Here is a 288358-nt window from a genome sequence, read left to right on the forward strand (position 1 = left end):
TCATTCTCATCCAGTTTTTGACCCTAGAGGTATGTCTTTACCAATTTAGACATATAACCATTCAGTTTTGTACCGAAAAAATATTACAATTTTATTTTCATATAAAAAATATATATAACATCTTATTGTTTTTAAAAAGACATTTCATTAGCAAACATTTTTTTTCTTTTTCGTTTTTGTCAACGACTTTTCATGTTCTAGTACAACATTTTCTTATTCTGATGCCCACTCTCTAAGGCAAATTGTCATGCAGCAATTCTTATTTAGTCTATTGTGTTAATGATTTTAATCACACTCAGATCATTTCTGTCAGCCTCATATAGTGTGTGGTGCTGACTGATAGTCTCCTGACAACTTTCACTTTGGTGGCCTTTCACTTAATCATCCATTCTTTCATCATTCAAACAAACATACCCGACACTTTCACCTTACCCTTTATTTTGAGCCTGTCTGAATATTTTCTTTTCTCTTGATGACTGTACTGGTTTTCTCTTTTCTTCCCCATACTGACCTCTGATTGATATACCGTTCTTTTTATTGTACAGCATCTTGGTCTAAAGCATGATATCTAAATACAAATAAAATACAAAAAAATACATAAGCAACCTGTTTGTGTTGTAAAAATGTAGGTGAAATTGAATCACTGTATCATTTACATCTGGAATGTCCAGTTTTAAGAAGAGTTCTGTTTTTAAGATTCATTGATCATGAGGATTAGCTTTTGAGGATCAGTTTTGGTTTCATATGGTTTTGCAGTAACAAATTCTTTTTAACTATTGCAGTCTTCACATTTTTTAATGGAATCAATTTAATTAAAGTCAGATGATTACCTATTACTTTTTCTTTTATATATTGCACTGACATCGAAAACCTTTTAAATCTGTATTGTATTTCTTCTCTATTCTGAAAGACTAATCTTAATGTCTAATCAAATTCTTCTTTAATTGTCTTAATGTTGAATTGGAATGATATATTTTGTGTAAGATTTAATTCTTTAAACAAATTCACTAATAAATACAGAAAATTCCTCTCACCACATCATCTCTAGAGGCCGGTGTTGAAGCCTCAAGGTCATAACTCTGATCTAAACCATCTTGCTGTACTATCCACTTATCCATAGGCTGGTCACTTCTCTAGAGGCATGTGAAACGAGAGAAATTCTGTATAGCAATATATTGGTTCCAATAAATGGATATCTAAACAAGGTTATAGATTTGTATGTACTGTACTTTATCTAGTGTTGCAGTTAAAAACAAACCTGTATATACACGTATCAAGCAAGCATAGCATTTACAAGTCTCTGTGTTCATAGGGTCCCTCGCTTGTGACTAGATATTTAGCACAACTGGGGCTAGAATGTCCAAAGTTTCCCAGCTGTTGGATCTCAGAAAGTCACAGAACCTGCTTTTCCACAAAGATATTCTGCCTTTTTCTGTGTTCTTTTCTCAGGGTTGGGTTTTGCCAGTGTTTTCTTTAGTCATTTTTTTCATATTAGTTTGTTTAATTAAAGTATATATATTTTTATAGAACCTTGATTATACATTCCTTTATTTTGGTGTCTTGTAGTATTGCTGCTTGTGTTTCTACTGTCATGACAGTCACACCCCTCTTAAGTGTATACTTTACCACATAAGACTTAAAGTGCAAATTCAGTAGAGGTTCTGCCCAGTCCATCTTCTATTATTATTATTAGTATTATTATTGTACTTGTTGAGCGCAGACCTAGCTTTGGTAAGCAATGGAGTGCTTTACAAGCCTTAGTGTCAGAAATTCAGCCCAAATATAGTCCACGAAGTGTCAATGACTGGCAGTTGGACCTGTCGTGTGGTAGATGAGTACTTTCTGCCAACACCACTCAGGAGTACTAAATGACAGCCTGAGTGATTGATTGACCAAAAGATGTTTTTGGATGCCCACCGGACAGCTGGCTGCAAAAAGAAATGGTAATTTCAGTACCAATACCAATATAATAAACAATACAGCAGAGGGGTAAAAACCAATGCTAACCTGTATTACTAACAATTGTGCCCAAAAGAGGTGGTACAGTAGTTGTTCTTGGCAATCTATTTCTCCACCAGTGTTGGTTCCCTGAAAACAGGGATGACATAAATATATCAGTAAAATACTTGAAAATGCTGTTTTAAAGATACACAGTAACCAAAGTACATTTTCCTTACCAGATGATGGCTGACGTTGTGGATTGACAAGAATGATGGAGGAGATGGAGAGTTGCAAGGGTGAAAGAATCGGTGGTTCTTTACCTGCACCGACGGCACTAGGACGCCTAAACCAGGTGAAAGTACTGTGAAGTTCCTAAACCGACGGCACAAGGACGCCTAAAAATCCATGGAAGTGCTTTGCACAGAAGTCTCTAGTCTGAGCACTCTAATGTCAAAGTTCCATAAAAGGTCATAGCACGGTGTCGGATTGGAGAGAACAATATTCCAAGAGATTCAAGAAGACAAGAAGTCTGAGGACGATCCGAGTCAGGGTACACGTCTGGCAGAAACAAGAAGCAAAACGGTATGCAAATTCAGGTCAGGAGACGGTCCGGGTCAAAATATCCAGCAAAGGCAAATAAAACTTCAGGCGCAAGACGAGAGATGAATCCGAAGAAACATGCAAAGGTCCAAGGTCAAAATCCCATGAGCAATTGAGATCAAGAGTAGCCGCTGAGGTAGAGCAAAATTTAGAAGCTCTGCTCCAAGGAATGGGCAGTGCTTATAATGAATCAGCTGATCCGGCGTACACTGCTCCTCTGCAGCGTATTGCGTGATGACCAATGTATGGGACGCCAATGTCTCCATGGCAACCCCCAACATGCACAGAACGACCGATTGCGCGTGGGGGAGTTGCCATATGTTTTCCTCACATGCCAACGCTTCCCTTTGGTATCAGGCTTGGGATTGGAGACATTCCTAGTTCTGGAAACTTTGCAAAGTCTACACGCACTAACAGATGGTTTCCTAAGTGCACGGTGAGACGATTTCCTGGCACTTAGGCGGAATTACGCAGTGAGGGTAGCCAATTGAAAGGTTTCAATACAAGGGAGCTGGGATGTAACAAAGGTGAAGGAGGTGGGCGGTCAATTTGGCAGCAAAGGAGATACTCATAACCAGCGGAGGAAATAGGGGGAACAGATCACTCGGTTACAAGGTATGTGGTGAGTGGAGGGTGTGTGGATCTAGGTGTTAGGGAGGATCCATTCCTTGGAAATTGATCTCCTTCCTGAAATTGAGTCGAGAGGATGTGACTCTTGTATTGGCGGAAATGAGGATCCAGAGTCTGGGGGCTTGGAGAGAGAAGCTCTGTGTTCTGGTTGTTTCCTTCTTGCACCAGCGGAGTTCACGTCTGCATACGTTCTTGCTTCTAGTGGTTGGAAGACCTCATGAAATACATAGCTTCTTAGCAAGGTAGCTTGGGGGCTTGAGGCCTTCAGTGTCCTCTTAAAGCTTCAGGGACTGTCAAAACAGACCGTCACTCTTTATGGGAGATTTGGAGCTTGGGGAGAACCCACTCTTTACTCCTAGCGATTCATGCATTCAAAATGTAGGAGGTCACCCACTAGTCTTTTCCCGGCAGATTCTAAACTGGCCCAGCAACAGGGCTCATTCATGAAATTCCCATGTAATGCTACATCTGTGTCTGTTATGTTGTCCATGCAAGGCTGGTTTCATTACCTACCAAACAACAATCATGTCAGTAGAGGAAAGTCAGCTGCATGTTGCCACACATTTCACATTTACCCACACATTGGTAAACCAAATCTGGCAATAGTAAACCACGCTTGAATTTTAACAGGGTGCTCTGTAGAGCCACCCGTTGTATCTCAACTACAATTAGGTGTCTGCCACCAACCAGCAAAAGCACCTTAAGCATTCCTTCTCAGTGGGCCCAGAGGAGCAACAACATACCCCTCTTAGGACCACTACCCTACTCTGTTGGTGTCCTGACCTTTTTACTCTGAATAGGTGCCCTCAGAAGTGACATGGAAAGAGAGGGGGAGTGAAAATGAACAGAGGGAGCTTGGGGTTTATTTGCAGAACCCATACACCAGAATGTCTGCAGGACCAGTGGTACCTTTCCCCTTGATTCTGGAGTGGCAAATGTCAGCTGTGTAGCTTGCCTGGCTCAACCCTGCAGTATGACTTAAGGAAAAAACTTTATTCCAAATAAATTCCAAAAAGGGATCCATATAATGTTATGGAGCACCCACGCTGGAGTCAATATTGACCCACGACCATCTGGCACAATTTACCAAAAAGGGGAGAATACACCTAGATGGACAAAGTTAACTTCAGCTTTATGAAAATAACCTACTTACCTTATGATAAGCTTCTTGTCCCCAGGTTAGGGAAGGTTGAGTACAGTGCCCTACTGTACCCAGATGATGCAGTGATTTTGGCACTAACCCCGGGTAGCCTCAAGCAGGGACTATCATATGCCAACAATTTCCTAGAAAAGAACAAGCTAAGACCAAACGATAATAAAACAAAAAATTATGAATTTTTTGGCAAGCAATGTAAAGCTTGCAATTGGAATATAAAAGAAGTACCAATAGAGGTAGTAGACTCCCATCTGTTTTTAGGCTTAATGTTCTCTAATAATGGTCAATGGGCCGCACATATAAAATACTAGGCTAAAAGGGCAGCCCTTAGGTTTAAAGGGTTTCTGAGATTCAGCCATCTATATGGGGAGTTGAGGCTGGGCAAGTGTATGGAGGACTCCAAGCTGAAAGTATCATCATTAATACTTTATTGAAGTGAAGTATGCAGAGGTAGCTCAGAACAGGTTCCTGAGACAATTACTGGGCCTGCCACCCCGTAGCCCACGTAGCGTACTGAGGATTGAACTGGGACTACAGAGCGTGAAATTACTAGCACAGTCCAGATTGATATTTTATTTGGCAAATCTCTGATTAGGTCATGCAGACAACCTCAATTTGATCATAGGGTTCTCGGAGATGGACACATCAAAGAGCATGTGCAAATATGAGTGGCGCAAAATGGGGTGCAGTCTCTGGCACAACAGTTCATAACAGCAAATGGGGACAACTGAGTCAAGGGCACTCTGAAACAAGACAATTTAAAAAACCAAAGTTGGATTAGAAAAAAAGGACCTTGAGTCTGATGTAGTAAAAACAAAATCTTTAACGTTTCTGGCGAGTCCAGATCCCATTGTTAAGCTAAACTCACCAGCCGGTAGGAGTCTACTAATTCTGGCCCTTTTGAATGTACTTCTCCTACTTAAAAGGACGAGCTGACTGAAGTTTCCACAAAAATGCCAGTGCCACATAGAAGTGGACGAGGATGCCAGTGCCACATAGAGGTGGACAAGGATCTGTTTCACCCTATCTTGATTTGCCCGCAGTATCACAAAGGGACAAAGGAAAGGCTAAAACCATGCTTCCAAGGCCCTCATCTTAGGTCTTTCAAGGGAGCTTTGTCTGCTTTATTTAACTCCGAGGATGCTCAATTGTATATAATCTGTCAGAGTTTATAAGCAGAAATGCAAAATTGAGATGGCATATTGTGCACCGTACAGGATAAGAGAGGTAATGAGCATCTAATGGATATTTGATCAGACCCATAGTTTCAGTTCTAATCGTAATTATGTGAAGGGGTGGGCAAGATTCTAAACTGGTTTTACTGTCGCATTCATGACTGTTATTGTGTGCTAGTGTGAAAGCCTGTGTACACAGGCCAAAATGCGTAACACTAGAAATTTTGAGAGTGTTAATATATTATGTGGTATGTCTTAATGTAATCCAATACAGTCGTTTTTCATTGACATAGTAGGACCACTAGATATCGTAAAGAAACTGCGATAACAGGCAAAGCGGGCAGTCTCTACAGTATACGACTGAATCGGACAAACATACCTCTGGCCTTTTATTACATGTTAATGGAGAAATCTGAAATGACATTTTTGCTTTATTGACTTACCTTATGAAACGTTGAAGAGGTGGCACACGTGAACTTGCCTCTAGTGAAAATCAGCAAAACAGCAACTCCTAATGAGACAGTGGTTTCACGCAGAAGAGTAGGAGGGGGCAAGCTAAAACATTTGGTAATACTGTTTTTTTCATTTTAGAAGTTAAATGAGTTAGCCGCCTCCACACATAGGCCCTCATTACGACCCTGGCGGAATCCGCGGTGCTAAATGCACCGCGGAGCATGGCGGAAAGCCGCCGATAGCGCCATGGGGGTTGGCGGATTTACCACCCCATGCCGACCTTGGCGGAGCGGTAAATCCCCAATCCCCATTTTACCCTTCCCCATTCCCATTCTTGCCCCATAGGGTATAATGGGAGTGGGGAAGGAGTTAATTACGCCGCCGTAAAGTACGGCGGCGTAATTAACAACGAGGTCCCTTAGCGCCATGGTTTTCTCCGCCCGGTAAAACCAGGCGGAGAAAACCTCCAAGGCGCTAAGGGAACTCGTAGTACGGCGGACGGGTCCGCCGCGATTAGCGCTGGCGGAAACCCACTCCGCCAGGGTCCTAATGAGGGCCATAGTCAGATATGTGGCTTTCATGCACTGCCAGGAGGGCGGACATGGCCTTTAACGGCCCGCCAGCATGAGCCAAGGCAGGCCTGCGTGAAGCTGTGGGCTGTTAAAGGCTATGTCTGACCTGCATTCTGTTGGATATGTTTACAGTGGGAAGAATTGGAGCAGCAACCCCAGGAAGTTCAAATCCTGCTGGACTAGGTCTGTGATCTACGGAAGTGCACAAAGTCCACAGACACAACAGTTACAAGAAAACTACTACAATAATGGAACATGTCTATGAACCTTCCAACCCAGAGACAAGGTCATGGTTCTGGTGCCTGCAACTGAGAATCAAATGTTGTCTCAGTGGAGGGGCTATCAAAACAGTCACCTATAAGGTGGCCCAAGATGATCAGGAAAACACTCAACAAGCATATCATGTGGCCCTCCTGAAAAACTGAGTGGACCTGTGGGTTACTTCCAGATTGATAATACCAGAGCCAATGGACTATCACAACATATTTCACCCACACAAGATCCTTCCTGCCTCCAAGATCATACACATACAACAGAGGATAACCTTATCCCAGTAAAACGAGCAGAGCTGTGGACTATGCTTTACTCCTGCAAAGACATATTCTCAGATTCTTCAATACAACCCACATACACGCAACATGCAATTCATGTCAAACCTGGTGCCATGGGTAGATTGCTTCCAGTAGCATCAAGGCTGGCAGTAGAGGAGGAAGTTCAAGAAATAGTATGACACGGGATTATCAAACCCTCCTCTAGTCATTCATGTTCACCTACAGTATTGGTGCCTATGCCCTATGGCTCTATTTGGTTCTGCACGGACTTTCAATAATTGAACAACATGTCAAGCTATGACTTATACCCTATACTAAGAATTGACAAAATGACATACCGATCGAGCCTCACCCACTACATCAGCACTAACAATCCCACAAAGAGTTATTGGAATATACCATTGCACCAAGAAGATAAGGCAAAAACAGTATTCCAGGCTTCCCAAGGATTGTAGACATTTTAGGGTACTACCTTTTGAATCTACCCAGTGTTACAACACCATGGATCGTATTCTGTGGCCTGTTGTGAAGTTATCATAGTATACAGTCTGTGCTGGAAATTTCATCTAGTCCATCTGGAGATGGTACTGATCAAATTTCAGGAAGCTTGGCTAAAATTCAATTAATGAAAAAAACACCCTACTAGCCACAAAGGTACTTGGGGAAGAAGGTTGGAGGCAGAGTGGTCAACCCCCAGGGGAATAGCTTGGACCGGGAGCTTTGACAAAGGAACCATGGTTAAAGTGTTCTGACTTCACTGCACCCTTCTATCTTGGAGCTGTGCTATCTCAAAGGACCAAAGAGACATGCACCAAAATAGTTTACATTAACAATAAATTGCTACCACATGAACAGTTCCACTCAACGATAGAGGAGTGTCTGGCCATACAGTGGGCAGTGGAGTGCCTTTGTTATAATCTGATGGGAAGGTCCTTTATGCTTTTTACTGATCTTGATCCCCATTTATGGATGGCTTAGAATAAAGACAACAATCAGAGGATCCTTCAATGGTGTCTGGCCCTACAGTGTTTTCTTTTGTGCACTACCACTGATCAGGGAAACTACAGAGCAACATGGACTTCCTGTCCCGGACTCTAACCCTAACCAAATGTCAGGGCTTATCTGGGAATGTATGTGACCGGGAGAAGCCCTCAGACACGCGAGACTGGAGGATAGACAGAGGATCTGGGAGATGGGGAGCCACTGTGGTTGAGCTTCTCCCCCAAACAATCACAACCAAAACAAAGCGAGCAGCATGGGAAAGCTGACGTGAGCAACATGGTGCGGCAGCACAGCAAAACCGCCTAGCTGCAAGAGTACAACAATGCAGAAAAACCTATAAAAACGCACAGATGTCTGCTTATTTGGACTTGCAGAGATGCATAGGTAACAAGGCCGGGGGTCAGCTAGTAGCAGTTTTGGTGGCAGGCATTTTCCCCTTCAGAAGCGGACTGCATGCACACCTAGACTGGATAGACCCTCAGATGATAAGAAAGGGATGGAACCAGTCCTACAGATAAGGGGCTTATCAGCGACTTTTGCTTCCTAAAAATAGGCAAATACTACCCCAAAGTAAAACTAGAGAGTACCCCTTACAAATAATAGTAAACAGACACGTAGGACCTTGTGCCCCTGTTTTCACCTACACAGCTACATGTATAGGTTTGGCAAGTAGCGCACATAGTGCCCAAGGAAGAAACTACTACCATAACTGTCTGACTGGAAGAAATAAACTTGTATCTTTTAATGTGTATGAATAACTAGGTGCAAAGTCATTATTATTATGAAAACATTTCAATTTTCCAGGTAAAACATACTTTTAGTCGCTTATATAGTACTCCCATTATGAATTGGACTTGCATTTATACTCCCTACAGAATAATTTCCCTCCCAACTTAAAAAAAATTGGGAGTAAAATACTCCAACTTCAAAATCGTATCTGTAACACTGGGTGGAACATTGACATCATAGGGCATATCTCACCTTCCACTTCAGGGGCATGTTATCTTTGTTGGTACACGTGTCTGTAGACGCATGCTAGGGAGAACACAGCTAGGCCTACTAACAATGCCATTTCGTTCAAAGAGACGGGGCAAAGATTGAGAAGCATACAAGAACCTTCCTACAACACCATGGGAATGAGATTGGGAGGGCTCAACTAAACCCCTTATACCTCTGAACCAAATGTGCTCTTAGGCGGCAAACCATCCTATGTCTTTTACCAGACCTGCAGACAGACTGTTAATCAATGATAGTTATTACATGCCCCGGGAATGTGGTCATACTTTCTGAGCACAAGCACTAACTATGTATCCTTATATTAAACAGTCTGGAATTATTCTATTTCTTTCTTTGGTAATCCCAGTACTTGGGTATTTCAATAGTCTGCTTTCATTTTCATGGAGCGTCAGCATCAGGGTATATCACTGATTCCAGCTACAATTGGGGGCTCCCTGTGAACCTGACAAAGAAAGCTGAATTGCTTTCATTGAGTAGTCGTTAAGGGCGTCAGCTCTCCTGCTGGCTGCCTTGCATTGCTCTTGGGAGCAAAGAGGACAATGACCTTGCCCTTGATAACGTGCACACCTCTCCCACACCCACTCCAATGATTTATCTAGGGTTTGCCAAAGAATACAGCCACAAGCTGACACTGTGGCCATACAGATATTCTTAATGGGAGTCACCTATGCTGCAAACTAAAGGCGGCATCACTTTATATGTGCATTTGTTAGCCATATATTAGCATCTGCAAAAGATGTTCAGTTATCACAGGCACTTTTTGCCCTGCTTTGAGCTCTTTTTCCATGGGGGAAGTAAATATGATTGAGATTAAGCCATGCACGTGTATGTACACACGGCCGATACAGTGATTACTAGAACAGCATATGGTATGGAATTCTTACTAGTTCCTTATTTAAGGCAATTGGAAGAAATGATTTGGCATAAAATCCTTTTATTCCAAAGTGCATTCCAATAGAAATGATTTGTTAATAACTTGGTCTTCAATCCATAACTTGTATTATGCATACCAAAAAACTTTCTCTGTTAAGGAAATGTATGGTGGCTGAGAGGGATTCATTGTACTATTATTTAAAAGAAGACCTGAAGGGAAACTTTATGCAAGTTCTGAAAACGACCTCTGAAAAAAAAATGTCAAACTTGGGTTTGTTGTTGGCGACTTTGGTAAGCAATCCAGGGAAGGTTAAGGAGATTATAAATGCATTTGATTGCCTCGAAAACAATGCAATTGTGTTAAATACCAAGCTTTACAGTCAAGTAATTTCGTTTTGGAAATGGATTCCAAAACCAGAGGATTACTTAGTCAAGTACCCCTCTCGGTCATTTCGGAATCTGACCACGCGCTTTAGATTTAGGGGGTAATTCATAGAAATCAGCGCACAAGTGGCGCACGTGGCTGGCGCACAGGGTGCGCGTGCGGCAGAATCCATTTCCGCGCACAGCGTATTCATGGATTCTAACATCCATAACGAGCCGTGGCGCAGAGTGGCGCAGCGAACCTGCAGCAGCGCCAGTTACGCCCCCAACCCCGCTCCGTGCGCCAAGAACAGCACACAAATCCCGTACATGGCGCAGAGGCCAGTGGACCAGCATACAGCCCCCCAACCACGAAAATGTCTATAAAACTCCCCGCACACCCCTCCGAATACACAAACCCCACTCGCACAGCGTGGTGCGCGTGGAGAATCACACACGATAGGCCCTGTGCGAGCGGGGTACGTGTATTTCGGGGGTGCATGTGGAGAATCACATGCGATAGGCCCTGTGCGAGCGGGGTACATGTATTTCGGGGGTGCGTGTGGAGAATCACACGTGACAGGCCTTGTGCGAGCGGGGTACGTGTATTTCGAGGGTGTGCATGGAGAATCACACGCGACAGGTCTTGTGCGAGCGGGGTATGTGACAGGCCTTGTGCGAGCGGGGTATGTGTATTTCGGGGGTGCGCGTGGCGAATCACACGCGACAGGCCCTGTGCAAGCGGGGTACGTGCATTTTGGGGGTGCGTGTGGAGAATCACACGTGACAGGCCCTGTGCGAGCGGGGTACGTGTATTTCGAGGGTGTGCATGGAGAATCACACGCGACAGGTCTTGTGCGAGCGGGGTACGTGTATTTCGGGGTTGCACATGGAGAATCACATGCGACAGGTCTTGTGCGAGCGGGGTACGTGTATTTCAGGAGTGCGCGTGGCGAATCACACGTGACAGGCCTTGTGCGAGCAGGTACGTGTATTTCGGGGGTGCGCGTGGAGAATCACATGCGACAGGCCTTGTGCGAGCGGGGTACGTGTATTTCAGGGGTGCGCGTGGAGAATCACACGCGATAGGCCCTGTGCGAGTGGGGTACGTGTATTTCGGGGGTGCGCGTGGAGAATCACACGCGACAGGCCCTGTGCGAACGGGGTACATGTAATTCGGGGGTGCGCATGGAGAATCACACGCAACAGGCCTTGTGCGAGCGGGGTATGTGTATTTCAGGAGTGTGCATGGCGAATCACACGCGACAGGCCTTGTGCGAGCAGGTACGTGTATTTCGGGGGTGCGCGTGTAGAATCACATGCGATAGGCCCTGTGCGAGTGGGGTACGTGTATTTTGGGGGTGCGCGTGGAGAATCACACGCAACAGGCCTTGTGCGAGCGGGGTACGTGTATTCTGAGGGGTGCGCAGGGAGTTCCAAACGTGATTTTGCAGTGTGTGTCCTCCCAGTTGTGCCCTGTACCCCCTCCCCAGCCCCTGCAGCCAGCCCACACCACAGGGGACTACCCTGCACCCCTGGTCATGTCCCATAGGCAGCCCATCCACCCTGGACATGCCCCCCAGCCAGCCCACATGTCCCCTGCACCCCACCCACCCAGCATTGACGGGCACCTGCCAGCAGGCCCCGACACATGTCCCCCTGCACCCCACCTACCCAACATTGACGGGCACCTGCCAGCAGGGCCCGACACATGTCCCCATGCACCCCCACCCACCCCACATTGACGAGCACCTGCCAGCAGGCCCCGACACATGTCCCCACCCAACATGTAATAAAGATGCACATTCATGGGCCTCATGTCCATCAAAATCCCACTGCACGCCACCCCAGTCCTGAGACACAATCAAGTTTCCCATCCACCCCACACTGAAAGGCCTATTTCTTGTCACAAAACAAAAGTCAACTATGCACATCAACACATGTCCGTCACACACACTGTGTGCCAGTTATTGTGCAAACCCACATTGTGACATGCAGTAAACCAATGAGTGAATACCACAAATGGAAGTAAGAAATCAAAATGTATTGTGCACAAAATGAAGCAAATGGAATCAAAGCATGAAAATAATGCATGTCCAAAAAAGAAAAAAAAAATAATGAAGTCACAATCCAAAGTCATCCAAAATAAAGTCAGTGAAAACTCCTTGTCCACCAAATGAAATCCAAAGGAAACCTACATTTTAAAATCCATTTATCCATGGTGAAGTAAAATAATATTTGTGCAGAAAGCCACAGTCCAACTATGTACAGAGATTGAAACCAGGGTCCGTGAGCCCAACAAATGAAATGAAACCTGTAAAAAAAAAACGACCTAATTAGGAACTATATACAAAAACATGGGGCATTGTCCAAGCGTCCCAAAAGAAAAAAAAAGAGAAAGGAAACCTAACACTAACTAACTATATACAATGGAGGCGGGCAAGTCCTACGGCTCACTCTGTGATGTTGTGGGCCAGGGAATCATCAGACTCCATGTCAATCTCCTGGAGGCGGGTCTCGCAGGGATGCATCCATGACCTGTTCCAACTCCCTGCGAGTTGCCTCGAGGCATTCAGCCCGCCTCAATGCCCGACGCATGGAGAACTCCGCCCTGACCATGGTGAGCGGCGCCTCTTCCGCCCGCCGCCTCTCCGCAACTATACACTGGCCCAACCGCAGCCACACGGAAGACACACCCATTCCGGGGTCCTCCTGCCCTCTGGCAGATGCCTGCCCCTCTGATGTTGATGGCCCCGAGCCATCATCGCTCCCACCTAGAGCCTGCTGCTGCTGCTGCTGTTCATGTGCCCTGTCCGATGATGCCTGCACATCCTCCCTGCTGGTCTCCAGTTGTTGGGGTGTCCACCTCTGCTGGACTGCCGACTCCCGACTGTGACAGGGATGGAATCTCAACCAAGCTGGCTGTGTTGGTCAGGCCAGGTCCACAGGGGGCCCTGGTGGAATCTGGTGGAAGATGACAGGGAGAACGACTGGCGCATAGTCTTCAAGAGGAGGAGAGGTCCGCCAGAGTGCGCAATACATGTAGGAACCCACGACCATGGCCCCTCCCAACTGTGCCACGTTGCCACGCAGCTCTTCGTGATGGCGTGCGTGGTCCCCCCAGGAAACACGCACGTCATCACGAATGACACGCGTGCACAATGCGACACCAATCAGGACAGAGCCCATACAGTCATGGGACTCCTCGTCCGCAGGTAGTGGAGAGCCCGATGACGTGGGCCTCCCCCCTACCTGCGGATGGGCTTCGGATGGGGCATCCCTGCTGCTGCATGGTGGTGCAGTCACAGGGTCAGGGACAGCGACATACATAGGCCCCTCCGCGGCGACCTGTGATGCCTCCTGACCCTGGCCCTGGACTGCACCACTTGCACCAGTGGTACTGCCCCCACCAGGCCCCATGTGCGGCTCAGTAGCGGGCTCCTCCTCCTCTGTGGAGACCACCAACCTGGATGTGTTCGCACCATCTTCCGCCATTGCAAGCCCCTGTGGGGGCTCTCCCGGCCCTTCCGCTACAGCCGTAGTGGGCGACGCGGCACCAGTCCCCTCGCTCCCCGATGATGGCAATTCCTGGGAGGGTGGCTGGGCCTTGCGTCGCCTCCCGGTGGAGGCATCCCTGCCGCTTAGCTCCACAGCGCTGTCTCCGCCCTCTTCTTCACTCGACGCTGTGTAGAGGGAGACATAGAACACAAGCATCAGGGTACTGTACAATAGTCCCGTAGACATGAAGCAATAACACATGAGTGGCACTGTCAAACGTCACTTGCATCCTGTCCCTCCACAACACATGGGTCAATGCAGGCAACACACATGCAGAAACAGGCACGGCGCATGCAATCAACATCAGAAACCATGTACAAGGGCCTCTATTGAGATAAATGTTGCCTTAAAACTCACATGCATCATGGCTCATACTGATCCCATGCACACACATCACCGGAGGGTCATGCATCATGGCTCGTACACCACAGACACAGTGGATACAAGGGTGACTAGACTGCATAAGTGAATCTACACATCATCACGGACATGTGTCATGCATCCATGGCGTTTCAAAGTCACACACACACTTCTCAGACACACAGACATGTACACCATACATGTACATGAGAGCAGCACCCATCTCTCACCCCCATCCATGTCCAAAAACAGGGACAGGCATGCATTCATGTGTGCATCCCGCATGCTGCTCCGCATGTTGCATTGGAACACATGCACCATCCATGTGGTTCACGCATTACTGGTCTCACATGCATTACCATGATGTCCCTGCACACACACATCCATACATGGCCTATGTTACACATACAGACAAGTAGCTGACTACCAGCACACTGCAACATGCCCTGTTTCACACAGCAATGCATGGCCACTTACCACTTGACTCCAGACGGGTCTTCCTCCAAAGGATCTGGGCATGGAGTGCTGGGCTTATGCGTTCCAGGACCCTCATCTGGATCAACGAGGATGCCCGGTCCTTGGGTCCCGCAGGTGTCAAGCCCAGCAACGCCGTGGCCGCGCGCCACTGAGGTATACAGAGTGGGAGCAAGACATGACTGCCAATTCAGAACGTCTGGGGGCAGCACTTGATAACATCGCTGTGAGCATGGAATGTGTGGCCCAATCCGTGCTCCCACCTGATAGGCAGGTGCTTCTCCAGAAGCAGGCGGAGCAGTCCACGGCCCGCTCACTCAGGCTGGCCATGGCGGCCTCTGACAAGGCACGCCAGGCTGAAATGTTGTCTCTGCGTCAAGCAATTACTGCTCACACAGAGGCACACATGGAGGCCCTGAGGGCTGAGTATCAGTCCCTCAGATCCACTCTGGGTGCCCTCTTGATGTCCCAGAGGGTGCGGTCAGAGGAGAGGTTTGAGCAGCTTGAGCGTACCATCTCATCTGAGCTACGTGCTTGCCGGGAGGTGCATCAGTTGTCCAGCCAGACCACGCAGGAAGAACGCTGTGTTACACGTGTTACACGTGTTACCTTGCAAGAGGAAGCACGTGGATCACGGGAGGTTCTGCATGCAGACCTGCATGTCATTGCCGCACAGAACCAGGCTCACCTGTCCGGCAGACTTGCTGCCGATGAGGGGCAAGCTGCGCCTTGGCGTGGTCAGACTCCTGGCCCACGTCTTCCAATTCAGGATGAGGCAGACTCGGACGACGAGATATCTCCCACACAGATCACGCCGTGCAGGCGTTGAGCCCATGGAGGGTTTTTGTTTTGTCTCAACATCATCGCATGTGGGTGTTAAGGTGCACCCTGTACCTCCCCCCTCCCGGGTGCCCCCCTTCCCCCCGGGTTGTATGTGGCCATTTTTTATTTTTGCTTTTAGTTTAGTTAGTTAATATTAACTATTTGATAGTTATTTTAATTAGGTTGTTCATTGTTAGTTTAATTAGTTAATATAGTTTAATATTGTTTGTATATTGTGCTTTCATGTGACGGTGTGGTGCTTTGTGGCTTTTGATAGCATCCACTGTCTGGTCCAGCTGGGCCCTTTAAACTTGTCTTGTGTATGTTTTTGCAGCTTGGGGTCCTGACGCACATAGGCCACTCCTGCTTCCCTTATCCATGGGCTTGCAAGGATGGTTCGGTGTAACAAAATATTACACAAGGGCTTTGGACTTGCCTCATAACTGTGGCCTGTCTGCTGCTGTACTACTTGTGTTAACACCACTAGTGGGGATTGGTTGCGTTTCATCCACCCCATGTCTGTGATGAATTTGGGTGAGTATGTGATTGATTTCTCCATTAATTGATGTGGATTGTGATGCATGTTATTTTCTTGCATGTATATGTGCTTGATGCACTTCATGCTATAGACAGTAGCCTGCACCCTTGGCCTGTCAAAGTGACACTGATGGTGGGAGGAGTTTGGATGTAGCTCTGTAACCTGGCCCAGCGACAACCAGCATATAGACACAAACACAGGGAACTTTCCAGCCTTAATGCTTTGTTTAATGCCCTTTTTGCAGGAAGATGAGCCTCCAGACTACTTTTGCCAGCAGACACAGGGACGACTAATCCAGGAAACTGGCCACGTTCGGTGGTGTAGACGTGTGGATGTGTGCGCAAGCAGATGCACAGGGCTTGTGCTCAGACGTCCAACAGAAGCAGACGTGTTTCCAGGAGCTCCTGCCATGGTGAGCAACACAAGGGCCCACACCGCAGACTACCTTCCACCAGGCCACTTGCACATGGATGCTAAGTAGCACCAGTGCTGGGGAGGTTTGCCAGGTATTGTTGGGGAAGCACACAGTACAGCTGACATGCGTTGAGGGCCAAATGCCAATTGCCTTTGCAAGTTGTCAGGGGCACACGCAGGGGCCCTCAAACATATCCTCCAGTACCCCCTGCTCCATTGAAGCTGAGTAATTAGGGTAGTAGCGTTCCTAGCCAGAAACTGATACAGCGCACAGGGACGACCAGCGAGGCTCAGACTCGTGGTGAGTGCATGTCATTTGCATGTGCAAATTGCCACGTGCACTGCCTATTTGAATCTGCGGTGGCCAAAACACAACTTGTACTGAAGTTGCACCTTGCAATACGCGTCTTGCAGCTCACCCAGGGACCATTCTATCATGTCTGATTCTTGACCCATTGGTCTTCCAGTTCCCGCGCAGCCACATGCACCGGCCTTACTGCATTGACATTGTATGTACCATCGGTGGGCCAAGCTAACGTATGGGTACATGGCAGCAGACAGGAGTGTTTGTTTGTGGAGAAGTCACTTTATTTGGGGCATGGATGGGGTTGTGTGTGTGTGTTGTAAACACACATTCAGATCAGTAACTCACCCTCTCTTTGCAGCATTGAAGTGCTCCTGTTACCGAACCTGAGAGTGCGCAGGCAGGAGGCCAGCACTTACCCCAGAGATAAGTGTCTCTTTGGCTTGCATTTGACTAATTTGGTACAATGTACATGATGAACATGTTTTCTCTAATTGAGTATGTGTTTTTGTGATTAGTTGTATTTTGCTTACTTTCCCTTGCAAATCCACATCCACTCTCCTGCCCCTCTTTCCGGTTATCCTCAATAACAATGCCTGTCCATGCAACATATCCCTGACCCTCCTTCCCCGCCGGGGTCTCAGAGGCCTGTGTTAGTTTGACCTTGCAGGCGCCCAGACCACAGAGGGGGTGGTTGGTTTGTGCTACTCCTGCGCCTGGACACCAGAGCTGTGACACTACCCATCAGTTGTTGCATCATCATTGTATGTAATGTACCGTAAATGGTACCCATCCTGTTGGACCATTGTTCAACTGCGCTACCTTGGTTGTTCTGTCATTGTGCTTGTACATGTGCTTTGACATTTCCTGCTACTTCAAGTCATCTACTGGAGACTCTTCCAGGGTTTTTTTGGTGCTTACAGCCTTTTCCCTGGTTTGTGGGTTTGTCTACTTGGAGTTCTATGCAATTTGGTATTTTTAGCAGTCAAGGTGGACTCTGATGGGGCTGGACCCTATTTACATGCAAGCTGGAACATGGAGACCAAGGGGTAGGGTGATCCTGTGGCCAGGTAGACTTGGAGGAAGAAGGCTACATACCCCAGTGACAGTTGTTCAGAAGGTCACGGTGATGTGTAAGGGAGGGCATTTTGTTGTTGGACAGTTGGCTTGGCCTACAGTGTTTTGGGCACTCTGATATTGTAATTGTGGGGTACTATGTACATGATGTGTTACTCAATGCCTGTTCCTGTGTTGTCTTTACTTTTCAGGTGTTAGGGGATTGGTGTGGTTTGACATGCTGGGGTGTTCACATGGCCAATGTTCACATGTGATGTTTACAGGACACTGAGGGTCACTTGATTTCACATGCATATATTGAGTGCATGTCCCTAATGACACACACAGTTGCACAATGATCCACCACACGTACATCCACCCTTCCATGGCCACAGGCGCACACAGATTGCATTTTCATGCCCGCGGTGTCCATGCAGCACATGATCTATTACCATTTGGGTACCCTGTACATGCGTCATTTGGTTCTAGATTTCATTAGTCTTTTTCATGTGATGCTCAAGGTGTATCTGCAACACTATGGCTGCTCAAAGTGCTGTGTGCTGAGCAGTGTGTTGCAGGAGACACACACAGCACACGGGTTTGGGAGTAGGGATTTTGCCTTGCCCAATGTGCATGTCAACGGGCATTCAGTGTTGTGTTCATGCTATGACTGTTGGAAAGCATTTGTGTCTGACTTTGTATGTGTGGGAGGTTGTTGGTCAGTCATTTCATCGGATTCCATGTCAGACCTCATTGTCTCATGCCAGTTATCATTTATGACATATCACTTTGTATATTGTTGGTCATATTTTGGCTTTTTGCTATGCATGCCATGTGATGGTGTAGCAGACAAGGGTGATGTGGTTTGGGTGACATACCAGGGATTGTGATGGACTGTTTTGCAGGGGTGTTTGATACACACCTTGCATGTGTTCCTTTTGGTCACACAGGATTGGTTATGTTTAAGTAGCTAGGGATGCACACAATGTAGCACTTCTGTGGCAACATTCTCAGGGTGGTAAGGTTGTGACAGTTGACTGTCTCTTTGTCATCATCGATTGTCATCTGGTATGTGCCAGGACTGTGTGCACTCCGCAGGGGTGGGAGTTTAGGTGAAGAATGTGGCCACAAGCTGGGTCCGGCTGACTTGCCACGTGCCCTGTCCCCTCCCATGGGCAGCGCCTGTGCCTGTGGTTGGGGATGTGGGGGCACCACCATGTCCACCGGTACCTCCCGCCGTGTTGCAACATTGTGCAGGACACATGCTGCCACAATGATCCTGCACACTACTGGGGGTGCATATAGTAGCTGCCCACCAGAGCGGTCAAGGGAGCGGAAGCGTGACTTGAGCACTCCGAATGTGCGCTGCACTATGCCCCTGGTTGCAATATGGGCATCGTTGTATCTTACCTGGGGTGGTGTGGTGGGGTTCCCGATTGGCGTCATCATGTGGTTGCTCAGAGGGTAGGCATTGTCCCCTGGGGAGGTGATAATAGTTGAGATTATTAGGGTTTGGGTATTTGTCTCTGTGTGACTTGCATGCATGTGCACAGGCATTTGTACTCACCTAGGAGCCATGTGTCCCCATGCTGCCCAGCTTCCAGGGCCCGACTCAGGGTGGACATTCTGTATATGAAACTGTCATGGGTGGAGCCACGGTAGTTTGCATAGACAGAGGTGATGATTCCTTTAGCATCGCATGCAACCTGCACGTTGATGGAATGCCAGTGCTTGCGGTTTCGATAGATGTGCTCAGTGGCCCTAGGTGGACGTAGGGCCACATGGGTGCAATCTATGGCAGCAAGCACTTTGGGGAAGTGTGCCACCCTGTTAAAGTCCTGGACCACGGCCTGCCTTTCTGCGGGTGTTCAGGGCATGTATATGTGCCTGCGGACTGAGGGGCGGGCAGTTGCAAACACCTGGTGTAGGCAGCGTGACTGCGTGGCCTGTGAGACCCCCCCCCACTATGGCAGTAGTCCGCTGAAATGACCCAGTGGCCAAAAAATGCAGGACATTGAGAACCTTCTGCAAGGGGCTCAATGATTGGGAGCACAGGGTGGGGATTGTAAGGTCATCTTCCCCCTCCCTGACGAGGTCAGGGATATGATATGATATGAGGTGGAAACCTATACCTCCCATAGACGTGGTCATCAGGCATCCCAAAAAGGCTGGTCCGGGGTAAAAAAATGCAGGCCCTGGCTATTTTCCTCCTCCTGCGGTGTCCCGCGATCAGTGCTGCGACAAATGGGGCATTCATCGTAGCTGTATATACGTGTTTGTTGTTTGCGCAAACTTTTATACTGTGCGCAGGGACGCTTCCGCCTGCCTTTGTGTGGCGGATGCGTTGATGCCTATGCGCGTCTTTTGCCATGCGCGGGTTTCCTGTATTCAAATCCATGAATACGGGTTGTTCGCGTGCGTGTGGGCGTTCCATGTATTTCCCTGCAGTACTTCCCCAGTTACGCCTTCTTTTTCACACGTTGTTCCCCATTCCGCGCGTTACGCCCCGTGTCCCGCCCCCTTTTTGGTGTGTGTGCGGACGTTGTGCACTTTCCCTGTGCCCGTCGCGCACTGTGTTCGGGATGTTGCATTGACGTGTGCGCCCGTGTGCGCCACGCACGGGTTTGGCACACATCCCGAGAAAGACACGCGCAGGGACTTCCATGAATCGCACGCTTGCGCGTGCGCTTCCTTTTTCACGCTTGCACCAGCTTGCGCCACTTTTTTCAGCGCACGTTTGTTCCATGAATCGGCCCCCAAATGTACTGAACGCAAACGAGATTCTGACAATTCGTGGCATGTCTGATATGGGGAATAACCAATGTAGGATTTGCAAGCAAACTGGCGTGACGGAATCTCTTATGCACTTGCTCTTGGTGTGTCCTAATCTATTGCAACACAGAATAGAGCATTTTTCGGAATTTGTAAGTGATCTCTCAAATATTAACAGAGTTAAACTATGCGATGAAATGATGCATGGAAATTCTGTAGCCCTGAAATTAAGGGTGAATACATTTTTGCAAATCATCTGTCTACTAGAATGAATAAAGCAGATTGTGATGTATCAAATAGAATTATAACACTGCTTATCATACAAAGAGGAGTTTGTTTACTAAAAGTTTATTTGTAGATATACTGAAATCTGGTACTGTATGCTAAAGTAGAATTAACACACCCAGGATGTCCTGATACAATGTCGCCCAAAAGAACAGGAGTAGATGCATTGACAAAGGTTCATTTGAAAATGTAAAGTAATTGGAACTGAGTTTGGAAATTTTAAAACCATTTTATTGTTATGTATTTATTGTAATGAATTTTGTATCAATTTTGTAATTGTAATTTTGTAAAGGTTTGTATAAACCAAAACAATACAGGAAAAAAAATATGATTGGAGATTAAGGAAATTAAAGATCTAGTTTACGTTATGCAACCTCAATGACAACACCAGGAAAGTCACTTTGCCTTACGAAACCTACATGCTCCATTATAATGTATACACCACACAGCTATCGCATCCCGAGAAAGGATTTTACAAGAAATGCTGCACTGTTTTTAAGTCACAAACTGAAAAAGATATCACAGTGTCCCTTGCCAGGAATCAATGCCTTCTCCATTCTTCATGTATTTTTTTCTTCCCATTCTGCGACTTTTATTCTGACATTAACTACAGTAGATTTCAAGACTCAGGTGTCAAACTGTAAAGAAGAAGAAAACAGCACTGGATGAAAATTACTCACCTGGCACAGGATGACGTGAACTCTTTGTGGTTAGAAGTTGTAGGTTCACACATGTTCAACAAAAGAATAGCCCTTTTTAGCTTTACGGATTTTCATGGAGTTGGTCGAGTAGAAACACAAGAGAAGTTGTTATGGAGTGAACTAAGATGTATATTAAATAAACTATACATTAGTGAAGGGGTGGAAGACTGAAGAGTATAACTGTAGGCTGGTGAGAATGGATAACTAAAGGTCAGCAGAGTTCATTCTCTCATGGGTGTTGACAGATTCAAACCCGGACCGTGGAGAGCAGTCAATTGTCTTGTGTTGAGACACTAAGGTGTGACAAAGAAAAGGGTCTCTACACTCAGTTCCGAATGAATAACACAAAAGCTGAGGTATGAAATAATGAATCATAAGCAAAGGAAGGGTCTCTTATAAAGTCCTTGGTTTGCCCACGTCCTAACCCAGACTCCAATGTGTAAGGGATTACACAGACGTTTGTCTTTGGTTGTAGGTTTCAGGGTTGCCAAGCCGTCTCCAATCTAATCTTCAGCAGGGGTCCTTTGAGGCCAACAAGCCAACGGCCAGACACTGTCTCATGGTCCACTTGTGTTGCTGGAGGCACTTGTAGATCTTTCTCATCTCCGTTCTGCCCTGCCTGAGTCTTAGTCATGGGCTTGGGGGTCTCGCCATCCTCTAACCACCCCCCTGTTCTCTGCTCCCTGTTCTAGAGTGTTCCCCTCCTGCGTAGCTCTGACATAGCCTACCTGGCCCTCGGTGAGATTGCACCAACTCGTTCTTCCTCCCTCCTCTAGGTTCTTCCCAGGAGTTACCTGTTTTGCTGGAACCTTCTTGGTCAGGCTGGCTAGTAGGGGTGCTGCTTTACTCCACCAGATGATAACCTTTTCCCTCCAATCTTTTCAGTAAAATTCTCTGAAGATGGTGACGCTCTCTCTCCAATCTACATAATACAGCTCTTTCAAGATGGCAGCTTTCCCTCTCCAACCTCCTCAATACAACTCTTTCCAGATGGTAACTTTCTCCCTCCAACCTCCTCAATACAACTCTCTCTAGATGGTGACTTGCTGCTTCCAACCGCCTCAATATAAGACTTTCAAGATGGCAACTTTTCCCACCAACCTCTCAATACAGCTCTCTCCGAATGCCAACTTATTCCCCCAACCAATGCAATTCTCTCCTTCCAACCTCAAGAAAATTTCTCGCACCTCTCCTCCCAATGGGCCTCTCATTTGCTTGCCAATCTCTTCCAAACACCTTACTCCAGCTCCTTCTCAAGCCCCCCTATTGCCAGACTGAACGGACTGCTTTTTATAGTGAAGTCTTTCCTCCCCTCTGATGGTACTAAGGGACATGCATTGCACCTGGGAAATGTGGGCTATGTTGCTCTGCAATTGAGCCATGTGTGTGGGATTAAGGGGGTCAAAAGGGAGTTAGCCTAAGCTCAAAATAAGGCTTGCCACCAATTTAGATTCCAGAAGTACCCTGGGCTTGTATGGGGTCTCTTTGTTTGTGGGACCCCCGAACCTTTGCTGCTTTGCCTGCTTCCACGTGGGTCCCTCTGCTTTCCTGACGCGCAAGTCTAAAGTCAGAAGCCTGTGGAGCTGGTCAGTGTAATTGTAAATCCTTCTTCACTGGGAATTTGCAGCTTTGTAACACCTGAAATGCTAATCGGGGTGGGAGAGTGTTGTTTCTTTTCTTCTTCTCAAGTACAACATAAGTCAGTTTCAGATTGTTCACACTCAAACAAATATCTTGTTTCCAGAAAATTCATGTTTGCATATTACAATGCTAAAAAATATGTATTAAGTTACAGTGACACCAAAGGACTTGTTCCAGTTTAATTTGATTGACGGAACATATGCAACTAGAAAGTATATTGTATATTTTAACCATAAATTGAATTTTGGGACACAGGCTGATTAAAATGAGTTAATGCTTTGTTTTTCTTAATGGTTATAGAAAATACATATTGCTTTTCCTTATTTTCTTTTAACAGATGTTCTTAGAAAATGGAGAATTGTTGAGGTACTTACTTTGAAAAACCATGTTGTTACTACGACTAAACTTGAAAAAGTAATACACCAATGGTCTAGTGCTGTTAAATAAACATTTGCAATTTCCACAAATAAACTGTTTTCAACTGGATTATTTCTATTTCTTTACAAAGCGCCTGAGCACAGGGCCAGCATAAACGTTTCTATAGACAGTGATAGCCTTTTAATCCTATTGCTGCAGGTGGTAGGTCTTTGTGCCAGAACCTATGAGCCTTGGAGGATCATTGTGGCCCAACCCTGCAGATTAGACAGTGGCAGTGTCAGGCCTCTCAGACAAATATGGTATCTTTGAGTCTGCAGCCCTCACTTCCACCGAGGCTCTTAAAGTCAAAGCCTCTCAGATCAAGGCAGTGCCAGTATCTCACAGTTGAAGTCTCTCAGGGGTGTGTGATCTTGGTCTCGGCCCCTTTCAGACAAGACAAACGCCAGTTTCTATTTGTGGACTATCTGATTTGACCAGGGTAGCTAACAGTGTTTATAAGTCAATGAACAATGATTTAATCTACCACCAGATGGCACTGCAGGCACAGTAATGACACTAAAACAGAGCATGCCGGTACGCCCCCTTTTGGCGCGGCCGTTTTGTCGCGGGTCGATTTGGCGAGGCCAGTTGGCCGCAGCGGCCGTTCAGCGCACCCATTTTGGCGCGGCGGGAGCCTTTCTGACATTGCAGCCACATCTAAATTCCCTCACTCCAAATTCCAAAGAATAATTCTTTTCAAATACAGCACGTTGGCGGTATGTAACAACCTTTCTTAGACTCACTCATTTAAGCAATTTGCCTTTTGGTAAAATGTCACTATGATCAGTGGAATGTTTCACAACAGTAACACTGAAAAAGCACGCCAGTAAAGTGAACGAAAGAAAACAAAAGCAAAATATATACATTTGGGGCCGAGTTATCCAAACGCCCTGCGGTAGTTGTAGTGCCCACAACTGTCAACCTACCATTGATACAAAAACATGGTCCTGGTAACCAGAGTCTGCCAGTACCATAGGTTAGCGAAGACACTAGATTGATAACCTCTTCTGATTCTGCTTTGCAAAGGTATCCCAACAAGGTGGCAAGACTATACGATGATGGCATAAGACCTTTTACACATTGTGTTGTTAGTTAGGGATGTTATGATGCAGTGCACCTGTTGAACACGGATATAATGTCAGGATTTGACAGAACATCCTGCACGTATAATAAAGGGACCCAGCCCATTGGTAGTGGCCATTTCTGTGAGAAACCTGAGGGTATTCTCCCAAGTAGACCTCGAGAATCCCTTATTCAGGTGGCCAGGGAAGGGCTGACGGTCTCAGATTCCAACCTGGAGGTAGACGAGTGAGAAAGGATCAGCTGGATGGGGAAGCCTGGGGTTTTGCTTGGGGATTAACCCAGGGGAGACGCAGCATTATACGGGAAAGAAGGAGAAGGGGACGGATCCCTGAGACCTTTGTAGGTTGTAGCATATCTGCCTCCTTTTCTTCCAATGAATCTCTCTTGCCCAGATCCAACAACCCCTCCACATATGACAAATCCCCTAGAAACCCAAAGCCTGTTGCACTCGGCAGCTATCTCTCCCAGAATCCCTGTTTTTGTGTCCTGCTCCGACTACTCCCAGTCATTCTCCTCCCCGTCCCTCTGATTATTATTTCCCGGACACCCAGTTTGTTTCGACAAAACCCTACCCTTCCCATGGCCTCCCCTATTCAATTCACAAAGATCACCTTTAGGATATTCGGAAGTTCTGCCCCTGCTCCCCTTTCCGACACAAACACTTTCCTACACTGTGAAAGACAACAGACTAACACCAGAGCCGTTTACCTGACATGTCCCAACACAACGGTCAGGCAGAGTCAGGCATTTAACCATAACTACACACACCTGAAGGCCCTTTCCCTTCCTCACAGGGATAAAAGGCGGTGCACAAGAGCACACTTTGAGCAAGGCCAAAAGCACGAGAAAACAGCTACACCGAACCGGCAGTTCAAACGGAGCAGAAAGGTGGCGAGACCTGGAAGAACGACAAGGGGGGGGACTGCCCTTGCCTTTTTCAATTAAGACCTGTGAAGCCTCAGAGAGGGAAATCATAAGATCGGGAAGTCCAGCTGGCGTGTCGTGGGACAGGTGTCAATGGCACACAGGGATACCTCGCTAATAGCCAAAGCGGGAAGAAGCACTTCCGCCGTGGTGCCGGCCTGTACTCCCGAGACAAGAAACTCCAACAGTTCAGCACAGCTGGTGAGTCGGAGAAGACAGATAGTAAAACCCGAACCGTGCTGGGCCCAAGGTTGCAGGCGGCGACCTTGTTGAACAAAGAACTTGTTTAATTGAACTATAAAGAAATCCCAGTAAAAGGCTTAGACGTAGAGTGGTCCGGCGTCATGGGGGCGCTCATTCGAAAGACTTTGACTAAAGCCTTTTTGGGGTTACATTGTTTTGTTGGAATGACAAGAGGCAAGAGGCCATAGGAGAGGCCGGTGGGAAGTGTCAAATTGGTCCTACGAGGGTTGAGCAAAACCCTTCATACACTCGAAAGTCTTTGACACATTGGAGAAAACTGATCGAACTGTGATTGGATGAAGCCAGACTGGGGGCTAAGAGAAAGCCTGACTGGGGGCTGAAAACCTGAGGGAAGTGAATTCTGCATAGTGTTAAAACACCTATGAATATTATGGCGACAAATGTGAACCGGACAGAGGGATGCCTGCGAATGGAGGGTAAACAGGGATATACCCTTGAACATTTTGATGACAAGTGTGAACCCAGCTGAGGGATGTCTACAATGGATAGTCATTCAAAAGGACATTGAGATTGTTTGAATGCTACGTTTGTTTAGTAAAAGGCCATGGTGAACCTGATTGAGGGAGGCTAATTTTACAAGAAGGATCAGAGCCCGGCTGAGTGGGATCCAAGGGGCGAAGGGCAATCGCCCAACGTGAAGGATTAACAAAGGAACTTTTGTTTTGTTTATTGTTTATCATTCAGACAGACTTCTAAGGCAAGAGACTTTGCAAGAAAGAGACTTGGGCCAGAAGGTCCTGGCATCATTGAAAGGGAACTGTAACCTCGTGATGGCGAGGCCCAGGAGTGTGCTGTGCTCAAGAGTCCCGCCTTGTCCTGTGCTAAAAACGTGGGGAAGGGAGACCCCATCCCTACCATCCTGACTTATCATTTGCTGAACACTTCTTTCTTTTCTTGTGAACATTCTCCCACAATATTTTGGAATTTAGTTTTAAGGATTCGCAATAGGTTTTTTTATATAGGCCCTTTTATTTCACAAGACGACACTAGGACTGCCTTATTATTATATGATGGTCATAGCTTGCTCCCATCTTAGATTTTGGTTTAGATTAGGCGTTTTTCCTCAACCATTATGCAGTTTAATAAACACCCTGTGATCACGTGTGTCTGTCTTCACTATCTTTACTGTTGCCACCATGAGTTCCTTACAATACCCAGCCATCCTGTCTGTCTTCTGACTCCTGAGTGGTTATTTTTGTATGTGACCCGGTATTCCGAAGTCCTGTAGTGCTACGCAGTTGACAGCTAGTTATGCCACCCAGCAGGAAATGGAGGTGGTCTTGGAGCATTAGATCAATCCAGCAAGCACACCTTTTAACCTTAGCTCAAATGGTAAAGCCACCTACCTCCACACCGTCAACTTACACCTTAGCTTCCAGGCTTTCCACATGAAGTAGCTACAATGAAGATCTCTATAGAGAGGGGTTACAGTTTCCCTATTCTTAGAAAACGCTTCTTTGTCCCCAATATACCACAGAGAGAAGATGTGGCCTACACCACCTAAACAAGACCTGCACACCAACTTCTAGATAATCATAGAAGTCACATAAACTCTGTGCTGGTTTATCGAAGCAATAACTGCCTTGTGAAAATATGTGTTTTACAGATACTCACATATCATCTACACACGTCTGGACTCGCAGCTAATCAGGAGGGCTGATATGTTTTTGCTCACCTGCCAGAGGCGTCCTCTCCCGCATCCTCAGATAAATTCCATGACCTACCAGCAATGCTCATGATTTCATCATTTACACAAGAGGATCATCAACACCATGGAACATACCACTGGTTGTGGCATGGTGTAAGTGATGGGGGATTGTCCAAGGGTGCAGGTGTGGCAGGCAAGATGGGATATATTTGGGGACAAGCTGCCCACCTCCCTCAACCTTAAAATAAATAAGTTTAAAAAAGTCTAAAAGCCTGTTATGCAACGAAGAAAAAGAGTATGGTTGTAGCCTTATAAACTGTAGCAAAAATGGAGGCCTTACAATTGCATGGTAAAGGCTAAAATAAACTCTCAATCATTGACACAGACATGCAGTTTGTTATTTAAGATGGCAAAAGTGCTATTCTACAAAAAAGCAAACACTTATTGCATGTCAAACAATCAGATAATATGAAAATACATTACACAGTATAAAAAGTAGGGAACAATTAGGCAATTCACTTATATTGCTGTCCTGAATACATTGACAGTTACAGTGTCATACTCCAGCAGCAAGGGTTTTCAGATGAATATGCACTCATTGCAGTTGTCTTAGCATTCACTTTAGTACCAATTCAGAGGACTCATCACTGACAAAGGTAAATGATATGATATGATATGATAAGGCATTTATAACGTGCCTCTACACAAGTGCTTCAAGGCGCGACGAGGTAAGGGAGGGGGAACAAAGGGAGGACACACAACGATCCTACTAGGCCAGGTGTCATTCAGATCGCTCAAGTGCAAAGGATGGGGGAAGGGACAGTGCAGAACAAGGGAATAAAATAATCACAAAAGTAAGCAACGGCCAGCAGGCGGCAAGTGCAAAGGTAAGTGCAGAATCAGGTGTCAAGTGCTGGTGTTGGGACTGTAGGGATACAGAAACAGTCCCAAGTGCGGGGGTTGCCAGGCTGGCAGTGCAGGTGTGTGTGACTGGCGGGGAGGGACCTGGGCTGGAGATCAGAGGGTGGCCGGGTAACCAGTGCAGTTTCAGCCAGGAGGTCATCTACCAGGGCAATGATCGACTCCAGACGCATTTCTAAAGTATACACTAGGCATGCACTATGGCCCTAAGTGGTTTTGTAACACTTTTGCGTTGCATCATCATAGTGAATGTTGTCGAGGAAAAGTCTCCCCGAAGAGAATCTTGGGAGCCTTCCCCATCAGGGTTGCAATAGAAGGCATTGGAGCTGCAGGGCCCACAACAGTGCAAGGCCTTCTTTTTTACTTTTATTTTTATGTAGCATAGCACCCAGCCTCCCCTTCCTGCCCATCTCACCCAAGTCTGTGACTGCTTCCTACCTGCAGCGGGGGATACAGGAGGCCCTGTAGGGGTTCAAGTTTTGTTCACCAGGGGAGGTTTGGGTCAGATCTCCTGAAAAATAGTCACCCTGTAAGGCATTTCTTCCTATGGGCTTGTTCGAGGGATTTCAGGCCCTGTCCCTGCACTGAGCAAATTAGAACATTGCAGGAATCCTTGCTAGCACTGTGATGAAAAAATCCACACCATCAGCGAAACATGTATCTTACATAGGCTTTGGCTCAAGAACGAGGGCAGTGGATAGCTTCCAAATGATCCCTGCTAAGGCAGTTAAGCGCTTGCTGCTGTCATGTCTTTTATCTGACAGTTGCAGGATTGCATTCCCCAGTGCTGATTGATCATGTACTCTCTCTGAGGCTCTGAAATAAAGTAACATTGATGTGTGACATAGTAGCACCTGTAATTTACATTGATATGAAAAAGTCCTTGCAGCTCAGTATAAAGCTCCAACTCTCTCGTGCAACTCACACTCCAGCATGTCTAGACTATCTTTGTGCACAGAACCTTCTAGAGCATATCCCAGGTGCAAGCTTTATGCAGACCATGTGTTCACTGGGGGACTCAGATGGCGTACCTGGTGCGCAGGCACCCCGGCTACCCCCAAGAGTCAGATCTGTACCCGCAACCCTACATGGACATATATGAACACTCCGCACACACGCCCCCCCCCCCATGTACCATGGCTGCACACAGTACCCTCATGATTCGAGTATACACCCAGCCCAACAGTCCCTGGGAGGCACAGCTCCCCGGGTTCAAGCTGTCCCCGGAGACATGCACGTAGCCTCCAAGTTCAGATCGTCTCCCTGGTGCACACACATCCGCTCAAGTGTACATGCCACGCTATATATACAAGAATAAGGCCAGCGCAGCCTCCACCCCCTGTGCACCCACCACTACGCGCAACCCTATATATGCAAATATAAAGCCAGCACAAGGGTTCCCCACACACGCTCCCTCGTGTGCAGCACGCGCGTAAACGGGCAGAGTCCACCCCCATTCCTACAGTTAATAAAATGGTTCCAGGAAAGTGCTTATGAGTTATAAAAAGTACCATCTACCTTGAAATGTAGCGGTGAACCGTAATACGCAAATATGAGATCACTAAGTACGAGGCGACGGCACCCAGCATCTTGGCCTAGAGCGTAATAAACCAACCAGGTCCTGCTTTTTCAATTCATTATTTTTAGGAAATTGTAAACTTTAAAGTAGTCATATATATAGAAAAAGTGCCACAGGAACAGCTACCCGCCTACACACGTACTAGGTGTGTTTAGTTGCAGAGTGCTACCTATCACGTCAATTAATTAATAGTGACAGAACCAATAGAGATATACATCTTTCAATTTATGAATACAAAACACTCAATAAGATTAATGTTAAAAGAAAAAGACAAAAATGCATTTTGTTCGTACAGAGCATCACATAAAAAACATATAGTGAAAATCAATATTTTCGACCAAAAACAATTTCTTTGAACTTAACACAATCATCATGTAATGGTAGTATTGTGGGGTGAACCTCCTGAAAACGGGGGACTTTATGCTGTCACTAAATCAACTTTACATCTCTGAGTGGGCCTTTAAAGCAGCAGGTGTATGTTAACACTTCATAAAAATATGGTGAACACAACTGTGCTCAGCTAATCACATTTAAAATGTGAAAAAACAGTACCCTCCATTTACAGTTATGGGAACATAGGCCTCATTACAAGGTGGCGGACCGGAAACAAGGTTGCCGGTAAGGTTACGGGCACCCTTGTTTCCGGACCGCAACACTACGAGTCCGCCTGCCAGGGCTGCTGCGCCCGGCATTTCAGGCCCTCTCGGTAGCAGTGGCCCCAGCAGGCAGATTTGCCTTGGAAGCACTGGCACCGTCAGCGACAGTGCTTGTGCTTCGAGTCTCCATTCCCATGAACTCCATGGGAATGAGGACTTGCAAGATCTGCCGCCTGACTTCCCGCTCCGCCGGGACTTGTAATGAGGGGCACCGGGAAGCCAGGTGGCGAATCCAGTGTTACGTGGTCGGCGGCAACCCGCCGGTCGCACCGGCGGGTTTCAGCCGACCTTGTAATGAGACCCATGGTGTCTGCGAGATAATCTTTTGAAGGCCTCGACTTTTTCTTAGGGATAGCAACTCTTGTCTTAGAAATATTGGTGGGGTACTGGCAGTTCACTGTACTAAAAGATGTGTTTGGCTGGCAGTTATAACCTTGTTCAGCGGCAAAGAAAGCGGCACTGCCCGCTTTGGGAAAAGGTGGAGGTTTTGGCATGTGCGCACGATGACAGATCTTAGGCTCCTTTAGTTTAAACAAATCAGCAGATGTTGGCACTTGTCTGGGCTCATGCCCTGGCCTTGGTCCAGCCACTGAAGAGAAATTTGCGAAAACTGACGTTAAATGAGCCAATGAAAGCCTGTCTCGTGTTTGGTATCTGCGATGAGCCAAATAACATATTTTAAATGCAAACTGATGGAAATGCCATGTTGGCTTTAGTAATCCTGTGCCTTTTTATATTTAACTTGTACTGTGTTATGAAGCAATTGTTCAATTTTTAGAACCCATTCAACCACTTGCCCAGAACAGCTGGGTTTCATTTTCTGTCGTATTCTTCTTGTCTTTGTGTCACTGCGTAGCGTGTGCCAGGGGCTACCATTGGGGCGAGCGGTAACATGGTGCTTTCATTTTTCCATTTCAGGATGACTGCGCTTATGCTCTAAAACACTTTATAGGACTGTATATGTAGTGGTTCCATATAAGATTCATGGACACTGCTACTTGCGACATAGAATCATTCATTCTAGCTGTAAATCATGGATGCTCACAAGGCTAGGTTATTCAAGTGTGTCAACTGATGTCCTCAGGGTTTATATGGTTCTTGTGGTTTTGAAGTTTTGCTTTTTATCTATTCGGGACGAGAGTGGGGACTGTGGGTTTGCAATACGTATTGAACTTGAACTCTTGGTAGGACACACCTTAGTTTGGACTATTTGGCAGTGTTTCATGCACTACTTATAAGCCAAAACTACTGGCATGACAAGTGGATATAGGAGACACATGGGATGTGATGAGGGACACAGCCTCTGGGTCTTATTGGTCATTTTCCATACCCATTGAATGCCCATGGCCATGCTAGTCCCTATGGCCATGGGCAAGCACTTCCTGACCCACCGCACCCAAAATACTCCCTCCACTGGGATCGCTTTGAATTAGCTCTGTGCTTTTTAGAGGACGCCACTGTTATTTCTAAGCAGTCTTCTAACAGGTAATAGCATAATCACAGCTGTAATGAGCTCCTCGCACAGTAAGCATGTGTAGATAAGACATTTTCCGGGCACTGCCTTAATATGCTCAAGTACTAACACCATTTTCCACCTGTTGGATCTATGGCCAAGTATCAAAATTATAGCAGCGTCAGAAAAACCCCTAATATATACAATACCTGTGTCTGGGATGATGGGTGAGTGACATGAGGAGGCAGACAAGGGAAGCGAAGTATGGTTCGGGAGGGGAGGGTTGTAGGATTCTGGTGGGGAGAGTTGCTCGGGACACTGACTGGTGTCGAGCGGTGTGTGGGCAAAGAGGGAACTATGGCCTTGAACAATGGCAGGTCAAAAAGAATGACATGCGCACCAGGGAGGTTCTGGTGGCTAGGAGAGAACAGGAGCTGTTCCTGGTGGATTCCACCCACGTTCCTGGCCACCTGATTGTCCGGTGCCTAATGCAGAGAAAAATATTGTTTTTCTGCGTGACCAGACTGTCCACACAATGTGGAATGAAAGCCCAGGTAAAGAGTTTAGAAATGCATTTAACGACTCTACCAGTGCTCCCCTAAGGGCTGACCTGGGAAGAGACAGACTGCCAGTCGCAAAATTTGACAGGCACATTTTGTATAAACCAAAATGAGCCAGTAAGCGTGACATAGGATTTGGTAGCAGAGAGCGGCTTTGTACATCAATAATATTTCCAAAAATAACAAAGTTTAGTCACTTTAAAGGATGTTTTGATGCACATTTTGGTGTTTTACCTGACAATTTTCAATCGATATCTGTTAGATGCAGTTTTCTCTTGCTACCTGTCAGTGACCTCCCTTCTGCCTTCCAAGTAAAAGTGTGTGGCGTCCATTATCTGACTGCCTCAGCACCTGCGGCCCAACCAGTGCGAATGTTGATTTCTTGTTGAAGGTTTCTACATTTGAGCCGAAAGTGACTGGCGGGCGCTAGCCTTTTTACATTTCAGGTGTGGGAGCTGGCATAGCAATCTCGTGGGACAAATGTCTATCACTCATAGTGGCTACAAGCCACTCAAGCTAGACCCAAATGCAAAATCAAACAAGTATTGGCAAAGCCCACGGTTGACTTTTGTGTGGGCATGGTATAGGCAAGTTCCGGCCTCTACCATAATGGTGCTACCTGGTTATAAGATTTCAACTGCTGGTAAATGTTTTGAGTACCTGAGCTTATAATGGCAATGCCTTGCAAGTGCCTATCTAATGGCTATACCAGAGCTAAAACGGACACTCGTATTGTGTAAATCAAGTGCCTGAAGGCAGACCCAGATAAGACATTTTAATTACACTAGGTTTACAGCTGCATTGAATCCATTACCTTTCTGAAGACAGCCTGGAAATAACAATTGCATCTCCATAAAAGCCAACAGCTTGATGTCTGTGCACGGTTGAGCTAGCCCCAAGAGAAAGGGGGCATGTTGGGTAGGTAGGTAGTGGGTAGGAAAGGCATGACTATGGGCAGTCATAGGGTGGATAAAAAGCCAACTACCCAAGTGTGTGTGTGTCTCTCCTCCAATCCTACCACCTCTCCTATCCGTACTCCTAGGCCAGAAGTTGGGGTTTATGGGTGTTCCAAAGCACCAGTTACTAGCTACAACTAAATTCTGGACCACCCTTATATTTTTCTCAATGTGATATATGATTTTTTAACTTGAGCACATGGTACAAGTTGATGGGACTGGCTGCTGGTTGGCATCCACACATTTTATTCAGAGGGAGGACACCGTTCCTTTGGTGTGTTTTTGAGGAATTCAACTATTTTTTGCTGCACCCACTTAGTTGAAGTAAACAGTTTGAAGGCCAGGATTCATACACAGATCGTGTGACTGTGAGGGCAGACACTTAGCCACAAGACCCCACACATTTCTCATCATTGCCCTTTAAAAAGCAGGTCACAGAGATAAGTAAAGTTAATATTTTATCAACAACTAGATAATTCATTCAAAGCCTAGACGAGTATCTGTTGAATTTGACTTGAGGTATGTAATCCCTTCATTTTGCAGATTGGGAGGGAGGTATGGGCTTCGGGGGTGGGAAGCATGGGTTTTGCTGGGCGTGTTGACGGGGGACATGGGTTTTAGGAGGAGGCCCCGAAGGCTGTCTGTGCCCCAGGCCCCAAAATCTGTTAATCCTCTTCCCCACTGCCTGGACCAAGTGCCTCACGCGCACATGATTAATGTGATTGTATGTATGCGAGGTGCTGGGCAGCACTGGGGTCGGGCATTTTATTTTTCTGGGCATCTATCATAGATGCCCAGTAAAAGAAATGACAGGCCTAGCCCCTGGGTCCCGAGCTCCACACACACACACACACACACACACACACACACACACTCAATGTGGTTCTGTGTGAATGGCAGGCACTGGAAGTCCAGGGAGTGGAGATGGTATTTTTTACTGGACATCTATTTTAGATGTCCAGTAAGAAAATGCTATGCCTGTCCCCTGGGCCCCACAGCCCCAAACATACATACACAATCAACGTGATTATGTGTGCATGCGAGTTGCTGGGGTGCCCATTTGACAAGCATGGTATTTTTGACTACACATCTATGATAGATGTCCAGTAAAAAATGCCATCCCTGTATACTGGACCCCACAGCATCAAACACACACACACAATCGGAGTGATTATGTGTGTATGCAAGGCGGTGGGGGCCCAGGGTGGCAGGTGTGGTATTTTTTACTAGACAGATATCATAGATGTCCAGTGTCCAGTATAAAAAATACCACCCCTGTCCCTTGGGCCCCACAGTTGATTTTTGGTCAGTGGGGAAGAGGATTGTGCAACAAAGGCATTTTTAAAATGCCTTTCTTGTTCAAACCTCCTACCCTCACTCGCCAAAATCAGCTTGGACCAGCACAAATACACACACACACATACTCACACACACATTTACACAACATAAACACAGCAAGCACTCTCTATTTCATTCACACGAACATCCATCATGCACTCACTCATAACACAAGCATACACACATCCATACACATATTTAAATAACAAATTAACATACAAACACACATTTACACATCATGCACACCGCAATCACACTCTCATTCACACAGGCATCCATCATCATACATTCATTCACCTAACACAAGCATGCTAGCATGAACAGGAATCAGGAACCTTCCAGGTTTCTGCACATGCGTGCAGGGGTCTGAGCGTGGGTGATGAGACGTTTCACTCCAGCCTGCTCTGTCTATATGTGCAAGGATGTGCAGGAGCGCCCCCTTGCACATACAGAAATGCTGTTCCCCAGCCAGCATTTCCAATGAGCCATGCAAGGCTGGGGAAGCAAAACGCCCACAGCCTTGCATTGCTCATTGAGCTTGCACGGCTAGGGAGCTGTAACTGTCAAAGGGAAACAGTGTTTCCCTTTGACAGTTAAGAGTGCACCTCTAGCCTGAAAAAAAGAGCTGATGGAGTGCTCATATTTCACTGGGTTGGCTCCTCCATAATGGGTGAGAGGGGGCAAGGCCCAGTGGGTTGACGCCACCTTGCCCATTATGACCGAGGCGCCCCGTCCCCCTAGCCTTTGCTATTTCCCCCCACCTCTCGTCTGCCTCTCCTGTTTCCCCCAATAGATCTGCCCACAATGATATGGGTGAATTTGGCCATGTTGCACTTGATCAGTTTTATCATTTTTTTAAGCGATGGTCTTCAGAATGTATTTTGCTTGTCATTTTACTCTGTGAGTTATACAGATTGTAATCTATAGTCATATTTGTGTTGTTCTAAGCAACGGCCATCGGAGAGTTCCTCAGTAATGATAATGCTGTGCTTCCACAAACATAGTGGTGGGGAAAGCGATAAATGGGTTACCTGGAATCCCCTACCAGAGTTTTTGACAAAATGGAGTAATACCAGCCTGGTATAGACAAACAGGGAATGGGGGGGACACACATACTGAACGACAGGAACCCAGATCATATTACATACTCCAAGCAAATCAAAGTGAATGCAAAAATTAATTCCTGGCTCCAGGAATTACAAACAAAACACATGAATGAAAATTAGAACAACTTTTAGCGACAAGTTCGCACAAAACAGTACAAGAGATAACATTGGAACAGATTTTCATTTATATACACAGCAGGGATACCAAATCAGGAAATGGGTTTTCACTTCTATTTGACTTCCCTCGGTCTATTTACAATACAAACTGAACACTCAAGGCTTTCCCATTATAGCAACTGTAATGCAAAAGATTTTCAAACGATTTCCTTTTAGTAATTACAAACACTTAATATGTATTTTAAGCTGAAAAAAGACTTTTCTTAGGGTATTTAGTCTGTCTTCCTGCGACAGAGTTTTATTTTCTGTAAGAAACCCTGTACGTCGCACTTTTCAGAGTATCTGAAGGAAATACCGACTCCTTTGTAACATTAGAATATTGGATAATATACTCTTGCATTGCGCCGTACACCTCGAAATTATCTGCGTTTCCGAAATTGGAACACGTATCGCAGACTAAAGTCTTTCTCTGCGCCCTAGAGGAATAAGGGATTTATCCCTATAACAAGAATAAGGGACGACCTCAAGTAAAGGACCACAAGAAGTGTAAAGAAAGCAGTGGCTTGGAAATATATAGCCCAGTTTTGAGAAAGGCCTGGTGGCCAAAACATGTGTAAACATTGATGGGCGCAAACATGGAATAACATTTTTTCAATTGAACCAATAGGTTTGTTAAATGTTAAATGTTAAAGGTATTTGTACCGCGCACCGTCACGAACGGAGTTGGTCCCCAGGCACTCTGGTTGATCTGTAAAGGAGAATGTGGGATGGGTTAGTAGGTGAAGCGGGAGTAGGATAATGAGAGGAGTGGTGTTCTGTTGGCAGCTTCAACTCGGTGTACACCGGGTGCTGAGCTTTGGTTACGAGTATCGGATCGATGTCAGTCCTGGTGTGCTGTTGGTGTGGCCTATGTGTTGTTGCGGTGTTGTGAAGTGCGTGCGGGTTGTTGTGCGAGAGATGGTTATGTGAGATTTTTGAGTGAGATAAATCTGCAGAAATGCTGAGTTTTTTGTTAGTGGGCTGTATGAAGTTTAACATGCTAACATTCAGAACTCTGTCCGAGTGTGGCGCTCGCCAATCCTCCCAATCTCATCAGGGTGGGTGAAGGGGTTACGCCTGGCGGGGTTTTAGGTCTGTATGAGGCGCTCCTTGTGCTGTTCTAACGTGCTCTGTAAGTGATCTGATTGCTCCTCGCCGTTCTATTCTAGCAAGCTCTGTGGGCGTTCTAAAGTTGATGGATTGATTAATGTGGTTTGGGTGTCCATTCTCCTCCTTGGGTGCTGGATCTGGTGTTGTGATCTCCTCTCACAAACTTTCTATCTAAATGTATCTGCTGGGGGTTTGGATATGGTACGTCCGGGAGGCAGTGGATGAGTCATTTAAGGGCTTTTGTCTCGGTCTGAGTATGTGATCAGTCTATGGTGACCTCCTTTTATGGCTATTTCCCATGATATCTTATGGTCTGTCGTGGGGTCCGTTCTTTGGGTTCTGCGTATGTCCAGTTTGGGAGTGACCGAGGTTGGTGTTATTTCCATTGTTGTTTAACGGGGTGGATATTCTAATGCACCGCTGTTGTAGTTATGCTGCGAAGAGCCATGATTTGAGGAGTTTCCTGAATGCTAGGTGGTTTGTTGTTTTCCGTGTATTCTTCGGTAGGTCATTCCAGGTTTTCGGTGCCTGATGAGAGAAAGAGGATCCTCTGAGTTTTTTTCTGGTATAGGGTTTTGGTTCCAGGCGGATGTCGGTGCTTGATCTCAGTGTTCTTGTCGGTTGATGTAGGCGTAGTATATCGCTTAGGAATTCTGCGCCTTGTTTGTGTATTGCTCTGTGCGTGATGCACATGGACTTGAACTTTATTAGCTGTTTTAATGGTAGCCAGTGTAGTATTTTTAGTGCAGGTGTGATGTGTTCTCGTCTGGGTAGCTTGAGGAGGAGTCTGGCTGCCGCATTTTGTATGCGTTGTAGTTTTTCTAGAAGTCGTTCGGGCATGCCAAGGTATAGGCTATTGGAGTAATCTATTCTGGACATGATCAGAGCGATGATTGTAAGTGTTTTGTTGGTAAACGACAGGAACGGTAGGATCCTTTTTGCTGCTCGCAGGAGGAAGAAACATTTCTTGAGTAGAGCGTTTACTTGTGGCTCTAGGGTGAGGTTGTTATCCATCAGGACCCCTAGGTTTTTAACAGTTGATGATGGTACTGGTGTGGTGCTGAGCTCTCTTGGCCACGGGATGTAGCTGATGTCTCCTCCCTTTTTTGAAACAATAATTATCTCTGTTTTGCCTGGGTTGATTTTGAGGTGGTTGAGGTTCATCCAGTCGAATATATCACGGAAGCAATTCTCTAGTGTAGTGTTTCCTTCTCAGGTGTCTTTTATGTTGAAGATTATTTGAGTATTGTCGGCATAGTTTTAGCATGTGAGGCTGTGTTTTTTGAGAAGTTTGATTAGTAGGTACATGTAAATGTTGAATAGAAGCGGGGAGAAAGATGATCCTTGTGGTACTCCGCACGTGGAGTCTCTAGGTTTGGACTTAAAAGGTTTCATCCATACGCTTTCGGTTCTGTTTGTTAGGAAGGATTTGATCCATAGTAGGGCGTTGTCTGTTATTCCCACTCCCTCTAATCACTTTATGAGGATGTCGTGGTTGACAGTGTCGAAAGCTGCGGATAGATCAAGGAGAATCAGGGCGGTACTGTTGTCCGAGTCTGCGTTTGTTTTTAGGTCATCCCATATTGAGAGGAGAGCTGATTCTGTGCCTCTCATTGGTCTGAAACCAACTTGTGCCTGGTCTAGTAGGCATTGCTCTTCTATGAATTCTTGGGTTACTTTGTGTACGTACGTTTCTAGCAGTTTGGCTATGTAGGGTATGTTGGAAATGGGCCTGTAGTTGGATAAGTCCTCTACATTTCCTGTTGTATCTTTGAGTAGCGGCTTGATGTAAGCCGATTTGAAGGCCTGTGGTACTTTACCTGTTGAGATTGAGAAGTTGAGGAGATTCCTGTGGTATTCCATGGGGGTTCCTTGTTTGAGAATTGTTTTGTATATGTCCGTGGGCAGGGGTCTTCAGGAGAGCCTGTGTCATGACCCACAGAATGCGCCCCTTTTGGACTTCATGGTCCTTATCACAACAGGGCTTGCACTCCTTGATACTTCCAACATGGTCGTCTAACGTGGAACACCTTCCTCTGTCTTTACGTCAGACGTAGCGTATTTTACAAATAGGCCACGCCCCGCGGCCCCACACATCTCAATGCTATTGCAAGCAGCGTCTAGACCTGTGCCCCGTGGTTCGCTACTCTGTTATCCTTGTTCCTGGACCTCCTAATTCCATTCCCATACCCCTCTTCCTTCTTCCTTGTTTCCTGGACTCGAGTGCCGCCTTCGTTCCTGGATCCCGGAGTATCTGAGTCCCAGAACTCTGAACGCACGCTGGAGTCAGAAGAGGCTCGCACAGGCTTATACAAGACCAGGTCCGTTCATAAGAAGACACCGCCCAAGAAATCCTGCAAGGATCACTCCCAGGTGAGGAAGGGGGAATTCCGTGACAGTTTGAGACGCCAAACGACCAAACTCGAAGTCGACATGGAAGCGGCTGTTCAGGATCTCATGCGTGGCATGCAAGAACTAACAACCGAGGTACAAAATTTAAAAGTGGAAAACGCCGCTTTCAAACAATTAGTTCTATCCCGTGATTCTGCCACAAAGGAAAGTGTATTGCTAGGTGGCATTGTTGACAAATACGATGGGTCGGCAAAAACCCTTCGTGGATTCCTTGATTCTTGTTTGGTTCACTTTACTTCTAATCCCTACTACTTTTCAACTCCCAGGGCTAAGGTGGGGTTCATAATTTCACACCTTTCTGGAAATGCTCTAACCTGGGCTATGCCCTTAGTCAATTCCGGTGATGCCCTCCTGGATGACTATGACGGTTTCATACAAGCCCTTAAAACCATGTTTGACCTCCCAGAGCAGGTCTATAGTGCCCAGGAGCACCTGCTAGACTTTCAACAGGGATCCCAGGATATGCTTACGTATGTAACCCGATTCAAGCAATTGGCCAAGGAAGCTGACTGGTCTCCTAAAGCAAGTTTTACTCTGTTTAGAAGGGGACTGAATGAGGAGATCAAAGATGAGTTGGCCAGATTGGCTCGCCGAAGCTCATTCTAGGCTCTTATGGACCTTGCCATGCAAATAGATTTTCGTATCCAGGAAAGAAAGGCAGAGAAGAAGAAATCCAAAGTAACCCCCCCGAAGGTATCCTTCGAGACTACCTCCTAAACTGACAATAATCCAGGGTCAGCTACTGAACCAGAACCTATGCAGATAGGAGCCTTCCGTGGACCCATATCCCCGCAAGAGAGGGTGAGAAGGATTCATACAGGGTTATGCATGTACTGTGCCTCGGATAAACACCTGGTTAGAGAATGTCCTCTAGCCCCTCCTCGGCGTTCGGGAAACGCCAGCTCCTGATCCTAGATGGAGAAAAGGCTTTGGGAGAGAGATGTTTGCTCCACGTCTTTTTTAAAAACTCTTTTTATTGTTACCGAAGGTCAACACAGATTAAACTCATTGCACCCGCATACGCTGGTACATACAATACAATAATTGTTAAAGGCATAGATCAGAGATCATAAAAATAATTTACAGAGGCAGTTCCTCATCAGAGGCCATTTCACATAGGTACATTCTGAACGGGGCCCATATGTCCTGGGGGCGACATCTCGTTGTCACAGTCATGGTGTATTGCTCCTCACATTCGTTTATGTAGGCCAGATCACGAATGAAATGTTCAGTTTTTGGCGGAGAGGTACTTGTCCAACATCTCAGTATACACTGTTTGGCCACAGCACAAGCCACATTGAATAGTCGTCTCATCTTTTCACCTTGTTTGCCTATATCTCCAAACAAGTATTTCGGTGGATGCATATCCGCAGGGACTTGTGTGATGTCTTCAAGTATTCCCGCCACCTCTCTCCAGAACGTAGCAACTGGGGGGCATTCCCAATACATGTGATATGCTCCCGCTTGGCTGGCCTTGCATTTAGGGCAGTCCCCCGAGTGGGTCGTTGAGAACTTGGCCATCTTTGCAGGAGTGTAGTGCAGTCTATTTAAGATCTTGAACTGAATAAGTCTGAGCCCTGCGTTCATGTATACAGCTTTGGTAAGCATACAGTATTTCACCCATTTTTCTTCTGGGATATTCAAGTTCAGGTCTTCCTCCCATTTGGCTTTTACCTGGTTTGTGGTGGGTGTGTGTAATTGTACCAATGCATAAAGTTTAGAAACTCCCAGCCCCGTACCAGATGTGGCGGCTTGTCTGCAAGGATGGGATGGTGGCTCGTCCGGGAAGAGTGGCCAGCGTGCATTGAATGCAGATTTCATCCAATGGTATTCAAGTGTTTTGGTTGGTCCCCCTCCTAACGCCTCCCTGAGTTCCTCGAGAGTTACAAATCTGCCATTTGGGAACATGTCCCGCATTTGGATTTCCCTGTCTGGGTCCCAGTGTCTTTGTATCGTCTTATCCAATGGTGGTGGTATGCCGGGGTATTTCCAAAGGGGTACATCTGAGTCATATGGGGTATCTATCTTCAGCTTTTTATATAATGCCTTCCATGCACGTACCGTGGTCCCGACTGGATCGAAGGGGCAGGGATCTTTGTATTGAGAATAAAATATTATAGAACGGAGGTCTATGGGATGTGCTGCAAACTTCTCAAGCCATATATGGGGCGATCTATCCTCGGGGTCATACCAATGCTTCGCAAACTGCGCCTGCGCTGCAAGATAGGTTCAGTGAGTTTTTCCCATTTCATTCTAGGGGTTTTCCCATCCCACACAAAGGAGACCACCATTGATCTTATTTTTTCAAAGAAGGTTTTGCCTGGCCAGATTGGTATATTAGTGAATAAATATAATAACTTAGGGAGCACGACCATTTTAAGGATCGCAACCCTGCCATTCAGGGATATGGGTAGCTTGGCCCGTGTTTGCAATTTTGTCTTCAACGTATGCATTATCGTTTCATAGTTGTCTGCAAAGAGTGTCTTTTTGTCTCGGGACACTAGCACGCCTAAATATCGGATGTGTCCGGTTGCCCACTTAAGGTTTCCCGTGAATCCCGGGCATGTGGTTTGAGGTGTCAGTGGTAGTATTTCGGATTTTTCATTATTTATTTTATATCCCGAGTATTTAGCGAATTCATTTATATCTTGCATTAGAGGTGCCAGATTGGTCTCAGGGTTCCTAAGGTATAATAAAGTATCATCCGCATATAGAGAAATCGATTGGGGTGGGCCGGACATTTTTATTCCTTTATCCCCGTGTTTTAGCCTAATCATTATGGCCATTGGTTCAATAGTCAGTGCAAACATTATTGGTGAGAATGGACACCCCTGCCTGGTACCTCTGCCCAGTGCAAAGAATTCAGAGATCACCGTGTTTGTAAGGACCCTCGCCCCGGTCTTATTGTACAGTAATTTAACATAGCTGATGAAATTGGGACCCATTCCAAATCTTCCCAGTACTTCAAATAGGTACACCCAAGACACCGAATCAAATGCTTTCTCGGCGTCCAGTGACACCGCCACAGCTTGAGCCTCTGGGTCAATCTGCGCCATTATTGCAAATAGTCTGTGCAAATTTAACGCAGTGGATCTTGTAGGGATGAATCCGTTCTGATCTGGATGAATCAGTGACGGCATGCTTGGTAGTAGTCTATTTGCCAGGACTTTGGCAAAAATTTTAGCGTCAACGTTAATGAGTGATAATGGTCTGTACGATGGCATATCTTGTGGGGGACGGTGGGGCTTCAGTAAGACTGTTATTACAGCTTCTCGCATGGATTCAGGGAGCTCCCCAAGTTCCAGCGCATCCTCCCATACTTTTAACAAAATTGGGGCAAGTTCCCTTACACATTCTTTTTATAGTTCCACCCCAAGCCTGTCAGATCCCGGGGCCTTTCCCAAATGCAATGCTTTTATGGCTTCTATGATTTCTTCCTCTGTGATTGGGCTATCAAGGGCCAGTCTTGTGTCTGATGGCAGGGTCGGGAATTCCAGGTCATTCAAGTATGCCTGTATTTCCGGTACAGTTTTCTCGTCTGAGTTTGAATACAGTTTATGGTAAAATTTCAGGAATTCAAGATTAATGGATCTGCCCCCGGTCACCATTCCACTCTCTGTGCTTTCAATACATGTTATCGGAGTGTTTTGGTGATCCGCCTTAATGATGTTGGCCAGAGCTTTTCCCGCCTTGTTCCCCTCCCCGTATCTACGTGCCCTGGCTAGGGCTGCTATGTATTGCAGTTCTCTCATGGCCAGCTTATTAAATTCCTTTAGGAGATGATTTATGTCAGCTAACGTATCCTTATTTCGGGTCTCGCTATAAGAGTTCTCTAATTGCCGAAGCCGTGTTTCTGTTTCAGTTAGTTCCTGTCTCACCGCTTTAAGCAGCCCCGAGGATTTGGAGATCAGAGTTCCCCTAACCCAGACCTTAAAAGCCTCCCATAATGTTGAATATTTATCCACCGTTCCCATATTGTTGTTAAAGAATTCCTCAATTTCTATATGTAGTGCCTCCGCGACATTAGGGTCTTTGAGTATGTGTGTGGGCATTCTCCATCTTTTCTGAGGTTTCGGGACATCCCCAAACCTCAAGTCCAGGGATATTGGGGAGTGGTCAGATAATGTTCGTGGGTATATTTCACAGCTTTCTAACCCTCCCAACATGTCTTCCGACACCCACCAATAGTCTATCCGCCATTTTGATCCGGGCCCCGGCCTACTGTGGGAAGAGGTATATGTGACTCGATATAGGTCATTGCAGCCGCCGGGTTCTCAAAAAAGTGTGCTCTTCCTCCGTGCTGAATACGCATTTTGGCAGGGAATATTAATGCATACTGGACCTGACGTGCTCGTAAATGTTTTTTCACCGGTTCGTAGGATCGTCGGTTGGCCTGAACGCCTGCCGAGAAATCCGGGTATATGTGGATACGGTTCTCCTCATAATGTAGCGTACCTTGCTCACAGGCTTTTTTAAGAATCGCATCTCTGTCCCTGTAATTTAGGAGGCGCGCTATGATCGTGCGGGGTGGCGCCCCTGGTTTTGGTGTCGGAGCCAGTGTGCGATGTGCCCTTTCTATCAGAAAGTGTTCTGAAAAAGTTCCAGATCCGAATAGGGTCCGTAGGAGATCTTCTACTTGTTGTTCCATAGCTCCCTTGCCGAATTTTTCAGATACCCCAACAATTCTTATGTTGTTTCTTCTTGAGCGAGATTTGAGATCCTCGCATTTAGATTGTATTCAGAGAAAGTCATTTTTTAGTTGCGTTATGTCTCGAGCATGGCCTGCAATAGTGTCCTCGTTGTTACTGATTCTGCCTTCAGCTTCTGTTATTCTGGAGCTTTCTTTATCCACTCTCGCCTTCAATGACCCAATAGTTGAGACAATATCGTCCAGTTTCACGTTTATTGCGAGGAAGCCATTTTGTACAATTGTGGTTAACTTGTCGACCTCACTTACAGCTTCAGGTCCGATGTTAGGGGCGGCGGATGTTTCTGCCATCGACTCCGTCCCTTGGCTGTTGGTGAACGAGTCCATTGGGCCCCTTTTCCTAGCCCCCGCTCCTTTCGTCGGTTTATCAGGCATCAGTGCTGTCCTCGTGGCCAGGGCCAGCAGTCTCAACATGAAGCACTCATAATATATACCTCAATAGCCGTTTCGGTACGTTTCGCTTGGGTTACTGTGCCGTCTACACTTCTCACCTGTTCCTGCCGCACCTTCACTGCTATTCTTCCCTCCACAGACACGTTGGTCGCCACAGCTTGTGGGAAGTGGTCTTTGGTTCATTCGCTTGCGATGTCAGATCGCCGGACCTCTATGGTCCGCCGGCTAGAGTGTCTGCGGTCGCTTCCACTACCTGCGTGGATCTGAGAGGCGGCCCGCGTTCCCAACTCCCACCGCCAACAATTGCATGCGCTCTGTTTCCGTCCTACAATAGCGTTTTTCTTCCGGATTTCTGCCGTTGAGTGCAGGATTGTTCCGCTGCAGCCTCCACTCTTCAAAATCATCCGCAGTGTGCTCCAAGTTAGGATCGTTTTGTTAAGGATATTCGTCGGGACGGAGCTCGCGCTCTAGGCGGCCATCTTGTATCGCACTCAACAGCGCCCCCTCTGTTTGCTCCACGTCTATTCCATCCTTGAACTCTCCTGGACAAAACAGCCTAGTGATTTTACAGGCCCTCATATCGCCATCCAAGAATAAGACCTACTCCATTTTGGCCTTGGTTGACTGTGGAGCTATGGGAGTATTCATTGATCAAGATTGGGTTTTTAGTCACCACATTCCATACGAGACTCGAAGTACCATGCAACTGGTGGAAGCGATCGATGGAAGACCCCTCACTTCAGGACCCATAAGCTTGAAGACTAAAGAGATCCAGCTTTCAATAAACCATCACCAAGAGCTGATCAGATTTGACATCATTAAGTCTGCTCATTACCCCATGGTCCTGGGCATGCCCTGGTTACAGAAACATAATCCTTATATCAACTGGGCAGCAGGATCCTTATTTCTCGGATCTGAGTTTTGTATGTCTCACTGGATATTTCTGGAATCCTCCTTGACACCTTCCAAAGAACCATCAATAGATCAGCAAGTACCACTCATGGTTTCCAATATCGTACAGGTTCCAAAGGCCTATCAGAGTTATACTGATGTGTTTTCAACTGCCATAGTCCAGGCTCTACCCCCTCACAGACCTGAAGACTGCGCAATAGACACAGAACCTTCAGCAGTGATTCCCTTCGGGAGGATGTTCATCCTATCCGAACCTGAAAAAAGAGCCCTACGAGAATACTTGGATACTAATCTTGAAAATGCCACCATAAGACCATCGAAATCCCCAGCTGGAGCCTTGTTGTTCTTTGTTCCCAAAAAGGACACCAAGGAACTTAGACCTTGCCTCGATTATCGTGGATTAAATCAATGCACCCTCAAGGACTGCTACCCCTTACCCTTGATCTCGGATATCCTGGAAGCGGTGAGAGGAGCTGTAATCTTCACAAAACTGGATCTCAGGGGTGCCTATCATCTGATTCGTATCAGGGAAGGAGGCGAATGGAAAACAGCTTTTAGAACACCCTTTGGACACTTCGAATATCTGGTCATGCCCTTTGGACTTGCTAATGCCCCTGCCGTCTTTCAACGTTTCATGGATAGGGTGTTCTGTGATATGCTGTTCCTCTTCATCATCGTCTACCTGGACGATATCCTGATCTACTCCAAGGACCCTTTAAAGCATGAAGAGCATGTAAAAGCAGTATTACAACGACTACGTGAACATAGGCTCCTAGCCAAACCCGAGAAATGCCTGTTTCACGTCACCTCTGTTCATTACCTAGGATTTGTCCTTAGTCGAGAAGGAATTGGTATGGATGATTCGAAGGTAAAGGTCATACTATCTTGGCCGGCTCCCACTTCCGTGAAACAAGTTCAATCCTTCCTGGGGCTTGCCAATTTATACCGGAAGTTCATACCCACCTTTTCTGAGATTGTTCAGCCGATCATTGCACTCTTGAAGAAAGACACTCCCTTTCTCTGGTCTACACCTCAAGACAAGGCATTCCAACGTTTAAAGACAGAGTTTACTCAAGCCCCCATCCTAGCCCAACCCGACATTAATCGGCCATTCCTAGTGGAGACGGATGCCTCTAACTACGTCATAGTAGCAGTTTTGAAGCAAGAATTCGAGGACAAGATGGAACACCCCATTGCTTACCTTTCACGAACCCTGACTCCCAGTGTGACACATTATTCCGTCCTGGAAAAGGAACTGTTATCCATCCGCCAAGCCTTCACCGAATGGCGACACCTACTCCTGGGAGCGAGACATCCAGTCCAGGTCCGCACAGACCATCGGAATCTTCAAGTTCTACAATCCTTGGAGTGTAGGAACAGTCGTCAGGCCCGTTGGGCCTTCTTCTTTGCCCAGTACCAGTTCCACATCAGTTATGTCCCTGGATCACAAAACATAATTGCTGACGCCTTATCTCAACGTCCTGACTACAAAATTATTGAAGATCGGACCTATCCCAAGATGTTTCCCCATATGATTTTTGTAGCTCAAGGAGTCAGTCTCCTGGGAGAAATTCAGATGCAAACCCAATCCTCTGAGCTCTGGAAGGATATTTCAAGGAAGAATCAATGGAATCTGAGAACCAGGGATGGATATTTGTTTAAGAATAATGCTCTAGTCATCCCCACAAAGAAATTACAACAAAGGATAATAAACCTCTGCCACGATACCCTTCACTCCGGACATCGTGGCATCACCAACACCCTCCGTCTTGTACAAGGACAATTTTGGTGGGCTAGAATGAAGACTGATGTACAACTGTACATCCAAGCCTGTTCTATTTGTAGTCAGAACAAACACGATAACAAGAGACCGGCAGGTATCCTACTGCAACCTACACTACCAACAAGACCATGGGAATTCATTGCTACCGACTTCATTGTGGAATTGCCACCTTCCAGGGGATACACTAATATCATGGTTGCCATTGACTTGTTCACTCATATGGCTCATTTTACACCCCTGTATAAACTACCATCCTCATCAGAACTCGCTGGAATCTTCCTGGAACACATTTTCCGCCTTCATGGACTCCCTTCCAAGATCATATCAGACCGAGGACCTCAATATGTCTCACAATTCTGGAAACTTCTCTGTCGCATTCTAGGAATCCAACGCGCTCTCTCATCAGGTTATCATCCACAAACCAATTGAGCTACGGAACATGTAAACCAGACCCTGGAACAATACCTTTGTTGTTTCGCCACCAAGGTTCAGGATGACTGGTCGCTCCTAATACCTGTGGCTGAGTTTGCATACAACAATTCCGATCACTCAGCAATTAAGACCAGCCCCTTTTATTGCAGTCAAGGATTCCATCCATCAGTGTTATCCTCTGTTCTTCCACATCCCACACCAGTTCCTACTGGCGACTCCTGGATGGAAACACTCATCAATGTACACAAGGAAGCCAAAGAACACTTAGAGAAGGCCAGACTACATACTAAGCGATATGCAGATTCTAAAAGAAGACCAGGGCTTTCTTATGCAGTTGGTGATCAAGTCTGGTTGTCCTCGAAGCTACTACCCCAACATTTACGACCAAACAAATTGGCCCCCCGATACTATGGTCCATTTTCCATCAAGGAAATCATAAATCCAGTCTCATACCGGCTCAAGCTACCCGACTCCTGGAAGAAAATTCACCCAGTTTTTCACACTTCTTTATTAAAACCCTACATCCGATCCTCCCGGAAATTTTGCAGACCCCCTCCTGTGGTGGTGGACGACCAAATGGAATATGAAGTGTCCCGAATATGCGATTCCAGGTATAAACGGGGTCAGCTTCAATACCTGGTTGAATGGAAAGGATATCCTCCAAGTGAAAGAACCTGGGAACCAACTTCTAATCTGAACACCCCTCGATTGCTCAGAAGATACCATCTCATACACCCGGGCAAACCCGGTGGAACGGGTCTCCAGATGAGGCATGCTGTCATGACCCACAGAATGCGCCCCTTTTGGACTTCATGGTCCTTATCACAATGGGGCTTGCACTCCTTGATACTTCCAACATAGCCGTCTAACGTGGAATGCCTTCCTCTGTTTTTATGTCAGACGTAGCGTATTTTACAAATAGGCCGCGCCCCCGCAGCCACGCGTGTCTCAATGCTATTGCAAGCAGCGACTAGACGTGTGCTCCGTAGTTCGCTACTCTGTTATCCTTGTTCCTGGACCTCCTAATTCCATTCCCATACCCCTCTTCCTTCTTCCTTGCTTCCTGAACTTGTGCGCCGTGTGCGCACCTTCTTCATTCCTGGATCCCGCAGTATCTGAATCCCGGAACTCTGAACGCACGCTGGAGTCAGAAGAGGCTCGCGCGGGCTTATAAAAGACCAGGTCCGTGCGTAAGAAGACACCGCCTAAGAAATCCTGCAAAGATCGCTCCCAGGTGAGAAAGGGGGAATTCCGTGACAGTCTGATTTGTTGCTTTGGTTTACCAGTTTGACGAAAGTCTCCACTGATATTTCTGGGAAGCTTCGTAGCTTGTTTGGATGTTCCTTGTCTGTGTCGATGGGATTTGAGGTGTGATCGCTTGACCTGTTTGTTATGGTGTGTTGGATGGAAGTTATTTTGTTTTTGAAGTGGTCTCCTAGGTCATCGCAAATTTTCATCGATGGAATTGGCGTGTTGTTGCAGCCCAGTGGGTTTTTTATTTCGTTTATGATTTTGAAGAGTTCTTTTTGGGCGTTTGGTGCACTGAAGATTCGATTGTCGTAGTGTTTCCTCTTTGCTTTTTGTATTTCCTTTTTATATGAGCGGATCTGTTGCAGGAATTTCAATTTGTTTGCAGTGGTGTTGTTGGTCCTCTATTCAGATTGTAGTTTTTGTTTTTTTCTTTTCATGGCACTGAGTAGTCGGGTGAACCATTTTGCTGTTGTTTTCTTACATGATGGGGTGAAGGGCTTTTCTTTGGCGATGTCATCTAGAGTTGTTGCGATCCAGGTATGGAGTAGGGCAACTTTTTTGTCTAGGTCAGCTTCTTCCAAGGTTGTTGCTTGTGGTTTGCTGAGTTCCAGGAGCTCGGTCAGGTTGGAGTTTGGAATAATTTTTAGGTGTACAGCGCTACGCAAGAGTATATTATCCAACACATTATATGTATGACTTGAAATGGAGTTGAAAGTTTCTTTTTACACGCAGTTTTCTCCTTTTTTCAAACCACAACAAGCTTAGCAGAAACACAGAATTGAATTAGAATGTAGAAGTATACAGCATATTTGCAAAATGGAGAGGAGAATGTTTTCTGAGAGCAATGTTTCTGACCTAGCAATCATTCATTCATTCATTCAGTGTACAGCACACAGCTCACTGAAGTAGTGGAGGGAGGTGCATTCAACACATATGTACACATGCATGCATACATATTTGTACATTAAATATGTAGTTACGTTTAGTGCAGCAAGACAATCCTACATTAATATAGAAAATTGCTTGGTAAGTGGCTCATGCCGAAGGGGCCTTGTTTGGATTCTGCCACGGTAGTTTACATGGTGCAAAGAAAGCCTTTGCCATTGACCTAAGGTACAGATAGATAGAAACCTAACAGCTTATGCACAGGAAATGACCAATGTATGTTTTTAAACTGTGTACCCTTTCAAAGGGCCTTGTTCATTTGGTCTTGCTTTTGTTCGTGTTTTAGCCTCACAATAAGAAGTGTACAAGTACACTAAATGCATCATAGTTGTCTTAGAAGCAGCATTTCATTGGTGACTGGCAAGCAGTTTATCCTGATCAATGGTGATTTTGGTCTAAGAGTTGAAATGGTTTAATTGGTTTATGCCCCAAGTGTTGTGGCAATAGGGCTGGGGGTTGGTCCCATGAGAAATAAGGATATGGTTCCAACTGGAAGTTCTTGAAATTCACAATGTTGTATTCTTGAAATGCAATATGTTTATGAAAGCTCCTGAAATGTACAACGTCCAATTCTATCCAATAAGGTGGTTGAACTGTTCTTTTGCAAATAAAGTATCTCCTTTTTCTATGCACTGCGGCTTATTACAACTTTCCCTCAGTGGGATGGTGTTTTGCATACGCTTGCTTTTGTTTGTGTGTATTGCTCATCACAATGAAATGGTATCTTTCGATGAATTTTGGTTGTATTTCTCCCCTCCTCTTCTCCTTCTGAGAATTAGAAATGCACAGGCCCAAAGCTGCATCACAAGTATAGCAAGTGAATGATGGTGGGTATCAATGAAAGATGACCTCACTGCACACACAGTCCTTCAGAGCTACCCAGACTCTGCAGTGGCTATTCAGCCTCCGTAATCAAAGACCACAATTCCTCACCAATCCGCCTTGATAAAGACCTCGGTCGAAACACTTGTTGGCTTCTCTCATACGACCAAGCACTGCACGTGCCCAACCAACCATCAGCACTCACGTGCTCAATAAATCAAGACTTGAAACATCTCCATGTGCACTTACCTTAATATCTCCAGGTGCACTTACCTTTTTCAACTAATTATTACCAACAAGATGTGAATATACTCCTGCGACCAATACAAACAGGGTTTCCAAACCAACTCGTATAAATGAAAAGCGATGCCAGAGAGTACACTTTGATGCCTGGATGATAATAAGAGGCAAATTGTTGCTCTGTGATCCTGTCGTTTAGATAACTGCTTCTCTTATGTTCGCATCAGAGGGCTTTTCTAGCATCCACTGGGCGCTGGCCCGTTGTCAGCCCCTTGGAAGGCAGACATCCTTACTGGCTATGTGGTTGATGATAGCCAATACACAGCACTCTAGATCCATATTATTATTATAAACTGTTTTTATTTCAGGTAAGATATCTAACAATATAATAAAAGGCCAGATGTATGTTGGTCCCTGCATGTTTGTCCGATGCAGTAGCTTTGCCTGTTTTCACTGCTAGAGGGAGCTGTTGCCTTATGATATGCAGTGGTCCTAATCTGTCAATGAAAACCTGCACTTTGGCCCATGTACATGGGCTCTTACACTGATGGCTGGCACTAACCTGGCTGACATTGGTCCTTGGCACTGGGTAACATCATGAGGCCTGGGCACTTGGACAATGTGCTTTCATGGACTTAAATGTGCACCTGGAAAGTGCACATTTAAGTCCATGAAAGCACATTGGACTTAAATGTGCACTTTCCAGGTGCATTTGAGAAAGGATGTGGGCGAGTCAAGATCACTGCCAAGAAAGGACAATTCTAGAAGTTCGGGGTCAGGCGATCAACGCAGCAGATGCATGTGCATCGACAAGAGACTCGTTCTGAGAAGAAGGAAGGACTTAGCAAGACAGTGCTCCCAAAGCAGAACGAGGACTCTTCCCAGGGATAGTCAAGTCATTCTTCCTGTGTCTTTTCTTAGGGTTTGGTTTCATTTCATCATAAAGCTGTAATCTATAATAGTCGGTGTCTAGGGGGTGAGGGCGACATGCTGTCAGTTTATTTCCTCTTCTATTGAGTTGCAATGCAATAAACTAGCTCAATGTTTTGCTACTCAACAAAGAAGATTGTGTGAGCTTTGTTTCTCCGACAGAGGGAATTGCTGGCGCAGAGCCAAAGACTTCACAGTGCATTTAGGGAAGTTCAGATTATTGGTAACTCATTTACCAGGAGGAGCCCATCTGCATAACCTTGCCAACCCAGACTGGTATCACTTGATTGTGACCATCTGCATATCCTCTCTCCATATCCTTCCAACTGTGCTCTTTCACGTGTTCCCCTTTTAATAGTAGCGATATGAGTATGTCCCATTACTGGATCATCTGGTTGTACAGTGCTCTGTTGCTACCCAGTTGGGACTGTGATATATGTAAAACCCAAATACACAATCGACATAATAAAAAGATCTTTTCAAGCTTCAGTATTCTGGGCAGTGGTAGACGAGTACTGAAAAATGTAGTGAAACTGTAGTCCTGACAGGGGAGAGGGTAGTGGAGGCACAGTGCAACATGTGACAAGGTGTTGCTGCCAGGGCATTGCAATAGACTAAGTCACTAGTAACTAAAGCTCCTTTTACAACTTTACACTTGCACAAGGACATGAATGGGCACATCCTCTATGTAGAATGGCGACTATGGCTGTAAATAGTACAGGAATGGTAAACAGGAACAAATAAAAGTGGTGGAACACCGCTCCCGACCGTTCCCGCTCACTTCGATCACTTATTCTGGGCTATTGCATTAATCTAGAAAGCAGTTCTTTCCCATGGAAGACATTGCTTCATTTGATTTCCGGCTTAACACTGACAAGCCTTCATTCACCATTCTGAAAGCTTTAAATTGTACCTGATTATTTTTCTCATATAAACTTAACTCTGCATAGATTTCGATGAGACTCTTGACCCACTTCAAATACTGTAAAAATAAAAGGCCTGATCTTTGCCTCACTCCTGAAAAGGATGAACAAGAGTTTCATAACAGGAAGACAAACATTGCTGGTCTATGGCGCCTAACAGACTTTGCTACCTGGCAAAGCAATTATAGATTAGGCTCATACTTTTATATGCACGAATTTGAGATAAGGTGCAGTAACTAGCTCATGTTCTGCAACAGTTAATAATCCTATTACATTACCTGCATGGAGGGGTACACCTAAGGTTAAGCTGCATCATGCAATCACCCACCGCCAAAAATATGCACTGAGCAGCGTCACAGACGGCGGTATCAATGGGCAACTTGAGGAACAGATAGATTGCAACAAAACGAACCTTCGGTTCAAACACAGCACTGGGAACAAGGAAGTAAAGGGACACGGATGCAATGTCCTCATGTAGTCCATGGTTAGGCAGAACTAAAAGGGTGAGAGGAACTTGTGGCGAAAAGTGCTGAAAACATTCCAGATCTAGAATAGGACTGTGGTACTAAGAGTTTGAGGTCATGGTTTGCCCATTTTGAAAAGATGATTAGCCTCATTATGAGTTCAGTTGTATCTCAGCAGTAAATCCGCCGAGATATCACCAAACAGATTTAGTCCCCATTTATGGCATCCATAGGGTGGAATTACCACTAGCAGTAATTGCACCAGTGGCAATACTGCCGAAAGGCAATTTTTTGGCAGTCAGGTGGCAGAATTACCTTCAGCATTTTGCTTGAGGTTTTTCCTCCATCTTATCTCCAGACGCATAGTTCAGTGGTGACAAGGCCCTATACACCATCACTCATAGTTTCTTTAAATCTCCCTGGATCTGGAAATTTTATATAGAAGTTGCTAGCAAACGTTGACTCTGATGGGCATTGGTCGTGTGACTTTCAGATGCCAGTTGCTTTTTTCCGTTCTGTCTCTGTCAATTTTCAGGCTGTAGTAATTGTATATATCAACTCCAGTTACAGGCGATTCTTCAGGCTCAAAGTTGAGCAGGGTCCTGAGGCTTTTCTGGCCATCACCACAATTTCAAGTGTTTCCAAAGCGCCCATCCACAAGCCTTTCTGGCATGGGTGCACAGTATCTCCATTAGACTCAAGCCCCAAGTGAAACCACATGGTCTAGTTCTTCAAAGAGTGCCTTGCCCAAGGTTTTAGTGAGTCTTCCTGTGCAATGGTTTTAGCAAACTATCTTCTGGCTCAGGTTTTTGATACGTCTTTCAGTTTCAAGTGCTTAATAAGTCCTCCTGGCTCCCTCTCTATTAGACCACATATGGAATAAAGGCACCATAACCATATACTAAATGACACGCCAGTCATGAGGTTCATTTCCTAAACAAGTATGGTTTTATTCAGAGTATCTCGATTGGCCGATCAGGTCTCAACACCTCATGACGTGTGTTCACAAAGACTGTGAGAGTAGAGAGAGCGAGCCGTCGATATAGCAGTAATATATATACATAATACAACACCATTGAACATCATTATTCGGACCACCCATATACATGACGTGCAAGCTAGGGTTCAGTAATTGACAGTTAGGCACGTAACTTCATTCAGTCTAAACATTCGGTATTTCTAGACAGCGTACTGTTTTGGGGAACGCGGGACATTGTCACAAGGAAGGATATCATGTTCTAGCAGGGAGACATTCCAACAATGTTATCTGGTTGCTTAGCTCATGGGCTAAGGGTCAGACAGTTCTGAAGCAAAGAAATACCATCCTTCGTGAGAGCACCGCTAGTTGCATACAATTCTCAGTTAACTGCCTTCTACGACAGAGTTTGCAAGACAAGCTGGCACCTGGGCCTCTGATTAGCCGCAGCTCTTGTACAGCTTCAAGGCTTTACTGAATAATAAAACAATGTATTTCTGCAGGGTTTCACATTCATGTCTTAATGGTATTCAGAGTTCAAGCTATGGCCTCGCACCATGTGTGAGTCTGAAGCACAGAATATAGTTTGCAAAGCATTACAAGGAAAAAAGAAAGGAAATGGCTGACAATTACAAAATGCATCCCACTGGCCACATTTAGGCTTCGTGGTTTGCAGTGTTCATTGCATGATGCAATTTGCTTACGGCCAACATACATAACGTGACATTCGGGCTGTGCAATTACATTACAGTTTAACACCTCGCAACAACCCTTCTTGGCTTATCCGCTTTTCAAGCGGATCATGTTCCTCTTACATGGTGGATTGGAATCGGCACTATGGTCCTGCCTAGCCTACATATTTCTTTCTCACTCTTTCCCTTTTCCTTACCGTTTTTGATAGGCAAGATTTACACATGTTCCTTTGTGAGCTTGCCAGACCCACTAGAATCCAGACTGTGGCTGCAGGCTAGCCTCATTGCTTGATGTCTTTCTTTCTGCTCTTAAGGCTTTTGCCCTTTCCAGTCACTAGGCCTACATTACAAAGGTCTCCACATTACCAGGACGTGTCCCCTTCCTTCACAGCTTTGACCTACTGGTCTCATCACCTCATCCCCTGCCAGACCTTGCCGCCCTTGAATCAGTACATTTTGTTCCCTGTACTGGACCTCTCTATTCACTTCCATCGTATCTTGATCTTCCACAGTTCCCCATTTTTCTTTGCCTCTAACCAACTCCTCCTTTCTTATGCTACTGCTCACCTATTGCCACCTTCTGATTCACCCTATTTGCCACTCCTCCAATGTCCTCCTCTTTCTCTGGAAATTCTCCCTTCCAATACTTCTTGGGACTTTCGCTCCTTCAGTTCCCTTATTTCCCTGTTCCTTCTTTCCTCCTCCTCTCTAGTCTTGTCCTACACACATTTTGCTTGTCCACTCAACTTCAAACCTCCTCGCTATGGGCTTGTTCCGGCACCCTTTTATACTTGGTATAATAAGGGCCTTATCCTGTACACCTGTGTCCCATTACTGTTTCTGCCTCAGTATTGTCCTGTGACCCTTCGTCCCTCTCCCAGCCTGTAGGTTTCTCCTGATGCCCATTTTGCTTCTACTCATGTCCATAATGCTTGCTATCTGCACTTGGCACCAAGGTCTGCCATTTTAGAATCAGGGAGCTCTGTCCTGGTGCCAGCCATATTCTATGTGTGAGTCGCTCATTCCCTCCGGATGACTGCGCATATCTCTGTGGGGCTCACCCTGCATCTGGCGCAGTGGAGACCGTGCTCACAGGAATCTTCTCTTTTCTTTACTCTGACTTGCATTCACAATCCAGACCTGAAAATCATGATCACTGGCTACCTCTAACTCTCTAACCTGGTAAATCTCTTTTTCAACTGGGAACTAGGGTTTGATATGCTCCATCAGAGGGAAAATGAGAATGTACCACGCTCAGTCAAACAGCAATGAACTCCTTAGAGCCTCTTGCATTCCACTTTCCAGTATTCCATAAACAAACCACCATGTTCCATCTTGTCTACGCTCACCTAACAGGCATGGCTCTTTCCTCAATGACATTTTGAATCTCATCACCCCAGCATCAGTCGCAAACTCAACAAACATCTTCTTTGGTGTCTTCAATCTGCAAAGGACCCACGCAACCACATGTCCCAGGCACTCTCGCCTCCAATTCATTGATTTCCTGAACATAAAACAACATCTACTATGCTAACCACATCAGGAAATGTGCAAGAACTTGTCTTCTCAGCATCCCTCCTGAAACATTGTTTTACGCCTATCACACTTGACTGGACAAACAATGCCGCCATCCCAATCTTCATTGCACATGGCCTCCAATTCAACAAGAGACAGAGTAAGCTCACTATCTCCTCACATTTCTCCTTTGACTTCCTTTTGGAAGTACTAGAACACCACCAGCCACGCTAACCAATCCCACCCCCCCCAACATCAACACTACCTTTTCACCTCTCAAACCAAACTATAACAGAACTGATTAATTCACATACTCCTGTATTGCATCATGGTTAAAATGTATGCCCCCTTGTACACAGAAGCACTGACCAACAATAAGCATACCATCTAGTCACTCAATAAATGCTGTTGTAAAACTCAGAGGAATGAGGACAGCCTCTGTGTCAAAGCCACACGCAGCATCTTCTGGTCTCTCATCATCGAAGTGAAAATCGCATATTACTCATCCACTATCTTGGTGGCTGATAACAGGAGTAAAGCTCAGTTCATGGCAGTCAAACACTGGTCCACCCCACTGCTCAACTAAATAATCCCTCAGATCTTGCTTGGTACCACAGCGCATACCACAACCCAAGGACTGTGTTCACTCGGCTCACCTCCAAGGATCTTGCTGACACCCTCATGTCACTTAAAACAACCGTATACAAACATGTCCCCCACTGTGTCCTAAAGCAGATCAAGTGGACCACTCTCATCGCTATCCTCGAAATAGTAAATGACTCACTCACACAAGGCATCTTCCCAAGCACTCTAAACAGAACAAAAAAAACACTGTGGAACCAGATAATTTGACAAACTACCACCCAATCACTAGCCTCCCCTCAATTTGAAAAATAATTGAGAAGACAGTTTGCAACCCACTCCATGATTGGATTAAACAACATGGCCTACTTCAAGATGACCAATCTGAGTTAGACCAAAATGTAGCACCGAAACAGCCCCATCCTGGGTGGCTCATGCCGCTTGGACCTCATCGACCTCTCTGCCACGTTCCACAGTTGACCACTTCACACTGAAAAGCCTACCTGCAAACCGGATCGGCTACTTGGTGTACAATTCTCACTTGGTTCTCACCTTACCTCTGGGAAAGGTACCAAGCTGTCCAGATGGGCAACTTCAGGTCAGATCAGCAACCAGTCACCTGCAGAATCCCACACAGGCCAATACTCTGGCTAGTGATCTTTAATCCATACATGCAGCTGTTGGGATCACTTCCTAAGGACCCCAACATCTCACTCCACCAATATGTGGAGAAATACCCAATAATACTTAAGGTCAGTCATACCCAGGATGTCTCACACCTCATGAATTGACTCAGTTCCATTCCTTCTAAGCCTGAATGAAAAGCACGTGCCTGAAGCTCACTCAGACAAAGATGTAATGTGCCCTACCTGGTCACTCATCTAAGCAAGATAACATTAAAGGGTGGCTAACCTACATGCACCTTGATGCCAACTAGCACTGGCTACCGAATCATTCAGGTTTTCTTCAGACAGCACTCCTTCTTTTTGACAGCACAGCATCAAAAAGGTTCAACCCAACTAGCAATAGCTAACCCTCCTCATACAAAGGACTTCAAAACTAAACTCCATGCCCTGATAATCTCTTACATCAATTGGGGAAATTCCCCATTGCCAGCTTTCAGTCTCAACCGGCCCCACTTTAGGTCATCCAACATGCCGTGGCACACCTCCTTACAGGAAATAAGAAATTCACCCATCCACAGGGGGGGTGCACTGGCTTTCTGTCCCAGCCACATTACTCTTTAAACTTCCTGTATTACCTATAAGGCGATCACCTCTCACACACCTGTCTACCAAGCTGAAGAATTCTGTAACTCAGGTGGGTCACTGCCCCCAGGAGCCAGTCCATTGCTAGGCTCAAGACGAAACTGGTACACAAGGAAAAAAACAGGAAACATACGTTCTCTTGCTATGCTACAGCCTACTAGTGGCAAAGTGGTCCGTGTTGGAACACCAAACCCTACACTTCAGTCAATGCCTGGGTGCCACATATGTTGTTTGCGGTTCTGCATCCTGCCGCACCCCCATGCCTGGAAGTTCCCACGCCATATATTGCAACCCCCCTTTACCTCATTTGTTACCCCCAATGACATGCACAGAGCTTGTTGCTTCCTAGTTGGTTTCAAGCTATATAAACCCCAAAAACAAATACAAAATATAATATCTACAAAGAACAAGAAAATTCCAGTGCTTCCAAAGAAGAACAATGTCCTCTTCATCACCCAGGGTACGTCAGCGCACTGCCCGGTGTGTGCCACTTTCCTGTCTCTTCCCCTAAATTAAACTATTACATTTTTCATTGACATTTGAAGAGCATGATATGGAGGGAGAGCACTGTGTGTTGTGCTGTGCTCTTTCATTTTTTTTTTTAATAACACATTTTATTGTTTTTTGTTTTAAACCTGTTAGACACAACAACTTATAACATACAAACTACAGTGTTGTTCATTCAACAAAGGCATAGCGACCAATTTATCGATAATTGACTTGCAACATACTTTATTAGGCAATGCGTGTTTAACTCCAAGTTGCATGGTAGTTCAATGGGTTATATACAGCAGGGTTGTAGGATTTAACCTCGGTCATCATATGGCTTCTTCCCATTTCTGTCAGATTTTGCTGGCCTTCCCAGGGAATCCCCTGGCTGTATAGACGTGGTGTTCCATTGCTATGCTAGCGTCCACATCCGCCACCCACTGGGCATATTTGGGGGTGGTCTCTGAGCCCCATAGTTGTGTAATGTTTCTCTTAATCAGTCCCGTGGTTGTTGAAAATAATAGTTTTTCAAAGCATGTCATTTCCCCTTCCTCCTCTATCCCTAATAGCAAGAGTTTTGGCTCCATTGGGATGGTCGGGCCCAATACCTGTGTCAATCTGTCGCAGCATTTCTGCCAGAAACGTTGTATGCGTGGGCATTGCTACAGAGTGTGAAAGAAAGGGCCCTCTTCTTGTTTACAGCGTAGACAATTGGTGTCTGCAGTCTTTCCCCAACCGTATAGTGTTGTTCATGGGTAGTATATTCTGTGCAGCACCTTGAGCTGGATTAGGCGGATTCTAGCTGATATTGCCGTTTCTCTGGGGTACATTAGGGCCATGGTCCATTCCTCGGGCAGTAGCATGCCCGCGTCTCTTTCCCACTTTGTTTGCAAGTTGCATAGCTCCTTTGTGGCAAAGGAGGAGATTACACTGTACATAGTTGACGTGGTTTTGGCATTCACACTGTCCAGCACAATGTTTCTTTCTATTGGTGTGCATTCTGGCAGGACAACGAGACTTTGCATGGGTTTGGTGAGTGCGTGAGATAGCTGTGCGTGGTGATAGTATTCAGTGGGTGGAAGATTATATCCAGCTGTTAATTCAGTGAAAGGTATTGTGCTACCATCTTTTATCACCTATTGGATCTTGTGTATCCCTGCTGTTGCCCAATTAGGCCATTTAGGTAATTTGTGTATTTCAGGAATAGAGGCATTATTCCAGAAGGGTTGTATTGGAGTGATTGTGTTCCCCCATCCTATGTGTTTATGTGCTTCATTACAGATTTGGGTCATATGTGTAGTTATTGTGCAAGGGGGGGGGGGCGGCTTACGACCTTATGCAGGGTTTCAAGTGGGGATTCGCTCGTATATGCGGCATCTCTGGGTTGCCGTGTAATATATCATTTACGGCTGCCATCTGACTCGCCCAGTAGTATATTTGCATATGTGGGAGTCCTATTCCCCTCTCCCAAACGGATCTCTGGAGTGTGGGGAGTGCTATCCTTGGGTGTTTCCCCCCCCATAGTAGTTTCCGCAAAGTTTTATCTATTTTACAAAATTCATTTGTGGGGATGTGTAGAGGGGCGTTCTGTAGGATATACAAAAAGCGGGGTAAAGCTAGCATTTTAAAGAGTGCCGCCCTTCCTAGTAGGGTCAGCGGCAGTGTTACCCAGTGGTCAACATCTTGTGTGAAGCACTTCATGATTGGGTATAAGTTATCAACCACATAGTCCTCGAGTTTGTTCGTAATTTGAATACCTAAGTATCGGAAGTGTGCCATCTCTACTCTATAGGGGGAGCCTTCAGTGGGTATACAGTCTGCTCCTTTGATCGGGAATAGTGTTGATTTATTCCAGTTCACTCTCAGCCCGCTGAATCTGCCGTATTGTATCAGTATTTGTGTGACTATGGGACAGGAGACCGCTGGGTTGCCTAGATAGATCAACAGGTCATCGGCATATAAAGAGACTCTATCTTACCAGGATGTGTCCCAGCGGAAACCCGGCCACGTGGGTGTGTTCCTCAATTTTATGGCAAGGGGCTCAATACTTAGCGCAAACAGCATCGCCGATAGGGGGCAACCCTGTCTGGTGCCCTTCCCCAAATGGAAGATGCGTGAGGGCCAGCCGTTCGCACTCACCTCCGCAATGGGGGCATTATATAGGAGTTGGACCTATTGTCTGAACTGCTCCCCAAAGCCCATTTTCCTCATGATCACCCACAGCGCCTCCCAGTGCACTGAATCAAAGGCTTTCTCAAAGTCGATAGCCAATAACGCCAATGATCGTTGCAGGGTAGGCGCTCGCTCCAACGCTAGGTGTAGTCTGCGGATGTTCATCCTTGTGGAGCTTTGCGGCATAAAGCCACATTGGTCCGGGTGGATCAGGAAAGAGATTACTTTTTGTAGTCTATTGGCAAGTATTTTCGCTAGTATCTTAGCCTCACTATTTATCAGCGATATGGGCCTGTAGGAACTGCATTCGTCTGGGGGCTTGCCGTCTTTTGGTATTACAATTATGGTAGCCTTGCGTAGGTATGGCGGGAGTGTCCCTTCCCTTCTCGAGGATTCAAACATGTTAAGTAGGTGCGGCACAAAGCTCTCTCTATTAAGTTTCTTCCAAATATCTATCGGGAAGCTGTTTGGCCCTGGGGTTTTGCCCCGTTCGAGTTGGGAGATGGCTTCGGTATCTCTTTTTCTGTGATATTGCCCTTGAGTGTATTGGCTTGTTCAGCATCCAATGAAGGGAGAGTTATTTCATCTAGTAGTGTGTTTTCGCTCAGGGTATGTGGGGGCATATAGAGCTCTTCGTAGTAGGCCGTTAAGCATTCAGCTATTTTGCTACCAGTTGTGGCCATATCTGCGTTAGCAGTTTTGACTTGTCTGATTTGTTGGTGTCCCTCGTCCCGTTTTTCCAGCCAGGCTAGCAATTTTCCTGCCTTCTCCCTTGTTTCGTACAATCTCATGGCGTTGTGCGCCTTTTTTGCACAGTTTAGTGATATGTTGTGTAATTTTTTTTGTGCCAGCACCAATGCCCTGTTCATCTCTGGCGTGTTATTATCTATGTGTTGCGTTTCTCTGCGTGCCACTACTAGTTCTGCTTCTTCCAATGTTTCCCGGTGTGCTTTTTTATGTGCTGTCATCCATGCTAGGATTTCTCCTCTAAGTACTGGTTCATAGGTCTCCCATAATGTTCCAGGGTTGTCCACAGTGCCCGTGTTCAGTTTAAAATAGGTGGATGTTACATTGTTTATTTTTTCCAACAGGTTTGGGAACCCTAGGTAATAATTATTAAGTCGCCAGGTGGGCGGGGGGCGCATTCTTTCTGTTTCAATTTCCATTATTAGTGGGGAGTGATCAGAGATGCCGCGGGGAAGTAGGGACCAGCTGTGTGCTTTGTGGACAATGTGGGCAGGCAGAAAGAAGTAGTCTATTCTAGACAGTGAAGCATGTACACCTGAGTGGAAGGAGTATTCCCGTGTGTCTTCATGTAGATTGCGCCATACATCTCTCAAGCCCAGTGCGGGGGTGAAAGTTGCCAGCTTGGTGTTGGTTGTGGGGTTTCTACTGTGTATGTGTGTAAGATCTAATGTGTTGTCAATTACTTCATTGAAGTCTCTGCCTAGCGCGCTTATGTATGCTGTGGTTGCAGCCAGGATGGGTGTGATTTCTGCAAGTAGTGTAGATAAGAGTGCCGGCGGGGAGTAGACAGCCATGATCGCTAGGGTTTGGTTCCACAGTGTGGCCTGTATGTGTACATATCTTCCCCCATTGTCATGTGTCACCTTAGATATCTTTAATGGCAGCCTTTTGTGGGCTAAGATCAGCACACCTCTGGCTCCCATGGAGAAGCCTGCATGCACTGCGGTGCGATAATTAGATCTTTTGAAGAAGTTACATATCATTCCAGCTAGGTGGGTTTCTGTTAGGAATACTATGTCTGGCGTGTGTCGGTTTATGTGTAGCCTTTTAGCAGACCCTATTTTTAGTTTTCTTGAAGCTATAAGCATTGTGTTGTGCAAATATTGATTGTTACTGTGATAACACACTGTCCAACTGGCAAATATGATGCAATACTTTGCAACACTGGGCACAGGCAACACAACACAGCACTAGTACAGTAGTGTGCAGTCAACACACTGTACTAATTTTGTTGAATCTTGTGTATTTTCAAAAAGTCACTTTAGAACTCTGGACTGTACGGACAGAAACAGTCTAAATCTAGTGACCACCTGTCACCACTGAACATGTAATGTTATTTAAATATGCACTAAATATTTGCAATACATGCTGTTCTGTTTACACCACTCACTGAGCTGTTGACAAGGTTTATTTTCAATGTATCTTCTATGTGTAATTTTTATTTTTCTACATCGAATTACCAATGTGCATACTTGTGGCCTAATTAATAAAGGACACCACAATTGTTTTTCCAGTACTTGGATTTGAACTTTCCTCCAATGATGCATACTGTTGTAGATGTATTAACACTAATTTGGAGTATCAGAATTGTGACTACAATAATCAAGTTTCGTGCAAATGTTTGAGGACAGGACCACCCCTCTGTACAAGACCCTAATCCGTTGACATTCCATGTCATGAATGTCAAGCGCTTATTGAGTGTTGCATTTGGGAGTGCCATTGGATACATAAGTTTTGTGGGTTATTGGCTTGCTTTGTTGGAGCAGTGTGCATTGCGAGTGTCATTTTTTTTGCACTGTCACTATTGCACTCATGTACGATATGGTCTTGGTGCCTTTGTATGGAGAACAACGAACAAGGAACTCATCCCCAACACCCCCCTCCATATACTTCATCCCAAACTGAAGCATCTGTCGCCCTGTTATAAAATTATAAACTACTAACACTACACGTTTATTTCACAGCTCTCATACATATTGGTATGTAACCGCCAGTATACTAACAACAGCAGGGGGGTTACGCGGTCCGTGCCGCCAGTTATACAGGAATCGGGTTCACAGTTAGGTTATTGCTTACGTGTTGTCACAGCGTGATGTCGGTGTACATTGCGTAGTTTGTGAGTGGGTGCCGGATTCTCCATCTCAGTCGTTGTCCCTATTTGGCTGTGCTTGTGGTTGCTGCTGAGGGCGCTCAGGGGGTGCTCTATCTTGTCTCGGGCGGTTCCTCCCATTACCCTGTCTCCCGTTCAGTCTCCAGTCACCGTCCAGGTGGTTATCTGCCCAGCTCCATGCTTCCACTGGGTCCGTGAAGTGCACAGTTGTTCCATTGAAATATATTTTCAGCTGTGCTGGAAATAGAAGTCCATATTTTATATTGAGGGATTGGAGACGTTTTTGAGTGGGCCAAAGGATTGTCTTGCTTTCTGCACCTCTCTGGTAAAGTCCAGGAAGAAACCTATCTTGGAGTTATTGAATGTTATGGTGCCCTTGATTCTGGCCATTTGAAGTATTGCGTCCCAGTCTCTATAGATCAGGAGCTTCGCAATCACTGTGTGGGATGGAGCGCCCGGGATTTTCCTGCCAGTTGGCATCCGATGGGGCCGTTCAATTGAAAAAAACTTTGACCGGGTCTTGGGTGCGAAGAGGTCTGCAAGCCACTGTTCTAGAAACAGTCCCATGTCTGCGCCTTCCGTCTTTTCGGGCAGGCAGAGGATTCGGATTTTGTTCCGTCTTGCTCTGCCCTCCCCTTCTTCCACCCTTTCTTCTAGCGCTTTGAGGCGTGCTAATGCTCCTGTCATTTGCTGGTTCACAGACCTTAGGTTGCCTTCTGTTGCGGATATTCGTCCTTCGGCTTCTCCAGTACGGGCTGTACGTTTTTGTAAGTCGTGGCGTAGCAGAGACACCTCTGTGCTAATGCCATCCATTTTCTTTTCCATGGAGGTTCTCGAGTTTACTATGGCATTCATGACATCTTTCAGCGAGATGTTCTCCTCTGTTTCTAACGAATCGCCAGTTTTGGTGTGGTCCGGTGGGAGGGCTTGGGTGGAGGTCGCGTATTAATCTATTTTGCTCAGTATTGTTGTGGCCTTTGCCTTATCTTTCCCCATATTGGACAGTGGATAGTGGTCTGTGGCAAGGTAGCCTCACTCAGTCGTTGTGAAGTTTTTAAACCCTGCGGTGCCTGTGCTGGTTGTATGGCTTGGTGGGGGGGGGTTACACAATGTCCACAGGTGCTCACAGGTTCAGTGTCTATAAGTGGGGTACAAGCCCTTTAGAGCACACCCAGGATACTCAGCGTTCCGACATCTCTCCTCTGCACTGGGAATTCACTGCTCTGTATAGTCAGTGCACCATTTTCTTTTGTCCGACTGCGGTCACACACTCTCTGTGGGCAGCCCACCTGCCGTTCCAAGCTAACTCGTGTAGTTAGTGTTGCGGTACATGTGACAGGTACCACCTCTATTGTCACACTGTGAGCAGTTGGAAGCCCGGGGCAGCACTGCTATTCACTGACACTGTTAGGCGTTCCGGCTTCGTCACGGGGGAGAGGTGTATATCATGGTTTCCCCAATCACTCTTTGTAGCAGGGGCTGCACACTGCGCATTCAAAACTTACACGGACAGTATTCCACCGTTCGCCTGCCTCCGGCGCCGTCAGGGACAATCACAACATGTAGATGCGTTGCAGGGTGTCTGACCCTGCACTCATTCATCGGATCTCTAGCATGCAGCTCTCTCACCGTCAGAGTGGAAGATGAACGTGCAGCCTCGGTGTGCTGGTATGTGCTCACGTTTCCCCGCAGTCCGCTTTACACTCCGGTTGCAGGTTTATTTGTGACACATGCGTCGTAGCTCTACTCCTTCAGTAGAGTTGTGTCGTGGGTACCTTGGGCAAGGGAGTATATGGTGTATGTGAAGGGTGCCGTTACCGCATAGCGCCAGTGTCGGCAGGCAGTGCACCAGTTTCTATCTTTCCTCGGAGAGGCGTTCGTATCAGCCGCTCCGCACTGGCCCCATACACAAGAGCTGATCGCGCCGGTGCTGATCGTGTCTTTAGCAGCACACTCCACTGCGCTACGTAACACCAGCACATCCACGGCTCGGGTGGCAGGACTCGCTGATGCCGAGGCAACGGACCAGTGGGAAGCCCAGAGTCACCGCTCCGCCTCAATGGCTGCAGGCACAGTTCCGCTGTGGGCTCGCCGACATCCTCCTCCGGTGCTCCTCTCTCTCCACACGGAGTGGGGGAAATCTGTGCGCGGTCGCTTCTACATGCGCCTCCAGTGTCCGCCTATAAGGATATTTGCAGGCAAGTCCGTGTACATTGTCTGCAACGTCGCAGCGGCCTAGTCCGACTGTTGACTTGCAGGATGTCCGTATCAGCACGGCCTCTGCCATGGTGTGCGCCACCCCTTACTCCGCCGCCCCGGTGGCCATCTTGTCAGATTCTTTCAGTCCGCCGTGCCGATCTTCCACAGCAGATTTCTCTGAGATGAGACTGCGGTTCTGAACCACGTTAGGGTGGTCCGATGTTTAGGGGTTCCGCTGCTTGTAGATGTTATTTTCGTGAGTGCGGTCACCTGAATTTGCAGGATAGAGACAGGATCTAGTTGGCGGCCTCGGGAGCCTTGAGGAATCACGTCCTCATTGCATGCTCGTTGGCCACGCCCCCGCTCTTTCAATTTTGAAGGGTGTCACTAATGTTCTACTGGCATTGGAAGGATTGATACCACATGAAGGTAGAGTAGTGTGTGTTGTTTTTCCCAATTTGTGAGGGACCATGACATTAAGATGCTGTATGCTTCTTTATTTACCATCAACACCTCAGCTATCCCTGACAGTGATGACATTGTCATGGACAAGGACAAGGCATGACTAAGAGATGACACCACCAAGTGGGAGAAAGTTCAGAGTTAAGATCAGCATGCCTTGCTCCCAAGGAACATGCGCGCTCTTAAGAAACATGGAACAAAAGGACCATAAGGTGCTAACTGCATAGGCCAAGCTGCAGCAGGGTGTATTATCGATTTGCAATATATTGTCGATTAACAACTCCAGTATTAAGAGCTCATGAGTATGACTTGCATCCCAGCAGTCCATGACTTGTGCCACAGCACCCACAAATGCCAATGCCAATGCCAATGCCAGCACTCTTCAGACAGCCGTCCCCTCAACATCTTTAGAAGTCATCCCATTGCCCTCATTCTCTCCTCAAAACCCTGCTCATTCGACCTGAATGATGCTCCCTTCATGACACCTGACCCCCTGAGAGCTTCCCCTGTGACAGATTCTGCCATATCACTACAACCCTTTGTACTACTCATCAGCACCCCACTAACACAATACCTCATTTAAACCCCCTGCCCAGGTTGTTTCTGTGGAAGCACATCTCCCTCTCTCCTGACACATGGTTTGACTACAAAGAGCACAGGCGCCTGGTTGTCCTACTATCCGCTGCACGCCATTATCTAAAAGGATGAGTAAGTCATTGTTATCATCTAAAAGTTCTCCCTGGGAGAGATGTCCACATTCTGATTAAACATTTGGTCACTTTTGAACAATATCAAAAATGTCATCAGGAAGTCGACTTTGATACGTTGGATGGACAACAAAGTATCCCTTCTGAGAAGAATGATTCTCTCCTTTGACCATGCAAGATTCACAGAGGATCACTGCATGCACGTTAATGACAAGATACATTCATTATTGTGGATGCTCGGATGACATTCATGGTCACCTTTGGCAATCCACTCACATGCATCAGAACCCCATACCTCCTTAGTCAGTCAAGTCTCCCTCCCATCCAACTCAGATGAACATAAAACATTCCTTGAACTGCCAAGGACTCTACCGGACACATCATAACACTCCTCCTTGAGTGGCACCGCCCTCAGGTGTGGGAACCCATGTATTCATTTACATATATATGTAGATATTGAGCATGAGAAACCGGGCTTCCAATCTACAGGAAAACAAAAAAAATAGCATCAATGGACACCAGACGTTGCACTACACCAGCAAGAAGGCTGCATCAAACTAGCAACTTGTTCTTCTCCAAAGGATTTGGACTAGAACTCCCATGATTCCTTCCCATTGTATTTGCTGGCTGGGGCTTATGGGAGCTGTAGTCCAAAACATTTTGTGAGCCAAAGGTTGAACAAGCAGCTCCCATAACTCTCATCAAACCCTGCAATTATGAATTACAGTTATAGGCTAAAAGTAGATTAAAACCACTGCTAAAATGATCAAATGACAACTCCTAGACAGGTACAAGACCAAGTGACAAGAGTCGCACCCCCTCATCCTGAAAACTGCCACTTAGTAGAGGGTTAGACAACACACCTACTTTTCTGTCCGCAATGCACCCATTATGGTCTGATCTTTAGAATAAGGCATTGCTTATCAGAATGAGTATGGCTCATAGGCAACCAGGTGTTTGTGCTTAAAAGGTTAGCAAGACTAGCATGGGTTTCCGCAGGCAGCTGCACAAGAACCCTGTGCAGTACATGCCACTTTAAGGGATGACTTTTCCAAACCATAGATGGAAGAGCAAAGGCAATTCTACAAAGGGGCAAAACCTCTATTAGTGCTGTGTACAGTACAAGCGTATTCTATACTATGATGTAATGTGCTCTAGCTAAAATTCTTTACACTATGTAGTCTGGCAGGATGCCCAGGTCTGGCATGCATCTTCAACTGGTACAAGAGAACTGTGGAAAGAAATAAAGTGTCATGAGCATTGAAAAAGTGGCAGGAATACCTATCATGCTCACCAACATGGCATCGGATAGGTAGGATCTCCCTTATCCTAATAACTTCCAGTGGTAGCTCCAACATCATGCTAGACACCAACCTTACAGCACCTAGAGTGGGTCAATATCATACAAAAGAGGAACACCGGAGGACACAGTGTGAGGGTCAGGACAGGGCTTGCCAAAGAGCGGCAAGAGTAGTGGTAAATATTAGTCTGGCTTCTGACCCCAATGTAGCACAGAGGCTGCTCCTCTGCATGTGGTGGGTGATGCTCTATGGATACTGGACACTGGTGGGGCCTGTGTACTAATTTGTTGGATCTCTCAGTGGCATTCAACACAGTCGATGATGAGGTGTTTTCTTAACATCTGCCCTAACATATAGGTTTGGCTGGACCCATACTAGCAGAGGGTGTCTCTTTTCTGGGAAATCGATTGCAGTTTGTGCAGTTGGGGTTGGTTTGCTTGGGCACCCTACCTATATAATGCAGGGCTGAGTGATCTGATTTGTGGGTTGGGCCGCAAGGTGCACCAGTATGCCGATAACACACAGCTCTATCTGAGGCTGTCCTCACCAGCAGACGTTGTCAGCCTGCGGAACTGTCTCGATGTATTGAGGACTTGATGTCTCATTTCTCTTTAAAATGTAACTTTTGGTTTCTTCCTTTTTTTCATCAACATCATGTTGGTTTTCACTGTTCTGTTTGCTTGGTATCACTCCTACCCCGGTGTCCTCTATGAAGTATCTTGGTTTCACTCCTAATTCAAATCTTAACTTTAAGATGTATATCTCTCGCTTGTCCCATTGTTGTTTTTTTCAATTGACTCTTCTACGGAAGATCAAATCTTTGTTGCCTCCTTCTGCCTTTTGTACTGTTTCCCAGGCTCTTGTATTATCTCACCTTCACGATTTTAACAGCTTCGTTTTCGGCTTCTATTATGACAGTATTACACTCTGCCACTTGTCTAATTTCTGGCACTCTGAAAAGTTACAACATCACTTCTAATTTAATTTCTCTTCGCTGGCTCCCAAATCACTGCAGGGCAAGTGTAAGGGGTCTCCAAAGGCTGCTAATCCCCATCACTCCTGAGGGTCTATATCCACTCATAGTTTGAATGTTTTAAGATTGACCACTCCCTACCTAAACCATGCCCACTGTTCTGCACTCTCTTTTTCCATTGCTGCGCCCTGTGCATGGAATGCCCTGCCACCCTCCATTCGTTTGCTCCCTACATTAACTTAAAACTTATCTTTTCCCTTGCTTATCCCTAGCGGTCCTAACCTGGTGATTTGGTTCCCTATTTCTACCACTCTTTCCTGGTTTTAATATTTTTTCATTGCATTTTTCATTTTTAAGAATGTTAATGGTATTATGGCTTTGATAGAACATTGTTTTTGAAAAGTCCAAATATTGTATTTGTGATTTCCCTGTACAGCACTTTGCTACCTTCAGCTCATGATGCGCTTTATACATTTTATAAATGAACATAAATAAATAAAACATGATGGCACTTCAGGGGCATCCACGGAGGGCACTCTCTGTTTCTGGGTGGTGTGAGAATGTGCTCCGTGAGAAAACTACAATTCCCATCAGCTCTCACAAATCTTGGGAGACCTCTCGAAATCCCAGAGTGCATTTTGCAAGCCTTTGCTATGCAAGCGCGACATCTGACTGGAGCACATCGTGGAAGTACTGGATTTGGATCTTCATCATTTTAGAGACTGCCTTCTTTTGAGCACTGCAAGCACCAGAGGAAAAGCCTTTTGGGCAACTAACCAGTGGGGTCCTGTAAACAGAACTACCTCAAGTAGAAAACCATACATGTTACAGGCAAGGGTCTAGAGTAAGAGCAGGGACATTGGGCTCAGGGTATGGAAAATAAAACACTGTGTTTAGACTGAGTGTACATGTTTGTGTTGTAGTTCATGAAGGCATAATATGAAACGAGGAAGAAAACACACATGGGAAGAAGCTTGTGAAATTCTATCATTCCGAGGGCAACCTGCAGAGGGCTTCCACCATCCACCAGGTTTGCGAGGTTCAACCTCCATTCTGTCTCACTGGATTGGGGAGAGCTTGAATCCCCAAAAGGTATGAATGTTTCACATTATTCCCTCCAGTGGGTAAGGCGTGCAGTAAGTTGTGTAGAGGAGGAGGTACTTGTGTTCTCCCTAGTCCCCGCCCTCTTACCACCATCATATTGGGATGACAGATGAAAATCCATGATGGGGAACCCATGCCTGAATCCTTGCAACAATTCTCTACCTCGTTGAGTATATGAGAGACGATATGCACTCAGACAACCCTTCAGAGTGTACCCACAAGCTGACATAGTGGAGGATAGTTACCAAGGATGTACTTTGCCGAGCTGTTGAAATGCAGCCATGAACAGAATGGATGTGCGTTAAACCAAAGTCCGACAACAGCGAAAGAATGTCATAAAGAAGATATAAGAACCTTTGCTGAAACGATATGAAAATACTTAAGAATTACGATGTAACTGAAGCACTAAAAGAAACATGTACCCTATGATACAGTAATTATGAACACAATGAAGAATGAAGTAACTCACTGGTCAATAACTGCAAATATGCTGAACCGCAGGGTAGAAAGAATATATAAGCTTGCTTATTTAGCGTTTAGGACGACCATCAGAAGAAAATGGAAGACGGCTTACATCAATCAACCCAGCTACCACAGAATACGAGCCCGGTATCTTAAAGTGATAAGATGATGAAGAAGTTGTTTTCCATTGCAAAATAGAGGCGTACACTGGCTTGGAACGAAGGATGCTATTTCGAGAGATGGAGGAAAAGCATGAAGGGAGTCTAATGAGAAGACCATGTGCAAGGACATATTTCTCAAGATTAGGAGGAACAAGACCATTTACAGATGCCACGTATTAGATGCCACGTAAAAGGTCATGAACTTTACATTGGATAAAGTGAGAAAGGGCCTCATTACGAATCCGGCGGTAACCCGCCGGTTTTTCCAGCTCAGTTACCGCCAGACTCGTATTACCATTCTGCCTCCGTGATTCCTGAAATTACCAGGGCGTTACAACCCGGGAATTCCGGAGGCGGAATTCGGTAAATCCCCATTCCCATTGAGTCCTCGTGATGGTGACGGTGTTTCCACGTCCGCCTGCAGGCGGGCGGTATTAAACCCGCCAGGTCAGACCTGGGAATGACACCTCCACCTGCAGGACTCGAGATCTTCCGATATGGAAACAACGGTGGCGGCGGGTTTACCGCCACCATTATTTCCATACCGGGTGACTCTTAATGAGGCCCAAAGTCTCTAAAGGCCAAGAGGAGCAACTTCACACAGCATAATTGAATGAAATGGCATTAAATGCACTGCTGATATGGAAAAATTCATGGTCTTGTAACACGTGATGGACAGCTCACAAAGAAGGGCTATTCATTAAGTCTGAAGGTAAGATTATGGTGTGCCTACACTTCTTCGAATGTCCCGAGACTGTTCACAATGGCAAGGTCAGCCTTCAAACAGAAGACACTGGCATAAGGCCTACCCGTTAGAGAGGGTAGAATAATTAGGAAGACAAGGGGAGAGCTGACGTATCTCCAAGCACCTGGGTTTCGTTTCCATGTACGTGTGCCGAAAGTCCAAGGTTGGATTTGGGTTGCCAACCAATCAGAAAAGCCTGCCATGCCCTTTTACATACAATGTTGCAAAGTATTATTCTACTGCCATATTCTCTGCTATGACGAGTATATCATACCATGCTTTAAGAAACCACCAGTGAGGGATTGACACGCGTACTATCTATATGTAGACACAATCCCACCCCTCAATAGGTTTTACAGTTTGTCACGTAGGATGACATCATTGATGATGCATGTAGCATTATATAAACTGAGTATAATCAAGAAGACAGTGTGATCCTGCTGGAATCAATTTGATGAGTGGCTATTCTCCCTGCTTTACTTTTTTGAGATTAAAGCAGTATTTTACCATCTCCTTTGAGTCTATCCGGTCATTTGGTCTGAGATATTTTATTGGTAATTGCTTCTAGCACACATACGCTTCAAGGTGCTATAGCACAGTTGCATCTTATTACTGTACACAGTGCTGGGTTTTAATAGCACATACCCCAGCATGTACCTAACCACAGATGAGGGGATGTAACTTTGCATGGCAGAGGATTGTTATTCAAGGAATATTTGTGGGCATAATAGAGCATTGTATTGTTCTATATTCAACCAGGCACCCTTTTTAAAATGCTTACCTAATCTGACATGGAAAGCATTAAGACCGTTGTAACGTGCAGGATGTGGGAGAGTTGCCCCGGCAGAATAAATTTGTGTTGGGAGGTTTTACTGGATCCACTTTGCAGTTGGTATCCTGGGTCTCTTGTCCTCACAAGATGCTATTGAAAAACAGCCATTGACTTAATGCCTTCAGAATCCTGTTCAACTGACATCAGCATCCCCAGTAGACGGAAAATGGCCACTGAAAAGGTGTAATCCACACCTTTGCAAGAGATAAAAAGCCAAAGGACACCAGACCCCAAATACTGAGTAACACACACACACACACACCATGTGTGGCACGGTTCCTGGTTTGATGAAACATAAGCATGGTGCTTTAATTAGAATTAAGCAGGCAGATAGACACATGAAGACTAAGTGCTCAGACAGTTCCCCATGGCTTTCTGCCAAATGCATTATGGGGTGTGTAGCCATTACTAAATCAAAGAAAAGATCTACTGCAGGGGAAGATTTATTTGATCTCTGGCAGAATACCTGAAGCTGTAAAGTGCACAGACAGATCCATGGGTGTAATTATAGGGTGGACTGGGGGTTTTGTCCCCCCCCAACTTATGTGACAGGCCATTTTGTCCCCCCATCTTTTGGAGGGATGGCACGGGGGCTCCAATCATCAATTATGTAATGGACAGTGCAAGCCCAGCTGGGGTGCTCCGCATGGTCTGCGCTGTCTCATTACATTATGCAGAAATGCCTGGCAGCCGCGCTGCAACACCTACAGGGCTGGGATGCCCTGCGTGGCTCAGTCCCTCACCCTGGCTGGCCTGACTCAAAGTCAGCAGCCAGGGTGCTGAACTTGGTGTTGCAGGGCCTGGCGCCTGTGCTGTCACACTAGCAGCAGCACTTCCGGGGGCCAGCGGCACAGAGCATCGCTTTCCGGCTTCGTGTTCCTGCAACACACAGACAGGAACTAGGAAGCTCATTCAGCTTCCTGGTTTATGTCTGGAGGCACGTGAGTGCGAAGAGGTTAGAATAAGTTGCCATAAATAGGCCAAGTGACAAATAACGTTGCGGTGCAAAATACCTAAATTGAACTATTGTTATATGTGGAGCAACTGTATACTTATTAGGCTTTTCCATTATAATAGCATGATACATTAACATAAGCTTTGAAGTGAATCAGAATCACTTACAGAGCTGCAGATAAGGTACAATATGATTAAATGATTTGCTCAGGATCACACACTTGGTTAAATGGTGAAACTGGGATTTCGACAATTTAAGTGCCCATGCACATCTTTCCAGACTTAGTTGATATAGATATTTATTAAGGTTTTGCTTTACATTTCATGTGCTTATTATTTTTGTAATACATATAATTTTGTATAGCAACGCATTGGAAGCAAACCACATTACATAATAAACTAGCCATGCACTATATGCATTGTCTATAGAAATATGTTAAGCAAGGGGAGTAGGGCTTTAGTTTCACTCTCCCCATTCTGCATGTAAAGTCACAATAGCATCATGCAGATTAATGTGAGCCTAACAAATCCTCCTTGGGTTTTAAAGTCATAGTCATTATTTCATAAAGCATGCAGCAAAGTATGCACCCTTCTCACTTCTGATCACTCCCTCCCATTCACATTTCTAAAGGGACATAAGTCCCTACTAATAGTGCCCCCCTTCCTCCGTCAGTGCCTAATGGCTCACCTTGTAAAACAGAGCAACGTGAGGACCCTCTGCTGCCCGTAGCTCCTTGGGACAATGTCCTGGCAGCGCGACACCTCTACCATTCGGAACGTGAAAGGTGTACTGCTGCCAGGACAATTGCTCAGCACACATTGTCCTGCCAGCGGGACACCTTTGCCGTTCAGCGCCCTCTTTGAGGTGCCGAATGGGAGAGGTGTCCCAATAACAAATGTCCCGGTCTGGCTCTTAAAAGAGCTATGGGGGGAGGGTAGCTTGAACACCCCATTGCGACTCTCCCGCTCGGTACTCCACTGCTTGGAGCCATTTCAACACAGGAAACCATACTTAAATTTTAATCCGTCAGAATCTTGTGGAAAAAAATTCTATCAGCACGTAGACATATAAGGTGCTGTGCAGAACCCAAATTTGGAGATATATGGCATTTAAAAATCTATACCATTTATACTTGGTCACCCACTGCACTGCATTAACCAATGGTTTCTGCCTTTGAATGAAAGGAAAAATCAGCCAAATTGCTGATATTCCAGTGAATCTGGTCCTTTCGGCCATGGCTTTATAGTTCAGCAAGTCAACGTAGCCCAAAATTTCAGGTATCAGGGGGTGATAAAGTCTGGTCTGCTGAATGGACGTTGCGCCACTGTTTCCATGTGTTATTGTAAATGTGCATACAAATGTTGTGTGCACACAGTGTATGTCAGTGGAGGTGCTGGGTGCATTTGTGTGTGAGTGAGAGTGTGTGCAAGCATATGTGTGTTGACCTTTGTGTCTGAATGAAGGATACATAATGCATTGTTTGTATGTTCTAGTGGAAATAAGTTTGTGAATGTTAAATTGTGTCACGGAGTGCATGGCAGCCCAGCTGAAGATGCGTGGGGGCCTAATTGAATTTTAAAGATACACCACCAGTGTTATGAAAGTTATAAAAGAGCGTCAGCAATGGACTCTTGTGGTGTAATAGTTTAGTGTTATCCCTCAGGGATTTAGGTTGTTTGACCGACGTACAAAATCACAGTGGAATTAACCGCGTTCATTTTCGCTGCAAATACGTTTTTACCTTGGTACAAAAAACCAAACCCATGTCCCCTCAAACCGCCAGTTCACCCATAAACCCCCCACTTACCTTTTCTCCATCCACTGCCTTTCTTGTGACCTGCAGCATTAGGTCCAACCCTTTAACGCGGGTGGGATCTGATGCTGCAGAATCCCTTTCTTCTTTTTTTGTTGGGTTCACTGCCACCAATGCTGAGGAAGCGAGGGACACCCCTGCAACCACCGAAGCCAAAAATACCAAACATGGGCTGAGGGGGGCCACACTTGCAACCACTGTTCTTCATGTTCGGTATCTTCGGCTTCAAACTAATGGTGGTGACCGAATTCAGTCAAATCTACCATTCAACCATTTTTTTTTTAAACAATTTGGCTGAAACGATCCCTCAGAGCCACAATCCGCCCTCCCTTCACCCCACGCCTTTCCTTCAGTTGTCATGTCCCCCCCAACATTTTCAGCAAAGTTACTCCACTGGACAGATCCCCTGGCAGATTCCTTCGGTTACCAATTGCTTAAAGAAAAAACACAACGTACATTACAGCTAATTATTAGTATTTTAACTAGGGCGAATTAAACAACAGTTTGCAAAAAAACAGTATTAGTTGCCAATGGGTTCTGACCCATACCACAAGTTATTCATCGTCGTGCATGTGTTTGTTTGTTTTTTAGACGCCTGTACGTGTGTGCGTTTGTAGATGCCTGTGCATTTGTGTATGGCTGCTATATATGTGTTGGTCCAACGAACTTTCCTCTCCCCTTCTCTTGAAACTCGGTACAGTGCTGATCGCGTAACAGCATCCTTCCCTATTCACACAGGATCTTAACATGTATTTAATATGAACGTCATTTTCTGCAAGCCATTGCATAGACATTTTATCAAAATACTGCTGATAATGTATATCGAAATGTGTCCGAATATTCAGATGTCTTTCCTGTTTACACACGAAGCACATGATTCACTGCACGCTTTGTAGCCTTAAATATGTCTTATATGCCAGAGATGGATATTAGTATGTATGTCTTTCTGTGTTTTGCTTTTTTGATTTTAAAGTACATGCACATTCAGTTTTGTTCCTTGACTCATCCTTCAATGCCACTATTAAGTCCTGAAAACATCCATCAAAAAGATTATTTTGCCGTGAGATATTGCTGAGAAATTCCATGTTCTGTTTTTTGTGTAGAAAGTGTTAGACCTAAAGGGGTACAGAGGACACGGATAGAGGTCTGGTAAGGATCACGTAACTTTATTAACTAACTCCCTTTTCCACTCACTCGCTCCTCCCCTTCCTCCTTACCCGCGCCCCGTGTCCATGACGTTGCATTAACTCCTTGTTGCGACCCGTAACACCCCCCTCATGTATCGCCTTACGTCCATCTCATATTTCCTCGATCTACCTGGTGGGTTTTCTCATGACTCTCTGCGGGTGTCCTCTGTCGTCCTCTCTGTCTGCTCTCTGCTCCATCTCGATCATCGTCCTCCGTTCTCCTTCTTCACCCTGTGCTCTCTGGTTCTCTTGCTCCCGCTCAGGGATGAGGTGGCTGAAGAAAGATGCATTTTGAGTTATTTCTTTCTTTTTGTTTTGTGCAGTTATCATAGTCTCTTTTACCTCAGTCACTCTGAAGGGCATTGTGTTATACCGGGTGTCTGTCTTTTTCTGTACTCTCAGCTTCACCAGCACTTCATCTCCTTTGCCAAGAACCTTCATTTTCCCTCCCCTTTTCCAGTCAGTCTACACTCTTGCCTCCTGCTTCCTCCTTTCTCCTTGCGTCTCGCTCCTTGAGGTCGGCATCTGCTACCTCCATGCCTCCGTACATATGTCCTTCCCTGGCTCTGGAAAGTCTCATCTCTGAATTATATGCTATCATCAGCTCTCCCAGACATAGTCCTGTGGTTCTGTGGGGGTGTTTCTTTACTGCTTCAGAATCCTGCACAGTGCCTATTGGATCAGCATCCTCTCGACCTCAGCTCTCTGGATGGTTCTCTTTATGGATGCCATAAAGCGCTCAGCCATTCCATTTGCTTACAGCCACAGGGGTGTTATCTTTTGATGTATGAACCCTAGGTGCTTAGCAAATCGGTGGAAATCGTGGCCGTTGAACGGCAGTCTATTGTCAGTTTCCACGGTATATGGGATGCTCCATTCGCTGAAGATTTCATCGATCACTCCAGCCAAGTGGGTGAATGCTGTGGAGCATGTTCTCTTTATGAAGGGGAACCTCGAGAATTCATCCATTATCACTAGTAGGTAGTCTCCAGACTCCAGTGGGCCATAGAACTCCATTGCAACCTTCTACCATATCCGGGTATACTGGTGGTCTGCAGCGGGAGGGGCGGATCATTTCTTGCTGTGCATTGGCAGGAAAAACATCTCTTTATTGCGTCTTCTACCATGCTGTTAATGAATGGGACTAAACAAAATCAACAGGGACTATTCATGGGTATTTCAACTGTGTGTTGCCCAAAATCGTTTTCACACTAAGGAGGACACATTTATGTCGAGTGGAGAAGAGTTTGTCAAAAAGCCAATATAATTAATTGCGCTTTCCAAGTCGTCTCTTGTGCACCTGTGTTGTGCTAAAAAACACATGCTCTACCGCCTTGGTTTTTGCATGTATTGGCTGCCATCCAGATGAAAAATGAACATTAATTTTAATAGGTTTTCTCTGGGTGGGCAGGTGCAGGTTTGGGTTGTTAAAACAGTATAGAATTTTCTTCAGCGATGTTCTCTCTGGAAGTAGTTCACCTCAAACAGGAAAGGCCCCTAGATACTTGGGCAGGAGGTCCTTAATCAGAACGAGCGTAACCTGTGCAGTTTATGTTGTGCACTAGGTTTTGTCCTTCTCTAACTAGAGAACATCGCTGAAGAAAATTCTTCACTGTTTTAACAACCCAAACCTGCACTTGCCCACCCAGAGAAAACCTATTAAAATTAATGTTCATTTTTCATCTGGATGGCAGCCAACACATGCAAAAACCAAGGCGGTAGAGCATGTGTTAAAGAATGGGAACCACATGGTTTCTCTATGACTTTCATGTGCCATCATTACCACACTGCACCTGAGAGTGGTTGGGATCACTATGCAGCACCCTCACAGGAGGATTCCTTGGTCTGACACCGCTAGCTCTGTACTGGCTTTAGCCAGCCTTTCAATCTCCTTCCTGTCGGCATCTCTGTATAGCGGTACCTGTTGCTTGTTATCCTTTCAGTTGTTGGCGGGGTGTGGGTCCAAGTTCCATGGCCATAGCGAAGGACGAGTCTATTTCCGATGCACGTGCGAGTTCCTCTAGCATGAGGGCCGGTGGCAGGGCATGTTCTGTGACGTAGTTCAGGTACTCTATGTCGTCGCTGCCCTGTGGCCTCTGATGTAAGGTTGGGTGTCTTGCGATATAGTCGGTTGGATTTTGTCCACCCCCTGGCCCGTGCACTATTTCATAGTCGCATTTTTGTAGTTGCATACACCATATCTCTATGCATGGGGGCATCTTCGTCCTGGGGTTACTGAATAGTGATAGGAGCACATGGTGGTCAGTTACCAGTATGAACCTCTTTCCTATCACAAAGTGGTGGAAGTATTCACATGCCCAGATGGCCGCCAAGCTCTCCTTTTCAGCCTGGGATTATGCTCTTCTGTCTTTGACAGTGCCCGGATGGCATATGCTAGGACATAGCTTGCTGATGCTAACAGTGTCTCAAGTTGAGCAAGAATGGCAACAAGTCCTACCGGGCTGGCATCCACCACAATGTCAGTGTGCCATGCTGAATTGATGTAAGCCAGGTGTGTTGCTTTTGCCAGTTCCTACTTGATGGAATCAAACGCCACCGGACATGCTCGTGACCAGTGAAAAAGTGTCTTTTTCTGCAGCAGTTTCCACATTGGGTCTGTGGTGATGGCATATCTGGGGAGGTATCTCGCACAATATCCTGCAATTCCTAGGAAGGAACGTACGTCAGCCACGTGCGTTGGTGACAAGAAGATTGTTGGTGGCGCCTGAAGATTGTTGATGGTGCGTACTTTGTCAGTGTATGGTTGTATACCTTGCTTCAAAAAAATGTGTCCATAGAAAACCAGTTTGTGTTTATTGATGTTGCATTGCCATAGTTTAGTGCACGTAAACAAGGACTTGGTCATGTTCCATCTGGTTCATGCCATATGCTAGGATGTTGTTCGAATAGTTGAACACCGACTTGACGGGAAGGAGGAGTTCCCTTATAGCCTCTTGAAAGAATTCTGCAGCCGAAGAAATCACAAAATTAAGGCATTTGTACCTAAATAAACCTTTGTGTCTGGAGAACGTGGCAATGTACCTGGATTCGGGTTGTAGCCCAAGCTGGTGATACCCCTGGTTGAGGTCTAGGTTTGAGAACTTAGTGGCTTTATTTAGTTGGACAATCATGTCTTCTATTTTTGGCCCGGGGTATCTCTCCCTCTGTATGGCTGTGTTGGAACATCCTCATGTCAACACAGATCCTGATCTTGTTTTCTCCTTTTGGTACTATCATCAGGGGCAAGATCCATGGCGTTGGGCCCGTAGATTTCTCTGTGATGCAATCGTCAATTAGTTGTTGTAGTTCTTTGGATACTGTTTGTTGTAAATGAAATCCCACTCTCCTGGGGTGTTGTGGCACTGGTCTAACCATTTCATCAATGTGCATTTTGACCATCTTCCGTGCAGTTTTCCTAACCCACTGAATAGTTCTGTGAATAACTTCTTGATGACATTCCTTCCCATCATAGTCCCTTCCATGTGGGAGATACTGCATATTTCGGGTTTGTCTGCGCTGCATTTCACAATGTCATTGTCCTGATAGTGGACATCAATGAGTGCCAATTCATTGGTGTCTTGTAGCTGAGTAAACACTTGCCGCTGATGGGGCTTCTGAGGACATGGGTGGTGGCGCTCGTGGGCTTTCCTTTGTGTGCCAGTGTCCGTTGGAACTGCCCAATGGACGGCAGTGGTGTGGTGGCCCCCCCCTGAAAAATGTGCACCTTAGATATTGTCAGTTCGCTTCTGTCTCCTTCCTGTTTCCCCATGATGTTAATAGTGGCACCTGTGTCTATTAGGAAGCAGTGTGCCACCTTGCCCATCTCAACTATGACCTTGGGGGCTTCCACTCCTTCCAGTTCACCATGTATGAGGTTGACTAATTCGTTGGTGTAGTCTGGGTGTGTGTCTTGAGCATATTCATTGTAGTTTTGATACATGTCTGGGGGTAATCGTATTGGTCGTGATAGCATGCACCTTGTTTCATGAGTTCTTCATCTGTTACTTCCTCATGTCCCAGAGGTTGGTCCTGGCCCATTTCCCATATCATTCTTGTAGGCCTCTGCATGTGAGTCGGCATCGGTCTCCATGTGTTTTGCGGGTTTGGTCTGCAGTAGGGTCTCCAGGTCGAAGGGTTTGGTTCCCGGCCGGTCGTGAAAGGTCTGCCTTCCCTACATACGGAGTGGAGGTGACCCTCTTCCGCACTTGGAACATTGTTGGCTTAGAGCGGGACATGTGCCAGTGTGCGGAAATGCCTGGTCGCACCTCAAACATGATCTCACGGGCCAGGGCCCTGCTTGCTGTTGTGTTCCTCTCCACTCGGGGGGCTTTGCGTCGGACCCCTGTTACCATCTCTGGGAGATGATAGAGCTGCAATTGTCTCATCCTTCTCAGGTTTATTATTGGGCGTCTCCATGTCTCTGGCCTGTATTTCCACTCTCTCGTGGACCCTCGCTAGTTCAATCATTTAGTCAATCGTCAGTGGCATTTTTAGTAGTTGCTTCCGTAACGTCAATGAGGTGCAGCCTTCCACTACTCTTAGCCGGGTGGCCTTGTCATCTGAACATTGTGAGAACTGGCAGTGTTCCACCTTTTGTCTGAGATGGGTGATGAATTCTTCTAAAGTTTTGTGTGGTAGTTGTGAGAATTGATTGAACACATATCTCTCATAATGCCTGTTAGGCTGGATCACTAGATTTTTGTTCAGTGCCGATACAATTGTGTTGGACATTCCATTAACTCCTTGCGACCCATAACAGACAGGAGCCATTAGTGATGAACCTTGGTAAGCTAGCAGTCATTGAGGATTCCTGAAATGACTATTGTGCTTGTAATGCTGGGAGCAATAACAGTAACTCAGATGGTAATGGCACTTTCAATGCTGGGAGCAGTTGTGATTGCTGGGATGGTTTTGCCACTTTACAAGCTAAGAGCAAGTGCGGTTACTGAGATGGAAATGTCGCTTTACATGCTGGGAGCGGTTATGATTATGGCTACACTGCTATACATGCCGGGAGAAAATGTGATTAGTGGGATTGGTATGGTGCTTGACTTGTGCTTACTGGACTGCTCATGATATGATATGATATGATAGGTTATTTATAACGCGCTTAATACCCAGAGGTTTCTAAGCGCGGACCCAGGGATCGAACCCGTTTTGCTCCGTGTTGTCTTATTTCCAAGTCGACCACGCTGCCGCTGAGCTATCCTCCTCATGATGCTTTGCATGCTTGAGAGCAGTTGTGGATGGCGGAATGGTTATGATACTTTACACACTGGTATCAACAGTGGTTACTGGGATGGATATTATGTGTTATTTGCCGGGAACATTTGTGATTGCTAGAATGTATTGGGCGTTTTACATGCTGATAGCAGTTGTGTATGCTGAGGTGACTATGAAGCTTTACATGCTGGCAGTCAATGTGGTCATTAGCATCATGGCAGTGCCTGTAGCATGATGGGCAACTTTACTGTTTGAATCCTAAGCCTATAAAAGCAGTAATTTCACAGTAATTAGAAACCTGAAGCAGCCCTGCCACCCCCAGTAGCCTCCTGAAGCATCCCTGCTATCCTGAGCAGACTCCTGAAGCATCCCTGTTAGCCTGGGCAGCCTCTTGAAGAATCCCTGTAACGTTACCCTGAGTAGCCTCCTGAAGCATCCCTGCTATCCTGAGCAGCCTCCTGAAGCATACCTGCTACCCTGAGCAGCCTCCAGAAGAACCCCTGCTCCCCTGAGCTGATTCATGAAGCATCCCTGTTAGCCTGACCAGCCTCCTGAAGCATCCCTGTTATGTTACCCTGAGCAGCCTCCTGAAGCATACCTGCTACCCTGAGCAGCCTCCAGAAGAACCACTGCTACCCTGAGCTGATTCCTGAAGCATCCCTGTTAGCCTGACCAGCCTCCTGAAGCATCCCTGTTATGTTACCCTGAGCAGCTTCCTGCCACAGTATGACGCCTCCGCCTATTTTCCCACCAAAAGAAAGATGCAGTCGGGAGTGCCCGTGTCCCCAAGGCGGGAGCAAGAGACACACAAGCAAGGGAAAGGCAAGGGGGAGGGCTCGATCGCCCTCCCGCAACAATGGAATCAAGCGGCTGAATGAAGAAAGGGAGCTGCTTGATGGAAAATGGAGCCGTCGCAACCGCAGGAAAGAACGGACCTCTTGCCAGGGGGAAGTTTGTGCTGCCCCCAGGGATAAACCAGGAGGAGGTGGGTGCCCGCTTTCTGCCAACCGCCGGTAAATATGATCAGCCATATTTGCAAACACGGATGTAGCCCAGTTAGCTGATCCCAGTTATTGCTGTCTGTACTCCTACAGTATCCCGGGTCGTTGGGAGCGGTGACGTGTACCTTATCAGGCATTCAGGAGCAGGAGAGGAGGAAGTCATTGCCACAATTTGTCGTTCCTACTATGCAGATTTGTGCAGAGCCAGTGGCAGAGCTGCCAAGTATGGGTCCATCCTAAATGACTGCAGGGCGTTTTGTTTTCTCCTCATTGTACGCTCTGCCAACTAGGAAAGCACAGGGGACTTTTAAGGTACTGCTGGAGCAGGTAGGTTCCTGGCAATGAGAGGTCCCCGTTCTGCAGAAAAGATTCATCAATCAAGGCACTTGCTGAGTGGAAAAAGGATTGAGGTAATTGCTGAACAAAGGGTACTCCAGTGTCAGGGCTGGAATCACAGGAGCCCCGACAATAACCCGGCCCACCAAGCAGTGAGAACAGTGCCAGAGTCTGCCCGCCTTCACCGGCAACACAGGCAGCATTCTGCTGGGCTAGTAGCCCCGGCTGCAGTATTGCCGGGCCCAGGTGACGGTGGAAAATAAAGCATTTCATGATGGCGCTAGGAAAAGAAAACAAAGGCAGGCAAGCAAACCCCTGCAGGGTTCCCGGGCATCCCAAAGTGCCCGCAACAAGGACAGAGAGGGGCAAGAAATACAGCAACCTGCAACGCTGGGGGCAGCGCTTCCATGTCAGTGCTAGTGATGATTGCACCACTGATGATCCCAGAGCCCAAATGGTGGTGAACCAGAACGTGCTCCATGTGGGAGCCGGATGGACAGTAAAGTGGTCCAAGCCAGCAAACATTCCCCCCACAATAACGAGAAGACGTGTGGCTAACATGGAAGGCACAGTCTAGGGGGAGTGCCTGTGCACCCTCCAAAACTAGCAGGGTAGTACCAACAGCCCCTGCCTTCGGGGAGAAGAATGTTGTGCCCTGCCTCGCTGGGCAGCATCCTGCTCATGCTCCGGCCTGGGGGAGTGGAATGAACAGCAAGAGGCCTCAATGCCCAGCCAGTTGTGTCACCCCTGCCCACACTGCTGCGAGGGCCGTGGGGTGAGCTATGCAAGTGGCCTCATCACCCTGCCACTGGTGTGTGTGCCCTGCCGTGCCCTCCATCTAAGAGACCAGGCTTATGCGGCCCTGAGTACGTCTCCTGCCAGCCCCGATCTGGGACACCATCTGCCCAATTGTCTTGTCGGGAAGAGGGAGACTGCGGCCATTGCTTGGTCAACAGCGGTGACTCCTGCCGGTGGGGAGTACAATAAGTTGCCCAAACACCCTGTCACACCCTGTCATCTGTGTCCGGCCAACGCAGATTTCAAGCCCACCACCAAGAAGAAGGAGCAAGAGAGGGTTGCAGCTCAGTACGAGTGCTTGTGCGCCCTCCTGTCCCACAACACTGAAGAGACACTCCTGCTTGGGGGACCATGGCCAAGGAAGAGGGGAGTGAGTAACATGCTGCCACCCCTGCCCTGTCGTCATCATGTGGCGCAGCCTAGACACCCTGCTACCAGCGTCTTGCTGACTTCCCAACATCAAGGGACTCTTGTCAACAGCATCTGGCGCAGCCTAGATGCCCTGTTACCCATGTCTTGCTGACTGTCCCAGAATCAAGGGACTAAGCCGATGTGGCCCCCAGGTGCAGCTTTACCGGCCTTTGAACTGTAACATCAATGAACCTGGACCTGTAAGAATGACTTTCCAGAACGGACACTAGAACAAAGTGAGCTGGTCTCCTGCAATCCTGCAAGTGCTCGGAGAGGACGCAGTAGCCATGTGTTTAAATGCTAGAGGCATGCATGGAAAGTATGGGTTTAAAATAGTCCCAGTTAAATGTATGTGGAGCTGTATTCCTGTACGTGTGTAGGCATAGGCATGCTTTAAATGGTGCCAGCAGCTAACAATGGCCTGATTCAGTGGTGGAAGTTCCAATGGCCACAGGGTAATAAAGGGTTTTAAAGTATGTGGTCGAACTGTCAACATTTCCACTGACAGTTTTGACAACCACGACTGTCACCTACGGGTTATGTGTTGATATGTGTTGTATGTTAATAACTATGTGAGCCCATGGGTGTAGCAGTGGCATATCCTATTTGTTGTTGTTCCTAATGTCGGTCTGTAACGGGGGAGGGGATAATTTTTGTTTTAGTAACATTTCTTTGTTATGGAAAAGGAGGACTGTGGTGTGTGACCCTCCCAAGTTTGTTTCCCCTTTACAAGGCTGGACTGCCCCACCAGGACACTGGGACATCCCCCGATAGGCCTTAGGCCTGTAGGGCCTCTTTTTGAGCGGAAGGATACACTTTGTTAAGCACATCGAGCTCAGATTATGCCTCAGCTCCACCTGGGTGGTTTGCTTTGAATTGGCTGCCACCACAATGCGACCAAGGCAGGCTCTGCAATTTTTTTTCGTCCCAGCAGCTGGGCTGGGCCCTTCCCGCGCCTGTGGATGAGGGCCTCCTGGGCTGGGCACCAGGGGAACCACACGTGCCCCTGGCCCCCTGCTGCAGCTCAGGCTGCATCAATTGCACTGTGGAACAGACAGTCTGAACAAGGTAGGGCCCAATCACTTTCTCTCTGCACCCCCACCCCTTACCCCTCCCGTTCTCTTTCTCACTCTGGGCTTTGCGCTCCACCCACAGCACCCTTTCTGCTCTCCCTTAGGCGGTGCACCCCTCCTCTGCCCCTCACACTGGAACACACATTCTCCTGCGCCGGGGGTCGCTCTCGCTCGCTCCATCCCATTCATTATATTTCATATATTTATAAGAGTGATGCGGGCCAGACACGAAGCCCTGATGGGAACATATGAATGCATAACTGGTAAAAGTGTTAGAAGTATGCCTTAAAAACAAGCATTGTTAAAGCCAACTGTTTTGGCTTTTGTGTAGGCATGTGATAGACATTTGCCAGGTTGTGCCATAATGGTACTAGCAGGGCCTGTGCAGGCCGTAACACTGCATGAATGCAGAGCAACAGCAGCACATGGTTATACATTGTTACAGGGAAGGGAGGGCACGCTCACTTCGGCAAGTTGTCATGCGCTGCCATGGCACCAGCGCCAGTCGTGCCCACCACACACTCACGGCTACCACTCGTTAGTTATTTATTTTGTAGATATAACGGAGCATACGAATGATAATGTATCCGTGGTGTGGTAGTGCTTATTTACATTGTTGTGCACGTGGTGCCTTAATTTGCATGGCCTTGAGTTGGCACAAAGGATGTGGCAATGCCAGAGCAAGCACATAGATCGAAGCTTTAGTGGGAGATGTTATGATTATACATTGGCATTTTATAGTAGCAATTTTATACTTATTTATATTATTTAATTTTTGATGATGAGAAAGGCATTATAAATGGGTGCACTTTCCTGCTCTGTCACGTTCAAGGAATAGCTCAGTCGGTCATGTTGCTGTTTCAGGGTAAGGTAGCCAGGCCACCTATTCCTCTGGCATTTCTTGCAGTGCATTGCTGGATGACCGATTGGTAATTGGGTGGACTCATTGATTATCGTATGGCATTTCTCATCTGTTTTCTTTATGACCCGTTGCTAATACTTGTACTTTATTTATTTTTGGCGTCCTGGTTATTGGTTTTCTCTATGGCCAATTTATGTATATTGGCAAGGGGCCATACTTGGGATTTAAAGGGCCAGCTCTTGCGTCAATAAGCAGCAACCTTTGGACACATTCTACAGGAGCAAGGAATTGGGCCACGCGTTTCAATTGCCAGCGGGAGGCGGGCAACAAAAGGCAATCGGAAACTAATGGGATTGAAGGCAAAGCGATTATCAGAGAAGGTGTAGGTACTTTCAACTGCAGTCAAGTGGAAGGACCCCATGTTAGTTATTGGCCTGGTGACACTGCGCAATATTCTTGCATGGATTATTTACTTTGAACAGGATAGAGTCTTCACAGGGAGAGTTGTGTCCTGTGCAGGGAATTACAATTTGCGAGTGTGCGGCATGCAATGCACCGATTTGTCTGCTGTGTACAATGCGGGCATGAGTGATTGGGCTGTGGAGATTGATGGAGTGAGTTGTGTAATTACCCACTAGAGTGGACCTAGCATCTGTGCACATCTTTTGTTTCTTGAGTTGTCTGACTTAGTAAATAGTTATGTTTGTGCTAGGCCTAACGTTATCAAAGTATTCTTGTAGCTTCCTCATGCCTCTGTCCTGTTTCACTACTGTTTTAGTTGGTGAAATCCCTGCTAAATATAGGTAAATGCAGAATAGAGTGGACTTGAAGTTAGGACCACAAACCAGGATATCTTGTGTGACAGTCTGCCAAATTTCCCCAGCTAAACATTATTTTTTTGTAATGGAAAATGTAGCTATTGTTTGAATGTGGGGTTGGTGGTCAGCAAGCTGTCACATTCTGTGCCATCCACCTGCTGGGAGGTGAGAGTGACTTTGTACTGGTCTTTTTGACTCATCACCTTGCTTTGTGCATCTGACCTTTCTAATACTACTCGTTCCACCGGAGGTCGGAGCAGCCTTGCACTTTCCCGCTAGTGACAAAATGACTACTGCCCCACAAAAGTACAAGGTTGAGTAGTGTCTAGCCCACCCACTCAGCCCTCTCACTTCTACAAAACAACAGTGATTCCAATCAAAAAGGTGAAATGGGCACAGGTACAAAAAGCACCTAGTTCGCCACATGTATGGCGCTGAATGAGGCCCAAAACTCTCCAAACACATTGGCATTAGTGAAGTGGAGCCACCGTAAAATGAACCACTATGGTTGAAGGCACAGGTGCTGAGCCACTTTGTCGGAACATTATGGGCGCTTCATTGGCATGCCTCACTGATCTCCTACTAAGTCAACCTTTTAAGTGCCACCTATAAACTGAAACTATTGCATTAGAGAACAGCTAGGAAGAAATAGCATATGAGGCAATCTTTCATAAGGGCAAGATTAAACCTCTTACCAACAAACAAAATCAGAGCACTGAGAGGTCTAACCAACTCGAGTACCTGCAGATTATGCAAAGATTCCACACAAATTGAAACAATACGCCATCTTCTAACAAACTGCACGAAAACAATTGACCTAAGGCAAGCCTTTTTACTCCCGCTACTAAAGCTTACACCCAAATTCAAAAACACTTGGAACAACATCACCTGCTAGGGGCCAGACAATCTGGCTTCTGCCCCCAGCATGGCACGGAAACTGCCCTCATTGATTTAAAGACCCAAATCGATGAGCTTAAAGATAAGGGGACATCAGCACTTCTCCTAGATCTCTCAGCGGCCTTCGATTTTGTCGACCACTCCATCTTATGCAACCACCTCAATACAGCAGCACACTTCTCCCATCAAGCCATCACTTGGATCAGATCCTTCTTAAATGGCAGAACAATGAGGGTCTTCTCGCCGTTAGCGGACGCTGACTCCATACCCATCACCTGTGGTGTGCCTCAGGGATCTTGTGTCTCGCCAACACTCGACAACATTTTCACTAAGCCCCTTTTCAATGATCTGGATCATCTTGGTATCACCTACACTAACTATGCAGATGATACCCAGATCCTCCTCCTGCTTTCTGGGGATTATGAAAAGGATTTGGCCTTGGTGAATAGAGTGTATATCATCATCCAGGCATGGATGGCCACGCACGACCTATGCCTGAATGATGATAAAACTGAACTCATCATTCTAGGCACCCAACCCAACCTAAAAAACTAGGACCCAAATACTCATCATTCATAATCGATGGTAACATCATAAAAGTAGAGCATGAGGTAAAAACACTCGGCTTCTACCTCGATTCTCAATTATCATTCACAAAACAGGTTAACTCCCTTGCAATCGTCTACAGCCTACACATGCAAATTGATACGCACTGGCAAACCATTCCTATCAGATAACAGCTGCATTACTTTAGCCAGAGCTCTCATCCTCTCACGTCTTGACTACTGTAATGCACTCTACCTAGGATCATCTAAAGCCAATATCAAACGCATCCAAATCCTTCAAAACAATGCCCTCAGAGCGGCCCTAGACATGTCCCAAAAAGAACACATCTCCCAGGTTAGTCGACACCATAACTGGCTACCAACCTATGAGAAAGTACTCCTGAAAACTCTATCTCTGACTCATAAATCCCTCAACAATGCCGCTCCCATCTTTCTAGTGGAGAGATTCCACAAGCAGACCTCCTCCAGACCTACCAGATCTGCCAATAAAGACCGTTTTATCATACCCACCTTCAAACGGGCCACAATCGGAGGCAACAGTTTCCCGGTGAAAGCGTCCAAACTTTGGAACAATCTGTCTCCCAGCTTAAGAACAAACCAAACCTACAACAAATTCAGAGCCAACATTATTATATGGCTAAAATCCGAACAACCCACTCGCCTAACCTAATAGTAGGCTATCTATATGACCAAGCCCGCCTGCCACTAACCACTACCCTGTATCTCTGGCATCAGTCCTCTGTATATTATATATGTAAACATGTCTCCTTGTAATTAACCCTCACATGCTTACATTATCTATATTCACATGTATATAAGTCTTGTATAACTTTTGTATAATTTTGGTGTATTCCCTTGGCATAATTGGTGTGTAACCAAGTCTTGCATATTCTTCTATCTGCTGCGCCCTGGTACCCTTGGGTATGACGCGCATTATAAATAATAAACAAACAAACAAACAAAGCCATTTGACCTGCGCGAAGAGGAAGTCTGGTGGAACAAAACCTCATGGACAATCGCGGCAGTAAAGATTCTAGAAGCAGCCTTTGCAGACTGTTTTAGAGAAGAAAACCCTCCAGAAAGTCTGATAGGCGAATAACTACATATTCACACACAGCACTAGAAAGACAAACGACCTCACCCACAGAACGACAAGCAATCAGCATCAAGAGATGAGCACTCTCTCACCTACCTTCGAAGCATTTTGTAAAATCAAAGAAATTTGATAAACTCAAAAAAAAAAATAATAGCATATGAGGCGGGGCACCAAGCTTGTACTTGTTGTTAGGTTACTTACCCGCCCATTGACTACCCATGGCTGTACTAATCCCCTTGGCCATTTCTACCCGCTTTCTGCCCCTCTTCACCCACAACACGTCATCCTATACTGTATTTGAGCTAGCTTTATCAAACCTTATCATCAAACTGTGTGCCTAAAGTGCCTGCCAGTGTTTTCTCAAAGCAGTCTTCTGAGAGTTAATGATTTTATTGGAACTGTAAAAGCGCTACTTGTGAAATAAAAATGTCGACCAGGTCTGCCTTCAGCCACTCGATTTATAAGTACTATGCCTGTCCTTCACTGAAGTCCTGTTAAAAGTAAGCATTGTCAAAGCCAACAGTTTGAGCTTGTGTATCAATATTAGGCATTCACCAGGCTGGGCTATTATATGCCCACGTACTGTCACCCCTTTGCAGCTGCTACCATCAATGGACAGTTAGTACCACTACGAAAGTGCCTTTCCCATGCCTACACAAAAGCCAAAACAGATGGCATTGCCAATGCTTGTTTAAGAATGTCTTTTATCTGTGTGCACTTAGCAGTACGGGAATAGGATGAAATGGATTAGGGATGCATGTTGTCTGTGCACCTTTAATACCAGAATTCGTTTTTCACATCTGCAAAATGTGTAATGTCCCAGGCCCCTCTATCATTGAAGATCTACTTTGAGAGATCATGAACTTATTTAAAACTAACTTTTTAATCCATATATATTTAAAACATGCTTTAAATGCACTCATTTTGACTAATTTTATTCAACATTTTCTTGGAGGATACTGCCAATACCCTCATAGATGGGTTGGTCTCACACGCTCTGCTCGCTAGTTCAGCAGAATATGGGGCCACTTTGAAAACATTTTCCAGGGCCACTTTTCGTTCCCAGTCCGGCCCTGCCCCTTTAAGGGGAATGTTCCTCCCTCCCGTGAGTATTGCCCTTTTAACTGTGTCATGGCCCAAGTTAATAAAAGGAGCCTCTGCAGACACATACACCAGAATGGCTGCAGACTCCCAGAGAGAAAGGACTGAGTCCGTGTCTCATTTTTGTAGGCCTCCAGGCCTACACGTGGAAGCACAGGCCTACATGCCCTGATGCCATGGGACCCTCGTGCCAGTACGGTGGCAGAGGTCCGCATGGTCAGGGGCACGGCTGGCTGTGCCGCTACTCCTGATGGTGCTGGAGTCCCACAGCACCATGGGGCCTACTGGATGTCCAGAGGAGGCCCCAACCCCCACAGGCACTGGGCCTGTCGAGTGCTGGTGTCCATAGCACTATGGGGGCCTACTGGCCCCCTGTAACAACGGGCAATGGATGGGGAGAAACATGGGGAGGAAAAATGGTTGGTTTCTAGCACAAAGCTGCAAGAAAAAGGTTAGTCCCAAAATATGCACTTGTCTCTAACCATATTAAACTAAATAAACCAAAAACCTATAGTTACCTGAGTAGGCTACCGGGAAGGTGAGAAACCTAAGGAAGATAGTTAAAAAACCTCCAGGAAGAAGCCGTAAACCAAGGTGTGATCAGAGTTAACTGGTACTACAAGGAGATCCAAAAAGGGGAAGGCCAGAGAAACACAGGTGCAGCAAGTCACCAATCCCAAAGGCACGTGGCAAAAGTCCCTCAGTCTTGAAGGCATGCAGACGCATGAAATCCCCAGGTCTCGAAGGTACACAATGGTCACAAGGGTCCAATACCCACTGGAGGCAAGAAAGAGAAGAAATGGACCTGATTATTCAATTATGTGTAGTGTTTCCATGTCTACATGTATTCCTTGCTGTACGTTGTGCTTTATTTTGTTTGGAGAGACACTCATGGCCTGATTACAAGTTTGGTGGTACTAGTAAAAACATCCAGCATTTTAGGATACCAGATGTTTAACACTCTGCCAAACTACAAGTTTCAGTCTGAAACTCTTAATTTCTGCTAGCTTTTGGGTGGCGGTAACAACCCCCCACACAAAATCCCTTCCCCATGCTGTAATTACCCGTCCCCATCGTTTCCTATGGGACTCCAAAATGGAGAATAACTGAAGGATCTGCATGACGCTGACTTACACGGATGCTTCAAATTACTGCATGCTTACCTCCAAACTTTTTATCAAGCCCTGACTCCTTCTTTGGCAAGCCACATAAGTTCCTATGCCCTGGCTTTAATGTATTTCCAGGAAGGCTGACCACAACAAGATATTGTGGAAGGATTGTCAACTGCTAGGCCCCTTCGCTAGGCAGTCTTGCATCACAATATGGGCCTGATTCATGCAATTATTTGCATGGGAAATAGGGGACTTGCTCGCAAAACTGCATGCATAATCCCGTTAGTCGATTCATGGAATCGAATGCGCTGTACTTTTCCAGGACTTGCGTGGAGTTTGCGCAGGCTCGGCACGTCTCTGCGAGCCATAAAGCGCCTTGCGCGAGAGACCATGCAGAGTGTGGGCGTGGCTTGCACAGAGGTCTGGGAAGTGGCCGGAACACAGAAAATTAGGAAGAACATGTGAAAAAGTGAGCCTTACGAGGAACGTCCTGTAGGCAGTCCCTCGCACAGCCACAATTGCACCAAATGACACATATTCATGGAACCACCCACGCAGCCTCACAACAGACGAATGGGCACGCAAATCCCTTGATCTCTATGCCACCCGAAGGTAGGTGTACAGACACTTGTGCATAGGAATCACTGCACAGAGGTGGGATCGCATGTTGGATTTAGGGGTTTTACCTGAGTTACGAAGTATCATGCGCATGTTGTCGTGGTGCCGGCAACAGTTACGGGGGACTCTGGGCAGGGTCCCCGAGGTGCAGGCCTGCTTGCAGGGACCCCACGCACTGTTTGAAGGGTGCATCTAATTGCACCCGGGTGAGCACGCAAATGCAGCAGTTCTCGATGTTTATGCTTTGCGTGGGGGCGTATAGGGCGCAACTTGAAAATACGGTTATTTTGCGCAGTGAGTTCCATGAATACCTGGGGTGCATATTTTTATTCTGCATGAAGGCTCGTGCAGTGTCGTTCTCAACGTGCGCCAATTGTGGGGTAAATATGCCCTTTTCCATGAATCAGGCCCTAAATGAGTTTTACGGAGGTGAATTTCACTGTTGGCCCAAGTCGAGTTCGTACTTACAGAAATATGAGACGCTAATTTTTTTGGGAGCGGTTGTCATCAGCTCCACAAGCAGACCAGCTTACCAGAGTGTTCTTGGTATCTTTTTTTTAAAAACTTTCTTTTATTGGGTTTTTCATACATTTACAAGACAAACAAAAGCAAGAAATGAAGTCCTTAAAAAGGAAATAAGTATCCAAACAGAAACAACAAATCAAATGTATCACACTCTGGCCTTATGAAATGATTGTGGTGTCTTCTAGGTCTAATGAAGTCTACTTTGAATCCACCTAGCTGTCCTGGGAGAGGGGGGGCAGGGAGGAAATATAAGGAAACAACATGGTAGAATGAAAGAGAAGGGAATATAGAAGAGTTAAAAGCTTGGAGCAGATTAAATAAGCACCACATGACAAAAGAACATGCTCAAACGAACAAACAAGAAAATAAGAGAACAAACAGAGCAGGAAAAATGCAATAACTTAAACTGCTAGGTGATGAACACAGTCAACAGATGGCCACCAAACATGCTGATTTGTAATTCTTTAGTTGTGCTACAAAATACTAACAGGGTGTCTGTCTGCCATATAAACAGTACATTTCTTGTCGCTTTGTTGCCAAAACCTGTATCCCATTCAGGTTGATCAATGCGATGATCCGTGTTTTGCGTCTAGCGTGCGGCTTCTCCCCTCTTAAGTGGGGAAGCCGCGGGTTACTTCTCTAAGGTGAGAAGCAGAGTGGCGCTGCCTGCTACCACCACGCGCGGGAATTTGCCTGCTGGTTCTTGCAGACAGCAGATTAGCCATAGTTTAGCAGTCTTTCCTTTGTCGGAAAGAACGTGGAACTGCGGATCATCACAGTGACCAACCTGAAGGGGGACAGCTTTCTGCTCGATAGCTGACTATAGTTGGGTAATTAGTTACGGTTCGCTCCCGTTATGTTTTTTTTAATATGTGTTTGATTAAATTGGTTTCTTTTAGGTTCATCTGCTCCATCTATTCCATTCATTTCACATTGCTTTAGTTCTTTCCTTTCTGTCGCTTAATTTCTTCTCTTATTCCAGTTCTTTTCTTCATTGCTCTTTATTTTATTTTCTCTTCTATATTATATTCTTATTTTATTATTATTTTAAATTGTATTTTTCTCATCTACTCCCTCTCGTCTCCTTCATCCGTCCTTGGACTCAGTTAGCTCATTTATGTGACCCTGTGGGTTTCGTTGGGGAGGTTGTTCCCTGCCTGGTTATCATGCATGTGTAGCACTTGATACAGAGTTGATGAAGGACTGCAGCAGACTCGTAAGGTGGATGTGCCAAAAAACCAAAGGGCAGTGAGCAGGGTGGGAGGGCGAGTGGGAGGGCCAGTGGAGTGGAGCCACCGAGGGAAGGAGGGAAGCTTCCCATTCATCGCTGCCAGGCAATGGAACTCCCTTCCACCCCCCCTCAGAGCTGAAACTTCCCACCTAGTTTTCCGTAAAGCTATCAAAACATTTCTATTTGCTTGAACTCAACATCTGTTTAGCTACATACACTATGCCATGTAAAGCGACATTTGTCAAATACCCAACTGTATGTAATGCCCCTCATATGTAACACCTATGTGTGCTCTTTGTAACTAAGGCGCCATCTTGTAACACTACCACGATGCCTCCGGGCTGTTATTTTATTTAAAAATAAATAAAAATAAGCTGCTGGGTGGCAAGGACCAGAGAAGTGCAAGTACAATGTTTGTGGGTATACACAAGAGATTGTCGCTGAATGTAACAATGTAACACTGTGCCACTGCTTGGTTTCGTTTGTTATGATTTACATGTTTGATGATGGTTTACGATGCAAAATGTTCGCCCAAATAACTCACATTTACGATCTTTCAGTGTAACAGAGTTACAAGACATGTAGGGTGTTTTGGGGCTGGGTGCAATGGGAAAATAATTATTCGTCAATACATCCTACTGAAATTTAACGTCTGTGATGTACTTGAAGTTAAAGGTGCTACACTGTGTATATTACGACATGATGGATTGTGTCGTTGGTGTGGTGAACCCACACTGTAAACTCGTGAACACTTGTTAGCAGAATGTATGAGATCACGCTATTTGAAATCTTACGATAAAAAGTTTGACTGTAATGATTTCTCCATGATATGGAACAATTCTATGCAAGGTGACGACATGAATTTGGTATGTTTTATGGTTACATTTTATTGGAAGTGTATTGAAATTGTTTGATAACTTATCAAATTGAGTGTTTTACTAAACTCATCTAATCGATTATTCAGGAGTACGGGAGACATCACTGTTTAAATGCAATATGGTTTTTAGAATTTTATGACCAATGCTATGGACCATGATTCTAGACTGATTATATTGTTTGTTTTTGTCTGTCTTGTAAACATAAATCCGTGAGGCTAATCATGTATTATCAGTAAATAAATACAATTAATTGCAGTCTCTGCGTCATAAGCAGCTGAATGACACCAGTGTCGGAGAAACCAGGCTCACACTTCCCTTTCCGGTGCTGACAAACAGAGGCACTGTCTTGCAAGCCAATGGAAAACAGCATCCTACCTTTATCAGGAACTGGCCACTCAGGTCAGAGCAGGCAGTTCCAGATAAATGTAGGCTGCTGGTCCTCATGTCTTGCAAGACAACGAATAAAGGTGCCTTTGTTTGTCATCACCGGAAATGAATGTGTAAGCCTTCCAGACCCCACACCAGTATAGGTCGCTGGTTACCTGACATGAGCAAAACCAAGAGAAATGTAGAAACCATCACTAGGCTTTACAGTACACACATTCCGCCTGCCGCCAAACACAATTGATCCTTTCATTAGTGCATAGTACCATGAGAGCGTCCATTTCTGGTTAATGCAGCATATTCCCTCCGAGGGGCGTAGAGCCCCACAACCCCATGATGACATCCATTCATTAAAGGACATCATAGTCATTACCATTTCTGAACAGTCTAGGTGATCATATGGTTGCTGGTGACCTTCACATGAATTCCTGTCGAACAGCACTTTTGAGTCCATCACAGAGTGCATGCTCAAAAGATTCCATGGAAAGAACAAGTAATGGCAAAGCCAATGGAATCCGGGGAAATTCCTACAGAGTCCACTAGGAAAGAAATGTAAAGGGTTTTAGGGATGTGACTTATTAGGGGTTGTGGTCAACTTTATTTGTATTCATAGTCATCGGCTTTCTTTATTTCAGTTTGGGTTCTGGTGCTTTTTGATGGCATAGCCACCAAAATATCGACAACACAATGCTACAGATAATAAAGGGGAGCCAAGAAACAGTCCTTCTGGTTGGCATGACAACTGAAAATGCTTTGGCATATAATTGCCAACACAGTGAGTGTTCATTCCTGTTGTAGTACGCAGATGTAATCCAATAGTGGGTTGTTTAAAACATTCTGTACCAATCAGGAGCACTGTCACATGCCTGTGTGACTTTCAATGCTGGAGCCACGAAGTGATCGCTTTTTTCGAACAAACTAAGGCAGGCCTCCCTTCTTGGGGCCTATGTGGGATTTTTGCCATTTTCGCGGGAAAGTGACACAGCGTTGTGGAACGCTGCAAGCCATCCGCAGGTTTTCACTGCTGGGAGGCACAATAGGAAGTCAGAAGGGCTGGCACTGCTGGAGGAGCGTCGAGAAGCAGGGACAGGGACAGCAAAGTCGAAGGGAGGCTGCCAAAGCAAGGTGAGGGTGCCACAAGTGGTCACTCTCCTGCTCGCCTTTCCTATCCCTCGAGCCTGTCCGCGGCTCACCGCACAACAATGTAGGTGATCATGGCGCATAGCCCGAGGGTGAGGTGCAGAAATGTGTGAAGCCCCGGGCTTGTACGTGCCGGCTGGTGCTTAAAGGTCATGTGCCCGATTTCTTTAGCCCCCATTTTAAAAGGGAGGGGGGTTAACGTGGCCGTGGAGGAATCCCTGAATCGCTGGTGAATCCCGAGGTTTCGGTTCCCTTCAATGTTCATACACATATTGGAGGGAGGCGAGGGGGGAGTGTAGAGTGTCAATAGAATTTTGATGACACAAAGATTAATATACCCAAAAGTCTATGGTAAACCTATCAGGCCACCTCCAGGGCCATGGCAGGTGGGCTCAAGAAAAAGAGGACAGTTTTAATGTGCGGAGAAAATACACACCCGTTGTATGAACGAGGAGCCTGACGGGACCCCAGCATCCAAAGATGCAGCAACGCAAGGTCAACCGGGAAGGCCACAGCAACCCGACGCCATCTATGGAGGAATGCTTATGCAGACAGGTTTGGTGAGCAGCTGCGGCAGTGGGCTTGCCGGCAAAACGTCCAATACTGGTCATTGCAAAATAACAAAAATCGCAATGAGACTCACCACGCAGCAGCCCGCTTCGTCAGATTTACGGGCGTCCCACCCAGCATAAGCCAAGCAATGATGCAAAGCTCACTGCAAGACTCAATGCACACAGCTCCCACCCGGTCACTCTCTGGCCGGCCTCTCTTGGCCCTCTTCCTGCTCCCACCTGTGAGACTAAAAACCTTGGGGTCATCTTCGACTCCACACTCTCCTTCTCTCCTCACATCTCCCACGTCTCTAAGAAGTCACACTACCAGCTGCACCTCCTCAGAGGTATTCTTCCTTTCCTCTCCTTCCCCAGAAGTTCACTGTCCCCAGAGCTCTGGTTGTCTCTATGCTGGACTAGTGCAACCGCTTCTTTCTAAATCTGCCTGCCTCTACTCTCCGTCCTCTGCAACTCATCCAAAACAGGACTACGAGACTTGTCCTTGGCCTCAAGCCCGGGGATCGTATCTCTCCAGGACTGAAATCTCTGCACTGGCCCCCAGTGGCGGCGAGGATTAAGTTCAAAACCCTCTGCATTGTCCATAAGGCCTTCTGGGGCCTGGGGCCTCAATGCCTTCAACTCTGTATCTTCTTTCTCGAGCTCTTTGCTCATCCGCCTCCAACTCCCTCAGGGTCAGTCGCTTCTCCAAGCAACGAGTTGATGGTAGATCTCTTTCTTCTGCTGGGGCATCCCTCTGGAACAGCCTCCCTGCCTCTCTGAAACTTGAGGAGAACCATCTCTGGTTCCGGAAGCACCACAAGACCTTCCTCTTTGCTTCTGCTTTCTCTCTTCTGCTCCCCTGCGGATCTGCTGGTTGAAACTGAAACTGCACTGAATTACCTGGCTAACCTCTGATCTCGGGCCCAGGTCCCCTCCCCGCCAGTTGCAACCCTTGTACTCCGGCAATGTTGCTGTATCCCTACAGCCCCCTCACCAGCACTTGACACCAGATGTCTGCCCTTACTCTGGCACTTGCCACCAGCTGGCCGTACTTCTTTTTTATTGTCCCTATTTATATATCTTTATTTATTTTTTAGTGTTATCCTTGTACTGCACTGCCCACTCCCCTTCCCCTCGCACTTTTCCCCCTCATCCCCTCGCCTGCACTTGCGCGATCTCAATGTCACCTGGCCTATTAAGATCGCTGTCTCTGTCTTCCCTCTGTTCGTCCTCCCTTGCCTGGTCGCGCCTTGAAACACTTGTGTAAAGTGCTTTATAAATGCCATATCATATCATATCCACACTCCTAACCACGCAGCTATCCACTGTGCTGCAGACGCTGATGTTGCACGCTGCCGCTGGCGCTATTGCATAATGTTTTCACATTTCTCAAAATCTACAAACATATATCTTAAAAATGTTTAAGTAAATGATTTACAGAGAAAGGAAGAATGGCTTTAAAAGGGTCATGATGGGGAATTTATAAACAGTCTAAATGCTACATCCAGTCCTCCATCTCCCATTCTCCATTCTCAGAGGCTGTTCACCCCAAAGGAGAATGAAGAGTAGTTTTCCCCACCACAAAAATTGTAAATAATGCCCAGGGCATTCATCTTTGTGATTCCCTTCTTTCTTACTTCTACATGTTCACCCGCCTGGGTAGAGCACGGACGTAACGAGGCGCCCTTTCTTGAAAAATGACTTCTACATGGAACATATGGCCAGGCACGGCTCCTGGTTGTTCTTCCAGTGTTACTCATATACAACCAGTACGAACAATGGTTAAAATGTAAAGCTGCACGTGAAACCGGGCACCACAGTGAATAGACGAGTTTCTCCTTCACAGAAACTGGTCCCGTGAGCCAACGCACATGGCAAATACAATTATCATTGTGCATTTACATTGTATGTGCATTAATCTCAACATATTGAACATGTGTGCATTTATGGTTGCCTATAGTGGTAGTGTCTGTTTTAATTGCATACTATGGGCCTCATTACGGGTGCGGCGGTAACCCTCCCGGTGCTACCAGCGTGTTGCCGCCAGATCCATAATATTTTACCGGCACCTGACTTCCCGGTGCCACCGGCTCATTACGAGCCCGGCGGCCTGGGAAGTTAGATGCCGGCAAATTGTAAGTCCCCATTCCCATAGAGTCCTAAGGGACTCTGTGAGTGGAGACACGGAAGCACCGGCACCGTTAACAACGGTGCCGGTGCTTCCGTGACCCGTCTGCCTACTGTGGCCGCTGCGCCCGGCAGGGTCAGACCTGTTGGGCACAGTGGCCATGGCAGGCCGACTCAGAGTTTGCTGGTCTGGAAACAAGGGTGCCAGTGATCTTACCGGCACGCTTGTTTCCGGACCGGCAAACTCCTAATGAGGCCCTATGTGTTATTTATAAGAGGGGTATAAAAACCAGCGTTGGGTTATTCATCCTGACCCCCTTTAGAGTGCAGAGCTATGAGGGGAGCCACCACGAGAGACCAGCAGGAGAATGGAACTCTCTGACCTTCCTCTTGGCAGGAAAATGGCCTGCAGAGGACAGGGCAAGGGCTGGCACCAGGGGACCCTCACATCAGAGCCACTGGCTTTCAGCAGCCAGACTCGAGGATAACAATGCAGGCATCCGCCTCAGACACAGAGGGGCTGCATTAAAGCCTTACAAAATGCCTTTGCTTGTGTGTTGCCCTTAGCAACCGCTGCCCTTCATTGCCTTACTATGCTACCCTCCCACACTGGACACACAATTACAGTATGTTTATTCCCATGTGGAAAAGCCCTGGGTGCCCGCAGGTTATGTGCTGGGGTGTTTGGGAACAGCAGAGTTCTTTAAAGTGGTAAAATAGCTCAGTGGGTTAAGCAGTGGCTGCGGCAATGTGTGTGAAAGCCCTAATCAGGGTTGGTGCCTGCAGGTTATGTGCTGGGATTTGACAACAGCAGGGGTTTGTTACATAGGTGAGATAGCTCAGTGAGTTTAGTGCTTTCTGCAGCGATGTGTGCAGGATCGACAGGTCTCAGGTTCAGATCCTGACACGGACAACTGAGCTTTTTAATTTTCCAATGCCAATAAATGATTACTGGCTACGGTTGGGATGTGAATATGTGCTGCGTACAGCACTTAAGAAGTTCCCTAACATTATATACTCCAATCAGCAGCTTTGTAAGAAGCAAGTCAGGTGCCTGACTTTCCACTTTCCAGCTACAGTAATTTCATATTGGGCTATTGCTCTATTCCCCTTCCTTCTCATTCTCTTGCACACCTGCGCCCCTTATCACATCCTCCTTTAAAACGTTGCACCCCCCTCCTTGCACCCTCGTACCTATAAAAGCAAAATGCAAATAACTTCAGTAAACGCCAAAACTATTGGCATTGCCAATGCTTGCTTATCATGTTTCCCTGACAGCACTGCAGCACTGGCCATCTACAAAATATTCACCTCTCTTCTATACCCTCTAAGACAGCGAAATCTCCCAATCGCAGAAGGAAAGTGAGTTGAGTTAAATCTACTCGATCACGCTTAACAAAAAGCTTAAATTCCAACACTTCATAAGAATCTGTTTCTGAAATGTGGGTGTTGCTCTTGCAAGGTGAATCATTCAACAGCCAATCATCATCCACTTTAAACACTGGAGCAAAAGGCAAAGGCTCTGATAACACACAGACGTAGCCCTCTGCAGACGGGTAGTCGTTCCCTTTCCTCTCAATTGAAACAGCCAACAATATTATAAACACTCTGCAGTAATGGCGGCTGACCCTACGCAGGAACAAGAGAAGCAGTCTCCTCCCACAGAACAAACCAAGCCCGTAAGTTGAGAACTGCTTCTTTCACAGGGGGCAAACTTTGAGGAGACAGGCAGAATGTGTGTGTGTGTGGAGAGATCGTGAGTCTGCAAAGAATGAGACTCACTGCACGCCCGTGGGACCCCATGTGAACATTATTGATTCGATTAACGAAGCAAGGTCATTCGTTACATTTACTCCTTCGGTGCTTGCAGCGCTTCCCTGCACGTTTTCAATGTATACTTCCTCTGTGCCTGCTTTTAATCTGCAAGGTCTTCACCTGCGCGAGTTTTTTGTAGGCGGCTTGTTGAATTCCTTTCCCCTTTCACTGCCAGGCGTATCTGGCACTTCTGTGGTCTGGGGTTTCCATCTTTTCCCAACTGTGTATTTAAGTCTTCTAGTGCAGCGCACCCTTGCTTCACAGAGCTAAGTTTGCATTCAACAAATATCCAAACTTCAAAGTAAAAAAAAAAGTAGTTTATTAGCGCTGAGCATACTTTTACCAAGCTTTGCTTTCCATTGGCACAACCACTTGCAAATATAATATCCTTTGTTGATCGAGAATACATGTGTGGGTCGTGTTGTGTTTTGCTTCTTTTACACACTGGAATACTTTGATTCTCGCAGGCATTAGTACATTTTGCCGAATAAAGGGTGAGGATGTCTGGCTTCCTGAATCAGATCAGAAAAATATGCATAGATTTGCACAAGGGGCGGTATTCCAAACCAATGCCAAAGTCCAGTGGCGTAGCACAGAATGTGCCCCACCCTCCCTGCAAGCCATGCTGAGGGTCGGGCCAATACCTCTCCCACCCCCGTGTCGGCAACAGATCACTCGTTGTGGTTGCGACACACTCCGGGCCAGCGTAGACTAACATGCTGAAATATATATAAATATGCGTTTTAATGCATTATACAGCACACTTTCTGGGGAAAATTGGCTAATAAGCCAGAGCGTTTGCAATTGTTTTGTAGGGTAACACCAATCCAAAAATCAAATACATGTAAGTCACCAACAGGACACAGGAACATTAATTTTTTAATGAATGTAATGTTTGGCTATTAAAAATGCCATGCCACAATGAAAACATGTTCAACTGGCTGCACAATGTAGACCACTCTAGACACATAATAAACATATCACAGTAAAATATGCCATGCCACATTAAGACACACCTAGACTGGTTTCACCAAATGCCAACCAAAGCAATAACACTTATGGTTATTTTGTCACAATGCCCAGAAAAATATACAATGCCACAGTAAGAAACGGCTAGACTGGCTGCACCAAAATGCCAGTCTAGCCAGATAATTACACTTAACCCGGACTGCTCTTTATTTATTTGGGTATTTATATTAGCGCTCCTAACCCTGGGGTATCTGGGTGCATTCTTGTTATCAATGGTTACATAGCAGATTGATATAATGGAAATTACATGAGATGACAAGCATTACAATTACCGAGCAATACATATATCAATACAGTGGACACTGTAGGTACAAGCAGTACAATAGTGATGTAAGGCAACATTTTGAAGGATTTAGCACTCTTGTGGAAAAGCCATGTTTTCAGTTTTTTCCTAAATGACCAGTAGGAGGGTTCTGCTCTTAGAGTTAGGGGCATGGAGTTCCAGATTTTTGCAGCTTGGACTGGGAAGCTGAAATCTCCATATTTTTGTAGTTTGAACCTCAGTAAATTTGGGAGGTGGGTATGGTTGGACCGAGTAGGTCTTTGGCTGATATGTTTGACACATTTGTTGGTTAGATATTTTGGTGCTACTTTGGATAGGTACTTGTGAGTTAGGGAGAGTGTTTTAAACACAATCCTGTGCTGTACTGGGAGCCAGTAGGCATTGCGTCTGGCCGCTGCGATGTGATTCATTTTTGGTATGTTGAGAGCCACTCTCAACACATTGTTCTGTAGGACTTAGGTTTTCGCCTGTTAGTTCTGAGATATAGGGTGTTACAATAATCCAGTCTGGATACTATGAGGGCTCTGGCCAGGGTGGTACAGCTGTCGGAAGACAGGAAGGGTCTACAGGCATTAATGAGTTTTGAGGTGTAGGCCGTTGCCGAGGCAGTCGCATTAGCTTGTTTAGTTAGCTTGAGGGCTGAGTCTAAGTAAACGCCTAACGTTTTGGCTTCTTTGGAGACCTTAATGTTGATGTTTTCGATGTTGAATGATTTAAACTGGTTGTCTAATTTTTTTAGTTGATTCTGTGAGCTGATGAGAAGTAGCTCAGTTCTGTCATCATTAAGACAAAGGCCATGGATAGCCACCCATGCCTGTATGGTTTGGTACGTTTCGTTCAGTTTCTTAGAATCTACGTCATAGGAGCCTGTGGTGGGAATGAGAATTTGAGTGTCATCTGCGTAGTTAGTGTAGGTGACACCCAAATTGTCCACGTGGTCGAATAGTGGCTTCATAAAGATATTGTATAAAGTGGGGGACACGGAGGAGTCTTGTGGGACACCACAGTCGACTGGGGCCGGCTCAACAGAAGCGGAAGGTTAGAAGACCCTCATAGTCCTGTTGGAGAAGAAGGATTGGATCTATTTGGATGATTTGTTGGAGAAATGCTTTATGGTCGACCAAGTCAAAGGCCGCCGATAGGTCTAGCAAGAGTAGGAGAGCTAAGTTACTATTATCTTTAATTTCGTCCATTTGCACTTTAAGGTCTAGCAAGGCTGATTCAGTCCCGTGTTCTGTTCTGAAGCCTGATTGACGAAGACCTAGAAGATTTTTTGATTCTAGATAATTTTGTATTTGCAGATAGGCTCCCCCGTCCAATTTATTTTAGTAAGAATGGAACACTGGTAATGGGTCGATAGTTCATGGGAATGTTGGGGTCCAGTGTTGTTTTATTTAGTAGGGGGAGGACCCAAGCATCTTTAAGGTTAGTTGGGACAGTATTTGTTTCGGACAAGGTGCTCATTAGAGACGTGATGAAAGGATGTCTTCTACCGCGTCTTTGATAACTGAGGCTGGGAAGGTGTCACCTTGGCATTTGGGGTGATCTGATTTTGATGGCCTTCAGTTGGTTTGTTGAATGGAGTGTTTGGTGGTAGGCTCAGTTTTTTTGCTTCAATTTTTGTTTGAAGGAGTTTAATTTTGTCCAGTAGGGCATTCTGAATATTGGTACACCAGGTTGCATTTTTAGTACAGGTTTCTTGAGGTGTCAGAGGTGATTCTAGTTCGCGGAGGATGGCGAACAGTTCTTTGGTGCCAGAGTTGGCGTTCCGAATTCTTTCATTGTAGTCAGAGCTTTTGGTTAGTAAGATGGCTGTTTTGTCATTATTGGAGGCAGCGGAGAATTCATCTTTATTGAGGTCCATTGGGTTTCTTTTCCAATGCATTTCAGCTGCTCTCTTTTCACTGCGCAGTGTTTTGAGGCTGGTAGTGTACCACGTGTTTAGGTGTGCAAGCGGTTTGGCTTTGCGCACTTTGAGTGGGGCTACTTTATCTATGGCTTGTAGAAAGGTGTGGTTATACAGTTCTACCAAGCCAGTGGGTCGGAGCACATAGTTTCACAAATGGCAAGTTAAAAAGTCAATCCACAGTAAGAAATTACTAGACTGAATGCACCAAAATGCCAATCTAGCCTCTAATAACACATATCATGCCTACTTATCCTGAACAAGGATAACCATTACAATTTAGCACACAACTGTCGCCCACCCACCCACACACCCCTTCACTCTCCCACCCCTACCCCAACTACCAAAATCAACTCCTATCAAAGTCACAGTGATTTCAAAAAGAAACCATTGAGACCAACAAGGGGCGTGGAGAAACATGGCTGCCTAACATACGGCTCCCGCCTCCCCCAGCAGCTAAGAGATGATACAGTGCTGAATCAATCATGCCGGGCGCTATAACCGGGCCGAGAAAAATGCAGCAGAAGGGGTGCTGAGCACCTACACGAGGAATCGATATTGACATTTTATTTGTATCACGCTCGTACACATGTGTTTCAGAGCGTGAAGTCAGGAGGGTGTGGAAGCATCAAGATACACCGACCCGCCCAATCTGTACTTATAAAGGATTTTCCGGCCAGGAAGAAGGCTAAAGAACGAGATGGCAAAAGGACAAGTAAACAATCTCATGGCACGGCCGTGTTTGACCATTAGCCACAGTTAGTAGCCAAACGTGGTAAGGTTAAAAGGAAAATCCCCAAAAGTGGGCAAAAGTCACTGCTGCCACCAGCTTATCCTTTTAGGACACCTAGAGGAACCAAAAATCCTCTGAGTGTTAGTCTAGGGCAAAGCAAAAATTCACCCCATTGTACTGCAGTGTAAGCTGCATCGTACAATGATAAAAAGTTACCACAAGTGATACAAAAGTAACCAAAAGTAGTAACACAGTAACACGACTAAGGGAAATAGGGTTTCATAGTACTGACAACGTAAAGGACATATCCGTTTCGGCATAATATATGAGCAAAGCTTAAGGCTTCGCTGCACTGTGAAAAGTACAGACATCACTAATAACATCATATATGCCGACAATCACTATAGGTATTTGAACATATTTAGACCATGTTACGCTTCAGCATACGTGATTTTAGCATTTTAGAATAGTTCATAACAATGAGTACATTGTGAAAAATAGTCAAAAGCTTCACATGCATCATATCACTACATGTGAAGCTTTCATTTGTAGTAGATTCGTAAAAGACGATATCTGAATAGTAAGTATAAATGAGTTAGAGATAGTGGAGATCCACTACCCCCAGTAGTTGTACCCACCATCTCGGGGAAAGATTAAAGGGAGTAGGAGAGTTAAAAGGCAATAGAAGACCAATTGAATCCCACACCAGGGGCAGAAGCTGGGTACAGCAGCATCATGGCGAGAAGCTTAGAGTCCAGCAAAGAGGCAGCACTGGCTGTCCAAGGTCAGGGTCTGCGATTGAACTACCATCTATAAACCGGAAGACATCTGGATCCATGTGCAGTAATTCTACTGTAGCCGCTGGTTAGTGGAGAGCAGATGTCATCAGTGAAGTCAACAGCGATGTCACCTGATCATTAACTACTGAAGGTTTTTCATTACATTTCAAGGGTTTTGTAATTCCATGGATTTTTTTTCCACTGTATATTTTAGTATAAATAACAAAGGATGATGCCTCAAGGAACAAAGATGTACATTAAATCACTTCATTTTTGGGCTCCAGGCAGAGCAAGAAAGAGGAAGGGTCAGTGTGGACCAGTTAAGTCATAGTAAAATACATGTCCTTTATTTAGAAAAATACATATTTTGTAAAAACAATTCTAAAGGATAATGTATAGCCCTACATTTACTTTCAAGCCAATCACATTTTTTAAAAATAATTTAGTCCATATGCCGAAAAACATTTGCTCAATGTGATTTGTGGTCATCACTTGAATTGATTATACTTTGAACCTCGCCTAATGGTTAAAGTTTATAAAAGATTGCTTATGGTTGCGTAGTTTAAAGTTTCCACACTCTTTCTAAAAAGCAATCCTTGTACTGGATTGTTTATAAGCAAACTAGTGATATGATGCACCAACTCTTCAATTAGTTTTTAAATATGCATTTTTGCACATGTCTAATCCAGAATTTGAGCGAAGAATGAACTGCTTCACAAATCACATTGAGCAATTCACATTGAGCAATTATTTAGGCAATGCATAGTGAGATTACATTATTTGCCAAGGATCACACACTTTGGTTAAGCAGCGTGCTGCAAGCCCCTTGTTTCATGGCTAGTCTCATGGTGACTGTTGTGATACATCACACAACCCCAACTAACCGCACTTAAGCAGCACGGCAAAGGGAAATAAATGACTGACTATGAGACTAGTATATGCCCAGGTACATTTGCCCTCATAGCAAAAATCAAAAGCTGCCACTCATGAATATATATATATGCACAGTAACTGCACATACATATTAAAGTGAAATATAGAAATTTAGTTCAATTGACCTTCCCCTTAGAAGAAAGTCTGCAAGACAAAATAGTATTGGACTATAAAATGTAACGAACACCAGAAAAATAACCTGAGAGAAGAAATGTTGAAATAAATATGCTGACAATATATAAAAGGTGCTCACCTTTTAAACCCAGCAATCTGTAGTGAAATATTCCCTGGAAAACAAAATCCCAAAAAGAGACAAGTACTTGTGGGGAAGCGCATGCACTGTAAACATGTAAACCTGAGTAAAATCCTGGTAGCCAAATACTCGAGCAAGCTTGCCAACCTCAAAAAAATGAAGGGGTTGTCTCTGCCCATTGAAAAAAGTTACGCTGTCCACCCACATGTGCTGTTAAATGCAGCCGCAATCAGGGAAAAATAACTGCACCAATGTCCAGGATTGCAACCTCTCTTGCCACATCCTTGGAAAATACTCCTGACTTACCCATTCATCATTTTCCCCCTCCTCACTCCCATGCCTGGCTTTCAACAATAATCTGCTTTACAGAGATAACTTGAAACGTGCACATACCATAGTGTCAATCAAATATACAAATCTTCATAGAACTTTGCTAGGTAAAAAAGTGTACAATAGTGGCATTATTCCTTTCTTGACTGGGAGACTTCAAATATCAGAATGCATTTCAGCAAAAGGCAAAAATAATGGTCTCTCAAAGAGCACTGAGAACATAGAAGATCTTTAAACTATATTGGGGCATATTATTCTAGTTTGCCGCACACTTACAAGCTGGATTTGTAATTCTCCATGTATTCGGAGCTCCTTACCCAGAGTTAGAAGCTCTTGTCATGTGGGCCTCATGGCAGCTTGACCTTAGAGTGCAATACTTTCAAGGACTGACAGTAGCACGGTTTATAAAAGAAAATGCGGGTGCCTTGTGGTTTTTTTAGTGTGTTGTGAGATATTTAAAACTAATAAAACACACAGCATCTAGGACTGTGGACTGTCTTCCATCTGTGCAGTAACCAGGATCGACCCTGCTTAGCTTCAAAACAAGGAAGGGACAAGCCCCCTCAGGCCATATTGCTCTCAGGGGTCTTGTAACTTGAGCTCATGTATTAGGCAACATGGTCTGAAGGGGCCGGCCCCTTCCTTGCTTTGAAGTTAAGCAGGGTCGGTCCCAGTTACTGCATGCATGGGAGTCCCGGATGCCTATCATTTCACTGCCAGTGATTTTTTCACCCCGACGTAGCTTTAAACAAATATTCGTTGTTCACTTTTTTCCATAACCGTGGCTATAGGCTACAAATACCCTTGGTTATTATTTTGTAGTCCTTATACCCACAGTTATCGGCAACAACAGAAGAGAAAATAATTTCCTGCCCTCTCAGTCCCTCACCAAGTGCTCCCCACATCTGTGCCTGCACCCCCCACTCCACTGATGGTCTCCTCACCTCCTCCGCCCTCACCTATTCCCCATCTCAGCACTTGCATTTTCTGTGACGCAGTTTGCTATGAAATGATGGCTATTCTGTCTGATAGCCGAGGATACAGAAAAGCTTTGTGTTGCAAACTTAGTCCCTAAACATCCTCCAACGTTTAACTTTAACTTGGTGTCCTATTAACTCCCCGCCACCTCTAACCTAAAGGTATTTCCCTATTTTTCTCTGCTGGAAAGGCATTTTCCTGCTTTTTCGTTTTTGGATAACCTAGGTTATAGCCGCAGCTATCTGCCACATTGAGAAAAAAAGAATGTGGCAGCTATTTCACTTATAACACCTGGTTTCTTGGCAATTTACTCGAGATATAGCTATCTGTTTTGGAGAAGGTGGCACTCCCTTCTCCCTCAAATATTTTAACAACTAATAACCTCAAACCTCAAAAGGGCCTACAGTCAATGCATGATTTGCTCCTAAAATCATGGCATCTGCTCACTGTAAGGCAGTTATTTTAAATGGCTTGAATGTAATCACTTCTAACGACTTAATTGTCTGAAGTTAAGCCACAGTGAGAATGCACACTTTGTTTAAGCAGTGAACCTGAGATGTGAATCCCCTATGCAAATTGGGCATTTGAACAATTCCTTCCACTTGGTAGTGGTACAAATATTTACATTTCGGCTTTCGAGCACTACAGTAGTACTTCCTAAAGCGTTTACTCGAAAATTTCACAAATCCCATGCAATGCAAACTGACAATATGCAAATGCTTATAGAAACATGTTAAGCCAAAACAATATATTGTGCATTTATCATCATCAATGAACGTAGAGCGACCGCGATACGCACCGATCAATCAATGGGAAAGGCCCACGGCATACTAAAGGACCAAACGCAATACGACCAAAGACAGTAAACATAGCAAACTAAGACAGAAAGACTAGAACGAATCATCAAGAGGACCAGGACCTAACTATGACCTTCCCGAACAGCCCTTAGAACAAAACATAGAGAGGGAAGGGAAGCACTGCATCACGGGCCCAATGCAATGGGTGAGAAACAGAATATTTCATCACTACACACGGTCCACCAATACAAAGCAGGAAGCACAATGCCCCACCACACAAAACTACAACTAAACATCAGTCCCAAGGACGTTCATCCCAGGGAAATCAAAGAACCAGTCAGGACAGAAGGATACGGACGTTTAAATACACACGCTCACCAAGACGGATCCACTAGGGCAACACTTCAACACGACCCCGACCCTGAACCACTCAAAGCCTTAAAGGCATGGTCTAGTAAAAAATGTTATTGTCCCTACGGGTCGGCAATGTTTTTTTAAGCCTAAGTGGCTCGATTTTAGAAAACTTTCCTATGGACCTTACCCGAGTTTTCGTCCATTAAACGCACGCGAAAACAAGCACCAGGGCGCCGCCATTTTCTGATAATCCTATCACTTGCCGCATCGCCCTGGCTGACCTGCTTCTGCGGCACTAAATCAATTCCCCCGCCCCTGAGCCTAACATTATCCAAACATTCATATTCCCCGCCTCTCTCCGTGACGTTACTGTGCTGCGTAGGCAAACACGCCCAGTCGTCTTCTACGCGACTCCACACAGAACCCGGAAACCAACACAGACCATCTCACAACACAGCGCGCCACAATTCGGAATATGAGACTGTACTTTAAAATCAAACAGCAACACGGTACATTTGGTAAAGTACATTTATTTTACATTAAATGTTTAGAGAATATTCAGCAATTGCCATATGAACTCCGAAAGCCATTTATTTTCTTTTATCTGTATCCGCCATGGTACACAGGGTGTTGCTTTTCGTTAAAAGAAGCACTTTGGAAGCACGGTGAACCGCAAGGCTGTTCCATCAACTAGGCACCAGTCCATCGTAAAGGTTAATATGTTGCTTCTAGCCACTAGTACAGCGCAAGGGCATGTGGGCCCTTGGCGATCGTCCCATAAAATTGTCAGTGTGCTCCAGTTGTTCACACAAAGCTGCAGGTGTCTACTGTAAAAGCCATCTGCTGGTGTCTCAAACCGATGGCAGTAGCAGAAGGAGAGCAAATACCTGTTATGAAAACAAAAAAATTATAATTAGTCTCGCCAGCCGATCTTCATTAATATTACTTATTTTATTTATTACAGCCGATCAGAAACTATTTGCTTGCAAGGATAGTTCAATGGAGTATGTTCGGCTCTAAAATAAATGCGAAAAGTAACGAAATAAATCGAGGCCAACACACAATGATAAATGACAATTAGTCTACATGCGTGAGGAATGATATGATATGGCATTTGTAACGCGCCTATACTCAAGTGTTTCTAGGCGCGACGAGGCAGGTGGGGAACAAGGGCAGACAGACAACGATCCTACTAGGCCAGGTGTTTTTCTGATCGCGCATGGGGAAGGGGGGAGGGTGGGTAAAAGTGCTGTACATGGTTAGTTGAATACAAATTAAATAATAGGGCCAGCTGGTGGCAAGTGCAAGGTAAATGCTGGGAGAAGGGGCTGAAGGATACAGAGATAGTCCCGTAGTGCAGGTAGGCAGTGCAGGGAAAAGTGGCTGGGCCAAGGACCGAGATCGGTGAGACCAGTGGACCTGCATGCCCATGTGCCCACTACGAACACGTTTTCCTTGCTTTTCCTAGCTCTTCATTCATTCATTTATTCATGCATCCATTCATTAAATCTTCATTCCGGTATAAAAGCGTGTAAAGATTTACTTACATTATATTTGAAATTTCCATTGTGTCTCTACGTAATGCAGTCTGTAAAACGGACCGTGCTCTTGACAACGATTTTTCAATAGACCCTTATACTTCCAGTGCGACTTGTGGGCCTCATCTGGGCGCGATCTGAAAATCAAAGCCGCTGTCCTTCGCATTCTTTATTTGCAACATCACGTAGTATAGGCATCTGTGAGAACTTGAAGTTTAGAATCCGTCTATGTAGTGCGCCTCAATGTGCAAATGCGAACTGGCTTCTCTCCCAAATGCCACGGCCCGCTTGGCTGGCGCGTTCTAAGTGCCCCAATTTTGTCCCCGTTGTCTGCAAGCTTTGCAGCCCAAATTGAGACATTTAATTTTTGGCGGAAGGTCAGGGAAAGTATAAAGTACCACAAGAGTTGAGTTAAAAGTGAGATTTATTGTTTGTTTGTTTTATTATTTGCAATACGCAAGCCTCCCCTCCGTTAACAGTGCGTAGCATTTACATTTACATGAGATGAGACATGAGAAAAATATATACATACACATATATGAGGTGAATAGAGAGAATTCAAAGATGACACCCAGCTTCTTCGCCACCCATGATGGTGAAGGTAGGGGTTAGGGTTACAGGTGACACTGTACAATAACATTTATTTATAAAAAGACAATCGTATTGCAATTATTTAAACCGGGATTTGTACTTCACAACCAGCTGTGCTTCGGGTGGGCATGGCACAGTCGCAATGTTCGGTGGCAATGGACCACTGTTCTGCACAGAAACGTCCAAAATTCCATATCTGTGCTTCTTTAACACAGCAACAATAAGGCCTTTCACAAAGTCGAACTGCATTTCATCATAGACTGGTTTGATCACCCATTGCTTACTTTGTTTTGAAAACACCTTAGTGTAGCCAGGCATCCTTACTTTACCCCTAGTCCTAGATTGTTCACGTCTGACATTGCTGTTATGGGCCAAGACCGCTAGTAGAGTGCAATGTTTCATGCCCCGAAAGGTAAAATGCAAGCGCTTTGGCCTGTACTTTAGGCACATATTGTGGAACACCTCCAAATCTCCTGTGTGACAGAATTCTGTCAGTCCTCTCAAATCTCTTCATAGAGTTTTGTCGAAAACAATCTTCTCAATGGCTTTGTGTGTCGGTGAAGATGGAATCAACCACTTCTTCTTCCGTGCCTCCTCTGGGGACAAAGGGCCATGTTCACATTGGTGGAAATGTTGATTTGCTGTCCAGCGGTGAACGTTGGTACAGTGGTGCATCAGTGACCGCCATTTTTCAAGTAGTATTTCCACTGACCCTTCACAAGTTTTTGAGCTCCTCCAAAGATGGTTGGTGATAGAATGGGACCACTGCAAAATACTTTCAAACCCTTTTTTTTTCCCTGCAGCTGAGATTTTCTTATTGATTGATTTAGCAAGATGCCATACGTCAAATTGATGTTTAATATGTGGGAACTGCTCTCTCATTGTCTTGGCAATTGAAACGTGTCTGTCCGTGGCTATGAGGTCGATGTGCATTCCCCTTGATTGTAGATATTCCACTGATTTTATAAATCCTAGTTTCTCAATGGCCACTGACGATGTACATTGTGTTACCTGCACGACCACCGAACTCACAATTTTCTTACTATCCATGTCCTGAAAGTGGTAGGTGCAGTACTTGGCAGAAAATCCAGGGCTGTCGCACTGTCCATCGCCGGCCAGCCTGAATCGTTTGCCTTCGAATGTACTTGCTAGAGACAATTGTTCAATTTTCCAAGCATCATTAATGCCTGGAAACAGATAATCACGTTGGTATATGTAGTACAGCGCTTTAGAAATGAAATGGAGTCCCACAAACTGAAAGAAAGCCTATAACTTTCTAAAACTGGAGCCACTAAAAAGTGATGCAGCTGCACACAGTAGATTGTCTGCTGGCAGTTTCCCCAGCATCGGTTGTGCAGACCATAAGAACCTATGATTTAATCTACAGGCGGCATTTATTTTGACGTTACTGCCTTTTATTTGACGAGTCACATTAATCAATGGCTTCCCACATACTTTCCCTCTAATGGAATGCACACATTTCAGCATACTTATAATTTCCATCAAACAACTGTCGAATACAATGTATTTGCTCTCTTTCATTAGACTGTCATCCTGCGTCAACGTTGTTTCGGCCTGTGACGTTGTGGAGATTTCAACACATTGGAAAGTAATATCGCTGATATCAAGTTCTGATGCGTCTATGGATGCTGCGGCTGGTTCATTCTCTGTCATTTCGACATCTATTACTTCAACATTGATGGGAGAACACAACAATGTCGACAGGTTTTTGGTGGCAAACTTTTGGCGGGTGTAGATTGTGTGAATTGATCTGCAACTACTTCAGAGCTATCTTCAATACATTCAATAACATCTTCTTGTGGTGGTGCGGTCGCACTGTAGCTATGGTCCAATGCAACTTTGCTGTAGTCTCCAAACACAGTTAATTCATGTTCTGGCCATTGGACATGAGCATCTCGAGCCTGAACACGCCTCGCCTCAATGAATAGTTCCTCCATAGTGTACACGGTCTGGCAAGCAACATCTCTCATTCGCTTCACTGTCTGTGTATGTATAGTTCTGACCCCCACGGGTAACTGGAGGAGAGATTGGAAAAGGGATGTTCAGTTTAAACACAAGATAAAGTGTAGTCCAATTGACTGGAAAAAAACATAAAATAGTCCCCAGCACAAACATTTTTTTAAAGTTATGAACTGTTTGTAACTAACCTTTTTTTGGTTTTTTTTCTTTGCAACTTTTTTGACTCGACCTTCAACATCTGCACGCTGTAGCTCCGATTCGTTTCCGCATGTCCTCCCTTCCTCTTGCGCTGCAACGACTATATTTTCTGTATCAGCATAGACAGCACGGAATGAGGCTCCATCGTCTCCCTGAAACATAGTACTTTCATTACTATGTATCAAAATATTGTTAGCATAAAACACACGTGAGGACGAACACACGGGTACATCTCAATAGCCAAACACGATTTAAACATTGTGGGCAACAATCAAACGACAAGTATTTGACCAGTGATCTATTTCGATGGAGCTGTCAGTATCCATACCTCTGGCTCTGCATGGACTGCCATGAATGGTTGTATTGGAGAGGAGGCATCCGCATCTCCCTGAAACACAGTACTTGGATTAGTATGGTTTTCAATATTGGAAACACAACACAAACTTGGGATCGACGGCACAGGTACATATAAAGAGATAACCACATGCCTTGTCCAAAAGAATCAAGGAAAATCTAAATATGATCACATTTCATCGACTTATTTCTCCGATTTATTTACATCTGCATCATCTAAATTGGATGTTGTGATTGTAGTGGAAGCTTCGTCGTCTCCCTGAAACACAGCACTTGCGTTAATAGGGAAGAAAGTATAGCAAATGGAATCACGTTATATGATCATGCATGATGGAGCGGTCAGTATCCATACCTCGTGCTGCTGAAGAATATCTATGGATGTTGCAAATGTAGTGCGCACTTCCGAAAGCTGTTGCGCCGATTCGTATACGCATGGTCCCGATTCCACTTCCCCTGGAATTACTTGAATGTCAGGCTCTGCATCAAGTGCAGGGGTTGACGCTCCATCAGCTGCCTGAAACATAGTACTTGCATTAGTGAGGATTACAATAGTGAAAACATAACACACACCTGGGGTCGACAGCACAGGTACATATCAACAGCTAACCACGAATGAAACATTGTGTAGAACAATCAAACGACAAGGATTCCAGCTCTGATGATGACGCTCGATGGAGCTGTCAGTATCCATACCTCCTGCTGGTGAAAAACATCTAGAAATGTTGTAGATGTGGCGGACGCTTCAGCATCTCCCTGAAAGACAGTACTTGCATTAGTATGGATAACACTAATTATAACTGAAAACAAACACCAGTGGACGATAACTAAGGTGTATATCAATTGGAAAGCACTAACCAAACATTCGGTAAAATAATTACACAATAAAATAAAACTATTACTTGACATGCATAAAACAAGTCTGTAGCGGATTAGCCTAGTAAGATTACCTGATACGCGCTAGAAGTGGTTGATAACTGCGACTACGTCAAGGATGTAGAATGTTCTTGCTTCAGATTCAAGGGATAGTCAAGAAGTTGTAAAGGTAAATTAATGATTGATAATGAAATGCCAATATTAAAAATAGCCATGTAAGGCGACAGAATACTTGAAAAATGCTCAATACAGCACAGTTCTCTGTTCCCATATATATACATTGCGTTTGTGGGTTATGAAATCGAAAAAGAATATATTGATAAATGTCATTATTCAAAAAACTATACACTCATATCAATATCGAAATTATTACAAGGGATAGAACACCTACAATATCAATTAATCCGTTCGGATACCTACACACTACCGCAAGGCCTAAAGCTAAATCCGGACACTTGACTCACCGGTGGCGGAATGTGGACGAATAGAGTGGGAATAGCGTTTTTGAGCAATTTCCGTGTCGTTCGCCGTTTATTCTTCTTTGTTACCCAAGATGTTGTGTACATGTCCAAGGAAAAGTGCCGGCTGCAGATGCGGTATCGATCACCCCTCTTGTCCTGTAAGACTTGTTGGACTCTACTTTCCAGCTCATCCAGTGGATATCCGCAATGTCTGACCCATTCTCTTATTCGATCAACAGTTTTCGGGAATACATGCATTGTAGTGCCTTCAGATTTCGCATGGGTCTTCGAAGGGCAACCGCTAATCGAACAGGCAGGCATTGTTGATAAATCTGAAAAGTAAATATCGACATTATTATACAATCTTCAAGAATAAAGATTTGATACAAAAGCCAATGAATCATACAATGATCAATGCAAGGTTTGTTTTGGTCGCAGGAACTATACCAGTTCATTATGTGCGGCTTAGTATTTGCATAAGTTGCAGAAATGTATAAATGATGTGACTAAAATCTGAACATGTGACTCATCCCTTGGATGTTCTGTATTGCACGAGAAGGAAACATGCTTACATTATAGACTGGACCCCCGAAGGATGCAATTCGATGACAATAGACACAGATGAAAATAAATAGATCTATTGATAGCATAGCAATGGAAACTCAAGTCAATAGCAATGAGACCAATGAACATAGCACTATTGTGTACTCTACTCGCAAATAGATAGAAATTTAAAAATCTGCGAAATATGACTAGGATACATGGCCTTACCTTGACCAACAAACAGTTGGATTCAGCAAGCAGAGCAGTATGTTGCAGGAGAATAGGTGGGTGGCCACAGGTAGCGCACTGATGGGTTTGCTCTAAGCGGTCACAGAAGTTCACGGATAGCACGACGACGAGCAGATTAGCGTAGATCTCAGTGGTTGCCAGGTAACACGTTCAGGAGTTGACTTGCAAAGCACAAAGATGTTCTCATGAGATATATCAAGTGGCTTATAAAGTATTAGAAACAGGGGTGTGTTTGTGAATGAATGACGTATTTATGTCGTGGTCTTAGGGGGGCGGCCTTTTTCAAGGGGAGGCCTGGCTGGAGACACGGGGTCTGAGGAGGCCATGTGACCGATGGCCCCTTGGTGTGGGATACCTTTTGAAGTGTACATGCAGTTTGGCACCTTGGCCTTTCGCACCCCTGACAGCTCCCCATGCCAGCACTCATCCCCGGGTGCGAACCGCCATTGATAGAGAGGGGTGGGATGGATGGGCCTGGGGCGTGCAGATAAGGCACAGGAAGACACTGAATGGAGACACACTTATGTGGATTGCAGAGGGGCGGCCTGCTTCCAGGGGAGGGCTGGCTGGAGACACAGGGTCTGAAGAGGCCATGTGACCAATGGCCCCTTGGCGTGGGATACCTTTTGAAGTGTGCATGCAGTTTGGCACTTTGGCCTTTCCGCCCCTGACAGCCCCCCCATGCCAGCGCTCATCCACTGGTGCGAACCGCCTTTGATAGAGGGGGTGGGATGGATGGGCCTGGGGCGTGCAGATAAGGCACAGGAAGACTGCTGAATGGAGACACACTTATGTAGATTGCAGGGGGGCGGCCTGCTTCAAGGGGAGGCCTGGCTGGAGACACGGGGTCTGAGGAGGCCATGTGACCGATGGCCCCTTGGCGTGGGATACCTTTTGAAGTGTACATGCAGTTTGGCACCTTGGCCTTTCGCGCCCCTGACAGCCCTCCATGCCAGCGCTCATCCACTGGCGCGAACCGCCTTTATATCAATATATAGTATATCGCCTTTATATCAATGATAGTATATCGTTGCTTATCAATAACAAATGCCACATACCGGAGATTCTTGTGAGCACAGACCCACACTTCAACCGATGTATTATAGTGGTCAAGACCCTAAGGCCTGTATAATCCAATGGTAATTGTTAGTATAGATATATGTGTGACTTTTATAGAGACATAACCTACTGAAAGACTTTGAACAAATGTTATTTAGTGCACGCATTATCAAGAATATGTTATGTTAGCTTAGATAGATAGTGACCACCCTGCTTCACAGCAACCAGACCTTCACCCATTCGGAGCACAGATGTCTGACGTCCATCCTTGAATGGAGACACACTTGAGTCATTTAAAAAATCGAAACAACCGTTGTTAAAATATATGTGGTGTTTTATTTTGTATCTTATTTTCATGACACAAAAATACAAGACTTTAAAGATTATACAGGTCAGGTTGCAGCACAGCGAGAGAAGATCCCGGCACAGGCGGGTATCACTCTTCGAACGCGGTGTCCAAGCCTCCCGTGGAGCCACCATGTATGGGAACGATAGGCCACCAGCCTGTACCACCTGTGAAAAGGAATGAAACAAACTGTTTTTAAATGACCAAGATAAGTTTAATAAATGTTTGTTGTCAATGACAATTCTTGTAACTAATGGCATTCTACACGGACAAATGCTATCTAGACAATGCACACTATTGAACGACTTACATGCGTTACAATGATATGTAGATGTAATTTTGGATATAGTAGAAGAACATGAAATAGGAGTGGCATGACAAGCAGAGTATACTTACTCGTTACTCGGATTACGAGGACGAACAGTTGCGCGAAGTTCGTGCATAAGCACCATCATTATCCTCAACACGGCCCGTGTGAGGCAGGCTGCCCTGAAGTCTGGCAGCTCGGTGATGCATTGCGGTCGTGGCTCGCCTTCCGAAATGTAGGCCAGGCATCCCGAGTTTTCTCGGCAGCAGCAGTTCTCCTCCTCGGTCGGCATTAGCTCGCACCGATTGCATGTGCACCAGGTGGAGACGCCGTCCATGCGACTAGGCCCAGGCTCTTCATCTGTTGATTCGTCCTGCCAACTGCCGTCCGAATCCCCATTGTTTTCGCGTGCTTCCCTTTCCAGTAGTTCCTCCTCGGTATACTTGGGCTCGTACATGTAGGGCATTATTGTAGCCATTGTGTGTTAAACAAACTAAAATAATTTATAGCGGTGGTACTGGTATCTGTTCACACGGGCTACAAGCAACGAAGGTAGCTGACCAGAGCACTGAAACGAGTCACAGAATACTCAAAGTAACACAGAGAGAGGAATGGAATCGAAAATCTGCTGCTGTGTGTTGTGAAACGGTCTGTTTATACTTATTGAGGAAAGAGGCGTCCTGCCATTTCCATGGCGACACGTCATTAGCTGAAGCGCAGCGAATGTTGACACAAGATGTGCTTTGGCGTTGGGAAATGGGCGGTACGAGTCTGCTGATGACAGTCTCAGGGGCGGGAGATTTGATTTAGTGCAGCAAAAGCAGGTCAGCCAGGGTGATGGGGGAAATGATAGGATTATCACAAAATGGCAGCTCCCTGGTGCTTGTTTTCGCGTGCGTTTAATGGCCGAAAACTCGGGTAAGGTCCAGAGGAAAGTTTTCTAAAATCGAGCCACTTAGGCTTAAAAAAACATGGCCGACCCATAGGGACAATAACATTTTTTACTAGACCATGCCTTTAACTGACCAGGGTCACACTAGATCACCTGAGAATAGATATCTCCCACCCAGTCCCACACCTGAAGATTAGGTTCAGATGCACCCACCAATCCTAACTATACTCAGTAGGATACAGTTGGATTAGCGCAACACCACCAAATCGAGTCGGCCCACGAGGAACCAGCAACATCCGAACCCACAGGTATACAACTCTAACGGAATCATAAGTACCTGAACCAGGATACAGACCCCACTAACCCAACCCTCAATCCTCTGCATACTTAAACCCACACAAAACCACACAACCATCTCTCTCCTAGCAATCCGCACGCACTTTACCACACTGCATCAACAACACATAAACTTCACCCACAGCACTCAAGGCCTACATCCGATGTCATACTAGCACCAAAGCCCAGCACTAGGCGTATACCGAGCTGAAGCTGCCAACAGCACACCACTTCTCCCACTCTCCTTCTTCCCTCCTCCCGACTAATCCTACCCCACACTTACTGTTTACAGATCCACCAGAGCGCCTGGGGACCAATTCCGTTGGTGATGCTGCGATATACAAGTACCGCTAACATAACATAACAAAACACATTGTCAATGGAAAACTACAAGTCCTAGAATGTAAAATAATGATAGCCCGAAAAATGACCTATTGTACAGCAGTGTGCCTTCAGCCCTTGAAAAATATAGGGGGTACTCTTACTTCAAAATTTAAATTGCACAGAGGGGGACCTGTTACGGTTGCCCTTACATGCAAACAAGTCACTTACATGCAATTTTAGTTATTTGCACTATAAAGTGCAAAACAAAGGTGTAAATACAGGCACAGTAGCCTGTACGCCTTAGTTTGTTCACTTTCCAGTGCAAATTAAGTAAATGCGGTCCTATGAACGTTAGCCTACACTTCCGCAGATTTTGTTTAACCGAATTTTCCATTTTGTTTGCGGCAAACATGTGGGGGGAGACGCCCGATTCCACCCTTTCTAGTCCAACTCTCCACCCCCATATATGCCTTACCCCCAACTACCATATGCATTTTTGCCACAAAAAAAGTATTGGAAAAAATCGGTAAATATGTATTCGCCAAAAGCAGAGGTTGGCACAAGTGGGCTAGATTGTAAATGCAACTTGCTATTAATGCCTGGCAGGCAGCATTCAAAATGGATTCCTTTGGGATTTTCCTGCTTTTAGCTGGTGTTAAAAGCAGTCAGATTCCAAAAGAATCAGGATGGCATAAATGCTTGTGCCTTTGCATGACTGAGAGGATGGGGGTTGCGTAAAAGGTCATTCCGTGCCAGACAAATGAATGAGAATATGGTGCAGCGTAAAAAGCATATGTAAAATATTATGCGTTTTATGCTAAACCATAATAAACATGGTTCCCACTTTAAAAGACATTTAACCCACAATAGTCTTTATTGTCATATAGTGCCTAAAGCACATTTCTTTTTTTAAAACCATTTTTTAAAAAAATGTCCAACAAGGTAAAAAAATACTATAATTTACACATGTCTCCCAATAGAAAACACTGTATATACTTTAAACTCACTCCCCACAAACAACTGTGATGTAATGACCATCAAAGGCAACTGCAGGTCTTATCTTATTCCTATATAAGAGATACACGATTGGTTCTAAGCGAAAAAGGGAACTGGGGAACAAGGAAAGCAGGGGACCAAGTGAAATACCAAGTCACGCAGCCGCTCTCTATAGAACCCAGCCTGGGTATGTGGTTAGTCAAAATTGTTGACAATTCGATTTTGCAGTAATGAAAAAATGCTTTTGGTTTAGAAAAGACAAAAATGAGGTTCTGTTGTTTTTGAAAACGATTTGTATCAAAAAATAATCTCAAGAATGAGAAGTCACTAATATTTTCTTAGTGAAGAAGAATTTGCCACAATTAATCAATCAGACCAAAATTGCCAATGCATTTCGGAAATAGATTTCCTTCATCAGGGCCAGTCTAAAGATAATGCATACAAGTTCACAAATAAAGAAAACAGGTCAAATTTGTGCAAAATAACGTATAAGTGTCATCTATCATCATAGTGAAATTAAGAACATACCATTCAGTTGTAGTTTCAGAAGTAGATGAGTAGTCAAGGAATTAAAGTAAGAGAAAAAAATAGAAAAAACGAAAAAAAATAATGAGTCACTGTTCAATGGATATATCCAATAATTGAATCAAAAGGTGAAAACAATTTACCTGAGATTGGTAAGTTGCATGCAGAGTGTGTGGCGAAATATGATCATGGAGGCCATGTGGTGATCGAAAAAACTGCCTGACAGGAATCAGCGCAGAGAAACAGCCTACAATGTAGTGGCTGAAAACAGAAGGAACCCGTTATTGTGAAGGGTTAAAATCCGTAATTGAGGTTAATTTTAGGGGTGTAGAAAGCCTTCATTCAAGAAGGCCTCAAAAGCCCTAGTGCCTTTCCACACTCCAAAAATGTCATCAATAATGAATCCCATAAATGAATGTCCTTGTTCCATTCCTGTTTGTTTAGTACATTGTCCATCTCAAACTTGTACATAAAGCAGTTGGCATATGCGGGTGCCATAGTGGCTGTAACGCTCACCTGACTCCCACGGAGGCGCAGGCCTGGTTTGGAGTGCTGTTGCCTCTTCTATGGTGAAGCGCAGGACTCGGAAGATGGACAGGACCGGACCCTCAAATCTGGCTTGTCTGACTCGCAGAAATATCCTTCTGTGTGAAAAGGGAGTATTAAAAATCTGCGGGATAATGTGTAAGCCTCCCACTCCCTTCTCACCCTCCACGAAACCCTTCTGCGATTCCCTGTGAAGTCTCACCTTAGGGTCTGAAAGGACGAGCTCTCCATCCTGCTTCTGATGCAGGGGCGCGTTGTAATCCCGTTACTTCACTGGATCATGGATTGTAGAGAGTTCACGTTTGCTTGACCTTCCGGGTAAAGTACTGTGAGAATTCTGTTTATAAGTATGAGCCCGAAATAATAATTGTCCTTTGTCTCTATTTCAGGTGCAAAACAAAGATTCCGAGATGAGCAATGGAACCGACGAAGGAAACTCAGGTGAGTTGTTTGATGAGAGGTTCCTTTAGTGTCCTTGCATTAATGCACTAATGCTTGTGTCTTTTTTCGCCATAGGGGCCGGGGTTCGGAAATGCCGGAGATATGGCACCGACCCGAAGTGAAAGGTGCAGTTCCAGTAGATATCAGGTAAGTCTTTAATGAGCGTTCAGGTAATGTCTTAGCATTCGCTCACTAACGCTGATGTCTCTTTTTCCCCTTAGGGGCCGGGGTCCGGAAATGCCAGGATGCGGCACCGACCCGAAATGAAGTGGGAATGACCCAACAGGTAAGTCTTATGATGGCAAATTAAGGTTTTCTTATTCTCTTCCCTAGCTCACCTTTGTTCTTGTCTTTTTCTCCCTAGGCGCTGAAATGTGGTTGCGGATCCAGATGGTCGCTGATGAACATGGAGGCGCCTATTAAAGGTGAGTGGAATGCGGCGTGCAGCGATCGATGCGATGTGCTTTTAAAATGAATGTCTTCCTTTTCAGGATTGTCGGCGAAATGTCTCCGGAATGCGGATTTAGCAGGTAAGGACTCTTCTTTCTCCTATTCTCTTCTCTTCTCCCTTTGCAGGTGTTCCAGGATGCTGGCGGGCGTGGCAGAAGTCAGGATGCAGGAGCAGACACGGTGAGCGTCCAGCTGCTAGATGCAGAACAACGCGAAGCGTGAGTTGCTGCTTGGGCGTGGCTTAAATAGCCTTCAAAGTAGTTCCAGGTATGTATCCTTCCTCTCAGGTATGTATTCTTCCTCTGGCCACACCCGTGTGGTTAAGTAGTTCCCAAAGAGAAAGTAGTCCCATTCAGGCCTCTAGATGGCCCGGATGTTGCAGCATGGTCTACATCAGGTAAGTTTACACCAAGCACCTTTAAACACAAAGTCATCTTTTATGAGCCTGGCGCCTATGGCGCCAGGACTGTTGTCCAATATGAGCCTGGCGCCAAAGGCGCCAGGACTGAGTCCAAAGGGCCCCTACTTGGGGCTGCTGAGACTTCCCTCGGGGACATGATGTCTGCCTCTGGGGTAGCTGGGCCTGGTCCTGGACAGTACCCCCTCCCAAGGCCCCTCCCAAGGTTGTTCTCTCCGGGGGTTTTGGCTTGTTTGGGAATTTTTGGTGGAATTTTTGTATTATTCGCGGCGCGTGTACATGGTCGCTTGGTTCCCAAGATCTCTCCTGAGGTCCATACCCCTTCCAATCAACTAGATAGAAGAGTTTTGACTTTAACACCTTGGAATCCAATATGTCTTTAACTTCAAATTCTAATTCCCCATCAATCTGAATTGGTTCTGGTGGTTTGATCAGTCTGGTTCCTGGTTGCACCGGTTTCAACAGTGAGGCGTGAAAAACGGGATGAATTTGCATGTTCGCTGGTAGATCGAGTTTAGAGGCCACCGGGTTGATTATAGCTTTGATGGAATAGAGTCCTATGTATCTGGGGTTGAAAGTCCGCGGTCCTTTGAGAGGTAAATGTCTAGTTGCTAGCCACACCTGGTCCCCTATTTGGTACGGATGTGCTTCACTTCGATGTAAATCAGCATTTTCTTTGTACTTTCTCTTGGCTTGCTGAAGATGAGTCGTAGCTTCTTTGAAAGCTCGGGTTATCATGGAATGCAAATGATCGACCGCAGGCATTTCCAGGTTTTGAGGAGGGTCCAGGTCTGAGGTTCGAGGATGATGACCATACAAGGTGTAAAAAGAGGTTTGTCCTGTTCCAGAATGTACAGAATTATTATATGCATATTCTGCGATCCAAAGAATGTCTTTCCAATTGCATTCAGATTGGTGCAACATACACAGAAGATATTGTTCAAGGGTTTGGTTAGTTCTCTCGGTTTGGCCATCGGTTTGGGGATGGTGACTGGTGGATAGTCGTACATCAATTTGCGCCAGTTGACAACATTTCCTCCAAAAATGGGAAATAAACTGGCTTCCTCGATCTGAGACTAATATGGATGGAAAACCATGCATACGAACTATGTTCTCCAGAAATTCCTTGGCCAAGATGGAGGCTGAGGGTAACCCTTTTAAAGGGATAAAATGGGCCATTTTGGAGAAGAGATCCACAATCACCAAGATAGTGTTGTATCCATAGCAAGGAGGCAGGTCGGTAATAAAGTCCATCGACAAGGTGTGCCAAGGTGCTGGTGTAATATCCAAAGGTTGTAGAAGACCGGCTGGTCTTTTCTTTTGACCTTTATTTTGGGCGCAAACTCCGCAAGACATCACAAATGATTTGATGTCTTTTCTCTAGGATGGCCACCGGAATTGTCGTTTGATCTTTTCCTCAGTTTTAGCGATACCAGGATGTCCTTCCATTAATGTATCATGATAATGGGCAATAACGAGTTCTTGCAGTTCTTTGTTAGGCAGAAATAATCGCCCCTGGAAGTACGGTAAATCATTATTAACGGAAAAGTGTGACCCCTTTTGGCTCCATTCTTGTAACGCTGTGGAGTCTAATAGTTGTTTAACTCGAGTTTGAACGTCCTCAATAGTTTGTAAAGAGGTCAAACCCAAAATTCTCTGTTCAGGTATAATCGGTACAGGTTCTAAGCTCGAATTTGCTTCTTTCATCCCAATCCAGGATAAAGCGTCCGCTTTGCCATTCTTGCAACCAGGGCGATATGTGATTACAAAATCAAATTCCGCAAAGAATAAAGCCCATCGGAGTTGACGTGACGATTGGGCTTTGGCCGTCTTTAAATATTGATGGTGTGTCTTGCGCCGAGGAGGTAATGGCGCCAAGCTTTGAAGGCGGACTTAATAGCTAGTAACTCCTTGTCGGTGATTGCGTAATTAATTTCAGGAGCCGAGAATTTTCTGGACCAAAAGGCTACAGGGTGTAGTTGGTTAGTTATTGGATCCCTTTGAGACAGGACAGCTCCCATGGCTAAACTGGATGCGTCAGTTTCAAGTATGTAAGGGAGATCTGGGCGTGGATGCTTCAACACAGGTGCAGAGGTGAATTTAGTCTTTAGGTCTTGAAAGGCCTGTTCTGCCTCATGAGTCCATTCGAAGCGTTTATTCTTCCGTAAGAGAGCTGTGATGGGTTGGACCACTCGAGAAAATTCCGGGATGAATCTTCGATAAAAATTGGCAAAACCAAGCATGCTCTGAACCCCCTTCACAGAGCTAGGAGATGGCCATTTGAGGATGGCGTCCACCTTTCGCAAGTCCATTCAGACTCCTTTAGGTGTCAGGATGAATCCGAGAAACTCGACTTCTGTGGTATGAAAAACGCATTTTTCGAGTTTTGCAAAGAGTTTGTGCTGGCGCAATTTTTCAAGAACTGCCCTGACATGTTTTCTGTGATCGGATTCCAAAGAGGAGTACACCAGGATGTCATCGATATATACGATGACACAAACATCGATAAGTTCCCGAAGAACATCATTCATAAAGTATTGAAAGGCGGCAGGTGCGTTGCACAATCCGAAGGGCATCACCTGATATTCAAAGAGCCCATATTTGGTGCGGAATGCAGTCTTCCATTCGTCACCTTCTTTTATACGCACCAGGTGATAAGCTCCCCGGAGATCTAACTTGGTGTACATACAAGCATCTTTTACCTGGTCGAGAAGTTCAGGGATCAGAGGCAGAGGATAACGATTCTTAATCGTTATTTGATTTAGGGCGCGGTAGTCAATACATGTTCTAAGGTCGCCTTCTTTTTTCGGCACGAAGAACAGAGCTGAGGAAACAGGAGACTTTGACGGGCGAATAAAACCATTGGCAAGGTACTGATCTAAATACTGACGCAAATGAAGGTTCTCAGGTTCAGTAAGAGCATAAATCCTACTGCAAGGCGGTTGAGCATTGGGTACCAGATCGATTTGACAATCGTACGACCGGTGGGGAGGTAACGTGTTGGCCTGTTCTTTTTGGAAAACGTCTTGGAATTCTTGGTACTCAGCCGGTAGTTGTATAGTGGCGTAAGTTACTGAGGCCAGGCCATATTTGGATTTCTTGGATAACAAGTTTGTTCACAATCAGGAAAGGTTATTCTCTTTGCTCGCCAGTCTATTCGAGGATTATGGGTTTCTAACCAAGGAATTCCTAGAATTACTTGAAACTGTGGGGCCTTGATTACGTCAAACACAATGTCTTCCCGATGTCCATCCTGACCCACTAGTGTCACTTCTGTAGTGGAATGAGTTACCGGCCCTGAGGCTATTTCGGTTCCATCAACTGTAGTAATGACATCCTTGTTAGTTTTCGGACGGAGAGGGAGATTAATCCTGGAGGCCAATTCACGATCTACATAGTTTCCAATAGCTCCACTGTCGATGTATGCCTTTATAGCATGCAACCGCCGAGGCTGTTTCGGATCCACGAGGACCATTGGCATGATGAAATGCGAGGTCAAAGAGTTTGTTTTCAAGCTCGGCAAGCAGACCTCTACGCTTCTCGGGCTTGGTCGTTTCCCGAATGAGGTTCTGTTAAATTGTTGTCAGTGGCTCCAACCACCTTCTTAGGTGGTTTTACCGGACAATCTCGTAGAAAGTGACCAGAAGCCCCGCAATAGAGACATAATTGCTTTTGACGCCTTCTCTCCCGTTCCTTCTGCGTTAACGGTCCTTTAACTCCACCGATTTGCATAGGTTCTGAAACGTCGGTACTTTTGGGGTTAGCGTGAGTTTTGATCAACACTCTGGTTTCAAACTTGGATCGATCTGCTTTTCTATTCTGAAGTCTGTGATCAAGTTGGACCACAAGGTCTATGTACTCCGCGCAGACTTGGGGTGGATTTACTATTTGGGCTAGCACGTCTTTAAGTTCTCCGCGCAGACCTCGATGAAATAATGTGATCCTTTTATTCTCTGGCCACCCAGTTTCCACAACCAACCTATTAAAGGTGGCGATGTAAGATAAGAGATCCTGGTTATCTTGTCGCAAGGATTGCAGTTCTTTGTCTAGGGCCTGTCCCTGAGAGTGTCGAGCAAATAATCTTTCCATGCTTGCCTGGAAGCCTTGAAAATCCTGGAGAATTGGGTCATCTTGATTTACCAAAGGAACTGACCAATCGGCACCACTGCCGCTGAGATAAAATAATGCAAAAGCCACCTTGGTCTGGTCATTAGGGAAGGCCCCAGGTCTGCATAGGAAGTGTAAGCGACATTGGTTCATAAAAACGGCATATTTCTTGGGGTCCCCAGCAAAACGTTCAGGCGGGGCCAAAGGCATGTTTCCAGGTAGATTGATTTGTACCGGATTATTCGAAATCATAGAAGTGGGATTACCCCCGGAACTAGGTAAAGGAGTTTGTCCTGCCTGACCCTGCAACAACCGTTTGGCCAGGTCATCAGTTCTTTCCTTAGATAGGATCAGTTCTCTTTTGAGAGCGTTAGTCTCCTGGCGGGCGGAGTGTACTTCTGCCCGTAATTCCCCCAAAAGCTGAGCCAGCTGGTCTGTCTCGGAAGTTTCCATAGCGCCCGGGTGGGAAATTGTAGGTAGGCTTCGCGTTCTGTAACGCTCACCTGACTCCAACGGAGGCGCAGGCCTGGTTTGGAGTGCTGTTGCCTCTTCTATGGTGAAGCGCAGGACTCGGAAGATGGACAGGACCGGACCCTCAAATCTGGCTTGTCTGACTCGCAGAAATATCCTTCTGTGTGTGAAAAGGGAGTATTAACAATCTGCGGGATAATGTGTAAGCCTCCCACTCCCTTCTCACCCTCCGTGAAACCCTTCTGCGATTCCCTGTGAAGTCTCACCTTAGGGTCTGAAAGGACGAGCTCTCCATCCTGCTTCTGATGCAGGGGCGCGTTGTAATCCAGTTACTTCACTGGATCATGGATTGTAGAGAGTTCAAGTTTGCTTGACCTTCCCGGTAAAGTACTGTGAGAATTCTGTTTATAAGTATGAGCCCGAAATAATAATTGTCCGTTGTCTCTATTCAAGGTGCAAAACAAAGATTCCGAGATGAGCAATGGAACCGACGAAGGAAACTCAGGTGAGTTGTTTGATGAGAGGTTTCTTTAGTGTCCTTGCATTAATGCACTAATGCTTGTGTCTTTTTTCCCCATAGGGGCCGGGGTTCGGAAATGCCGGAGATATGGCACCGACCCGAAGTGAAAGGTGCAGTTCCAGTAGATATCAGGTAAGTCTTTAATGAGCGTTCAGGTAATGTCTTAGCATTCGCTCACTAACGCTGATGTCTCTTTTTCCCCTTAGGGGCCGGGGTCCGGAAATGCCAGGATGCGGCACCGACCCGAAATGAAGTGGGAATGACCCAACAGGTAAGTCTTATGATGGCAAATTAAGGTTTTCTTATTCTCTTCCCTAGCTCACCTTTGTTCTTGTCTTTTTCTCCCTAGGCGCTGAAATGTGGTTGCGGATCCAGATGGTCGCTGATGAACATGGAGGCGCCTAGTAAAGGTGAGTGGAATGCGGCGCTGCAGCGATCGATGCGATGTGCTTTTAAAATGAATGTCTTCCTTTTCAGGATTGTCGGCGAAATGTCTCCGGAATGCGGATTTAGCAGGCAAGCACTCTTCTTTCTCCTATTCTCTTCTCTTCTCCCTTTGCAGGTGTTCCAGGATGCCGGCGGGCGTGGCAGAAGTCAGGATGCAGGAGCAGACACAGTGAGCGTCCAGCTGCTAGATGCAGAACAACGCGAAGCGTGAGTTGCTGCTTGGGCTTGGCTTAAATAGCCTTCAAAGTAGTTCCAGGTATGTATCCTTCCTCTCAGGTATGTATTCTTCCTCCGGCCACACCCGTGTGGTTAAGTAGTTCCCAAAGAGAAAGTAGTCCCATTCAGGCCTCTAGATGGCCCGGATGTTGCAGCATGGTCTGCATCAGGTAAGTTTACACCAAGCACCTTTAAACACAAAGTCATCTTTTATGAGCCTGGTGCCTATGGCGCCAGGACTGTTGTCCAATATGAGCCTGGTGCCAAAGGCGCCAGGACTGAGTCCAAAGGGCCCCTACTTGGGGCTGCTGAGACTTCCCTCGGGGACATGATGTCTGCCTCTGGGGTAGCTGGGCCTGGTCTGGCTCCTTGGAGGTAGGCATCATGACAGTGGCCCCCATCGATGTCCCTGAGGTTTGTAAGTAAAACTGGTTGCGGTATTGGAAGTAAGAATTTTCTGCAATGAACTGTAAAAGAGCCAGTATAAATTATGGATTTTAACCCTTCACAATAACGGGTTCCTTCTGTTTTCAGCCACTACATTGTAGGCTGTTTCTCTGCGCTGATTCCTGTCAGGCAGTTTTTTCGTTCACCACATGGCCTTCATGATCATAGTTCGCAACACACTCTGCATGCAATTTACCAATCTCAGGTAAATTGTTTTCTCCTTTTGATTTAATTATTGGATATCTACATTGAACAGTGACTCATTATTTTTTTTGTTTTTTCAATTTTTTTCTCTTACTTTATTTTAATTCCTTGACTACTCATCTACTTCTCAAACTACAACTGAATGATATGTTCTTAACTTCACTATGATGATGGATGACACTTATACGTTATTTTGCACAAATTTGACCTGTTTTCTTTATTTGTGAACTTGTATGCATTATCTTTAGACTGGCCCTGATGAAGGAAATCTATTTCCGAAATGCATTGGCAATTTTGGTCTGATTGATTAATTGTGGCAAATTCTTCTTCACTAAGAAAATATTAGTGACTTCTCATCCTTGAGATTATTTTTTGATAAAAATTGTTTTGAAAAACAACAGAACCTCATGTTTGTCTTTTCTAAACCAAAAGCATTTTTTCATTAATGCAAAATCGAATTGTCAACAATTTTGACTAACCACATACCCAGGCTGGGTTCTATAGAGAGCGGCTGTGTGACTTGGTATTTCACTTGGTCTCCTGCTTTACATGTATTTTGAGTTTGGGTGTCTCCAAACTCGTCGCAGCCAGCTACTTTTTGAGTATTTTGATACAAATAGTTTGAATAAGTTTTCTTTTTGTTTACAATTTTGAACACCGGAGACACGTGGATTTATCATCAAGTGGGGCCCACTCACTTCACCTCTTACTGGGGAACAAGGAACCTGAAATTATACAGGCTATAAACTGACCCATCATAATTTTCAAAAAACAGTTTTGAATGAAATTGTGTCCTTCTGGAACCTCTGTTACACTTGGGTTGAACACACCGAGAACCAGAAGATCAGGCACCACTGCATCTAAAGAATTGAAATAATCTACTTCTTGAGCCAATGATGGTGGTAGCCATTTTTGCGCAATGTGCTTCCAACACGAGCAGGTTCAATTGTCTCAGCAGCATACGGTAAGCTAGGACCAGTGATCGAAGTGAGCGGGAACGGTCGGGAGCAGTGTTCCACTACTTTTATTTTTTCTATTTACCATTCCTCTACTTTTTACGACCATATCCACCATTCTATATAGAGGATTTGTCCACTCATGTCCCTGTGCAAGTGTACAGTTGTAATAGGAGCCTTAGTTACTAGTCGCTTAGACTATTGCAATGCCCCACCCGCAGCACTTGTCACATGTTGAACTATGCTCCCACCTACCCTCTCCCCAGCCGCGACCACAGTGGCACTACTTCTTTCGGGACACTTCTACCACTGGCTAAGAATAACATTTTTGGGGGCACGCATGAGTAATGATGCCTGACGATTCTACTTTGGGCTGATCTTTAATTGTAACCCCTAACAGAGGAATGTCGGAATAGATATGCCCTATTGTTCCCAAGAGGTGAAGTGAAGCAACCACCGTTCTGTCCTGGTTCAGGACCTGACAGTTGTTCCTCATCCATTTCTCAACATACTGGAAAATATGCTGAATATGGAAGACATTAGACTGAAAATCGACATCAAGTCTGAAAATAGTTTGTGTCATCAAAAATGTTTTGAAATGTTTACCCTAAATTCACTGGTAAATCATGAAGTTTTTTAAAATAGATATTAAATTGAATGGGAGAAATACAAAAGACCAGGGGAAAGCCAAAATTAACTGCATAGATTATGGCATCAACAATTTTTATTCTGGAGATGCGGTTACTCAGAAAAGATTTGATCCAGTCCCTAGCACTATCTGACATAAGCACCACATCCCTAATAAAATGGAAACAAATGGAGTGATCATGGGAGTGGAATACTGCAGACAGATCCACTAACATGAGCAAGTCTATTTTGCTCTGACCAATGATCTCAAGAAAAGAGTCCTTAACATCAATAAGGTCAAATGTGAAACCCTGGACTGGCGATCTCCTAGCAATTTATGTTCTTCAATATAAACTTGAAAGTTGCTGGGTAGACATTTTTTCTTAAACTTTATTTGAAAAATTGCATGTTTGGGGTAGGACGATAGTGGGATCATCACAGAGGGTCAAAAGCGGTCTTCTTTGAAAGTGAATTGACCCAGGTCTGCTTTACGTTATCAGGAATAGTGACATCTCTAAATGAAGCATTGACAACATTCGTAATTGTGTCCCTTAAACACCTTCACACTCTTTAACGATGTTAAATGGACAAGGACCTCCAAAGCATGTTGTAGGTGTGATGCTTCAGATGATGGACTTGGATGAGAGCCAATTCAAAAGAGGTAATCTGGGTAGTAAATTGGGCAATTGGGGCCTGTGATGGAAAGAGCTAGTACCAGAAGGAGTGGGGGCACTTCAGTATGCTCTAATATTTTCAGATTTACCCTGAACTGAGGTCTGAGGGCCTCATTACAAATCTGCGAGTCAGGAATTAAGGGTGCCGGTAGCAACATACCGGCACCCATTCCGGAACGGCAAACTACAACTGTGCTTACCGGGGCCTCAGTGCCCCGCAGGGTGTGACCTGCCGGGCGCATCGACCCCGGTAGGCACAGTTTTCACGGAAGCACCAGCACCGTTAGAAAATTCCGTCTGCCCACTCCATAGATTTCCGCCACCTGACATCCTGGGCCGCCGGGACTTGCGACGGTGGCCCCATGATCTCTGGTGGCAAAAAAGTGTTACGGGGTTGCCAGCAACCCGTGGGTGGCATCGGCAGGTTACCGCCAACCTCATAATGAGGCCCTGAATCCTGTCGCAAGGCATCCATCAATAACAGACACACGTTTAGTATTTTTTAGTTTATCTAAAATCTGCTAACTTTCTACGTTTTAATTGAAGAAAGCCTTTTTTGCTACAAATATAGCAGACTCATAGTTACAGCGGGCTTGTTTGAGCATAAATGTACATTCCAGACAAGGGTTTTTAAGCCACTTGTGTTCCAGTTTCCTATGATTAGCTCTCAAAGGAAAAGGAGCAGTTATAAGCCATCTTTGTTAACCAGCAATTTAGTATACTGTCTTAATAGTACACTAAGAATACAACATTTTCAGTGTAAGGGGCATTCATTCAAATGTCACTATAAGTCTAGACCAGCATGGAAATCCTCCATGGAATACTCTGCAACCTAGATTTGATTGTATATTAAGCTAATGTGTCGCCACACAGTACAGGGCAGTTTAAGAGGAAACCTTCACACAAAGCATTTTTATCTTGAAAGCTGCTTACTAGACATATTTTTTGAGGAACATATGTACAATTAGTACCCGGCGAGGGACAATCCGATGGTTACAAATGATCCAATTGGCCCTCGCCCGGTCCTTACCAGCCCGACGAGGCTCAGTTTTATCGCCACGTCCCTCCCTCCTAAATGTAGTCCCTTCTCCATTTCCATGGCGGCCATCTTATTTGTTTTCTTTTTTTCCTATTATTTAATGCCCGCCATGAAAAGGGAGAAGATACTACATGTAATCCCTTCTCTGTTCCATGGATGCCATTTTTTTTTTTACTCTTTTCAATGGCTGCCATGTAAAGAGAGAACAGACTTTGTATCCCGTTCCATGGCAGCCATTTGTTTCCATTTCTTCAGTTGTGAAAAGCCAGAGCATCTCTGACTAAAGATGCTTTTAGTACCCCAGACCTACAGGCCGGATTACTAATAGCAATAAGCCCCTCACTGGGGGGGTATTACAGCTTCAGGTAATGCCCCCCCCACTACAGGCTAATTGCTTAAGAATATGATTGAAAGTCCAGATGGCTTCACGAAAACCTACCACTGGGATAATTCCATGATTCACTGTTAAGCATGTAGGATTGTATTATCTGTTAATAAAATGCAAAGGGCATATGTAAAGCAGGTGTATGGCCTAACAAATGGTAAGTTCCAAATCTGTATGTCCATAATCATCTAATTACATGTCAAGCAAAAGGAGGTCCAACTACTACCCACATAGTTGATTATTTGCATAGCCCTAAATTTACAGTTATACCACACGGTTTCAAATATAGATCCTAAGATAATGGCTGGCTGTAGAACCCTTCCATAATTAGCCCCAAGCCCCCGCATAGATTAACCACTACTTAAATAGTGCACTTAAATAGTGCACTGACTTAAGCTTGGTCTCTCTGAAAATCAAAAGGTATGTGCCCATCAAATTTCCAAATCCTAACTCTATATAAAAGGTAATGTATTGTGGTGTGTGTTTAAAAGTATTCTTTCGGTAGATGGGTAGAAATCTTGTAAAGCACAACAGACCGCCTCAGACTAGGCATCAAGGTGCTGGAAACAGATCTCAGTTGCGGGCCACCAGCAAAGTGTCAAACTCTGGGGAAAGCCAGGTCTTGAAATTTCTCCTGAAAATGCAGTAGACAGAATTGTAAAGGGCAAAGGGTTCCAGAGAGTTGAAGAGTGGACAACGCAGGAGCGGCCCCATCTATGTCTCTTGAATTTAGAAATGGTCAAGAGCTTAGCTAAGGACCTCTATGTTCATTTATAGGTCCATATTTCATTAGGAGGAAGGACTTCTGTTTTTCCTTCAGGCTGCGTTGTTCAAAATTGAATTTCTTCTTCATCTGGGCAATAGACTTGTATATCCACAGTGTGTCTGAAAAAAGCAGAATAATTACTGAGGCCTGATAGCTCTCTTGTGTCCCAAAATTCCCCTCTAACCATTTACCTAAACAGCTCAGGGTATTTTGACGAATCCTTAGATGTTGTCAGTTCTCCACCGAGGAGGAGCCCTTTCCCATGAGGCCAGTGAAGAGAGGCTGATACCCAATAGTAGCCCTAGGGGTGGTTCCCAGCGGAAGGATGTCATGGTGAGAGACTCCCCCTCTAGGGACAAGGACGACCATCTAGGGAGAATGTGGTACAACAACCCTCCACCCACTTCCTTTACCTCCCCTCAGTCCATGAGGCCCACCCTATCATCTCTCACTTCCATACCACACACTTCCATGCATATTTGCTATACTGAATACCATACAGTTACTGAGATGAGGAAGAGTAGGGATGACTTAATGACGATCTCCTTGACAGGTACTGAGACGACGAGGTGGAGGTGTGGAACAATGAAGAGTGCTCCTAAGTACTTGAATGAGCATTCTAGCTGCCATCGCTCAGTCAACATAAAGAGAGAGGAAGGACTTACTTTTTGTCACCCTCCCATGAGGATCGTCCGGCATGAAAAGGAGGGAACACTGCTGACCGGGATGCGAGCAAGGAGGCTTAGGCATAGGCATCTCTACCCGGTCCAACATGGGCGAATCGGATGGAAAGCTGGAAGAGCAGGGATTCAGACAGGCAGAGCAACTGGATTGTGCTGGCAAGAAAAGGCAGACAACCCACGAAGAAGCAACTGCCGCAGAGTCACCACAGCAGACGAGGGAAAAAGAAGAGTGACGAGAGACGCGAAGTAGAGGTTGGAAGACCCCACGGACCACTGACTGACAAAAGCAGGCACAAGCAGAGACCGTAAAGGTACACGGGTGGTCAGGATGGCTGGTATGGGCTAAGTAGAGAGTGCAAGAATGGAAGAATGAAAGAACCAAGCATTTGGCACACACGTGCACAGAAGATCTCGACAACAAGTAATATTCTTCATGGCAGGACCTGGCAGGAGAATGAACCAGGTCTGCCATATATAAAATATAAGGATAATAGGGTCATCTTTGTCGTGACAGTACCTGGCAGGAGAGTGAACCACGTCTGCCAAAACTAAAGTCTAACAAAGGCCAGAGGAAGGGAGACATTTCCCCTGGTGTTCTGAATTGTAAAACCAATAATAAGAAAGGCCAGGGGAAGTAATTCCCCCTGATGTTGTGAACTGTGAAACACATTCTGAGAAAGGCCAGAGGAAGGGAGAAATTTCCCCTTGTGTTGTGAACTGTGAGTGCAAATCCAAGGAAGGCCAGGAGAAGGGAGTCATTCTCCTGGCGGCTAAAACTCACAAGGAGGATCAAACCAGTGTTCCAGGGAAAGGGAGTCATTCCCTGTGAGATAACGAAATAGTGAACTTTCTGAAACAGAGGGTTGGAGGATAAGCAATCCTTTTCTAAAGTAGTGAAATCAGGGGAAGGGAACCATTCCCCCTGGTTAGGAACTTGCAAACAGAATTGTGCTACCTCGTCCAGGGGAAGGTAGTCATTCTCCTGGACCAAAAACATGTGCACACACTTTAGTTTCATTTTAAGTGTAAGGGGCAGAAGTAGGATTTTTGACACAGGATGGTGGGCTATTGATTTACACTGACTACCTGACTGGAACCTTAGTATTTTGAGGCTGGAAAAGGTAGGTTTTCACTTTATTTTCATTACTTATAAACGTTTATATCAATAACAATGCCAACTATGTGTCAGTCTCCTCCTTCTGCACCCTTCCAGTATATATTAAGCATTACTCTTGTGGGATGGGAGTTTGGAAAAAATCTTTCTCCTTTGTTTAGTGCAGTGCTGGTATCTTTTTCATGGCTTTTAAGAGAGACTGTAGTTGCAGGTGATACACTCTCCCTTGTGCTAGCAATTGTGGGGGAGACGGGAGTTCTTTCCTCCCCAGTATTCCTAGTAGTGTGGGAAGGAAGTGAGGCTCTGTCCATGTGTCCATTAACTGTATGTGTACCTGCTGCCAATCTGGATATCAAATGAGGGAGGGGCGCATGTTGCCCAACACTGCCCCTTCTGGGGGAGAGGGGTTGTAAAACGCTTCTGTGGCTAGTTTTCTTAGACCGGTCTGGGTTTTCCTCTGTTCCGAAAGAGGGATTGTGGGAGATGTATTCCCTTTATTGTTGGTTTTACATGGTTTGGGCCAGCTGGTCCAGGGACATGTTTTCCAGCCTTTTTCTTGGTCATTCCCCTCCGGGGTCCACAATTCCACTAACTGGATCCAGTCCATGTTTTGGTTTTGGTTTTGCTCAGTGAGGGAATTATGGGGCATGTTGTTTATTCTGCTTTGTTTATCCCAAATGTAATGGTCTATGGCTGCAGACAGATACTGTTGTGCACCTTGTTGGGGTGCAGGGGCGGATGTTCCAGACCCCTTAGCGGTTTAGGACGAGGCGATTGCAAAAGTAGATGTTGAAGGGGAGCTGGGAGAATGAAGGGGGTCGCCCGTAGGAGATGGATTATAGTGGAAACGTAGTGAATTCTGGTATTAGTATCACGTGTGTAATGAAACATCATTTTAGAAGGAAGACGCTATTTTGAAATTGAGGCCTAGTGCCATAGCTATGCCAGCACATTTACATCCCGTCCCGAAGGTTAGCAGGGTGTGCGTTTTTTTTCTCGCAGCCCTGGTAGCCCTGCAGAAGGATGATTTCTTGAACACACATAACCCTTTATTTTGTCTATCACTAGTGCATGTAACTCAGAAGGAATCTGCCGTGCAAGGCCAAGACAGGGCCGAAATGGGTCTTTCAAGAGCTATCCCACAAGAAGGTTGGTGGGGGCTTTAGGCCTTCACCAGTCTAAATCTCTACGTTATAGCGGGCCGAGACTCCCAAGCACCAGATTCAAACATCCGAGTACACTGACCAGTCCAAGACCCCAGGCCATAAAACTGTGAAGTGACCAATCAATCAGGAAGATCAGAGAGCAGGTAATTTGTGCTGCAAGGTGCCGGGGAAAAAGGTAACAAATTTCAGCTGCAGGTGGGATAGTTGTGTAGGCGCCAGCATACCTGGAAAAGGTGCTGGCATCACTTAGTTCTGAGAAGTTATCATGACCTTGAAAGGAATAATCAATTGTGTAACCAAATTGCCAATTAGAGTCTTCTTACTTGATGACAAAAGAAGAAGATCCCCACGTGGAAGAAGATGGACAGAAGACGATCGGACCAATCACCTGGCATCCTGTATGGAGCAGACTATATGTGTATAGGGTCAGACCAAGCAGCTACCTGGATTTGTAACCTATGTGATGTACGTCAATTGTGACGCTGTGTAGCTTTAATGCCTATTGCTTATGATGTTTTTGTTAGAGCGCTTCGTGGCAGCAGAGTTCTTGGCTGGCAGATACTTGTATTTTATGAGGGTAAACAGTGTTCTCCTTGCAAGAGGTGTGCTGGGCCATTTCCCCAGTGGGTTGCATTTTTTTTCTGGTGTGAGCATTGAGGGTCTACTCTATAACCTGGTAATCTCATATCCAGCTCGATGTGAGCATTGAGGGTTTACTCTATAACCTGGTAATCTCATATCCAGCTCGATGTGACAAAGTCATTGTGGTCACTTCGCCACTGTAGGAGTATTGTTTTATGATTTTCGCACAGTGCAATGAGTATGGTACTTCACTTCACAGATTGGATCTTACTAGTGCAGGCATCTCTCTTTTCGGGTGAGTGCAATGGGTTAGGTTTCAATGACCATTTAAAACTGTATAATTTTCCATGGAAAAGAAATGGCCCAACTAATCTCCCTTTCCTTTCAAAATCTCTTTTTAAATATTAGAGCTTCACAAGTCTTGATTTATAAATTCTCTGTTAGGCTATAGAGACTTGGCCACTGGTTCAAACCCCAGTTGTTAACTATACCTTCAATGTATCTGCCTCTTGGAAATCAGGTCTGCCTCAGGGAAGTCAGGTCTCACTCCAGGTAAAGGCCCATGGTCTCCTGTCCTTAAGATATCATCTCACCTCCACGCTCATCCAGTTATGCAGAGGTTCGCCTTTCTACATCCCAGAGCTCTCTCCTTACTTCATTTGGGTTTTTGCTTCTATATTCTCTAATTTTCCACACCCATTGTTGTCATATGAAAATGCAGTTTGTTTTAACTGGCTAAGTGTGCCCATTGGTTTGCTTAACAGGTTGGCATGTCCACAGAATAGCCCCTTCTTCAATAGTTCAGAAATATTTTAGCATGTGACAGGATTGTATTCTGAACAATTTGGACTCAATCATATTTGTCCCATAAGTCCCAAAGGTTCTTTTTTCATCAATAAAATATGGACTTTTAGATTTCTAGTACCAAGCCAAATTCATAAATATGCAACATGAATGTATATTATATTTGAAAAATGTATAAAGTAACATGATTTTGGATAAATATCAGAATACTGTATTTAGTCTCCTATTGTGTGGTATACTCACTATTTCAGAACACTTAGGGCATCATTACGAGTTAGGCGATCCAGTAAAAAAGTTTCCGTAATTCTGTTACTCTCTTTTTTGTGGCTGTAACGGAATTACCGACATTTTTACTGCACTGCAGAATTACGACTTTGACCTTAAAGTGGTAGATTGACCTCCAACAGAATGCACTTTAATAGCATTATGCTGGAGGTAAATTCTCCACGTTAAGGTAAAAAATCAGAGGAATTAACATGGCAGAATTACCACTCATGGTAATTCCATCAAAGTCCACATGGAGTACTGTGGACTCAAAACATTGGGTTGAAACTTAACACCATATTGCCTTTGGTGCTGTCATTCTGAACACCAGACCTTCTCCTCATTTGACCACCTCAAATTATATCATCTGCGGAGACCATTTTTCACCTTATATGGAATGCAAAAGATGTATTTGTGGAAGCCCTGGGCATGTTATCTAATTGCTGGGCTGGGTCTAATGTATTTTCTCTTGTGACGAACAGGATATCTGGCTTCCCAAATGGCTGTGCCAATCCTCTGTGCCCAAGACTTCTCCCCTTTTATTATTTTTCCCATGTAAGATTAACTGAAATCTACCTTGTATTAGACTCACAGAAGAGCCACCAAAAACAAGTTTTGGCAAAGCCCAAAATCAAGACACTCTGCCTCATTCTGCGGTTGCCGGTATCCTGGTGGTAGGGCTGCCAGGAGACGGGCAAATGTAGATACCATTTCCAGCACCCGGTCCAGTGGAAATGCCGCCGTATTACGGGTGCCAGAGTGACGGTGTAAATCCCCATTCTTGGAGTCCAATAGGACTCCATGAGGGGATTTGCTGTCATAATGTGGGCTTTTATTGCTGTTAGGGTGCCTGGCTTACCTCAAGCTGGAGGTAAGCCAAGTGCCCCACCGGTAAACCTGTAGTCGGCCGGTCCAGTAAAGTGCCAGTATGCTTGAATACTGGCACTTTTTTAGTAGACCGGCCGACTTGGAATGAGGCCCACTGTTCTTTGCTATCTAACACCTCAATATTCCAAATGTTGTAATGTTAAATGTCCCCTTTTATTATTGGAGCTATTAAAACATGTAAGCTTTTGTTTATGGTTACATCACAGCAATTTCTTTGATATATATTCTTGAAATGACAGCACACTTGGTAAATCCTATTGCATGAGGAATCTTCCAGGAATCCTTAAAAGATTCTTACATCAAATCCCTCCTCAAAACTCTGTGCTCCATCCCCAATCTATCCCCTGGTCTCACTCTCTAGGCCGCCTCCACAGGCACCGGAAACCTCCACTTCAGTGAAAAAACCTCAGATGCACGCTAGACACAGATTTATCCCTCTCCCAACACATCAACTCCTTATCCAGAACCTGTTTTTTCCACCTACACATCCTCCGGCGTATCTTCCCCGACCTCACCTATTCTCACTGAATCTCTGCCATCCTCACCATCATCCTTGCTGCCCTAGATTATACAAACTGCTTTTATCTGGGTGCACCAGCCTTCCTACTTGGGAAACTGCAAAAAGTCCAAAACGCAGCAGCCTGCCTGCTCATCGGCCTCCCTCCCAGAGAACACATCAGCCCCACAATGAGAGCCCTCCACTGGCTCTCTATTGGATGACGAACTACCTTTAAAGCCATGTGCATTACTCATTGTACTATCCACAACACATGCCTGGAATTCCTCCAAAACAAATGAACACTCTACCGACCCTCCAGGACACTTGGATCCGGCGCAGCCTTCTCCTCATTATCCATCAATATAACTACACCAGACTGGGCAGATCCTTCTTCTCCATCCAAGCTCCCACCATCTGGAACTCTATGCCCCTCCACATCTGCAGCATTGACAATCACCTCGCATTCAGAAAGGTCCTAAAAACCTGGCTTTTTCCTTCCTCCTCTTGAAACTGTCCAACTCTATATTGGGATCGCCCGAGCACACAAACTGGTCCAGACCCAACTAAACACACACTTTCCAAACCCCTTTGAATGCTGGTAGTTTGGCAGCAGCACACCGTGAGAAACCTGCACTCTCTTATTGCCCCATGCATACAAGTACTGGCCCAGACCCAACTAAACACCTACTCTTCCACCCATTGCGTATGCCGGCAGCGTTCCTAGCAGCACACCGTGAGATAGTTAAACTCTTTTCCCCCACTAGTCGATCATACTTCACCCCGTGACACCGAACCCTCGCCCGCCCTTGCTCGAGCCACCAGCTCTATAACCAGTGCAATCTGCTTACTAAACAACGCCGATAAATTTGGTGCACCTTGGATGTGGCAACTTAAAGATGCAGGAACATAATGCTTATTCAGACAGACCACTAGAGATAGCAACGTTGGCAGGATCAGTTTGAATAGGGGACAGCTAAGATTTACGCACTCAACTGGAGGACCCTACCTAATTATCAAAGGGCTTACCCAAGCACACAGAACGCTAAACCCAGAGGTCGCATTGGGGGGTAGTTAGGAAATTGCGACAGTTCAACCGGGGCTATTGGGTACAGAATGCACTTTAATAGCTGTGAGGGTAGTTCGGAACAGAGATACACTAAGAAGCACTTAGATGGTTCTTTCCGTCAGGACAGGAATTATACTATTGATCTTGGCCATAGGTGGCTAGATCTATTTAATGTATTTCCTATTGCACTCAAGGAAAGGCACCAGCCAGGTCCTCCACAAAGGTAGTACGCTAACACCACCAAAGATGCACTAGAACAACCAATCTACCATCATGATAGTCCTAAGAAAACGACACTGAACAGAAATTTGCCCAAGACTAAGGTATGTATAACTCGTACCACGTCTGTGGACACATGCCACAGGCACAGCTCCCCATGCATGCACTCCAGAATGCAGGTATGCCTATTTAAATCTGGTCTAGCAGCTCGCATATCCGTCCAAACCCCTGATGTACCTCAACACCTCAGCCATTAATATAGAGCGACAACCTACGTAAGAAAATGTGGTGTAGCTGGGCACACATCGAATCTCCTGCACTAGCACTCTATCCTAATCCACCAACATCACCCATCCACGTGCCTGACCTCGGGGCTGCTTACTTGGGCCCAGCCAACCTTCCTAAGTCCTAACCTGGCCGAATGCACACACGCATCTTAAACTTAACTCTTAGAATCTCCCATACACGGACATCGGTCACAAAGTGCATTGAGGCCATACAAATGGGGAAATGGCACTGTATAAATGACGATTACAATAACAATTGCTGTTGGAAGAAGAAATACACTATTTGCATATCATACATTTATTGGAAATAACATATTCTGAATGAGATTAACATCACAATTTTAAAGACAATTTCATTTTCTAAATGTTTATTTGTCCTTGCAACAGGAGTTTAAGGATTTTGATGTAGGTCATGTATTCAATGTTTGAAGTACAGTACACATACTTTGCTTTTTGAGCTATATTTAAAATGTGTTTTTGTTGATGCCAACTGGGTTTCTTGCGTGCATATAATATGAGAAATGTTTCATCCTTTGCAATATTTCTCACATAGTATTTGGAAACAGACACCAGAACTTTGTCCGTCTTGCATTTTGGCATGTGCAGTTCAATAAACTGTACTTGGCCAAATTTCTTAATGAAACCGGAGTAATTTGTTTGATGTTGTCTATTACATAAGGAGGTATCTACCTGCCTTTCAAAGACATGACATTTCTACTTTGTATTTGGATAAAACACACCACACGTGAAAGAAGCATGCCAGAATTTTTGCCCCTTGGCGAGTCTACTGTCCACAGGGTGGAACATCGCCATGATATGATATATTTTATTTATGTCGCGTCCATACACACGTGTTTCAGGGCGCGACGAGGCAAGGTAAGGGTACAAGAGAGGACAAAATAACGATTTTACAAGCCCCAGTGACATTGAGCAAGAGGGAGGGAAAAGTGTAAGGGACAAGTGCTGTGGGCCTCATTGCGACCCTGCCGGTCCGGAAAGAATGGTGGTGGTAAAACCGCTGCCACTGTTCTTTCCGGACCGGCTGGTTAAGAGTCCTGCAGGCGGGTGGTGTCACTCCCGCCAGGTCTGACCTGGGGGGTTTAACACCATCCACCTTCAGGCGGACATGGAAACATCGGCTCTGTCATAGACGGAACCAGTGTTTCCATTGTCCCCATCCCCATGGAGTCCTATGGGGCTCCATGGAAATGGGGACTTGCACAATTCCGCCTCCGGAATTTCCAGGTCATTGGTGTCGTAATGCCCCAGTGATTCCGGCAATCACAGCGGCGGAATAGTAATACGGGACCGGCGGTAAGCTGCGGGTTTTTCCGGCTCGGTTACCGCCGGACTTGTAATGAGGCCCAGTTTAAGGTAATAAATGTCACCACAACGTGAAAGTGCTGATTATTGTCTTCTGTTAACCAAGCCCAATTTTTACTGCTGGGCAAATTGCGGGATACACCTAATAAATTGTTCAAATAGTGTGCATGTGCAAAGGAATAAAATGACAACTGAACAAATTGTTTCTTATCTCCCACCCTCACATCTGCAGTTTTTCCAGGACTTTGTTACAGATTCAGTGTCTATCTGAGCTAATCTTAGTGTCAAAAATTGCCTATGCTTTTGTATACCTGGAAGAATCTCCCAGGTAGAGCTGCATTGAGCTCTGACTACTACATTACTCTATGGAGACACTAAGGTACTCCACTCGAGGGGCTACCCCTAGACCACTTATAAGCAACAAACATAAAAGCCCATCTACAAACACAATTCACCAGGTGGTTGTTTATAACAAGTCGATTCAGTTTCGTCTATCCTTTATTCAGAAAACACGTTTATCAAACATATGATATCTTAATTCAACTGTAACAATTCTAAAGCTTAATTTTAATATGCAGTTACATTTTTATGTATACACAAATAAATCTGTGACAGTCTTCATGCAATTTACTTTCCTCCTACTTTAATCTGTATCAGCCAATGATTTTTAATAGGTGTGAATTTAGTGAACAAAACTTTTTAATAGGAAGTAGTAGGCCAGATGGGTGTGTGAAAAGTAAATGTGTATGAGTGTCTCTTCTTCACCTTTGGATTCAGGGAGGTGTGGCAGGGGGGTCTCTTCTTTGTAGGATTTGGCGTCACCGAGTGTAGCCAAGCCCTTCTTCCCTGCACCTTGACTGCCGTGGGAGTCACCTCCTCCAAAATGTGGACCTTCAAAACGCTGCCTAGGCTAGTGTCGGGTGAAGTTTATGATGAGCACCTGGTCTGCAGGGTATAAAAATAAGGACTTCAACGCTGTCACAGGATCACTTTGTTGGTTGTCTTCATCAATCTTCTTCGACCTCCCTACAGGGCACGAAGTTGGTGAGACATAAAAGCAACACTCGCCATCATAGGAGCCAAATAGTCATGCATTTCAGTTTCAAGCATATTCGATACACTATGGGCATCAGTTTGCACTCAAGTGGGAGGAGCCAGGCTGATTGCATAATGCAAATACGGCTAAGGGTAGGCAATGGAGCCATCCTTTTTTCAGGGTCACTTTTAATTTTGCAAAGCGTTCTTTCAGGAGGCCGTTGAGGTGCTCTCATATCCCATTTGTGGGTGATAAGCGGAAGAGAACTTGTGCTTAATACCAAACAGGATTGTGATGTGCTCAAAAACATAATCTAAAAAATGTGGTCCGTCATCTGACCTGAGCACTTTGCACACTCCCCTCCTCGGGACAACCTCATGTACAAGGAACTTCGCAGCACATGTGGCATAAGGATGTGCGCATGGACAACCCTCGATCCACTGAGAAAAAAGGACACATGACTACTGGCATATATCTGTAGCTGTTACAAACTTGGAGCATATCTACATAGTCGATATGCTAATGCTGGAAAAGGCCAGTAGGATGGGGTATTGCTTCTCTCACCATTCATAGTGTGTGCCCTAAGGTGTATTGTTGACAGACCACACAATTTACAATGAAGGTCGGCAACATGGTCCATCAGATAAGGTACAAACCATTCTTCTGAGATCATGGCCGCAAGACTCTATTGTGTTGTACGTGCTGGGTGATGTAGTTGATCTTGTCACCACATTGCACATTGAGCACCCCCTGTGCTTCCACAACTCTTGCTCTTCTCGTGTGGCTCATCCCTGTAACTCGATAATTTGTGCTATGGGCAGTACATTAAGCCTTCTTTCATTACCATGTTTTGGGTTTACACGGTGTAAACGTCATATTTCAGGGAAATAATATGCTTTCTCGCCTTCTAGGTCGGCGGCCTCGTTGCTGCGGGAGACTAAATCTGCACCTTTATTGTGAACTGCACACTTCACCACGGCGATGGGCGAAGGGAGATATAGTGCATTTATGAGCCTGTCCAATAGCGGCGCATGTTGCACTGGTGGGCTGTCTGCTTGTAAGAAGCCACTCCTTTTACAATTTGCCAGTCCTGCATGTACGGTTGAAGTCACGTAGGCAGAGTCAGAATACAATGTTATTTCCTCATCCTCATGGATTTCAAGGGCCAAAATAAGCACTACCAATTTTGCTGCTTGCGCTGGAAAATGCAAAGCCAATTGCGCAATTTGGCACTGTCTCAAAGTTGCCATTCAGTTTTTCTTTTACCACTGCAGTACCTGTGTGCCTTTTACCTGTGCTCTGGTCAATTGCTGATGACCCGTCAATAAGGAGCACCCCTCCTAGGGCATTTTCATTAACATGTGGTATGCCATCATGATACTCAGTATTCTTGGTGCAATCATGAATGTAGTCCCCTTCCTCTACTGGCTCAACTATGAACCTTGCTTGGTTCACTACTCTGCACCTGACAATTTTGATAGCTGAATTTAATAAAATCACCTCATAACCTGAGGTTCTGTGTGGATAAAGTGCTTCTATGCTTTTCAAGGATAGCAAGCAGGGCATGTTCCACATATAACATTACTGTACAGCCCTTCGTAATACTTGTAGATTTCTCAATTGCAAAGTGTGAACAAACCTGCAAATCCCTCACTGAAACCCTGCCTAAAGTCTCCTCCCAGGTGGCCAGGGGAAGGCAGATGCTTCCTGATCCCAACCCTGCGGTTGGTGAACTGCGGGCAGATCAACTTGGTGGAGACATGACCCAGGGTAGTGAGGGGATTACATGGGATGAGATACAGTATTTCTCCTCTGACAGGGAGATTCTTACCACTATGCAAGAAGAGGTTATGGCTTATTGTCATTTTAATGTCGTTCAACCTCCTATTAAATCTAGGGTGGTAAACCCTAAGGTTGTAACACCAAAGCATATTATACCAAAAGAAAGAATATTTTTTTATTCCTAAAATCAAATGCCCTCCTCAATACCAAAGGTACACTACAAGGAATAGCAGAAATGTTGTCTTCTCTAAATCATCTTCTTCCAGCAAAGTTAAAACCTAGAGCCCTCTGTTATAATTACTAAGGGAATTAAATCTACCCTTGAAAATATACAAGAAGTATAAAAGCCTAATTTTGATAAAGTAAACTACATGTCCCAGAATCCTATAGGGACTGAGATGAAGAAGAGGGCTGAAGAAGCATGTAGATGTAGAGGAAAGGCAATTAGGCCTAACAGCCTTCGCAAAGGTCAGGCAATTGACAGTAAGGGCTTACACCTGTAACCAATTGCACCACCTATGAGGCATAAAAGGCTGCAGCAGTAGAGGGAAGAAGGAAGGAGCTGGAGCAGTAGCTGCAAGGCTGGCAGTAGTAGAATAGCACAAGGCTCCCAATTCATGAGTAATTATGAACACCAAAAGGACGCTGGAACATAGCGAGAGCAGATTTCACCTGCAAGTTCTGAGAGGCACCTGTGTTCTCAAACCCTGCTTTGCTGTGGCTGCACCGAGAAAGACATGCTCAGAGTGCAAATGTGCCTAGTGGCTGTAATTGCAGAGCCGTGACCATGCTGAAGCCCGAGGCCTGTGGCATAAAACAAGCCGAGGGACAGAGGAGTGAAGGAGACTGCCAATTGGCATGGCCGGATATGAGGCACCCATGCTCAGAAGGGTCCCAAGGGAGCCCAAAGCCGTGGTAGAAGTAGAAGAGGTCGGGAAGGTGAAGCAGCCCGCAACTGCAGTGTTCTTGGAGCCGGTGAGTGAAGTTCGGCATTGAGGTTCACTCAGAAAACCTTGCTGGTAACTGTTACCAGCTATAAAGTAACTCGCATAAGAGTAGAAGCGAGTATAAACTGTTTGTCATTGTGAAAAGTATTGCTAACAATGGAAATGTATCGTGCACTAATAATGAAAGCTGTAGTGTTCGCGTAAGAAGAAAAGCATTTATTTTTCCATTGTTGAACTATTACTGTTGCCAGAGTGGTCATGTGTCCCTAATTAAAGAGGGAACGCCTGCTAAAACATTCCGAAAACCCTAATGTTGACGTTTACAATTGTAACAAGTACATACAACATCAAATGATGGTCACGTGTAGCCAATTATGATTCCCAAAAGGAGTTAGAAAGCATCTCTGTGATACTACCTGGGAATACAATTACTTGCAGTACTTTAAGGATAAAGATTTACCTTAAGGAGTGGTCGCGTGTGCTCAAGTCTGTTTTTCCTTTGAAGACTGAACCTTGTAGTATTAAGAACAATCATTCTTTAAACCCAGACATTGTTGTACTGACAAGAAGAAAAAGCATTACCCAAGCCAAGAGGCGAACCCTTTCTACAGTGAAGCAAGTTGTTACAGCTCCAGTGTCTTCTGATAAAAGTAAGACATTGCTACCCGAAGTTGAAAGTGTGGCAATACAGGTTTAGGGTAGCTACTGGAAACAAGAAGGTGTTAACAAAGTTGTGGAATGGAGCTGGATGCTTATAAAGAAGAATGAGCAAATCATATGTAATGCTGAGACTGCTGTCGTTGAGAGAAAGTCAGTCTTGCAGCAGCGGCAGGTTATACTTGTGGCAGTAAGGCAGACAGAAGAGGTGAAGAGGCTGCCCTTCTCTTGGAGCATAGGAAAAAGTGCCTTGCCTACCTGTAGAGGTTGAAGTGGTGTGTCTTTATATGCCTAATAATCCTGAAGTATAAAGTTGAAGCAGAAATTCCTGTACTGTGGTTGTTTATAACACTGTCAGTAGATGTTACATTGAAGTTGGTTGAAGTAGAAGCATACTGTGGAACAAGGGGGTATGTTCTCATGGTAACAGTAGTAGAAGGGTGGTTGTCAAGAGGAAAGCAACCACTCAAGAAGGTGCATCATGACAATTGTGCTAAATATACTGCAGTGGTCATGACCACTTGTAAAGTTTTAGAAGGAGAAATTGAAGCTGTTAATCTGTTCTTTGAACTGTGGCAAAACAATCTTGGAAAGAAGATATCCAGGATTAGCATTGGTACTCTTTTCTCGGCTGGAATTGGAAGGGGATCATTTCAACTGAAAGCTGTTTTGTTTAATGAGCTTTTGTTTTACTTGGAACTTGCAAGAACTGGTTCAAGACTTTCCTTTTCCTTTTGAACATTTGGGAAGCTGATTTTGAGCAACCCTGGGGAAGGGATTTACAGGTGAGGGTCATCCAAAATACTGGTTATTTGTTGTTTACTCCTTTATGTTGTTCACGATTTCCTTTGTATGTTTTATTGTTTAGTATGAGGGACATTTTGTTTATGTTACAAGTTCTTCCCTTAGCCTTTAGACTAGGTAGGGAATTCCCTGATAGAGTAGGATTAGCGAGAATTTCTTTCAAACCTTTTTCTTTAATAAAATGTTTAATTTGGAGATAAACACAAGCAGTTGTCCTTTTATTTCTGACTACTCACAAAAGGCTGCTGCCGCCCGTGATTTTTCACAAGTCTAGTGACCTCTAATGACTGTATCTAAAATCCCACAACAAAATGCCAGTGGTTTGTGTCCCACTGTAGTTTTTTGTGTGAGGACTACTATGATTACTACATTTGAATGGGATCCCTAAAGTGTGTGCTGTGCATATTGCATTTGTAAGTCATCAAAAGCCTCTATCATTTCACCTGTCCAGGCTACATCACTGTCATCTTTCTGCACTTCCATGAGTCCTTTTAAGAAGGGTCTGGCGTATGCACTGGAGTCGAAGACCCATGCCCTACAGTAATTACAGAGGCCCAAGAATTGTTGCATTTCCCTCACCAGCTTTGGTCTGGCTGTTTTCATGAATAAACAAATAAATAAATAAATAATGATTGCTTCTGTTCTCTCATGGGTCACTTTTCTTCCTTCTTGGGAAACTAACTGCCCTATATACAGAACATCTTCCTGGCAATATTTTAACTTCTCTGTGTCTACATTATACCCCTTCTCTGCCAAGACTGTCATCAGCTGTATTGATTCTTTTCTGCACTGTTATTCTGTCTCACTGTGCACCATAATGTCGGCTACATATTGTATCACTATGCTGTCTAGGTGCACGTTTTTGAGGTCCATCTGAAGCACTCGATAGAAGATTGAGGGGGACTCACAGTACCCCTGAGGTACTCTTGTATGTTTCCAGTTTTTTCTGCGATAGCAAAATAAAGTCAATCCTTGAGACGCTTCGTGAAGGGGTATGGAAAATCATGAATTTTTTAAATCAATCACCATAAAATTTTGAGCTTGGGATGGGCTTCAACACTATTAGTCAAGGGGAGTAAATCCTGAATAACTCCGCACGACCCCTCCCGTGTCGATTTTTCACTGGGTACACTAGTATCCCTTTCTGAACCACAGCGGAAATGGTATCATAGATTCCCTCATCTGCTTCTCTCGACATTGGGCACTGTAATACTCGAGGCAAAATAGCTTCTGGCTTCAACTTAATTTTGACTGCACCTACTCCTTTAAATAAACTGACATCATATAGACTGTTAGTCCACAGTATGTTCAGTACCGGTGCCAAATCGTCCTGGAGAAGTGACGGTGTCTTCTTTACCAATGATATTTCTCTGCAGCACTTCTCTGTTCTTGATTTTCAACCAAGAGGTTTATGCAGAACACTACCTCATCATCGGAGTCCTCATCTGCAAACAAGTCTTCATCTGCCAAATCAGTCAGTCTGTGTCCCTCGTTAAGAGCTATCACTGTTCTCCAATATTTTCCCTCATCATCAATCCCGTGGAGAATCACCCTGTCTTCTCTCACTATTATGGCTTCTAGCTAAAGGGGAATCACTTGCCCTTCCTCCTCATACATAGGTACTTCTGATCTGAACAAAAATTCTGCGGGTAGCCGCAATAATTTGCCCTTTTCCTGGGAAGCCATGCTAACACTGTGTACACTCCATAAAGGAATATTTCTGGGTCTAATGGCGCCCCCCCCCACTGTGCTTTCTGGCCATGGAATGCCGATATATGTTCTTGTGCGTTTACATAGTGAATCCCTGGAGTAGAACATATTATTCCCTGGTCAGTGAAGGATATTGACATGTTAAGTTTGCTCATCAAATCTCTCCCCAGCATGTTAACAGGTATTTTTCAGGAGTACAATAGTGGCATGGAGAGATCATGTTCTCCTATAGTGATAGGTAAGTCGTCAGTAAAAGGAACTGTATTTGTTGCCACAGAAAAACCTTGTACATTCATGGCAGTGCCTGACATTGAGCATCTTCCCTCTCTAACACAGGACCTGGTAGCCCCTGTGTCTACAAGGAAGGAACATGTTGTGTCACCTATGGTTACCCCAACCCTTGGTTCCTCTTTTGGGTCCGGTGTAACTGAAAGGATAGACCACATCAAGTCTTTCTGTGGGCTGTACTATTGTGGATATACATTCATTCTTGTATCAGTTAAAGGATTTCCTCCCAACACAGTCACACTTCTTATCCTAGGTGTAGGCGCCTGGGGCTCCGCATTTGTGTTCCACAACGTCATTGCATTCTTTTGTAAGGGTGCTTGTGGCTGCATCTGTATTTTCTGTGTCTGTATTGGGGCTTGTTGTGTCTGCATCAGTGTTTGTTGCACTTGCATTGGTCTTCCGTGTTGTGCAGGTAGCATTTGTGGGGCATGTCATCTTGGGCATAATATTCAGGTGGCTCTGCACTATACAGCAGAGAATATGCTGTCCCCGCTCTTGGATCTTGCCAATTTAGCTGCATCCCTCCCCTACTTCTACATGTTTGGGAAATGTGGCTCATTTTCCCACATGTCCAACACGGTTGAGGTTATCGTCAGAACTTGGGTTGTCCCCCATTAAATCCTCCTCCCTGTAGAGCCTGAAATCCAAATCCTCTACCCCTTGGTGCACCCCCCCTTCCCTGTGACCAATAATTGTATTCTCCTCTCCCTACAAAGCTCCCACTACCTACTGGTGGTGCCTGCTGCACATCTGATGCATTTACCCCTTCTTCACTGGTCAATATTGCTCCTTCCATTGAAAACGTTGATCATTTCTTCTGCACTAGCTTTGCTTCCTCCAACTTCCTTTCCTCAAGTTTTTTCCTGGCTTTCTCTTGCCTCAACCGACAAAGATGAATGATAGTCCACTGAATCTCTGGCCATTGTTTCACTTCCATTACTACTATCTTTTTTAATTGTCTCTGCACTGGCTCAGGTAACCCCTGATACAATATGTGATAAATAATCAATATGGTTTTATCCCGTGTCTCACTCGTTTCGAGCAGCCATTTTTCTTAGATTTACGCAACTGGGTCTTCGTCATCACGCAGGTGTGCTCTCCATACATCTGCCCTGCAATTGTTAAATGGTGCTCCGTCATAAGTAGTATTCTTAGCTGTTACTCCGGGTTACCCCGTTCACTTCCAAATGTCATCAGCCCTCTTCCCTATGATGGAAGTAAGCAGGCTTTTTAGGTCACCCACTGCTACCATCATCTGTGTTCTCATTCTTTCTAATTCATAAATCCATTTGTCCGCTCCCAATGTCAGCGCTGGTAACTTACAGACTGAATTATTCTTGTCCATGTGTGTCCTGCTCCCTTCGCTAACAATGGGAATTGCGTAACTTGTTCTGTTTTACGGCAGTCAGTCCCCGTGTTTTGGCTGTGATGTCAGTCAAGTTAATTTTCTTCTTCCCTGGTAAATCTCTCAACCTATTCGCATTTGCTGTTCTTTCCTCTAGGCTTTTTAATTGCATTTTTGGAGGCCCGGAGCTTTTAGCAAGTGCCGGCATTCTTTCTGATTCCCCCCACTCCTAGTAATTACAGAAAATTCTTTCTTCCCCTGTTCTTAACCCCATGAAGGAAGCTTGTGCAGTCTCTTCCTCCTCCTCTTCTCCATCCTCTTCCTTTTCCTCATCCATAAACATTGTATTACAACCTTAATCACTTCCTTCATCTTCTCTGTCCTCAAACTCTAGACTCTTCAGGGGAACTGTCTGGTACAATCCACCCATCACCTCTTCCAATACAACACTCCTCTTTACATTGCGGACACCACTGTCCCTCCTGCTTCTGTATAAATGACTGATCTTCATTTGCATGGTTTCCACCTCATCTTCATCTGGAAGGGTACAGTTCCTGAGTATCTGCTCCACTTGCCTATAACGCCTTTGTAAACTCCTCTTTCCTCCTGCTCCCGTTTCTTGCTTTTCTCTTTTTCTTGGAGCATGCATCCCCCAACAATCTCATCAATTGCTTTTCATTGCTTTCCTTATTTCCATCTCTCTTTCTATCTCCCTGTCTTTCTTCCTCTATTTCCTTCATTCTCTTTCTCTACATCCCTTTGCCTTTCTTTGTCTTCTTCTCGTCTCTTCTCCTTTTCCCTTTCTTCTTTGTTTTCTCACCTTCCCCAATTCTTTTTCTTTTTCCTTTTCCTCCTGTTCCCTCCTCTTCTCTTACTTTCGCTTTCTCTCCTCTCTATCTGCCTCATGTTTCCTTCCCTTCCCCATATATTCTTTCCCATTCTCTTTCTTTCCTGCTCTTTTCGTTCTAATTTATTTTGCTCCTTTCCTCTTCTCTCTTCTTCTTAACTTTCTCTAACTTCTCTTTCTCTTTCTCATCATCCATGTTTCTTCCGTCCAACTTAAACAATATTTGTCATCCAACCCACTCATTCGGGGCAATCGCTGTCTCTTCTCTGTTGTCATACCTGCCTCTCTGTCTGCAAATCTCTTCCTCAGCTTCCATCAGTCTCACCTGCAGCTCGTAACGTTCATTATATTCATTGCGCGCAGACAGTGGACTATGTTTATTTTAGCTCTGCCTATAACGTCTTTGTTTCTGTAGGCGAGGGGCACATGTGCAGGGTTAGTGTACCTGCCTGATACTGCCTTTAGTTCTTTCAATGGATATAATCCTTGTATTTGGGAAGACGGATCGATGCTCTGAGGAGGAGGAGCCGAGGACGCTGTGCCCTCTCCTTCATGCTGATTAAGCATCCACTCTCTCGCTGGTGGCTCTTCCGTCTCATACCCATACATCTTCCACAAGACTAGAATGGCTAATCGCTTTTGCAATTTTTTCCCTTTGTGTGCGGCATGCAAGTATGCTGTCATGTGTAGCAGCACTGATCTCGAAATGGTTCCCTCCTGTGGCAAGGGTATGAACAGCTCGCCAGCCGTGTCATGAACCCACTATGAATGATATTTGAGTAATTTGTCTTTGTACCGGGGCAACGCCTTACATAAAGGCATAAATGGAGTGTCTTCCATGATGGCATGTCACAATTTAGAATGCTGATACTTACCGGACCTTAATGTAACTTCAACTTCACTACCTTCTCCACTCATCCTTCACACTCTCCTTTCAACAATATTTCCTTTGAACAATATTTCCCTCTATTTCCAACTTTTCTACGTCTCCTCTCAACACCTTTATTCGATACAACAACTGTTCTGGCAGGTACCCCTAATACGACCCATGCTGGGCATCACTCCCTTTTGGTCCAAACCACAACTCCACGTACTCTATGATCTGCAACAATGTACACAAGCCCTTACTTTCACAAACCTAGACCACTTTACCCCCTACCACTGGTGCCAGCAAGCACTAGACAAATAGGTGCACCCCCAATATAATACAACACAGCCATCTTCTTGTCACCTAGCAAGGAACCCTTATCTCTTAATCATACCACCAACGAGGATTTGTGATGCACTCTTCCGTGACCTTGGCTTTGGTTATCTCTTTATCATTAATACCTCATCACAAGTTTTAGTGCGTCACCTTCTGCAAACTTGTTACTAGTATTCGCTCATAAATCAATCCTTTATCATCATACAATTCCACTTTTGTTTTGGAACATCAATGCTATACTTACATCCGTGGATCAGCCGAGGCTGTTGGTATCCATCTTCCTTCAACCAGTGTAAGGAAGGCATGGTATCAAACAGTGAAAACAGACACAAGTGATCACAGTTCAAGGGTGTTTATTGAACTTCACTGGGTTGGTAAAACGCCTATCTAAACCTAAATCTAAGGATGGGAGCAAGATACGACCATCAGTTAATAATAACTCAGTCCTAGTGGAGTCTGTCAAAATAAAAGGGCCTATACTAATACATCTATTGCCAATCCTTACTTCTAAATACAAGATGGTGTGGTATAACAATGTACGCAAAAGAAAAGAGTTCAAAACATGATATGTCAGGATAGTTAAGCAGTTAGCCTCTCTTCCCCAGGTTTTCAACACGGGGCAAGGTGGCACGTGTGGGCCTCGCAACCACTCTAGCTTCTTGGCCACAAGGTAGCAGTTCAACAAATAGGCATCAGGGCCTTCCACCAAAATCTCTCTCGCAATAACAGTCTCTCAATGCAGATGGCCTGATGCAGCAAACCAAACACAAAAGTTGATTTTCCTTTGTCAAGATTTCACTTTCACAAGTTAAAGACTGGTCTCCATCCTTTGGGCTCGGACCACGAGTCCGCCTCATCTGGGCTCAGACCCCTTTTCTACAATGTTCACAGCTTGGTCTCCCTCTTTCGAGCTCAGACCATGGATCCCCCCTCGTCCGGGCTCAGATCCCATTTTCCACAAGATTAACAACTTTGTCTCCCTCGTTCCGGCTCGGATCCCCTTTTGATACCAGAATCGAAGACTTTCTAATGTGCAATGTGTTTGCTTAAAATATTCACCAGCAATTTAGCTTCACTCGCATCTTTCATCACACACATTTAACAATGTTCCTTCCAGAGCTCACTTTACAATGTTGCCACTTGCAACCTTGACTTCAACACAGACCTGTCTCCCCAACTCACTGTTGTTTGCTTCTTTGCTCTTGGAGACAAAGACAATACCACAGTGTCTGCTGCTCCTCCCCGCCTTGGTTATTTACGCGGGAGGACCCTTGATATCTCCGACACGCAATGCAGGATTCTTTAGCCTTCTTCCCTGGTCTTATGTTTTCTGCCTTGAAGGTTTCTTGAAAATAACGGCTTTCTGTCAACGAGGTCTTGGGTGTTGCGCATCTCACGAACCTCTCATACCTGACTGTCTTTCTCCCGTCATTCAACTGCCAACTCGAAACTACTGTACCTTCATGTGTTTTGCCTCGCTCTGAGTGTGCTCTCGTGCTCTGCCTTTTATCCGGGTGGGGAAGTGAAATGGAAGTCAGGTGTGAATGATTGCCGATAATCGCCTGACCTCGTCTGACCATAGAATTGGGACATGCCATGTACACGGCTCAGGTGTGAGTCTGTTTTCTCCCACCAGAGTGGGATGTCGGTTAGCAAGTGTTCATGCGGGAAAAGGCAGGGGTGGTGAGTTTCTAAATATCCCATCTGGTAGGATTGGATAAAGATGTTACAGGTAAGAGAGGGATACCGCGTCTCACCATCCGGTGTCCCACTCCCCACTCCTACTCCCTGAGGACCCCTGACCCAGGTGATCCTCCCGCACTGGTCCATCCCAGGTTCTGGATACAAAGGCGATGGCCGTGCCCTGGCCACTTGAGAGAGAGAGATCCGTGGGGACTAGCAGGTGAGACACCTTCAAGTTTCTCACCCCAGTCTGTCACCCCAGTCGGGCCACCCAGCGGGCATCAAGCAGGACTTTCTAGAAAGGGGGCTCCTATCGACCCTCTCAGTTCCTGCATGATTCACCTGTCTCCACAGAGTTGGTATCAAGTGTTACTAACACTCTATATAATCGTGCAGTCTCTATTTCTGTTTTGTGAGATGTTGCAGTCTGCTCTTTTCTTTATGAAAATTAAGAGCCTGTGTGGGGCTGGAGAGAGTTTGAGTTTATTATACACTTTCAGCTCCCAGAGTTTGTGTGATAGAAAAATACCAATACACAGATTACACATGAAATATTAAACAGATAGACCTATTTAGACAATTTATTACAATACAGAACCATATAACTAAAATATAAGAAACATCAGATTATCAAATTCATGAAACTGTACTGGCCCATAATGTACAGTCTTATATTTAAGAGGTATATGATAAATGGGCTGCAAGTTGGCCACATGGACCAGATTAAAATGTGCCCAAAAAAAATCAAAGAATTATGGACATAGTGCCAATGTTGCCCATCATTAAGGTTCATGCACATTTTCCAGGGTCACACTTCTGTACCTGATCTTCCAAGCTGGCACTACAAAACTAGCCACTATCCTTGCTACTGATAGATTCCAATCTCTTAGAAGATAAAGCAAGACATCATTTGCAATACTAATCCTTCGATCCTATGAATGTTTCTCATGCGCTGATCTTTCTGTTGGCAATAGCAGGGATATATCAATAAAAGATTCTGCAAGTCTTTCAACCCATTTAGGCAGTTAACACAACTATTGTCTTAACACAATTTCTAGCTTTTTAAATGATATGCCAGAGGCAGTTCGTCACACATGGCAAGAGCAAATAGGCGTCTTTCTTGTCACCTAGTCAGAGTTTTGAGCTAGGTTTGTTGGAAGAAGTCTGCTGTGTACATGTCGGCCCTGGGGAGATATTAAATTTGTCCAGGGCACCCATCCTAAAAAAGAAGGGGGGATTCCAACACATGCTTAGGGAAGTGACATCACAGTAACTGAAGCAATCCCAAAATAAAATATGCAGCTTCCATTTAAATTGTCTTTCATGACTGAGAAAGTTCACCGACCAAATAAAGCATTTGCCAAGAGAACAGATTTTATATTACATTGCTGGCTACATTTAAAAGGTAAGCACCTTTTTAGAATGAAGAATCTATAACAAAAGACATCCTCTGTTGGGAGAATGTCAATACACATTTAAGGAGTTCATGCTGTGCTATTTCTGTGGTGTTGTGGCTAAGTGTCGCATTTCCCAATCATGCAACCTGGATTCGGTTCCTGGCCGTGGTCAAATGAGTCATTTTCTTTTTTTTCAATTCCTTACACACATGGGGCCATCCACCCACATGGTCCCTTGACTTGAGCCCTGCATTTGTTCCAGTGTGATCTCCAATAGTCTTTGGTTTTTTCCTCTTGCTTGTTCTTTGAGATCTTTAGGGACTGAACGAGATGACAGCCTGAAAAAATCAGAATCCACAAGGCATCACAGGCTAAACTTCCATTGGTCCTTTTCAGCTCCTTCAATGGCTTTGCTGTTTGGGACATGGATAGATATTCCTTCCAGTCGATAGTAACCAGATCATCACTACAACAAAGCAATCTTTTAAGAGCATAGCTGTCCAGACTGTCACACACCCGATCCATAATGGAAAGGAGCCAATGTCTGCCTCTAAAGCAGCCTTAGTGAATCCACGAGGGGATGAGCAAACGTGTTTTCAAAAAAGCTCTATCCCTGACAGCAATCCCAGCAGAGCCTGGTTCCACACTCCATACACCAACAGGGCTCGAAATTGAGATTGAATAATCAGGAGCTAAATGCAGCTCCTGGGTATCCAGCATTGATCAGTGGCCAGGAGCTACCACTGGGGATCGAGGAGCTAGTACATAGCATTCTGCAAATGTAACTTCCACAGAAGATGGAAACATATAATTGTGTCCATTCCTTGTTGGCCTGGCGGCAATTGGTGACCTCTATGGCAAACCCTCATCAAGACAATAACGAATCAGAGGACTCTGATGAGTGCACAAGCACTGTGATACCTGATAATGCTCCCATAGATGACGTGAGTGTGCCGGCTCTAGTTTGTGGGGTGGGAGGGGGGAGGACGGAGAATTATACTGTATAATGTGATGCTTTGATGCTGATTATGTACGTCCTAAACAGTTGTAATATGTGTTATTTTGTTTGGTTTTATTGAAAATAAAAATACATTTTAAAAAAAATGGTACATAGATGTGTTGTAATATTTATTTTTAGATTGCACCAAATGCACAAAGTTAAATTCACAGGTGTGGTTGTTCGGCATCAGTTGGCCTCACGAATCAGAAGTAGCTACTTGTGGCTGTTGCGGTCAAGCTATCCAGGCTCTTCTAGGCAAAAATTTCAATTTCGAACCCTGCATCTGCACCATGCGCTAAGGATCTTCCATATATGGCCAAAAAGGATGTGTATAACTTGAAGCCAAATAATATTCGAATGCTATTATTGCACTGCGAGATCCTCCATTTTGTGTAGGGCCATGAAGCTATGTGGAGTCGCATTTTTGTTTTGAAGAAATCATGACCCCTAAATATGTAAAGTCAGACACTTGTTCTTGAGCCCTGCCATCCAGGAAAAAGGCTCTTTGTTTCTTCCAGCTCTGGCATCCCTAAAAACACTGCTTTGAATTTGGCTTTATTGATCATGCGTTTATTCTTGGTACAGCCTCTGCAGCCTTTAGTTGTGTAGTTGTGCCAGAAGGGCTTGAGGTGTCCTTGCAAGAAGGACCGGATCATCTGCATGCAGCAAGAACAGAATTGTGTAGTTCGTTATCGTTGGTACGTAGCCAGCAACACCCTTTCGACCATATCGTCTATAGACAGGCAGAAAAGAGTTGGTGCTAGACGGTAACCCTGCTGCACTTCTCGTCAGGTTGAACATTTTCTGTAAAGTTTGCCTTCGGTGCCAAGCAGGGGTGGACTGGGAACCAAAAGTAGCCCTAGAAATGTTTTTAAATGTGGCCCAATATTACACCTTGCACACAAACACAACTCCTCCACATACAGTGTGGGGGGTGTTTACCAGTTAAGAATATTTTGAAAAATGGGTGCAAATAGTAAGCCCATTTTAAAGCACATGTGTCTGTATATAGGGACTAGAAAGTAGTTAAACATATGAACAAGCGGAAACAAAAGACCTGCTACCATTGAGGAATAACCGACTGGAAGCTTTCGAACAAATGTCTTGCTTCCTCAAAGGGATATTGGGGATGAGGAGAGATGGAAGGAAGAGAACGGGATGACTGGGAGAGAAGGTAATAGAAGCACAAAACCAGGAACCAGAAGAGGCCCATGTTGTAGAAGCCTACTGGGAAATCTCCAGAGTTCCCTGTAGGCCAGTCCACCACTGGCGCAGAGCCTAACTTCCAAGGAACTATTTGCGTAAAGGCACTAATATTTAGCAGGGTTGGGTCCATCCCCATGGTTCCCAATTTTTAAATACAGAGTAAACATCCAAGAAAGCTGCATACAAAGGTATACGCGCGACTTTAGAAAGCGTCCGACTGATATGTTGGAGGATAACAATATTGTCCTCTGTCGAAATACACACTCTAATGCTATGTTATGTGACACACTTTTACTACTAGCCGAGAGACAGCTAAGTTGTGGCAGAAGTAGACAGGTTTGATCAGACGGGACATGACAGGGAAAGAGGGCAACCGAAAGACTGGACCCCATCCTATCATACTATATAATTAAAGGTGAGGTGTATGTTTGTCCGATGCAGTCATGCGCAGCAGAAACTGCCTGCTTCATCTGTTGTCACCGCTAGAGGGAGCTGTTGCCTCAGTATATATAGTGGTACTCCTACAGTGTTAATCAAAACCTAAACAAATATTTTTTCTACTAATATGAATTAGAATCAATTACAAGCAAATATACCACATAATATATTAACGCTCTCTTTCCTCACGCACTTTGGCCCGTGTATACTGGCTTTCACACTAGTTAATATATATTCAATCATACTCCTGTTGGCTAGGAAATAGACTTGCTGAGTTTCTAGTGGCATGAGCAATGCCCCCTACTGTCTCAGATACAATTTCCATTATTCAATATTCCTTTGGATTTGGTAAGATAAATGAATCTTTATTAACTATCCATGTATCACTGTGGAAAGGGCCAAATCTAACAATATTTCTTTCTTTTTAAGGGCTGGTTTGAATGTCCCATTTCAAATACCCACCTTCACCGAAAAGACATTGCCAACATCATACAAGAGTGTAAAGAGGAAAGCTTCTACTACCGAGGTACCGGAAAGGTTATCTGCGTTATTAATGCATGATGCCCGTATTGTCTTATGTGTACTATGCTTGAGCTGCAGCAAGGTCACTTGGAACTCACTCATACATGGCCACTGCTTGGTTCGATCAGTGTTCTGCTCAATAGTTTGCACAATCATCTGGGGATTTAATGGCGACTCGGTTAAACTATAACCTGTATGCCTACAGAACAGCAGCCATACATTTGCCAAAAGAGAAGGCAGAGCAACTGACGATGGGCAAGGTGAAGCCGGCTGGGATCCATCATATATTCTTAGAACAATCTGTCAAAGATAATGCTGACATTCAAATAACTTAATATGGCGAATTTGAAGATGAAGTCAATAAAAAATGAATGCAAAACGAAATGCTTGATTTTCATTTATATTTTTATGTTCTGTTGTTTGTAAATTGTAGCAGGCTATTGTAGGCACCCCAGGTGAGCCCAGGGGTGTCATCAGTGCAAATGCACAACATATACACACATAGCACTACCACCACCACACACCATGATGCACTAAACAATGCACATGCCATGCAATGCACATACATATCGCACATTGTACATTCCACAACATACACACCAGAAATCATAGCACACATTCTATAAACTACAAGTGACCACGCAATAAACACCTCACGCAAAGAACACACTCTGTGCTGCTCTCACACTCCCACCCCGTCCTCCCTCTCAGACTTTCCCCAATCTCCCCTTTCAGCTTCCTCGCACTTTCATTGTGTTCCAGGCAAACACTCGCCCATCCTGCTTATGGTTTGGGCTCCTTAGTGACCAGCTGTGTCATTAGAGCGTTTGAGTGTTCATACAACACTACTGACAAGCACATGGCACAATGAACACCTCATACCTTTCAAAGTGCCAGTCCTGCTCGTATACTCTGAGTCTAGGCCCATATCGGCCTCCGTAGCGATTAACCTTATTGGCTCTCCCGGTCACAAACCCGCTCCGCCTATCGAGTCTTCGCGGTTTTGCTCGATTTGATTTGATTGATAGATTGAGTGCCACTACCTCAATTCGGTGCCCTTTTACACTTCCCAGGCCTGTCAGTACGCCGTTTCTTCCTTCCGAAGTCCTCCGTGTAGGCTAATGCACGTGTATCCTCCTAAACTGGCCATGATTTTAAGACCTTCCATGCCATTAAGGCCTTCTGTGTCTGTTGATGTCTTTTAGCCCTCGCATGCCTTTCCACCATCTCCTTTCTCTCGCATATCATTCTCCTCCTCCATCCACAACCCTCTCGTTCACTCCCTCGTCCCTCATTGCTTTTTATTCCCTCTTACACTTTCCATCTTCCTCCTCTCGCTTCCCCTCTTGTCTCCTTTCTCTTTATGCCACCTAACGTTCTCCTTCCCCCACCAGCTCTCATCTACATCGTTTTTCACCTCTCCTTCCCTCACGTGACCCTCTTTTTCATCCCTCTCCTCACCTCCTTTTCTCTGTTCACCTGCTCAACCCTTTACTCATCCCATTCTTATTTATCCTCTACCTCTCTACATCACCCCACTTGATCCCTCACATTCTTCGCATATTCACCTCTAACGTCTCCTCTACTCCTCCCTCTTGCCCCTCTCCTTTCCCTCACCTCTCTTTTAACCGCATGTATCCCTCTTTCCCTCTCCCCAAATGTCAATCTCCTCAAAGCCACCTGCTCCCTCTTCGCAACCCGACCCCTACCTTGCCTCCCGATATTGCACTGCATCCCTCACCCAGCAGTCATCTCAAACCTTCCCAGCTGGCCCACTCCCCTTTCTCTTCTCTTGTGTGCCCCTCAGCCCCCTTTCCTAAATCAAGAACAAGTATCATGACAAATCACATAATACGCAACGCCATGCACGTATCATAACACAGCGCACAGTACACACATAAAACAATACAGCACACATATCACAAACAGAAGTCAACTTCACAAGCACATACCACAATGTAACTATTACCCCTTATCTACACCGCTATACTTTTGAATTTTTATTATTGTTATATGGCTAAGAAAACGTAACCTCGAACAAATTCAAAACAGCTAAATACATAAAACGGTTTGAAGAGGGAATAAATAAAGAATGATATGAAAAAGAAGAGAAAAAAGGGGAAAAGAAGAAAAAAAGATAAATGTACACAAAGGAAAAAAGAGAAGTGAGTTAAAATAAAATAAAAAGTTACATCTGTAAGCAAATCATCTAGTGTCTAAAAACATCAGAATACAATTACAATGTATACATTTTATACAATTCATTATGAATCTTCAAGATTCAATGACTTAAAGAAATTAGTCACGTCAAGGACAGTTGAAGTGGTACGGCCTGCCATACAAGTCAACCAAATTAATTCCTCATTTCCAATCTCAGTGTTCTGACATTTTTATTAAATGGTTATCTCTGGAGTCACACACAGTAGGACAAAACATTAGGTTCTTTAAACATTCGAACTGTTCTCAACCTTACAAAATGACAGACTGCCTGATCCATCGTCAGCAAGCCATATTGAACCAGGATTTGGTTAGTGCAGATCAAATTCAGTCAAAATCGCAAAAAAGAGCCCTAAAAGACTTAGCCGGATATATTGCAAGATATGGGCCTAGAAATCTAGACGTCTTATAATCAAACTGAAGATGACTAGGGGAAGGGTCAGTGTGCATTTCTTCCATGGTTCCAATCCAGTCACCAAGGAAGAGAGACTTCTTAACCTTGGTTGGATTGTTCATCAGATCACACAGAGAACAACCCATCACTGTTAAGATATCATAACAAAACTTGTGCATCTCAGACAGCCAAGTACTCCCTTTGCCCTAAAGAATCAGTTTAAGATCAACAATCAGCAAGCCCCTCCAGTGGAGACATGATCTTACTTAAGAGACACAAAGGTTTCTACTGGACTCTCGCCTTAAGGGATTCCAATCCCAGCTCGTATTTTATGGCATATATAGGGATGGAGTTAGGGAGATGTAAAATCCTCCTCCAGGGGAATCCCTCCAGAATGGGGAGAAAGTCCAAGGTAGATAGGGATACACATCCATTCCATAAAGAATCCTGGGAACGATTTTCCCTTCATTATATTTAATGAATGGAAGAAGGGAGGATTTACCGTAACTTGAATCAATCCGTGATAGTTCATTAGATACAGCCAAGGCACGTTCTCTTAACCAATTCAGGAGATTACCAATGGAAGGTTTTGCAGAAATCAAGAACCCCAGATATACTATTGAGTTCACGATCCCAACCTCCTCGAACCGCCAACTCCAACGAAAGGTGCTGATTTTGTTACCCAGTGAACATTGCAAAATGTTTGTTTTCAATGTATTAATTTGCAGAGAATGATTATTGGCAAACACAGCAAATGCATTGATCAAATGCTGCAATCCCTCTGAAGTGCAGTCGAAAATTAGTACATTATCAGCATAAGCCAACCAAAATGGTATAAAGTGTAGCAATATTGGTGACGCAAAAGGTGCCACTTTCAAATGATCACCCAGATCAGCCAAGTATAGATTAAAAAGGCAGGGGCCAAAACACATCGCTGCTTGACGCTACGAAAGGTGGAAATTTGGTGTGAAAGCTGACCTGCCTGGCTGAGGTGAACCTGGATGTTTGAGTGCGAATAGAGGCCAATAATCAGCCTCAAGAGACCTGATGGAATGCCCCATGCCCACAATTCAGACCATAAAAGATTTCTATCAATGGCATCAAAGGCGGCACTCAGATCGACCAATGCCATATAAACTGCCTCATAGGTGCCCTCCCATGCTACATGTTGAATACATTTCACAATGAGACCGTTTAAGGATGTACCCATTTGCTGCCTATACCCAACCTGCCATCTCTCTACCCTTCCAGCCCCATACGCCCATTGCTCCAGATGCGGCAGTAGTATTGATGAAAATACTTCACTGTCCGCATCCAGTATCGCAATCGGTCTATAGTTAATTGGATTGGATATTGCACCCTTTTAAAAAATTGTTACTATGAAGGCAGTAGACCAGGAGGGAGGAAAACGATTTGTACTAAGGATACTTTCAAAGAGGGGAGACAAAGTCGATGTCCAGACCTCCGGTTCTTGTTTAAAGAGAAAGTTGGACCGCTGATTTGGACCCAGCACACGAGAACTACTAAGCCTCTTTATAACATCAAGCACCCTATCATTGTCAAACAAAGATGTTTGCATAGTGTCTTCTTCCCCCCAAATCGGGGGAAAAAGAGCAAACTCCCCAGGCAGGTGGTCGAGCAAACAGGTTAAGAAAGTGCGATACCCACTCAGACTCTGCTACAGCCTTACGTTGGTTGCAATGCTGGGAGGAATCCACATTATTCATTAAACCCCAGAAGGCCCTGGTATTTTTGTTGACAAGAATTGAGAACATAGCTTCAGCATCAGCCTGGTGCCTTTTAGCGTGACTCTGCCTAAGCCAGTTAGGATAGGTCTGTCGTAATGCCTTAATCGCACTATTCCTTTTAACCAATGATAGGTCACATTGTCCACTAAGGGACCTGATTGCCTTTATCATATCTCGATTTTTAGAGACATCTTCCGGATTATGGGCATGAGTGTGTTTAGGGTTTTTTGTTTGTTTCCTTGCGTTCCCTGGACATCCATTTGAGTTAATTAAAACTCCATTAAAATCTTCAAAGTTGCTAGTTGAAAAAAGTGAGATATTGCCATTCTGGAGTAGTAGTGTACAAAATATTATTAAGTGAGGAATTCACTCTTGACGCTAAGGCGAAATTCTAGGAGATTTTATTTCCGGCCGGATTAGTCAGTAGATCAGACAAGCCCAGATTATCATTTTTCAAGCCAAGGGCAAAGTGAGCCACTAACATAGAATGGTAACTAAAGAGGGTGGGTGTTATTTTCAGGTTAGTACAGTTTGTATAAAGCCACTAACCCACAAAGATATAGTCAATAGTGGAATACACATTCCCTTTGGACCAAGTGGGGCGGTATAGAATGTCACCCTGAACTGTACTATTTAGAACAAACAAGCCTAACCCCTATAGGGTACTCAGCCATGAACTCCCTTTCTGTAGCATATTAGAAATCCCAAAACCAGGTGGATACTGAACATCACGGGAACTCTCATTCATACAGTCAGAGTTTAGATCATCTAGGAGAACAACATGACCACCCCTATGTACTTCTCACCATTAGTTAAAAGATCTAGCTAGATACCCCCAAGATTACAATCTGCCCAGACATACCATCGTGCCAATGCAAATGAATAATTAAAATATCAATAGTTAGACTTCCTGAGATTTGAACATGGGTAGTTAAAGCAACAAAGTAGGAGTCCATAGATTAGTTTATGAGAAAGTCCTTACCCAATTTAACAAGTGTTAGAAGCCTCTCACACGGGGGCGACCCTTGTCACTTTGCATGCGGCCTGGAAGATCACAACAAAACCATCGATTGAGGAAGGATTATCAACCAGGCTTCCTAAAGACAAACAATCGTGTGTAACTTGATTTGCATTCCTACTAGAGGATTATTAAACAAATGTGTGTGGCCACGAGTAAATCGAGTGATCTGTTTTCCTCTAGTGTGGAGAATGCAGATTGTTCCTTATCTGTGATTCGTCGCACTTAGCGGCCAGGACCAATCACCACTTTCCTCAGAGGCCCTCATCTTATGCTGAAGGGCTTGAATTTCTTCCCCTGGATTCTTTACGCTCTCAAACCCCTTAGTTACAACATCTGATGTCAACTTTTCAACATAGGGGGACAGATCAAAACTAAATATCTGGAAAGATTGATGTTCTTGCAAAACAAAATCATAAACCAATGTAGATTGAAAATTAATAACGGATCTATCGGTCCTAAACACATCAATAAAGTCAACTCGCTTAAGATCTCTCAAAGAGATACCCGCCAAGCTGGGTACTTCAGAAAACAAGCGAGGTATGTTAGACCGGTTAATAGTCGAAGATCTGTTGTCCAGCAGAAACCTAAATGACTGGACCGGGTTCACAAGTTCCTTATCAGGTCCGTTAACATGCTTAAGCAAGGACAGTACTGCTCTTGGGCTCAAAGGGCAACGATCGGATGACATAGCCCCACAAAAATGTGACCTAATGTTAAAGTTCCCCAAACGTTCCTCCCAGTGTCTGACTGAACCATAACTATTATCCCGAACAGACTTCCGAGAGTTGTCCGCATCCTTTACCAATACTGCCGCATTGATGGTTACAGAAAGCACAACATTTAGGTTACTCTGCCCCTACACTGGATTAGGGGAGCTTCCAAAGCCATATCAGTAACCCAAGCCGACTGATTACATCTTGGGTGGTCAAGTCACCAACAAAAAGCACATCCTGCTTATCAACGTTTAAGGTGTCATTCTTATTGTGAGCCAATGCGGCATGAACTGTTGGTTGCTTAAAAAGGATCTCAAAAATCGTTGTGAGGCTGATTTTGTCATGCTCCTAACTGGCCGATATTTTATTGTCTTTCTAATGAAACCCCTCTTGTCCTGTGCCTTCAGAGGTTGCCTTCCCCCTGGAGCCTTTATGTAAAAATACAGATGGAGAATTCGGGCTCACCACCCCCCCCTCAGAGGGGACGCTCATTTGTACAAGGAGCATCCGAAGTAATTAAAGACAATGGCAATGCGGGGCAACCAGCCAAATGAGCTAGGATCTAAAACAGTAGCCAGCACCGGAGAGTTGATACCATCAATGAGGCAACTTTAATTGAACTCCCTTGAGCACAGGTTGCAGTCCCCCTGCTCCTTAAATCTCCAACCTCGGTTCACGGGATCCCAGACAAGATGTTTTAGATGGTGAAGTAGCTAAATGAGGCTGCTCTATGGAGGTAGGTTTTAAGAGAGACTGATTAAATAGAAATTCCTTAGCAGTCACATGCACATGCAGCTCAATATTATCAAACTTAGAAAGTAGAGATTCCAAGAGTACGGGATTCACCCTGCCTCTGCTTTAAGGCCCTTATATGAGAGGGACAAGAATGCATGACACCTGGCTAACCTTGACTAGTGACTGCGCCGCTTGAACTTGCCCCTTATTTAGCATCTTTGTCGAGGCAGTGGGAAAGTGACTGAATGGCACAGTTGGAGACATAGAACCAATGGATGAAAAGGATGAATCACAATCTGGAACATAGTTTCCACAAGTCCGGCGGAGAATCAAGACCACTGTGTAAGGTGGAGTCAGCCGTCCGTTCAAAAAAAGAACCCACCCGGTCAGACGTCACCGGAGGGCCAGATTGAGGTAACGGAGCTGAGAACACATTTGCAGTTTTTGACGCCTCCATAGTACTTTCAGCATGTTTAAACAAGCTATGGGAGCCTTTATGGGAACACATAGATGCCACCAACCCTGGTTGGGCTTTTACCACAGCCCGATTAACAATTGGAAAAAAAAGCTGTAATTTTCCAAGGAGATTTAGCAGAGCAGATTCTCTTTGCCGCAGTACTAAGATGGCAGCTTCATTCCACTGAACCAAGCATTACAGAACTGAGCGCATTAGTGGTAGTTCCCAGGTGAGTACATGTTGGTGGGATAGCCACTAAACCGACATTGCCCATCATTTCACACAAAGCAGAGGCGGAATGCGATGTCTCCTGCGAAGGGGGAAGTAGGAGATTAGTTGCCTTCAAGAGGTCCTCATCAGAGATATGCACACGGTTTGTCATTGTGTAGTTCCTAGACTTGCCACTCCACAAATTGTACATGTCCGTTTAAAGGTAAACTAATAACTCACCCTTAAGTATATTATATTTCACCTTTCAAAATGTTCAGGATCAAAATGGTAAGAGCTTACCAAGTAAAGCAGATGACAAGCGAGTACTACAACACGTTAGCCGGACTTCCCAGACAGCAGGAGCTCGTTAGCACACCGCCTTCCACAATAACAACTGCGGTTACAAGAACCAAGACCTCCAATTTGCACCTCCGCGCCTCCCCCTCCGAAGACATTTGCACAGGCGGGCGCGCGCGCGCGCAGGGTGTGCGTCAGTCAGTCAGGGGTCAAGTGCTAAAAATTTAATTGGTGGGACTCATCAACAAATAGCATATCAAGGTGGAATATGTACAATTCATTACATTGACTTTGCATAGCCTCCCAAATTGCACAGGACGAATGACATTTGCCTTTTGCAAAATCAACACACACACAAAACCAAGATAGGATATTTTCTTCTAATAGTGTTTTTGAACACTTTATAAGGTGTTCATGTTTTAAACTCCAAAAACCAATACAAATGTGTTCCCTGGGACTTGCAGTACTGAAATGAGATATTTCACCTCTAGTTGTTTGTTATTTTTCATCAGGTCATAGTGCAGTGGTAAAGTCTCTGGCCTACAAACCTGGCGACTGCGTTCAATCCCTGAGGTCGGCTTTAATTCGTAAATTCAAAGAGGACATCGAATGTTTTTCTTTTAGCTAGGGGGGGACTGAGTCCACCCTCTGAATAAAGTGGGCCCCTGTACCCTCGACTTGAGCCCTGCAGTCAGTATTAGGAGACAACAGTGAAATTGTAGGCGGGGTGGCGAGAAAGTCTTTATCCAGCACTCGTTGCCAAAAAGCAGCATCGCCTGACGAACTGACTAACACTTCTAAGACACTTGCACAGACGCTATTCACCACTACACACAACGTTCATAGCACTCAACAAACACCCTATAACGCACTATGTATATGCCACAGCACACAATACATCTGTCACAGAATGGCCATAACACAGCACATGTTACAAATACCAAACAGCACACGCACCACAACAAAATGCACCTATATGCACCAAAAACACATATGCCACTCCACACAATGAACAAACTACTACAGAACAAACAACGAGCATAACAGGAAAACAATGGACATAACACAACATGCAATGCAAATACCACAGCGCACAATGCATTCAAGTAAAACAACAACACACAATCACAAAACAACGAACCGTGTGCATAAGTTGACGCTATGCATGTAAAACCAGCACTGCAAAAATGCCATGACATAATGCATACAACAAACTATGCACGTACCACTAGACAACACACAATACAATGCACACACCCCGACAGAGTGCATACCACAGTGCAGCACGCATATCACTCAGCATACACAAAGCACATTGCATACACACACAATACACCTACCGCTCCTTTTGGGTAATATCATTTGGTTTATTGCACATACTAAAGTTAACTTGTATAGTCACTCAATATATTTGGAACAATTCCATCCACTCAAGTTCACTGTGTCAAAGTGGGCCGCTCACCAAAGCACATTCAGTAAGAATCAATATCGGTCTTCTTTTTTGGTCATGTGACCCCCACATGGGCCCTTCATGAATACTGTGAAAGGCACGCATGGGAGAACATCTCCAGTTAGGAGCTGAGAAAGGTTGGCCGGGAGAAGTGGCCCTCTCAAGGAGGATCGGCCGCAGAAGTGCACAGTAGACTTCCTGAGCCCGTGAAGCTGGAGCAGAAAGCAGGGTGCGCTGATGAGGTTGTGAAGCTGTATCCCCGAGCATTGCAAGAGTGCCAACATATGGAAGAGAAATCCCTGCAGGGTTGTCCAACTCTAGGCCTCAAGGGCCTGACCCATGCTGGGTTTTCAGGAAACCCCTCATTAATATGCATGAGATACATTTGCATACAGTCAGTGGTGGAAATGCAAAAAAATTGGTGGGGGATCCCACAAGGGCCTGGGTGGGGGTGGAGTTGGGTGGGGGGCGGTGCCTGAGGCGGTGGAGTTATGGGGGGCAGGGCAAAGGAAAAGTCCAAAATAATAGTTTAAAACGGCGCAATTTCTTTCATGCTGCTTCTTTTCAAAACTATATATCAATTTCACTTTAAACCAATTCCCTGGCACTGGCAATGAGTTACTTCACTAGGCGGATAATAGTTTTGACCAGTGTTGCTGGGTAAATATTCTTTCAAATGCACAGTTTTCATCCCATTTTATTTTAAAAAAAAAACCTATTCAAACAGGGTGATTTCTGTAAGCCATAAGCAACGTTTTCTTTTACTTGAACCCCACCCGGCACAGCTCCTGCAGCTCCCCCCTGAAAGCAGTTGGGTGGCTGCATCGTGTGTGATTGTTTTAATAGAGGTATTTATTTATGCAACGCGGGTCGGATACCTGTTTATATATTTATGCAAAGTTTGTCGGATACAGGTATCCGTCAAACATTGCATAAATAAATAAATAATCCGGGTCCATGTATCCGACAAACATTGCATAAATAAATAAAGCGGGTCGTGGCTGAGGACTGTAACTTCATGAATTCACAGTTTTCTCGCAGGCACTTTTTTTCCCTTCTCCCCAGCGCAGAGAAGGGATTTGGGGCAGCTGACTCTGGCCGGATCCCAATATTTGGCTACACATCTGGTGCCGGATCTTGGATCCGGCAAGAGCTGGCCCAATGACCAGCGCTGCATACAATGATTCTAAATGTATGCACATTTTTTCTCATGAATATTAATGAGGGATATCCTGAAAACCCGTCAGGATTCCAGCCCTCGAAGCCCAGAGTTGGACAACCCTGGCCGGTGGCAGCCTGAGGAGGAATGAGCAAGGGCAAAGAGAGGAGGTGTATGGACATACACCATTGGGGAATAGCAGAAAGATGAAAAGTTAGGGTCAGACCCAGAGAGCTCACCACACTGTGATGGAGACTGTGGTAAGGAACCTTGTAACCAAAGCCAAAGCATACTGAGCATGCGCGTGAGCAAACTACTGCATTCTTGACAATGTGGCATCCTCAACAGTGCGACAGTGAGAGGGAACATATGTGAATGACTATTATAAGCTGGGAGTGAAGGGTAACACCTAAGCAACATCTAAAAAGAATAAAGTTGCAACATGCGGGGAAACAAAGTATCCTCGATACAAGGAGTGCACTGAATAACATGCACTAACAAGTAGTGAGCGAGTTATGAAGCCAAATGCTGCTTTCATTTATAAAATATCCAAACACACTTAAAAAAAAAACAGTAATGCCCTTGCCCGCAGGGGTTTATTGCTATTAGCATCCTGGAATGCTTTTTAAGTTGAGAAATGGTGTGGTTGATGTTTCTCAACTAAATAAAACAAACTACAAAATCAGTTGTCCACCATGGAGCAGGGAACTACATGTTGTCCTTTCTCCCTTTCCATTGTGGACATTGCCCATGGTAGGGAAGCACCGGGACAACAGTTTTGCAAGAAGACAAGGTGGTGGATGAGACCTGAGGCCAGTTGAGGGAGTTGGATACCTTGTTCCTGATGACAGGGACAACGGGGCCCAGATAACTCTGGATTGTGTCACAACACGGAAGGCTTATGTGTTGTACCTAATGCCACAAGAGGCGACATAATATGGGGAGGGATGTTATATCATTTGTAAAAGGGGGCGTTAATCTGATATATATCCCTTTAGGCAATACGCCATATGAATAACACCATCAAGGTAAGAATAGCAACATTTTGAGTAGAGATCGAACTGGGTGATAATGGTTTGTTGGACTTGAGACATTGCGTTACGGGGAGTGGGAGGAGTGAGTGTATCTGTTAAACAGCCCAGAGGGCTGCACACAATTCTCTTTTTGCGGGATATTGTTCTTGATGTGGGGTGGGTTTGGGATGGGGCCAGTTGTTTAGGTTTGTGGGGCGGAATGTTGTAGTGGGGGGAGTGGACAACAGATGCTTCTGGGGGTTACAAGTGGAAGGTGGGGGTGGGGTGGGTGTTGCGAAGGGGATGTTCGTGTATCAGGTGAGGGGGATGGGGCTACGAGTCATTTGACATACAAAGTGTAATTGGGACGTCAGGTACACACCTCTCTAGTACAGGCCACTCTTTGGGTATTGAACGGGTACGCATGTGATTAATACATAGGAAGATGGGCAAATCTGTGAGATGATATATGTCCTGGAATGTGTCCCGGCTAGGGGACAAAGCCAAAAGGGGAGCCGCATTTCAATTCCTAAAATGTCACACCCCTGACATAGTCGTGCTCCAAGAAACCCACTTATGGGACACAAATTGTCGTTTTCTAGATAGAAATATGTATTCAAGGGTGTTCCATGCAAGCTTCACAAGGGTGTCAATGGGAGCAGAGGGGGCGACTATTCAGTTAAAAAGAAACAATCCCATGGGACACTAGGCACATCACAGCCGATGCCGCGGGCTACTATGTGGGTGTGGTGAGAATGATGGGGCGGGAATTGATCACTTAGCTCAAGGTATATGCCACTCCCCTTGTGCAGGGTGACTTATTGAGTGAAGTGATGGAAGTGACACTGAAGGCCACATTAGATGTGATACATATAGGGGGCGTCTTCAATGATACTATGCACACTGACAGTGATAGGATGTCAAGCGCAGTGTTTAAAAATGATCACCCGACAAAGTTTCACAAATGGGCCGGATCGATGTGCTTAATAGATGTGTGGAACTACAGACACCAGAATATCAATGACTTCTCATTTCACTGAGGGGCACATGGAACCCAGTCGCGTATAGAATATTTTTTTTATTCCAGAGACACGACTCACAAGATCAGGAATTGTAATATTTGCCGTGGGCACTCTCTCCGACTGCTCTCCCTTGTTGTGAGGGCTGGGTGATTCCAGGCCTCAGGGAACCTGGCGATTGAATGCCTACAATCTCTTGTCCAAAGGCATGAGAGATACTATTGGGGAGGCCACCGACAACTATTTATCCAAAAATTATGGTGTAGAGGAGCAACCGAATGCCCCTGCAGGAAGTCTCGCCTCCTTCACGTCTATATGCTGGAAGCCAGAAGTCATGCTATGTTTGACACCAGTGACCGTGACTATCCCGCGGAGAGTCTTCGAGAAAAGGTATCCAACAAGAAAACCATATCTTATGTATGCCCGAAGAGATGACAACCTCTTGGAGGAAGTCCCCAAAGGAGTATGAAGATGAGAGGAAGAGATGTTGGTGACGTCGCAAGAGATGAGCGTGATGCACTGAGAAGAGTGGCTAAAGAAGAGGATGTATAGACCTTATGGAAACTGATGACGAAGTAAAGATTCAAGTAAACTTTCATATGCGAAGTAAAGAGTGCACGTGTGAAGAGCACTGCAGAAAATGCAAGCTGTTTAATAACTGTACAGATGCAGCAATGCAAGTAGACAAAGTGATCATAGAAGCTAGCTATACGTAGTCAATAGACTGCAGGCGGTGGAACCGAGAAGGCCGTCTGGCCTGGTGTCAAAGGTTGGAGCAGCCAAGAACTGGTTATCTATCCTTGAAGAACAGTGAACGCGAGAGGTGAGTCATCCCTTGTTAAGGTGCAACGAAAGACCACCATGTGTGACACGTTTTATTCATTAAGACAATTAAATGCTAGAAAGGGGCCGAATTGCAGTCGCCTGTCACGTGGGCTATGGATGGAAATAAATGTTGGGCGTGCAGCTCAGACTTAAGATAGCGCATGCTCACACCCCCATATATTCCTGGTGATTAGGATACTTTCCAAGGCCAAGTTCAAAGGCAATCTGCATTTCAGAAGGCACTGGTGATGAGAGATGTTGGGCTAATTGGGTGGGGCGACATGGTCAAGTCCACCCACTGACGCCTGGGGTACTAGCTTACATGCTGCTAGTGAGCCGAATGTTCCTAAAGGGCACACGTGTGCCAACCAATTGTAGAAGGCATTATAACGAAGGGCCTTATAGTGTGAGGGCCAATTATATACCATGTATCTAATAACTGTGAAGTTGACTTGTACTAGGGCTGGGCATAAGTTGTCCACCTGACTGTAGAGACCCAATCATAACCCGATCCCCTACAGAAAGTATACTTAGATGTTCCCCTTGAGGCTATCACAATCCCCCGTAGGTTCTTCTTATTTGCCACGAAGTATGACGTTACCTATGCTGAGTTTTCATTATAAAAGTATGTTTTTTTATGAAACGTGTTAAGTTGAGCAGAGTGAGATTGTGCTGTGCGGCGTCCGTTGTAACTCCCTATTTTAGACAAACAGTAAAATGACTTTGCCTTCTTCCTGAGTTGGTTTGATTATTTGGTGTAAGAGTCACTCTACATCCCATCTACTGCACGACTGCTACCTATTAAGGGTCATAAGCTCAAAGACTCAGTGGACAGCGCTGTGACCTTGTGGGAGGCCTACAAGACTGTATAAAGGGGAATAGCCATGACAGAAGTAAAAAAGAAGAGGAGGGAGAGAAACCAGCAGTTGGTTGAGGCGTGGGATACGGTGAGGGATATGGAAGATAAATGCAAAGAAAACAGGATGGGGGAAGGACAGAGGAAGTTACAGAGGGCACATGATAGGCTAAGGGTGTCAGAGCTAGATGAGGCTAAACATTCCAGTTGGCTGAGGTTATCTATGAACAAGAGATACAAGTGGAAGGCTATTGGCATGGATCGCTAAACTGGAGGAAAGTGACAGGTGGGAAACCACTATTAAAGATGAGCCAGGCACCATGCAGGTGGGTGACCAGGACATCAGCAGCACCTTTGCAGTTTCTACGCCAGGCTGTATGCCAGTTCACCAGAGGAGGGGGGAACACAGAGGCGATGTTAACAAACCTGGATGTTAACATACCGCTTGATAAGAATAAAACTGGCACAGAGGGAGAAGTTGGAGGAGGAACCGATGCTGGCTGTACTGGAGCGCAGCTGTATGCAGCTGGTTGGCAAAAGCCCGGGCCCTAATGGCCTCTTCACCTCTGAACTATGAACACTTCTGGGGTTACCATCATTCATAAAAAGGGGAAGATGAAGGAGGCCTGAGAATCCTATAGATCAATCTCTTTACTGAACAGCAAAGTAAAAATCCTGGTGAAGGCACTGGCTAGTAATCAGCTGACGGTCCAAGTGGTTCATAAAGACCAGAATGGTTTCATGCAAGCAAGATCTGCTTGCCTAAACTTTCGGTGATTGTTTGGAGTAGTCACCTCTGCTGATTGGCTGCCCGGTGTTGATAATTGACATTATTCAATACTTATAAAATGTTGGAAGAACCTTATCTTGCAGCATTGATATGACCGCAGTGACGAATCTGGGGAAATCGTCCCTTCTCCCCAAGGAGCAGCCACCCCCTTTAAGGCTTGGGCAGTGAGCCTGCTCTGCAAAGCCCTCCCTAGGGGTTCGGCAAGTGGGACCTCAGTGGGCATGACTCCCATTGAGGGGACAGGGACTCCCATTTCCTTGGGGATCTCCCTATACTCAAGGTACTCTCTGCCTATATTGGAGTAAGAAAAGGGATCAAAAGAGCTATCTGTTTGGCTAAGGGTAATACTGAACTGTCCTCCTGCTTGACAACTTGTAATGAACAGCACACCCTTCTCATTACAGGATCGAGAATAAAGGGCCAACAACCCTTGAATGGAGGGGGAGATTACTAACGCGGAGGCGACTCCCTGGTGTGAGATCGCTGGCAAGGGAAGGACCTGCATATACCAGCCTGATGAAGCGGGGAAGGAGGCAGACTCCCGACCGTGATGTCACACGCCAGGGGGGGAAAACGTGCAAGGCCGGAGAAGCCAAGACTGCATGGAGTGAATGGAAAATGGAGGCGGACCACGTACAGGAGGTGGTGGGCCTGGAGCCTGTGCAGCTACACTGAGTCTAGGGACAAACTGAGGGCTGGATCCTCGACTCCCAGTACGAGAGCCAGCAAAAAGCGAGAGAGGAGCAAGACCAGCGGAACTTGAAAACCGACAGCCTCATGTGGAGAGATTTGGCCGAGAGTGCCACTGCCACTTGCAGGACGGGTCCTCCATGGAGCAAGCACAACACAGTAGGTGCGTGGGTTGCCCAGGTCAGAGGGAAGAAACGAAATGAGAGAACAAGTGGGGAGGAGGGAAGGGCTTCCCTAGCCCCATCAAAGGGTCACAGGGACCTTGGAACCCTGAGAGACCGAAATGAGTTAAAGGGTTGCGAGAGCCAGAGAAACCCGAACAGCATAAGCCTACAAAATGGTCACAGGAACCCAGAGAACAGAAGAAAACCAAATTCATCCATGGGTCACAGGGACCCAAGAAAACCGGGAAAGTTTTGAAGGGCTAAAGAGAGTCGTGAGAACAAGTAGGAGGAAGGGAAGGACTTACCTAGCTCCATCCAAGGGTCACAAGGACCTGAAAAGCCTAAGAGAGGGAGACAGAAGCTGGAAAGAGTGAGACGAGTTAAAGGGAATGCGAGAACTCAAGAAAACAGAGCACCATAAGCCAATAAAAGGGTTGCAGGGACCCAGAGAACATGAGAAAACTCCTCTCATCCAAGGGTCACGCGCACCAAGAAAGCCAAAAAAGCCAGAAGCAGAAAAGGGTCACAGGGACCCTAGCGATTTAAGTGAGATATTGGGTCAGGGGAACCCAGAAGAGCCACAGGGGCAACATAAGTACAGTGAGGAGAACACCTCAGGGGAGCACGAGAGCACCCGGAAGCTGGTCAAAGTGTGGAAAGATCGACAACGTTGGTGGAAGGGGATCAGGGAAGTATCCCTGCACATAAAGAAGAGTGGGTATTTTGTTTTTTTCAGGCACTCAAGACTACTTTTAACCTTGGGAATCTCTGAGGAAATGTTGATAGATTGACATGAACTGATTTCTTTGGAGGAACATTTGATAGGCTGACAAGAATTGATTTCTTTGGAGGAACCTTTGATATTTTCTAATTGTGGATCAAGGCCCAGGGGGGATTCCTGAAAAAGAGCAAGAGAACTTTGTGAAGATCCAAGAGTTCAGGGCACTCCTTATAATTCTTTACATTTTGCTAGTGGTAGAGCCGGTTTAGTAGTAGTAGCATCTTAGTCTTAGTTGGCTAGGAAGGAAACTCCCTTTTAGCAAAAGGGCCAGTGAGGCGTTTTCTTCTATTTTAAATAAGTATACGCTTATATATGCCCTCTGGTCCGAGTCCTCCATCTGGCTTGGCACACCTCTTATGCCCTACCTCTCATTAGTTTTTTTTCATGGGTTCATTAGCCACTACAACTGGCTGTACATGAACTTTTATCCCTCTATGATTCAGGCACCAATATGCAAGTTTTGGTGATACATCCTTTATAAGAAAGTCATGAATGTGAGTTGTGCTGCTATCTTGAATGGAACACATGGCATCTATTACAGTGGAATATCATTCCTCTGGAATTTAGAGTTAAGCAATATGCCCTGAGCGGCGGGGGCATTACCGACTCCGGTAATGCCCCGGGGCCTATAGTTATAGGCCCGAGCGAAGCAAGGGCCTTAACGAAGGCCCCGGGGCATTACCAGAGTCGGTAATGCCCCCATCGCCAGGGGCATATAGCTATTAGTACCCCGGCCCGCAAAAACTGTGTGGCTGGGGACGTCAAAGAAAATGGCCGCCATGGAAAGGGAAAACGGAGTCCGTTTTCCTTTTCCATGGTGGCCATCGGGAGTGGACGCGCTGGAAACAGAAGCGTTTCCAGCGCTTCCGCTCCCGAAAAAAAAGAAGGTAAGAGTGGGGTTGGGAGGGCAGAAGGGAGGGGAAAGGAAAAATAAAACATGCCTGGGTCCCCGGCTGGGGATGATGGAAGTCTCCAGCCGTGTGGAGGCTCGGAGCGGGGATGGCCCCGCTCCGAGTCTTCACACGGCATGAGGCTTTCATCGTCCCCCGCCGGGGACCAAAGCATAGAAGCTTAGTGGGGTGGGGAGGGCTGAGAGGTGGGAGGGGGGAGGGAAGGAAAAAAAAAAGCCTCACCTCTGTCCCCGGCGAGGGGCGAAGGTAGCCTCTCAGCCTTGGGGAGGCTTGGAGCAGGGATGGCCCTGCTTCGAGACTCCTCATTGGCTGAGGGGTTGCCACGCCCCCCGCCGGGGACAAAGGCTGTGGAATCCTGACAGAGGGATTCCCGGCAGGGTAATGCCCCGGCGAGCGCCAATCAGAATGGTTCTTCCATTCTGATTCTCCCTCGCCGGGTACTAATAACTAATCAGCACCTGTATAAAAGGATGACGTTCCAGCAAGAGAGAGATGTAGCGGCCAGAAACGGGAACGGAGGAGATTTGGAAGTGCAGAACTAGAGTTGGCCAGATAGTGAGAGAAAAGCAAGCAGCACAAGCAGAAAAGCAGAAACAGGGTTAGCCAATCCTGGACCAGGAAAAGCACCATTAAAACAGACCCGGTTTTGAACAAGCCAATAGAGTCAACCTGAGACACAGATTGAGAAAAAGATCTGACGAGGCAAAATGAGCCAAAGGTTAACAGTAGGCAGTTTAAAGGCAGAGGCTAAACTTAGAGGCCTACCCACCTCCACCTAGAAAGTGGCAAGGAGTGCTTCCTGCAATCACTGACAAAGAAGGATAAGCTAGCTGGCGCTCAATCCCTCATCTCGGTGGGAGTAGTGAGGCCACCAGCCTAAATAAAGACATCTAGCTAAACTCAGGTAGGGAGGGTATTGAATGACAAGAAGTGCTGAATTCAAGCAGCACATATAGGAGCTCATATTCTATTAGTACCCGGGGTGGGTGCAGCAGCTAATCAGGTTGCTCAGAACACAGACTGAATATCATAATACAAGCCCACGTTCTGAGCAAGCTCACTGCTGCACCACAACCCTCCATCTTCCTTCCCTCTCCCCGATTCCTGCTCCCCGACCCCTCCTTCCCGCACTGCTCCTCACAAGGCTCCCAGCCCACCATAGATTCGAAAGGGGAACTTCACTCAGAGTGCTGTCTTCCATTTGTATGGTTGCCATTTTGGGTGAGTATTTGTTTGAAAGAATGGGTCTCCTGCTCGCCATGACCTACTCTTTAAGACAAATAAATGGCTCTCTGCACCCTGGGATGTAAATCCCTGTTGCTAATTAAGCAATATTCGCCCACCCTGCTGGCTTCACCGGCCACTAACAGAGTTTGGGTGCAGCGTTGGCCCACCCTTTGCTTGAAATTGTAACTTGGGCCTCGCGCTGTATCAGCCGAAGGACATGTAATGAGTACCATGATTACTGTTGAATCCTTGGTGAGATGTTGGAGTAACATTGCAGAAAGGGGACATGCATGCCATAAAGGATCAATGAAGATTGTAAGGGAGGCATGGTATCAGAAGTATGACACTGACACGAAGGAACACTTTGTAAAACCTTTATTGAAGTTTCAATGGGGTTGGAGAAACTCCTACTTTGCCCTATAGCCAAGATGGGAGTAGTCCCATCAAAATAATATCAAATCAAAAACATCAAATAATAAACAAAACATTCCTAGTTCAGTCTGTCAAATCAAAAATGACCTATACTAACAAAAACCTAATGCCTACCCTATATCTTGTACAAAAAGTGTGAAAGGGAGAATATGTATGCAAAGAAAAGTTAGTGTTCAAATATAAAGAATAAATGTGGCTGAGTCAGCTCTCCTCCCCACATTGGACAACAAGGCGTAATGTGGTCACTGTAGGCAAGATGACACACTATAACTCAGGATCTTAACACAAAGGCAATTCAAGACGTGGATCGAGGACCGCGTGGCCTTCCACGTTACAGTCTTGCTTTCCAATTTTCAAAACACAATTCACCAAAAGTTCACGTCGATCCCCCTCTGTCAGGCTCAAACCTCTTAAAGCAAAAGTTCACCAAAAAGTTCACGTTGGTCCCCCCTCTGTCGGGCTCACACCTCTTAAAGCAAAATGTTCACATCGGTCTCCCTCAATTGGGCTTAGACCTTTCACAGCAAAAGTTCACGTTGGTCTCCCTCAGTCGGGCTCAGACCTTTTACAGAAAAACAAAACACTTGCAGGGGTTCCCTTCCCCAAGCTTATTTTACCTCCTTTAGGGTTTCCCTTCCCCTAACTTATTACACCTTCAGTCTCTCTTCGTCAGGCTCAGACCATTTCCTGATTTCAAGGACTTTCGAATGTACGTGGCTTTTTTTCGATAGGTCTTCGCAGGACCACTTCGACTTTCCAGCTTTCAATTCACACTCTTACGTTACTTTCCCCAGTGCTTCCTGGTCTGGGTAGTTCACTCTATTATGCACCAAAGTTCAAAATTCACCTTTTACTTTCCCTTTTTCTTGGGTCAATTTCAATCAACTCACTTTTACAGTTCATTCACTTTATGGCCTTTCACACAGACTTCCAAGTTGGCTACTTCCTTTCGCTAGACCACTCCGTTACTCAGTATCACTGAATTTACAGATATTGTTATTTCAAGGTTTATTTGCAGGTTTGCCTTTCTTCGTGTCTCATCCACACGTGTGCAGCCTCCAGTTATGCGATACAATGTTGCACTTCAATATTTCTTTAGCACACACAACAGTCTCTCATGTCGCTTGCCAACTCACCAGCTGTTGCGTTTCTTTCTTGTCTTTACTGTCGTCCAGTTTACGAGTCAAGATTAGTACCACAGGCTTAGCCTCGCTTCTCCAACTCTGCCATTCACCCAGGAGGGTCGCTGGCGTCCTTGAAAGACAATGAAAGACAATGCAGCCTTCTTGTTTGAGATTCAGCCTTCTCCATGTGTCTATCGCGGCAACATCCTCCTGCAGGGAACTACTGGGGTTCTCCAACCGTGGCTCTCGTCCATCGGTCCGTTGCTCAGCTCCAATAGGTTCTCCTTTACCCTGGAAGTTCTGCTATTACTCGTGTTTCACCTTGCTCAGATATGTCCCTGCGTTGTGCCTTTTATCCGTGTGAGGAGAGCTAATTAGCATCAGATGTATGCACTTAGAGTCAAGTGCCTGACTTTGCCTGACCCAAATAACCGGACATGTCAAATGTGATGTGTAAGATTTAGCATTTTTACTCTCAGTTGCCCTCTTCCTCGCCCCAGTGTTTGTGTGGAAAGGGGGTGGCGGCGTTGTAACATTGTAGGATCCTAGGAAATAGGAGTGATCATGGGTATGGGAAAGGTAGGAATACCGCATCTCGCCACCGGCTGCTTCGCCCCCACTCCCTGAAGACCCCTCACCCAGGTGATCCTCCTGCACTGGTCCACCCCCAGGAACTGGATCCAAAAGCGACGGCCATGTCCTGGCCACCTGGATGACAAGTGCCTGAGTACTCGCGGGTGAGACACCCTTTGGTTTCTCACAAGATGTAGTGTTAATGTGCTAAGTTTGTTGTGGTATTGCTTCTTCTATGGCGTTACATGGCCATGGACATTTTGGTGGTGGAAACCAATATGTTTTTGTTTCATCAATCGCTGAATAGGAGTTGATTGTTCTGTAAATGTCTATGTTTGTTCTGTATTTGATTATTTGTTTTGTATATATGTATTCATGTATGCATACAGCACAAAGCTAGCTGGGGAGCAATGAAGCAAGGTACAATAATAAAAGGAGGGTTTCAAAAGAGTGTGCATCCAAGGTATGGCGTAGGTAGGATGCCGGGAAATTGGTGTTGTCTGAGAAGTATTCCTTAAAGAGCAAAGTCTGTAGTCCTTCCCTGAACTGAAGAAGCATCAAAGCTATTCTTTTTGAAACCGGGATGCTGGTCCAATTCCGTGGGGCATAGCACAAGAATGCCTGTCTTTGTTTTCTCCTTGCAGGTAACCTAGTCGTAAACCTGGAGATAGTGTGACTCCAGGATCTGTAAAAGCTGCCAGAAGTGGATAGTTTTTTAGTGAGGTAGGCTGGCATCCGGGTTTTCACAGGCTTATGTTTGATGCATGCTGTCCTTAACAGCATTCTAGCTGTAATGGGCAGAAAATGTGTTTGTTTTAGGATTGGAAATACCTGGTCCATTCAGGTGATCTATCATTAGTTGCTGAGCCGTCATTTGTAATGTGAAGTTGGACACAAGGGGTTGTGATGCCCATGGATGGAGAGACAGCTGATTGTTGGAGAGCCCGGAGATGGACTAGTTTCCATCTGAAGATCTATCTTGTATAGCATCTGGGCCAGTCTTTACTTCGAGCAAGACTTAGAGGCCCATCATAATCGATTAAAAGCCTCTCTAAAAGTGTGTATAATTAAACAAAAAATGTAAATAATCGGCTACGCTTGACCATCAATAGAAAAACACAAGAAGCAAGAAACATGCGAGTCAAAACATTAAATGCCAGAGAGCATATTTATTTATAAAAATGTAGTTATTATGGGACGTGGGTTGAAGCACCGTTAATGCGGATGCTTCTTTAGAGCCTCTGTGTGGAGCTCGGGTAAACTGAGATGAAGTCCGGTCATGCCACCGTGCTGAAACTAAGATCGGTGGAGATATGACGGGGTGAACCACTGGGGGCCCCTTAACAAGTAGTGGAGCTGGGAGTGGCCTGGCGGCACATTTTGGGGGCTTGTGGCCTTGACACGCGTACCGCCGACACATCCAAGATGGCGGGCGCTCACTGCCGGGGCTCTCAATCCGATGTGCAGCATCCCTCCCCGGCCATCACCTGCTAGGGACTCAGAGAGGACAGAATTGGCTGCTGGACAATTGATATGTGTGGGGGCCTACAACGGAGGAGGAGGTAACTTGGGTGGACACAGTGCATGAAAGGTACCCCAGCGGCATGGCTTGAGTGATTCGAGAATATTAAGGGATGTGGATGTGAGCGTGGGGGAGTCCTTTTTGCCGTCATCTTTCAACAGGCCTGTCTCCCCCACCCCCAACGACAGCTCATCAAGGCTGAACTGGCCGTCCGACGGTCCCCTGGTGGACAGTGGTTTCTTCAGCCCCCCCACTTGCTAACTGACCGCGGTTGCACAGAGTGGGGCGACGCTATCAAAACTCAACTGGCGGGGTGGGGTTTGGCAATGAAGGGGAGACATCCACGGTCCTGCGGGGTCTCCTGTCTGTACCTCACCTACTGACTTTTGCCCATTGCCCCTCAGAAAGGGGGTCTGTTGAATTGTGGTGGCCCTGGTGCTGGGAATGAAATATGCATGCAGACCCCTGTGAATGACAAGGCTGGATTAGTGGAAAGTGGGCCCAGCGAGCGTCTGCACTGATAACCACCTGGCAACGACGTGAAGGGCCCTGGAACACGAACAACATGGCCAAGCAGCTGAAACCCCAGAAGAACGCAGGCATAGCTGCGCTCCAACAGCCACAGGATAAAGGCAAGAAGGCAGACATGACCAGACCCCTGTCCTCCCCACAGCGCCCCTTGGGACAATTGGCCATGAGGGAAGACATTCGGTCCTTCATGACCGAAATTAAAGTGGAATTTTGCAACTGCATGACTGAGATCTCCTCAAGAGTAGATGCCTAGATAACCGAGTCTCAGAAGTGGACCAAAGGCTTGGAGAGGTCAACAAGTTGCTTGTTCGACAGAACAAGCAACTGCGGTAGCTGAACTCCTGCGCAGGATTCAAACACTGGAAAGGAAAAGGACAGCCTTGGCAGACAAGCAGAAGGACATAGAAATATGGCCCACAGAAACAGCTTGCAAATTAGGGGTGTGCCCTCCTCAATCTCGGATCAAGCTCCGAATAGATGTGGGTGACCTCTTTCAAACGCTTCTTCCACACCTTGACCAGTCGATGCTGCCCTTGGATCGCACTCACAGAATACAAAGCCGCGTAGGCCCACTCAGAAGCCGCGTAGGCCCACTCAGGGATAACCCCTCTATGTGATCGCACTGGTTCATGTTTTCACCACGAACTAACATTCCAGGGGGCTTCTTTAAAAATCTTCCAGGACCTTGCTACAATAACAATGCAGAAAAGGAGAGCACTAACTATGTTTTTACAGGATCAGAAGGTCAAATATCGATGGTTGTTCTTCATCGACCCTACAGTTTTCATTTATGTGCATGGCACGGACCGTTGTTTGTTTATTTATTTATTTATTTGCATTTGTAAAGCGCACATGCGTAAGATTTAACATAGTCGGTTGCAGTAGTATAGCAGATTACATACTTTGAGTGCAGTATTGAGAATGACAAGTAGTAAAAGAGCAGGTCAAGTGTTATGCTTTGCTATGGTTACAGTGCGATAGCGTAACCATGCAGGCTGGTTTTAAACATGAGCAGAACAAGAAGGTTTTTAGGTTTTTGCGAAAGGTGGAGTATGATTTTTCATTCTTTAGTGAGGTTGGCAGGGCATTCCAATTTTTGGGTGCGAAGCTAGACCCTCCGGCTTTGGTTCTTTTGAACGTAGGAACATAGATCTGGTTGGCGCAGTGGGCTCTAGTGGGTCTGTTAGAAGAGTTGAGGGTGATTCTTTCCGAGAGGTAGGGTGGGGCATCTATGTGTGATGGCCATTGTTTTAAAGAGTATACGTTCCTTTACCGGTAAGCCAATGGGCCTTTTTCCTTGCTTGAGAGATGTGTTCCCTTTTGGGAATGGACAGCGCTGCCCGGAGTGCGTTGTTTTGCGTGATTTGGAGTTTTTTTAGATTGTTGACAGAGGTGCCTAGGAATAGGGCATTACAGTACTCCAGTTTAGTACCTATTTGTGGCTCTGGCGATGGATAGGCAGTTTTTGGTGGAGAGAAAGGGCTTGACTGCGTTGATCACCTTGGTGGTGAGCGCTGAGGAGGAGGCTATGGCGTTGACCCTGCGGGACATGGATAATGAGGCATCTAGGTGGACACCTAGGGTTTTGACAGTCTTGGAGACTGTGAAGATGGAATTATCGATGTTGAAGGTTTTATATTGCCGGGGGAGTTTGTTGAGAGTTTCGGTAGTACCTACTATGAGGATTTCAGTTTTGTCCCTGTTTAGGCAGAGGCCATTGGCAGCCATCCAGGTTTGGATGGCTGTGTACATTTTGGTTAGGGCTGTCGCATCTTCTTCATAGGTCCTAGTTAGTGGGAGTAGTACCTGCGAGTCGTCCGCGTGGTTGGTGTACGCTATGTTGCGACAGTCGAGATCATTGAAGAGTGGAAGGGTAAATATATTGTAGAGTGTGGGGGCGGTGCAGGAGCCCTGAGGGACGCCACAGTGGATGATAGTAGGGGATGCCGAGGCTGTGTCTGAGAAGACCTTCATGAGTCTTCCATTTAGAAATGAGGCCACCCAGGCGATGGCTTCTGGGGAGAAGTGGGCTTCATTTTTTAGGTGCATACCTAAGATGATATGGTTGACAAGGTCAAAGGCGGCGGGCAGATACAGTAGGAGAAGGACTGCTGGCTTGCCTTTGTCCATGATGTCCCAAGTTGTATTTTTAAGTCGAGTAGGGCTGACTCTGTCCCGTGACCTGGACGGAAGCCTGACTGTCTTTTGCCTAAGATGTGGTTGGTTTCTAGATATTCCTGGTTGCCTTGGAAGAGGTTGGGATTTGTTGAGGAACACCCCCTTGGAGAATGGGGAGGGCCCCTTGGTGGGGCCTCCTACCCCACTGAAAGGAGATGAGCCAAAGCCAAGACGCAGCACCTGGATGAAGGCAGCAAAAGGGCAGAAGCCAGGCCTCCTACCGTAGAAGACATGAGTCTATCCGGGTGATTTACAGACGAAGACCTCCCTACACTCGAACTCACGGCAGGTGTACCAGAATATTATGTCAGCACTTCTGAGGCCCGGGCTCTACACAGCCTGTGCCTCACCTAGAGTGATATGTCACTTGAGAGCTTTTGGGGCGGTATGCCCTTTTTCATTTTTGTTTTGGTTCTAAGTTTGAAAGGTACGTTTTGAGTTAAAAATGTGAAAATCCGGTTGCCACATGGAGCAATGGCCGTTACAAACTTAGATGGCGACTGACGCTCACCCTGTTCCCCCTTCTCCTGATTTGGACCAGAACTCCCGAATGATCGCCCCCCTCCACATCAGAGGCTCAATTTTGTAAATCTTGGCGTGAAAGGCCTGAACTCACCAGCGCAAATCAACCCTACAACGCCTGAAAGACCTATATAGTTCTGTTATATGTTTGCAAGAAACTCATTTGATCCCGTCAGACTTTAACCGCCTGTGCAATAGAGCCTTCTCAAAACAATTTCTGGCTTCTACTGGTTTGAAAAAAGGGGGCACAGCAATCATTCTGGCGAAAGGGGTCTCTTTCGTGGACCTTGCGACTTTCTACTGCCCTGAGGGTCGATACAAAGGGGTCAAATCGATGCTATTTGGTCAGCTTCATACCCCGATTTCTGTTAATGTCCCTAAAGAGGGTCAAGAGGCTTTTCTGTCAGCCCTGGAGTCGCACCTGCTCCCATTTCTGGAGGGCCAAGTGGTAATAGGGGCATTCTAATGGGGTCCCAGACCCATCATCGATAGAACGCACCAACCCACGCCCAAACACTTTGAAATTGCATTGGGATTACTGCATTTTTTCAAATCCCTGAGGGTGGTGGACACAGAGAGATCTAAACCCAGGAGTAAAGGAGCTTTCCTTATTTTCTCATATGCATCATTCATCCTCTCGTATAGATCTACTCTCAACTTATGTTGTATATTAACAAGGTTGTTATTGAAAGGAGGGTTCTGTCTGACCATGCCCCGGTTCTCCTATCAACCCAAATTCTTTGATCCCAGGCCCCCTTCTAGGCTCAGATGGTGTCTGTATGATCCAATCCTAAATGATATGGCTCTCAGGGATGGGACTGCAAAAGAAATTCGGAACTATTTCTTGGAGAACCCCACTGGCCTTACTTCAATAGCGACCAATTGGGAAGCCAAGAAATCAGTAATTAGAGGGGAACTGATAGCACATACAATGACCTATCGAAAACGTAGACTAGAGAAACGGGCCCAATTGGAAAAGGAGATAGAGGAGGCAGAAGGTAAACATAAGAAGGGATGGTCTCCTAAAGCACACCGTTCCCTCCAGGTCGTCACAGAATAAATTGGAAGCCCATTATGCTGAAGAAACAGCTCAATCACTTCTAAAATCAAGACAGGGATATTACACCAAGGAGAATAAAGCCAATAAATTCCTGGTTAGGAGAACTGGCGAAAATTCAGCGGAGGAATACAATAGTGGGCCTCTGAGACTCTCGAGGGACGATTCAATATGCGGAAGATGCTATGCTACAGATAGCGGCGGCCTATTTGGTTGATACCATGTCGGCTACCCCTCGTTTCCCAGCGGACCAGAAACAGTATTTAGAAGGGGTTGTCCTTCCACACCTCACTGAAGCGGACAGGGACACCCTAGAGCTACCAATTACCTCAAAGGAGGTAGATGATTCTGTCATTAAATCTTTGAAGACTAGGGCCTCAGGCCCTAATGGGTTTGCCTCCAGGTTTTCTAAACTCTTCCGAGCTCAGTTACTGGATCCCCTTACAGACCATTCAAACTATTTTCGTCTAACTGGCTGCAGAACTCCTTCCATGCAGGCCTCCTCGACGATTCGACTACTAAAGCCAGGGCAAGACCTTACAGATTGGGCCTCATATAGGCCAATCTCTTGGCTTAACATAGATGCCAAAATATACTCAAAATTTTAGCCACCGGCTACTGGAGTCCTTCCTAAATTAATTGTTGCAGACCAAACTGGTTTTGTTCTCAGCAGAACTATGGGGGACAATATTCGCCGGGCTCTGAACCTGGTTGAAATAGCATCCTTAGAAAAATGCAAACTGGCTCTCCTGGTGCTGGATGCTACTAAGGCGTTTGATAAGGTCGACTGGGACTGTATGCAATTCACTTTAGAGTCTTTTCACTTTGGGCTGCTGTTCTGCAGGATGCTTCTCGCTAACTACAGCGCTCCGAAAATGGCCCTACCAGTGACTTTAGGGCAAACAGAGTCTATACCGCTAACATGCAAGATGAAGCAGGGCCCTCTATCCCTGTTAATATTTGCTTTAATAATGGAACTCTTTGACCCCAGAATACATAATGACCCCACTATTGAGGGGATGTGTGTGGGCCAAAATCATTACAAGGTGTCTCTCATCGCTGAAGACGTAATGCTCACCCTAACTAATATTCAGCCATCTCTACTACAGTCCCTTAAAGAATTAGACTCCTTCAGCCAGGTGTCAGGCTTTGAAATTAACTATTGTAAATCTGCAGCCCTAGGGGTGGGGTTAACTACAAGTGAGCTGGAATCCCTTCAACCGGTCTGCCCGATTTCACAGGGTAGGAAATCTATAGGATATCTGGCGTGCATATGCCAGCTTCCCCGAAGGACTTATATGCAGCTAATTTTCCCCTCCTCTTTAAAGCGTTAGAGGCAGACTTGAAGAGGTGAGCTGGCCAGGAAATTTCACTGATGGGTAGGCTTACGGCTGGTACAATGAACCTGCTCCCTAGATTCCTCTATTTTTACTTGGTCCTACCAGTGGGGATTCTGCAGGCTCCTCTCCAGCAATTGCAGCAAAGCAAAAACTGTTCCAACTCATATGGCAGGGGAGAAAATCTAGAATTCCTAAAACAGTGCTGATGGCAGGTTACGCCTGGGAGGGATGGCGGTCCCAGACCTTCGCAAATACCATGTAGCAGCACAACTGACATATTTTCTCACCTGGTGTACGCCTATTGACCCCCCAAAATGGGTGGACATTAAGCAATCTAGAATCCCTCTCCCCCTCGGCTTCCTCACGTATATTTCCCCTATGGCGTGAAAACATTGCCATGGATTGCTTTCTTCGACGAAAGCAACAGTCAAGACATGGGACTGGGTATTGAAAGCGAAGGGCATTCTGAAAGGGACTGGACCGGGCACCCTGAATTTCCACAATCCAGATTTTACCCCAGGCCTCCGCCCTACTGTCTTTAAAAGATTGTCAGAAGTGTGAGGCTTTCAGCTTCGCCTCGCATTACCCGGCCCACGCACCTGAAATAATGAGACGGGAGCCAGAGGCCATTCACACGTCCTACTTTATTCATCAACACAATTCAACTGCCGGTGTCCCTGCCGGCCCCTCCCTAACCCGAAAATGTCATTTCCTCTTTTCCCCACAAACAGCCCGCAACATCAGACTCCCACACAACGATGTGGGTGGGCTCCAGAAGTGCCCATGGTTTTCAGGCCTGACAACAAGGTGGTTTACAAACCCTATCACATCTGTTTGAGAATGGATTGCCCCTCACCTTTGAACCTTGTAAGGCTAAGTTTCAGCTGACAGAGGCAGACAGATGCATGTACGCCCAACTCCGACATTGGATTATGCATCCTGTGGTCCGGCAAGGGGCTACACGTGACCTGAGTCCCATCGAGATCACTTTACTGGAGGGGGAGGGTAAGGGGAATATCTCTAAATTATATGGGCTCTTGAGGGATGACATGTTAGTTCTCCGACCTAACTATGTGGCTCAATGGGAAGCAGACTTGGGCCACCCAGTGGAGGACCATTCCTGGGTGGACATATGGACAAGAATCTATTCTCCATTTGCGTAACAAATAAGAAATGCACTTCTAAGCTAACCTTGCGCTGGTACTATCCTCGCATTAAGAACTCCTTGAACCCAATATGCTGGCACAATTGTGGAGCATAGGGAACGTATTTTCACATGTGGAGGGACTGCCCCCTTGCTTGAACCTTCTGGGAGAGGGTGCTTGATGCGAGCGAGGGGATTACCCAGGTCAGCCTCCCAATGGAGCCCGAAGTGATTTTACTGGGGGGTCCCGAGTCGGGAGATCTACCCTAGGTCTGGGAACACAGCCAAATTGATAACCCAACTCCTCTCCTCTTAGCTGGGAAGATCACAATTGGCCAAACCTGGAAATCACCTGATGGCCCGCAGCTGCTGATGTGATGGATTAAGGTCTGGGACATCATGGTTACGGAAAGGGTTACTGCGGCCAGGGAGGGAATCCTACACCAGTTCAGACATATGAGCCCGATCCTGGAGTATGACCAAAACTTCCCAGCACAAGCGCACAAACCATGCACAAATTGTTGAAGACTCAGGGGGCATGCTACGGGGGCTTGGGGTGGTTGGAGGTATGTGCGAAGCAAGGGATAGGGGGTGGGAGATCCTGTGGGGAGGGACAGGGGTGGAATGTAAAGTATGTCACATTGAACACTGGGATATATCTACATTTTCATGGCAGGAATCTTACTCCATGTTTGCAACCGTTTCAATAAAGTTTGAAAAAATAAAATGTAGTTATTTTGAAATTGTAACACTAACAGCTTGACTTAAAAGCATTTCTTATTGTGTTTTTCTCATTTTGTAGCTCTTCCCTTGTCCCTTGGAAGCATGCTCGTCACACAAGGTCTCGTTTACAAAGGTAACTTCCACATTGTCTTTAAGAAACTTTTTGATGCAATGAATTTTAAACACAAAAAGAACCAATATAGATTCTGAAGTATCCTGTGTACGCAATTTATAAATTCATGGCAACAATCAGGGCTCGCAAAATCTGCTAGCCTACTCGCATTGGTGAGGAGATTTTATAAAGGGTGAGTATATTTTGCATGGTACTCAACCTTGCTGGCGAGTATGGGAGTGTTTGAAACATTTATTTAACATTTATTGCAAACAAACATTGTTTGCAGTAAATGGCAAATAAGAGTTTGACTGTGCATGGCTGGCCTGTGGGTGGCAGGATTGCACCATATATGAAGCGTGCTCATGGTGACATGCACCATTTTACAGAAAGTACTGGTAAATATTTGTCTGCTGTACCATGGAGCAAGTGCATTTCTTTTAGTTTGAGTATGTAAACTAAGGTACTCACTGCAGGTCTGGTGCTATTTTTTAGAATTTGCAGTGCTTGATACTGTTCGGCTAAACTCTCCTTTTTTGCTAAATCGGGGATTTTCGAACCGGTCTAATAAATCAGTACTTTAACTGATAATTAAACATGCTAGCTCAGTTAGTTATTCTGTTCTACTAATCAATTTTTTGCTCCATAAAAAACAGTGATTTCTATTTTACTCCACCACTGCGTGTATTGTGTTTAAGCTATGTGAATTCATAAAGGGCTCCTAAACATAGAAATGTATGTGTAAGTTAAATTAGAAAATGATCCAATAGGATATATTTGAGCCAAGTGTTCAAACACTGCTGATTTTGAGAACTGTCTTGAATGTTGATTCCTCTCCATTAGGTTAAGCAGCTTTCACGGTTTCATTGTTTATTTCCAACAATCTACATGTTGATGTATTACTAGTAATTGTAGCCGGGAAGAGTGGACTACTATTTTTTTTAATGGCCGACCCTCCAAGCAAACATTGAATTGATTGGAAGTGTGGGAAGCTCTCCTTTTTTCCAATACATTTTTCTCAATATACAGTACCTTCTTTTGATTTCCTGATGTAAGTAAATATACCTTTTTGACAGCTATTAAAATGTGATTATTTACTGGCAGCCATAATTCATGGTTTATGAAGAGAAATGTTCCTGTGTCTTCATCCATTCATAGAATTTATTTTGCAGGGTACCTTTTGCGCAACCCAAGATTTGGATCACTACCAAAGGTTGCATGTAAGTGAAGTCTAAATAATAAAATGATAATAATGATGTGTCATATTCTAGGCAGCAATCACTTCATACATGATACATGCATTGTGTCGATTGTAATCCTTAAAACAGTGGATATAATGAGATTCTTCAAAAACCTAAGCTTTTAAGACACCTGAAAAGGAAAGATAAAGATAGTTGCCTCCTGCCCTTGGGCTCCCTGCTATCTCTCCTTCCTCGGTTCCTGTATCCTCAGGGTGGGTCTTTCTCAGGCTCTTGGTTCTCTACCCACCAGGGGTACCTGTTGTTTCCCCCGAGGTTGGCTTCCATTTCCTGGGTCCTGATTTGTTTGTCCAACCTGTTCATAACCCATCTTGGGTTGTGGTGCCTGACCACCAACCTCTGCTTGGGTCCTCTGCCACTGTGGATCTTCTCCTGCTACCGCCGTCTGCTTTTCATCCTCCTGAGATCTCCAGTATACTGGACCCCACAGTCTACAGAGTTCAAGTCTTCACTCCAGCAAGGACTTGTCTTCCCTATCAGTGCTTGCACTGTCCTGACACCACATTAATCAGGGAAGTGCACACCTATGGCGTTGGGAGCTGGTCCACCTCCGACCCGGTGACCTCACATGTGGGTGTTGGACTGGTTTTCGTGTCACCCTTTCTTCATCGAATCTTCGGACAGCCTGGCTACCTCACGGCAACAGTCATCTGGAAGTTCAGGTACTCAGCGTCCCTGTGTCGCTTTCCTTAACGGGCGTGGATTCTCAGCGTTTAGTCAATTCGGTCCATGTAGTCGTCTCCAGCTCTGTTTTAAGACTGGGTTGGATCCGCACCACTGCAGGGTTATAGGGTCTACTGGGAGAGTATCTTCCGTCGTAATTTTCCATTGTGGGAGCAGAAGGAATGGGTATAAATTCATATGATCAGCGGCCATATTGTCTCAGGTGTTTCTTCTTGCTGGAGGGTCTTCTGGGACTGGAGGCACGTTCCCCTTTCCCCTCTTCAGTATTAAATAAAACTTCAAATAAAGGTAACGTGGTCCGCATCCTTTCATATAATCCATATTTGATTAAAACCTATGCATTTCAAGATGGAAACTTGTGTAGCATCCAGTAAGTCTAGATGCAAAGCCTTTCTACCCACACCTACATAGGCTGGGCGTGGTACCGATACAAATAATAATAAAGATTGTATCTGTTATTAGAAACGTAATGCATCTTTCAGAAACAGTATTTGAGAAAAAGAGACATTGAGTTTCGCAGATAATGTGTAGTTGCAGACACAATGTCTTTTCCAGAACGTTAGAAATAGTACCTTAGGCTTGTGCATAAGTTGTTTATTCCATCCTTGCATCCAAGAAATGGTGCCCTATCAGCTCTTGTATTCCAGCAAATCGTATGACTTTCTGATGAAAATCTATTCTCAGTTTCTGTGTTCTTAAATAGGTGGTGCCTGTGAGACCAAGGCCAGCTTTGACAGCCGGGTGTAGGAGGATAATACAAACAAGGAAAATGCTTTCCCTATTAGTCCCCCACATATGTTAACCCTTCAGCTGTTGGCAGTATCACCGGATAGCCACCGCGTTTCAGGAATCTTATGCAACACCCCAGACCTGGTTCAGTCCACACCAATGATCATATGTGAAGCCAAATTAGACCTCACAAATGGTGGATGAAGTGGAATGGTGCTCAGGGAAGCCCACAGAGTAAGGAAAGTGGGTCACACAGGTGCATTTGCCATCTCTCGAATCAGGGAGAATATAGGGATTGTTTGCATGCAAGCAGTAACTCTCACCGTGTTGGGAATTCTGCCCAAGGGTGACCACGTATGTGTAGACATGTTCTGATCTTCACCTGTGTGCTGTGTATTATGAGGAAGATTCTCTGGGAATAGGTCACTGTGACAAATTCCCTTGCCTAGCTCTCAGTGTAGGGTACAGTCAATTGGCTCAAACTATGATAGCGCCTCTTTTTGGGGGTGCAGCCCCTACTCCTGGGAAAGACAAACCATAGGTATTCAGCAAAATCTGGCCCTTACCAAACCTAGAGCAAGGGGCTCCAGCTTCTACTTCCACTGAAGCTGCTGACTCTGCAGCTACTTTAGCTGCTTCTGGCACTTTAAGGGAAACAAAGAGCCACCGTCCAGACACGCCACTAGTGCCTAGCAGTGGCTCCATTTCTGTGGGTACAGAAACTGCTCCTAGTTCTACCCAGAGAAAGAGGAGAACCTGCGATAGGCCAGGGAATACCTGGGGCAGTCAGTCTCTCACAAGGCTGCCATACTCATACAGTTGAGAACATGTAGATGGGGTATGCCTTCCTCAAGGGAAGGGCCAGAGCGCAGACCACCTGCCAGAGGACCGCCCAGTGGAGGCACTAGTCAGTCCAAAGTCCCACCTCAGCCTTGCCTTCCTCCCACCAGTCCCTGTAGCAGGGTAATAAAGAGGATGAGGGAGGTAGGATGGTGGGCTTCCTTTAAACTGAGTTCCAGCAGACAAAAGAGACCCACCCAGGCCCAGAGAACGTCAACACCCAGGGTACCTTTTCCAGGCCTGCACCCACAAGTTGCCCTAACCCAGAGAGTGGATGGACGGGGGCCAGGGCGTAGTAGGCTGAAGGAGGACCACCCACGAGTGTTGCTCAGAGGGGTAAAAAAGAGGGTGCCTTTCTTCCCAGAAAAGGGAATGAGTGGATAACTCTTCACCCATTTTCTAGGGGGAATTGCTGCCAATTTCAGATGGCTGCATGCATTTATTTGGCTACTGCAATCATTCTACCTGTTCAGTAATATAATCTTTAATTCCATTTTGGCTTCTTAAACATGTCCACTAATGTGCAATAAGAGTTTTAAACAGAAATTGAGACTTTTGTTTTAAGTTTCAGAAAGAGTGATGGATTTCATGCGAGATTTTATATTGCCATCATCTAATTAGAACATAGAGCCATAGTTTGTTTCTCATCAAACTCGGGAGTTTTGTTTGAGATGGGCTTTCTGTTTAAAAGTAGATCTTTAATCTGTTTTGCTACTATAGTGGCTGGTGTCCTTGGCTTTGTGATTGGAAAGATCTCATATATAGGTGCATGTCAGAGTAAATTCCACGCCGTCGGTGTGCACCCATTTGGCAAAGAATTCCGTCCACATCATAAAAGGTATGGCAAGTTTTGTATCTATGTTTTGTGTTGTATATTTCCATGAATTAAAATACGATTATGTCAATTATATATGTTTTGTAAAGGTTGATAAGTTATTGACATAAAATAAGTCTAGTTATAATGCTATAAAATGCCACTACAAATACCATTTTTGTGCCTCCCTGCCCCGTCTCACTAACTCAAGTCAGACATACATGTCACAGTAATAATTGGCAAACATTGACATTCAAGCCCCTAAATTACAATGTTAAAAGTTGCTTGAAGACATTGGGCCTCATTACGGGTCCGGCATAACCGTGCCAGTGCTACCGGGAGGGTTGCCGCCAGACCCATAATAATTTACCGGCACCTGACTTCCCGGTGCCACCAGGCTATTACAAGTCCGGCAGCCAGGAAGTCAGATGCTGGTATATTTGTTAATCCCCATTCCCATATAGTCCTCTGGGAGTGGGGACACGAGAGCACCGGCACCGTTAGCAATGGTGCTGCTGCTCCCGTGACAAGTGTGTCTACGGTGGCCGCAGCTCAAGGCAGGGTCAGACCTTTTGGGCACAGCGGCTCTGGCAGTCAGACTTGTAGTTTGTTGGTCCAGAAACAAGGGTGTCAGTAAATAGGTGGCGCCTGTGAGACCAAGGCCATCTTTGACAGCCGGGTGTAGGAGGATAGTCGCCCACATATGTTAACCCTTCAGCTGTTGGCAGTATCACCAGATATTCAAATTAGTATGATGCAGGACGATGGTTTCTTCGATATGTATTGTCTTTTCTTTCCAGACACAATGTCCCATGTGCTAACGAACACCCTTATTCCCTGGTTCATCTAAACAGATGGAGTTTATGGTGTTTCTCCATCAAAAATGACCCAGCTAAAGCCAGATCGATAGGGATCCAGTATTTCATGGGGCATTTCTTACTAATAGCACATTTCTTTTCTTGTTTGAGAGTCTTGCAAATAATTGTACATTTCTCTGTAGGGCACAGCTCCCACTTGTTTACAGAGCGTTGAGACTAACTGTTTTTTGGTAACTTAGTTATATTAGCTATGGGGAATGAAGAAGGCTCAGGAGGTCAAGTGCAGTGAAATGCTTTGTCAGCAGTAAAATATTCCTTCAAAATTGCACACAAATTGCACCTCCTGAGCCTCAGCGAAATAGGTTTCTTTAGTAGGAGCAGCACAATCCTGGGTTAGCTGTTGCTTCTAGACTTCAACATTTTGGTTCTGTGTCATAATGCTGTCATTGCCTAAAAAAATGGACACAGGCATACCCTTTACTTGCCCGATCATCTAACCACGTTCCTGTTACCCCTTCTTACAGGAGGAAAAGGAAATATTTCTGCCTGTGTTTTACATTCTAATTCCTGCTGTGACAACATTTAAATTAAGAACAGGGAAACTGGAAAGGACAATGAAGTAGCCAATTATCTGTACCAAAGCACTCCCATACACTGCCAGCTCCTGTCTATCCACAGCACTTTGCATCTGCACACCCTCTGCTCTGGAGACTCGCACTTACACCTCCCGTGGCTCTGGCCGAGTAGCACTCAACATTCCTGGAACTTCCTCCATGGCTCTCCCACAAGCTCGGACTCCCCAGCACTTCCCCCTTCCTTTCTGCAATTGCACGTTCTGAATACTCACAAGGCATAGTAGGTTTGTGCCTCTTCCTCTTCCCCTCAGGTCTTAATATTGTGTTGTAATGTACCCTCCCTCCCTCGCTTTGAAACAGTATATTCTTATTGTATAAGCGCCTAACAAGCAAACAATAAATCAATAAATCATTCAGCCTAACATTTAACCATTTCATTCTACATTGCATGATGTATGGTAGTCGCCTACAAAACACAGTACCATAACCTCTCTATTACAGAAGAATTCCTGACCTAGCCATACTATAGACAGGGACATGTTTATCCTTGGAGAATGCGATCTTTGTTTAGATGCTCAAAGCAATGAGCAAGCTTGAGAATTTGCGGAGCAATTTTCCTTATCAATTTTTGAGCAACTGGTGAACAACCTCACTGTCGTCATCGATATGATCTTCACCAATAAATTGCGAATGTAGGACATAAAAATGCAAGTCTCTTCTTGTCTGGTCAGATGCAGATCTCAACCCAACTGGCCAAAGCAGGCCACCAAGCAACACCACATAGCAGTCATCTGCTAAGACATTTGTAAAAAAAAGAGTTGCTATGGAGGCCTTTGAACTGGGTTGCCCAGCCCTTTAAGATGAGTAGCAATACCATGGAGATGGATGGGGATGCAGATTTTATTCATATATCAATACTCAAGACGACTCAGGTAGTTTGGCAAAAGGGAGTCCATTTTAATATCAAGTATCTAAAACAGGGAGTACAACGAACATCAGCCTTCACTCGATCCTCTTACTCAACTTATCTTTAGTAAAAACTGAGGTTATATCATGCAAAATCCTCATCAGTGACGTGCTGACCTGCGTTATTACCAACGTCATCCTACGTGGCAAACTACAAAACCTATTGCAGGGAGTGATTGGCTCTAAGTGAACAGCTAAGTATCATTCCATATCAGTATAGAACAGTGAAGGAGAGTGATAGAGTATTTAACATCAGGTGGGGCAACTAAGCCCTCCCCTTAAAATAGCCACTATAAACATCACTAAATACACAACGTTCCATTGGCTACACCAACTATAGGACCCTTGATTACAAGGTCCTTTACAATTGGTTGGCTTCTAACCCCCGTTAGTACTTTTCCACCCACGTCTATCAGCATGCAGACTGAACATCCAGGTGTTCGCGAGCTCCTCTTAACACTAGCTTCCCACCAATTAATCTATCAATCCATCATCACCTCAATGGTGCAGTGTCAATTAGTGCTTTGAAGTTTGGCCTTGAGTTTGTACTGGGCTCTGAGAAATTTAAGGAGTGCAGGCACATCCTGCCCTTGTGCCTAGGTGTGACCACCTCGATCGGCCAACTTCCTTCTTCCACGCGACTGGACACCATGAAATTGAGCCTTTTCATGTATTTAATATTATTTTCTAATAGTCCTCTTACGTCTTTTGTTTTGCTCAAGCCTTCTGAACAGGAGTCTCTGTTCTTTCACACAATTTTATCCAATGTCATCCAATTCAAGTTCTGATAAGACCTTGACTTCTTGGCTCATCCAACTCCTTCTGCTGAGATTCATTTGTAAATTTAATTCGCTTTTAACTGCGACACAGTGAAATGAGTCCTTCTTGTTAATGTTCAGCACGGCTTATAATGCGTAGTGGAAACATCCATCTTTTACTCGTTCATATGCAAATATATATATATATATATATATATATATAGGCACTCACCACAATCTATTTACCATAAAGCTTGAGGCTAGCTTTTAAGATTACTCTGCTGCTTGCATCTGTACATGTATAAACTATCTCAATATCGTCATCTGTGTCTGTAGCATAAGCTTCTTCACCTTGATCCCAAGATGTCACTTATCCTTGGTACTTTCTTGATGCCTTATAGAATGTTTGCATTCTCTGGTCCCTGCATCTCTTCTATGTGCATCAGTTCAGCTCAGTTGTGACGTTGTGAAGCTTGCACTGCTGAGGCATATGATGGCCATGTTCTTTGTGAGGGAAGCTTGCACTGCTGAGGCATATGTTGGCCATGTTCTTTGTGAGGGAAGCTTGCACTGCTGAAGCACATGTTGGGCGTGTTCTTTGTGAGGGAAGCTTCCACTGCTAAGGCACATGTTGGGCGTGTTCTTTGTGAGGGAAGCTCGCACTGCTGAGGCACATGTTGGGCATGTTCTTTGTGAGGTAAGCTTGCACTGCTGAGGCATATGTTGGCCATGTTCTTTGTGTGGGAAGCTTGCATTGCTGAGGCATCTGTTGGCCGTGTTCTTTGTGAGGGAAGCTTGCACTGCTGAGGCGTATGGTGGCCGTGTTCTTTGTGAGGGAAGCTTGCACTGCTGAGGCATATGTTAGGCATTTTCGTTGTGAGGGAAGCTTGCACTGCTGAGGCACAGGTTGGGCATTTTCATTGTGAGGGAAGCTTGCACTGCTGAGGCAGATGGTGGGCGTGTTCTTTGTGAGGAAGCATACACTGCTGAGGCACATGTTGGGCAGTTACGTTGTGAGGGAAGCTTGCACTGCTGAGGCAGATGTTGGGCATGTTCTTTGTGAGGGAAGCTTGCACTGCGGAGGCACATGGGAATTTCCGTTGCGAGGGATGCTTGTACTGCTTAGGTACATGTTGGGCATGTTCTTTGTGAGGGAAGCTTGCACTGTTGAGGCACATGTTGGACACGTTCTTTGTGAGGGAAGCTTGCACTGCTGAGGCACATATTGGGCATTTTCATTGTGGGGGAAGCTTGCACTGCTGAGGCACAGGTTGGGCATGTTCGTTATGAGGGAAGCTTGCACTGTTGAGGCACATGGTGGGCATGTTCGTTGTGAGGGAAGCTTGCACTGCTGAGGCACATGTTGGGCATGTTCGTTGTGAGGGAAGCTCGCACTGCTGAGGCATATGTTGGGAATTTTCGTTGTGAGGGAAGCTAGCACTGCTGAGGCACATGGTGGGCATGTTCGTTGTGAAGGAAGCTCGCACTACTGGAGGCACATGGTGGGCATGTTCGTTGTAAGGGAAGCTCGCACTGCTGAGGCACATGGCGGGCATGTTCGTTGTGAGGGAAGCTCGCACTGCTGAGGCACATTTTGGGCATTTTAGTTATGAAGAAAGCTCGCACTGCTGAGGCACATGGTGGGCATTTTCGTTGTGAGGGAAGCTCGCACTGCTGAGGCACATGGTGGGCATTTTCGTTGTGAGGGAAGCTCGCACTGCTGAGGCACATGGCGGGCATGTTCGTTGTGAGGGAAGTTCGCACTGCTGAGGCACATTTCGGGCATTTTAGTTATGAAGAAAGCTCGCACTGCTGAGGCACATGGTGGGTATTTTCGTTGTGAGGGAAGCTTGCACTGCTGAGGCACATGGTGGGCATTTTTGTTGTGAGGACCTGTTCTTTGTGAAGGGAGTTGCACCACTAAGGCCCATGTTGTCCCTCTTTTATATGAGTGAATCTTGAACTGAAGTTGCTCGCAATGACCTCTAAGTGCGTGGAAACATGCACTGTTGTCACCCATTGCGGCATGATCTGTGTGAGGAAAATGGGGACTGCTTCAGCCAACGCTGAATTATTTTGTGTTGGAGGGAAGTTTGCAATATTGTGTCGCAAACTGTGATAGAGCGTGCATTGCCGAGTCCCACAGGGGCCTGCTCAACAGTAGCTGTCAGTGACTGATTGATCTTTAGTTTGCAATATAAAACAAATTGAAAACATACATATCAAAATATTAATCAATACTTAAGGATCACCTAATAATTTACAATTTAATGATATATGCTCCATTTACAAAATTGTTCTACAACGAGCAAGAAAACATGAAGTGACGAATGGATCCCTCTGCCGTGGACCCAATAGAGAGGGGTGCCAAGCAGATGTAAGCAGCTTGAGCAGAGTGTCTTTCATTGCAATTGGTTACAGTTAAATACCTCTTGGTGATGTTTGTAAGTATTGCGTTTCTTCTCTGCAAGATTCGCCACATCACCTAGACATCTGAACAATATTTTATTTCCAATTCATCTCCTTTATACATCTCGTACACAGCTTCTGGACACACAGTTTATATGTTTATCACTAGGTAGTTCCTTGCCATTCAACATGGCTTGAAGCAGCCATACCTTTTGCCTTGCACACAAGCTGCTGCAGAGGTGGCGTAGGTAATCGCTCAAGCATATAGGCATTAGGAGTCCACTGTTCTATTTAGCAGCAGTGGTTGAGGGATAGAAGGCCCACCAAGTGCACCTGTGATCAGGGCCAGCCGTAGGATTTGCAGTGCCCGGGCGACAAAAGATGTGTGGGCCCCTTTATTTGCATCACACACAATGATGTCACAAAGTGAGTCATTAATATCCCTGGCGATCAATAAACTGATGATCAATGTCTGTATTTTAACTGTTAATATATTGGTTGTAGCAATATCAGGAGTGAGGCTTATTTTGAAGCAGCCGGCCGAGTGAGCTGAATCATTTGTAGAGATGGGTACCTCCAAAGAGAATACTGTGACGAGGAAGAGCAGAGCAAAGAGTAATGAAGATCACTGATACCTAATCCAAGCATACCTAATGTGGCTGTACGTTCCAAGGATGTAAGCAATTCTGGAGGTCTTCAAATGTCATCAATAGGTCTCAATTCCATTAACATACGCACAGGTACTGAACATATCCTGAAGTGAAATACGCACATTTGATACAACAGCCTTTCCTAATTGAAGAAAATTCAAAATAGAAATGAGCGTTGTCTTTCACAAAATGAATCAATACCGGAACAAAAGAAACAGTCGGTGGAGATTTTCCTAGAACACTGATGGCAAAGTACAAAAGGTGTGCACTTTTTACCCAAAAATCTGTTTTGAGATATTCTATGGAAAGCAAAATACCACTACAAGATGTGTGCTTTGAAGACACTTTCATGTGGGTCAGTGGATTCAAATCCCGGTGGGCAAAAACTTGAGCAAACTAGGGGGGTGGAGTCAGTAAAATGAAGGTCAAAAGCCCCTTGAAGAGCAGGTATGGTTTCTTGCTTTATTGTACCCACAGAATGTTTGTATGCTAAGATACTTACCCTTCCTTTTGTAGCCTGGACATGCATCATCTAATTCTATCTACAGAGAGTTGCATTACCTTAGCGAGAGCCGTAATTCTCTCGAAACTCAACTACTGCAATGCACTTCATCCAGGTGCTAGCAAATACATTGTCAACAAACTTCAAATCTTACAGAAAAATGCACTTAGAACGGCACTAAGCATGCCAAGAAGACAGCATATCTCTGAGGCCAGACGGAAGTATAATTGTCTTTCAAGCAGGGACAGAACGCAGTTCAAAACGGTCTCCCTCACCCACAAATGCCTAACCAATTCAGCCCCTAAATATATAATGGATAAAATTGTCAACAATACGTCAACACGCCCTACGAGGACTGTGAACTCCTCCTGTCTAAAGGTCCCCAGATTCAAACTTTAAAAAGCTGGGGGTAGTACTTTTCCTGTTATGGCAGCCCAGTTATGGACATCCTTACCTACAGCCTTGAGAGCGAATCGGTCCTTCCTTAGCTTCAGGAAAAGACTAAAAGCTGGCTGTTCACAAAGGATTAATGACTAACTCAAGCGTGCCCTATTCTAAGACCTTTGTGCCGGTAGCTATGTAAATTGCCTTGTGTGCATATCTTATGTATCCTATTCCTTTTTTTTCTCTTGTTAATAATGTAATGATGTCTTGCAACTATTCTACCCTGTACTCGATCTGATGTAACTTACAAACTAGAAAAATTACCTGTAACGCGCCCAGATACCCCCGGGTTTGGTGCGCTATATAAATAAATAAATAAACAAAGAGGCGTGCCCATTCTTGGCTGCAACATGTTTCTGTCCCTAGGTTTATTGATTATTTTTTTTCTCCAGTTTTTATAGAGTGCGTCCATAGCAGCAAATGAGCGCTGTCCAGTAAACAACATAAATACAAAATAAATGACTCACAATTAAACAGATAAAAATGTAACCAGAAAATATACTTAAATGTTATAGGTTTTATATTTAGGGTGGAATAGCACATACATAAGATGGTAGGGGACAGAGTGGTTTGGAATGATACTAGCCCTACTCTTTCCTTCCTTCTTATTCCTACACATGCTTTCATGAGATGGAGGAGGAATTGTTCTTTTTTAGCTTCCTTTTTTGCTGCTTGTCCATTCCCCTATAAATCAATCAAAATGGCTGTCTATTGATGTTGCTCACTCTTTTTTTCTGTCCTCCTTCCTCGCTGACCTCAGAGGCCACTGAAATGTTACTAGACCTTCCCAATTAACCTTTTTTCCATCAGGTATGTCAAAAGACCCTCCACATCCACTGCGACTTCCAGAAGATGCTGTTAGAATGACCAATTCATGTGAAATGGAGCAACTAAATACCCCTCACTCTCGGTTTTATTTTAGACACTGCCACCACGCTTGTGAAGAATGCAAAGCAAAAAATGCCACCCCCGTCCAGGATAAAAGTCCTCAGCCTTCATCTTCTTAAGCCATCAGGTAAGGTAGATTGAAGGATTTCAAGGGAATACAATTTAGGATAGGGAACGTATAGTCGTATGTTGAAGCTTTTGAAATAATACTCGCTTTAGAAGTGGGAGTGTCAGGGTTGAGTCTTGCTAATGGTGTTGGATGTGTGTGCTGCCATGCAGATAACCAGTTGTGAATCGCAGTGAAACAGAAGGAGCTCACAATGTACAGTGTCAGCAGACCACTTTCTCTTGCCTTTTGGGAGATCTTGGCAGCTGAACTGCAGTAGTGGGAAGGGTGTCTTTGCTAGGGGCATTGTAAAGAGGCAGTGTGCCTTCTAGAGGTAGCCATGCGAAAAGAAAGGAATGAGATACAGAGTGAAGGCTGTCGCGCGATTCTTTCCATGCTTCTACTGCCACATCTTTCCTGTCCAGAGGAGTCTCTCGGGAGGTTCGAGGTGATATAGCCCGGGGTCTTTTGGTTGTAACCCCAGATAGAAGCTCAAGAGCTACAATCAAAAGGCTAGCTAGCCCTGAGTCCCGACATTAGCCTAGCCGCAGATCTTATCCAGACATAGCAGCACCCCATGTCCTGAATGATTTGGTGAGCCAGAAAGGAAGAAAATGGTTTCCCAGAAAAGGTGGGAGTCTACTGTGTACATAGAACGATGTCAGTTTGTTGAGATGCTTGCTGTATATGTGTCTTGTTTACAATCAAAAAAAAGCAAACAAAATCACCAACCCAAAGACCTTTAAGTGGATGTGAGACTGCATTGGCAAGGCTGGCCTAGTTCTGTTCTTGGTTAGTCTCCTGTGTCCTTCCCATCCGTTTCCCTTGATCTTGGTGCCGGATCACAACTTTGGACGGTAGTGCCCCACTCGTTTTATGAGGCAGATCACCCGCATGAGCCAGAGCCGTGGACTTCCTATCCAGGGTGACTCCTTGAGGGAGAGCTTATCCCGAGGCCCAGTCTGGCGTCCAAGCAAGGGATGGGGACTTTACAGTAGCCGGACCTGTATTCCCACCCTTTGCCACTTCCCTCATGGACAGACTTGGCAGGGTTTTGTAAGCACTCCTTGCGGGGCAGGGTGGGGGGAATGATTGTTCTATGCTGTATATAACCACTGCAGTGGTACATGTGTATCTATTGCTTCATTTGGGGCCTGTGGAAGAGGAGGGAATACCTATTGCTCATTGGCTGAGGGGCAGTTTTGCCTTGCTGCACTGTAGGGGTTAGCTCACTGCATCATTGTCTCTCGTTTCCCAGTGGCCCGTAGGATTCCTTTTTGCTTTATGCAGTGATTTGTGTTTTTTGTCTATCAATGGTGGATTGGTAACACAGATAATGGGCCTCATTACGACCCTGGCGTTAAGGGTTTAACGGCGCCGTAAAAGGTGTTGGCACCGTTAAACCCTTAACGCCTGATTACGAGGTCCCTTTGCGTGACCCGACCTTAACGACTGTTTTTTCCAGCCGTTAAAGTAGGGACCCGCAAAGGGACTTTGGTGCAAATAACGGTACCGCAATTTGCGGTACCGTTATTAGCGCCTTCCCCATTCCCATTGAGCCCTATGGGGCAAAAATGGGAATGGGGAAGGGCCATGGCGGCATGGGTAATTACCGCCCCACCAACCTCGGAATGGGGTGGTAATTCCCCATTCCGCCATGGCGGACACCGGCATGGACCATGGTGCTAATAGCACCATGAAGCCCAATATGTTTGTAGAAACCACTCCTCCCTGTGATGTGACTCAGTACATGGCATGCACTCCTCGACCCCAGTTTTAAAGTACTCCCTGGAAAGCTATGCTATTTTGTGGCCTTATAGGAGGGTTGATGGCAACCAAGGTTCCATGGGTAGGGGGACGTGCGTCAAAACTGGTGGCGGAGTGGTGAGAGTGTAGAACCATCGTATCTATGTGATCACTGTGCCGTTTTTACTGCGACCACCGAAAATGTCGACTTTTATTTCGACACCCTTTCTGCCCCCTATGGACAGTCAACAATGACTTTGACTTTGTTGCTTGGTTTGAGCATTCCTTTCTGGCTCCCTTTCAGGAGTGCTCATACCGTCTAAATTGGGTTCATGACTAGTGACTCCAGGGGCCTTTGTACCCAATTCCCCTATTGTCTCCTGGGGGTATTTATACTTTAGGAAAGAACAGGCTTGAAATGTTGGCCAAGCATGTCCTTTCCCCTACTGTTTAGCCGTAGACTTGTTTTAGCTATGTCCCCTTTACTGTTCCAATAAACCCCTACTGTTGTACGGTATTGTAGCTACATGTGCTAGCCATCAGACGGGGGGTGCAGTAGCAGAGAGGGGTGAATTGGGAGACATTCTGTGTAGCCCTTGCCATCTATTTGTACTTGGGAACTTCCTTGGACACACATGGGATTGCCCGGTGGTTTGGAGGAGCATGTCCTTACATGGAATAATCAAGACATTAAGGTCAACTGTGATAGTCAGAAGTCAGCCATGGATTTCCAGGAAGCGATGTCCGGCTGGATTCAGATCCATGATTCCGGTGCTCAGCTTTGCCCCAATGATTGTGTCGTCCCTGTAGTGCAACATAGATTGATTGTACAGCAGTCATCTGCGGCCATTTGAGGTAAATGTTAGTGTAGATGACACATGCACAAAACCATTATATGTTTAACACTGCATGGAGTACAGGATTACACACACATCCTATTGGGAAAATTAGTGATATGACAACCGATTGATGGTTAATTACTGCGTGCCCCAATGAAGCACTGATGCCTCATCCTGACCCATAGTTATAATGAAATGGAGACAAATGACATGAAAAAAACCTCTGCTTTTGGATCCTCTATTATGAAATATAAATGTTTGTAGAGTGCATACACCGTGGGGTCACTGCTTAGACCCAAGTGTGGAGGGTTTGGTGTTATCACATCAGCACTCGCACCAACCGGGTGCACAGAGAAACTTTAAGGGTCGCTTTTTCAACCAACAACAAAGCCAACTCATAACCAGGGGTCGAGTTCTAAAATGGTGGGGGGACTCATTAACATACCAATTGAATATGGCATCACCAGAAATTAGCATATCAAGCTGCAATCTGAAAAAAGTAGGGGGACTCCGTCCACCCACGTGTACCCTCGACTTACCCAGCACTGTCTAGCATCTCTACCCCCAAAGCACTAATCTCCTCCTTAGAATTCTACAGACCACTGCACCTGAAATGTGTTTCAACCACTCCTTCACCTATATTGTTGCCTCCCCTAACAAAGATCTGCACCATTTTGCATCACAGTGAACCGGTAGGCCCTTTAAGACGAGGTAACAGTATCTGAGATGGATGGGGCACGGCATTTACTCTGACACGAATAATCGGAGCAACTCAAGAATTTGGCAAAACTTAGCTGTTTTAATTAAATAATTATCTAAAACAGGGAGTACAACGGGAATCGATGGACGCCGCACAGCATTCTCTCAAAGCATTTTGTAAAAAACAATTCTTTTATAGCAAAAACCCGTTATAAGTGATGTCATACTACGTGGCAAAATAAGAAAACCTAAGCTGGATTGTGGTAGGCTTAAAGAAAACATCTAAGTATACTTTCTATGGGGTATGGGATTGTGATTGGGTCTCTTACATCAGGTGGGCAGCTATGCCCTCCCCTATTGCAAGTCCTCTTCCGTGTCAAGAAAATTGCACAACGTTTCATTTGCTTTCAAAACTATAGGGCTCTCTGCTATGCAGCCCTCTATGATTGGTTTGGCACACTTGTACCTTTCTGGAATATTCCACATGCTAGCAGCACGCAAGCTGGTACCCCAGGTGCTGGATAATTGGCTTGATCATGCATCCCCACCCAATAAGCCCAACATCCATCATCACTCCTACTGTCTACCATTTAATAAGTCCTTTGAACTCGGCCTTGCAAGGAATCACTGTTCCTGAGAATGAAAGGGAGCGTGAGCATAGTCTTATCTTCTGGTCTCGGTGTAGCTCGACCCAATGTCTATTTTCATCTTGACCATGTGACAGGAAACAGTGTTTGAGCTCCTTTTTCGTATTTAAAATCATTAAATTAATAAACTCTGACACTTCGAGTGTTTTTCCATTACGCCTCAACAGAAGCTCGTCCCACTTCACACATTCATTGTATCTTCTCGAATAGATAACCAGGTTCTTGGCGGTCCCAACCCTTGACTCTGGGCCAGGCAAGGCTTCTCAAATCTTCCCCCGCCATCAGCTGTTTATTCTACTGCCCCACACTGTCAGTCCTTCTATTCACTGGGTCCAGTTTGCTAAAATACATTGTGGAACATCCAGATTCTATACAGGTATACATAATGGTGGCATCGGCTGCAGTTTATTCACTACGTATAGCCAGCCTTATGATTACTTAGTCTACTTGCATTTCAGCATCTGTACAGTTATAAAACTGTTTGCATTTTCTTCAGTGCTTTCCGCACGTGCAATCTTCATTCTGCTCACAAAGTGTTGCTAAATTCCTCCCTTCACCATCAAATTCTATAAGGTCTATATACTCTCTTCATCGGTATCTCTTCTTGGTGCTTCATTTCACACCAGGGTCAGACTGGGACAAGAAATAGGCCCAGATACCCAAAAAAAGTGGCCACCCGTTGCCTCAAATAAATTGGCCCTCAAACCATCATCCGTGAATTGTGTGAATTCACGACTTCACAGAAAATGCTACTTATGGAGGGTTCATGTGTCTGTTACATTACAGCACAACTCATAACATAACTTTGCATACAAGAATGGGTCATCATATGTATCATTAATATCTGTATGTATAGATCCCTATTATTGTGAATGCAATCAGGCGTCCAAAGCCAAATGATAATATGTTATTGTATAACACTTACGCTTAAGCTCTTTTTTATAGAACAAAAATGCATACAATATCACCCAACCTGTGTTGGCACCCGTCTATTGACCTCAGAAGATGAAAGGCTGAGATGGCCTTTCTGGGATTCGAACCTGCAACCTGCAGATCACAAATACATCACAGCAGCAAGCGCTCAACCCACTGAGCTATCATATTGGTAACTGAGATTTAACAGCAGACCAGTTAAGTTCATCTGCAGGTCTGATTGAAATTTGGCCGCATGTCAAGCCTGCGTGTATCTACCATTCAGGCTTCAGAGGTTGGCAAAATAAGGAAAGCACAGCGCACTCACAGGACATGCCATACTCTGAGCACTTGTTACCTCGTATATGCAAACAAACATCCTGAACAGCTTACCAGGGAGATGGGAAAGGTAGACACATTACAACAAAGCATTCATTGTAGCACAATGAAGCCAATGTCCACTTGATGTGCTATGGTCAAATATTTCTACACTGTACGCAAGCTTTTAGGCACAAGGATTTTGTCAAGTGACCGAGGACACAGAGATGGAATGTCTTGTGACGATCGTAACAGAGACAACGGCAGAAAAAACATGCTATTACTGCAACTTGCGAAAAGCAAAATACATAGTCTGAAATTGATGCTTATTCAGGTGCCTCAGAAAGCGCCTCAAAGACAGCTGACTGGGGAAGAGAAAGGAAGAGGTGGGAGAAGAATCAATACAGTCAATGGGTAAAAACGGGTAGAAACGGAGAGAGGAGGCGGGATAGGTGTAGAGACTGAAGAAATAGAAATGGCAACGGGAAAGACAGGGATGGCGGCAGAGGCAGTAGTGAGTGGGAGCAAAGGAGAGATAAATGTAGGTGATAGGACGAGTTTACTGTAGAGAAACAGGTTGGAGAACAGGCCTGGGAGAGGCAGGAGTGAAATCTGACAAGTGTTGCAGAGTCCTCCACCTGAAAGCTGACGGAAGAAATGCTGACAGGTCTGCCTCGCACATTGCCAAACAGCCTTGTTAGTATTGGAAACATAATTATAGAGCTAATGTCACAACTTCTGACCCTTCCTAAAATAGCACGTGTAAGACAAAAAAGACGTCACAGCGCTAACCACTGTCATGGAAACAGCGCTGCAAGCTTGTGTGTGTTGTCAGTGTTCCTGAGCACTTACAAGCCCTGTAATAAACGTTCACGTTCAGCGATCCCACAGCAGAGTTTATGTGCTTGCGAATTAAGCTGGGACAAAATCAAACGAAGGTGTTTGACTAACCACGGATTCATTTAATTATTTTCCCATATAACACCAAAGAAAGGCCACGGGAGGGGATTGCGGGCGGACTGATTGTGGAGAAGGGTTGACTGTTTTCTACACAGCATCATGATTTTTTGTATGATAAAGCCGCCTCTTGCGTGGCCTTGGACTACCCAGGCAGTTGCTCTCTGATTTCTACGGTTCCGGAACATGCAATCAACAGGGCATTGCTGGGAGCACGCTGGGGCTATGCCTGCCCTGACCAGAAGCAAAGGGATGCTGCAGGAGGTCACACAGTCCAGGAATGCCTCTAGTGTCAATTTACTGGCACGACACTGCACACAACCCCCCAAAAAACAATTACACAAACTATGGGAAAAAAACATATATGTAAGCAATGAACTGGACTGACTCCCGAGTGCAGAAAGTACTGTGTGACTCTGTGTTCACCTGCAACATTATGTGTTAGAAATACAGAACACGTCAACACTTCCTCTCGGCTAAGCAGATGCATCCCGAGGCGTGTTACTGACCTAACATATTTAATGGCTATTTCGTGCTGCTGACAGCTTTCTCGTCCCGGGCGAGCACCTGCTAGCATCAGAAAACAAATGTATCTTCTGTAATAATTAACGACCGCAGCCTTCACTTTAAAAATGCAACCGAATAAGCGAAATCCACTTAGAGGAGAGGGCTTGGCTAATTGCGCTCTCGCTTCTCTTCATGTTATGTGCGGATGTTAACAGTGCATGTCTTTTCTACACCACAATAATAGCTGTGGCTGGAGCACGGCATGCTGCATATCACTCTCTTAAAACACCCAGCAACACTTCAATATCCTCAGTATAAATGTGTGTTTGGACGCTTCTGTGGTGCGCATTCGCGCGCCTGTGACCTCGTCCCCTGGAGTGTGATGCGCACCGACCCCCTCAGCGATAACTTTTCCCTGTAATCTGCAAAGTGTGATAACCGAGGCTCTGTAGCTGCCTGAATGATGGGGTCAAGTGCGTGTGGTGTAACGAGTCCCAGGAATGCCACTGTGCCGCTCCTCGCATTAATTTCCACTTACATCTGGGTTGTTTTACAAAAGGCAAACCGGGTGTTCTACCTTCATAGGACCCGCGCTCCTGGATCCTGGACAGAGTTCATTTCCACACAGTGGGAATTCACAGTAGAACTGATTTATAAGGAAGCAGGGCACGCACGTCCACGACACCCCGGATCTCCGCGGGGTACCGTGTCTCTCATTACAGTACAAGCTCTATCCAAAAGCATTTACCTGTCCGTTTGGCAAAGTGTACTGATGGGCAGCAGGCTCTGGCACAGCGGGCACATACATCAAAGGCAGGAAGGGGTCCCAGGGCAGCTGCCAGCTGGGGACTCCCTGCAGGAAAGGGGGTCCAGCAGGTGGAGAGAGGAGACGAGAAAGGGATGGAGCATGGGCCTCCAAATGCAATGAATCGCAACAAAAGGAGCGGCTCCCCCAGGAGCCGCTCCTTTTATTGCGATTCATTGCATTTGCAACAACTGACGCCACAACATCGCTAGATCAGCTCAGGGCCCAGGGTACTGCCAGGCCAGCAAGCCTATGTGATACATTCATTAACGAAAGGTAACACTTGTGTGCTACCTTTTCTTTAATGAATGCATCCGCTGAGGCGGGAGCTGGCTGCTGAGCAGGCTGCAGCCACAGGCAAGCCAGCCAGCCCTGACCCAAGGTAACCTGCCACACCGGGCCACATTAGTAGACCAGTCTCCAGGGCCTCGGATGGCGCAGCCACGGGCTGAATGGCCGACAGGGCCAGTCCAACCCTGTTTCACACTTCTTCCAGGACTTCCTTCAGAAGACTGTCATTTCTCCTCTGATACGTCATGTAGGGCTTTCTCAATGGATACCTTGTTTCGTGGACTCTTCGCGTTATAGGGATCATTACTGGTGTTGTGCATGTCGCAATTTCCGGTTCCTAATCTATAGGCAAAATTGGGGCCAGACCTCCAGTAGAGGCACTTGGCTCCTGCTCTACACTTCCCCCTCTGGGAGATTCATGAACCACTCTCCCATCGGTCTTCACGTCTACACATCCTCGTCTAAAAAAGTGCTTCTTTGGAGTCCATATCATCATTACTCCTTTCAGTGATCCTGCTGATTTTACATGTTCATCAACACCCCAGGTCATAAGACTGCATTGTCCATTTGGACTGCAGTAGAACCATCTTCCCACATACTTCTTGTGGTTCTTCGGATACAGGAACTTCATTCCCTCAGGTGTGTGAATACTGGCCTTCACATAGTCTCTGATTTCTTCATATCTCAGTTCTTTGGGTCCAAACCCTGACTCGTCATCAATCATGATCCTCATTCCAACTGCTTTCTTTGCTGTCTTCTTGCACTGTGTGATTATTATCCTTATCACACAGAATCGAAACATGATCATCACCAACAATGCTCAAATAAGCTTGAAGATATTCGCCATTCACTGCGGAACCCATGAAAAGATCGATGCAAACCAACTGTCGTCTGCAATATCTTCTGTCTCATCTTCTATCTTGACATGTAAGTTTATCAGCATCGTTATGGCCTCTGTCAAGGTCCCATTCTCTTCATGGTGAGAAGGTATGAATGTGCAACATGATTCTCCGATTTTGGCACAAACACCTCCATCCATGGCTGTAATCATATCCAAGACATAACCGTTCTGAAGAGTCATCAGTCTTATGGCTCTCAGCTCTTCTTTGATCGCATTGAATCCCTTTATGGTAGTGTTGATCGTCTGCAGGAGCTCTCATCTGGTTATCTGTAACTGTTTGGCATTCGCCATCGTCTGGATCCTTGGCATGAAGATAGTCGTGAATATTGCTGAGGTCTGCCTGAGCAATCTGTGTTCATACGGAATGTCATTAAAGGCTGCTATAGATTTTACTGAGAAGTAATTCTCTTCTTTTTTTGGTTGAGGAACTCAACTGATCTCCTTTTCCTCAGGTGAGCATCTGCTTTTGGGAACTCTCCAATGTTCAGGTCGCTCTTAGGAATCACCAATGCTGGAACATGAACAATCACTATAAAACATAGGCCTCCCCAGTCCCTGGGCAGCTTCATATAAGCTCTGAATCCGCAGGCCCAGTAGTGATCTATTATCACTACTGTCCCATCCTTCAATCCTGGTACATCGAAAATTCCACCGCATTGCTGATTCTCTCCAACTTTTCTTATGCCATCGTTTCTGAAGCATAGCTCTGCACTAGCCAGAGGCACTATCTGCAACAGTCCTCCTTTGTCTTCAACCCATGTCAGCAACTTTGCAAGTTTTGGCCAGAGAGGTTTGCATCACTTTTCCACAAATTCTATAACTGGCTTGTGATATCCTGTTACTGCCACCACTCTGCATACAACTATGCCTTCCTCCCATTCGTCTGGAGACAGCACTGTTCCCCAGATTTGCATCTGGCCTATTTCCTTGCAGCTTCATATTTCTTCCTCATTTGTTCCTTGGCAATTGAGCTTCTTCTTTATCTCCCATCTGATTCCTGCTCCCTTCATTCCAGGCTGTTCGTATCTGATCACATCATCTCTGGTGTGTGGTATTTCTCTTGTCTTTAAATCTTGCACATAATCATCTTTTTAGGAGCTGTCCATTCAGTTGCCAATACCAGGGATGCTGTTTGACCCTGGACCTGACCTCTTATATGGCAGAGAGCAAGATGAGTCAAGCAATGCGCTGTCTGGACTGCTATTTCTATAGCTATGAATATCTTGAATTTCCCCATAGCATAACATAGGAGAGCACAAACATAGCACCTCTCCTCAGAGGTTCTCTTTCCCACATCTTTCATGTGCTGATACCACATGTTATTCCCCAAATGTGCTGTAATGTCTAAATAATTAATCAGCTCATAATCATCTTCCCTCGTGCTTCGCTTGGGTCTCCCTTTTTCAAGGAGAGCTCGACCATAAAGCTCATGAAGTACATCGGTAATCATCCTTCCTACAGGGGGAATCATGGGAACACTTGTGAAATAAATGGGTGACCTTGCATGTGTCACTGGTGTAGGGACAATCACATATTGGCTTGGTCTCTTTGCAATAGACAATTCTACATCAGTCACTGGAGTGGGAAGAATCAAAGGGATATCTGCCTTTTTTGGACCAACAAAGTAAACCGTATGTACCAAAAGAATCAGGAAAACAATAATAAATGCTGAGCACGCATATATTATGCACCAATACATTCGACCCCACCATCTTCGATTCTCCACATGTCATTGAGTTTGCTCACTTTCAGGAACTGCATTACCCCCAACATTTCTCATTGTTCCTGTGTGCTACTTAAGGAAAAAACCTCTTTAATCAGGCAAATCTGTTAGATGATCAGGCAGCTGCAATATCTGCTAAATCTTCGCTGCAAGAAATCTTCTAATCGCAGGGCCATTCTTAGGATCTTGCACAAATGTACGCACACCTGTGCTTGCCCAACAAGAGCAAGATAAGCTTCGAGTATAAAAGCAAAGACAGCAAAAAGGAGCCTATGGACATCCAATTAAAAGATCTCTGTGGCAAAAGAACTTATTGAGTACCCTTGCTAAAATTTCTATAAAGAGTGTCCCGGGTGAGCCACAGTCTAAATGCACACTTGCTTTATTTAATCAGCCACCTTTGCGTCCTTCTTCCTTGTCATCGATCGAGTCTGCGTGTGCTGAACTTTTCCTTCTTGTCTTGCTTCCAAATCAACAGGTGGGGGTCAGTCTCACCAGCATACAGGTTGACACCTCCCAGATATATCCAAGCATGTCTTTCCTAAACTTTTACTGATGAGGGGGTGATATTCTCAACAATAAAGGGACCACTGAAACGAGGCTCGTGCCACTTCCTTGTGAAGTTGGGCACTAGGACCTGATCTCCAACAAAAAGTCTAGGTACAGGTAATTCCTGTAGTCTGGTTACTGAATGATCTTCATCTGTGTCCTGAGACCGACACCCCTTGCGCTTGAGTTGATCTGAAATGACAGATACTAGCAGTCATACATGTCAAATAAGCATCTAACACATTTCCTAACAATGTTGCAGTCATCTGGGCATCACTTCTGCTCCTCGATGGAGGAGACAATGGTGTTCTTATTCGCCTCCCTGTCACTAGCTCATGGGGTGTGAGGTGGTGTTACGACCCAGGCTGATTCCTTAATGCATATGACGCAAGGGGCAGTCAGTACAGCCATCCCTTCTTCAGTGTCAATTTTAACTTGGCAATTCTCTCTTTGAGCAGGCCGTTGAGTCTCTCACATATGCTGTTCGCTTGCGGGTGATAAGCAGAAGAAAACTTGTGTTTTATATTCAGCAATAGGCTAATCTGTTCAAAAAGTTCATTAACAAAATGGGGCCCATTGTTGGATCTCAGCACCTCACATACTCCCCATCTATGAAAGATTTATCAGACTTAAACCTTTGCTGCGCAAGTGGCATCAGGGTGTGTACATGGACCTGCTTCGATCCATCTCGAAAAGGGACACACTACCACTATCATAGACCTATATCCACTACATACTTGCAGCATGTCAACATAATCAATATGTAAATGCTGAAAAGGACCGTTCGGTCGAGGAATCACTCCTCTGATCATTCGCAGTGTGTGTCCAGCCGTAAACTTTTGACATACGATGCAATTTACTACATAAAATGCAAAATGTTCTAACAGGTTCAGTACGAACCAGTCTTTTGCTATAGTAGCAGCGAGACTCTCCCTAGTTACATGTGCGGGGTAGTGCAGCTGTTCTAGCGCTACCTTTAACAAGGCTGCAGGCATCACCGGCTTTCCACTGCTGTCCTGTCACCACAATGCTTCAGAGCGGGATAAAGAACACCCTCTTTGTTTCCACAAATCCTGCTCTTCCTGCGGTGCACAACCTTGAACCTCCATCAACTGAGTTCTTGACAAATAATTAAACCCTTCATTCACAATCATAATTGTAACTACTTTTTCTTTTACATTTGGAGGATCAAAACTTGAAATATGTCGTGAATATGCAACCCCGTTGGCCTCTTCGTCTGCGGCTTCTTTCCCGCGTGGGATAAAATCAGTTCTCTTAGTATGTGCTGTACATTTAACTATTGCTATGGCTACTGGGAGTTGTAGTGCCTCGGTCCAATAATGCTGCATGTTGAAGTGGAGTGCCATCCGCTCTGAGGCAGCCCCTCCGTTTCCAATGCACTAGCCCTGCGTGCACGGGTGACATCACATAGGTGGAGTCACTGTAAACCATCACTTCCTGCCCTGCACGATTCTCGAGCGCGACAATAAGCGCCATCAATTCTACTGCTTGTGCCGAAAAGTGAGACCGTAGTCTTGCACTGGCTACCACTTCAAATTCCCTGTTTGCTCTGTGCCTTACCACAGCTGAACCTGAATGTCTTTCCCCATCAGTTTGATTGATTTTTGAAGACCCATTAATAAAGAGAACCTCCCCCCTGCTAGAGCATTCTCCTTTACACCTAGGATTTCATCATAAAACTCTTCGTAATTAGAACAATCATCCATCTGCTCAACCTTTGTTACAGGCTCGGCTACAAACGTGGCAGGGTTCACTATTTTACACCTGACTATTTTAATAGCAGGATTCAATAGGACTACCTCATACGCAGAAGCTCTCTGAGATGTCAATGTACCCCTGGGATTTTCCAAAACAGCAAACAAAGCATGCTCAACAAACATTGTCATAGAACACCCCATTACAATGATGGTACATTTCTCTATGGCAAACACGGCTGAGTGTCCTCTCATGGCTGGATCTAAATTCTCACTTAATGCCAGAGGTTTGTAACCTAGTGTAGTCTTCTGTGTAAGCACAGCTGTCATGACTGTCCCATTTGTAAACAGGAAGAATTCCTCAGAATAATTGGGAATTCCTAAAACTGGAGCTGTACAAATTGCTTTCTTCAATTGTTCAAACACTTCCTCCATTCCATTCATTGCCCCTTCTATGGCATACTTTGACAATTTATTCTGAACTAACTTGGCTTCCTCACGTTTTGGAGCATCTTCCTTCTTATTTTTCTCTTGCAACAGCCGACATTGATGCGCTATAGTCAACTTCATCTCTGCCCACTGCTTCGCTTGCATTGCCACTCATTTCTTGAGCTCTTTCTGCACCGACTCAGGCAATCCTTGACATAAAATGTGGTAAAATACTGGCACTGATTTCCCCCACACACAGGCCCCTCATTTCCAAAGTCCACCGTTCCTGAATACTTTGAATATAAGAAAGCGGATCTTCATCATCTTTCATGTTACGTGCCATAATTACACCCATATCTGATGTGTCAGGATACTGCACCCTGAGCGCTCTCCAGACGTCTGCTCTACAATTATTAAATGGTGCTTCGTCGTGAGCTGTGTTCTGTGCAGTGACACTTGAATAGCCTGCTCTTGTCCAAATGTCATCAGCCCTTTCCCCAAGAATGGCTGCTAGGAGACCCTTAATGTCCCCTATGGGTAGAGGATTTCCTTCTGTCTTTTTCTCTAGCTCATAAATCCATTTCCCTGCACCCACCATTAAGCTGTTGAGTTTACATCTTAAGTTATCCTTATCCATTTGGGGCCAGGGGATATACTGCGGTCTGGACTTTCCTTTCTCCAATAAAGGGAACTGCGTGAACCCAAATCCGCAATCGGCTCCCATCGTTTGTCTATTCATAGTGGGAACAATAGTTCCTGATTTCCTTCTACCTGGAAATGACCGTAGTCTGTTCACATATGGTGATGGCTCTCCCTTCTCGCTATGCGATCATCCTTCAGGTCGCTCAGGATACCCCATTGGATCTGGCATCCTGTCCTTTGGCTGTTCTAGGTCAGACCATCTCAATTTCTTGTCTGCCTGCAGACATCCCTCCGGACCGCATGCGCCTCTTCCCTCTTCCCCATGGAAGGTTTCTCTCTCTTCGTCTGACATCTCTAGTCCCCAACTAGTATGGCTCTCTTCTCTTTCACCTTTATCTAAAGTTAACCTGCTGAGAGACAAATCCCTATGATCAAGACCAAGTGGGTTGCCTCCTTCGTCTCATGATTGGGCGGCTATAGATCAAACTTCCTTCCCTCTGTTTCCCGATCCACCTCTTGCTCTCATATCCTGATAGGCTTTATCAATCCATCTCTGATGCTTCTTATCTCGGAATTCTCATCTAATACAACCTTAGATGGCCCTCGCATTGCTCCCTGTGGCGGGAGGAACTCCTCTATATCGCCCAATGATATTACTGGACTCGGTTCCGTTAACTCTTTCCGGATGTGCTCAAGATCACGCTCCCTCAGTCTCCTTTTTTGCTCCATTTGTTTGTCTAATTCTCTTTGCTTTCCCTCCCATTTAAATCTTTCCTCTTCCCTCCTTTTTTCTTCACATCATTCGCTGTGCGGTCTTCATCTTCCCTTTGTCTTTGCATTTGTTTATCCCTTAATTTTTGTTCTTCCTCTTCTTCTCTTGTCTGTTCTTCAAGGGTTCTCTGTCTGTTATCATATTTCCTTTGCTCCTGCACCCTTTCTTCCTTCTTTTGCTGTTCTTCCTGATATATGTGTTCTCATCTATGCCTGCTCTTTCTCTTATATTCATCCTCTTTCAATAGTTTGTCTCGTTCCCTGCCTTTTCTATCCTGTTCGTCTTGATCTTCCCTTTGCCTAACTTCCTCAATACTTTTCCCATCAAGTTTGAGTAATATCTGTCCACCCATCCATGTGTTCTTTACGAGTGTTACTTCGTCAACTTTATCCTTCTCTCCAGTGCTTAAAGTGGGCCGGGGCCTGCCGGGGCCGGGCCCCGGCAGTCTCCAAAAAGTGGGACTGAGCCGGGGCCCTGCCGGGACCCCCGTCCTACCGCAACATTGGCGGGAATCGCGGGATGCATTATCCCGTCGTGACGGGAGATGCGCCTGCAAGGAAGTCAGGCATGCTGACAGAAGTGGCAGCCAGCCGCAGCGACGCTGTGACTGGCTGCCACTTCCGTCAGTCATAGAAACTGCGTCTGGTGACCCCTCACGCGAGAGTTCACCAGAGGGAGTTACTGTACCTTTGTTTCCCCAGGTCGCCTTTAACCCTCGGCGAACCTGGGGATTCCTCGACATTTTTCGAGGTTTATGAAAGATGGCTTTGAAAGTACACATTTCAAGCCATCTTTTATAAAGCTTTGCCAACAGACAATTTTGTCCTTAGTCAAAGCTTTATAAAAGATGGCTTGAATTGTGTACTTTCAAAGCCATCTTTTATAAACCCGAAATGTTTAAAAAAGATGGCCTGAAAACTAGTCAAACCGTAGAGTATGCACACAAATATATATAAATGTTATATATTTGTGTGCGTACCTTACTATGGTTTGTGTACTTTGCAAGCCATCTTTTATAAACGTAGAAATATGTTACATATTTCTATGTTTAAAAAAGATGGCTTGCATAGTACACAAACCATAGTAAGGTACACACACAAATATATAACATTTATATATATTTGTGTGTATACCCTACGATGTGCATACGTTTTAGGCCACGCCCCTCCCACAAGCCATGCCCCCAAATGAGGGCCCCCCCTCGATTTCTTACCCCACTTAAAGCCCTGCTTCTCTCCTTCCCAATTCCATCTCTTAATCTTCCATTCTATATCTGTGGCTACATTCGGTCATTCGCTTTTCTCCTCTTTTGCATGACCTTAAAGGTCTCTTCTCTCTTCCTAGTCTCCTCTGGACTATCGTCACTGCTATCAGCAGGCAGTTCACGTACCGGATTACTATATCTTGTCACTGCTTTTAGTTCCCTCAATAGGTACAATCCTTCATCTTTTGTACTATCGCCATTTATATTGGGTGTGGTAAGGGGAGCAAAAGGCTCAGCACCTTTCTCCCTACACTGATTAAGCATCCAGTCCTCAGGAGGAGGGTCATCCCATTCCTCCTGGTACATCTTCCAGAGCTCTAAACTAGCTAGCCTTTTTTCAAATATCTTCCCTGTATACGCAGCGTGCAAGTATGTGGTCATGTGTTGCAAAAGCGCTTTTGACAGTGAACCCCCTTGTGGCCAGGGCATGAACATCTGATCTGCTGTGCCTTTTACCCATTCTCAGATGGGAGTTTGAGTCATTTCATATCATAAACCTTATTTTTGTTGTGCCTAAATACCCGATGAGTTTGTAAATTACTAATTCTAAACCTGCCTTGAGGTAGGGAACTGGGCTATACAGACGCTCCTCGTCTTACACTCTGATGCTCCTCGTCCTATACTTTAAACAACACTTTAAACAAACCGACCCCCCTGCTACTTTTTTACATTACCACAATCCCATATTTTGCCAGACCCTCAGACTAGTCACCATTCGCTTTTCAGCTCAAGACCCTCGGGATCGTCCCCTCCTCCAAACGACCACCATCACCTTCGGTCGGCTCAGCGCCCCTTGGAAACCGGGAGGGATTTCGTGAAAGAGGGACCCGTCCCACCTGTATCGATTTTCTTGCAAGAGTTCTATATCGGCCGCTCTCCACATCTTGAGATCCTCCCGCTAGATGACGGAGGGTGTCTGATTTTCCAAAAATGATAAAAATGTACTAATCAATGGATCCAAACCATCATCTCACTGCTACCAAGTGAACCCGTAGGCCCTTTAAGACGAGGTAGCAGTATCTGAGATGGATGGGGCACAGAATTTACTCTGACACCAATAATCAGACCGACTCAGGAAGTTGGCAAAACTTAGCTGTTTTAATAACAATTATCTAAACCAGGGCGCAGAACAGGCATCAACGGACGCCACACAGCACTCTCTCAAAGTATTTAGTAAAACACAATTCTTTTATAGCAAAAACTCATCATAAGTGACGTCATACTACATGGAAAAATAAGAAAACCTAAGATGGATTGTGGTAGGCTTAAAGGAAATATCTAAGTATACTTTCTATGGGGTATGGGATCGTGATTGGTTCTTAACATCAGGTGGGCAGCTATGCCCTCCCCTAGTGCAAGTCATCTTCTGTGTCATGAAAATACACAACGTTTCATTGGCTTCCAAAACTATAGGGCTCTCTGCTACGCAGCTCTCTATGATTGGTTTGGCACACTTGTATCTTTCTGGAATATTCCACACGCTAGCAGCACGCAAAAGCTGGGACCCCAGGTGCTGGAGGGTTGGCTTGATCATGCCTCCCCACCCAATTAGCCCAACATCCAACATCACTCCTACTGTCTCCCATTCAATTAGTCCTTTGAACTCTGCCTTGCAACAAATCACTGTGCCTGAGAATAAAAGGGAGTGTGAGCACGGTCTTATCTTCTGGTCTTGGTGTAGCTTGCCCAAAGTCTATTCTCATCTTGACCATGTGACAGGAGACTGTGTTTGAGCTCCTTTTCGTATTTAAAATCATTAAATGAATAAAATCTGGCACTTCCAGTGTTTTTCCATTGCACCTCAACAGAAGCTCGTCCCGCTTCAGACTTTCATTGTATCTTCTGGAATAAATAACCAGGCTCTTGGTGGCCCCAACCCTTGACCCCTTGCCAGGCAAGCCTTCTTGAATCTTCACTCGCTGTCAGCTGTTTATTCTACTGCACCACACTTTCGGCCCTTCTATTCATGGGGTCCCAGTTTGCTAAAATACATTGTGGAACCTCCAGATTCTGTACACTTATATATAATGGCAGCATCGCGTGCAGTCTATTCACAATGTATAGCCAGCCTTATGATTACTTAGTCTACTAGCGTTTCAGCATCTGTACAGCTATAAAACGGTTTGCATTTTCTTCAGTGCTTTCTGCACGTGCAATCTTCATTCCACTCACGAAGTGTTGCTCAATTCTTCACATCGCCATCAGACTCTATAAGGTCTATATACTCTCTTCATCGGTATCTCTTCTTGGTGCGTCATTTCTGCTTCATTTGACGTCACCAGGCTCTTGCTTTCAGCTTTTCACACTTCTTCCAGGACTTCCTTCAGAAGACTGTCATTTCTCCTTGGATACGTCATGTAGGGCTTTCGTGGACACTTTGCGGTATAGCGATCATTACTGGTGTTGTGCATGTTGCAATTTCCGGCTTCCAACATATAGGCAAAATTGGTGCAGGATTTCCGGTAGAGGCAATTGGCTCCTCCTTTACAATATCCTTTCAGACCGTAAATGGTGTATGCCTTTGAAGTGTTCTCACACTTGACAATGCCAAGCTTTGCCTCCCTGGAAGGTTTCCCCGGGTGCACAGAAAGGAGTTAAAATGGGCTGGAAGATAAGTTCCCACTTCCCATTCTCCGCCATTCAGCATTGTGACTGTCGTACAGGAAGTGGGCATGCTTCATAAAGAAAGGGACGGTTGGTTCCTCTTGAACATGTCCAAATGTACATGAGAATGGAGCAGAGTGGATCTAACCACAAGTACGAAATTGGGTTGACGATATCCAAACACCAGAAGTCTGCAACCTTTGGCTAACAAGAGTTTTTGGACTACAAGTCCCAACTGTCCTAGCTAGCAAAGTGACTAGTCACGACATGGGAGTCTTCGTCAAAACCTCTGGCGAGCTGCAGTTTCCCGGCCACTGCTCCAAACCATTTCCCTCCTGCCACTTGGCGCACTACATGCTGCAGAAAACTGCAGTTGCTGCCTTGGTGTCCTGCACAACTTGCAGAAGTTCTTGTTTTCCACACTGAACATTCAATGTCTAAAACACATATGCTGACCCTTTGAATCCGTTAAAATGCAATTTTCACCAGTGCAGTCAAATATCACATCTATTTAAGGTTTTGGATAAGTGGGGTATGTAACCAAGCAGCATGCAATATGAATGTGCACCTGAAATAAAATGTTAACTTTTAAAAAGTAAAATAACTGGTTATAGGCTTCACAACAGGTGTACAGTACCAGAAATTACAGGGATTGTAATAAATACTCCAGTTCTCCATTTATTGCAATGGTCTCTAATCTGGGAAACATAAGTGATACGGCAGGCAAACAACTCAATATGGCTGGAGCACAATATTAGAGCAAACACCACGGGAGCAAGAAGAGCACAGGTCTTTGACCCTGCCATTAACAAAAACAGGGAAGGCTGGTCCATAATGTGCCACAAGGTGTGGACCCACCCTTTTTGGACTAGCCGCCAAGCCAGTCCAGTGAAAACACTAAGTGCTCTCTTAGCTGCAAAAAAACAGCCGAAGGAACACTTCTGGATAGCTTGAACTGTCAAAGGGACACATGGCTTCCCTTTAACAGTCTGTGCCCATTGTGTCATGCAAGGCCAGGGGTGTTTTGCTTCCCCAGCCTTGCATGGCCCACTGGGGATACACTGAGTGCCTCGAGACTGCCTCTGGGTGGTAGCGGTGCATAGTATAAATCAATATAACATAACATACATGCTGGGCTACAGCAGCTCTAAATGTGTGTAGAGGCACTCCTGCACTTCCTTGCACATTCAGAGAGACTGGAGCACACATAGCCCAGGGAGCGCTCCGGCACCTCCGCGCATTTGCAGAGAAACAGGAATCTCTCTCTGCTTCCTATTCAAGTTGCACGGGAGCCGAGTAGCCAGATGCATTGTGTGATCCTGTCCTCCTGATCCAGCGGAGTAGATGCTAGAAAGGTGTATGTTGTGTGGGAACACCTGTGACTGAGAGTGCAAGTTATGCATGCATTGATGAAAGACTAATGAATGTGTATGGGTGTGCAAGTGAATGTGTAGGGATGCATAAGTGAATGTGAATGAATGCTGAATGAATGTGTGAAGGGACTTGAGGCCCAGAAGACAGCCTGGAGCTTCAGGATGTTGATGTGAAGCATCTTTTCTTCTGGCAGCCAGAGGCCTCTGGCGGGCAACTGTCTAGTGTGAGCTCCCCAACCTTCCAGAGATTGAGAAGTGTCCGTGGTGACTGTCTCCTGGTAAGGAGGGACTTGGAATGGGGCCCCCTGCACGAGATGAGAGTGCACGTGCCTCCACTGTATTGCTCGTCAGAACTCCTCTTTGAGGGCGATCTTGTCCATCCAGGATCCCGAGACTTACAGCCACCTCGCATCCAGAAACTCCTGGGGAGGCCTCATCTGTAGACTGCAAAGAAGGACGATGTTCATGCAGGACGACATCATGCCCAAAAGTGACTTGACAGCCCGCACAGTAGCCGACCGCACCGATGACAGGTGCTGCAACTTCCCTAGGATGGCTACCACCCTCTCTTCTGAGGGGGACGCCAGGCAAGTCACAGTGTTGAGTCGGGCTCCCAGAAACAGAGCGTTCTGCAATGGCTCCAAGCAGGTCTTTGGATAATTTATGGAGAATCCCAAATCCATCATCAAATACATGGTTCTCTCCATGTGCTGGCTCGTCAGAGCATGGGAGCGGGATCGAACTAGCCAATCGTCCAGGTACGGGTAGATGTGGATGCCCTCGAGACAATGATGCGCCGCTACTGTAGCCAAGCACTTAGCAAAGACCCTCTGGACCAATTTCAGGCCGAAGGGAAGTGCCTTGAACTGATAGTGTCGCCCCTGGACCACGGACCGCAGGAACTTAGTGCTTCAGATGGATGGGGACATGAAAGTAGACGTCCTCCGGCTCCAGAGATGCCAGGAAGATGCCTTCCTCCAGTTGGTCGAGCACATGCTGCAACGTGACCATCCTGAACTTCTGGGACTTTAAGTACTTGCTGAGACGTTGCAGGTCCAGAATCGGCCTCCACCTGTCTTCTTTCGGACTAGAAAGTATCAGGAGTACACCCCGCAGTCCCAGAGGTGCTGGAGGATGGGTTTCAGTGCCCCCTTTTTTAACATGGTGTGGACCTCCTGCAGCATCTGCGCCACCTGCTGTTCTTGTCGAGCCACAGGGGGAATACGAGGACACCTGTATTGGAACTCCAAGGTATGCCCCTGTCCGAGAGCATCCAGCACCCATCTGTCGGTGGTGATGGTCCTCCTCGCACTGAAGAACCTTGCCAGCCGTCCTCCCACTGGGCTGCACAGGTGAGTACCCAAGTCCATGGCCAGTTCAGGCCTGTTTTGGTGTCAGAGCCCTGCCCTGCACGCGGCATCAACACTGTCCTCTGCTGCCATATGCCTGCAAGAGACCTCTGTATGCCTCTTGCGTCATGTAGCAGGAAGGCTGCCGATAGAGGACGGTGTAGCCCCTGGAGAACCTGCCGGGTTTTCCCCTTGAGCAACGAAAGGACAACGACTGACATTGCTGCACGGTACCCAGCAAATGTGCCGTCTCCTTGTCAGTCTTGATGATTTGAGAGACTCATCAACCATCTTGCCAAACAGGTTTTCCCCTTCTAATGGCATGTCCAACACCTTAGGCTGAATGTCCAGCCTCAAGTTGATGGTTTTCTGGATCAGGGGAAGGCTGAATGTCAGCCTGAAGTTGATGGTTTTCAGCCATCCCTGTCAACGAAGAGACACTCTGTTTCCCATCTGACAGAATCTCCCGTACAGTACGCACCCCCACCCATCAGTGTTGGTCCATTGTTCTTGAAAGTATTGCAAATATGTCTTTCGCCCAAAAGGAATGCCCTACAAGGTCGCGATCAGAGTCCGGAGCCTGTTGGGCATGTTATCTCACGTTGGCCAGAGCACGATCCAGCCCATTCCCAAGTGATCCCGAGTTATGGCCCATATAACTGACTAAACCCTACGATCCTCGGATTCCATGACACCAGGTGCCCTTTGACCATCAACCCCAAAGTAACAAGTCCTAGAATGTTCAAAGAGGATGGACAGGATGTACCGTTGCAGCGACAATCGTGTGATTTGTATTGTGAGATGCTGAGAGGGATACATTATAGTTCAAACAAGGGTGGAGACTTGGGAGAAGGATGATGCAGATGGAGTGAGTGAAATGCGTGGGTGAAGGTAAGAGTGCCCTGGAACTGCCTGTGTGTCTGTTATGAAGCCTGCCAAGTTTATAGTATGAGTGATAAACAAGCTGTATAGTAGGAGTATAGTTAATTTGTTTTTTTGACCTTCGACGTGAGAAACAGATGAGCCCTGCAGCGCCCACATGATGGAAGATCGACTGACTGGGCTGGGACCAGTAAACTGCTATCCCATATGGATAAAGGCAGCACCTGTATAGGGTCCACCCAATCAGTCACTCTGGTGTGTACTATATGTATTGCGTCATTATGCCGATGTTTTCGCCTTCAATGTTTCTGCTTGTATCTCTTCTCGGCAGAACGTTCTTGGCAGCAGAGTTCTTTATTGTTTCTCTCATCTGCGCATGAGATTAAAACCGGTTATCCATACAAGATCGACTTGGGCCTTTCTTCCCTAGCGGGTTGCATTTTCTCTGGTGTGAGCATGCAGGGGCTTGCTTTAACTGTCATTGGATGGAGGCAGTATGACCCAAAGGACAGTGATTGGTTTAGAGGAGAAATACAGTTTTAAAGCTAAAGTGAAACAGTTTTTTCTTTTACCGAGGATTCTCAGCCTGACGACAAGGAATATGCCAGATTCCATGCTGGAGAAGGAATATATGCAAATTTGTGAAGCATTCCATAGTTGAAATATTGATTGAAGTACCATGAAGGCCTGAAAACACATCTGTTCCTCCAGGCATTTGGAACTCAACCTTTGAAGTTCAACCATTGTTGTTCTTCTCCCTCACATTCCTCATATTGATCTGAAGCTGCCAACCCTAGAGTGACTGCTATATAAAAACACAATAACAATTGTTTTAAAAATGGAGGCGACTCAGGCTTAGGTCTAAGCAGAGAGAAAATGATCTGTAGGTTCTGGTGACAGCAGCAAAGGCAGCTTTAGAAAGGGGAAGGGATGGCAATAGTACAGGCCAAGACACTTTCACAGTTGGGAAAAGGACAGGCAACGAACGATCTGTGGTAGATCCTCATCCATTCATTAAACAAAAGACATAAATGACCCTGATAGTGTACACTTTTCTTCTATGCCTCCCACCTATTTTGTGGGTTCCAATTATGGTCCCTCTGTATATGAGTGAGGATCCATACAATTATGCACCTATCCTCTAAAAAAAGGCAATTGTTGATCAAATAACGGATCAATTATGGGAAATAATTCTTAAGGCACAACAAATATCTTTTTCCATTGCAGTTTTAAACTTTCTATAAATATAAATATCTGGTTAAATGTGATATACATTGATAAAATTGTTGAATGGTAACATTTGTCTTTTTTAGGAGTTTTGTATGTGTGTTATTTAATTGTGTTGATGTTAATTAGATCTTAATCTTATCTGGTCATACATATGAGTATTGGGATTGTGAAAGGTGTTATTTGTGAAACAAATCACAAATAAATATTATTGTTATGATATGCATGTGTAATACCTTCCCTTTATATCTATTTTATGGTGAATTGTGTACTGATGCAAGTCCTGATGACCATAACTATCTGGTTGGAATTCATCTGCACTGAAAATGAAATCTAAATAAAAGAGCATAATTGAAACCATTTCTGTGCCTTTTACAAGGTTACACATTTTATTTTATTTTTGATAGTGCAGAGGCATGTGTGAGATTTGCCTGGAGGATCCTTATTGTGTTCTGTAAAGCGCCTTATCCACCAAACTAGTTCTAACTGTGGTCCCTCATTATTACTGCATGACTCACTTTACCTTACAATAGTTTAATAGCCGCACTATGTGTTTTTGTGGCTGCTGTATATTAAACCAGAAAAGCAATGAAGCCTTAAAGTAAAATAAGGGAAGTTTGGAGAAATAAGGAATTAGAAGGTATGGGAAACTGTTTGCTATGCAATTCCCCAAACACAATACAAAGTAGAGAACACAGATTGAATGTGGGGCGTTGCAAGTACATCGACTGGCTCTTCTCAATAGATTTGTATCTTACCCATACTTTATAAACACCTGAGATATCTTCTATAAACTGGCCAGCAGCGAGGAAACACTTCTAACAATAGCACCCTTAAAACTGTTGGCATTAGTCTCTTTTGTAAAATTGAAGATTTTGCATTGTCTTAAAGGTGATTTGGTGAACTTATACAATTGTTCATTTAATTTGGTACAGAAATGGTAGGCAAAGGCCATACTTAGGAGGAGGGTTCTCATCATGATAATTCATATTGTACTTAATGAGGCTATATCAAAGCTGTATATTTTTTCACTTGCAAACATTCGTATTGCGCATTTGTATAGAAGGGAGTCATGACTGCACTGAAATGAAATTTGTGATTCGTACAGGTTGAATAACATGATTTTACACATTTGTTTAGAAAGTAGGTTATATTATCAATTGTTGTGGGATAAGGTTTTAGGTATTTTAGAATATGTTTTGGAGGGATGTATTTTAGATTGATTTTAAATGCGATAATTATCTGAGAGAGTATGTTAACTAAACATTATTTGATTTCATTTTTCTTTTCTTCAATGTGTATATATCTGATTTTATGTACTGAATTGATTGCTGTGATTGTATTTATATGCTGTGCAAGGTTGACTGGTTTCAACCAGAATCACAATAAAGAAATAAAAAATATAGCAAAATAAGATAGGCAATTGTAATTGGGTGCAGGATTTGAGCTGAGATAACATTTTCTGTTTAATGCATAAGAATCAGATGCCTTACATACCGGATGTATTTGCTCCCTATTGGGAACGTTTGGTGAAATGTCAAAATTATTTGCATTTATAACTGTGTTTTTTTCATTTTGCCTGTACAGATTGTGGCTATCCTGGCAATGGGAGCATGGTGAGGCTCGATTTCAGTTGTGCTCACCACCAGCTACAACCAAAGAATATGCATAATCATCAATCATGCACAGCTTCGCACATAGCAATTCACTTTGAATGGAAAGTGTTGTCTAATAAAATTCTGCTTGCCATAATTGTGACCTTGTGTCTGAATTGTGCACAGCTGAATTTATGTTTTCAAAATCACTGGCCCAAATAATGCCCCAGGTGTGTTTACGCTTTCATTTAAAAAGTAATTTGTGTCATTTTTCATCCATGTCAGTGTCTATTGTTGATTGGAAACAATTTACGGCTTAAAACTACTTTCCAAAATCTCTACTCATGACTGAGTGTCACCATTTAGATGGCAGGACATTTTATATAACAAGCCTATATTTGTCTTGTAAAATGTTACGCTACATCACGTTGCAATAGCCAACGATGATGGCACCTATCATACAGATTTATGGATAACTGACCTAATAATAATCAGAAGGGGAACATGATACAATTATCTGGATTAACACAAAACACAATGCATTATATATTGGTGGTATGAAGAAGGACAGAACACACACTGGGAACACATGTATGCACTACTTTGTATATAATTTACTGAAGTCTGACAAATGTAAAGATAACATTATGCACCAATGATTATATTAATCATGGTCATTTTCTTTTCCCCCTGTTTCTTTGATTTTTATTCATGCTCTGTTTTCTAAATTTGGAATTGATTACCTTGTCTTATAATTTTTCTTTGGTATTATAGTATCCTCTCTCCGATGGTGAATGTGCTCTTCATTACTCCCCACACCTGCTCTATAATGGATATGATATATGGTATGTTCAATAGCTAAATTTGTTCAAGGTTAATGCACCTGATCTATGGACTCCTTACATGGTTGACTTTCTCTCTCCTATCGCCTCTTCTCCCATTAATGGTGGCGCTCGCTGGGAGGATCTCCTTGACCTCTTCGCCATTTCCAGAGTCATCATTAATGTCTATTTCAATGGAGCCATCATGGTTCAGGGTCCTCAACCCAACCTTCTTCTCTTTGACAGGCTCCTCCCTCGTCTCTCTAACTTCACCACTACCCCCAGCCAGGCCCCCTTGCCCGATGTGCCTTCCCCTGCCTCCACCAGGCTCCCTTGCCCTCTGAGCCCTCCTCCACCTCTGGCCAGGCTCCCTTGCTCTCTGTGCCTTCCTCCACCTCTGTACAGGCACACTCACCCTGCTGCGCTGTCCTGGTCCCCTTGGTGGCCTTGGCTCCTTTGCCATCCTCCACTTTTCCTCTGGCCCTCTCGCCATCCTTGGATGGGACCACTGTCACCTGTGCCCCCCCTGGGAAAGACCCCCAAAGATGGAAAGCTGCTCCACATTGCCACTCTCAACACACGCTCTGCAATCGCACACCGGTCTGACATCTGCAACCTCCTCAAACTCATGGATCTTGATGTGCTCGCAATCACGGAGACTTGGTTCAAGAAGAGCTTCATCACAAGCTTTGACACACTCCTCCCTGAAGGCTACAAAATCCTCTCTGTGCCTAGGCCTAAGAAAAAAGGTGGGGGAGTGGTGCTTATCTTCCCAGAATGGATACCTGTGTCCATCATCCCTACTCAGGCCTACTCCTCCTTAGAGTGCCTGGTTTCCAGACTCTCACTCTCCCCTAAATCCTTTCTCATTATGACCACCTTCTATCGGCCACCAGGACATTCCACCCTCTTCCTCTCGGAATGGGCTGACCTGGCCTCCTCTCTACTCTCCTCCTCCTCCTCCTCTCAAGTCCTCTTGATGGGTGATCACAACATCCATCTGGGATCTCCTGACTCCACAGGACCTTTCCAGCACATATGTGATTCTCTTTCCCTATCTATCCTACCCTCTGGATCCACACACTCCGTGGGCAACACCTTGGATGTTCTCATCTCTACTGACATCCCGACATCTCTCTCTCTATCCCTCTCACTACATTTCTCTCCTGGCCCAACCACTATCTTCTCTCTACACACCTGACGCTCGCCTCTCTTTTTGCAGCCACACAACCGGCACTGCCCCTCGGCTTCAAAGTCACCAGACCCATGAAAAAAGTGACAGTGGCTGCCTTTGCCTCCACCTACCCTCCTCCTCCCATTCCTACAGCTGACTCCTACTCCTGACACAGCCCTCGCTAACCGCAACCTCTCTATCTCCAAAACTCTTGCTTCTGCCATGAGGGCCTGACTGAAGCCTTCCAAAAAGTGCAACTCTTAGTACGACTCCGATCTGGCTGTCCTCAAACGCAAATGTAGGGCAGCTGGGCAGAAATGGAACTCATCCGGTGGACCATCTGACAAACTGGCCTGCAGCCTCCTTCAAAAGCAATATCGACTCTGTATCCACTCCAAGGAAAGAGTCTTTATTCAAGCCTGCATCTCTGCGGCATCCAACAACATGGCCAAACTTTTCAAAGTCTGCAAGGAACTGGCCAATCCTGCTGCAGCCTCTTCTTCTGTCGCACCAACCCAGGATCTTTGCTCGGCTCTGGCTGCACACTTCATCACAAAAATCCAAGACATCCTTTCCTCCCTCTCTTCCACTCATACACCAACACCAGAGCCTGCCTTGGCCCCCCTCCTCTTACCCTCTCTTTTCTCTCACCCGTCACACCTGATTAGGACACCAGACTAGTCGGGCCTATGAAGGCTTCATCCAAACAGTTGGACCCCTGCCCATCTAAAACCATTAAGGACAATATTGACTCCCTCGCCCCAGCCTTGGCTGATCTCTGCAATCTCTCCTCCACTGGGGTGTTCCAAACTGCCCTTAACCACTCCCTTGTGCACCCTCTGCTCAAGAAACCCTCTGCCAACCCCTCTATTCCGGCAAACTACCACCCCATCTCCATCACTCCTTTCTTGGGCAAACTCCTGGAGAAGTTGCCTATCACTCAGCTGACAATCCACACTGAATCTATTGGCTGCTTCCATGATCATCAGTCTGGCTTTAGAGCATCCAGAGGTACAGAAACCGCTCTTCTGAATGCCCGTGAAGACCTGCTCTCAAATCTTGACACTAACACTCCCTCTGTCCTCATTCTCTTCGACCTCTCCTCTGCCTTTGACACGGTTAACCACAACATCCTGATCACACGTCTCCATGATACCCTGGGAATCACAGGTGAGGCTCTGGCGTGGTTGATCTCCTTTCTCTCCGACCGCCCACCCCAGGTGAAACTCTGATCCTTTCTCTAGACTACTGCTCTCTCAACCTGTGGCGTTCCCCAGGGATCTAACCTCTCCCCCTGGATCTTCAACATTTATATGGCTGCCTTGGCATGTGTGATTGCTACTTTCACCTCTAACTTCTACTGTTACGCAGATGACGCGCAACTATCTTTCAGGCTACCCTCAACTGCCTCCTCCTCCTCGCTAATATCTGACTGTCTGCTATTCATTCATGATGTGCTGCAAATTACTTCTGCCTCAATGCCATTAAGACTGAGATCATTCGCATTGGGACCCCTGCTCCCGCTTTTCCACTTTCACTCTGGCCGGCCAGCCTTGGCTATGCGCCCGCACCCACCTGCGAGGCGAAAAACCTCGGGGTCATCTTGACTCCACTCTCTCCTTCTCCTCTCACATCTCTAACATCTCTAAAAAGTCTATCAGCTACACCTCCTCAGAGGTACTCTAGCTTTTCTCACTTTCCCCCAGCGGCTCACTGTCTCCAGAGCCTTGGTTCTCTCTAGGCTGGACTACTGCAACAGCCTCTTCCTCAGCCTCCCTTATTCGGCCCTGCGCCCTTCGCATCTCATCCAGAACAGAACCGCAAGACTTATCCTTGCCCTCAAAGCCAGGGACTGCATCTCTCCGGCGCTGAAAGCCCTTCACAGGATCCCCGTGGCTGCAAGTATCAAGTACAAGACCCTCTGCATTGTCCACAAGGCTATCTGGAGCCTGGAACCTACCCACTTGCAACGCTGACTACCTAAATACTGTCCCTCATGAGCCCTCCGCTCATCTACCTCTAACCTTCTGTGAGTGAGCCGGTTTTCCAAGCAGAGATTTGGAGGAAGATCCTTATCCTCGGCAGGTGCCTCCCTCTGAAATAGCCTCCTTGCCACCCTCTGTCTTGAGCCTGACCTTCTTAAGCTCCGGAAAGTCCTCAAGACCTTCCTATTCTCCTCTTCCTTCGCGCTCCCTCTATCCTGCTAACCTAGCTCTCTGCTCTCTCCATCTCTCCATCTTCCTTACAGTCTGCTGACTGACCGCCTGGTGTACCTCAGAGTCTCACTGATACCATGCACCCCCGCCAGTTCTCCCTCGCACTTGCCTCAGGGCCCTACACCCACCCTCCTTCACAGCACTTAGAAATAACCCAAGAGAGTGGCTCTCTCTGCACTTACCCCAGTCTCCACCGACTGGGTGCACTTGGATCTCCCCCTCCCTGTTACTGTCTACGCACTTGCACGATCCAAATGCAACGTGCCTGAAAATCGTCTGTCTGTTCTCCCCTATCTTCTCCCCTTCATTGCACTGCTAAAACTGCAGAATTGCTTACAGGCCCATTTGCTTTGTCTCATCTGTAAAATGTATTATACGCACTTACTCTGCCTGTGCAGACTAGTATCGTCTCAGAATTTCAAGGGCTCTGAGCGAATGTTTTTTATATTTGTTCCCACCCTCCTTGAGCACTTTGAAACACTTCCCTGTCTATAGGCACTGTATAAATAAACAATACAATACAAGATTTGAATTGAATGACTTAGTGAAAATACTGTATCAACTATTTGCCATTGTTTAGCCTTGAAAAAGACCAAAACTCGTTGAAACGCATGTCGGCTGGCTAGGGCAACTTTGTCGCCAGAAACCTTGTTGCTAGAATGGTTATCAGAATCTGAAATGGTTACATAAACAGGATACCAATATATTGCAAGGACATTTTATTGTTGTTTGTTAGTTTTGTCCCCGGATGGATGAGGCTTTGGTCCTTGCCACGCCCATCAGTCTAGGGGGGGTGAGACGAATGCCATAGTCTGGTCATGTATATGATGGGATATGTGTTGCAGGGATTTTTACATTTTTGAAATTGATTAAAGTCTTGGGAGGGCCTAGAATATCACTAATTGAAGACCTTTATTGATGTGGATTTACTATTCAGGAATATGGGGATTTATGCGGATGGGTTTGAAACATGCTGATTGTTATATTTTATTATTGAACTTCATATGTCACAGTTTAACTTGGTTTTAACGCGTATGCATAGGTTCTCAAATGTTTGAGGGGGAGGGACACGTTAATTACCTATGTTGGTGGTAACTGGGGTTTTTTTTGTTTGGGGTTAGCACTGCCACAAGGGGGTTTGGGGTTTTCCTTCTCCTCAACCTTTGTTTAGTTTGAATGGATTCTTCTTTTAGTCATAGTACAGTTTGCGCAGCTTCTGACATCATGTCCAGTATGAAAAGGGATAGGTGCTTTATCTCTAAGAATGTGAACGGTATTAACAACCCTGTTAAAAGGAAATCGATCATATCCATTTAAATAAATTATGGGCAGACATAGCCTTTCTGCAAGAGACACATCTTACTGAAATTGAGGCCGCTAAGCTTCAAAGGAGCTCGGTAAAACAGGTGTATGGTTCTTCTCTTTAATTCACGTTCAAGAGATGTGGCAACCCTGATACAGAAGAGATTGGCCATAGATTTATCTGACCACTGTGACAAGGAAGGGAGAGTGATTGCGTTAACCACTCGAATACAAGGAACTTTTATGACACTATGCAATATATATGCACCCACAAAAAACATTGGAACTTTCATTCCGTGTCTCAGGTTCTTCAAGACAGGGCGTCAGATAATACGCCCTCAGATAATATAATCCTAGGAGGGGATTTTAATGAGGTAATTGTTATAAAGCTCAGTCCAGGCAGCTTTAGGTTAATATATAAGTTTACTTCAGTTCTTATGATCCAGTTACAGTTACAGGATTAAGACTTAAGACAGAGACACAGAGAGAAGAAACACCGGCACCCATCACCCAGGGAGGGAGGGCTCAACTGACACAACATGGAACTCTCATCACAGCATTCTCCCACTCAGCATTCATCAACATTCCACAGGCACTCTGGTGACATCATAAATCACATAACAAACCACACCAGACTAACCAAGCACATCACAACACATCTTCCCCTTTACAAAACACACTTGCAACAAAAGCTTCACAACGCATCTCCCTCCTATCAGACATTTTCACAAAGACAACGCACGTCTCATCCAACCCACGAGCAATGGAGGTTTCACTTGAAAATCCCACAACTATGCAATTTCAGAACTCCGCCTATCATTCTTAAACACCATCAATACAGCACTGATCACCTCCCATCCACCCCTGCCACGAGTAGACTCTAGTCTCCCACACTAGACACAAACCAGCCCAGATCCAAGGCTATACCTAACCCACAATATCATTATCCATCGCAAAATAACTTTGGTCCTTCTGCTCGCCCCCGCCACAAGCGAGCCTTCAGGCTGCCACCCTGAAGCACCTACTTGCCACCCCGACGCAATACTAGTCATCGGGATGACAACGAAATCACCATAGACAGATGAGAGGTTCAGTAAAATTCTACAGCGCACTCACACACAACCAGCAACAGGCATGCCTCAGAAATACACAAACATATGCATACATATATATATATATATATATAGGCGGACCAAGCCAATCAAGCAAACCTGACCATACCATGGTGTAAAGCTCCTCAACAGCTTGGAGATGCTGGCCAGTCAACTCCAAGACCATCTCAAAAACATATGGTTCTCTCAAACACACTTCTCAATGGCAGTACAATCCAGTCCCATAATAAACCCAGACCAGGAAAAAAATGGCCAGGATCAACACACAACGCACAAATATAATCAAATCACTCAGAGATTCTCCACTTAGAACAGCATCTTCAACTTTATATAGTATTTACTAGAGGGCGTCCCCTACCAGCAATTCTCTTCACCTGTCTTCTGCTTACTGTCCTTTAAGATAAGAATCATCTCTTCAAGGAGTGCACTACTTCCAAACAAAATATTAGACTAGACTACTTCACCTTTGTGCAACTCTCACTAACCACCATTTTAAAATTCCTGACGAGGCGCTACCCTCAGGATTCTTCTTACTTCACAACTACAACTTACTGAGGCGCTACCTCTCTTTAGTTGCATCTCAAAGCGCAATCTCCATGACCTAAACCTCGCCAACTAAAACACTGATGGAGTGCACTTCTAAGTGGCGCTACCACCTAATCAATTCACCTAAACAGTGAAACTTCCTACCGTTAATACCAAGGGACGCGCTACATCCCTAGTACATAAAACTTCTGGTACAAAAAATTTTGTTGCACCCACTCATCTTTTTTTATACATCCATACGCTTTCTAGATTTTATGCTAGTGACATGCCTTCACTTCCATACCTCAAGCGCACGGATATACATGACAAATTTTTTTTTCATTGTCATTTACATTTTCTTCTTAAACTCCAACATTTTATATTTAGCTTATGCAGTTTCCCTTCACTTAGATTTGACCGTCACGTATGCCTAATAGTCCATGTTGTTGTGCAACAACTTACTCCTGAAAATCCTCAAAAAATTAAATAAGTCAGTTCACTTAGGCTTCAACTGGGCTTCAACTCCAACTCACATCATCATATTGCATTGCCTTAAGCTATGCACAATATAACAAATCAGAAGACCACCTTCCTGCAAATCCTTGAAAAATGTTAGGTCCCTAACATTCTACATCACTGCTCACTAATCAGTAATCGCCCAACCATGACACTCTGCATTTTCCCTAGCTTCCCACACCCATACATGTTGTTGGTATAAACAAAACAAAGCAAATAACAAACCCAACATCAACTCATATCGGCCTAAGAGTCCATAGCCATTTGGCTCTAAAACCTAAGAGTCCACAGCCCTTGAAGGGCTCTAATGGAAATCCATGTGCCAGGACGCTTGGCACACCACCTGCAATTTCCTCAATTGTGGTTAAGTCTACCATCAAGCATAGCCAAGCTCATACACTCTGCATTTCCAGCCACTATAAACCTGTAAATCCTCAAGGGGTTATTCTAAGCACCACATATTATGCAATGCACGATCACATAAATAGCATTGCATCCATACCCATGCCTGTATACTAGGTACTTAAATAACGCACTATTACTAAATCCAAAACTACGTGTTACTACACAGAAAATCATTAACACCAAAAATTTTTTTTTTCCTTTCACACTCCAATTAAAGGAAACTGTGCGCTATAAAAGTCACCTCATATGTTGGCCGCTTACAAAACGCCTCCGTATTTTAAGCGGAGCGGCATCGCCATATACTACATCCTTGAAATGTCGACACCTGCGTTGGTACGCCTTCAGCCTTTGGCCGCTTGCAAAACGCCTCACTACTTGAAGCGGAGCGGCATAGCCATACACAACATCCTCGAAATGTCGCCATCTGCGTTGGTACGCCCTCAGCTGTTGGCCGCTTGCAAAGCGGCATCGCCCATGCAACATCCTTGGAAAGTCACCTTTCGCATTGATCGCTTCCAAGTACCTCGCCAACCGTGGAAACCGCGCTTCCTCTTTACGGCAAACATGGATAGGCTTTGAATGAAAACACGTGACGTAATTACGTTGCGTGCATATCAATTGGTCCTTTACTCAATGCACCCTTCCCCTGGCACTTCCTGCTTCCACGTCAGGCGATTCTATGAACACTGTGGAGTCAAAGTTCCACAGCCTCGCCAACACCCTCAGATGGCGAGGTGACGTCATCATTGTTACAGAAACAAGAGAGCACTTCGAAGCTCCTGCTTACCAACGGCCGATCGCGTTACATGCAATCGCCGTCTTCCACGGCAAGCCTTTTCCTGCCTTAAGGGCTAGAATACGCTCTTGCTTGTCATAAGTTTCTAGTCCTCTACACAGAAGGCACACTTTTTCAGATTGTGTGCTGATCTCTAGCATGGAGCCCAATTCATGTTGCTCATAGACAAGTGAATCCACCATTATGACTACTATGGGCAACCATCCTGTTGCCAGTCCACCCCATTGGGATCTTTGATTTCCTATGGAACCCTTTAAGTTTATGCCAAGGGATCCATGGGGAAAACCTCATGGCTTTTATTGACAACCTCCTGGGTCCCAAACTACAATGGGGCTTTCTCCCTGCAGCTCCTCTTGCGCTATGGGGATCATGTCATGGCTTCTTACTGACTTATCCCGCGGGACCCTGGGTGATGGGACTTACGGTTTCTGGGGGCGGTGTCCTCTGTTTTCTTCAGGTCCTGATTCAATCTGCACCCCCCGCAGCAGGCGTCTTGAATCATTTACTTCTTCATTTCTTAATGTCTTTACTTAGTTTCTCTTCATCTTCCTTTGCCATGGGTTCTTGATGTTGAGGGAATCCTCGTCGCCATTGTTATAAAGCTCAGTCCAGGCAGCTTTAGGTTAATATATAAGTTTACTTCAGTTCTTATGATCCAGATACAGTTACAGGATTAAGACTTAAGACAGAGACACAGAGAGAAGAAACACCGGCACCCATCACCCAGGGAGGGAGGGCTCAACTGACACAACATGGAACTCTCATCACAGCATTCTCCCACTCAGCATTCATCAACATTCCACAGGCACTCTGGTGACATCATAAATCACATAACAAACCACACCAGACTAACCAAGCACATCACAACAGTAATGTACCCCCTTTTAGACAGCAGCAATATGAGTGTAGTGAGAGCTATTGTTCTTCATAGAGAGGCCTTGAATGATCTTTCATCTGAACATAATTTAGTGGATGTTTGGCAGTTGAGGCTTCCGTCCGAGAGAGATTACAGCTTTTACTCAGGGGCCCATGATACCTATTCGAGGATTGACCTGTTATTGACGGCTGGCCTGGCCACAACAAATTATGTGTAGAGCAGAATTAAATGCATTCATATCTCAGATCACTCTTCAGTCGAAGTGACCATCTCCCTGCAGTTTAACATTCGTAGGAACACTTTTTGGAAACTGAATTCCTCTATACTGAAAGATAAAGAAGTACTGGAGAAGATTGTTCGCAAAGCACCGTGTTTTATAGACACATATCTGAATGGGGAGGTGGAGATGAGACTGGTTTGGGAAGCCTTTAAATGTAGTATGTGGGAGCTCTTGATTGTCCTTTCAAGTAAGAGACGTGAGGTAAAGGACAGGGATATAAAAGCATCTGAGTTGGAGATTAAAGATCTCGAGAGTTCGGTCAGGATATTGCTCGATGAAGTTAAAAAGAAAGCTTTACGACAGACTAAATATGATTTAAACAAACTATTTTCCGAGGGGGCAGAGTACACTTTGTTCCCTACCAGATGTTCATACTATTAAGGAGGAGAGAAGTGTGATAAGCTCTTAGCACATGCTCTACGAACACTAGAAAAGGATAGTCATCTCTGCAATTGAGAAGGTTGCAGGGGGGTCTAATGTTTGACCCAAAAGACATTTTTGGAGAATTCCATGCATTTTATAAGAAGCTCTATGACTGAGAAGGTGAAAGGGTGGCTGAGGTACCCGTTTTTTTTTAAAGGATCTTAACTTGCCAGCACTCACTGTCCAGGAGAAGGTGAGCTTTTAGGAAGAGTTCTCATGTGAGGAGTTGAAGAAATCAGTATATAGCCTGAATGCAAGGAGATGCCCTGGACCGGATGGTCTCTGCAAGGAATTTTTTAAGGTTATGCCAGACTCTGTTTAAATTCATGGGAGATACGTATAAGGCCTCAAAGGAATTTGGAGTTCTCCCACAATCCACACTTCATGCAATTATTTCGGTCATATTGAAGTAAGACAAGGTGTCACGACCCTCGCCCAAAACCCCCTCTGGCAAATCCATTGGCCAGGTGGAGTCAGGACTCGTGCCTCTAGAGCCTGGCATCCTCTTCAAAAGCCCTCATGGGGCCAGTCCTGGCGCCTATGGCTCCAGGCTCATACACCATGAAAAACAATGTGCTTGGGAACTACTTTATGGTATTGTCAGCCAACATGGAGGCATCCACATAGCTTGGTTCCTAAGAACCAAGCTATGCTGTCTAGTGTTTTGGGTGTGGTAGCCTAGGGACTACTTTACCTGGACTATTTTGTTGGGGCTATTTAAACCACACCCGAGCAAGACAACACGCTTCGCGTTACTTTGCAGCTTGCAACGTGACGCTCACCGTGTCCAACTATTCCCTCGAACCTCGGAGAAGCAAAACCTGCAAGGAGACAAAAGGAACATCATTAGCAGCAGCATCTTACCTGCAGTCTTCATCTTTAAACACTCACAGCTACTGAGAACAGCTTCCTCGAATCTGCACGCCTCCTGGACAGAGCGACCTGAAAGAGGAAGCTAGAGGCAACATTAAAGAAAGCAGTAGAGACATTTACAAATTACGAACTGCTCAAAAGGCTTACCTAGCTGGTCGCCTCTCGGCTAGCACCACTCCGGAAATTCTGCTCGCGCTGAAGAACACCGCGACCTACAAGGAAGGAAACCATAGGTTAGCAAAGGCAAGACTTTGCAGCGCTTACTTACCGCATCATAGTGCTCTTAATGCGCCATCATTTACCAGCGGAGATCAACCAAGCCAGTTCGCCGCGCTGAAGCTCTGCATACCTAAGGGAGAAAAAGAGACATTTTAAACAAAGAAAGGCATGCAGGATAGCAACAAAACTAAAGAACAGCAATAAGACCTACCTGAACAATATCAAGCGGGCCGGCGTCAGTGAAGTAACTGGAACGCACTCGCCCATGAAAGACAACACGCCCCTGCAAAGAAGGCAGGACGGAGAGCACACCTAATTCTACCGGAGGTGAGGAGAGGGCGCCAGAGGGACTGAAATCATATGTGGGTGGAGGGAGGATACTTACCCCAGTCGGTCAGTCTTGAACACAGTCCACCTATATTTTCAGGCAGAACCTTCCCCGCAGAGCACATCAGGGCAAAGCCGAGAAGCATACCAGCGAGTAACCCGGCTGGGTGGCGTCCCTGTGGATACCAGGTGAGCGTAACACAAGGCCCCCAAGTCACCTTGGAGTTATAGTCCTATTAGCCTAATTAACACAGATAATAAGATCTTGGCAAAAACATTGGCTAGACGATTAGAAGATATTTTGCAAAGACTGGTGCAGACATGCATCAACGAATATGCAGAAACTTCAGACGATTATGGAGGTAAAAGTATTGGACCAAGGTGCAGTGGTACTCTCCCTAGATGCTGAGAAAGGCATTCGGCCAGATTGAGTGGGGGTAGGTTGGATTTTGGAGCCAATTTTTAATGTTGGGTGAAGTTGTTACATACAGACCCTACATCAGCCATATTGACTAATGGTCTGTACTCTGATGTTTTTAGACTAGAGAAGGGAACTGACCAGGGTTGGCCGCTTTTGCCCTTATTATTCGTGTTGACAATTGGGCCACTGGCTGCTGCCATCAGTCGGGAGGAGAGAGTTGTCGGAGTGAACTATGGTGTTTGTCAAAAAATGTGGCTGTATGCCAATGACCTGCTGTTGGTCCTTAGAGATCTTGACAGTTCTATACCAGCTTTGATGAGCCAAATTGATCGCTTCAGACATTTGTTGGGTAATAAAATACGTTGGTCCAAGTCTGAGGTAATGCCAGCATCAAAGTTTTGTATGAAGGCTGTTTTGATTGCCTTGGGATTCCATTGGTGTCCGCACAGTATCAAGTACTTGGGCATATGGCTGACTCGAGAGGTGGACAAGATTATGGTGGAAACATGAAGATGGTGACATCGAACCTGAGGTTGTATCTAGAAAGATGGAAGCTGCTCAGATTTTCACTTTGGGGGAAGATTGCTGCCTTGAAGATGAACAGCAGCCCAAGATTATCTATGTCCTTAGTAGGATTCCTATATTTCTGATGAAAATTGCATGGAATAGTATCGACAGGCTCTTACAGGATTTTCTATAGTACAGTACCACCTCGCAATAAGCTGTGGAAGTTACAATTGCCAGCAGAGAAGGGGGGCTTATGTGTGCTAGACCTTTCCAAATACCACCTGGCGTTTGCTAGCAGACATATTGTACGCCTTGAAACACTTGTGTATAGGCGCGTCACAAATGCCATATCATATCATATCATACCTTTTTTTTTTTTATTTTACTGTCATTTTGAGATTCAATGAAGGGAGCCATTCCATCTCTCTGCTTGATGTCACGTCATACAGTTGAGCTGTTAAACTTTCCATTTCTTATAGTTCTTTGGCCTTTCTAACCCACATTTGCTCCGTTGGGAGAGTGTCAGATTTCCACCCTATTTTTATGCAAGCTCTTGCAGCCAGAAGCAAAAGGTGTGCCATATGTGGTCCCTTTCCCATCGATTGTCATGCAGCTCCAGGCGAAGAGAACCAATCTGGGGTCAATGTCTCTTGAGATCCCTTCCACCTTTCTGACCCACCCCAGGACCTCTTTCCAGAATGTATGCGACTCTGGGCATGACCACCCCATATGTCACTAGTCCGCCTCAACATTACATCCTCTCCAGCACATGGGACTTGTTTGGGCAAACAGCTTGGAAAGTCTTTTAGGGTCCAATTGCCATCTATGCAGCAATTTCAATCCGTGCAATTTATATTGTGCAGATATAGACGTCCTATGGGCCGCTGTGCAGATTCGGGACCACATGGCGCCTGACATCGGTGAGCCCATGTCTTTTTCCCCCCATCTTTTTCTTAGACTCTCTATTTTATTACCTTTCATTTCAATCAGAGCTATATACAACCTGGAAATAAGCCCCTGTGTGCTGGTCGACCCACTCAGAATGCTTTCCATGGGGGTAAGGTCCCTCTTCAAACAAGGTCCCCTTGAGCTGTAACAATTTAAACACGTCTAGTGGACCGATTTGCAAGCCAGTTTCAAGTTCTTGTATGGTCATGCATCCAGCCGGCTTCAACATTTGGCCCGCCCATGTCAACCCTGCCTCGTACCAGTTCTGGAACCGTATCGGGTCCTTTATGTCATCACAAATCGGGGGGCCCATATACAGCTCATTGGCCACGGGCAAGTTGTGAGATATCTCATTTCCCTTTACTCCACCATAGCTTCAGGAGAGAGCCCATAGCAAAATGATTGAGGACACTGGTCAGGAAGGATTTCTTTGGGGCCCACAGCCATTCCTCCAGCGAGACAGGTCTCATTCGATAATTCTTAATTGCCACCCATTGTTTTTGGCAGTCTTCTCTCAGGTGCGGTGCTAGAGCCCTGAACTGTGAGGGACGATAATACTTGTGCATATCTGACAGGTCTACCCCTTCTTTTATCTTTGGCTGAGTCAGCATTTTGTATGCTATTCTTTGCTTTTTACCTTGCCATAAAAACCTACGGTTCATCCCCTTTATTTGAGAGAAATGGCGATTTGCAAGAGAAATCGGGAGCATTTGATAGAGGTATAATAATTTAGGGAGTACCACCATCTTTAGGGCGTTCACTCGGCCTAACCATGATATAGTTAGTTGTGCCCATTTCTCCATGTCCTTCGCTAATTCCTTCACGAGTGGGGTTAGATTTGCCTCATAAAGTCCCTATGTGGCTCTCGTAATATCAACTCCCAAATATCTGAGATTCCAGTGGTTTGTTGGGATTCCCCCTACTGCTGCCTCGTTGTGGTCCTCACTTTCCATGTTTTTGTATAGAAAGAGTGTGGATTTATCACCGTTCACTTTTAGACCTGCCCATTTCCCAAATTCCTGAATTACTCGTGGGATGTTCGGAATATCTTCTTGCGGATTGGTCAAATATAATAGGATGTCATCCGCAAACATTGCCAGTTTGTATTCGACTGCACCCACTCTTGTCCCTCTAATATCCTTATTTTTCCTTATGTTGTTCCCCAATGGCCTCCATGGAGAGTGCGTACAACAGCGGCGAGAGGGGGCACCCCTGCCTTGTCCCCTTGGTCATGCTCATCTCCTCAGATATTTTGTTATTCACCACAACCCTCCCCTTTGGGGATCTATATACTGCATAGACCCCCCTTATGAATGTGGCACCGAATCCCATGTTCCCCAGCACAGCCCACAAAAATGTCCATTCTACTCTGTCGAATGCCTTCTCTGAGTCCATGCTGAGGAGAGCATGGTTTCCCTCATTACCCATTGTGTGCTCCATTATATCCAGGGTCTTTCGCATTGCGTCCGCTCCCTGCCTGTCCTTTATGAAGCCCACCTGGTCTGGGTGGACAAGGCATGGCATAATATCCTCCATGCCTGACGCCAGCACTCTCGTATATATATTTTAGTGTCCGTGTTCAGGACTGATATGGGCCTATATGACTTACATGTTGTGGGGTCCCTCCCTTTTTAGGGAGTACTGCTATATGTGCTTTAGGGAATGACTGCTATGCCCATTTCCCGTAAACGTATTAAAGAGATTCGCCAAGTGTGTGGATAGGATGTCTCCGAATTGTTTGTAAAATCTCATACCATACCCGTCCTCTCCTGGCGCCTCCCCCGGTGCAAGTCTTTTTATGGCCGCTCCTACCTCCTCTGGGTTATGTCCGCGTCCATGAAGGCTCGTTCTGCCTCTGTTAGTCGGGTCAGGCCTGCATCTGCTATGTATTCCCACATTTCCCTCTCCCCTTGGGCCCCATCCGAAGTATAGAGAGTTTCATAGTATTTGGCAAATTGGTTCGCTATTTCTTTTGATGCTCTGATTAGCTTCCCCCCCTTCTGTTTGAAGGCCTTCCACCCACCTCTCCGCTCTCTGCGCCCGGAGTCTGTTGGCAAGCATCCTGCCGGCTTTATCGCCTTTTTCATAGAATTTTTGTTTTAGGAATTTCTATTTTCTGATTACATCCCCACTTCCCATTTTTTTCAACTCCTCCCGTTTTTCTTTAAGAGTTGATAGGTGATCTTTATGATATGATCCCTGGGAGTGCAGCTTCCTCTCCAGTACCGTAATTTCCCCTCTCAATCTACCTTCAATTGGTTCCCTTTTCCGTCTAGCTCCTTCCCTTATGAGGTGACCTCTCCACACTGCCTTACCCGCTTCCCATACCGTAGACATGTCTACTTCTCCATTATTATTAATTTGGAAATACTCCTCTATTGCTTCCCTCAACTCCTGAGCATAAAGCTTGTCAAGCCGTAAGGAATCATTGCACTTCCATTTGGTATTTCTGTGACCAACCCCATCAATCTCTGTTTGCTATGACCATATCATGGTCCGTCCACCCCACCGGGCGAATAACAGTGACCTGCACCCTGCCTCTATGTTCTTTATTGACCAACAGATAATCAATTTGTGTGAAGGTGTAATGGGCCTCTGATTTAAATGTGTACCCTCTTTCCCGGGGGTGACATACTCTCCAGATATCAACCAAGCCTTCCTCATACCGGGTAGCTGCAAATTTACTGTTTTCCCCACGCTGGGCTCTTTTGATTTGGACCTTTGTCTGTTGCCTGTCCATTAGTGGGTCTGCCCAGGTTTTAAAGTCACCACCTACCACCACCAGGTTCTCTTCATCCCTCCCCGAGATGCAGGGGGCACCTCATTGAAGGCCCCCTGCCCTTGATTGGGTGCATATACCCCCTACTGGATCACATTCAGGGAGGCATTTAGACTTCAAAATTTTTTCCCGAAGTGTTATTCAAAACAATGTTTTTAGCACACAAAAACACTTATTGGGGTCCACCTTTTCAGTGTGGAGGCTGATCCTTATGTTGGTACCATTTAATGGGTGACCTCAGAGGATGGATTTCACAGAAGATTCCTCATAATGTATGGGGGCTCCTGTCCTTAGGCATGGGGTGCCTAGGGCTGTTGTCCATTTCAGAGACGATTGTGTGATTTCATAAAAACTTGGGGCCACATTTCAGTGAGGAACTATTTTTACTTTTTATTCGACCTTCATAAGAAGTGTGTGGTCCCTGAGTTATACGTCACTCGGTAGTATTTCAAGAGTGAGGTTTTTGTAGGAGAAATTTAAACTTTAAAAGCAACGAACTTCGTCCATAGTGCAGAGTTATATGGTGTTGTTCACAGGGTATCCCGAGTTGGTTTTTGGAATATCCTTAGTTAAAAAGTGGTCGACCGGTTTCGATGAATTTAATTGATCATCTTCTTCAGGACCTTGATTTTGGCTTGTCTCTAGGAGATCAGGGGTATGGAAGGGGCACCGTCATCCCTTTTACCTAAGAGAAATCAAACCGAAATGGGTTTTAAATCTTGAGGTCACAGTGGTTCTTGAAGTTTTATTCTGTGGTATTTTCTATTAACTTAATACAATTAAATTGATATGCTAGCATTTTTTGACAGTCATTTGGCTATTTAGGCTAAAATGGACATAGAAGGCAGCTGGTGATTACCTCATATATAGTAACTGACAGCCGGGTCTTTTTTGTCATGCGTGACTCCAGTCCTGTAAGACATTAACAAGGTGTTTTTTATAAGACAAAAGCCTACGTGAGGCTGTATCATAAATGAGTCGTAATACAATTATAGGAGTGTCTAGTACCGTCTGATTTGGGGTTGACAGACGAAGCGCTGGTGTGCATTCATATCTCTGTGTTTACTTCCAAATGCGGTTCGCGGTATAGTGCGGGGAAACCCTTTGTTCTAAGAAGCGCCACTTTCTTGTAAAGAGGTGCTGTCCCAGTACCAGGCGCTTATGCCGTGTGGGAATACATCTGCCCACATTCATGCATCTGCCCACATAAAGACTCTACATGAAAAACATGTACATGCGCGGTGAATAGGTCTACATCCCAGTCCAAGATACCGGTCGCGGGCGCGGCTGGTATCCCAATAATAGTTCGCGGTCATGCGCGAGTGATCTTAATTCTGAAAGGGCCACGAGTGTTGACGCGTAAATCGCGTTCGACTTGGAATTCACTCACCGTATGGCACAAATGCTTGCTGGTGTCTGTGAGACGCCGAAGGAGTTGTTCAGTTTTAGCAACCGTTGCCCAGCAACGGCGGCATTTATACGTTGGCCGTTTTTGCTGTTGATGATCCTCATTTTTGGGGGCCATCTTAGAGTGACTAGAGTTACATTTAAGGGGTATGCATTTTTGCACGGGCGGTTTAAGTGCGGGCTGCAAAGTAGCTGATGCAGTAGCCTTACTTTCTTATGACTCCTGTATTCATTATGGCAATCCTTTTTTTTAAAGAAAATATATATACAGTGGTCTCATTCCCTTATTAGTTTTTAGAAGGGGGGAAAAAAGCAAAGACAGTTTGTTATTCTAAGCAATATCCAAATTGTATTTTTGCCACCTACATATGTATTCGCCTTCTGTCTTCATCAAGGATGCTGGGCAGGGGACTAGGCGTAATTGCGATTCCTTATTTTGCGTGGCTTGGTGATTGAGTTATGTATAGGGGCGGGCGCAGGGCGGGGCCTCAGCACTACTTGACTGCGGAGAGGAGGTTCCACATATGTAGGGGGTGTACATTATCGTTTCTCAGGTGTATCCCCAATAAGCGGAATCCCATATTGAGTTTCTTGTCATGCTTCTTCGTCTCTTTTTTGAACAATATCTTCATTTCATTAGGGCCAGGCTGTTCCACTGGATTTATTCATTGAGTCCATTTTTCTCTGTATTGAGTCTAAAAATCCAGAGTTGTTCTCGTTTCAGGAGCATTTTTCCGAAATCCCCTCCCCTTCTGGGTGGGGTTAGTTTTTCCAAGATGGTCCATGTGAAGTCTTCTTGTTTGTGACCTTTTTTCACGAAATGGTTCACAAGGGGGGCTGTCAGTTTTTTTGTACGAATACATGATTTGTGTTCAATAAGTCTAGTTTTTACTTCTCTCGTTGTCATGCCTACATATCGTAGGGTGCATGGGCACGTGATGAGGTAGATTACCCCTTTGGATTTGCAATTGGTGAAACTCCTCTGTTGCCATGGTGTGTGCCATCCGATCTCGATCGATTTGCTGCGTGTGGTTTGGGCGCACATTGAGCACCCTCCACATGGTGTGTGTCCCATTGGCTTGTTGGCTCCCCAGATAGTATTCTCCGACTCATTGTTGCTTGGTTCTCTCATAGTGTGGACCAGACTGTCCCTTAGATTTCTACGTCTTTTGATGGCAAAGGACGGTAGAGGCAAGGAGCTGGCGCCTGTATTTAGGATGGGCCAAAGTTTTTTTATTTCTCTTTTGATGCGGTTGAACATGGGGGAATAACTCATTACTGCTGTTATTTCTTCTCTTTTTTCATCTTTTTTGTGTTGTTGGAGAGTAATTTCTCTCGGTATATTTCTTGCCCTTTTGTATGTGTCATTAATGATTCTTTTCGGATAGCCTCTTTTTTTCAGTTGTTTCTTGAGAGCTACAGATTGTTCTTTGAAATCTTCCAATCTTGTACATGTCCTGCGGTACCGGAGGAATTGTCCAAATGGGAGATTATCCCTCAGGGCTTTCGGGTGATAGCTGTTGTATTGTAGTAGTGAATTCCTATCAGTGTCTTTTTTGTAGACCCGTGCCAGCAGTTCATTTCCTTGGTTTTTGATATGAAGGTCCAGGAAGTGTGTCTCTGTTCTGTTGGCCTCAATGGTGAATCTCAAGTGTGCATTACAGTTGTTCAGCCACTGGTGGAAGGCTGTGAGTTCTTGTTCAGACCCTTCAAATATCATGAGGACATTGTCGATGTACCTTTTCCAGACCTTTATTTTGTCCCGATAGGGATTTGTGTCTTCATATACGAATTCCTTTTCAAAATGTTCAACATAGAGATTAGCCAAACTAGGCGCAAAAGTTGCGCCCATTGCTGTCCCGGAAATCTGCTGAAAGAATACGTTTTCCAGAATGAAAAAGTTTCTAGTTAGGGCTATTCTAGCAAGTTCTGTGATGAAGCCCACATGTCCTGGGGTTAGACTCTGGTCACTAGTCAGGGTTCTTCTTACCATTTCCACTGTCTCCTGCTGAGGAATACTGGTATAGAGTGCTTCGATGTCCATTGTTACTAGCCATTGGTTAGTTCCATCAAAAGGGAGAGCAGTGAGCAGATTTAGTATGGCCGTTGAATCCTTTACATAGGATGTCATCTTGGGGATCCTGTCACGTAGGAATCTGTCTACATATTGGGACAGGGGTTCCAGGATCGAGTTGATTCCTGATACTATGGGTCTTCCAGGTATGGGAATTGTCCCTTTATGTACCTTTGGTAGTGCGTAAAACGCTGGCAGTCTAGGATGTGTTGGTGTGAGGAAAGCGGCTTCTTTTTCGTTAATGTGTTCCTCATTGAGTGCCTCCTCCACGATAGGTGCAATCAATCTTCGTAGAGATGGAGTAGGATCACAGGGAAGAGCTCTGTAACTGGTCTGATCTTGTACCAGAGTGTTGACCATCTGTTGGTAGTTTTGTGTGTCCATTAGGACCGTGGCTCCTCCCTTATCTGCTGGCTTGATTATTATTGTATCATCATTGGCCAATGTTTTTAAGGCCTCTGCTTCTGCTTTACTGTAGTTGTTGTGTACGAATTTGTGTTCTTTTTCCATTATTTCCACTTTTTTGATGAGTGCTTGTTCAAAAGTGTTGCACTCTGAGGTATTGCTTTCAGTGGGAGGAAAGAATTGTGAGGCCGGATGGAGGTCCGTAAATTTCCCAGTTTCTTTTTCCGTGGTTTCTTGAAAGAATTGTTTCAATCTTATTTTTCTGACCAGTTGTTTTATTTCGATTCTTGTTTGGAATGGGTCATATCGAGCAGTTGGTACAAAAGAGAGTCCTTTTTCTAGAATTTTTCTTTCTGCTTCTGTGAGTATATGTGATGACAGGTTCATGACTAGGGAAGGTTCGGTTGTTGGAATCCTTTGCCGCGACTGCGGGTTGTCATTGGGGAAAAGGGTTGCCACCGTGGCCTCCCTCGTTGGTTCCCTTGTTGGCCTAAAAAACGGACATTGTTGGTGCCTCGCCCTTGTCCCCAGGTGTTCCGAGGTTGGCCTGTTGTGGTTGATTGATGTTGTTGTGCCCTGAGGTCGTCATCTGAGCTCATACTAGAGTTGTTAGAGGAACCCGATCTGTTGCCTCTGACCTGTCTTCCACCCACTTGTTGGCTTTGTAGGAAAGCATTTTTCCTCGCTAGTTTCGCCTCTTCAGAGAAGTAGTTTTCCGTTGTGTATGGGTAGATTTTCTCGTGTGAGAAGGCTGACAGATCCTTTTTGAGTTTGTTGATCTTCCTTGTAAGATTTAGTTCATGGAATTCCTTCAATGATGTCTCGAGTGCTGCTAATTTAGTATTGTAAATCTCTAATGCGATATTGGCTTTGTTGGTATCTAATTTGGTTTGGATGTCCTTCATTAGTTTTTCTGAAACTGTCTTGGCTGTATTAATGATGAGAATTAGCCAATCTCTTGTGCATTTGTTAGCTATAAAGGACCAGTCTTTTCTAAATTGCAGGTCGTCTAGGAAGATTCTCGGTTCTATGTGTATGATGAGTACCAACATAAGGATCAGCCTCCACACTGAAAAGGTGGACCCCAATAAGTGTTTTTGCATATACCCCCACCAGTGTAATTTGTGTTGCTTCCAATTCTCCCCGGAGAACTATCCGTCTACCCTCTGCCATCCGTTCCACCGTCATATTTTCCAACCTGAGCCATTTGCTTAAAAGTATCCCCAATCCTCCATTTTTTTGGCTCCCTGGTGCCCAAATTTTTGTCCAACTCCTCTGCCCATCATTGACCTCTCTTCCCCCGCATTAAGTCTGGTCTCATGAATGAAGCGGACATCCAGTTCCAACCTTACAAATTCCCTGATATGTAGGGTCCTTTTGGTTATGGAATTAAGTCCTTTGACATTCAAGGTGCCTACCTTTAACACTGGCCTCCCACCTCTTTGATCAACCTGTTCTGCCCTTCCTATGTCGGTTCCCATTGCATCTTGCTGCTTACGTTATCTTCTTTTGAACTGTTCCGATTGTGTCCCTCTCCCATCCCCTACCTTCCATTCTGCCCCAACATCAACAAACTGAGTTAACCATATCAACTGAACCACAGCCATTGTTGGCTGTACTGGGTCCATAATTGGAGAAGCCCTCCCAAACATGAGGGCACCAGGGTTTGTTAACCGCCCTCATAGGGGATGGCACTAATTTACCTTGCCTTCCCATCCCAAGTTCTTCTCAAGGATTCCCTCCTCCTTTCGTGTGTCTTTTCAAAAGTACTTAAAACCATATCCTCTGAATCACCCATGGTCATACCTTCTTCATGGTGGTTTCGCTGGTGACACAGGATTTGGCTTGAAATATTTCCTCCCCATTTTTGCCCTTTGCTGGCACGTGGCCCTTTTGTATTCTTCCACCTGCGAGCTTGAAGCTTCTTGTGGGCCTACATGACCTTGCATGTCTTTTAATTCTCTCAGCCCCTTAAGGACTTGGCTGGCCTCCTCCTGCGTGGTGATCCTGTAGTCCTTCCCTCGAAACTCAAAAGTAAGGTCAAACAGATAGCTCCATCTGTATCTGACTTTCTGTTTAGTGAGCCATATGGTGAGTGGTCTACATGCCCTTCTCCTAGCAAGGGTCAGGCTCGAAAGGTCCTGAAATATCTTGAGTTTCGATCCTTGATAGTCAATGTCTTGTTTCTGTTTGGCCCTAATCAGAATTTCTTTCTTCTCCTTGTAACTCAAGAATTTGACTACAATTGAGCGCGTGCGCCCTCCAAATGCTCTGCCTACTCTGTGAGCTCTTTCAATTGTTACCAACTTTCCTCCTTCATCCTCAAACAGATGATTGATAATGTCCTGGACCTTTCGCTCCACCTGTTGCAGAGTCTCCCCATCTTTTCCGCCAGACCCGAAATCCGTAGGTTTGATCTACGCTCCCTGTTCTCCATGTCATCCATTTTCAATGTGATTTCTTCCTCTCACAATTCAATGTCTGTCATTCTAGCGTTGAGTTTCATTTCTATTAGGTCCACATTGGGCTGGTTGTTCTCAAGATTTTCCACCTTGCCTTCTATACATTCCACTTTCCCCCTTCTTTCAGATATGGATGTCTGTATGTCTGACCGCAGCGCCTTGAACTCTGCCAAGATTTCAGCTATATCTTCCTTCGTGACTGCCATGCTCATCTCTGCTGTTTCCGCTAGTTGAGTTTTTAGGGCCACTGGTTGTCCTCTTCTGTATTGCTGCAGTTTGTGCAAGCTCCCTTGCCCCCGTGGGCTTAGCATGTATTTGTCTCTCCCCTGCCGCAATCGACCTCTATTGGGCTGGTTGCCTTCCAAGCACCCACTTTCCTGGGCCCAGTCTGTTAATCTCTCCGGGTCAGTGTTATCCCAATGACCATGAGTCGTGTTAGGGTCCCCCACCAGTCTTGTTTATAATCACTGACACACAGGCTCTTACAGCCGTCTCGCTAAGCACCTGCCGAGTGTTGGCCCGGTTCCCGTCTCTTCCTCAGCGAGTCTCCCTTGGGTCACACCTTTTATTTTCCTCTGGCTGAAGGTTGGCTGGTGTCTTGTGTTTGTGCCCCTCCACACTTCAACTCTGCCACACCTCATCTCATGGCATTTCACAGACCCTTCACTTCGGGGGCTCTCTCTCCTTCTACTGTTCTGGCCTGTATGCTGCCTTTCGAAAATGCCTGTAAATATCTTTTTATCTTTGGTGTTACCTGCCCCTTCTCCGTACTCCTTGCTCTGTATTTTTTATTTATCCGCTACTCCACCTCGGCTTTCTTCTTTCAGGACATGCAGCCACTTACTCCCTTTCTGCGACGTCCCCCTGTGTTCCAGTTACTCCTTTACCAGCTTCTGGACCTTCTACTTTGCCGTGCCCCACTCATTGTGTTTTCCAATGTGCACTTCTTCTGTCGGGGAAGCAGAGCCCCACCTCTTCTTCCCCTCTCCTCTGTTTACTGTTCCTGCCACCGGCTGGCTCCGCGGGCAGGACAGCTGCGACTTCACCCCACCGTGTGGTTCACACTGTCGGCCCTCGCCCCGTACCACGCTTCCACTGTCCTAGTGGGGTTCACGTCTTTAGATATGGGCTGCTCCTACGTGCCCGTCCTTCCTCCTTTTTCCTTCGATTCCACCGCCGGATTCTTTATCGGCACACTGTTACCTTCTCGGCTGCGATGGGGATTCAGCCTTAACAGTCTGCAGGCAAGTTCAGTCTCGTGTTCTACCTTGTTGGCCTTTCCCTTGCGTTCTGCCCCGACTCCGCCTTCAGCCTCCAGGCTTGCTCCTTTTCCCTGCGGGCACCGGTTACCTTCCTGTTTGCGGCGTCTGCTGCTTCCCCGCTTGCTTCTCCAACGCCAGGGAGGAACCTCTGTTATCTCTGTCCTGCTCCCTCTCGTCCACAGTCCCCTTCCACCAGCGTTCCTGGCGGGCTGCTCTCGATCCAGCCCCGCTTCAGGATTCAGTTTACTTGCCCGCCGTTTTCCAGCCGCCCGGTGGGGGATGGGCGCTCCTCTGGATCTTCACCTTACACCTCCTAATTTTCCTTTCACCAGAGGTATCTTCCACTCCACACGATTCCGGAGGGTTTTCCTTATATTTTGATTCAATTCGAAAGTTGCAAAGGGCTCTAAATCATCTCTTTAGTCCCCAGAGTGCAGAGCAACGCCTCAGGCTTCTTCACGGCGTCGGCCGCTCACCTCTGCAGCAGGGAAACGGAGCTTCACACTCCCCTCTGGTGTCGGGAGATGCTGCACCAGTGGGGTGGACCGATGAGGGCCGCAGGGGAGACAAACATCCCGGCCGCACGAGCACCCCCTCTCAGAGGGCCGCGGCCGGGGATAATCCAGGGCGGGGCTCTCACTTCTTCTCTCCTCTCCCCACAAGGCCAGGGGAGCGTACCGCCCTCCGCGGCGGACATCGCCGGGGGAAAGGAAGCATCGCCCTCTCCCCGCGGGGCCTCATTTTCTTTTCGGCAGCCACCGCTCATGTTCTTCTCCTTGCGGCGGAACGCTGCTAGTCGTGTGCCCCACCGCAGGGCAGCCCGGGCCTACATCGCCCTCGCCACGGCAGTGAGGCGCAGGCCATGCTGGATCCGCGGTGGGGTCGGATGCTCCTCCTCCCACCACATAACGGGGGGAGACGCGCGGATTCATGTTCCTCGTCGCCATTGTTGGGGGTCGCCGGCCATGGTCATCCGGCGGGCGCCCCTGGGCGCTATCTCTGCTAGCGCCGGGCAGTCCCACTATGTGTGGGGGTGGGGGCCTGCCGTGGATGTCCGGCATGGCCCCGGGTGCCATGGGCCTCGGCACCCTGGCATGGGGTCACAGCCTGCCAGGCCTCTGACTGAGTGGACCTCGGCTGCCATCCTGGCAGGCGGGTCCCTCAGTGTCTGGGCGTGCAGGCCTGCGCCTCCACGTGTAGGCCTGTGGCCTACATGGATAATGAGACACGGACTCAATCGTTCCTCTTTGGGAGTCTGCAGCCGCTCTGTCTCACGTGCCTGCAGAGGCTCCTTTTATTAGCTTGGGCCATGACACAGTCATGGCCCATCTTAAAGGGGCCATACACGTGAGGAAAACACATCCCCTTAAAGGGGCAACGCAAACAGGAGGGTCCCACCTAACAACCATTGTCTTCTGTGCCCCCTGGTGGTCTCCCTCTATTGTACCTTTTTTAAGGGATAAACCTGATGAATTGACCTGTGAAGAAACTAGTCACTTGACGCTGAAGGCTATTTTGATGACAAAAACAACCCGGGTTGCCATTTGCTCTCCTTTGACAGAATAATTGCGGGTGGCCTGGAAGGAGTTCTCACTTTCATTAAGTAGAGATCCCCTGGCACCAGGTAGGTTCCTCCATTTGGTTTAGCCCTCTTATTAAGGATGGGAAAAGGATGCTGTTCTGGCCAAAGGGGTTTCTGGGGAAGGGGGGTGTTAGGTGAATTGTGGATCTGATGGTTGATGGGAGCTGGCTTACATTTAACCAACTGAAGCAGGGAATGAATGTGCCTAACTGTAAATGTAGTGACTACCGTGTTCTTAAAAGAACCATCTCCACATTGGGGGAGTTGGAGAGCACCAACATGGATGAGGTTATCTTAAAAACAGACAATGGACAGACAATGAAGGCCATCAAGCCTCAAAATTAAACAAAATGATTTTATCCACCAAATAACTCAATGCTGTTAGATGCTTGGTTGCAGCGGTTAGTTGAAGAAATGTCTGTCACCTATATATTGCTTTTTGAGTTTGTGTGAGAGGTTGATGCAAATTAAAATCCTGCACAGGGTTTATTGGACAATCAGGTGCTTATGCACGCATGGCCTCTCAGATTCATGCGGGGGGTGCACACATAGATCTGGCACTCTGGAACATATGCCCTGGGAGTCTATAAAGTAAGGTACTTTTGCGGTGAACTGATTTGGATCTTCAACAAGGTCCTGAGAGAGTCACTGGATTACGGCTTTGATACATTAATATTGGGTGATGATAGGTCCTATCTTGTTCACAGAGAAAGTGGTTGTTAAGGGCAGCCTTGAGGGCCAAGAAGTTGATTTTACGAAACTGGAAATCTCCCATCCGCCCAGAGGTGGATGTGTGGTTAGAAAAGATGCATAAGCCTTCACTCATGGAAAGAGTAATTTATGGAAGTCACAAGAAATGAAAAATGGTGAAATTTAGGAGAGATTTCTGGATTTATTTAATTGGACCTATTATACTGTAGGTTGAGGGTGAGGGGTAGGAGAAGGAGGGGGGAGGTAGGGATGATATTGGATGATGTTTTGGTTTGATTCATCATAATGCTTTCTTGTTTGTATTCATAATCGGTTATAATGTAAATTTAAAAAAAACAATACCATTTGGGCAAACTTGCATACCACACATTTGTCTAAGACTGTATTGAATCCCGATTGGCTTTTATCTTGAAGCTGGTCTGGTCGGCGACACCTTTAAATGACTGATTTTCTTTTTGTGTATGATTTTTGTGTGTGTTCTCTATGTTTAGTTGTCACGTCTCACTAGGATGGGCGGTGAAAGGCCAAAAACCACCAACAAGTACAATGAAAAGAAACTCCCGGAGACCTGCGCCAATTGATTTTTCATCCAAGTTTTAATTTCCTCATTAAGATGCCCTTCCTCTGACTGGTTTGTAACTGGCTTGTCCCGTTCTGTAATGGGGCATCCAAGCTAAAAGATGATGGCAAGTAAGGCTGCCCAGGGCAATGATTAATTCAAAGCCGTTCATCCATCACTTTTGTAGTGCAAAGTGGCTACATAAATTGAATAAATTTGCTATTCGACACCCGGTTACATTACATTACTTTTCAATTGTATTCTGCTTCCCCACCATAATTACATTTCTCTTTTTTAAAAGATCGTGTTATTGTTTTCAACAAGTAACAATACAGAAAGAAACAGTGGTTCAGATGACCATCCCCCCAATATCCACACCTCATTTACTTCCCCCTTCTGCATACATATCGACAATGCCCAAAATGTGCCACCATGCCCAGTCACCTCATCGCCAGAAGCTGTGAACATCCTCCCTATACTCACCAACCCGTCCCTATCCCACCCATTGCATTAATCCTCCACTGGACTTTATTATTACCTGTCTCTCTGGTCATCCCCTCCTCAGTGTTGGACTCAGTCTCTCCAGCTTGTGAAATCAAGAACCGTTTATAAGGATCTCCGATATCCTTGCGTTTGGCACAGGGATGACCTATTATGCCATATTCCATCCTTGTCGCATTACAGTATACAATATCCTCTGTCGACTGTCTATTTGTAGGATGTTGCGCTGTCCCCATACCATTGCCACCATTCTCTTTGCCAAGAGTAATAATAGCCCCATCAAAATTTCTCCCAACTTGTGATTTGCTTAGTATATCCCAACAGAGCCACCACCAGTGTAGGATCCACCCGTTCCCTTTCCGATGTCACTCATCGTCTCGAAAACCAGCTCCCAAAAACAAGACACTGGGGGGCAACTCAATGCTGCGTCGAGAAAGTCTGCTAGTGTAGCTGCACATCTAACGCATTCATCTGGGGTGTCATGGCAAAACCATAAGGGAGTGGTAGAATTGGTGAATGTATTTCAAATTAATCAGTTTAACTGCCTCATCACGAGTTTGGCGGTAACCCTTAAATGTGGCAGTAACGCTATTACCACTGCATTTAAGGGTCTGCCAAATCACAGGCTTGGTGGATTTACCCCCAGCTCTGAGCTGGGATAAAATCTGCTGCGATTTTGCTGATTTTCGGTGCTATTACCACCAGCGGTAATAGCGCCGGTGGGAATAGCGCCGAACATTCTTCATTGGGCCCAATGGGGAATGGGAAATTCCCGAATGGGCCCAATGGGGAATGGGGACTTACCATTCAGCCAAACCCGTGATCCGGCGCTAACAGCGCAAGGGGGTTTGGCGGTAGGGCTAATATCTTCGGCAGTAATACTGCCGGGGTTAGCACCCAACTCGTGATGAAGCCCTACTGTTTAGAGCTATTTTTCCAGTTTGCGCACAGCAATACCGCCATACCTCATCAATTATAGCAAAACCCAATGTGGTCTCCCATTTCCCCTGGGATGGCTCCGCCAATCCCACCCGAGTCTCCAGTATTTAACTATAGAGATTGGACACAATCCTACTGGTATCCACCATCCCTACGATTCCAAGTAGTGTAGGGGGCGTCTCCCATGCATTCGAAAATGTTGAAAACAAACCTTTCAGGGATTCCCATAACCAAAAGTATAGGAACTGATCCAGGGACGTGACGTTCCCCTTACCCTTCCACCCCACCAGTGAGAGGAACTGTCCCTCTGGGAATAGGTCCTGAAAGCATGAGATACCCAACTGCTTCATACAATGCACATTTGGACTAATTTTCCTTCAATATGAGTCCAAGGCTCTGCAAGTCAATTCCACCGTATTCTTTGATTTAGTTGATGTACTAGGGGCTGTCAGTATGACTGCCGAAGCAAAGACAGAGCTGTGAGGGCCCTCTCTATCTCCACGTGTCTCTTATATGTACCCACGCTGAACCAAAAATCTGGCCTGAATTGCATCATAATATGCCTCAAACTTGGTTAACGCCAACCCCCTCTCTCCAACGGTGCAACCAATTTCTTCCACATCATATGTGCTTGTTTACCCGCCCAAATGAACCGGGAGAGCACCGATTGCACCTCGCGAAGTAAGACTTAGGCACAGCTAGTGGCACATTTAAAATCACATACAAAAACTGGGGCCATAGGACCATTTTCAGCAACACAGCCCTCCCATAAAGGTTGAGTGGAAGCCCCAACCACCTTGGCCTGTTCCAACACCCTACCACAATTGCGTTGATATAAAATCTCTGGGGATGGAGCCATGTCAGATACTGAGTATAAACCGTGTGCCACCTAAACACAAACCCATCATTTAACTGCCCAGTACAGTCAGTGAGTGGGAAGAACACTGATACTGATTTTTTGTAGAGTTTATTTACAATCTGGAAAATTAGCCAAAGTTCAACACGTCGGCCCTAGATTAGCCTGCGGGTCCTTGACATAGATTACCAGGTCATCCCCATAAAAGGACCTCCACCTTGTGGTTATACAGCTGTATCCCTCTGTGGATATGCCTATCCCTCAGCAATTCGGCCAGCAGCTCAATCGCCAAGGCAAACAACAAAGGAAAAAGAGGACACCCTTGTCTTGTACCTCTCCCCAATGGAATGACAGACGTGAGCTGGCCGTTCACTCTGATTTTGGCATTAGGCGAGGTGTAGAGCAACAAGACCCTGGATACAAACTCTTCACCAATCCCATCCACCTCAAAAAAATGTAAAAAGAGAGAGCCATTCTACTGAATCAAATGCCTTTTTGACATCTAATAGCGCTGCCACTATAGAGTTGCCCTGACACACCACTGACATTAAACAAAGCATATGCCTCAACCCTTAAGAGGTAGAGCATCCCGGGATAAAACAAGATTGAATCGATTTAACACATCTATGCATCAGAGGCGCTAACCTCGTAACCAGCAGCTTGGCCATATTGTTGTTGTCTGTTAGTGAAATCGGGTGGTAGGAGGAACATGCAGCTGCCCCTCCCTCAAAGCTTGCTTATACTCGAATAAATGGAGCCTTCCATGACGCAAAATGTTTAAAAAAACTCAGCCGTAAAGCCATCAGGCGCCGGGGCCTTCTCAATGACAGCTTCTTAATCGCATGGAGGATTTCTTGCTCTGTAATAGTGGGTTGACACAACTAGTCCCTCTCCTCTGCTGTACACCAATAAAGCGCCAGCCGATCAAGTCAAGTGATTCGCTTAACTCGGACTGCGAAGCACAAACCTGCGAAGAATATAGGTAGGAATACCATGCACAAAATGCCTGAATAATATCCCTGTCTGCATGCTTCAGGCTCTCTTGCCCATCCTTAATAGACGTAATGTATGTCCTGGGAGTGTCAGCTTTGGCTGCCCTTGCAAGCAGTTTACCGGGGTGCTGCCCCACCCCATATTGCCCAACAGCCGCCTTCCCCAGCAGGAACTTCACTTCTCTCTGGGCCACGTCCCTAAATCTTTCCACTTCGTCTTTAAATATCTTCTGCTTAGCGGAATCGCCTAGAAAGGCTGCTTCTGCCTGTAAGCGCTGAATGCCTGCCTCACTATCCGCTAACTCTCCACTAATCAGTTTCAATATCGCAGACTCCCTCAAGACAAACTCCCCCCTTAGCACACACTTAAACATTTCGCACAGCACTGCATATGAACAGACCGAGTCCACCGTTTCAGTAATAAAAGTGTTCAATGACTTGTGAGATCCCTGCTCAAAACACCACATCAGACAGACCATCACTTTTAAACACCCAGGGCGGTGTCCTGCCGATTCGCTCCGGCACCTCCAGCACCATCACCACTGGTGCATGGTGCAACATCGTGCACACCAGTATATTAACCTCCTCCACCCAACCCGTAAACCTATCCAAAACCAAAAAATGTTCCAGCCGAGATGCCAACTGGTGAAACGTGGAGCTAAACGTGTAAGCTTACTCACTCCTGTGCCTAGTCCTCCAGATGTCATTCAGCTCCCATGCTCAGCTTAACTCCTGTAACCTACAGGTCACCTTCAAAGGAGGCCTCTGGTCCCGCCCGGTCCTATCGAGTTCCGGCTCCATCACTGCGTTAAAATCTCCTGTCCACACAATCAAACCGGAGGAGCTCTTATCGAGTTGTTCAGCTATCCATTCCAATGTATCCACTGTATCCTGATTAGGGCCATAGTAATTAAGGTAATCGCCCAACCATGTACGACTCCCATCACTAGCAACGCTGTTCCCTCTTGATCTTTAATCATATTAGTCAGGCGAAACACAGCTGAACCATGTATCAATAAACAAACCCCCCCAGAAGTAAGAGGAGTAGGAGGCAAAGTAATGATGATACCCACATCCCTACCCAAAGCTTCTCCCCAGGTGAGGTCAGGTGTGTTTCCTGCAGAAACGTTATGTCGATTTGATGACATTTCATGTATAATAACACATTACAGGCTTTAGATGGGCTGTTGAGACCCCTGATGTTCCATGTCATACATATCAGTCCCTTAGCCATACCAGTGTGAATCCTCCATTTAAATCCCCAGGAATGGCATTTTGCCCATCTTTATCGCATCTAGCTGCGAGGCATATCTGCATCCCCAACCAGTCCATCTCAAGACATCCCCAGTGCCAATGCAGCAGATAGGAAGAGGAACTCAAATACCAGACAAGGGCGATCCCCCAAACCACTGCTCCCCTCCAAAAACAACCAGCCCCGAACAACTCACCTACTGGAAACCCCAAAATGCCAGTTACCTCCACCCCATCCCCAAACTATTGGCTGTCATAAGCTTCAGCACAAGGGCAGCCCCAGCAGTCAGTCACCCCCTGCACCTGTACAATGGTAGGTGCCAGCTTTTCACCACCCCCAATTCAAATATCACAGTATTCATTGTCTGCCATTAATATGCCACACCACTTCATGGGGAGTCACTCCCCCCATGCTCATTGTTCCTCCTGCGCCTGGGGGCCCACAATATTGACTCATGGAAAGTGTTGGCTTCATCGCGGGACTGGAAAAAAGTACTTGCCCATCATGCCCCACTCAGAGTTTAGCGGGGAAGAGCCTGGCGTATCTCATACCCCTCTCCCTAAGCAGTTTTATGATGTCAATGTATGTCCTCCTAGATGCCTGAGCCTTATCTGAGAAGTCTGGAAAGAGCTTAATAGGATCCCCTGTATGTCAGAATTCCCTTCTCCCTCGCCTTTGAGAGAGCGAGATATCTATCCAGATAGTTCAGCATCCGGTCTATGATTGGTCAGGCCGGAGCACCAGGTATCAGTTTCTTGCCACTGGGTATCCAATGTGCCCTCTCCACTAGAAACACTGCTGAGAAATCCTCACTTCCCAGTACCTGCCGCAAGATAGATTCAACCAGGGGTTCCATGGACCGCTGCTCCACCGATTCAGAGAGACACACTATCCATAGATTTCTTCTACTGGACCATGATCCAAGATCCTCCTATTTATCAGCCAGCTACTTTAGAGCCCTCTTGACTTGGACAAGCTCTTGCGATGTGGCTGAAGATTCATCCTCCACCATGGAGACCCGCCCTTCATTCTTATCCATTCTCTCCCCATGTTTGTCCAAGCAGACCTGCATGCGGTCTACTTTGCACAACAAAGTGTACATTTTCTCATCCAATGATTGTATACTGGCCTGCAGTTTAATGAATATTGCTGTGATATCGGTGAACGCTCCATTTGCATCAATACATATGAACTGAGAGTTTACACCTAGAGAATCCTCCATCACTTTGACTTTTAATCTGAGACGGTGTTACAAATTGAAGTTTTGACTGCTGTTTTTCCTACTTGGACATTTTGCTGTGCCGCAGAACCTTGTCTTCCATGACACACCCCTCCCCCCCAATGCCCTGGGGACTTGCTGCAGCTCTGGTCCCACTGAAGCGAAGCAATGTCCGCAGTGTTCTCCTCCACCCTGCCTTGTAGCCTCAGCAGGTGCCCACCTTCAGTTCACACTGTCCGCCTGCCATACAGCAAAGAGTCATATGGCCCCAGGACCACACAGCCACAGCTGCACACCAATAGGTCACAGTCACCTCGCTGATTCATCCCCCCACCCCGTTGTGTGGAACTGCACCATCCTGTACGCCTAGAATGCGGCACTCACTCAGCTCTCCCAGAATCAATCTGTCAGTTTGGTATTCAGGAGCAAAGTATTCACATCATACTGTGTGAAATCACCAACCTGGATCAGTGTGGTACTTCCACCATTGTCAGGGGGCACTGTCCTGAACAAGCCTGAAAGCGCGGCCCAAGCTGGCCCCAGTACAGCCCCCACAATCAGTTCGGCCACATGGGCAGCAGCACAGTGTGAAGAATCCTGCAGATCCCTCACTGAAACCATGCCTAAAGGCTTCTCCCAGGTGGCCAGAGGAAGGCAGACACTTCCTGATCGCGAACCAGGGGTGATGTACTGCAGACGGATCACCTGGGAGGGAACAAGGACCATGGTGGTGAGGAGATTCCATGGGATGAGACACTGTATTTTTTCTCTGATAGGAAGATTCTTACCACTGTGCCGAAAGAAGTTATGGCTTATTGTTATTTTAATGTCTCTTAACCTCATATTAATTGTAAGGGTGTGAAACCCAAGGTTGTAACATCAAAGCACACTATACCAAAAGAAAGACCCTTTTTGGTATCTAAAACTAAATGCCCTCCTCATTCCCAAGTGTGCAATGCAAAGGATTGTGGGAATTTCTTCTCTAAACCATCTGCCTTTGTAAAAGCTAAAACCCACAGCCCCTCTGTTAAAGCCTTTAAGGGAATTAAATCTACACTCATAAATAATTAAAAGGTAGAAAGAAACTAATTTTGTTGGAAAGAACTACATGTCCCAGAGGTACTGAGACACGGAAGAGGACTGAAGAGGCATGCAGATGTAGTAGTCAGGCAATTAAGGTTATCAGCCGGCACCTGAAGCCTATTGACAAACTTGTGAAGCATAAAAGGCCCCAGCAGGAAGGTAGGAGTAGAAGGAGCTGGAACGGGAGTTGGAAGACTGGCAGTAGTAGTAGCAGAGGAGAAGCACGAGGCTGAAGTCACATGGAAGTAGGAGCACAGAAGGGACGCCGGAACGTGAAGACAGCAGATTTCACCTGCAAGTTCTGAGAGGGTGCTCTTCTCCCAAAACCTGAATTGCAAAGGCTTCGCAGCAGAAGACGTGCTGGCCACTGAGTTTTCCCCATGTGATCCAATTTGCTGTGATTGCAGATCCGTGACCGTGCAGGAGCCCAAGGACAGAAGCAGAAGGCAAGCCGAGGGTCGCAAGAGGAAACGGAACTCCCAGTTGAAGTGGCCAAACCAGAGACACCTGCGTTGGAGAAGATTGTGGGTACAAACTGAGCCAGAAGTAGTAGCAGTGGTCGGGGAAGCAGAGCAACCCACTAAAGCAGTGTCCCTGAAGCCAGTGAGTGAAGCACAGCATTCAGATACACTTAATAAGCTTTGCTGGTAACTGTTGCCAACTTGTGTACTGTTTAAAGCAAGTAGAGGTTGTTCAGTATACTTGAACTGTCTATTAACAATGGAATTGTAGCACTCACACTAATTCTGAAAGCTTTAACACTTGCGTGAGAAGTGAAAATCAATTACATCCAATGTTGAACTCTTTCCTGAGTGGTTGCGTGTCTTTAATTGTAAAGGAATGCTTGATAAACCATTACAAATAGTTAACATTGATGTTGTACAAGTATTACCAAGTAAAAACTACATCAAGGGAAGGTTGCGTGTGCCCAATTGTGTTTCACGAGATGCATCCATTACCATACCACCTGAATACAATTATATTCACAACTTTAAACTTGAAAATCTACCTTAAAGAGTGGTTGCGTGTGGCCAATTATGTTTTCACTTTAAAGACTGAACCTTATACTTTATGCAGAATTGACATTCTTTTTAATCTCAAGAAGTAGAGAGTATAAAACACTGAAGAGAACAATCATTGCCCAAGCCAAGAGGCAACCCCTTTTCATAGTGAAACCATTTTTATTGATAGTTAAAGAGCTAAACACCTACACTAGGAAGCTGTCAAGTGGCCTAAGATGCAAGTGTGGCATTGTTACTTGAAGCTGAAAGAGTGGTTCTATGGCTTCTGGGTAATTACTTGGACAGAAAGGGTGTGAGTAAAGCTCGGGAATGGGAACTAAATGCTTGTGAAGAATACGCAGAAGTAAATCATAACATGTGGTGCAAAAGACTACTGAAGATGGAGAGAAGTAAGTCTTATGGGCAGAAGCAAGTTATTCTTGTGGCAGTCAGACAGAGGGAAGAGTCAAAGAGGCTGCCCCTTTTGAGAAGGTAATTTAAAGGAAGAGTGCCTTGCCTACCTGAAGAGGTTGAAGTGCCTTGTCAGATTTTCCCAGATAACTCAAAAGTACGAAGCAGTGGTAGCAGTACTTGAACTGTGGGGGTATAAAGTTGTCATAGGATGTCACATTTAAGTGGTTGGAAATAGTGGCGGACTGTGGGACAAAGGTGATTGTTCTCATAGTAACAATAGTAGAAGGGTGGTGCAGCAGCCCAAAGAGAAACCCAAAGAGAAGCATCCTAACAAATATACCAAATGTACTTAAGAAGTCCTAACCAAATGTACAGTTGTAGAAGACACAGTCCTAAAGAAATGTGTATTATTGCCATTGAGGAAATATTACACCTTCTTTTGTACTGTAAAAAATAATCTTGAAGAAGAGACGATTTCTCTTCACTGGCACCCTGTAGAAGCAAGAATAGAATTTAAAATCAACACCATGACCCATAAGTATCTGTTTGCAGATGCACCCAGATATTTGAAAGAGCGCATTATGATTCAGAATTTCACTAGGACTACTAGATTGAAAGACTCTATGCGACTACCATGCCCTAGATTCAGACGGACGAAGGGAAAAGAACGGTCATATCCTGCGAAGGTTGCCTTAGCATGGAAAAAATTACTGATAAATCTGTGCTGTGAAGGAAACTTGACTGCCTTCAGAAAAGCACTAAAGACCATTTTATTCTCTTAAAGGAATGGTTTGCCCAAAACATTTTTATTGCAAAAAAAAGAGGGGCAATAATAAAAAAAATCTATTGGCACTTTTTTTTTTCCATGTCCCTGTGTACAATTTTGAGAAAATGAAGCTCAAAATTTTAAAAAGGAAGCCCCTGGGGGCATCCATTTTGTGAAATGGATGCCCGCCTGTGCATGCTTTTGCGGCCCTAATGAAGGAAAAGCCAGCCAGCTGTAGTAAACAAAAGCTACCACTGGGTGGCTTTCCTTCATTGGTACCGGGACTCGGAGGAGGCAGACCGGAGACTACAGGCAGAAAAGCTGCAACTGCATCTCGGTAAGTGCTATTTATTTTTTTTAAAATAAGCACTAGCTGCATTTTTTTTTCTACGTTTTCCGGGCGGAGAAGCCCTGAAAACTTAGAAATAAAACTGCAGCTTTAAAGATGTTGTATTTATGTTTGTGGTAGCTTTTGAAGCTACCAACACATAAATACAACATTATTGCGTTTGAAAACGCGGCGGTTTTTCTTTCCAAGTTTCTCAGGCTCCTCCGGTTCGGAGGAGCCTGAGAAACTTGGGAAAAAAAACCTCAGCGTTTTCAAACACAACCGCGTTGTGTTTCTGCCTAAAGCTGCTTTCCCATTTGGGGCTTTCGGGCTCCCCGTGGGGAGCACCGGAGACCCAAAGTGATAGCCACGGTAGCAGAAACACAACGCGGTTGTGTTTCAAAAACGCTGCGGTTTTTCTTTCCAAGTTTCTCAGGCTCCTCCGAGCCGGAGGAGCCTGAGAAACTTGGAAATAAAAACTGCAGTGTTTTCAAACACAATAACGTTGTATTTATGTGTCCGTTAGCTTCAAAAGCTACTGCAAACATAAATACAACGTTTTTAAAGCTGTGGTTTTATTTCTATGTTTTCCGGGCTCCTCCAGCCCGGAAAACGTAGAAAAAAAACACAGCTAGTGTTTATTTTTATTTAAAAAATAGCACTTACCGAGATGCAGCTGCAACTTTTCTGCCTGTAGTCTCCGGTCTCCATCCTCAGAGTCCCGGCACCAATGAAGGAAAAGCCACCCAGTGGTAGCTTTTGTTTACTACAACTGGCTGGCTTTTCCTTCATTAGTGCCGCAAAAGCCAAAGCAAGCACAGCGGCGGGCATCCATTTCACAAAATGGATGCCCCCATGTGCTTCCCTTTGAGCTTCATTTTCTCCAAATTTTACGTAGGGACTCAAAAAAAAAAGTGCCAATCGATTTTTTTTATTATTGCGCATCTTTTTTTGCAATAAAATGTTTTGCCCGAACCATACCTTTTAATTAATTATATTTACCTTATGAACTGCTACCCCTCTGTCACTTCCTCTCATCTCTTAATCTGTCTCCTCGCCCTGATGCCTGCAGGCTACGGCACGTAAAACATACAAATAAATTAATTTGTCATCATAACCAGGATTACCATTGGTGCCATTTTCTTTGCTGGAAATTGGGTCTTTTCATCCAGGAACAAAGAGTGGTTCCCAGTGCATTTTTGTTTGATGAGCTTTTGCTTTGACTTCGAACTGGCAAGAACTAGTTCAATAGTTCAAGACTTTTTTTAAAAAACATTTTTTTAGTTAACTTTAAAGCCTGGGAAAGGGATTTTAGCCAGGTCAGCTAAAGGTCATTTGGATATTGTTTAATATTGCTTATTATCTTGTGGTGATATATTATTTCCTTTGTATGTTTTGTTGTTTAGAGTGAAGACCAGTTTACACATGCTAGAGATTGTTCCCTTAGCCTTTATACTAAGATCGGAATTCCTTGGTAGAGTAGGGCAAGCGAGGCTTTGGTTGAAAATATTTACTTTAATAAAATGTCAAATTTTGAAATTTACAAGCAGTTGTCTGCCTTGGATTACTGACCCCTTCACAACAGCCTGCTTTGAATGAGTGTCCACGTATTTTATAGTCTATACTAGAGGATGGTACGATTCCCCTCCATTCTGGTCACCCACTCTATTACAATCCTGTGTGGCCATCAAACGTAAGGCTCCATGTTATGTTGGCCTCTTCATTTAAGGCATCCAAACTCCCAGTCGTTCTAACCTCACGTCCCCACCATGGAGCCTAATGCCACATCACCTCTGTGCAGCGAGCAAGTCGTACAAAGTTATTGTGCCCCCAGTCTAAGATTGCAGATTCTAGTTCACAACCTTCATAATAATTAACCTATAGATGAGAGCCAGGGCGCAGGAGGTCAAGAACCAGTTCCAGATCGAGCACTCGACCAGGCTCCTCTTCAGCACCCCAGGCCACCTCAATGCGACCACTTCACTGAGCTGCCCCCTCCCAGGGCAACACACAGCAGGGCTCCACCATAATTATACTTCTCATATATCAACCCTTGTTTATCACCTATCCTCAAGTTGGTAAAACCACAGAATAGATAATTTGGATATGATATGATAGTTTATTTATATAGCGCCTATGAACAATGTGTTTCAAAGCCTTTCACGGCAAGGGAGGGAACAAGGGAAAATACAATGACATTCTTACAGGCCATGAAAAACAACAATGTGAAATTAACTATCGTACTTGGCCTGACAACATTTCAGATAGTGCAGGAGCTAAAACACAAATAGGAAGGAAATGGGAAACAGACAGGCTACTACCGTACTAGGCCTAATGACATTTCAGATAGTGCTGGAGGGGTGGGGGACAAGTAAAGGGAGGAGGAGACACATAATCGTTGCTATCATACTAGGTCCAGGGACAATTTTGATAGAGTAAGTGCATAGAAAAAAGTAAAGGAGAGTGTGGTGTGAAGAGAGAGGGAGAAGGGAGAGGAGGAGAAAACAGAGACTAAAACAGTAAGAAAAATAAATAAATATATAAAAAACGCAGGTGCCAACCATGAAGCTGTAGTTCTGTGAGGTTCCAATACATCTGAACTTCAAAACTGCAATGTTCAGCCAGTGGGTCTGCATCACTGTTCTCATCTGAGGCTGTTCCTTGAGATAGCTCAGTTGGTTGATACACATGCTGCAGGGATCAGTGTCCAGGTTGTGTGTCACTAGTGGGCATACTCGATGTGCCAGCAAATCATTTAATCCTTCTGAGGTGCATACACTGCATAACACTGAATTGAATAATGCCCTCCGGATTTGGAAGGAATGGACCATCAGTAATGAATGTTGCTAACAGTGTATTATTTGTGGGGGTGTTTGTCAGGGCTGGGCCATGGGAGTTACGTCTGAGCACTGGCGCTTATTGTCTCAGACTTATGTCAAATATGATGTGATGCTTAGACAACTTAATATTATTATAACTGTCAGTTAGTCAATAGTCCCACAACAAGCACCCACAGTGTGAACGCTCTGCATCCCTGGAAGGCTCATTGTTATTCATGAACGTGATGACCCACGCGAGTACTGCTGTTAGTTGTCCATGTTCATGAACAATGAGCCTGAAGAAGACAATGCGGGTCACTTGTGGTGGCCACGCCTGCACAATGCGCCAATTAACCTGCATGGAATTGCTGTGGCTCGTCTACTGTAATACCTGGAAGCACTGCCACAAGCAGGGATGGGAGACGTGTGTGTGTGGTGTGGGCAGCATCTAGGCAGCGACAGTTCCTGAGGCAACTAACCAGAACAGTAGCTAGACGGATATGTATTTGCCAGTGTTGGTAGTATGGCTGGCAAGTTGCATATATGGTTCTGGCACGGATATAGTTCTGGAGACACGCAGAAACACTCAGCGGGAACATTCTGGGCCTTGTTATGGTGGACACTGTCCATTTATCACCTGCCACAAAGCCAAGGTGTACATTGCCAATACAGTGATGCCTTCCAGTCCCGATCCTTATACTGGTTGGCTTACACTGGCTGTGCCGCACTGCCGCTAATGCCATTAGTGTGCTAGAGAGACACTCCGCACAGAGAAGACAACAACAGCACAGTACCAGCCAGCACCACCACCAAAGGGACAACGTCAGAGGAAAAGCCACTGCCAAAGAGTAGTGCCTCTGCTGAGTGCTGACCTATAGAAGATCTTGATGTGTTGTCTGATAGGCAAGAGTATCATTTAGGTATTGATTGCGTCTGCATATGTCCGTCACTTTGCTATAGGAAGAAATCCCTTTAGCTCGATTTTATGTCAATAGATGGTCAAAATATTCCACTTGCCAACTGTAGAATCAGAAGGAAATGATAACAACAATGTGTTTAATGAAACAGTTACAATTTTAGGCTCTCGTTTCATGACAATTATATTATTTCATGGAATGCTGATTGGAATGTGTAAAGTGGACATCTGCCATGGGCAGTGCATCAATCATCCCCAATGAGTGGGTGGGAGTTGCAGCTGGAACCTAAAATATATTGACAGTTTGGGGAGCAGCAATGGGTATTCACAGCCGTGGCCAGACCTACTAGAAAATATTTGGTCCAGGGCACTTTTCTGTTTTTATTAATTAAGCCCTGCGAGGGGGCTTTCCAGTACCCCAAACCCCAGCTGGCAAAGGTGGGAGCAGAAAGTGACACCCTCAGGTGATATTTTTATTTATACCATGCACCAATCCCACCCAAGGGCAGTCTATAGGCGCTCATGTGGCTCTGCAAGAAAGAGGACAGGGTTGGTTAGTGACGGAAGAGTGATAGGATAGGTCCAGAACCAGGAGAAAGTGGCATGGTTGTATGTTGGCTTGTAGACAGTAGGTTGCGTGCACTAGTTTGTTGTATCTGTACGAGTAAGGTCCAATGCCTGAGATGTTTCTATGTGACTATTTTGTTACGTTGGGGTGTGTATGTGTGTTTTATGTGTAGATTGGCAGGTGTTTAGGTTGTGCGCACTGGCTTGTTTTGTCTGTACATGTAAGGTCCAGTGTCTGGGTTTGTTTGTTGTGTGTGTTTCTTGTGTTGGGGGGGATGGGGTGTTAGGTTATAGGTTGCTAGCCCAGTGGGTGTGTGTATAGTGTTTGGGTGGTGTGCTTGAGGAAGTAGGAGCAGGTGGTTAGTGCTTTGAATACTCACTAAATTCTTCTATGTGGCTAATCTACACAGTCCTATCTGTTTACACAAATGACTAATCTCCATAAATCTATCTAAGTGTGAGGCATGGTTAATCTTTGAGAATTCTATCTAAATGTGACCCATGGCCAAACTTCACAATTCTATCTAAGTGTGATGCACAGTTAATCTTCTCAATTCTATCTGAATGGGACGTGTGGCTAATCTCCACAATTCTATCTAAGTCTGACACATGGCTAAACTTCACAATTCTTTCTAAGTGTGATGCATGGTTAGTCTTCACATTTCACTCTAAGTGTTACTCGCTGTTAATCTTCTCAATTCTATCGGAATGGGATGCGTCGCTAATCTTTACAGTTCTATCCAAGTCTGACACATGGCTAAACTTCAAAATTATCTCAGAGTGTGATGCATGGTTAATCATCACAGTTCTATCTAAAAGTGCTGCATGGTTAAACTTCACAATTCTATCTAGATGTGACACATGGCTAAACTTCACAATTCTCTCTTAGCGTGAATAGTGAAGATTATGCATGCATCACACTAAGTGTGTGAAGCATGGCTAAACTTCACCTTTCACTCAAAATGTGATGCCTGGCTAAATCTCACAACTGTATACAAGTGTGATGCACCACCATGTCTTCAATGGTCATAAGGAAAGGAGAAAAGCAAAAACAATGTGTCGACGGTAACAATATCCGTGATTAGGTAAGCATCCCACATGCCTAAAATGCTTTTCTTCTCCTTCAGCAATCTACTCACAAACTTTGTAGATAATGCAGACCCCATGGTCAGTGCCCCTAGGGAAATGGACTGGCAAACTCCTTAAACAATCGAGGCCCAGGCAAGCCCCCTATCTAACGAAACACTATAGTACTATTTTGATTTTCTGTTAGGGGTGGTCCATGGCTCACAAGTAATGTTGCCATGTGTAACAGACAAGGTAACTGACAATTCAGCATGTGTGCACTATATGCATAATTAGTACCCAGTGGGGGTGTGGATTTGGCCTCCTAGCCAATGGGGAGGGTGAGAACACGGGCTTTATCACATGGTAAAGCCCCCACTCAGAGCCTCCTTGGAGCTGGGGGCCACCATCTCCCCCCGTCGGATAATCATGTAAGTGGTCCCCTGCTCTGCTGTGTCCCCACCCCCTTTTCCACAAATGTAGGCTCCCCTTCCAATTCTGCCCTAATTAGCTGCTGTCCCTCACCGGTCCCGGTAACAGTAGTGTTCCTGGCGCATGCCTGTCACACAAATAGCCGCAATGGAAACGGAGAAGGGACTATGTATAGGGCCCTTCTTCCCAATCCATAGTACCCATCTTATTTTTTAGTTTGTTTAAGTTGAGAAACGATGTACACGTCGTTTCTCAACTTTAAAAAAAACTATTAGTACCCGGTACAACGTGCTGGGGTACTAATAGCAATATAATCCTCACAGGGGGCATTACCAGGGCAGGTAATGCACCAACCAGGCGATTGTTAAGGCCCTCACTTTGCTCTGGCTTCATACTGACCCGGGGCATTACCAGGCAGGTTATATTGCCTACTTATTATCATTGTACATGGAGAAAACAACTACAGTCAATAGAACCAAATTCAACAGAGGCGTTTTGTGTAGTTCACCCTTTACAGCATTCTTTCCAGGTGATCCCAATTATGTCAACCAAAGAGAACAAGATCCATTTAGATATAGTAATTTGCCACAGATCAAGTTTTTAACTCACATCATTCTGCATTCTTGTACAGTATTTTAACGTTTTGGGTTTTTTTGGCCGAATAAAACACAAGACTACATGAATCAGCCGGTCAAGTGGCACACCGAGTAGAGCGCTCGCTTTGACATCCGTGCAGACCCTGCTAACGCAGGTCCGAATCCCGGCGGGGCCAAACTCAGCCTTTCATCCTTCCGAGGTCGATAAATGAGCACGACACACCGTGGGTAATAATAAGCAGCGCTCTGAGTGTTCGTAGCGCTATATAAATGCCATATTATTATTATTAGAATCCCACCCAACAGGAACCTAAAAAACAGGACACACAGAGCATTTTACATGGCCCACTTCCGATGTCTTTAATGTGCATGTGTTAAAATATCCTCTGCTCTTCATGCGTATTTCAAAAAGCAATGTGAATACAAGTTGCAGTCCTTCAAAAAAAGGAACATGTAGTTAGTTATATCAACTGGTGGTTTTCAGGTTTAGAAATTGTTTTATTTTGTAACAGTGTATTTCTTTAGAGAGTTCGTAAGCAAAATAAACAAAGAGATTACCTTGTGCAGTTTCTTCCCATGCGGTAACAGTTTGCACCAGCAGGTGGCGATGCCACACTGACAATGCTCCTCTACCATACAGCAGATGGCCCTGCTGTGTCTTCTCTCAGCTGAAATGAATAGTGCTGCGGTCAGATCAAACTAAGGCAAGCATTGGCAAAGTCAACAGTTTGGGCTTTTGGTAGCCATGAGATCCACATGTTCCAGGAACTGCCCTAATGGTAAGACATGGCTGTAAGATGGCAATATATGGCAAATGGTGCGAGTGTCTACACGTGTTATGGCAGTGCTTCGTTAATGCACACCTAATGGCTATATAGTGCCAAATTCCTGTTTTAAATCAGTGCATGCACAAAAACAAATACTTCTTATAAATCACACCAGGAGCTGGTCTATGGCTGCAATTAAGACATTACCTTGCAGATGGCTGCTCAGAAAGCACATAGCTCGACTTAAAGAGATCCAGAGGGATTTGTTTTGGGGCAAGGAGAGGCAGATATTGGGGGCTAGGGGACGCCATAGGCACTAGCATGACCATGGACAGTCAATTGGTGGATATACACTCAAACTACACCCCCAAGATGTGTGTTCTTCCTCACATCTCATCTCTCTATCTTCCCTTCCCATGACAATAGTTGCAGCTTACAGGCTGGACCTTCCTCGTTACCGTAAAGCCCAAACTAAAAAGGTTAAGGGGTATTACTGTCGCCACAGGCTGCCTTCTCTGGGGATGAGTGTGGCTGTCGAGGATTGATGCCTGCCAGATTTTCGGAGGGCTGGGGAGAGGGAACTGGAAAGCCTCCACCCCCTTCCCCATCGTAGTAGTAAAATCTGCACACATAGCATATCAACTGGGGATGTTTGTGGCGAGAACTAAGCAGGTTAGATGGAATTTGGGAACACTTGCTACACTTTCTCTGATGGAGCGCGTTACAAATGACTAGGTTGCCATTGACATTTATAGACAAATAGCAGAAGGATTCTCCGAACACAGACACGATAACACTGATCCTGTAGGTCACTGTTACGATTTGCTTATCACTTGATGTGCTTTGCACCCTGAAATAAACTGCACTGAGAATAGGAGTGTGTGGCTGACTGACATCTCCCGGGAGCAGATGTTGGGGGGAGGTGACAGTTGGTGTGCTGCTGCATACTGGGACCCTGTGTGGTCTCTCCCCACCTGTTGCCTCACCCTGGCATGGTGCAATTCCTTGTGGTGAAATTATCTTAGAAACCATGCATCCTAGGGCCTGGACCTAGAGTTTTGTTCCTCGTGTCGTGGGCCAGTGCTTCTACGACCACATTGATGTTTTGCTGATTTCAGAAAACAGTCTCATTTGCAAAGGTCCTGAAATCCAGGGAAAGGGGTGGTGTGTCCAAATGTCATGTACAGGAACAAGGGGTAGGGTGGGCACTGCTTGTCTTTAGTAAATTCACAATTTCAATTCTTTTCCAGCTGTTAATGGGAGCTCATCCTTTAGCCTAGGCACAAGGTTAAAGTAAGAACACGAAAAGTAGGAGCGGATCACTTCCGTTCCTGGATGAGCTCACTCCAAATACCTTATCCAAGGTTTCAACCAATGTTTAAAATAATCACTCTTTGTCAATAATTACAATTTTGTTTTTAAAAAAAAAAACAATTTTCTTTATTTTCATTTAATAACAAACACAAAACAAATAAACAACAATTCTCAACATTTGCTCTGGCACTTTCGGGTTCAAGTTCATAATGTACGTTATCCGCTCGGGTCACGGCTAGGCACCCTCCTCCTCTGTCGTGTTGTCCTCGTTCCGGTCTGCGTGCTGCGCACGGGTGCAGGCAGGTCAAGTCTCCTCTCCTCCCGGCTCACTCGAGTCAGTTGCGCTGTTTTCCTCGTCGCTCCCAAATAAGTCTTGTACCAAGATATTCCACGCTAGTATTCTTGCCCCACTGTTCTCTTCTCCCCTCTGCGAGGTTCTGGTCCAGACCGTAGTTTCTACTATTGCCCATTTTTGTAGGTCCGCCCACCAGCCTTCTATCAATGGTCCTGCGCTTGCTTTCCATGCCATTGCGATGCAGCGTTACGCCAGAATTGTCATCAGGTCTATCATCTTAGCTATATGGATCCTTTGCTTGTCGCACCTCGGGAACAGGCCCAGTATGTAGGACGCCGGCTACCAAGCTCGCATATGGATTCCTGCCTTCAACGCCCTTTCCTGTAGAAGGCTGTCACACCTGGGCATGTCCAAAACATGTGCACCATATCTGCCTGTTCTTCCTGGCAGCGTGGACAACTCCGTATTTGACTGTCCCCCTATGTTTGACAATCTTTTAGGCGTTAAATATGCCCTGTGCACTATGTAGAACTGCAGCTGTCTGAATCTTGCGTTTCTGGAAACTTTCTTCGCGTATTGAAGTGCTCTGTTCCATTCTTCGTCCCTTAGGGGTCGCTGAAGTTCCTCCTCCCATTTTGTCCAGCTGTTCAGTGCCCTAGAATTGACGGTGCCCAGCAATTGTTCGTAAAGTCTGGACACGGTGTGTGTCCCCTCAGATACATCGAACCAGGCGTCCAGCGGCCCATCTATGTCTTCCTCTTCCGGCAGGGTCTCCCACCTCTTCCTTATTCCTTGGACCATGCTATTATACAGTATGAATTGGCCACTGTGTATGTCCGGCTCCTCCGCCAGGTTCTGAAAGTCTACCCAATGTCCTTCTTGCCACAGGTCACCTACTTGGGCCACTCCTTTGTCTTCCCACTGTGTTCTGAACGTTGCCATGCTTGCTATACGGGTGTCTACCAGTCCCGCCAGGGGAATGGGCCTTGAACAGGGGTCTCACTTTGCATGCTCTCTTCCACAGTGCTCGGCCTAGTTGGACTATTCTGGGAAGGGTTTTTGCTTGGGTCTCGTTTATCCACAGTAGTTCTTTCAAATAATATCGCTGGAGCGATGGTCGAAACAGTATTGCATCTATGGAGGTGTCTTCCCCCAGCAATCGGACCACGATTTGAAGTTGCGCGGCCAAGTAGTAACGCTCAAAGTCCGGGAGCTTGATCCCTCCCCATTTGTAACCCCTTTGTAATGTGCTCAGTGCTACCCTGTTCCTCCCTCCCCTCCATAGAAAGGTCTGTGTTATGGAGTGTAATCGTCTGAAAAAGGATCTGGGGATGTTATAGGGGATATTGGTGAAATAATATAGGAGTCGGGGTAAAACTATAATCTTCATTAGGGCCGCCCGGCCTACCATCCCCAGCGGTAGTGTTTTCCAGAACTGCATGGCGTTCTCCATTTTGTCCAGGGCTGCCTGCGTGTTGGCCATGTGTGTTTTCCGCAGTATCGTGATATATGTCCACCCCTAAATATCTGAAGGTGATTGGGGTCCATGTCAGGCCCAGATGTGACAGCTGGTCTGACGTTGTCGCCCTCAGGCGCGCTAGGGGGAACAGTGAGGACTTCCTCTTGTTGATGGTGATTCCCGATAGCCTGCCAAACGCTCCCAGTGCCTCCAATAGATCTGGTAAGTGGGTTTGTGGGTCCTGGACGTAAAGCAGCATGTCATCTGCATATATTGAAATCCAGTGTGTTTCCCCATCTATCACTATGCCGGTGTCTCCGTACTCTGCCCTTAGGAAGGCCGCGAACGGTTCCAGTGCCAATATATATAGCATCGGGGACAGCGGACACCCCTGTTTCGTACCTCGCCCTATGCTCCACTCCCCTGAGACATGCCTCCCCGTCTTAACTCTGGCCCTCGGGTCGTTGTACAGCAGCTTTATCCAACGTAGGAACCCCCCACCTATCCCAAAGTGGGCGAGCGCCCCAGTAGCCAGTCCCAGTTCACTGAATCAAACGCTTTAATTGCATCTAATGACGCCACTGCGCATTCTCCCTCTTGGTTCGTCCTGTCAATGGCGTGATGGAGTCTCCGGAGATTCCATGCCGTGTTGTGTTGCGTTCTGGTACATACCCCGTCTGGTCTGTGTGTACCAGTGTGGGTATCACCCTTTTTAGCCGATTGGCCAATGCCGCCGTCAGTATCTTGGAATCCTGATTTATCAGAGAGATTGGCCTGTAGGACCCACACTCAAGGGATGGCTTCTCCGCTTTAAGTATTGGGACTATTACAGATTCTGACATACTGCTCGGGAGTCATCCGCACTCGTACGCCTCCTCCAGTGTCTCTAGTAATCTCGGAGCCAAGCTATCTTTGCATCTTTTATAGAATTCCCCTGGCAACCCGTCGGGCCCCAGGGACTTCCCTGTCGGCAACTGGGCAATAACCTCAGTCAGTTCCTTCACAGTAACTGGGCCTGCTCTTCTGACAGTCGTGGAAGTTTGATTTCCGCAAATGCATCCTCAAGGTCTCCCTCTTCTGCTTCCTGTACTCTGGAATATAGTTCCTCATAGAATTGCGAGAACACCGTATTTATACCCTCCTGGGACCTTTCAATCGCCCCCTGACTATTTCGAATTGCGTTTATCGGTTCTCGCTTGGTCTCCTGTTTGGTCAGCCAGGCGAGAAGTCTACCAGGTTTATCCCCTTCTGCGTGCAGCCCTTGTATGTACTTCCCATAGTCTAACCACCCTAATCTCTCCCAGGCCGCCATACACTGTTGTCTCAGAGTGGTGAGGTCACCCGTTTCTCCCCCCCTCACCCTGCCTGTGCTTCCGCCCTCTCTATCTTCCCTTCTATCTCATCCAATTCAGCCAGGGTTTCTCTCCTAAGGCCTCCCGTTTTCCCAATTGCCGCCCCCCTGATCACCACCTTAAAGGCCTCCCATGTCGTACCCACACTGTCTACATTACCCGTGTTGTGCTCGAAGTAGTCGTCTATTGAAGTTTGCATATGGTCTTGGAAATCCCCCTCTAGGAGTGCTTCCGCCATAAGTCTCCACGTGGGTATGGGGGCTTTCCTGTATGTATGTGCCCATGTTGCTTCCAGGGGGCGTGGTCAGATAGGGTTCGTGCGTGAATGTGTGCCCCAGTGAATTCGCCTAGTGTCGCTTTGCCCATGAATAAATAGTCGATGCGGGTAAATGTCCTGTGTGGGGCGCTATAGTGCGTGTATCCCCTTTCACCCCCCTGTACCTTCCTCCAGACGTCCTCTAGCTCGAGCTGGTCCAGTGTCTTCTGCAACACCCGCGCTGGTGGTGCGGCCCTTTTGTGTTTGTCGTCCGACCGGTCCAGCCTGGGATCCAGCATGCAGTTCAGATCTCCGGCCCAGATGGTCGTGACGTTCCTATACGGGGCCAGCCGGGGTGTGAGTGGTTTAAAGGAATCTGTTGTATCGTGGTTTGGGGTGTAAGTGTTCACCAGACACTCTTCCCGGTTCTCCAGCATTCCGTGTACGATGAGGACCCTGCCTTCGGCATCTCTCTCCTGTTTGATGAGTTGGAATGGGATACCCGGGGCAATCCAGGTCGCTACCCCTCTCGCGTAGTTAGAGTATGTGGAGCTGTATGTCTGGCCGCCCCATTTCTTGGCCATCTTAGCTTGTTTTTCCGCCGTCAGGTGGGTCTCCTGCAGCATTGCGATGTGAACTTTCGCTTTGTTCAGCCATGCGTAGACCCTCAGTCTCTTCACGTAGGCGTTTAGCCCCCTGACGTTCCAAGTCACCACTTTTAGTTCATCTCGGTTCCTGTGTCTTACAGTTTCCTGCGGCCCGCTCGTTCCCATCGGCCTGTTTAGTTTTCCCTTTCTGGCCTGCTGGCCTGGGAGGTCTGTCCCTCATCTTCTCCCAATTATTCCCCTGGTAGCTTGTGGGTCCGCCTTCCCTCTTTACTTCCCCTGTCCAGGCAGACCGCCCTGCCACCCGTGTCCGCTTCTCTCCACCTCCACTCTTTGGTGTTCCACGCCAGATTCCCGCATTTCAGTGCAGCCTCACTTGCGCCCTTGCGTTGTCTTTGCCGTGTCCGTGACCTCCTCATTCATTATGTTTGCCTCCTCTCCTGCCTTCTTTTAACAAACTTAACCACACTACTACAACTACTATAAACCAACGCCCAGCCTCCCTCCCCCTGCTCGGGCCCTGCCGCATTCCAGGTGCCGCCCTCAATCCGTGGGCACACTTGTCGCGGCGTAGTGCCTTAAAAACTGACACTGCTAACTTGTTGCTACTTGGGGTCCCCTCTGTGGGTCTTGGCGGTCCAGTGTCAGAGGCCTCGAGCTCCCGGGTTGATCCATTAATTTATGCTTTCGGTTATCATTCTTGCCATATCTCGATTCGGCATGGTGTCCTCAGTGTTTTGTCCACACTCTCATTCCCTTCCTCGCCGGGGTGCCTCACGATTCCTCTCGGCCCCTCTCCTAGTTGTGGGAACCCCTGCTGGTCCATCCACTCCTGGGCGTCTGGCATGGTCTCAAAGATCTGTGTCCTCCCGTTGTGCAGCATTTTGAGCTTGGACGGGTAAAGTAACATGAATTTCACCCCCGCTGCCCGAAGGCGCTCTTTGGTCGGCCAGAACTGGGCCTGCTGTCTTTGCAGAAGTACCGTATAGTCGAGGTAGATGGTTATCCTGGCTCCGTTGCGCGTTATCTCCCCGCCTTCCCTCGAGAATGTCAGGATTTTCTCCCTGTCTTTAAAGTTCAAGATCTTCGTGATCATGGGTCTCAGTGGCGCGCCCGGGCGGGGTTTCCTGGTTAGTGCTCTGTGCGCCCTTTCCACTACAAAGCCCTGGGACAGGGTCCCTGCACCTACTTCCTGGAGCAGTAAATTCTCTATGTAGTCTGTGGGGTCTCTGCCTTCCACCCCCTCCGGCAGCCCTACAATGCGCACATTGTTGCGCCTGGCCCAGCCTTCCGCATCTTTGGCCCTGCGTTCTAGTGTTTTAATCCGCTCCAGTGCATCCGACATTTGCGACTGAGAGGTGGTCACGTTTGCTGTATTGCTCTGCACCTGTTGTTCCACCGTTGTCACTCTCTCCGCTAGGTTCCTCGTGTCCTGCCTGAGGAGCCCCACGTCCACGATCACTGCATCCAGCTTGCCCTCTATTGAGGCCTTTATCCCCTCTATGGCCTCTAGGATACTGCCTTCCACTTGTTTGAGCTCCCCTTGCGTAGCGTATGATGTGGCTGTGTCCGCTGCCGCCGTCCCAGGTTGTGAGTCCTCGCTCTTGCGGGCATATGTCTCCATGCTTGTTTGCCTCCCTCTGCTGCCTTTCTGTTTCTCAGGCATGCTGATGTTTGTGGCCTTGTGTGTCTGCGCTTGGATGGGGCGTTGTGCCCCTGGGCAGCCTCCACTTTGTAGTCAGTGTTCTCCCTTCCTTGCGGGTTATCCCAGGCACCTCCGTGGGCCCAGCGCGCAGCAGCTAAAGTCTCTTTGTGGCCACTCTGTCAAGCTGCAGCCTCGCCGGGGCCATTACGATTTCCTGCCTCCGCTGTCTCGACCTTACCGGGGGCTCCGGTTGCATCTCTGCTGGTTGCTGCTGCCCGCTGCGCCTCCGCGGCCCCGGGCCGGCAGCCCGCTTGCCTTCTGCTGTTAAGGGCCAGAACAGGGTCAGGGTCTCCCCCTCCGGGCTGCCACTCTGTGGGCGCACTCCGGTAGGACTTCTGTGCGCTGGGGGGTGCCCTGTCGGTGCCTCAGGCCACAGGCGCTGGGTTCTTCCTGTGTCTCGGCCCTCTGCTCTCCTCTGCTACTATCCTCGGTTGCCTGCTCCCCCTTCATGCAGCGCGGTGGTGTGCGCCTCGTTCCCCGTCCCTGTTAGGGAGGGCGGTCGGGTTTGGCGCCTCTCGATCTTCCGCGAGTGGTGTGTGGGTATCTGCTGGGCAGCCGTCCGCACCCCCGTGCCCAGCCGTCTGCATACTCAGCTTCCACTGCCCTTCGGAGCGCAGGCGGGTCCTCAGTGGGCCGCGGCCGCCATTTTGTGTGGTGGCCCTGCACCTCCGCTTCACCTCGTTTCTGGTCTTTCCGACCTCCGATTTTGTTTGGGCTTTCGCCCGTGCGTGCCCTGGACCCTCCGGGTACCGTTCCTTCGATTTGTTCAGGGTCTCCTGCCATTTTTTAGCCGTTTATAAGGATCGTGTAGCGGATCACCCGGGAGCTCTCGGTGACTCGCTCACTCTCGCATGGCTGCCAAGCCACGCCTCCCAGAATTTCGATGTTTAATTAAGAGTTCTCAGTTCATTATATGAACATCTATATGTTATCATTCAATCCTGATTGTTCAGTGTCACATTATTTTTTAGCCAATGCATTTCGGACTTCCGTCCATCATCAGGGCAATTAACACTGCTATTAATTTGCCAGAACGGATCCCAAAGTTTCATAATGTTAGAATATTGTGCAAAACATTCCCCATTACCACCATCATGTTGTGAGATACACCAAAAAGTTAATCATAATTACACATACCCGGTAGTTGTTATGGCCCAAGGTGTAATTTAGTAGTTTAGTTTAGTAATTTAGCAAAATAAAACAAAACAGAAAAGAGTTTCATTGCAACACATTGTTATGCATAATTATATCACTAGTTCATTTTTTCATTTTTTCATTTTAGATTTTTAAAAAAAAAATCGAAATTCTAATTATTGACAAAGAAGTGATTATTTTAAACATTAGTTGAAACCTTGGCTAAGGTATTTGGAGTGAGCTCATCCAGGAACGGAAGTGATCCGCTCCTACGTGTTCCAACTGTCATGTAGCCAGTAATGTCTGGAGGTCCTAACAGGTAACTATGCAAAATTTGGTGCAGATGTGTGGAATTGTATAAGGAAGAACACTTCGTCAAGCCACAAACTAATTTTGACTTATGCCGAAAACGGGGGAATGGGGTGGGGTATCAAAATGTCATGTAGCCATTAATGTTCGGAGGGTTCTAACAGGTAACTATGCACAATTTTGTGCTGATTGGTGAAACGGTCTGGAAGTGGACAAGAGCACGCTTCGCCAAGCCGCAAACCCACAAACGAATGTAAACTTTTGCTGAAATCCAGGGAACGGGGTACAGTATCCAGATGTCACGTAGCCAGTAATGTCCAGAGGGTCCTGACAGATAACTACACAAAATGTGGTGCAGATTGGTGAAACGGTGTGGAATTGTACAAGGAACAACAGTTCACCACAAATCCCATCACAAACACATTTTGACGTTATATATATATATATATAAGAGAGAGAGAGAGAGAGAGAGAGAGAAAGAGAGAAAGATAGGACTTTTAGAGGCGGTTATCTAAATGCCATCCCACAACGTCTGTGTGCGCTTTTCAGGGTGGTAAATATATTTGTGCATGGAATCCTATCTCTAGTGCAAAGCAGTGATTTGGTGCCATCTACTGGCTGTCACGGGTCTATAATCTGTACATATCGGTTTTTGGCAAAGATTAAGTGTTGGTTGGACTATCCTTGTGAACTCCATTAGGCTAGCCAATTTTTCTGCTTAATCCCACATTAATTCAAGCAGGTTTCTCTCAGTTGAGTTATTTGCGGTGGACGAACCCGAGAATTCCGTTCAGACGTTCTAAAGCCAGTTTTAAAATCATAGATACCGCACGGTAATGTATACAAACAAAAATCGCATGGCAACTTTAGATTGGTATTTGCGGCACCAAAACATGTCACTGATTTACAGTCCTGTTAGGGAGAATTCTCTGTTTAGGCTGAATTTCCCTACCTAGTGAGTCCCCCAGCAGCTTTGCTGGATTTCTGGGGTTTCTTTTTTCTCCTGCCAAGAGTGGGACTCTTTTACCCTCACTCTTGGGCATGTTTGAAGTGTGTTTTCTTGGTTAAACCTTGTGTTGAATGGGCTATGGGGTCTTTTACTCCATAGGGCCTCATGTATTTTTGTGATGTGGGTTACACAGCACCCTCTGTGCAGTAACCCAGGGGTGTCCTAGGGACTCCCCAACATAGACTCCATACCCTGGGACTGACTACTGTCTCCCAGGGCATGCAAAGTCACCAAAGACTTTACTAGTCTTAAATCCTGAACAGAACCAGTACAAACCATCATATTGTGGACGTACTGGCTGGGGCAATTCGATTGCCCCAGGGTCTGTTAGTCGAAGGGGCACGTCTCCGTCCCCCCTGATCGAGTTTTGGCTGGTGGCAGTGGAAACTACTTTTTATATTCAACCGCGAATATTTTCCTATGGGATTTCCCATTGTTTTAGGCTAACACATTTAATTATTTATTTACGGTAGCCTCAAACATACCGCCGGTTTATATATTTATTATTATAACTCCGGTTGGGATTTTTTGCCAAAACTTGATTCTAAAATGGCGTTGGCGTTCGCCTCTGTAACTCTGACCCAAAGTGGAGCCCTTTGTTCCACTTTTGGCGGGCTTCTCCACAGAAGCCCTCCAAAGTGGTGCCACTCTGTCTGGGGTACTTAGGAGGGGTGGAGGGGGATTTAGGCACCCTGGACTGAGTTACCTTGGTAACTCAAGTCGCACTCCGTCCTGATTGGCCCAAGTGGTGAGCCGGCCGGCTCACCACTTAGCATGTTTGAGTGACAGCTAGGCTAGGTGAATGGGGGTTTGCTGCATAAAAGCAGGGCTTTGGGGACTGGAACTTCAGAAGTCGCCACAGGACCAAGAATCCGACGAGGGAAGAGCTGAGCCGACCTGCTACGACGACACCACCCGGTGGAGCCCTGCTGAACCGTCTCACCACTTTTCCCAACGACCGAGGAGAACTCTTAACGGAGTGGCTCCTTCCCTTGACTGGTGGGGACAACCAGTTTTCACCTTCTTTCCGCTTCTTCGAGGTATCTCGTGGCCGCCTTGCCCGTGCCAAGCACCCCGGCAACCGGAATACCACACTTTTACCACAACCGCAAAAGTCGGTACAACCCTTTAACCGGAGGACTCCGCGGCTGGTTTCTTCCCGGGCAGTGCAACGACCTTCTTCTTCTGCTCTTCAGCGAGAACTTCTTCTTCCCTGACCGACGTCGAGCCTTGCTGCCACTGCCTGGAACAACTGCCACCGCTGGAGGATCCTTCCCGTTTAAGGTACCGTGTTCCGCCTGGCTTCCCTTGCCACCGACTGTACGGGGTAGTTTTAGCCCCCGGCTTTCGAACCTGGGAGTGCCTGGGACACTCTGGCTAAACTTTCTAAGCCTCTCTAAACTCTTTCTGAACACTTTTGCAAGACTCGGAATCCCTAATAACTGTGTGATCTTGGGCACATTTTCGCTCTGTCTGCTCTAAGAGTGGGCCCTGCCTAGTGACTTTTGCTCACCTGTGACTTTGTGCTTCTTTGAGCCTACTGAAAGTGTTCTTGACCTTAGAGTGGTGTGTTTATCCTAAGTCTGCTCTTTTTCCCTCCCTTCTTTGAACCACTAGAGTGTCATCTAACGTTAAGCACTCACCTCTGTTTGAATTATGTGGTGTTAACCAAGAGTTGTCTAGTTAGGAATAAGGGTTGGGACTGCTTTCCATATAACTGTGTTTGAAGTGTTTTACTATATATTGCTAGAGTGTTTTCAACTTATGTGTTCTTAAAATAAATAACTATATACTTTTGAAACCAAGCTCTGGTCAGTGTTTGCTTGTACTATTGTGTTTGAGTACCTATTGTGTATACTTTGCATACTGCCTAACTCTTCTTGAGGGAAGTCTGACTGCTCAGCCACAGCTACCAGGTAAATCTGGGTGGTGCAGACTGCTACCAAGTGGGTTTACTGCTATACCTGTAGTCTTAAATCTTTTGCAGTGTTCCCTAAGGGAACTGCACAGGTTTCTGCCTAACACTGGTGGCAGCGGTGGGATTTGTATTGAGTATACATTTTGGTGTGCTTTAGATACCTTAGTGCAACTAACCACAAAGCTTAGCACTGAAAAAGTAATCCTCTAACATGTCAGTTACAGAAAGCTATAGTCAAGAGTCCCTTGCAGCCAAAACTGCTGATTGTTTAAGAGTGCTCTGTAAACATAAGGATCTCATGAGTAAGGGCAAGAAAATGGAGCTGATTGAAAGATTGTTAGCTAACCAAAGTCTGGGTGATGGTTCAGAGGAACCTACCACCCCAGCAAATGTAGATGACAGTATTGAAATTGACATAGAACAAAATGTTGATGATTTTGAGGAAGAGTCAGAAGAGGAGGGTGAGGCTGTTGTGACTGTCCCCCCTAGGCCTCTGCCTGCTCTACCTGCTGTGCCTACTGGGCCTTCACCAGGTCCCACATTTAGTCCTCAGTACTATGAACTAGAGAAAATGAAACTAGAATTGGAGTATAAAAAACTTAATGCTCAAACTGAAAAGGAACTAAGGCTAAGGGAAATGGACCTCAAGCATGAGCTAGAAATGAAGAAATTGTCTGTTGAGAATGCTTCTCTCTCTGGCTCCTCTAGAAGTTCCAGTCCTAAAAGACCCCGGATGCCTAAAGAATTGGTTGGTATGTATGAGCCTAAGTTGGATGTGTTGGATTGGTTGTCTCTGTTTGAATATAATCATGGGCTCCAGAACATTACAGGAAATGACTTACTCACCTGGTTGTTCTCTAGGCTTCCCCCTGTTGCAACTGATGTGGTAATGGAGATGGGGGAGGAGGATAAGAAGGACTATGAATGTGTGAAACTAGCTTTGATAGCTAGGTTTGGGAAGACCCCTTCCCAGTATCTTAAGAGGTTTAGGAGCCTCAAAAAGCATGATGGTACCCCTTGGGCTACCTGGGTGAGTGAAGGGTTGAAAAACTTAGAGGGATGGATTAAGGGTTACAAGGTGAACACTTATGAAGGTATGAAGAATTTGTTTATGTTGGAGACTATTTATGATGCCTGCTCTCCTGAGCTCAGACAACACTTGGCTGATTCCAAGGAATTAGATTCCCGGAAACTAGCTAAGGCTGCTGACTTGTGGGTTGCCAACCGGGCCACTCACAAGGACTCTGGGGTAACTCAGAAAAAGGATGGGGAGAAACAGCCTAAAAAGGACTCCAAAGAGAATTCTAATACTACAAATTCCAAAGAGGGCCCCAAACAAAACTATAAGGGTAAGCCACAAGGGAAACCAAATCAGGCTAGTGTACCTTCTGGTCCCAGACCAGAAGGAGGTCAGAACAAGCCTCCATTCCAGCGAGCCTTTGGCTCATGCTTTGTTTGTAAGGCTACTGACCATGTGAAAGGAGATCCCAGATGTAAGGGTAAACCTTCAGGGGTCCAGCTTGCCTCCTTAGCCTTCGCTCCAGAAGAGGAAGTACATATGGCAAGTGGAAACTTTCTATTACTGGCTGATGAACCCACTGGAGTCTCAGCTAGTGTTTCTTTAGTCTCTCTGGGGTTGTGGGAACAACAGAACTTAGATGTCTATAACTCTATCCCAGATAATACTAAAGAGTATTATAAGGACAGTGTCCAGGTGAATGGTCAGGAGACTCCTGCCATTAGGGACACTGGAGCCAGCATAACTGTGGTGGATGAATCATTTTTCAAGGCAGAGGATGTTGCTAAGGCACCCAAATGCCTCACCAAGTTAGCTGGTGGGCCTGTGCAGATGTGTCCCCAGTTACCAGTTCTCATCCAATGTAATGATATGGCTGTGAAAATACCTGTCAGTGTACAATGTGAAGTGCCAGGTAGGGTTCTGTTGGGTAATGACCTCAAAGCTCTTGGAGTTGTGTCCCATACCCCCAGACCACCTAGCAAAAGGTTACAGGAGCTCACAAAACCTGCAAGAGAGAAAACCCTGAGGGTTATCTCAGGAGATGATGACAGAAATCACTCCTCTCCCACTGGAGCAACTTACTGCAGTAACAACCAGATCAGGAGCAAAGGGGCAACCCAAGACTCCTAGGAAAAAGCCAGCAGCAAGCACTCCAGTGCTTCCAACAAGGACCTCCCCTAGGTTGTCCAAAGTTACACCTGTAACTCCACCTCCAGCTGAGGCTGAGAGGGAGGTACAACCCTGTGTGGTTGAGCTAGACTCTGAGGAAGAGCTAGAAGGAGGCCCAAACCTTATTGGAGACTTGGACCCTGAGGACCATCCTGAGCTGCAGTCTTTACTGGCAGAAGGTGGACCTAGCAGGGCAGCTTTTCGTAAGGGGCAAAGAAAATGTCCAACTCTGGAAGGTCTCCGCCACCAGGCAGCTTCTCAGGCTGATGGGCAAGAGCCTGGGAAGTATAGGTTACACTGGGAAGATGGCCTCTTCTACAGTGAACCAACTGAGTCTGAACCTGGAGACTACAAGCGCCTTGTAGTCCCCCAAGAGAACAGACAACAGTTCTTACAACTAGCCCATGAGATACCTTTGGCTGGTCACTTGAGTTTCAAGAAGACCAAGGAAAGGCTCTCTCTCTACTTTTATTGGCCAAAAATGGGGGCTGAAGTAGATAGATATTGTAAGAGCTGCCATACCTGCCAGACTTCTGGTAAGGTTGGTTCCAAGAATGTGGCACCTTTAGTGCCTCTCCCAGTTGTGGGAGTCCCATTTGAGAGGGTAGGGATTGACATTGTTGGTCCCCTTGATCCCCCAACCTCCTCAGGCAACAGGTTTATACTTGTTGTAGTAGACCATGCTACTAGGTACCCTGAGGCAATTCCTACGAGGACTGTTACGGCTCCGGCTGTGGCTAAGGCCCTCCTTGGTATTTTTACCAGGGTTGGGTTTCCTAAGGAAGTAATCTCTGACAGGGGGTCAAACTTTATGTCCCACTACATGAAAGCCATGTGGAAAACCTGTGGAGTTACTTACAAGTTCTCAACAGCATACCACCCTCAAACAAACGGGTTGGTTGAAAGGTTTAACAGAACCATGAAGAGCATGATAGGTGCTTTAGAGGAACCCCTTAAAAAGAAGTGGGACCTTCTACTGCCATGCCTTCTCTTTGCTTATAGAGAAGTCCCTCAGGAGGGAGTAGGTTATTCTCCCTTTGAGCTTCTCTATGGCCATCCGGTCAGAGGTCCATTGGCCCTGATTAAGGAGGGATTGGAAGGTGCTCCTCCCCTCAAGCCTGTCAGAGTGACTAACTATGTGATAGGTCTCCGGAGGAGAATGTCACACATGATGGCAGAAGCAAGTGACAACTTGAAAGCTGGTCAAGCTCTGGTCAAACATTGGCATGACCAGAAGGCTAACATGGTTGAGTTTACTCAAGACCAGCTAGTTCTAGTTATGCTCCCAACAAGGCAGAGGGCCTTGCAAGACAAATGGATGGGACCCTTCAAGATTGTGGGAAAACCTGGAGAGGTCAACTATCTGGTGGATCTGGGCAGACCCAGGGAAGCTCCTAGAGTCTTCCACACCAACAGACTAAAAGCATACATCTCCAGACCTGACGTAGGAGCCTTGCTTCTAGCTTCAGCTGCAGAGGAAGAAGAGAGTGAATCTCTCCCTGATCTCCTCAGAGGTGTGCCTTTAGACGAAAAAGTTGAAGGAGTCAATCTCTCTTCAGACCTGACACCTGAGCAACAGGAGGAGTGCAAATCTATGTTAAATCAGTTTGCCTCCCTGTTCTCACTGTCACCAGGCTTGACCCCTTGGGGCCAGCATGATATACTCACTGGTGACTGTCTGCCAGTCAAAAGCAGAGGGTACAGGATGTCAGAACACATCAGAACCCACATCAAAGGAGAGGTCAAGAAGATGCTTGATCTCGGGGTAATAGAGCCCTCTACTAGTCCATGGTCTAGCCCAGTTGTGTTAGTACCAAAGGCAGGATCCAAAGACTTGAGATTCTGTGTGGACTATAGAGCTCTAAATGCAGTCACCAAGACTGATGCCCACCCTTTGCCCAGGACAGATGAGTTGGTGGATAAACTTGGTGCAGCCAAGTACCTCAGCACATTTGACCTTACGTCAGGCTATTGGCAAATAGCCCTGACAGACCATGCCAAGGAGAAAACTGCATTTTCAACCCCAGTTGGCTTGTACCAGTTTAAGGCCATGCCTTTTGGATTAAAAAATGCACCTGCCACATTCCAAAGGATGGTGAACCAAGTTCTGGCTGGGATGGAAGATTTCTGCATGGCATACTTGGATGACATTGCAGTTTTCAGCCACTCCTGGGAGGAACATGTGAACCACCTAGGACATGTGTTGCAGGCTCTTGAACAGGCCCATTTGACAATCAAAGCCAGTAAGTGCCAGATTGGTCAAAGTAAAGTGGTCTACCTTGGACATGAGGTAGGAGGTGGAGAAATAAGGCCCTTGCTCAGCAAGATTGAAGCTGTGCAAAATTGGACAACACCAACTACTCAAACCCAAGTGAGAGCCTTCCTAGGCCTCACTGGGTATTACAGGAATTTCATTGAGAACTATGGGACCATAGCTTCTCCACTGAATGTAATCTCCTCTCCTAAATTCCCTAAAAAGGTAAAATGGAATGAGGAGTGCAATCAGGCCTTTGAAAAACTGAAGAGAGCTCTTTGCCAAGCTCCAGTATTAAGAGCTCCTGACTACCACCAAACTTTCATTGTACAAACTGATGCTTCCAATGTAGGTATAGGTGCAGTTCTAAGCCAACTGGATGAGAAGGGTAGGGAGCACCCCATTTGCTTCATCAGTAGAAAACTGAAGGATCCTGAGACAAGGTGGGCAACAATCGAAAGAGAATGCTTTGCTATTGTGTGGGCACTGAAGAAGTTTAGGCCATACTTGTATGGTTCTACTTTTGTTATTCAGACTGACCACCAACCCTTGAGATGGTTAATGCAAATGAAAGGGGAAAATCCAAAACTATTGAGATGGTCAATCTGCCTGCAAGGGTTTGATTTCACCATTGAGCACAGGTCAGGGTGTCACCATCAAAATGCTGATGGACTCTCTAGGATGTATATCATCGACTAGAGGTATGAGGTTCATCCAGGAGTGGATTAAATCCTCCTGTCCCTTAGTCTGGGGGGGGGCGAGTGTTAGGGAGAATTCTCTGTTTAGGCTGAATTTCCCTACCTAGTGAGTCCCCCAGCAGCTTTGCTGGATTTCTGGGGTTTCTTTGTTCTCCTGCCAAGAGTGAGACTCTTTTACCCTCACTCTTGGGCATGTTTGAAGTGTGTTTTCTTGGTTAAACCTTGTGTTGAATGGGCTATGGGGTCTTTTACTCCATAGGGCCTCATGTATTTTTGTGATGTGGGTTACACAGCACCCTCTGTGCAGTAACCCAGGGGTGTCCTAGGGACTCCCCAACATAGACTCCATACCCTGGGACTGACTACTGTCTCCCAGGGCATGTAAAGTCACCAAAGACTTTACTAGTCTTAAATCCTGAACAGAACCAGTACAAACCATCATATTGTGGACGTACTGGCTGGGGCAATTCGATTGCCCCAGGGTCTGTTAGTCGAAGGGGCACGTCTCCGTCCCCCCTGATCGAGTTTTGGCTGGTGGCAGTGGAAACTACTTTTTATATTCAACCGCGAATATTTTCCTATGGGATTTCCCATTGTTTTAGGCTAACACATTTAATTATTTATTTACGGTAGCCTCAAACATACCGCCGGTTTATATATTTATTAGTATAACTCCGGTTGGGATTTTTTGCCAAAACTTGATTCTAAAATGGCGTTGGCGTTCGCCTCTGTAACTCTGACCCAAAGTGGAGCCCTTTGTTCCACTTTTGGCGGGCTTCTCCACAGAAGCCCTCCAAAGTGGTGCCACTCTGTCTGGGGTACTTAGGAGGGGTGGAGGGGGATTTAGGCACCCTGGACTGAGTTACCTTGGTAACTCAAGTCGCACTCCGTCCTGATTGGCCCAAGTGGTGAGCCGGCCGGCTCACCACTTAGCATGTTTGAGTGACAGCTAGGCTAGGTGAATGGGGGTTTGCTGCATAAAAGCAGGGCTTTGGGGACTGGAACTTCAGAAGTCGCCACAGGACCAAGAATCCGACGAGGGAAGAGCTGAGCCGACCTGCTACGACGACACCACCCGGTGGAGCCCTGCTGAACCGTCTCACCACTTTTCCCAACGACCGAGGAGAACTCTTAACGGAGTGGCTCCTTCCCTTGACTGGTG

General features: G+C 45.7%; 1 protein-coding gene across 1 annotated transcript; it reads left to right on the forward strand.

Moving 5' to 3' along the window:
• The first annotated feature begins 101356 nt into the window (after positions 1-101356).
• Positions 101357-227361, forward strand: OCIAD2 (OCIA domain containing 2). The gene is made up of 7 exons (XM_069631687.1): positions 101357-101523; positions 159989-160085; positions 189984-190037; positions 191189-191236; positions 194249-194366; positions 202387-202479; positions 227197-227361. Exons 1-6 carry the CDS (start codon positions 101461-101463, stop codon positions 202469-202471), a joined length of 465 nt encoding a protein of 154 aa, XP_069487788.1. The 5' UTR covers positions 101357-101460; the 3' UTR covers positions 202472-202479; positions 227197-227361.
• Positions 227362-288358: the final 60997 nt, after the last annotated feature.

The sequence above is a fragment of the Ambystoma mexicanum genome, chromosome 6q (assembly GCF_040938575.1).
Source record: "Ambystoma mexicanum isolate Mex_15411 chromosome 6q, UKY_AmexF1_1, whole genome shotgun sequence".
Lineage (NCBI taxonomy): Eukaryota > Metazoa > Chordata > Amphibia > Caudata > Ambystomatidae > Ambystoma > Ambystoma mexicanum.

Bases quoted from the DNA above. Each gene is read 5' to 3' on its own strand.
- OCIAD2 (XM_069631687.1), top strand. From the start codon at position 101,461: ATGGCGGCTGACCCTACGCAGGAACAAGAGAAGCAGTCTCCTCCCACA. The intron at 160,086-189,983 runs GTACCGGAAAGG...CTCATTTTGTAG, and splicing joins GGAAAGCTTCTACTACCGAG to CTCTTCCCTTGTCCCTTGGA. The intron at 191,237-194,248 runs GTAAGTGAAGTC...TTGCTACTATAG, and splicing joins ATCACTACCAAAGGTTGCAT to TGGCTGGTGTCCTTGGCTTT.